Genomic DNA, 288,358 nt, shown 5'->3' on the forward strand with positions numbered 1-288,358 from the left:
TTAGTTTCTCCTGCGCTAGGCTCCTGCACGATGCAGCTTTCTTCAGTGCTGGGCTCCAACCGAGCAATTTCTCTAGCACCTGGCTCCTGCAGAGGATGTCTTCCCCAGCTCCCAGTTCCTACAGCATGTGGCAGTCAGCAGGGCCCAGTGGCCAGCACCTTCCATGGAGTGCCACAGGATTCCAGCCTGGGGGTGGTGGCCACTCCCTATACCTGCAATTTATGTATTCTTTAGAGTTTTTACTCACTAGTTAAACTCTCCTTACTCTTGTCAAGTTAAAAAGATAATTGGCCTGTTATCTTACCCTCAAAATGAGTTTACTCAGGAATAGCGAAAATTATTGCATTTTGGTTTGTGCATGCTATGGCATCCATAGGTGAATCCAGAAAACAAAGGAGGGGAGTTGCTTTTTACATGGGAAAAGGGACAGTAGGGAGGGGCTGTCCTAAAGGAAAGTCCATTGGGGGAAAGGAACAGTTCAGGGCGGCAACAGCTTCTCACTGGCTGAGCTGTGGCTTTTCTCATTGGCTGGGCTGTTGCTGAGTGAGGAGAGAAATCTTCCTTCGGTAATAAAATAGTGTTACTTCCCGTGGAAGCTGCAAGGTACCTCTCTTCCTGTTTGGGGTAATTGACCGTATATGATAAGGCATGCGAGCTCCCCCTACAGGCCATGCGGACTCCGATTTAGTTAAGGTCTCTTATTAACTGCCACGCACCAATCCCATTAATAGTTCTTCCTATTAATCTTTCAGTGTTCAGATGACTGTGTGGTTTCTGCCTCTTGATTGGACCCTGACTGATACAGTCTACTTGGTTCCATAATCACTTTTAATCATCTTTTCTTCAGGAAATGTTTGAGAGGGGGAAGTTGTGGTTTTTGTTGGTGCTTTGCAACAGAGACCAAGCATCTATTTCCAGAATGTCATACAAAACAAAAAGGATCTGAACAAAAGTGTAGAGCTGGGTGGGCGCCCATCTCCTGAACTAGAAAGTTCCGAAACTGATTACACCCCGTTATCAGGTGATTTATATCTCTGCCACACTTGATTGACTGAAAGTTGAATAATGGAACTCTGTTTATACAGTCTGTCTTTGTAATGGGCCAGTGTCCTGTGTCCTGCAACTGAGTTTGATCAGTTTAGAAAATTATTAGCACCATGAGGGAAAAAAAACCCCAGAGAATCTGTAGCTTTAATTTTAGCTTCTTTATATCCAATATCCAAAATTGTCTTAAAAAATTTTTGAGGCAACTTACAAAAATACAAACAAGATAAAAATAAACTAGTTAATCAAGGAAGCTGGGAAACAAAAGTAGGAACAATAAATGAAGTAATTGGATAGAATTCATGCTTCAGGGTCCACAAGTATGCCACATATTTGTCTCTGAAGTTTTTAGCAAGCACAGATGACATGATTGGTTTCCTAATTCACAGTGTCCCTAAGATAAAAATTAGATCTGTTGTTCAAAAAGGAACAACTATTTCTGGTACGGAAACCAGGGTGGCTTTCTCTCATTGTTCAGGGTCTTGTGAATCATGAGCCAAATCCACTGGATACCCTGACGTTCCATTTCTGTCCAGTTGAAAACAAACTATGTATGGTCACCAGGTGTAGTACAATATCTGGCACATGTTAAGCCTGCAATAATGTTTAACTGAATGAATGTGTACATTTCTACCTCTTTCTATTAAAAATAAAAATGCCACAGTGGTAAAGTTCTTGTAAAATAATACTACTATAGCAATGGCAAGAAATTCAAAGAGAGCTTGGAATTTGAATTTATTCTTTTCAGTCTTACTTCCAAGACCCATTCCAGCTGTAAAATCCAGTGTTCTCCCCACTACTACATTAATACGTGTCCGAGGTCGCTTCCTCAGAAGCAGAGACTAAGGCAGGCATGTGCGGGCATGTGACGTGCGCTGGAAGAGCTCTCAGGAGAAGGGAAGGAGGAAGCAGGAGAGAGGGAGGCAGGAGCTGACCAAGGATGTGGTGGCAGTGGGAGTCTAGTGGCAGTCTGATCCCAGGAGGAGCTCTGCAGTTAGAAATGCACCGCACAATTGTTTCATTTGGCGTCAAGGGGACAAGCTTTTGTTCTCCTGTGGCAGTCATGGGCTGCAAGCTGCCCCAGAGTAGGGAAGGGCGGGTGTGTGTAACCTGCTAGGAAAGGTGGCTCCCACAGCTGAGGGCAATCCTCCAGAGAACGGGGTGCCTGGAGCCCTTAGCAGCCAGCACGCCCCGCAGCTAGGGGGCGGGGGCAAAGCCGCCAAAGTGGATCCACGCAGAGGCCCAACGCTGTCCATGTCAACATTAAAACTGCTTCATCTTGGGGCTGGCCGGGTGGTGTAGTTGTTAAGTCTGCACGCTCTGCTTTGGTGGTCCGGGGTTCGTGGGTTCGGTTCCCAGGCGTGAACGTACACCCTGCTCATCAGCCATGCTGTAGTGGCATGCCATATACAAAATAGAGGAAGACTGGCACAGATGTTAGCTCAGCAACAATTTTCCTCAAGCAAAAGGGGGAAGATTGGCAACAGATGTTAGCTCAGGGCCAACCTTCCTTACCAGAAAAAAAAAGTCTTTAAAAAAACAAAACTACTTCATCTGTGCTGGCAAGTGAGAGACAAGTTTTTATAGTTGCATTAAATAATAATAGCTTATATTTGCATCATGCTTACAACACACCAGGCACTATTCTAAGTGCTTTACATAGATTAAAATTCATTTAGTTGCCACAACAAGGCTATGATCAGCGGTATTATCATTATTATTATCACCCCCTTTTGCAGAGGAGGAAACAGCACACAGAAGTCACTTGCCCAAAGTTACCAGGTGCTGGGTAGTGGAGCCAGTTTTGAACCAAACCATCGTAGCTGGGAGTCTGAGTTCCGGCGCACTATACTCTGCTGCCTCGCCACAGGACTCGGAATTCTGTCAAAGTAAAGCGTGTTAGAGTACCTTTCTCATCTCTAAATAAACATGTCTCCACTCTTCAGTGTTTACTGTCTATAAATTTCGGCCCCCAATTACATCAAGCCAATTATCCGTGCTATTTCAGAGTTAGGAAGAGAAATGGATAATCCCTATATATATCCGATATTTTAACTTCTATGCGAATATAGATATCTTTAGCATTCAAATAATTTGTAACACTGAAACCAGATTGTGAAAACCCTCCGGGGAAGGCCTTGCCCGCCGCCCCCTGCTCCCTGTCCGCCCGGGGGCTGAAAGCGTGGCTGCCTGCCTGCTGGCCCCTGGCTGCCATGGGTGGCAAAGAAATGCCATGCTTTTCTCCCCACTCGCCTGACCCCACGGGACAGTGTTCCGAATGAAAAGCCTCCCCTCACACTGCACAATGAACAGGCCAACGGGAGGCTTACACATTTTCCCTGGAAGCTGGAAGTGGATGCATAACGTCCTGACTGGGCACCCATATGCTACTCCCCTGGGGGAGAAAACTCCTGTGTGTTTTGGTTTTGGTTTTGATTTTTTTCATTGTTTTGGTCCAGGCAATTCAAGAGTCTGGGACTAAGTGGTTTGAATTCAGGATCGCCTTTTCGTCCCCTCCGTGAGAGATGGTTCATGACATGTGTCAACTTGACTGGGCCACAGGATGTCCAGATATCTGGCTAAATATTATTTCGGGGTGTGTCTGAGGGTGTTTCTAGAAGAGCAGTTGAATCGGGGGACTGAGGAAAGCAGATGGCCCTCCCGAGAGCGGGTGGGAGTCATGCACTCTATTGAGGGCCCGAGTAGAAGCAAACGGCAGCGGAAGGGGGACTTCTGCCTGACCCGGAGCTGGGACGTCAGCGTCGGGCCCTCAGTGCTCCTGGCTCTCAGGCCTGCACACCCCGACTGGGATCTACACCGTCGGCTCTGTGGCTCTCAGGCCTTGGAAATGCAGCACAGGCTTTGCTGCGTGCGTCCCCAGCTCGCAGATGGCAGATTGTGCGACTTCCCAGCCTCTGTGACGGCGTGAGCCAATTCCTCATAATAAATCTCATCATGCAGAGAGAGAGACAGAGAGAGAGGGAGACTGTTTCTCTGGAGAGCTCTGACTGATACACCCTTCCCGTCACTTCTTAACCCTCACCTCCAGCTCCAGTTGTCCTCTGAAAGGGTTCGCATTACAGTCCGCACCGCCTCCACATCGCTGGATCCAGGGACACTTCTCTGCTCCGTCTTACCGGGTGTCTCAGCACCACTTGACACTCTGGGTCATTCTTTCCTTCTTAAAAGTCTCCACCCTCTTGGTCCCCAGGACGCCTCTGCCCTGGCTCTGTTTCTCGTCTCTGGTGACCCCTCGGGTGCCCCCAGAGCTCCTCTTCTTTCACCCGCCCCTTAAATGCTGGGGTTCTAGCATCTCTCCTCAGCACGCTTCTCTTCTCTTCTCATTTCACAAGTTTCCCTAGGTAAACTCGTACATTCTCCTCAGGGCCGCCCCTCGGGGGGCACAACCTGTGCAGGCTTGTGAGGACCCGCACTTTCCATCTGGTCACCCAAGGCTGAAGATGACGTCCTCTCTTCCTTGGGCTTCCGGGACGATCTTGCCTCCCGGACCGCCCCCTATTCCCGACTTCTTGAATGTGGCTGCCTTAAGGGGCTTTACCCTGGGGGGATTTGTGGAAGTGTGCACCAAGTGAGGCGGAAAGCTTGTCTCTGAAGCCTGCCCTGCAGGTTGAGGCAAGCGGAGTCTCCGGAGCTTTGGGAGTGTGGGCTCTGTGGCCGGCGGTTGGTGTGGGAAGGAGAGCTGACCCCGCCTTTGTAGAGCGCCTGACATAAGACTGAGGACACGTTCAGGACAATCTCAAAGAACGATGGGTGGTGGAGATCAGGGTGCACAGGGGCAAAAGCCTCCCAGGCCACCCTTCAGCCCTGCCAATAATCGGACCTATGGCTGGGAACCTTCTGGATAAATCTGGAGGCAAAATGAAGTATCCTGTGGCATTTTCTAATGCAGCTGATGGAGGCACAGGTATTAATAATTTCACTCATTTAGTTGTATTTATTCGAAGTGTCATTGAGAATTTCAACCTCACAAAAGCACCTCTGGACACTGTGATGGTTAATTTTATGTGTCAACTTGGCTGGCCATGGTGTACAGACGCTTAGTGAAACACCAATCTAGATATTTCTATGATGGTCTTTTGTAGATGTGATTAACATTTAAATCAGTTGACTTTGAGGAAAGCAGATTGCCCTCCATAATGGGGGTGGGCCTCAACCAATCAGTTGAAAGCCTTAAGTGCAAAGACTGAGGTTCCCCAAAAAGGAAGGAATTCTGCTCCAGACTCTGACTTCAGACTCGAGACTGCAACATCAACTCTTGCTGGAATTCCCAGCCTGCTGGCCTGACCTACAGAGTTCAGATTTGCCGGCCCCCACAATTGTGTGAGCTAATTCCTTAAACTGAATCTCCTTCTGTCTTTTGCTCTTTGTACACACACACACACACAGACACACACACACACACACACATACACACACTCCTCTTATTGGCTCTGTTTCTCTCAAGAACTGTGACCCGGTATGTTTGGTAGGCATTCTGGTACCCCCCAGTCCAGCTATTCCTGAACCCCTGGAACCTGTGAATATGTTAGGTTACACGGCTCAGGTGGGCCCTATCTAATCACATGAGTCCCTTAAAGCTGAGAACCTTCTCTGACTAGAAGCAAAAGAGATGCTTCAGGAGGGGAAGTCAGAGAGATCAAAGAGTAAGAGGGGCTTGACCCGCCGTTGCTGGAGGGGGGCCACGTGGAAACACCAGAAAGAATGAAAGCAGCATCTGGGAGCTGAGAGCAGCCGGCTGGCTGACAGCCAGCAAGGAAATGGGGACTTCAGTCCTACAACCACATGCAACTGAATTTGGCCAGCAACCTGAATGAGCTGGATTCTTCCCCAGAGCCTCCAGAAAAGGGCCTAGCCCTGCCTGCTCTTTGATTTCTCCCTTATGAGACCCTAAGCACAGGACCCGATTAGCCCACGCAGACTGCTGACCTACAGAAACTGGAGAAAAGAGATGTGTGTGGTTTAAGCCACTAAGTTTGTGGTAATTTATGATGGCAGCAACAGAAAAGAAACCCCAGTGCCCAGTGCTGAGCAACATCAGGAAATAACCAATAATTGTGGTGAGAAAACTCTTGAAACGTTCATGCAGACAGCTCAACATTGTTAAACCTGGCTAGATGGTACTTCTGGAATGCGTGGGGTTAATGCTGGACTTGTCACAAACCTGGATCCAAGGTGGCAATGTTTTGCAAGGACACTTAGAACTTATGTCCATCTGTTGCCTCACTCACTAGGAACTGCTTTGGGTTAAACAGCACAATAATAGGCACAGAACTGAACACCACGAGCTGGACACACTCCCCCTGCTGGAACCACAGCTGGCACCACGCTTTGCTTGATGACGTGGATGCCCTCTACTGAGGCCTGCAAAGAGTGGATCCAAGGCCTGCTCCTGTGAGTCGACATTACAACCCCTGCAAACAGTGGCACAAGTTATCTCTGGGGGTACTCACGTGTAGTTCCATAGAAGATTAGATTCGCTCATTCCTAGCGAAATGATCTTATTGAGAAACTCATTTGACAAGCAATGGTCAGGTCCACCTTCATTTGCTTGATTCTTTTTCCAGAAACGAAACTGGTGGCCTCATCTATAGTTCCCAAATTGTGATTACATTTCAAAAAGAGTTTCTTTGTTTTCCAATTTTATGAACATGCACCAACTTTTTATTCGCTCTCTCTCCTGAGATCTAGACCCCTGTGACCGACAGTCTACTGGACATCTCCACTTGGGTAACCAACAGGTACCTCCCAAGGCTGCCATGCATTCTCGTGCAGGCTGTGCGGTGCACAAGGGGCTCACAGTTAAGGGGGACCATTCACAGTGAAGACCTCATAGATTTCTAGGTCTACTATGGCAGTTTCTTGGCATATGGCAGTCAAAGGTTGAGCTTGAACAAAATCAGGATATTATGACAATTTTTTGGCAAACAGAACTATAGTTGTTGTGAAGAAGGGGTCTCTTTTTCTTTTCTTTTCTTTTTTTTTTTTTTTTTGGTGAGGAAGATTGGCCCTGAGCTAACATCTGTGCCCATCTTCCTCTGTTTTTGATGTGGGACACTGCCACAGCATGCCTAGATGAATGGTGTGCAGGTCCATGCCCAGGATCCAAACCCGTGAACCCTGGGCTGCCAAAGAGGAGTGCATGAACCTCATCGCTACACCACCAGGCTGGCCCCTGGGGGGGTACCTTTTTCTAATGCATACTACAGCACCCTGTGGGCTGGGACTCAGGATGCGTCAAACTTAACACCTTCAGAATGAGCTCATCCTACTCACTCACCTCTGCCAACTGCTTGTCATCCTGCCTTCCTTATCTCAGTGACCCGTAGCACCATCTACCCAGTTATCCAAGTCTGAAACCTTGACCTCAACCCATCTCTTGGCCTCTCCCTCCCTCTTTTCTCCATGGCCAGTACCCCATCAGTCACTCCTGTCTGACGTCAGGCTGCATGCATCAGCTTTTACTTGGATTCTGGCAACAACCTCCTGACTGACCTTCCCACAGCCGCTCCTGCCCCTCCAACCCAGCCTCCCTCATGTGACCCCGGTTATGTTTCCAAACTGTAAGTACGGTCAGTTCTTGATGGGCTTTATAAGCTGCGGAGTCCCAGCACCCTCTCTCCCCACCGAGCAGCTAAATTCTCAGATGCTCGGCCCTGGGGCTCACGCCTCTGTTTATTGATGGATGTTCCAGGTCCTTTCTACGCACGTGACTTTGAACACTACTGCCTTATACAGTACACTGCATAAACGGTTCCTAGACATGCAGTGCACACACATAAAGACGCCCACTCCCCAGCTGGGACTGCAGAGTGCAGCTGGCGGGACAGAGGGGGTCTTGGCTGCACCCCGGTGAGCACTGGTGTGAGCCTGACAATTCACTCCTCATCTTGCCCCCCACCCCACAGGAAGGCAGGGTGGCCAGCCCCACAGCTCTGGGTAGGCCCTGATGTGGGCCTTTCAGGGCAGTGGGGCTTGGGGCACATGGGTGTTAGGGGACAATTCTCCACGACTGTCTCAGGTGTCCGCATGGTCCAGGTCCTCTGAGCGAATGAATTTCCAGCCCAGTAAAGGAAGCTGGTATAAGGAGACGTTCCAAGATAGGAGAGCTGAGCCAAGGCTCCTCGCTGGGCCAGTTCAGAAGAGCAGAGGCCACGGCCCCCCTTGCCCTCCCTGGGGGACACCGCCTGCATTCCGGGACGATGAGTGACTATGCTCTCTGGAAGGGAGAATGGGCGTGTCAGAGCAGCCCTAGAGAAGACCAGAGTTTCCCAACTTTGGGATTCCTCTCCTGTGATGCACCCCACTACCCGTGCAGATGCCATGTGGCCTGCTGTTGGTCACAAGAGGTCACAGGGTCAGGCCACATTCGAGAGGAGGGCAACAGACTCCACCTCTTGATGTGGGTGTGCAAGGCCACATTGCAAAAGAGCGTGTGGGCTGGGGAATATCATTGCAGCTGTCTCTGGAGGCGCAGGCGACCACAGAGGGAGTGCACAGCAGTATTTCTCCAAGCACACTGAGCCTCGCTGGCATCAGAATCCAGAACAAAAGCCACACTTCTAAGTCTCGCATTCCAGATGCTCCACGTGTTGGCCTGCTGGCCTCCAGCTGACCTCCTCACTTGTCTTGTCTGACTTTATGCTCCGGCAGCACTCAATTTCTTGGAGTTCCCTTGCACATAAGAAACTGTTTAACTGACTCCACACCTTTTTCTGTAACTGTTCCTTCTGCCTGGAACGACGTGACTTTTTCACCTGATCAAAGACTCACTCATCCTTGAGGATTCAGCTGTGTGTCACCTTGTCTAGGATATCTTCCTAACCCCTCTTCTCCCATGGATTGGGCGAGGGTTCCCACAGCCCTGTGTGCTCGCCCCCATCACAGCACTTACCAACCTGTAATGTCATTGCTGACTTGTCTGACGCCTTCCCTTGACTGTGAACTTCTTAGGCAGGGACATGTCAGATTCCATCTCTGTCCTGTAAGTCCTCAGTTTGCGTAACTGAACTGAAAGTCTAATAGTGTCACAGTGAATTCCTCTTTGGCCTATCCTCCTCGAAGAATATGGGACATAAAATATGTTTAAGATTTTACCGTTTTCTTTCTGACAAATCTCAGGACAGCTAGGATGCTGGCAGCTCCTTGGAACAAAGTACCTGACTAAAAGTGGCGTCTTAATCTGCTCAGGCCACCATAAAAAAATACTGCAGCCTGGGGGGCTTAAACAACAGACATTTATTTTCTTACAGTTCTGGGGGCTGGAAAGTCCCAGATCACGGTTCTGGCAGGGTTCCCTTCCTGATGAGGGCTCTCTTCCTGGCTTGCACACAGCTGCCTTCTTGCTGTGTGCTCACGTGGCCTTTGCTCCATGCCTGCTTGTGGAGAGAGTGAGACCAAGCTCTCTGGTGTTTCTTTTCATAAAGGCACTAATTCAACCGTACCAGGGCCCCATCCTTATGACCTAATCACCTCCTGAAGGCCAAATAACATCAGTTGGGGGTTAGGGCTTCAACGTATGAATTGTAGTGGGGGAACACAAACATTCAGTCTATTAAAGTGGGTTAAACATTTGATTTAATAATTTTGGAAAACCTGAAGCCTGCAGGAGGTGGTTCTCCAGTCTATATGGAGATCTTCCCTTCCTTCCTTCCAGCTCTCCTCATCCTGTTGTCCTTTCACGTCAGGATCGCCCCTTCTTGGGTGTACTATGACTGCTGGGGCTCCAGGCATCACATCCTCATCCTCAAGGTTCAGTTTGAAGTTATTAAGCTGGTAAGGTGGGATGGGTCTGGGATTGACCAGTACTCCCTCTCTACAAGTCTGCCTTTTATCAGGGTCATAGATTTGCTGTCTATACCCAGGGCAATCATAGGCAAAGGGGCGTAGTCATGATTCTCATCCCTATCCCCAGTAAAAATCACAGGTGTCTTAAGAGGGGATGAGCTGTTGGATATGCGAAGCCTAGCAAAATGAGCAGGGAAATGAGTCTAGTTCAGGAATCAAGTGTCCTAAATGCCTTTACCATCAGATATTGGCTTGATTTTCACAGCAGTGATTTAACCAACAGAAGTTAAATGTCTCTCTTAATATAAACCAAGTGCGGAAGTTCCGAGGGCGGCATCAGAACACCCGGTTGCCCCACAGATGGCGGGGAGGTGGGTTTGAGCGGGCGGGGGGCGGGGAGAATGGAGCGCGGAGGATTGCTAAAATGTGCGGAATTGATGCGCAACGTCCAGACCAGGGACGCCCAGAGGGGCTGGGCTGTCCTCACCTCAAGACTTTTCTGGGAAGGAAAATTGAGGGAAATCAAACCATTTTTAATCCCTGAATTTCCCCAAACGCTTTTTGTTTCCACCCCGTGTCTCCGAGCTGAGTCTGGTAGATTCACGAGCAAAGCGCGTTCGGCGGCATCGCTCGTACATTTCCCCCGAGCGGCCCCGGTCCCAGAGCGCTCCGGCCCCGCATCGCTCCGGCCCCGGGACCGCCGCGGGCGCCAGGTGGGGACCGGCCCGCGCCGCCCCGCCCCTCCCGGCCCCGCCCCCCGCCGCCCCCCGCGCGCGGCCTTGTGGGTAACGCGGGCCGCCAGGTGACAGCTAATGGCGGCGGCCGCCTGAGCCGGCGGGTGCAGCGCGCGGCGGCAGGAGGCGCGCGGCCGGCCTTCCCGGGCCGACCCGTCCCGACTCGGCTCCCCGCGGCGGCGGGCTCGGCGCGTCATGGACAGGCCGGCGGCGGCGGCGGCGGGCAGCGAGGGCGGCGGGGGCCCGGGCCCGGGGCCGGCGGGCGGCAGGAGGCCCCCTCGGGGGGCGGGGGGCCCCGCCGCCGGCGCCCGGCAGCCGAGCGTGGAGACCCTGGACAGGTAAGCGGGGCCGGGCCGCCGCCCCCCGCGCCCCGAACCCCGAGGGCCCCGCGCCAGACCAGCCGCGCCGCGCCCAGGCCGCGGGGGGGACCGCTTCCTCCGGCCCCTCCCTGGTCCCGCTGGAGACACCCGGCCCCCCGGCCCGGCCCCTCGCGGGCCCGCACCTGCCTCACTTCCGCCTGGCGTGCGGCGCTTTCCCGCCCCCACCCCCAGGGCCCCGCGGCTGTCTGGCCGCTCCCGGGCCTCGGAGCCGCCCGGCCCGGCGCCTGGGGAGGCAGTTTCTCCCGGCTCTCCTCGTTTAGCGTGCCCTTGCCTCCCGTGGCTGGAAGACCCAAATCCCGCCGCCGCGGCCTGGGGTCTGTGATGTCGCGCTTGGGAGTGGGCACTGGGGGACGGGACCCCGCGGGGGTCGGAGCGGGTGCGGATGGAGGCAGAGAGAGACCCTGATTTGGAAAAGTGCTCCTGAGGCAAGAGCACACAGTCGTGTACTTTCAGTTCTTCCCATTGAAGGAGCCAGTTCATTGTTTTCGCGAGCATGTAAGCCGACTGCTTCTTGGGCAGTTGCAGAACCAAGATAAATCAGAAGTCTAAAGCGACCGCGTCCGACAGGGAGGGCCACTCGAACGCTCCGAGGACAGGGCTGGGTTCTGCCACGGCCCGGAATATCCAGTCTTCCCACATTTTGGCCATTTCGCTGAGACTGGAGCGCAGTTAGGCAACCGATGCTGTTGTAAGGCGGCTCGGTCGGTTTCAGACGTTCATTCCTGCCGATCTTAGTCACACCAGTGAGCTGAACTTTTGGGGAGTTTCCAAAAACATAGGAACAACAAGAAACACTCCCTTTGTTTCCACCTTAGTGTAATTACAATGGACTTTAATAGGTGAATCGCCCAAGTGGTCAGCTTCACTGAAAACCAATCACAGCTAAGACGGTACTTGGAATGGTTAGGCTTTCACTCACCTGCAGATATTCTACGATGTCCGCGGGCTTGGAGAGTCAGCGAATAAGAGGAGCGGGCTTCTGGCTCACCATCTAGTGCAGAATGCAAACAGACCAGTGGTTTACATCAAATGTGATAAAGCTTGGGCAGAGGTAAACACAGAAGTGCTCTGGATGGGGCGTGCATGGCACTCATCTGAGAGGCTTTTAAGAACTCCAGGTGGCCAGGCCCCACTTCTGACGATTCTGATTCAGGAGATTTGGGGTGAGGCCCAGGAGTTAGTATTTTTTAAAAAGCCTCTGCAGCCTCGGCTGTGATCCACTGTACTGTGGGTCCACGGAGGTGGAGTACTTGATTTCTCTTCATTGAGGGTGGGGGGCAGGGAGTATGGGCATTAAGTAGGGCCTTCTGAAGAAGCTGACATTCGAGCTGAATGATGAAGAATGCAAAGTTAGCCGGGGAAGAGAGTGGGAGGGCTTTTTGGCTATGGGAGTGGACTGTGCAGTCATACAGGTGATGCTGGATGTGGGGAACTGGGAAAAGAGGCCCTGCGGGAAGGCAGGGGCCAGATCTTGGGGGGCTTGTGTGCCTTCCTAGCAAATTGTGCCTTTATTCTTGGGGCTGATGCTTCTCAGCAGGGTTCTGTACAGCCGGCATCAGAATCACCTCCAGTGCTTGATTCAAATGCAGATTTTTGGGTCCCACCCTAAATCTAGTCCATCCACCTCTGTCATAGAGCCTGGAATTCTGCACTTTAAACAAGCACCTTAGCTACAGGTAGGGTGGGCCATGCGATGTCTTTCGCCCAGGGTGGTACTGGTATACTGGTTGGGCCAGGGTAGTGATTAATAGCGTCCTCCTTCAACTCACAATAGTGTCTTGGTTTGGGTGGGAAATAATGTGGTCGCCCTAGCTATGGGGATCACAAAAGGATTTCCATCGCACGAGCTACAGGATAGGACTGACGTTGGAGAAGGGTTGGTGTGCAGTAGTGTGGTGAATGGACCTGAGGCGGCAGTCTTAGTAGCTTGTGGAGCTGCTAATCTCTCAGTCAGTTCTTCTGTGAACCTGAGTGCCGCCTCTGTGTCAGGCACTGTGTGGGGCCTGAGGACGCAGCAGGGAACAAACACACAGGACTCCCTGCCCTCATGGAGTGTATGATTGGTGGGAAAGAGAGACAAAAAATAAGTACAGTGTGTTCTCTGTTAGATGGCGCGAGGTGCTAGGGGAGACAGGAAGTTGGCACGGGATAGAAGTATTGGGGGTGTGCACTTTGGGGAGTGGTTGGAATTTTATGGAGGAGGGTCAGGGAGAGCCCAGCTGAGAAAGGCGACATGTGAATAGTGCCCCTGCAGAGGTGACGCACCCAGTTGTACAGGTATCTGGGGCGATGCATTCTAGGCAGAGGCCTGTGCACCCTGGGGTGGAAGTGTGAGCGGAGTGTTCAAGGATCAGCAAGGAGACCGGCGTCTCTAGCAGGGAGGGAGCTAGAGAGAGAGCAGTAGGAGGTGAGGTCAGAGAGGTCACGGGCAGGTGGTGGAGAGTCATGGGGAGCCATTGGGGGTTTTGGAGCAGACGAGTGACATAATCTGGTGTAGATTTCAGTAAGATCTCATGGCTGCTGTGTGGGCAACAGACCGAAAGGGGAAGGGGTTGAAGCAGAGAGTCGAGCAGGTAGGAGGCTATAGCACTCGTCTAAGTGGGAGAGGATGGTGGCTTCGCCCAGAGCAGTGGGCTGGAGGAAGGGAGAAGTGGTTAGATGCTGGATATAGTTTGAAGAAAACCTGCAGGGGAGAGCCAGTAGGGTTTGCTGAAGATTGGTGGTTGGGCGGGAGAGGAGAAGCAGCAAGGGCGATCCCAAGGTTTTTAGCTTGTGGGAAGATGGTGCTGCTGAGACTGAGAAGCCTCTAAGTGGAGCAGGGTTAGGAAATTACTTGTCAGCACATAACAATGATGGCAGCAGCTCCGCATGAATCAGTTATGAGATGCCAGCTCTATGTCCCAGAGCAGAAGGCAAGAGGCAGTTGGTGTACATGAGCCTGGAGTTCAGGGGTGCTGTCTGGGCTGGAGACCTAGTTGGGAGTCATCAGCACAGAGATGAGGCTTAAATTCACCAGGTGGGTGGAGAACACAGAAGGATGATGAGCATCTGGAAGAAGGAATTGGAACAGGAGTTGGGCAAGGTGTGTTCTCATGGTACTTAGCAGATAAGAGCGAGCCATGACTTGGTGAGATTCAGATGTGAGAGTGAAGTAGGGGGTGGGCTGTAAGGTAAACCCCAGCTTTGGGGCCTGGGGTGCCTGGGAAACTGGCTGTGCTTTTCCCTGACTTAGGAAACCTGGGTGGTGGGGGAGCAGCTTGTGGGCTGAGCTGCTGATGCTGTTTTAGGCAGGTTGAGTTGGCAGGGTCTCTGGGCCGACTGGTGGAGATGTCTGGTAGGATCATGGGCATCGAGATCAGGAGAGTCCAGGTTGGAGAAACGAAGCTGGGAGCCCCCAGCCTGCAAGTGGTTGTTGATGCCAGGAGTGTGAAAGGAGATTGAACAGACGAAAGAGAAGAGAGGGGAGAGGAAACTTGAGCTCCCTTCTCAGTTCTGTCATCATGGCAAGCTCTGATTCATACTCTTCTTTTAAGAGGGACCCCCGGAGTGGAACCTGGCTCTCTGGGCGTGGTTCAGCCATGCTCCATGAGCTATGGGGCCCTCCGTTCTCTTCTGAACACTGTACTTCTCTTAATGATGACAAAGCTGCGGTCCTGTGAGAGGATGTGGCTTGCTCAAGGTCATGAAGCTAGCTGGTGACAGAAACAGGACCCGGATCCAGGCCTCCTATCTACCAGCCCACTCTACCACGCTGTTTGTAACTGTGTTGGCCAGGACGCTTCTGGTTGCAGGTGACAGATCATTCTAGCTTAAGCCAAAAAGGAAATGTCTGGGCGCACATCACTGCTTCAGACAGGGGAAAGATGGCCACGGGCACATTTGGAGCCAGAGTTGCAAACGGTGTTGTCGGGGATCCCCACCTCTTGTTTTTTCTTGTCTCACGCAGTATCTCTGGGTTTCTCAAGGTGGTGGGGTGAGGAGTGGCCTCCAGCAGTGCTAGGGATCCAAGAGGAAAGCCTGGGATGGCCCGGCCTGGGTCACTCCCTTACAACTGGGGGCAGGAGGAGCAAGGGGCCAGCCTCCCTCTCTCCCCTCCCCCACAGAATCCTAGGAAGTGGACAGGGGCAGCTCCTCAAGTAGAGACAAGTGTCCTTGTCAGAAGAAGAGGGGAGGGATGCTGGGCAGATGCTGACAGAGGTCACCCACGGTGGGTGACCAGGTGGGTTCCTACTGTTAGGTTTGCAATCAGGGGTAGGTGCTGGCAGAGAAAAAGGCAACATGACAAGAAATGTATGATATAAGCAGGCAATACAGGTGACCTAACCTTTAGAAAGGAAACTAGACTCCCTCCCCTTTTCCTCCTCCTTCCTCTTAGTTAGAAACTGTGCTCAGTAGCTTTTTGACATATGGTGGGAATGTCTGCCTGTTCAATGATTGTTTTTACTTATATTTTCAGCCCCACAGATAACCACTGGGTGGTCTTGGTGAGAGACTGCAATATAGATCACTAGTAGAGATTAGAGAACATCAAATATCTTTATTTTACTGTTTAGGTTTTTTTTAACTTACTGCCTGGGGGTTCTAGGTTTTTCTGTCCTTCCAGTACATGAGTCTGGATTAAATTAGTGATGAGATTTTTAAAGGTCTGGAACATTCTTTACAGTGAAAGCTACCTGCGAGGTAAACTTTCATAAGCATCTTTTGCCCTTTTGCTTGATTTTTTCAGTGTTTCGACAAGTTGAGAGAGGAGCCCAGGCCCTGGTGGCAGTTTTTAATCCCCTCACTGCCTAGTTCACTTATTTGCTCCTTTGAGTCAGGTGAGCACAGCCTGACCACTTAGGAGTCATGTGAGCTTGGTCAAACACTGGAGCCTCGGTTTCTCATCTCTGAGATGGGACACTGTGAGGCTTGGGCAAGGCTGCATGTGGAAAAGTGTTGAAGGCTTTAGAGCACCATGCAAGTGGAAGATGTGCTTTCTTTGCATTGTTCTCCTATAAGGCAGTGGCTAGCCTCTGTGGCACTGGCCTCTGTTTTGCCCTCCAGCTCAGTGAGTTGGTCACTATTGGTTGTGCCATGTCCTGGAAGGACAGCCCCAGTGGATCTGGAGGCAGGCCCTCCACTTTCTGCCGGTTTTCTCATCTCAGAAACAAAGTCACTGGTCCCTGTTCTGCCCTCTCATCCCACTGTGATCATGAGGCTCTGATGTAGTAACAGACCAGAAGAGCCTTTTGTCAGTTGTCAAAGCACTTAGGGAATTGTAAGGTAGCATTATTACTACATGGAGGACATCATTTTTCTAGTCTGTTCTTTTTAAAATCACATAATCAGCTTTGCTCCATTAAGAGTCACTTTGATTCACTTGAAGTTATATTATTTTCTAGATTTAAAACTACCACCATGAAATTGATTGTTTGTAAAGCATCTGCTCTAAGATACATATTTCTCTCTAGAATTAATTTTCTATATACATTATGTTAAGAATATTCTCTCTATATAATTGTAATAGAGTAAAACTCCATTAAATGATAGAGAATACACGCTTAACTGTCTAATGTATAGAATCGTCAACTTAAAGAAAATTGGTTGATTCATTTGAAATCAACCAGGAACCTAATCTTACTTCCTAGTTGTCAGGCAGTACTTCAGTTCTTATATTAAATGTAAAGGTAACAAAATAGTCTAATAAAACTTCATTTTCTGAAAAAAGAAATGTACCTGGGGGCCGGCCCGATGGCCGGGTGGATAAGATTGCGCACTCTGCTTCGGTGGCCCAAGGTTTCACTGGTTCGAATCCTGGGTTTGGACCTAGCACTGCTCATCAAGCCATAATGAGGCGGCGTCCCACATAGCAGAGTCAGAAGGACCTACAGCTGGAATATACAACTATGTACTGGGGGGGCTTTGGGGAGAAGAAGAAAAAAAATTGGCAACAGATGTTAGCTCAGGGCCAATCTTTAAAAAGAAAAACAAGGTACATGTATCCCTAGTCAGTGCTCATTTTTCTCACCAGGAGCCTGTGTCTTAAAATATTTTAATCACACTATTTCTTTTAGTCCTACAGGATCACATGTTGAATGGTGTAAACAGCTTATAGCTGCTACAATTTCTAGTCAGATTTCAGGTTCAGTGACATCAGAAAATGTATCCAGAGATTACAAGGTAAGCAGCATGGAGTCCTGAATTCATTTTCAATCTACTGAGCAGCGAGGAAGCTTTGTAATGTCAATTTGAGGGAGACTTTGGCCCCTTGCTGCTCAGCGGTCATCTGCCTGGGAATCAGGGTGAAAGGTTCTCTGTTTTTAGATTAGAACTTAAGAAGAAGAGTCTTATCAGGATCTGGTATATGTGGCCATAGTTTTATAATTGAGAGAAAAAACTGTCTTTAGCATATGATCATTCTTTTAAACATCCAGTTCCATTGTATTATTTTATTATATTATATATTATGTTTTATTATAATAAATGCCTGTATTTTCTTTGTTAGTATTCTGAATTTCAGAAAACATCCGAGGTACAGTATTTCCCTAACTTCACAATTTGTTTCTGTATTTAGGTGCTAGCTGTAGGTTTTCAGCATTAACATGTGATACTAGCTAGAATGCAGAAAACTTTCAAAATCTCAAGAATATTATATGGGCAGCCCCATTTTTTAGTCCTATTGAATTGCAGAATCTCTTGTTTGCTTTAAAAGTTGGCTTCCTGCCTCTTCTCAAGTTAAGAGCAATAAGCTCCTTGTCAGCAGAGCCTGGGGCTCGTTTACCCGCCACTGCCCCCCAGCATGCTCCTGGGACACACAGTAGGTACTCAGTGAATGCTTGTTGAGTCAGTTAGCACAGACAAAACAGGCGTGCTCCGTCCTTGTTCAAGCTGAAGACTAACTTTGTTTTACTGTCAGTAAACTATTAACAGGTACACTGAATGAAGCCCTGTTTACCTTTCAGTAGAAGTGTTTGCTTGAACTAAGGTTGCAGTTTATTATGGTCATTTTTGCTTGCTAGTAAGAGGTAATTGGTTTTCACAAATATGTGTGAAGCACATTTAGTATCCCAGACTACCCTCGGTGAACAGTCTCTCCAAATCACGGTCCTTGCCAGGCCTCACATCTTACAAACACTTCAAGAACTGCCATAAAGATCCTAATTCCTTAATAGTGGCTCCTTGTGTAAGGGCTCTAGCCTCAGTTCCTCGACTCAAGAGGCCATGCGATTGAGATCTGCCTATCATACTGGACTGGCTTCATCCAAGCCACCTGATACCGCTGAGTACGCCTCCTACAGGGGAGCACGGCTGTGGTTAATAGAAACTGGATAATATGCCCGGACAGAAGAGTGACAGTAGAATCCTTAATAGGCTTCACTGCTACCTGATTTTCAAGTTTGCCCACGTAGGAGCAGCTGGGACTCCTGCTCGTCAAAATCCAGCTGGGCTAATATGCCATCTCCAGGTGGGAGAAGCATTTGCTGCATCACTGGTGCCTGAGAGGCTTGTCACTGAGCATACTGACCGCACCCGTCCAGCTGCCCTCTTGCCCCTACCTTAGTGGAGAAACTGCACTGCCGAGTGGAGAGGCTCAAGGACCCTCATGAGGAGAGAATAGCTCTCAGACCTTGGAGTGATTTTCTTTACAGACAATTCTGAGTTACCTGTAACATTTTCTTTATGGTTGAATAGTTGTGAGTGCTGTATGGCTTCTACGAAAGATTGAATGTTGACTGTGTGCATAGCTGTCTGACCTTTACATTAACAGATCAGACTGAATCTGTACTTTAACATGAAGTAACTAAAGGGTTTTGATTTTAGTCTATTTACAAATTTTGTGTAGCAGAATTAGCTATCGGAATGGTTTAACAAATGGTATTCAGAAAAAAATAAGGCTTTTCTATATTTTGTAAATTGCATTTTAAGTACCTGCATCAGATCAGAGCTGCAGCCTTTGGTGAGTTATTGTGAGAGTGTGTTTTCTAATCGGCTTTATTTTCTTTGCCCTACTGTAGCCAAGTCTGCAAAGTTGAGGTCAAATTTATAATTCAAGATTTGTTTTCTTCAAGGAGAGCTTTTTCAAATAAAAGAAGCATAAAATGTTCTTAAACAACAAGGATAATTTTACATGCTACTTATAAAGTAGTTCTCAAAATCAGGGTAACCAAGATGGGCCTTTGGGACACCACTGGTTTGGGAGCATTGCATGGGGTTGGCCCTGAAGGTCCAGATACAATTCCTGGAGGATTTAATTTGCAGTTATCAGTCAATAATATTTGAAATTATCTACTGTGCAAATGTCTTATTTGAAATACTCACTTTTGGGGGTTAGTTTATTCTAGGTTAAACTCAATGTCAGTAATTAAGTGGGAGCAGATTTTCCTGTGGAGCCCAGCACTTGCATCTTGATTTGAAATGCTGATTGTCTTCTCAGTTGTAGGCTGCTGTGGGTAGTTCTACATCCTCATCCACATCAACCCACTAGCACGTACAGCGCTCGATGGTTTTGAAATACTTTTTGACATATCATCCATTTAAGCCTTAAAACCACCCAGTGAGGCAGCTATTCTTATAATCATCATTTAACAGATGAGGAAACCAAGGCTCAGAGAGGTTAAATGACTTGCTTAGTTTCCGAAGTTAGACTTGAGGTTTGAACCCAAGTCATCTTATTGAAAAGCTAGAGTGATTTAAAGAATTTTGTCCCAGCTCCTTGTCCATCGTTTTTCCAAATGTGGTCTTTGGGTCTTCCTGCATCAGCACTCCCTGGGGTGCCTACAAAAATGCAGGTTCTGTGACCTCCATCCCACTCAGTGAATCAGAATCTCTGAGGGCAGGGAACCAAATGCCTCGTATATTTCTTATGTACAGTAAAATATGAAAGCTAGGCTTCTTAGGTTTATATCTGTTGAAATTGGTGATGGGACCACACATATCTGTTACATTCCCACAAATCTGAGTAATTAGTCACTTGTGTTAGCTTTTGGAGAACAATTGTTTTTTTATTTACTCATATCATAAATTGACAGCTCAGGGTCAGCTCGCCCAGAGAGTGTGGTAAGAATATCAGTGGTATCACATGAGATGAGTATGTGGTGGACGTGAGTAGATGGTATGTCCACGGACATGTTTTAACACTTATGTAATTATTTTAATGTGTATTAGAAACACTAGCACATCAAACTTGTGATATAATGGATGCTATTGCTTAGAGCCAGGCAAAGTGTGAAAAAGGAGTGGATTTAAAGTTAACATAGAGATAAATACTAATATTGGTATAGGTAATATGCAGGTACTGCAAACTTGTAAAGGTGGTATTTGAAATGATAGGAGTTTGGGAAACATTGTCCCAGCTGGAAGAGCAGATAGGTATTATGTTGAATTGTGGATCAACTAAATTAATAAATGTATTCTTTAATACCAAGTCATCCTGAAGATTTGCCTGATAATTAAGACTGCTAGAAGTGTAGTAAAATGTTTTGTTTGCCTGCCCCCCAACTCAATTGCTTTCATTTTTACTGTGCTAATAACAAAGAGTAAAAATCTCTCTCTTAAATTTGTCAAAAATTTTAAGAACAAGATCCATAGATTAGACAAAGTAATACAGTTACAAATTGTAATGAAACATTTGTAGGAACTGTTAGAAGTGACACAGTTGATCCGTCTGCGTTGTTTGGGAAGTAGATCTAGGCCAGGAAGGGGGAAGTGATAGTGCGCTACAACAGTACTGGGTAGCTTTGCAACCTTGTTTAACCTCTGAGTGTCACTTTCCTTATCTGTAAGGATAAGAGAGTTTGGATTAGATTGTAAGTCTCTGAGTTCCTTTCTTTCTAGAACATTCTTCAATTCTGTTTTGTCTAAAAGGATTTGATTCTAGCCAGCCTTCAGGAAATTAGGACGCTAGAATTTTAATGTGATCATCGTCCTTCCTCTGGCTCTATCGTCATCATCACCACCTCTCTGTGCCCCTCCCCCTCTCTCTCCTCCCCTCGTCCATGCATACACAGTAGCTAGATCTCTTCTTTAAACATTCTGAAGAAAAAGGAGAAAATGGAGAGGTTACCTATACTAAGTTTAATCATTTAATAGGTTAGTATAGTGATTAAATTTTGGATCTTCAACAAAAACTTCCCTAAGGGCTTTGGACGTAATTGGGATGCAGTATATAGAAAGGGCTTCATTATGTTTGAGCTAGGTCTTAGTTAATAGATCTTAAATTGGGTACCAATCTATGAAGAGGGCAACTTGAGCATGATCTTTCAGAATCCATGGCTGTAGTCCATTGTTGATAGCTTGGCCTCATGATCTATTGATTAAATCAGAGTGTGCAACCACAGATGTCTACAAGGGATAGTTAACAAGCCAGGCAGACATGGAGGGGGCTGTGGAGAGGACAGTATGTTCCCCTAAAAACAGTTAGATAAAACCCGCCTGCTACTGCCTGTGTGAGCCCTAGGCCTCCAGTTTGTAACCACTGTAATAGAAAAGTGCTATCCTATCTCCCAGCATTACTGGTGGGGAAGAAATGTTTCTTAAAAATATCAGGATTTGGGCCTCTGATTCTGGAAAGATGGAGCAGATATATTTTTTCTTATTCTTCACACTAAGTACAACTAAATACCCTGGACGTTATCTATAAAATAAGCATAAGAATTCCCTGAAAGGTAGAGAGAAGAAGGCAGACTGGTTAGGGGCTTCAGGACTCAAGGAACAACAGGGCAATGAAGTCCCTGGATTTCGTATTTACCACTTGTGTCCCAGACTTGTTGCTGAAGAAGCCAGCAACCCAGAAATGCCAACAGGCGCAGACACAAAATCCTACTCTCTCTAGCCAAAGGACCAGGAAGGGGCAGCGGAGCAAAAAGACAACTTTTAGACGCTCATCACTGTACTCCAGCCAAACACCACAGAACAAGTTGCAGCCCTACACTCACCCCACCAGCAAGGCCAAGAGGGGAGCCTAGATTGCACCTTTGCCAGGCTGTCATGAGGCACTCCAAACCCCTGCAGTCGGGGTATCGGAGGGGGCCTAGTGGGGAGTCAGGACTTTCCCCACTGCCCGTTGGTAAGGAGGCTGTGCCTCTACTGTGGTGTCATGCAGGCCATGTTGGGGGCAGTGACAAGGTACACTCGCCACTCCCCTGCCAGGGAGGTATGGGTGGAAGACTAGCTGGGAGTTGGAACTCTCGCCTCCCCACCTCAGCAGTAACTAGGAATCCCCTGTCCTTCTCCCGTGTCAATGGAGGCTGAGTGGGGAACCTGGACTTCTATGCCGACCTGGCTATAATGAGGCAGTACCCACCTCCTCCTCCTGCTGGAGCAGTGTCGGAGAAAACCAACTAAAACAGAAGGTTTAAATAAGATCCACACTCACAACAACATACTCACAGTGTCCAGATTTCCAATGAAAATCACTCGTCGTACTGAGAACCAGAAAGATCTGAAACTGAATGAAAAAAGAGAATCAATAGATGCCAAAACTGAGAAGACAGAGATGTTCGGATTATGTGAAAAATATTTTAAGGAAGCCATCATAAAATTGCTTCAATAGCAATTACAAATATCCTTGAAACAGTGAAAACTTAGAGACAAGAAATAGAAAAGTTTCAGTAAAGAAATATGAAATAAAGAAGAACCAAATGGAAATTTTAAAACTGAAAAATACAATAACCAAAATAATAAAACCTCAGTAGATGGGTTCAACTGCAGAATAGAGAGGACAGAGAAAAGAACTGGGTGAATCTTAAGGGAATTACACTGAATAAAAAAAAGCCACACCCAAAAGGTCACATACTGTATGATTCCATTTATGTAACAGTCTTCAAATGAGAAAATTATAGAAATGGAGAACAGATTAGTGTTTGCCAGGGGCTGAGAAGGGGAGGGGCGGGAGGGAAGTGGGTGTGGCTATAAAAGGGCTACAGTAGGGGTGCTCATGATGATGAAATTGGCCTGCAGCTGGACTGTATCAGTGTCTGTTCTGGTTCTGATATTGTGCTATAGTTGGGTAATATGCAGCCATCAGGGAAATTGGGTGACATGGTACATGGAGTCTCTCTGTATTATTTCTTACAACCTCGTGTGAATCTACAGTTATAATTAAAAATTTAATTTTAAAATCAAAATTTTTACAGACTGAATGATTGTATATTGCATGTAAAATAAATTTTGATTAACATTTATAACAATTCACGATACAGTAAAAGTATTGTTTAAATGAAACATATAGTTGTGCTAATAAAGATGTTAGAATCTAGTTAGTGAAGAGAGTATCGACAGTTATCCTTGTGCTAGCTCAGTTACAAGCCGCCTCCTCCCTTTTTCAAGGGGAAACTGGGGCCAGCATGCTTCATGGAGGATGGAATTGAAGGGCTCTGGAGGCCTTTCCAGAGCGGAGAGTGGGGCTTTCCAGTTAGGGTTTGACAAAGTGGGCCAGGCGAGGTTCAGGTGTGACTTGTTTCCTAAAGACCAGGGCTGTATTTTGATGACTAGTTGAGATTGTTATTGGCTGGTTCTGGCCTCTGACTCCAGCCAGCTGGTGAGCACTAAGCTGCATAGATTTCTGGTTATTGAGGCTCCTACAGCAAGAGGAAGGATTTCCTGACCCAACAGTTCAAACTTCCTAGCAAGGTGAAACCTCTTCTTTTAAATTCATTTTGTAGCGATCTCATTGTTAAAGCAAAATTAGTTTATTTATAGACTTTACACCTAAAACAGAAAACAGTGGTGTTTTTACTCCAATATCACAAGCTTTTCTTGAAAAGAAGTCTCTTAGAGGCATAAGTTTAAAGATAACTCATTTATAAAAGTAACCAGAAATTTATTTGACTTAGAATTGTCTCATATGGTTTATCAAAAAGATCATAAAAGTTGGAGTCGGAGCACTTTGCCTTGAGCCCCAGCCCTGGATCTGACCAGCTGCCCAACAAGTTACTTAACCTGTTGAGACTCAGTGTCCTTGTCTGCCTAATGGGTGTTACAGTGGGGGGATTGATGTAGTAAATAGGGCAGCAGATGTAGCAAATGTGTACAGTGCCCATTTACTGTACACTATTACTCTACAGGAATGTCTGTGACGTGTGAAAACGAACACCAGAGGAGGGTATTGTCATGGCTGAACACCGAGCCACTGCCGTAAAATGGCGTCTCGGCACCTGTTATGTGCAAGGGGCCAGGCTGGGCTGCACGGACTTCATAGTAGGGGAAAGAGACACCAGAAAATACAGTCCAAGTTGGGCTGTGGTGAGTGTTTAAATAGACAGTAAACAAGCTGCGTGGGAGGAGTGAGGAGGCAGAGCAGGGCGTTCTGGGCGTGAAGCTGTGAGAGCCTCTGGCAGAAGGGGAACAGGTTTAGGTGGGGCCTTCTCGAGGTTAAGAGCACGGGAGCTCGAACCAGCCGGCACATTGCTGCCTCTGTGACCTTGGTAAGGTACTTCACGCTCGCTGCCTCAGCTTCCTCCTTTGTCACATGGGGTAATAGAAGTCTCTCCTTCGCCCGTGGCTGGGAGGGTCGAGATAACACACGGAAAGCATTTAGCACAGTGCCTGACGTGGAGTGGATCTGCTCCAAGGGCTTGTTGGTATTTGTATTACTGGTACTGGCTGTGTTTGAAAACTTTCTGAAATGCTTTCATGCTGTTGGGGATTTAGGGGTGTCAACTGTTACCTTCCGAAGAATTAAGACAGGAGCCAAGTAGATTCGACCACAATACCAGCTTTATTAATTGATCAAAGCTGGCTTGGAGGGCCTCGCTTAGGTGTGAGGCCATAGTCGGCCCAGAATTGCACACACTCATCCAAAGGTGGAGCACTTCTGGTACCAGATGTGTGGGTTTTCCCCACACCGACTCATTCTCCAGCACCAGCTGTGTCCTGCAGTTCATTTCCCACACTGCCCAGAGTTAGCGCAGGCCCCACAGCTCAGGGGCTCAGTCCCAGAAGGCTGCCTCTCACTTCAGACACTAGTCGCAAGTAGTGGCTCCCCAGGTTACCCACAACTTCTGCCCGGCTTGGCTACAAATCGGGGGTTCCCACAGCCCCCTCCTCGAATTTGATCATTCGCTAGAACAACTCATAGAACTCAGGGAAACACATTTACCACTTTATTAAAGGGCGGGATGACGGACACAGATGAATAGCCAGGTGAAGAGATACGTAGGGCAAGGTCTATGAGGGTCCCAAGCATAAGAGCTTCTGTCCCCGTGGAGTTGGGCTACGCCACCCTCCTGGCACGTGGATGTGTTCAACCCAGAAGCCCTCCAAATCCCGTAGCTTAGAGATTTTTAAGGAGGCGTAAATACACAGGTGTGATTGATAACTCATTTTCCAGCTCCTCTCCCTTCCCTGGTGGATGAGGGAGGGGAGCTGAAAGTGCCAAGCTTCTGATCCTGGCTTGGTCTTTTCTGTGACCAGCCCCTATCCAGAAGCCCACTGAGAGTCGCCTCAGTAGAACAAAAGACGCTCCTGTCGTCCAGGAATTTCCAGGGGTTTTAGGAGGGCTGTGTCGGGAACTGGAGTCAAAGACCGAATATTAGAACAAAAGATGCTCCCAGCACCCCTGTTTACAAGGCTTTTAGGAGCTCTATGTCAGAAACCGGGGTCATTTCACAGTGCTTTTCTTGAGTTAGTGAAAGCCGTTTAGAGGCAGGTAAATTTTTAGTTAATGCTCAGGCAGTCTGCTTTGTTAGGTAGATTAAGATTCATTATTAACTTGTTTGCACCTTCTCATAGGTTCTCGTGTGTAGGAATTGAGAGAGGGGATGTGGGACAGATCAAGAGAGTTGCCGTGCAAGGTGGGGAGGCTGAGACCCATCAATGAAAAAGGTTACCTATCAGTGCTGAGTCTAGCAAGTCCCTCTTCGTGCGCACTTACCCCCCTGCCCGGTACAGTTCGCCTACCCGATTAACCCTCCTGACAGCCTGCCATGAAGGTGTGCTCAGCAGGACCGCTGGAGAGAGGAGGAGGCTAAGCTCCGCGGTGGGGCAGGGGGCCTGTGGGGCTCCTCGGAGGGCTCTTGGCCTGTAAGTGCTGCAGGAGCATTTAACTCTGGGGTGCCTTCTTTTAGCCACCCAGAGGCCCGTTTGCCTCCCCCAGCCTCGGTGGGGGAGATGTTTTCTGAAGTCTTCCAATGAGGCTTAGCAAAACGACTCCTGGGGTCTTAGAGCTGGTCAGGACCCTGCAGTCATTCCCCAGGCTCCTTTCCTTTCGTGAAACCAAGGCCCAGTGCAGCCATGAGGGGGCCCTAAATTGGCTGGTGAGAGCTGGCCCCAGGCCTCCAGACTTAAAACCGCTGTTCTCCTCTCTGGCTCTGATCAGAATCAGATTTAAGAATAGAATGACCCTCTCTCTGTGCCTGAAATGGCTTATTTCAGGAGAGATGTAAAGTAAACCAGAGAGAAATACATGGGTATCAACTTGGAGACTGTCAAGTGAGCCTCCTACTGACCTTCCTGGTCTCATACTAAGAATACTGAGGATTTGGGGGCTGGCCCATTGGCATAGTGGTTAAGTGCAGTGCGCTCCACTTCAGTGGCCTGGGTTCACAGGTTTGGATCCCAGATGTGGACCAACACGACTTGTCACCAGCCATTCTGTAGTGGCGACCCACAATACAAAATAGAGGAAGATTGGCACAGATGTTAGCTCACGGCCAGTCTTCCTCACCAAAAACAACAACAACAACAAGGATTTTATTACAACAGGTAAAGAGTTATGTGAGCTTCAAAGCAGATTATCATCCTAGCCCTTTCCAAACGTTGGAGTTAGTTTCTCCTTCCAGTTGCAAAGGCTTATTGACGGTGGTGCGTCTCCTCTGTATAAGGCCCAATTACACTACTTGTGAATGCTGATTTTTAGTTTACAATTTGTTACTATCACTTTCCAGACAAAGTGCCAAAAAATTAATTGTAGTGACAGAACAAATGTGAAAAAAAATAGCATGCTACAGCAGAGGTTTGGAAGTAGAGAGGGGAAGCGAGGGAAGAGGCAGTGGTGTTGATTTCTTCGTCAACCCAAAGGGAGCCAAGAGAAATGGGCTGTACATTTGAGGGCTGTGGTTTAAGTGTGTGAATTATAGCCACACAACGCTGAGGCAGTATAGCGGACTACCCGGGTTGAAATATTTGCCCTGCCATCTTGAACTGTGCCTTGGTTTTCTCATCAGAAAATGGGGCCAATAATAGTTTTTCTCTCGCAAGGTTGTTCTGAGAATAAAATGAGTTAATATATACAAAGTGCTTAGAAGAGCATGTGGCACCTAAAAATCATTTCATGAGTATTTTTCTTGTGATTAAGCAGCTGCTGAAGGAAGATAATAAAAACTAAAAACTAAAATTTCAGTCAGCAGAGATTGGGGAGAGGGAGGTAGTAGTTTGAGAAAGCTTATTTTCTCATCTTTTAGAGTTGGAGGTCACTAGCTACTGTTTAAGGTTGACAAGTCATGACGTAGAGGTGTAGCCATATTTCCTCTGGATTAGAAATAGGTCTGGTGAAACGTGTGTCACTGAGGAATGGAGCTCGTGGAGGGGGACTTCCTTTCTATTTTGAGCTTTTGTTGCCATATATGCCCCATTTTGAGTTTTTTATTAACAAAGTGTGTATTTTACTTATTTTGTACTAACTTTCTTGTGGTGTAATTAATGAATGATAAACTTCACATATTTAAAGTATACAATTTGATAAGTTTTGATAGGTACACACTTGTGAAATTATCTCCACAATTAAGATGATAAACCTATCTATCACCTCCCCACCAAAAAAAAAGCCAGGTTTAAGCTTCTTAGTCTAGATAGTCTATATTTAGGAACTCATGGGCTTTAAATCTCTTTGAGCTACAGATCACCTAATTCAGAACACCATTTTTACTTTAAGTAGTATTTTCTTTCAGTGCTGATACAGTGATACTTTTTGAAGTCTGTATCTTTGGACCTATAAAACTCTAAAACTACTAAGAGCCTCTGGTGATTTTTTTTGGTAGTGCTGTTTCTTATAGCACATCCAGTGGTTAGATGAGAGGATTTCAGACTGTGGAATGGAGAACAGGCAATTCAAGTCTTGCTCAGGCTGTTACCACTATTTGCTTTTCTGGGGCGTTTCCTCTGACCAGGGCTTCCCGAATGCATATGCTGCATGTTCTAGTAGGATTCACGGGCCAGGGGTGGAGGAATAATGTCGCTGAAATCAGTGGCCCAATTTAATAAAGCGTGGCTGCCCCTGGCACCAGGCAGCGCGGGCCTCCGCTCTCCTCCCCAGCCCTCCCAGCCCGGCCAGCTGCCCCTTCCCCATGCAGCGGGGGCTGGGGGCAGGACAGGCATCCTTCTCTTGGTGGGATGGCCGCGTCTACCGGGGAGTTTAATTCTTCCAGAGTCCCAAATGCAAGTTGGGAATATAATTTCTGTGGAAACCAGGTTAAGATTTGTGGTTAACTACGTTTTATGATACTGTTAAGGCTATAGCTGAGCTGTGCTCTGGGTCAAATGTGGGAGCTTTTGTGGTTTTTTGGTTCATTTTTGTTTTGTTTCTGTGGGCTGGTTTGGGAGCAGAACCGCCTTTTTATCTCATTGTTTCTATGGAGAATGCATTCAGTATTCCAAACAGACACACAAATGAACTTTTCAAACACAGCCTGTTCACAGTGGCTTGTAATAGCACTTGACAGAAGGGGTTTGTGTTTAAAATACTGTAGTTTGTCTTAGCCTAAGGGCAATAAAATTTTCTCAAATCATAGACTTGCCTAAAAATTTAGGACAAATGTGTTAGGATTGATTTGATATTGAATGAAACTTAGAGGGCAAATGTGTTACGATTGATCTGGTTGGTTTTATTTAGAGGAGGATGATGTTTCTTAGGGAGTGGGCTGATTGACTTAATGGCATCTTTCACAGGTCAATAGTAACGTGTCCATGATGATGATGTTCTGTGTTTTAACTAACAGGTTTTCAGGAGGCCTGATATAAGGGTAAGGATATTTGGCTGTCAGCAGATGGGCCTCCTCCTTGTGTGTCTCTGTGCTTATCGAACACTTAGTCTATTTAGTGTTCTTTGCCTTCTCACTGGTTTTTATGAGCCACTCAGATCAATTTGCTCTGCTGTGTCATAGCTGTAAGTGTTCACTAGAAACGCTTTATTTGTTACAATGTTTTTGTGTGCAATAAAAGCCACTGTCTGTGAGGGCAGGATGCTAAAATTGTTACCAGTGTGCAATACTGACTTTTGTTGTGTTCCGTGAATTCTGACCAAATGGATATTCGTGGCAGGGGCTTAGAGGGCTAGGCCCACAGAGTCCTCTTTTGACCTTGTTTATCATGTAATTCATGCTAAAGACCTTAGCAACAGCAACAAAGCAGTCAGTTGTTGTCCATCCGTCTCAGTAAGACTTGAAGTCACCTTTGTGTGTGCATGCTGAATCCCAAAAGCAGAAATGCAAATCTTGAAGATAAATTTAGCAAAGTCAGTCCCATTTAGTGTTTCTTAAAATACAGATGTAGCTGTTGCGAATGGGGTATAGCTTATATTTTCCTCACGACTTTCCTTCCCTTTATTTCAGAACATTCATAAATCAAGACAAAGATTGGTAATGTGCATGCATTTAAACCTGAGTGTCAGATGCTGAAAATTAACCTATTTCCATTAAATGAAAACAATGTGGATTTCGATAGAATAATTTAGTGACTTCAGTTTTAAAGTTTTAATGTTATTGAGCCAGTGAAGTAGTACAAAAATAAGCAGGTTAAGTCAAATTCTTGTTATTCTAGTTGGTTTATCTTTGTTTAATCTTGTTTTCACCATGTTTTCTTTTGCTCAGGGGAATCATTTTCATTCACTGATTCACATTGTTAAATATTAGTGTTTGGCCTTCTACTTGCATGGACTTTGAAATGCTGTGTGTTTTTGTTGTTTAGTCATTTTTCTGTTTTTAAAAATTTTATCAAAGAATGACTCCATTTTCTTTGTATTTAAAAAAGTGGAAATTTCAAAAAACTAGCTGCATTTAAAAAAACACCCTTCTTTGAAGGGTAACAGTACCAACTGTTTACTAAATTCAATCCGATGATAAAGTCTAAAAATACGTTAAGTAGCTCTTTTACTTTTGACAAAAATGAAGGGTCAGAAATAGTAAATTCTGGGGCTGGCCCCGTGGCCGAGTGGTTAAGTTTGTGCGCTCCGCTGCAGGCGGCCCAGTGTTTCGTTGGTTCGAATCCTGGCGCGGACATGGCACTGCTCATCAGACCACGCTGAGGCGGCATCCCACATGCCACAACTAGAAGGACCCACAACGAAGAATATACAACTGTGTACCGGGGGGCTTTGGGGAGAAAAAGGAAAAAATAAAATCTTTAAAAAAAAAATAGTAAATTCTTTTAAAGCTTTGCTACTTCTTCACTGACTGCCTTTTAAAGAAATCTAGTCATTGGAACCAAAGTTTCATAAAGGAAAAGTATATCTGTGGTAAATTTTAATGTTTTCAGGCTCAGAGACTTGATACAACTTTAAAAGGGGTTATAATCTTGTCATCTTCACTATTCATATTCTTTATACCACCTGTTGAACTAAAAGTCAAATTTTTAAAGTTTCAAAACCTAATTGAGTCTATGAAGAAATTAAGAACAGTATACTTTTAAAGGAATCGGAAAAAATTTGACTAATGATATGTGACCTTTTAGCTGTTTCTTTGAAGCATGTTGATACTGTAATTAGAAATATTTAATATGGTATTGATTCATAAATCACACTACTTAATTAGCAATAAGTAACAGATTATATGTACATGTAGGTCTATGCATATGTAGGTATATGTATATTTCCGGCATGTGCTATGTGCATGTGCATGTGGGTGGAAATTTTGTTAATAGCTGTAGAGTTGACCACTGGACAATATGATAGTTCTTTAGAGTACATGAATACTTACTGTGTTTAAAATACATGTCTATGAACTGCCGTTGAATTTTGGCTTGGTTTTGCCCTTTATCTGTTTTTTTTTTGTGGTATGCTTTATTTTCTGTGAGCATTTTATGCCTCTGTTATTTTATTTCTTTGCTATAAGCTATAGTATTGCTTGATTTTAAAAAGACAGTACATTCTTTGAAATCCATGATGTTTGCTTTTCATTTTTCTGCCCCACGACAAACACAGAATAGATAACTCCATTTTAGGCTGAGGATGCTATAGATGGCCTACACATTATTTCCTTAACTCCAAGGGGGAAAATACTGTGATTTGCAAAGCCATGAAAGGTGTGTCGACTTTTACATGCTTACTGTCTCTTTAAAAAAGAACTTCTGTCCTTTCACCTGTCTGTTTGCACGTGTTTCTCTCTCTCCTCTCTGCCTTTTCTTGTCCATGCCCCTGGTGCTGTGCAGGAGATTCAGGAAGAACACAATGGCTACCCTTCTGAAGCTGAAGCTGATCAGGTGGCAAGTTCTACGTGTTCATCTGTTTGTAGCTACAGATCGTGTATTTAGAAGCCATTTCATACTAGATTTCTAGATGATAAGCAAATGCTTTTACCACTACAGTAGTGCCTTCCTCTCCCACTTTGGTAGATTCCATTATGACATTATTTGCAAAAATTGGTTTATCCAACAGTTTGTCAACCAGAAATTGGTTCGTCTGTGCTCTCAGTTTTCCCAGATCGGGTTATTGATGAGGTAGTGAGCCTCAGTCACGACAGGCTTCTGAAATGCCTTTACAGAGACTTAGAGGGGACAGATGTATACGCTAAGGGAGCTCCTTGAGGGTGCAGACCTGGCTTTATTCCAATTTGCGTGGTCCATGCCCAGCACAGTACCTGGTACCTTGTGGGTATTTGTGGAATGAGTCCATACAGTTTGTATTTGTTAATCAGAAGCAAACAGTCCTTCGTTGATTATTCTTGAGTGCTTACTCTTTGCTCAGTACCCCTAGACTCTCTGGAGTCTTAAAGCAGCGGAACTTTCCCCAAAGCTTATGTAGAAACTCACTCTGTGAAACTGCTAGAAGAGCAGCTCCAGGGAAGCATGGCTGCCCCCTCACCCCCACCCCTGCCATGCTCAGCTGTGCCTTTGTCCAGCCCACCCTCCTTTGGTGACCCTGGAAGCACCTCGAAGAGCCCAGTTTGCAAATGACTGCTTTCGGCCTGCAGCCGTTACAGAAACTGTCCCCCTATCAGTTTGGATTCCGGATGAACAGTGAAGTACTGGAGAGGCCAGGCCGGCCGCTGCGCTGGAGCCCTCGGGGACAAGTGCAGGGAGCAGGTGGGCCTGCAGCTGGACCTTCAGGGTCACCGGACAGGCTTTGCACGAGATCATCCGAGGGAATTCCTCAACTGGGGAACACATGGAGCAAAGGCCCTAAGAGGAGTGGGCGTGTTCATGAGATCAAATTCCATTCACAAGAATATTCCGTTCTTTGATTATGCTGGACATGGGTTGGATAAATCAAGGGTCAAATCATGTCCTGTGCAACTTGGTAGTTGCAGTCAAAGCTTAATATAGCAGGAGTATAAGTCCCATCTCCTAACACCAGCTTTGTAAAGGGAATCTACTGTCCTCACAAGACAATGAGCCTTTAAGAACTCTTCTCCTCTTGAATTCCTATGCTAAACCGGGGTGGGGGGGGGGTTCCTGTACACAATCAATGTGTATCCTGTACAAAATAAACCTTTCATGGGGAAATCTGAAGCAGTGGGATCATTTATTTGTTTTGTTCTGATACTGCTTTTTCATCACTTAAAAAGCGTGTCCCAGATTTAATTATTATTAGTGAGAGGTTTGTCTCACCCCCACATTCATGTCCATTGTAAATGCGCAGGTGTTTCAAGCTAAATTTAATGGGACTCTCAGAAGAGACAAGATGTCTTCACCCTCCACCTTGAGAGCCTTGTGCCTTCTCAGAATGGTCCCGATCAGCGCTGTCTCCCGTCTGCAGCATTTTATCAGCTAGTCCTCAGTTGAGGACTTTAAAATGTTTGATGTGGCCTTGCTGTAAACCTTAAAGTCAATCGCCTTCCCCCCACACCTTCCAGAGTCAGATGAATAGAACAGCTTGCTTTAGTAAATATGTTTCAAAATAACCTGTCCCCATTTATTTTTAAATATAAGTTAATGAATTTGTCTATATAATATATGAGAATATTTAGCCATTAAAGTAAGCTTTAACAATGTAACATTTGAAGTAATTTGAAACTTGGATATTGATTAAAATAGCTTTCTCACTTTGTAACCACATTGTAAAATGTCACTAGTTCAGGCAATAAATTAAAGCATGGGGGCCTGGCCCCGTGGCATAGTGGTTAAGTTTACGTGCTCTGCTTCAGCGGCCTGGGTTCGCGGATTCAGATCCCAGGTGCAGACCTACATGCCACTCATCAAGCCATGCTGTGGCAGCGTCCCACATACAAAATAGAGAAAGATTGCCACAGATGTTAGCTCAGGGCCAATCTTTCTCACCAAAAAAAGCAGACTTTCAAATTAAGGCTTCTATTAGGATTGGTGATTTTGTTAGTGTTTCTAAAACTGGACATTTAAAAGTATAAATATTGGTTTATGCTTTATTACATAAAAGGTATATTTCCAAATCAGATGTGAGTATAAAAATGACTCTATTAACGGTTCTCCATGTCCCTAAAAATTCTGGCTGAAAAGTATCTTAAAAACCAATCTGGACTGAAAATTCAAACTGAATAAAATTGTTGGAGGTAACAGTAATCCCTAATCTGTATTATTTTAACCATGTATCGTCATAAGGAGGAGGATGGACCTCGTCATTTTGTGCTCTCCCCCTGGAACAGACATACCTAGACCAACATTTAGCATTGAATTTTCTCTTTATATTCTGACTTTTTTCCTCTATTTTATAAAATTTGATGAAACTATGTATAGTGTTTTTGAATTGACCTGTAAGTCCCTTTAATAAAACATATTGAAACATTCTTATAACTATGAAAAATGATTATTTTGAATTTGAGTAACTTATATTGGAATTATAAAAGATAGTCATTTTTAATATTTTGCTTCACAAAAAATTATGCTGAAAATTTAGTATTGTCCAACCTGTCTCCGGCTGAACGCTGCTGGCCTCCCAATGTTAACAGGTGTCTTTTGGAGAAAGCAGCCCCTGATCACCTAGGTACGGGATATGCAGCATCCTCTAGTGCCCTCTTGCAGATTCGGCGTACATTAACACGCTAAAGACTTGACACTAAAAAAAACCAGTTTAACTTGTTTTCTTTGACCCAGCATTTCCTAAACTTGAAAAAAAAAGACCTATTCACATCTCTTGGAAATTTGATGCTCTGTGAACCACAGCTTGGGAATTGCTGAGGTTTTGAATACCTTATTCTTATTTGCCACACATTATGTCAGAGATGCCAAGGAGAAAGTGACGTTTCCTTGGCAGCATCTCACAAGGTGTCAGTACCTTGGAATAGGCCCTGAGATCAGGCTCTGGTCCCCAACTTTGTAGTTCAAGAACACCATTTTCTCAACCCCCTTGAGTTATCTGGCGCTGTCCAACCAAGCTTACAAGGCTGCCTACTGGGCTGCAGGGCCAATGTGGACATTTACAACTGTGGGCATGTATCTTTCTAGTCATCCAAGACATCCTTTTCCTGGTACCACTGTAGCCAGGAAACCTGATACCTCATTAGCGGTTTACTTGGTGAGGGTAGAATCAGCCAAGGGTGAATTGGCTGGCTTGGGAGAAGCCTGGTGAACACAGTCTGCTCTACAGTGATTGAAATACTCTTGTCTGCCAGATGAGGGCGCACTCCTGTGGTCTGGATGGGATACACCCTGACAAGCCCACTCACCATGTCTCCCCTCCCCTGCTTTGTGCAAACACAGGGAGCTGGGCTGCTGCTCCCTAGGGCTTTCCTTCCACGTGTTACTGCCCTGAGACCCCTCCGAGGTTACTTTAATTAGATTTCGGGGTTTCCCCCGCTATCTCATAGGCTAGGCCATTTCTACGTACAGCTAGCTAAGCACCTACATGTAATGTTGATTTTGCTTGTATTAGTTTCATGCTCAGCAGGTAACCTTTTTCTTGACTTTATTTCCAAATTCTGGAGGCACCTTATAATAGCTGTCTGTGTAGTGATTACAGTATCTGTCATGTCAAGCCATTTCTGTATTAATGCTTTCTAACTGTGAATTTTAACTATGTGTAACAATTTGCTAGAATATGCAGCATGGTGTCCTGTGATGCTGAGCTTTGAAATTGTCTTGTAAGGGGAGGGGGTCGTACATTTTGCACGCTTCTGTAGCCTTGTGGCAAGAGCACAGAACACCACAATTCTTCCAAGGTATGCAGATGGAAAGTGAGATTTACTCCTGTTTGGTTTTTGCCAGGCTCTAAGGGATGGAAATAAGCTGGCACAGATGGAAGAAGCACCACTTTTTCCAGGAGAGTCGATCAAGGCCATTGGTAAGTTTAATGAGCACACTTTGCTTATAGAGATCCATGAAATGAAATGGCACTTTACTTGTGAACACAGGTGATGTATGTGCTGGGGATCAGCCAGACCAATTGAATTAGAGGACAATGGACTAGGCCTATTCATTCTCATTAATGTTATCAGGACCTTAAGAGAGAGGCGACTATAGAAGATCACTTCAAGCTCCGACTGAGTATTAGATGGTGTTACCTAGAGAAGAAGTGCTCGCCTTTCCTGACGAACTGAAGGCTGATTAGACACCGTAATGTCAGTTCACTGCTTTGTGGGAATCCTTCACTATAAGGAAAACGTATTGATAGAAGATCTAGATCATATTTTAATAACAAGTTTGAGAACTTGGCAAAGAAATTTTAGTGGCTTATAAGATTCCAGAAAGTACTATTTTAGTGTAAGAAAAGGGCATGTGTTGCCACCCTGGCTTCCATTGTGCCATGGGTGGACAGGAGGGCAGCTGGGTGCGAGCTTTTCACCTCACAATGGCCAAGGTCGGGTTGGACAGTCTGGTTTGCTAGGCTGAGTGTTGCCTTCTTCCCTCGGAGGTCCCTCCTGGAGATGTGTGCTCCGTTGTGGAGTACGGTCATCTTGTGTCAGGCACATTTGAGGAGCTGGGCTCTCCTACCAGGGCCTCCAAACAACTGCTCCTACTTAATATCCTGGTCCCTGGCTCTGGACCCCGCTCATCCTCACCTGGGCTTTGAGACTCTTTCTCTTTTTGGCTTCTGGAACTTCATTCACTCCTGGTGGTCCTCTGACCTCTCTGGCTGTCTTTTTCTGGGAGTTCTTCCAGCGCTCCTCCATGCTGCTTTGGGAATGATCTGATTAAAATTCAGAGCTAATTATGTCATGCCTCTGCTTCTTCTCCAGAAAACAAACTACACAGATTTAAAGTGAATGTGAAGAGTTTTGACACATTATACAGCTGGGAGACCATCATCAGAATCAAGATAATGAACATATCCATCAGCCCCCAGAAGTTTCCTTAGGCCTCTTTATATTCCCTTCTTCCTGTGCCTTCTCCCCCATCCCCGATCACTAAAGACTAGTTTGTATTTTCCAGAGTTCTGTGGAAGTGTAATCATCGAGTCTGTTCTTCTTTTGTCTAGCTTCTTCCACTCAGCGTAATTATTTTGATATTCATCCATATTGTGGCATGGGTCAACGGTCATTTCTTATTATTGCTGAACAGTGTTCCGTTCTCTGGATACACCACAGTTTGCTTAGCCATTCATCTATTAATGGATATTTGGGTTGTTTCTACTGTTTGGATTCTACATATAAAACTGCCATAAACGTTCTGAACAGATCTTCTCTGGCCTCATGCCCCATCATCCTTTGCAGCCTCCGATCCACCTACACTAACCTCCGGCAACTTGCTGACCTCTCCTTCCTCCCTCACTTCTCCCCCTCCCTCACTGCTTCCACGCTGAGTTAAGTCGATCCTTTTCTGAGCTCTTATCACAGCGTGTCCACAGGGTTATGATAGCATTTATCAGGCTATGGTGTAATGGTAAGTTTCTGTGTAGCGTCTCTCATAGGTCACGGGCTGCTTGTGGGCAGGAACTGTGTCCACTTATGCCTAGAACCCCAACGATAGAGGCCGCTTGGTACATTATAGAAATTTATAGATAGATAAATTTATATATAGTTATAGAAAAGTTTAACGGAAGTGTTTTGAGAATTTGGCTGAATGACATTTTTAGTACTTTCAATTATCCCACTCGAACTCATCTGTAGCTATGTATGTTCCTATCGTTTCAATAGAATGGCACTTGGGGAAGATTGTGAAGATGTGGTATCTTTGTGATAGGAGTGAGCTTCTTAACACTCGTAGGAATCAAATATGTTGTTGATATATATACTAAATATGTTGGTATTGATATTAATAATAAGAAAATAAAAATTGATATGGAAGCCGCAATGAAGCCTTTTTCCACTTCATTGGTAGGGTTCTAGTTTTTGTCATCTGTAAAACAGTTTCCTTTGGGCATGCATCGGGGACAGTGTTTTCATTAGCAGTAATTTATGAAATGGCAGCCCAGGGTCTTCAGAGTTTAAATGTGTTTTTGCACGTGATTAATTTATCACTCAAGGAAAATGTTAACCACCTGGAAAAAATAACAAACTAACTTATTATGAAGCTCTTTACTTAAAATCTCATTAAGTAGCAAATCAGAATCTTGTTTTAAAAGTAGAATTTTTTTAGAAGACTATCCATCTATGTCTTTATTTAAAGTAAAAAACAAAATTCCTAGAAAACTGGAATTACAGATATATATATTTGGAAATTCGTGTTAAGATGTATTAAAACACAAGTCAACGGCAGTCGCTGCTTTGGGTTTTTTCTTTCAGTGAAAGACGTCATGTATATCTGCCCATTTATGGGAGCAGTGAGTGGAACCCTGACAGTGACTGACTTCAAGATGTACTTCAAAAATGTAGAGAGGGTGAGTTTTTAAAAGGGTGTTTTATTTTTAAAAACACTTTAGCAGAAAGGAAACAATAAAGAAGAAAGTAAAAAGTACCACGAAATCCCATCACGCTGAGACAAGCCGAGGGTGAGTTTTAAGATGCACACATTTGCAAACAGATTTTGTATCTTGACAAAAAGGCCGTGAGAGTAGCGCTTAGCCCCGAGGGGAGTTGTGCTTTAGTCCCATGCCTCCTTCATAAAGCACGGTTAAACCAGACTGCAGTTTCTTAGCTGCGACAAAGAGGAAATGTGAAGTAAACAAACGTGTTTTAAGCCAGCAAAGACTTACCATATGAAAACTCTGTGGACTGACACTGATAGGCATTCATCTTAATTTGTAAAACCAGGACCCGCATTTCGTCCTTGATGTTCCCCTGGGAGTGATCAGCAGAGTTGAGAAGATTGGCGCGCAGAGCCACGGGGACAATTCTTGTGGTATAGAGATCGTGTGCAAGGTACAGTACAAACACAAGTGGGACTGAGGGGCAGGCAGCTGGGAACTCTTTCAGAAGGCGCGTTCTTCATGGTCCTTGGACGGTCAGGGTAATTCGGGCTCTTAGGAACTCAAATGTTTTCAGGACAGAGACCTCTTCGGATCTTACATCAACCAATTCCTACCACTATGTAAGCCACTGAAGTGAACCTCTTCTTTCCCATTGAAGCATTCTAATTAACATGGACCTCTATCCTAAGTGCTGACATTATTTGTTACGTTTCAGAGAAATCAAATGGAAAGCAGAGAGCAAGATTTTTTCTAGTTTGTAATTTTAAGACTACCTTCAGAACAGTGGATGGTCAAAGGCTTCCTAAAGGGACAACAATATTCATAAATTCTGTGATTAAAACACAATTAAGTTTCTTGGCTATGTTGGAATTTTCTCCTGAGCTGTGCTTATTTTTGGTTTTGTACCCTTCCTGCAGCGGGTTAAGGAGAGATGTGTGTGATAATTTTAGTGATGACCAGTCATTTAAGAAACACCTTAACTGATGTTTTCTTCCCCATGACTTTCCCTCATGGAATACAGTTTATTCACAACCCTAACCGGGGTACCAGGGAAGAGAGCCTGCTTGCAGGATTGTCAAGGTCCCTTCCTGGTTTGGGGTTTGGGTCCTGCCCTTCTGTTTGCTTTAATCAAGCCTCTGAGGACAACTTCCTCTGGTCAGCCCTACACTACAGCTGAATCCACTTTTTCAGAGAATGCTTTACTCTTCCAGATCATGAACCTGCTGGCTTGTGAGACTCGCTTTGGGTGCTCCATGGCAGTGCTCTCCTTTGGCAAATTGTAGTTGTCCTTCTCAGGCCAGGGTCCCACATGTGAAGCAGTGCTAAGCAGTTGCAGGACTTAAAGCAGAGAGCGATTTGACGGTACTGTCGTTTCCCTACTGAGAACTCTTCAGTGGCTTCCCATCATCCTTAGGCTGGAGGGAAACTCCTCACCCAGACCGCGCTGTGTGAGCCTGGCTTACTTTCCTCTGCAGCGTCATCTCCAGCCACCCTCCCCTCATTCTTGCTATTCCAGTTCCTTTAGTTGCTTGCGCTTGCCTGGTACCATGCCCCCTCACAGACACACACAGACACACACACACAGACACACTCTCCCTCTCTCTCTCTCTCTCTCTCTCTCTCTCGCGCGCGCGCTCTCTCGCTCTCTCGCTCTCTCGCTCTCTCTCTGTGGGACTTGACATGTGCTCTTTCCTTTGCTTGTGATGCTTTGCTCTCCAAGCGATCCTAAATAGCAAGCCAGATCAGTCAGCTCCTAAGGTGTACGTGTGTAGCCAGTGTAGCTTGGAGGGAGGGTGTACCAGGAAGTTATGTCACTTAGGCTGGTGTCCTGTGGCTCTTTTACTAAGATAATTTTATGGCTGGGGTGAACATTGGCTAATAGCTGCTTTAAAATGTTTTCCAGAATACTAGGGCTATGCTCCCAGCCCTCTCAGCTCGTGCCTGGGAGCCTTGCAAGGTATGGGGTTTGTTTTTTTAAATCAGATGATATACAATTCAAAAGGCACAAAAACTGTGTGGAGAAAAAAGTAAATCTCCCTCCATCCAACCCCAGCCACCCTGTCCCACCCCCTGCAGGCACCCACTGTCCCCAGTTTCCACACACACCCTGTGCATGTAAGCACGTGGGTACAGTCTTGGAAAATGTAAATGGTTGTGTATTTTAGAGACTGTTCTGCCCCTTTGTTTTCCCCTTAACAGTGTTTCTTGGAGCTCCTTGGCATCAGTGCAGAAAGAGCTGCTGCTTGTTTTAACAGCTCTTTAGTATTCCATTAGCTGTCCTGTAGTCGTTTAGCCAGCTCCTGTTGATGGACATTAAGGCTCTTTCCATTCTTTCGCTGTTACAGATAATATCACCACAGTAACTTCCTCACTTCCCAAATTGCTCTTGCTTTAATTTGTTTGTGGTCATATTTACTTTCAAGTTTCATGTAATGTTAAAGAAGAATGAGATTGTTGTGCTTAACTAACGGCAGAAGTTTAACCCGGTCGGGGGCACTGCTCCCACCAGTCCCGGGAAGAGGGCGCCCCGTCAGAGCCACCTCCCTGGGATCACTCCTGCCCACGTGCGCTGCGGCCGTGCTTGGGAACTGTGCTCCTGGGAAGCAGCATTCTAGTTTCTGTAAGGGGGTCACTGAGAGCCGTAGTCGCTGCGTGATACAGAGTCCTTGCTGTGAGGACAGGGGAGACACCTCTGTCACATTGCTATTTTATGGCTGGTGTGAAACCTGTACTGGACAAATCCGGCAGTCTAAAGTTCACAGTGGATTCTGTGGCACACCTTTAGCAAGTGAGTGCGCAGGACTTGATGGCACGTCTTTCATGGATTAACCTTACTCTTGGTTCCATCTGATGAGTTTTTTTCCCAGCACATCTCCTTTGTTCCAATTTCCTCACTTAATTTTTTTATCTTGTTGGAGGTGTTTTTGTTAGTTGGAGCAAGATAGTGTAGAACGTGAGAAATGAATAAAAATATTTTACTTATCTCCTTATAGCATAGTGTCTGCCTTGTAGGTACTCAATACACGTTGAACAAATGAGGTTTGCTAATTGTTTAACAGGATATGAGGAACTTGCGACTGGCTTATAAACAGGAAGAACAGAGTAAACTGGGGATATTTGAAAACCTCACCAAACATGCATTTCCTCTTTCCAACGGACAGGTAGGTACACCAAAATAAGCCTTTTTTGCATGCTTTTGTGGGGGTCCAAAAATTTCATGTTTAATAATTCTTTTTCCAGAGGTTTCCTTTATCTCTTTTCTCTCTGTTGGTAACTAATATTAGAATATTAAAAATTTGTCAGCGTGTAACGTTTAAGAAAACTGCCTGTTGCTTCAAAATTTACAGATTAAAATAGGAATCTTAATACATTCAGCTGATAATTGAATGAAAAGCTTTAATGTTGGGAATGTGACATAGTAAGGAAGTACTGACATATATTTTGTGGTTTTTTGTATGCAGGCACTCTTTGCATTCAACTATAAAGAGAAATTTCCAATTAATGGATGGAAAGTTTATGATCCAGTATCTGAATATAAGAGACAGGTAAAGTATGTTGCTTATCTAACTGAAAATGATAGATTGAGCATCTTTTTCTTTCTAAAAGGTTAGAAAATGTGGTGGAGAAGAAGCCTTTGGAAACAAGTTGTGCATAGGTGTGACTTACCTAGCTCGTGTGCTCCTCATCTCCGGGCCGCCCCGTTCTCCCTCTGCCAAACTTTTGACTGTGCCGCTGATCGGTCGCCCTTTTCCACGGGGCAAGTGGAGTACAAGACAGCTTTAAAAGGCAGATCGGCCAGATGGCTTTTATTAGATGTTCTGCTAATGAGTTGATGGGTAAGGAGCAAAACCAATGGCTTCAGTGAGATTTCAAGTCTAGTCGGCCCTCTGTACCCGCAGGCTCCACATCAGCGGATTCTACTACAGATCACAAGGCCTGTGAGGGTTGTGTCTGTACTGGGCATCTGCAGACTTTTCCTGTCATTATTCCCTAAACAATACAGTGTAACAACTATTTCTACAGCCTTTCCACCTTTCCATTGTATTAGGTATTGTAAGTAATCTAGAGATGATTTAAAGCATACGGGAGGATGTGCATAGGTTATATGCAAATACTACACCATTTTATCTAAGGGACTTGAGCATCCACGGATTTTGGCATCTGGGGGGCCTGGAACCATCCCCGCTGATACCAAGGGACGACTGTATATGCCATGACTCATCAGTCTGATGTGGTGTTCCTATACCGAGAAGCTCTTTAGTGTATTGTCAAATTCAAGACATTCCAATAAGATATTATTTTCATGACATTTCATCTTTGTCTCTACAAAGATATTTGGTATGGTGATTTATATTACTTATTTTAGACATTGTAAGAAGTTTCTTTGTCTCTAAAGGACTTTCATGGGTATTTTCAAAAACAACACTATGCTCATTCTTTATAGAAAACACAAGAAATGTGTAGGACTTGGATTCTAGTATATAATTTTCATTTTTTAGTATGTTTAGAAATTATTATGCTTCATTAGATTTTTTTAAATGGGCAGGATATAGATAAATATATACTTAAACTTTTAAGTAGCAATGAACAACAAATCATAAGTGGATGTTAGCAGAAAATAAGAAATGGATGTGGTTCATGCTTGGTCCTTTTTGAAAGTGTAAAAGTATGCTTTTCCCACTCTTCTTTCTTCTCTAACACCCTGCAGGGCTTGCCAAATGAGAGTTGGAAAATATCCAAAGTAAACAGTAATTATGAGCTCTGTGACACCTACCCTGCCATCATTGTTGTGCCAACTAGTGTGAAAGATGATGACCTTTCAAAAGTGGCAGCCTTTCGAGCAAAAGGCAGAGTCCCTGTAAGTAATAAGCATTGTCCTTTAGGTATAAACATATACTGTATTAGATCTAATATGGAAAGAAGCAAGGCAGAAAAAAAATCTAGTGAACAAAATGGAAAGTAGAAAAATAAAACCTGAAAACCTGAACGTATCTTTGCTTCTCAAGAATTACCTGATTATATCAACATTGTTTGCTGTGACTCCACCTTGTGTGACTTCATGTTACTAAGTACAAGGGTAACTTCAGTTATGCTCTCAAAATGTAGTAGAGAATAACAGAGGAGTAGCAAGAAAGAGTTAGCATGCTGTTGCATTAACAGTTCATGTCACTGGTTTCACCGAATCATCCTAGAGAAAATACACTCTTTCTTTCTTTCTTTTTTTTTGAGGAAGATTGGCCCTGAGCTAACTACTGCCAGTCCTCCTCTTTTTTGCTAAGGAAGCCTGGCCCTGAGCTAACATCCGTGCCCACCTTCCTCTACTTCATATGTGGGACGCCTACCACAGCATGGCATGCCAAGGGGTGCCATGTCCGCACCTGGGATTCAAACCAGTGAACCCCGGGCCGCCCAGAAGCGGAACGTGTGAACGTAACCACTCTGCCACCGGGCCGGCCCCTACACTCTTTCTTAGATGCTGAGTGGAATGCTACAGCTGCATGGCAGGGACACTATTACAAAAACAAACATAGCAACCGGCAGGGGGGATTTTTTCAACCAGCTTTAGTGAGGTGTAATTGAAATACCAAAAACTGCATGTGTTTAATGTATACAATTTGATGCGTTTGGACATATGTATACACCTGTGATAGTATCACTGCAGGCAAGCAGGGGGTGAACGTTTCTGAGCCTGCAGATTGCGGTCTGGTACAATCCTGAGGCTCCTGGCCACTGGAGGAAAATGGGAGGTTTGAGGGCATAGCTTTCGATTTTATAAGACACTCTATGTTCACCTTGGCCTTGCCCTGCCATATAGGTCACTGTTGAGATACAAAGATGTTTTTAAATTAGGAGACAAAATAAAACTAGTCAATCAAATAGGAATGGGCTCGATGTTAGTAATAGTTTGACTTAGTTTCTGTTTTTCTTAGAATCAAAGAATTTTAGAGGTGGAAGGGGTTTTTAGAGCTCAACTAGTCAGACTTCTTTCAATGGGACCCAAAGATTGAGTTTCATGGCCACCGTCCTCCTGTGATTGGGCTGACCCTCTGACCGTTGAGGAACAAGATGCAGAAGAAGCTGTGCTTGAGAAGAGGACTTGTTTCTCCTACCTGATAATTAAGGCACATACTGTTTTAGGAACTGTACTAACATTTGTTGCTTACAAACACTAGGTGTTGTCATGGATTCATCCAGAAAGTCAGGCAACGATTACCCGTTGCAGCCAGCCACTTGTGGGTCCCAATGATAAACGCTGCAAAGAAGATGAAAAATACTTGCAAACAATAATGGACGCTAATGCACAGTCTCACAAACTTATCATCTTTGATGCCCGACAAAACAGTGTTGCTGATACTAACAAGGTACACTCTTGATAACCTTACCGAAACAGTGGATCTTTTCTTATGTACTGTCTGTAAGTTGTTACACCGTTTGAATAGCCAGTTGAATTCCTCCCCACCTGAACATGGAATTGTTCGGAGTGCCCATAGCTATATCTCCCTGGTGTATAGCCCGTGGGTTGTGTGCAGTGTCTCGTGGGTTGAAATCTTGTCTCTCTCATTGCTTCTGCACAATCCTGTCTACTCAATCAATTTAGCAAAGAGCCAGAAAGAGAATTATCACCTAAAGAATCAAGTATTTTAATGAAATGATTGTGAGGCCCTTGGAAGTCCCTGTAACCTATGGAATATGGTGATTACTCGGTTAATTCGTATCTGGTCTGAAGCTCTGTTAGAATGGAGTCAACTACATGAAACTAGGCAAATGTACAAAGTTTCCATAAATTACATGGAGCAGCAGTATCTGCAGACAGCTCCCATTTGGTCCCCACTAGCTGAAGGGGATAGGGTCCTTCATACCTAGTGACGGCTATGAGGACAAGCCTCCAGTACCCGCTATCCAAATAGAAAGGGCTCTGAACTGAGTCATTTCTGTTTCTCATGAATGACTTTCCAACTGTGTGGACTGCAAGCGGGCATTTGGCAGACAGAAGACTTGGCCCTCCCTGCAAGTAATTTCAGGTATCAGAAAGGTGACAACCATTCCCATCTCATGCCTACTTGTAAAATGCCACTTGGGTAACAAACCTGTAATGAGCACCTGCTGGGGATATACTGCGACAGGCCCAGTGGGGTGCCCTGTATGGGGGTGTCAGCTCAGTGTGCTGGGGGAGCCGCGAGAGCTCTGCTCGTGCAGTTGGGCAAGCCTTCACGGAGGAGGTGGCCTTGGAGCTGGCTTTGCATGGTTAGCAGGAAGAGTCAGGCGGGGTCTCTGAGCCAGCTCGCTGAGTACCTATGCACCAGTGTGCCTGAGCACCTCACTCCCAGGGATGGCCAGAAGGAAGCCGTCTCGGGGCGTGGTCCCCAAGCCCCCCGCCCCGGGGCCTTCAGCAGTGCTTGGGAGGCTTTCTTTGTGCTGGCAGCTTGTACCTCTCCCCGGTGAGTAGTCCATCCACAGTCTCCAAAAAGCCAACCTGCTCCCTCCCCTGCCTCACTCTCAAGAGCAGCCACTACCTTATACTTCAGGCCCACCATCTTCCCGCAGTCCCGGAGTGCCTGCTCTGTGCCAGGCACTTGCTCGCCTCTGGGGAGAGATGCATATTGAACAAGCAGTTGCACAGCTGCCAAGTGGCTAGCCCTGTGGCGCGGAGAAACGAAGCATGCTCTGAGAGAGCGGAGAAGGACCCTGGTTGTCTGCTGCATGACCCTGGGCAGCTACCTCATCTCTCTAGACCACGATTGCCTCATCTCTAAAATGGGAATGACATCGGACTTACTTCCTGGAGTGGATGTGAAGGGTAAATGAGGAAACGCTGGAGGGCCTAGGGCAGCGCCTCTCTGAGGAAGCATCTGGTTCAGGTTAGCTGTCATTGGTTCTGACCTTGGAGTGGACCCTTCCATTCTCTTGACTTTCGTGACATCTCCCCGCCTGGATTTCTCTCTCTCTCTGGCCTGGCCAGCTTGGTCTCCTTCACTGGATCCTCTCCCTCTTGCCAACCTTCAAATGACAGTGCTCCTCCAACTCAGGCTGGGGTCCTCTTTTCTACTTTGCACAATCTTGCTGGGCCATCTCCCATGCTATGACTTTAGACACTATGTGTTGAGTTTGACACCCAAGTTTCTATCCCAACTTTATTCCTCCTGAGGACAAGATGGAGTTTCTATCCCATTGTCCGGTTGACATCTCTGGCTGTCTCCCAGGCAACAACCTCAGCGTATGCAAACTGGCCTGAGAGGCAGGGTAGTGAGAACCCTCGGCTTTTTACGCCTGGGCTTTCCTCCAGGTTCTGCCACTTGGTGCTGCGTAGAACCCTGAGCAAGTTACTTAACCTCTCCATAAGCCTCAGGTTCCTCTTCTGTAAAATGGGGGATAACAGCACTGTCCCATGTAGAGGGCTTAAAGATTAAAGGCTTAAGGAAGAATGCACATAAGGGACCTCACAGGGCTAGGTGCATCCTCAGCATTCAGTACTGGATGCTGATAAGCTCGCCCCCCGGGTGTCAGGCCTGGCAGGCGAAGGGTGGTGTCGGTTACTGAGACAGGGAGGATGGGAGAGGAACAGGGTGGGGAGGAAGATGGGCAGTGTATGAGTTTCCTGAGGCAGCTATACAAATTACCACAAACTGGTTGGCTTAAAACAACACAAATTCATTCTCTCACAGTTCTGGAGTCCAGAAGTCTGAAATCTTGCAGGGCTCTGCTCCCTCTAAGGACTCCCGTTCCTTGCCTCTTCCAGCTTCTGCTGGCTGTCCTGGGCATGTAGCCACAGGGCCCCAATTCTGCCTCGGTCTGCACATGGCCTTCTCCTCTATGTATCTCTGCGTTGACTCCTCCTCCTCTTTCATCTGAGGATACTTGTGATGGCATTGAGGGCCCACTCAAGATAATCCAGGATGCTCTCTTGCTCTCAGGATCCTTAACTTAATGACACCTGCAGAGACCCTTTTTCCAAAAAAAGGTCACCTTCACAGTTGCCAGGGATTTGATGTGGACATCTTTTGGGGGAGCATTTTCTGGCCTGCCACGAGGAGTCATCCTTCATTAGTCAGTTCCCCTCACTCCCCACATCAGTCTTTCTACACCTTTGCATACTTCCTGTCACCACTGTCTTACTATCCTGAGGAGATAGAAAACAGGAGAAAAGCTCTATTCACAGAGGCCGTCTTCTAAACATCAGCAGTGCAAGGGCAGTTCATTGTGTTTCATTCTGTGCGGAAGAGACAGAAGCAGGACGCCAGATTGCATGTCTAGAATGATTTGAACTATAGCAGTGGATGTGTCCAGGAAACAGACAAGGGTATTTACCTGTCCATGTCCCTATTAGCTCTTCTGTGTATAGTATCACATCATCCTCAAGTAGAGGCAGTTTTACTTCTTTTCCTATCTGGGGATGCCTTTTATTTCTTCTTCTTGCCTCATTCCCTGGCAAGAACCTCTAGTACAATGTTGAATGGAAGAGTGGTGAAAGTGGGCATCCTTGTCTTTTTCCTAATCTCAGGGGAAAGCTTTCAGTTTTCTCCATTTGGTATATTAGCTGCGGGTTTTTCATAGATACCCTTGTCAGGTTAAGGAAGGTCCCTTCTGTTCTTAGCTTGTTGAGTGTTTTTATCATGAAAGGGTATTTTCAAAGTCCTTTTCTGCATCAATTGAGATGATCATGTGGGTTTTTTCTCCTTCATCCCGTTCATGTGTATTACACTGATTTTTGTATGCTGACCACTATAGTGGGTTGAATAATGTCTCCCCAAAATTCATGTCCATCTGGAACTTCAGAATATGTCCTTATTGGGAAATAGGGTCTTTACAGATGTAATCAGTTAAGATGAGGTCATACTGGATTAGAGTAGGCTCTAAATCCAATGACTGGTGTCCTTGTAAGAAGGCCATGTAGAGACACAGACACGCACAGAGGGAAGGTGGCCATGTGACCATGAAGGCAGAGACTGGAGTGATGCAGCTACAAGCCAAGGAATGCCAAGGACTGCGGCCACCACCTGAGCCAGGAGAGAGGCCTGGGACAGCTGCTCCCTCAGAGCCTCCAGAAGGAGCCAACCCTGCCCACACCTTGATCTTGGACTTCTGGCCTCCAGCACTGGGAGGGAATGTATCTGTTTGGTTTAAGCCCCCTGGTTTGTGGCACTTTGTTACTGCAGCCGTGGAAAACCCATACACCCCCTTGCATTCTGGGATAAATGCCGCTTGGTCATGGGGTATAATCGTCACACTAGGCTGCTGGCTTCAGTTTGCTGGTACTCTGTAGAGGTTCTCTTCGGGCTCGTCTCGCCATGACGGCCAGAGCGGCCTTCTACAGGTACAGCTGTGCGTGCCCCAGTGCCTTGAGGCAGGGACATCCGACTCCACAGTAGGCCCCTACAGCCCTCCACCCACGGGCCCGGCCGTGCGAGGCTTCTTTCAGTTCCCTAAGCACATCCTAGTGTTGTCTCAGAGCCTTTGCCCACATGGCTAACCACTCCCCCATCCTTCAAAGGACACTTTAAAGATTTTATTTTCCCTTTTTCTCCCCAAAGCCCCCTGGTACATAGTTGTGTATTTTCGTTGTGGGTTCTTCTAGTTGTGGCATGTGGGACGCCGCCTCAGCATGGCCTGATGAGTGGTGCTATGTCTGTGCCCAGGATTCGAACCGGCGAAACCCTGGGCTGCCGATGCGGAGCGCGCAAACTTCACCACTCGGCCACGGGGCCGGCCCCCATGAGAGGACACTTTAAATGGGACTTCATCAGGGAGGTACTTCCAGATGCCTGGAGGTCTCCCCGTGCTGTGCGGCCCCGCACTTCCCTGTTTGTAACCCTCAGTGCACTTCAGAGTCCTTACTCAGTACGGTCTAGCCATCGGCTCCGTGATGGCAGGGACTGTGAAGGTCTTGAGTATCCCCAGAACTGGGCCATCACACAGTGGCTGCTCCATGCCTGGGGAGGGAACGGCTGGCTGGCTGGGGGGTCGGGTCCTCTCTCAAAGGACGGTGCCCATTCAGAGGACCAAATGGCAAGTAGCATTGTATGTGAATTCCCAAGCCCACACTCTATTATGGAGGCCGTGCAATAGTGCTAAAGGGTTTAAGGTCGGCTTTCTTCTTCAGAAAGTGAATGTGGACGGAAGGAATTTAGTTTTAACCTGCTGCATTTGAGGAGCCTATGTGGGGAAGGTCAAGCTCTGGAGCTCAGCAAAAGGTCAGGTTGGAGGTTGAGATTGGGGCCCAGCAGCATGCTGGGTGATGGTTGCAGCCCTGGGGGGGAGGGGATGAGATCCCCAAAGGAGTCTAGGTCTCATGAGCAGGGGCCCAGCACCACACATCACCTGTGGACGGCAAGCAAGGGACTGTCTGCGAAGGAAGGAGTGCTCCAAGTGGTAGGAGGAGACCCTGACGAGGGAGGGAGGAGTCCTAGATGCCAGGAGAGGAGGAGTGTCCAGAGGAGAAATGGGGACAGGGGCCGTCTTAGCTCAGGCTTGCTATAAGAAAATATCACAGATGAGGTGGCTTATCAACAACAGACATTTATTTCTCACAGTTCTGAAAGCTGGGAAGTCCAAGATCAAGGTGCCAGCAGATCCCATGTCTGGTGAAGGCCTGCTTCCTGCCTTGTAGACAGGCACCTTCTCCCTGTGTCCTCACGTGGTGAGAGCAGAAAGAGGCAAGCTCTCTGTGTGTCTTCTTAGAATGGCACTGATCCCATCGGGAGGCGGGAGGGCTCCCCGCTCATCACCTCCCAACCCCTGCTCCAGATACCACCACGTTCGACGTGAGGATTTCAACGTATGAATTAGGCGGGGACACACTCCTGCAGTCTGTTTTAGGGGAGGAGTGCGGACTCGGACTCTAAGGGCGTGGGAGTCCTGCCCCGTTGCTTTGTGGCTTTGGCCTCTTGGTGTCGCCCGCCTTCTCTGAGGCTTTGCTTTTCTCCGCTGGGAGCCCCTGCTGCTGCCGCCCCGCACAGACATCCTGATGAGCAGAGAGCATGGCGGGCCTTCAACAAGCTCCGAACAGCTGTTCTGAAATCCAGGAAGCCTGAGGCCATCCTTCGGATGGTTGCTTCCCAAGGGCTTTCAGGTTTATTTTTCCCAAGAGGGTTGGGGATGGCCGTGCTGCTGCTGCTCTCAGCTTATTCTTGGAGACCTGGGGGCTGGTGGGTAACAGTTCCCAACATCACTAGCTTCTCTCCGGAACTCTGCTTTGCCCCAGAGAGCGGTCTGGTTAGCAAGTTCTTGTCTTCCAGAACTCTCTGAACCTCATCCCGCTGCTCCTGCCGGGGTAGAGGTGGGGCCCCTGCTCACCTTCCTTCTCCTTCTGTCTCAAGACCTCCTGTTGTCTGCATCCTGGCACACGGTAGGCACTCACGCTCTCTTTCTCCCATAACCCAGTTGCTGATTGCCATTTGTCTTATTTGATCTTTGGTAATCACTTTCCGGGCAACAGATTGCCTTGAAATATGTTCTCCTGGTTAATACCTACTCCTCCGTGCTGAAGTGCTTGATGAGCCTGAGGCCCAGCGCACCGCCTCGCGGAGCCCCTTCCCCAGTGCCTGAGCTCCCTGGGGGGGTGGCCACGGCTGAGCCCTCTGCCTAGCTCAGGCCTTCCTCCCTGGGGCTGCTCGGTGAGGTAATGATAGGACAGTGCCGGAGTAGCTTGGGCAGGGGGGAGGCACCAAGCTTTGTGTGGATTAGCTTTAATTAAGGGAATTTAGTTTATTTAATTAGCATGTAATCCCCACAGTGACCCTTTGACGTTTTTATGGGTGAGAAAGCTGAGGTGCAGAGAGAAGGTGAGGGTGCCGTAGTCACTTGGGTGGCAGAGTTGAGCTTATAGACCCACTTCCCCTGCCACCAAGGCCTGTGTCTTTAATCACAACGCTGTACTGTTACTGCCTCAGTCAGCAGTGTCTTCAGGGGGCCTTTGGTTATTTTTTCGTGAAAAACTCATTATGCCATAGAGGCAGGCCTGCATGCAAGACTGCTTTGCCTATAGTTGGTGTTCAAAAAGTGTTTTATTGAAGTTAAAGTCTCTCAATTCTGGGGAATAACTTGAATTATAAGCTGGCGTTCAAATATTCGCAGTTCTCTTGGTTTGCTGTTAGTCACGTTCACCGCTGCAGACTTTATCATGCTCAGCCGCCGCTCCTTCTCGGCCCCGCCTGTATTCACGGCTCCTGCCCAGCCCGGCCTCCTTGGGTCGTCCTGTCTCATGTCCTCTGGCCAGCCCCTTGGCTCCTTAGCCCTTCGGACACCCCTGCCCGGCCCAGTTCACTTCTCCTGCCTGCGTCTCTCATGCCCACACCCTGGGCTGCCGAACACAGTTCCAGGAGAGTAAAAGGCTCACAGTGTGCAGGCTGGAGCCGCTCCAGATTCATGCTCTCCAGCCTCGACTGGGTCCTCAGTGCTTGCGGGCAAGTCCACACCCTCTACCCCCAGTCTCCCAGGGGCCATTTCGGCCCCCTTCTGACCATTCTAATGGATGACCCTGCCCCAGCCCCTTCATCCTCAACAGCTGACCTTGCTTCCTTCTGCACCTAGCACAAACCAGCCCTTAAAAGGAAGTCCCTCCCCTCCTGCCACCAGACCTGGATACTAACTCCTGCATCCTGTTACAGTGGGAGGGTGGCCTCCTCCCCGTGCCCTGTATTCTACTGCCAGCCGCCCCTTTTCCCTCTCTGGGATCTTTGTCCTTTCCCCTCTCGGGAAGCACTCCTGCCCACGAAGTCTTTCCCGTCCATGCAAATAAGGCCTCCCTCAGCTCACCGGCACTGTCCCCTCCTGCCAGCACCGTCGTCTGCTGCCCTTTGCAGACAGACGACTTGGAGGAGGTGTCTCCGTGATACCCCTAGGTGCTCGCCGCCGCTCACGCAGCCCCTGAGCTGCGCAAAACCAGCTCCCATGCCATCTCGGCCCAGATCCTTCTTGATAAGGTCTCCAAGTACTTTCTTGTCACGAAATCCAGTGTGTATTTTTCAGCTATTTTCCTTGATCTTGTGAGCTTTTGACATAGTCAAGTAACTTCTCCTTTTCAAAATACTCTTCTCCCTTTTTTCTTTATCTGGCTGCTCTTCTTCTCTTTTGCTTTGTGTTCCTTGAATGTTGGCCTTCTTCAGGCTGCCGGCCTTCTCTTCTCTCCTCTCCTTACCCACTGACCTGGAGCACCCTACCTCTGGCCTCCAATAATCAGCCAGGTGCCAGACCTCTCGTCTGAGCCCCAGACCTGCGTATCCCGCTGCCTGTAGTCATCTCCACTTAAATTTCTCACACACATTTTCTGCTCACTATACTCAAAGCCGGACGCTCTTGTTTCTTCTCCAATAGTCTATATCTCACTAACTGATACCATCTTTTGGTTTGCCCAGCCCAGAATCATGGGTGTCACTGTCACCTCCTGTGCTACCCACCTCCGTTGCCCCGATCAGCCTCTTAAATATCTCACAGCAGATGCATCTCGCTGCTCTGCCGCCTCCACCGTGATTGCTTCAGCCACATGACTGCCCACCTCCGAGCTGGTCTCCCTGTGGAAGGCCCTGCCCTCCCCCAGTTCCCACTGCCCGGTGCGGCCAGTGATGATTCTACACTGCAAGTCTGATCGAGCCCTCCCCGCGCTCCTTCCCCCTTCCCTGCGCCATCCAGCCCCTGGCTGCTCTCTGGCCTCATCTCTCGCTGCTCTCACCACTGCCCTAGTGTTCTCTCTGCTGAACTTCTTGCCTGCCTCTTAGGAAGCCACGTCCTCGCCCATCTCTGGGCATCCAGACACGATGGCCTCTCTGCCTTCTGTGTTCTTGACCTTCCTCCCCACAGCAGAGCTTTCCTAACTTGTGTTCTCTTCTCAGTGTAGATGTCTCTGCTGTCCCCCCGCAGCCTCACCAGTCTGGCCGTGTAGTCCCAGCACACCCCTTGCTCTCCTGGAGCAAAGGATTGCCCCCCATGCTGCACTCACCCCTCTCCTCACCTGCCTACCTCACCAGATTTTGAGTGCCTAGAGGACCAGGGTCTCTACTTGTTCACAACCGTTGCCCCAGTGTTTAGGTCAGAGCCAACCATTAATATCCACTCTGTAAATGGTTGGAGACTAAAGGAAGGGTGTGGTCTTTGCGTTCACAGATGCATTTATTATTTTTTTTTATTGAGATAAAATTCACACAATATAAAACTCACCATTTGAACCATTCCAGAGTTTACAATTGAGCGACTTCTGGTGTATTCGCAATGTCGTGGAGCAGTCACCACTGTCTAATTCCAGAATACTTTCATAGCCCCACATGGAAACCCTATGTCATTGGCAGTCACTGCCCATTCTCCCCTCCCCCAGCCCCTGTCAACCTCTGATTTACTTTGTGTCTATATAGATTTCCTTGTTCTGGACATTTCATATAGATGAAATCATACACTAGGTGGTCTTTTGTGCTTGGCTTCTTTCACTTAGCATAATGTTTTTAAGGTTCATCCATGTTGTAGCCTGTATTATGGCTGAATAACATTCCGTTGTATGCAGAGACCACATTTTGTCTGTCTGTTTGTCCACTGATGGACACTGGGGTTGCTCCCACCTTTTGGCTGATGTGAACCGTGCTGCTGTGCTCAGTCGTGTACAAGGTGTTGTTTGAATACTTGTATTCTGTGGGAGTGGGAGTTCTGTGGGAGTAGAATTGCTGGGTCATATGGTAATTTTGTGTTTAACTTTTTGAGGAACCGTCAAACATTTTTCTGCAGAGACTGCACAATTTTAATTCCTACCAGCAGTGCATTAGGGTTTCAGTTTCTGTATATTCTCATCACAGATGTGTTTTGAATGTTGACTTCTACAAAATAAAAGCTAATTACAGACCAGATTTTGTTATGAGGTTACCAAGGGGTGAGCCACATCTCCCTTCTTTGTTACATTTGCATTTTATTTTACTTAAATTGCTTAAATGAATCTCATTGTTTGGGATTTACAAGTTGCTTTATTATACAGAAATTTTGTGGTAGTACAACTTTTTCTATTCAGATAGATGGCACTAACAGAACCTTTTTAAACCTAATTTGCCTTGAGTAAGATCCAATTGTTAATGGTTTAAAAATTGACGACGGGTGATGGAGGATTGTTATGGGTTGGATTGTGTCTCCATGAAAAATATGTTGAAGTCCTAACTCCTGGTCCCTGTGAACGTGGTCTTATTTTGAAATGGGGTCTTTGCAAATGTAATCAAGTTAAGATGAGGTCATCTTGAATTAGGGTGGGCCCTGATCCACTCTGACTGTTGTCCTTATAAGGAGAGAAGAGACAGAGACACAAAGACAAGGCCATGTGATGCTGAGGCAGAAATCAGAGTAATGTGTCTGTGAACCAGGAACACCTGGGCCACCAGAAGCAAGAGGGTTCTGAGGGAGCACAGCCCTGCCAATCCCTTGGCTTCGGCCTTCCAGCCTCCAGAATTGTGAGAGAAGAAATGTCTGTTGTCTTAGGCCACTCAGTTTGTGGTACTTTGTTCCAGTGGCCCCAGGAAACTCATAACTTGTACAAGGATGTAGGAGGTTTGTTGTAAACAGATGAGTTTGTTGCTTCTTTAGTGGTCTCTATCTGGTAACACTGACAAGAATTGAAGTGATGTATAGCTTTTGTTTTTCACAGGCAAAGGGTGGAGGATATGAAAGTGAAAGTGCTTACCCCAACGCAGAACTCGTGTTCTTGGAGATCCACAACATTCACGTGATGAGAGAGTCACTACGTAAATTGAAAGAGATCGTGTACCCTTCCATCGATGAGGCACGGTGGCTGTCCAACGTGGATGGGACGCATTGGCTAGAGTATATAAGGGTAAAGAGGGCCAGTCCTTTCCAGGCTTTCTGGTTAAGGTTTCTCTGTGTCTGTGCCATAAACCTGTCTGTCCGTCCAAGTGGTTTCTCAACATTGCGAAGAAGTGCACCTTTGCTGTGTACTCGGGCTTTCATAGTTCCCTAGGCACTATCCAGTCTGGTCTTTGTTGGGGGCTTTTGTGACAATACAAGCGATAGTGCTTGCTTCGGATCAGTTTTTTAAAGCACTTTGTGGCCCTTTAATAAAGGCCCCTATTTACTGCTGTAGTTTTTCTCAGTGTAAATTTTTCTTCCCCACGGTGCTAATGTTTCCTAGTGATTCTGAATTGATTGCATTCTTGTTTGGTTTATTCACCGGACCTTCCAGTGTTCTCCCCAGAATTATTTTTGCTGCAGTAGAAATTAAATGTCACTTGGTCTAATGTGCCTTCTTTTCTGAAGATGCTTCTTGCTGGGGCAGTAAGAATTGCTGATAAAATAGAATCTGGGAAAACTTCGGTGGTGGTGCATTGCAGCGATGGTTGGGACCGAACAGCCCAGCTGACGTCTCTGGCCATGCTGATGTTGGACAGTTATTATCGTACCATTAAAGGGTTCGAGGCTCTCATAGAAAAGGAGTGGATCAGCTTTGGACATAAGTTTGCACTGGTAAGTTGAGGCTGTGAGGCTCATGCTTACTGTTTTGCCCTGTCATCCGTAGTACGTATCACGCATGCATGCATGCGCAGGCTTTCTGCTCCGTATCGGATCTGAATTGCCATAATAGAATACCATGGACCTCAGCATTGTATGTTCCTGGTAGGGAATTCTGTTTATTTTTTTAGTATAGGTATGCCTTTTGTTTTACTTGAGGTAAAATTCATATAACATAGTATTAAGCATTTTAAAGTACACAGTTCAGTGGCATTTAATACGTTTACAGTGTTGTGCAACCACTACCTCTATCTAGTTCCAAAACATTTGCGTCACCCGGAAAGGAAACCCCATACCTATTGCGGTCACTCCTGTTCCCGCCTCCCCTGGGCCCTGACAACCACTAATCTGCTTTCTGTCTCTATGGATTTGCCTGTCCTGGGTACCTGACATAAGTGGAATCATACGATATTTGCCTTTCTGTGACTGGCTTATTTCACTAAGAATAATGTTTTCAAGCTTCATCCATGTTGTAGCATATATCAATATTTAATTCCGTTTCATGGCTGAATAATATTCCATTGTATGTATATACCACATTTTGTTTATCCATTCATCTGTCGATGGGCTCTTGGGTTGTTTCTACCTGTTGCCTATTGTGAATAGTGCTGCTGGGAACGTTGGTGTATAAGCTTTTGCCACACAAAGTACCACACATTGGGTGGCTTCAACAGCAGAAATTTGCCTCACAGTTTTGGAGGCTGGAAGTCCAAGATCAAGATGTGGCAAGGTTGGTTTCTTCTGAGGCCTCTCTCTTTGACTTGCAGACGGCTGTCTTCTCTCTCTCGTCACGTGGTCTTCCTTCTGTGCAAGTCTGTGCCCACATTTCTTCTTCTTATAAGGACACTAATCAGACTGGATTAGGGCCCACCCTAATGGCCTCATTTGAACTTAATCACCTCATTAAAGGCCCTGTCTCCAAGCACAGTCACATTCTGAGATACTGAGGGTTAGGGCTCCAACGTATGAATGGGGGGGGGGGGGGCGCCCATTCAGACCATAACAGCCTGCTTTCATATTTGTGTATATACCTAGGAGTGGGATTGCTAGGTCATCTGGTAGGGCATTCTTGGGCTGCCATTTGTGCTTTAGTCCAAATGGCAGCAAATTCCTGGTCTATCTGGGCCATTGAACCATTGGGGATTTGTCTGAACGGTGCATTGGAGTGCAGTTGGAATGCAACTTCAGGAGGCGGAATGCTCCTGAAACCCCATTCACACTCACTAGTGGAAAGCAGGAGGATGGGCAGTGGGAGACCTTCAGCGGCTCCCACCGTCGGGCGCCAAGTGCATGTGGTGTGCCTGCACTCTTGGGGAGGAGAGGGAAGGGCAGGTCCATAGCCTCTGAGCTGCATGCCCTTTGGGAGCTGTTGTCACATCCTTGGACACATCCCTTCACTCTCTGTGCCTTGGTGTCCCTTCTGAAATGGAGTATTGTGCAGGGCTGGAGTAGGGGGCTGGGGAAAGAATGAGTTTATATGTGTCAGGTGCTTAGGACTGTGCCTGGCCCATGCTGTGTGGGTAAGTTTTAGCTCTTCTTATTATGTTAAACATTATCATGACCTCCTTTGTTGCTAACCCTCTCAGCACAGGCTGGGCTCAGTGGGGAGGAGAGAGAGTGTGGAGTCTTGCCTAGTATTTGCACGTGGCCCTCTCTGAAGACTCAGAGGCCATTCTCTTCCACCTTTCCCTCCCAAACTGTGTGTCCTGGGTGAAAAAAAACTAGCAGGGGCCCCTTACTAAAAGGGCAGTGGTAAAGGCCATCTCTTGAGAGGCCAGCAATGGCGGCACACGCCATGCCTCAGGGCATGCCCACAGCACTCTGCTGCTCCAGACCCTATTTACTAACACTGGGGCTCACCAAGGCAGTAAGATCATAAGATTCAAAATCTCCTCAACTTACTGAGTACGACTGTGTGTCTAGCACTGTTACGTGTATCATCTGGTTTAATCCTATAATGATCCTGTGAGGCAGGTACTGTCATTGACAGATGGGGAAACTGATGTTTCAAGAGTGAGGTATCTGCCCAAAGTTACCCAGCTAGTCAGGGTGGAGCCAGCCTTTTAACAGTGGTTTCAAGCCTGCAGCCATCCGCCTGATGGGTCTCTGTACTCTACCTTCCCCGAGTTTCTGTGGATGAGCTGAGTTCCTACCTGAGGCCAATTCCTGTTCTTGCCCACCTGTTCCATCATCTGCCTCTTGGACCTTATCATGGACCACTTTTTAACTGTTTCTGCCTTTGTCCACCTCCATTTTCCCCTCTCTCCTAGATCATTCCTTTTGGTATAGAAACATGCCATTATGCCACCCTAGAAAACCAATCTTCTTGACCCCACTTCCCCCTCCAGCTGTCCCTTCAATTTTCTGCTCCCGTTTACAACAAAGCTCCTCAAAACTGCTGCCTGTACTCACTATCACTTTCTCTCCTTCCGGTCTGTCTTGAACCCGCTGCAGCCAGACTTCCTCCTCACAAGACCCCCTCGAAACTGCTCTTGTCACACTTTGCCAAGTCCTTCTCTTACTTGTCCTGAGTATTTGACACTGTTGATTTTTCCCTTCTTCTGGAAACACCTTCTTCACTTGGCTTCTAGGTCTCTACAACCTTTTGAATTTCCTCCTGCCTTCTGCTCCTTGCTCCCTCCGCAACCTCTTAATGTTTTGGTGCCCCAGGGCTCAGTTCTTGGATCGGTTCTCATCTGTGTGCTTGATCCCTGAGTGATCTCAGCCAGTCCCAAGACTTTAAATACACGGATTTCAAATCTGTTGTCTCCTCGCCATTGCCACTGATGCCCCCTTAATTCAGGCCTGGCCATCTCCTGAGGGTCTATCATGGCAGTCTCCTAACTAGCCTCTCTGTCGCCTACACCCTTCCAATCTGTTGTTCCTCACTGCAGCTAGACAGGGTGTTCCAAGAAGCAGATGTGATGCTGCTGCGCCCCAGCGTGAATCCCTCAGAGCCTGCCCATGGCCTAGTGGATTGTGGGCAAACTCCCCAGCATGGCATTCAAGGCCCTTGCTGATCTGGCCCTAGTCCACCTTTCCAGCCTCATCTCACCTCCCTCCTCTTGCATCATCCCCTGAGGCTCAACCGTTTCCAACTACTTCTGGTGTCCCTTGTGCCCCCACCACGTTCCCACTGCTTCAAATATAATATAACCCTGGCTAACCAGGAATCAGGCACTTTCCTGTCCTTCAAGGTTTATCTCAAATGAGACTTCTGCCGTGACTGTGACTTTCCCTCCTCTATCCCATTCTAGGATGGCCATTTGCTCTCTTGTGGCCCCACCATACACCTCTCACACTCAGAAGCCCTTGGAACACTTTAGCGCCCTCATTACTTACACGTCTTTCTCCCACAACTAGACCACAGATGAATTATTCATCGAGCACGGATACTGTGTCTCATTTGTCTTGGTACCCCAGGTGTCTAGCCAGGGCCTGGCCTCTGCTAGACACCATGAAAATGCTGGAAAGCCCAAAGGCCTTGCAAGCGCCATAGGAGTCCAGTGAATATATGCTAAAAGAAAGAATGAATCCCAAATTGTCAGCTGTCAGTATCAAACTGTTCCCTAGTGCCTTGAGGGCCGAGGAGCAGGCTCTGCACATCCCTTATGAGGGAAGTACAGTCTGTGCCATGTGCCGACGTTTCGGTCGATGACGGGCCACATATATGACGGTGGCACCGTAAGAGTAGTACCATGTAGCCTAGGTGTGCAGCAGGCCATACCATCTAGGTTTGCGTAAGTACACTCTATGACATTTGCACAACGATGAAATCCCCTAACGATGCATTTCTTAGAACATGTCCCCATCGATGCATGACTGTGCAGAAATAAGGCAATGCATGCAGCTGCTATGGAAAACAGGGTGGCGGTTCCTCAAGAAATTACAAGTGGAATTATCATATATTCCAGCAATTCTGCTTCTGGGTATATACTCAAATAGATATTTGCGCACCCATGTTCATGGTGGCATGCTTCACAGTAGCCCAAACGTGGAAGCGACCTGTGTCCATCAACAGATGAATGGATAAACAAATTGTGGTACATACATACAATGGAATTATTCAGCCTTAAAAAGGAAGGAAATTCTGACCTGTGCTACCACATGGATGAACCTTGAGGACGTTATGCTAAGTGAAATAAGCCAGTCACAAAAGGGCAAGTATTGTATGATTCCACTTACGTGAGGTCCTGGAGCAGTCCAGCTCATGGAGACAGACCCCAGAATGGTGGGTGCCAGGGGCTGGGGGAGCGGATGTGGACTTAGTATTTAATGTGGACACTTTTCAGTTTTGCAAGGTGAAAAAGTTCTGGAGGTGGATGGTGGTGATGGTTGTACAACAGTGTGAGTGTACTTAATGCTGCTGAACTCTATACTTAAAAATGCTTAAAATGGTAAATTTGATGTTATGTATATTTCACCACAATGAAAAATTTTTTTAAAAAGGCAATACAGTGTTACCCTGAGGTTTGATGTTGACCTGGTTATTTCCTTGTTTTTATGTCTTTCCTGGTGGAAATTTCATAGGCCCAGTATTTCTTGCTCTTTCTACATGGTCATCGCGTTGTATCTTCAAAATGTTTTTTTCTCATCCTTTTGCCTAGTCTCAGATTATTTGAAGCATTCTTTTAGAATGCTTACTCTTGAGCTAATTTTTAACTTGACATTTTCAGTGTTTTTGTCAGTCCTGTTTGTGTTTGAAATTATCTTTTACCTTTTATATGAATCTATTAACATCTTCTAAAATATCAAAAGGTATGAAATATCATACTGGGTGTCACTTATCTCAAAACTGGAAAAAAAAGAAATGCAGTACTTGACTGGACTGCCTCGAGCAAGGACTCACCCATTCTCATTTCAAGAGTGAGATTTTGGGGTTCTCCGAGTCACGCAGAATTGGCTAAAACTTGTAGATTGTTAATCATTATTTTGATTCTCAGACTTCTTGACATCTCTGAAAAACGGAAAATCTGTTTGACACTTATGGAGGAAATGGCAGTCACAACATGCCCTGTGAGCTGCTAATTGGCAGTCCCAGTTGCCACTGTGCCCTTGGTATGGTGGCTGGAGTTGACCCCTTCATTTGGACTAAAAAGTTTGCTGGCTGTTTGCTTGTAACTTCTTGAGTCCAGCTATATGAAAGAAAAATTATAAAAATAATCAACAGGTAAATATATAGTACACTGAAGTTTTGTTTCCTGAGAGTGATGGAAGTCAATTCAATTGATGAACATTTTTGAGTGGCACATTATGTGCCAGGAATTCTTTCCAGGCCTTGGGACATACAAAAGAGACATGATTCTTGTTACTAGGCAATTTAAAGTGACTTTTGAGAGGACCATAGCATACATTAAAATGTTTAACCTCTTGTTTCCTTTCAGCGTGTGGGCCATGGCAATGACAACCACGCGGATGCTGACCGATCCCCAATATTTCTTCAGTTTATTGATTGTGTTTGGCAAATGACAAGACAGGTGAGAGATTTCAAGTATATTTCTGACTCACATAGTCTGATTCAAACATATCTTAAAGTTGAAGGTTAGATAAACTTTCATTTCACGTTCATTCAAAATGAACACGTGTGTACGTGTGTAAAATATGACTCTTCTATTATTTCAGTTTGATTCTAATTCACTTAGAATATGAGCAGAAAGTTAGAAACAACCGACTTCACACTAAAAGTTACTTTTCCCGTGCACATTGTTTTGGTCCGTCATCCTGTCCAGCAAGTGTGTAGAACAGGGCCCTGTTCCTTCGTCACTCTGCTTCTCTTACTCCCTTCTGTCAGCAGAAGGAAACCCAGTCGCCTGCTGGGCAGGAAATGGAAGATCCTGCCAGGTGTTAGAAATGGGGATGGGACTGAAGCCCTAGGCCAGCACAGGGCATTAGACCAGGGAATCCAGGAATCTGCACACCCTGCCCCAGGCCACAGCCCCTCCAATCCCAGGGTCTCTGGGAGAAATGAGAGTCCAAGAAGCAACGGCAGACAGGAAGCTGTCAAGTATCCCGTCATGACCTGGTGCTTAGCTTCCAAACCCCAGTGCACAGGGCCCTGGTAAGCCGGGGGCTGTGCAGGAATCTCCTTGCCCAGGCTAGCTGGGCCCAGATGGCTTCAGGTCACAGCAGGCCATGAGGCATGTGCTGTTTTTTCCCCTCATCTCCACCATCCAAACCTGAGTTTGGGGTCTTATCCTCATGGTAGGAGATAGTGCCAGAGAAATGGACCTGGAACCAGAGAGATCCAGAGATAGAGAGAGGGTAAATACAGGGGGGGAGGTGGTGCACAGACGGAGAGAGAGCACAAAAGACAGAGCAGCTTGCCAAGGGCCTGCTGCCCAGCCTGGCTGAGGTCAGGGTTGTGGGGAAGAGAGAGGAGACCGACCCGTGGTCTGGGCTCTCTCCCTCCCGTTGGCCCTGAGCTGTGGCCTTGGCTGATTCAGGCACGTGAAGGGAACCTGATTGATCCTCCTGGCCGCCTTACACCGTCGCTCTGGGGCCTTTGCAAAGGACCTCTGCCTCCCCCACGCTGTAGTCTGTGAAACAGCAGCAGCCCAGTCCCCCACCAGGAGCCTCTGTTGCCCATGGGAGTAATGGGTTGGCACATGGAAATGCTTGAGTGACTTCTGATGCTTCTGAAAAGCACCACTTTTGTGGATATGAAGTAGCTCATTCCTCCCAAATGCCTAGATAAATGTGTGTGTGTGTTTAACATCTTCAAACTGACTTCCATTTTTCATTTTGCTTAGTGCCTATTTTCATGTCGTCTATATCGTTTTTATATTGTTTATTGGATTTTAAGAATGAAAAGAAGAGGTTTGATTGGAAGATTTCAGATGCCTCTCACAGCTCTAAGACTCTGAAATGTGTATAATTAATTTCTTTTAAAATACCATTGTTAATGTGTTAGAAGCAGAAACATGAATGATTAGTCTTTAACTATCAATTAAGTCTAAGTGAATGAAATGTAGCTTGTTAGAAAAGATGCATTCATGTAACAAGATTAACTTATTTTTAGGTTGCCTACTGCTAAATCAAGTAAGCTACATCAGTGTAAAGTTGTCAGAAATCTCAGAATAAAATGAACTGTCTGTGTGTACAATTGACGTAAAAAGAGCTAAGGGAAAAAGTAATGGAGGGACTCTTTCTGGAAGGCATTGTACAAACCTGCGGTGTAGCAGGCTACCCTTTGGGATGGCTTTAATCGGCGTCGGTATGTCTGGTCCTCAAGAGGTGCAGAATTTCATTATGGGCTTCTATGGAGTTTTTGAGACCATGCTTTTTAGGTAGATGGTATAGTTTCCAGGAGAAGCAGCCAAAAATGTGAGTCAGAGACTTACTCTTTTGTTTGTATTACTCTAGCTGTTGCCGCTTCCCCTAATGAAATGTTTTCTGAGTTGAACTTAATGGCCCAATGTCCTTTGAATGTGAATAGCAGTCCTGACCCAGTTGGAGTAGATGGAGCCCCCCGTGTCATGGGCCCCGCCCACCTGGACCTCCCATGCCTGGTGCCCACTTGGCCAGGTCCAGAATGCAGGCTTGGGGTTAGGAATGAAGACTCATACGACTTCACAAATATGTCAGTAAAAGCCTTGCTGTCCTGTTAGTAAACATATACTTTTAAATGTTGGAAAATAAAGTGTAGATCTTCCGTTCCTATCCTTGATTTAATAAAGCTTCAATATACATAAATGTTATATATTTGCTTAAATTAGTAAATTTCGTGGTGCCAGTAATTTATGAAATAGGATATAACTAAGCTGCATAGAAAATACTGGGAAAGTGGACATAATGGTCTTGGCCTTTTAAAAGATAGCCATTTGGAATGTGAGATCATTGTTAGAGTCACAAGGGGCAATCTTAAAGGCTTTGAAAGAGGATTCCCCAGTAGCTGTCTTTAGCATTTCAGCCGGATTTCATTGATTTAGTTCATCATTGATTTAGTCCATCTAAGAAGAAGAATACTAATAAGAACCACCACAGCTAGTTTCTAGAGGTTTCTGACGAAGTGGTATTGTGCTGGGGCTCTTTAGGAGAGCATTGTGTCTCTGAAAGCAATCCTTAAGGTGGAGATAGAGGCAGACTAAGGTAGCTGAGCAGCATTCTTTAAACTGGATAATTAAAAAGGTAAATTCAGGTGGAGTTTGAACATTCCTGGATTTGGCTTGTTTCTAATTGAGAAGCTTGTCCTTGGTCCAGTAAAATAATAAAGCTAAGCTAAAAAATAAATTTGTCTGTCAGTGATCCTGGTTGTCACTCTAGAGATGACAGGATTAGTCATGATAGTGTGCCAGCATCACTCTGATTGGGGAATAGGTCTTTAAAGTAAACTGACAAAAATACCCTGGGTAGTTTGCTTCATTCAGTAGGTGATGAATATTTTACTATGTTTTTAAGTTAGAATGCTGGCACATGGTAGGCCTCCAGTACATGCTTGCTGCCAGGATCATTACTGTTATTTCCAGGTCATCTCCTCATAGCTACTAAATGCCAGCTACTGGCTAGAACCTCCTGGCAATGGTAAAGTCTTCATTGGAATTCTCCAAAACCCCATTAAGAATGACCTAAAACGACAGTTGGATGATCATGTGATTTTCTTCCTTATTCTGTTAATTGATTTCTGACAGTAATTAATCTTTTTTTATAACATTGATTTTCAAATGTTAAACCAGCCTTGCATTCCTGAGATAAACACCACTTGGTCATGTTGTGTTACCCTTCTTATATATTGTCAAATTCAACTTGCGTATATATTGGTAAGGATTTGGGAATGTATGTTCATGGAGTTGTCTCTGTGGGAAGGTTTTTTATTATGAGTTCTTTCTTTAATAGATAGACTTTCTATTTCTTCTTGAGGCAGCTTTGGTATATGCTGTGCCTGAGAATGCCCCCGCCTTCTCCGTGGCTCAGAAATGTGCCCCCAGGTGGAAAGCTGAGACAATAGTAGGACTTGCCTGATTTGTTTCCCTTCTCTCAGGGGGTCACAGTCCTGGGCTGCCTCTTGCCAATGTCTGAAAACAGTTGTTTCGCATGTTTTGTTCAGCTTTCTAATTGTTTCTGGCAGAAGGGTGAATGTAGGCTCTGCTCTACCATCATGGTGAGAAGTGGGAACTACATAAGTTTTTTAGGCATTGAAGGGTACAACAATTTTTGTTGCTTCCAGTTGTCTCTCAACCAGATCTATATGCTTGAACTTGAAACTAGAGATAGTTAAGTTCTAGATGAGCTCAGTTTTCCTTTTGATCTTTGACTATATTCCAAGTTGCAGTTTAGCTGTCTTTCACAAAAAATTAGTACCACTTTGTTTTAGAAATTGAACTTTAAAACTAAACCTTATTTCTCTCTCCATTTAAGTTTCCTTCAGCATTCGAGTTTAATGAACTATTCTTGATTACAATTTTGGATCACCTTTATAGCTGTCTCTTTGGGACTTTCTTGTGCAACTGTGAAGAGCAGCGAGTCAAAGAGGTAAGTGTCGTGTAGCCTGTCTGTTGCTTCCCAATTGCTCGGACGCCTTTCCCGTTAAGTGCCACTGTAGAAGGGGGACAGAATGGAGAAGGGACTTGGGTCCAGCCTGCTGCCATCTGTAAATGGAGGGGTGGCGCTAGACGCCCTCCCAGGGTTCCCCAGCCCCAGAGCATGTGTCTAATCTGCCAGGTTGTCTGATACAAGCCCCTTACTTTATGGACATTGGGGGCTGGGACCCAGCGAGCCCACAGCTCTCTGGGGTCTCTAAGGTCTCTAGGGTCAGTACTAGACTCTGGACCCCCTAAACTCCAAGCTCACATACTTTCCACTGCACTGATTCCGAAATGATACGGTTCTGCTTGGCATTCTCTGCAGTTGGACTGAAGGGTACTTGGAGACCTTAGATAATGAAGTCTATAGAGGAGCCCAAAACATCCATGTAGGTAGCAAGCTAAACTTTCCTTTCCGTCAACCCAGTAAAGCAGCAGCTACCAAGCTTTTCAGAGTTACATTTCACCTTTTTGTTTTTCTCCTCATTTTGGGATAAAAGAATGAAGAAAAGTGAGGAAGCACTGGGAAAAGGCAGCTTAAAGAGGATCCTCTGGTTAACAGAAAAGGACTACCGCCTGTGGGCTAAGTGTATGAGAACATCAGAGAATTGAGGGGAAAACAGGAGGCCCCGAGCGCCCACCTCCCTCTCTCTGAGCAGCCTCCAGAGCTGACCACCCCCTCACTCCGTGCCCGCCTCCCTTCTGGCGCCCCCGCGCCCCTGGCCCCGCCCACTCAGTCTCCTCCTTCGAAGCCATTCATCTCTAACCCAGGCCTGGGTTCTTTTCCCACCCCAAACTCTGTTCTTTTTCTAGGTGACTTCCTCATTCTCAGGGACCTAAGTTCCCCTGCCCCTCCCCTGCTCTCTCTCACCTCAATAATGGCACCTCTGCCCATCGAGATTGTGAGGCCAAATACATAGGGGCCGTCTTCAGTTCTTCCCTCGCCCTCACGTCCAGTCCATCAGCGAGAACTGCTGGCCCCGTCCCCCAGATAGACTTAATCTGGCCACTTCTCACTGCTTTACAGCTACAAGGCCAAGTCAGGCCCCCACCATCTCGCCTCTGGACTAAGGCAGCTGCCCGGGAACGGGCTTCCCTGCCTCCATTTCTGACCTCCAGAACACTCTAAACCAGCAATCAGGGCAGCGTTCCCGAGCTTCAGTCCCGTCATGTGCCTGTCCCCTGCTTGAAACCTCCCTGTGGCTTCCCATTGTGATCAGGAGAAAATCCACTTTCTTCAGGCCCCGCGTGATGGGCTTCTGTGAACCTCATAATAAAAAGAAAAAAACATTTTAAAGAGTGAATCTTCTGATGTGACTTATATCTCAATAAAGCCGTTTAAAAAACACTCGGCAACAGAAGAATGAACTTCATATGTAGAATTTAAACAGTTATAGTTTTTATCTTTTTTTTCCAAAATGTACTTTTTAAAAAAAAATCAGCTCTCTCCAGATATAATTTATATACCATACAATTCGCCCTTTTAAAGTGTATAGTTCAATGGTTTTTAGTATATTCAGAGTGTACAACCATCACCACTATTTAATTTAATATAATTTTCATCACCTCAAAAAGAAACCCCATACCCATTAGCAGTCACTCCCCGTTCTCCCCTCCCCCCAGCCCTGGCATGTAATTTACTTTGCGTCTCTATGGATTTGCCTATTCTGAACATTTCTTATAAATGGAATTATACATATTTGTCCTCTTGCAATTGGCTTATTTCGCTAAGTATGTTGTTTTCAGGGTTCCTCCATGTTGCAGCCGGTACCAGTTCTTCATGCCTTTTCCTGGCTGAGTGCTATTCCAGCGTGTGGCTAGACCGCATTTTGTTTATATAGTCATTAGCAGACGGACATTTGGGTTGTTCCCACTTGGGCTGTTACACATAAAGCTGCTATGAACATTCGCATACAAGTTTTCTGTGGGCATATGCATTCATGTTTGGGGGGCAGATACCTGGGAGTGGACTTGCTGGGTCCTATGGCGACTCTGGGTTTAACCTTTTGAGGACCAGCCAGACTGTCTTCCAAAGCGGCTGCACCATTTTACCTTCCCACCAGCATCGTCCGAGGGCCCGTTTTCTCCACATCCTTGCAGGCGCTTGTTACTGAGCGTCTTGATTCTAGCCATCCCGGTGGGTGTGACGTGGGAGCTCGTTGTGGTTTTGATGTGCATTTCCCTGATGACTAATGATGCTGAGCATCTTCTCATGTGCTTATTAGCCATCTGTGTATTTTCTGTGGACAAATGTTTATTGAGATCCTTTGCTCATTTTTAATTGGATTGTCTTTTTATTATTGAATTATAAGAGTTCCTTATGTATTCTTTATAGATACAAGTCCCTTATCAGATATGATTTGCAAACATTTTCTCTCATTCTGTGGGTTGTCTTTTCACTTTTTTGATGGTGTCATTTGAAGCACATAAGTTTTTAATTTTGATGAAGTCCAATTTATCCGTTTTTTCTTTTGTTGTTATGCTTTTGGTGTCATATCTAAGAAACCACTGCCGGGGCCGGCCCAGTGGCACAGCGGTTAAGTTCGCACATTCCACTTCGGTAGCCCGGGGTTCACCGGCTCAGATCCTGGGTGCAGACATGGCACCACTTGGCACGCCATGCTGTGGTAGGCGTCCCACATATAAAGTAGAGGAAGATGGGCACGGATCTTAGCTCAGGGCCAGACTTCCTCAGCACAAAGAGGAGGATTGGCAGCAGATGTTAGCTCAGGGCTAATCTTCCTCAAAAAAAAAAAAAGAAGAAGAAAAAAAACATTGCCTAACCCAGGATCATGAGGATTTGAACCTGTGTTTTCTTCTAAGTGTTTTATAGTTTTAGCTAATTTTTTTTAAGTATACTTTTTGGTGGGGAAGATTGGCCCTGAGCATTAACATCTGTTGCCAATCTTCCTCTTTTTTCCTTTCTCCCCAAAGCGCCAGTACATAGCTGTATATCCTAGTTGTGGGTCATTCTAGCTCTTCTATGTGGGATGCTGCCACAGCATGGCTTGATGAGTGGTGCGTAGGTCCACCCCCAGGATCTGAACTGGTGAACCCCAGGTCGCCGAAGAGAAGCGCATGATCTTAACCACTCGGCCATGGGACCAGCCCCTAGTTTTAGCTCTTACGTTTAGAACTATGATCCATTTTGAGTTATTTTTTGTATGTGGTGTGAGGTAAGGGTCCAACTTTATTCTTTTGCTTGTAGCTATGCAGTTGTCCCAGCACCATTTGTTGAAAAGACTGTCTTTCCCCCTTGAATTTTCTTGTCACCCATGTTGAAAGTCGGTTGACTGTAAATGTGGGGGTTTGTTTCTGTATGCTGTGTACTGTTGCACTGATCTACATGTCTCTCCACCCTATGCCAGTAGCACCTGTATTGATTACTGTAGTAAGTTTTGAAATTGGGAAGTATGAGAACTCCACATTTGTTCTCCTTTTCAAGATTGTTTTGGCTATTCAGGGTCCCTTGAATTATTGCTGGTGTTTCTCTTATAAGTACAAAATATGAAATATGAAAAGGTCCTAGTGGAAGTTTCCGTGTCTAGATAGCTTGTGAGGAGGTCAGCTGGCTTGGGAGCAGCAGAATGGTAGAAAACACTCCTGGCCTCTCCATTGTCTCATTTTGACTTTGTCACTGTACTTGCTGCATGTTTACTGTTTATCTGCCCCACCATGCCTGTGGATTTGGGTGTTTTCATTCAGCTGAGTAAACCGATTAGTTACAGCATTTCTAAATGGTGTACTGTAAAATTGGGAGGTGGGGAGATATAATTTAATGGTATATTTACTTCTCTCTATAAGGCTTCTCCAGTCTGCCACCCTGGCATGTTTTTCTCCAGGGAGCCGTGATTTCCAGTGAAAGGAATCTTATCTGTAAATTCTACCCACAGTGCCCAGTATTGAGTCACAAAAACAAACTGCAAACCAGAATAAAAAATGTATTTGTTATTGACGGGCCCCATCATCCTGTGGTTGTTAGAAAGTTCTCGTTCTGCCTCACACAGACATAGTCACCAAATGTTACCTAACTCAGCAATATGTTTTTCCAGGACAGCAACCGGTGTGCGTGCTCACTGCATGCTCATGCCATCCCCAGCATGAGGCGCTGCATGGGGAGGGGGGTCGGGCTTAGTAAATGCCCCTGAATTTTTCAGGGTTGGAACTCACTTCATCATGCAAGTCCTTTTCTCTATGTAATACAAATTCTTAAGGATATGAAGAAAAGTTGAATTTATTTCAATGTGTTCTTTTTTTGTTTTTCAGGATGTATATACAAAGACTATATCTTTATGGTCTTATATCAATAGCCAGCTCGATGAATTTTCTAATCCCTTCTTTGTGAATTATGAAAACCACGTCTTATATCCTGTTGCTAGTCTGAGTCATTTGGAATTGTGGGTAAACTATTATGTGCGATGGAATCCACGAATGAGGCCTCAGGTATCTTTTTGTTTTTCTTCTTTTCACAAGAGCATGTCTTTCTGTCCGGGTAAAGATGATACTGTAGAAATGTGCGTATGCTAGGTATTGATGTCTCCTGAAGGTCCTGCGCCCTCGCCTTGCAGGGGTCCATCCTTTTCGTCCCTGTCCAGCAGGGCTCTTCCACACACCAGCCCAGATGCTGTTTGCTGGGTTAGAGTTAAAACTCTTAGCACCTCCCTCTTATACTGCTTGAGAGAACATCGATGCAGTAATACTGGTTACCACATCTGACTCTCAGTCTTTCCGGTGACTTGACTCAGAGGTGCGCGGTGGGCAGTACTGATTCTGCAGGGCACTGCACTCGGGGGCAGGGAAGGGCGTTTGGGAAATGCCTCGCGGTTACAGCTTGTAGACTGGTAGCACAGCAGAAAGAAGGTACGTCCTAAGTCACAGAGCAGACCGATGGAGGCAGCCCTCCCCTCTGTGGACAGATAGCTTCTGCTGAGGGTTTTTAAGTTTCATATTCTTAGTTCATGGCAGTCCACCAAGGAGCACGTTTGCACGGCCCAGTTTCACATCACTGCTTCTGTTGACCACGGGTGCACACGTCTCCCTGTCCCCAGCCCTCCTCCTTCTCAGTCCTTCCCTCTCGCCCAGCATCGTACAGTCTCTCCAGGCATTTTCAGCTCAGTCTTAGTTTGCTATGCTCCCAAACAGAGTACCACAGACTGGGAGACTTAGACACAGACATTTGTTGTCCCCCAGCTCGAGGCGGGGAGTCTGAGATCAAGGTGTGGGCAGGGTTGCTTCCTTCTGAGGGCTGTGAGGGAAGGGTCTGCGCCAGGCCTCTCCTCGGCTTGTCGGTGGCCTTCTCCCTACGTCTCTTCATATCATCTTCCCTTTATGCGTGTCTCTGTGTCCAAATTTTCCTTTTTTTATAGGGATACCATTTGTACTGGATTAGGGCACACCCTATGATCTCATTTTAGCTTGATCACCTCTGTACAGATCCTGTCTCCAAATACAGTCACATTCTGAGGTCCTGGGGGGTAGGACTCCAACATATGAATTTTGGGGAGACAAAATTCAGCCCCTAACACTCCCCAAGCCCCACTAACCACGGGGAAGACTGAACTGTTCATTTCCCTTTTCAGTTCCCTGGCTCTTGAACTTCAGAGGTGCAGTCACGTCACTAACCTTCTCTCCCCGCTGGAAAAGTCCCTCGTAGTAGACGGAGCTCCAGGCTCCGCCTGACAGGTGCAGGCTGCTGCCCAAGGCCCCGCTTATCATCTCCTGCCCAGCTCCTTTGCTCTCCCACACCAGAGCCCCAGCTGCTCATCACTTGCCTCCTCTTTCCCTGACTCTGTTTCCTGATTCATTCCATTTGTTTCACACAGCTTCAGCTACAAAAGCTCTTTCCTCTTCTAGACCCTCTGAGTTGGCCATGCCACCCCCAGGGCTGTTTTCCAGAACGCCATGATCAGGGCCTGCTCAGCCCAGTACTTGGCCTTCTCTCCAAGCAGGCCGCAGAACCAGGCCTCACGGTCCCCTGCGCCTGCGTCTCTGCCTTCCTCTCTCCTTCTCCCGGGCTGATGGATTCCATGTCCCACAGTTGGCTCCTCAAACCACTGACTCCGGAAACACTTGCCCTGTGCTCTGCCTCTCACCGGGCCAATAGCTGGTGCTCTGAGAACTTTCTTTAGGAAACCTTCCCTGACCGGAAACCCCTCCATTTAGTCTCTGAGGGCCCAGCTTCTGTTATCATGTACCATGCAAATTTCTAATGTGTTGCCAAGGGGCTGCTAGCTGGCTCCTCTGTTACGACAGCATGGGGCAGCAAGGGTGGTGAGCACTTCCACACTGGGCCAAGTGCACTGACATGAGGGCCTATAGTGCTGAGACGGCCAGAGTGCATTTCCAGTACCAAATGGGTTCTGGGTTTAGCGTGGGTTCTGAGGAGCGGAAATGCTAACTTCTCAGAGTCGTAAAACGTTTCTTTACTGAAGAGCATCTAAAGCTGGAGAGGCGCAGTCTCGGCTCTTTTCCCCATGAAAACAAACAGTATACAGTCAGTCCCATGTTGTGGTCAGTCGTCAGTGTTTTAAATACAGGGGTCCAGTTTGGTTTGTGGCCGGTGAGCCCTTGGTAACTAGGATCAGCTGTTCTGTGCTGGTGCCCATATTGAAGAGCCTCCAGCGTTAGCTCTGTGGCACCTGCAGAGCGCCGTGGAGTCAGCTGTCAAGCGGCCATGGCCTCCAGGAAGCCTCCTCACAAGCGTGGCCCCCAAACCCTCTCCCTTCCCTCTTCCGAGTGAGCCACGCCTCGTGCGCCGCCTCCTCTGCAGGGGAAAGCGGGGAGCCTGCTGGCTCTCCAGGGCTCCCGCAGCCTCCTCGGGGCCTGAGCCCCACTGCAGGGAGGCAGCGGAGGCCCAGCAGATCTAGAAATGTCCATTCCCGAGTCATGTGGCCCAACTTGGTCACACAACAGCCTGAGGGGCACAGGGCTGGCCTGCACGTCCCTCTTGCCCCCACTAAAAGTGGCTGTCCTTGTGCTGAGAAGCTTCCAGGTGAAGGGAGTTGACAGCAAAGGGAGTGTGGTCAGTTCCTGTCCCCTCCACAGACAAGGCAGGGAAGAGGACAGCAGTCCCTGTGCTCGGGCGCCCTGCGCCATGCCCGCCCCTTCCTGAAGAGCCTGTCCTGCACTCCCGGCTCCTAGGTCCCCTAGTCTGAACTAACCTGCCTTTTGGGTCTTCAATTAGTATTTGTCTGATCGCCTCCTCCAGCCCTTGCCAGAGTCTGCCTGGGACCAGAGACTCGCGTTTGTGGCCCCTCCCCACTAGGGGGCTCTGATCGGCAGGAACTGGATCCTCTCTCCTTCCAGTGCCCGCTGCCCCTCCTCCCCTCGTGCTTTCCTTCCTCCCTTGCGCGTGCGCTTCCCTGCTCACCCAGTGTTGGGGGGACCATAGGTTACCACCCAGACCAGCACACTTTGGGAAGGAGGGGTCTCCCCCAGGCACGATACCACCTCATGTTTCCCTGCCCGCCGCCCTATAGACCATGAGCCCGAAACTGCACGGGCCACACCTGGCCTAGTCGTGTGTCCTCTGCACCGAGTGTGGTGTTTGGTGCTTAATGGGCAACTCCAGAAATGTGGCCAGTGAATGACTCAGTGAATGAGGGAAGCGGCGCCCTCCTGGTCCAGGCTGACTCCTCTTACACATCTGCTCTCTCCAGGCCCTCAAGCCTTCCCTGATGCCCTCTGCCTCCTGCAGTTCTTGCCACTCAGCCTGCAACAACTCAAGTGTGCCCTTGCTAATCCTTTCTTGTCTCCCCCTGCCTCCCCTTCAAGCCTCCCGTCCACACCCCTGACCTCCGGGCTCTTGGACCAGCCTGTCTAGTCTCCCTGCCTCGGTCTCTCTCCGGTCTGTGCTCCAGCCTGCTGCCAGAGAGGCCTGGCTCTCCCCACCGAAGTCACAGCTCAGGCATCACTGCCCGTGGCCACCTGATGGCTCCAGCTCCCCACGCCCTCCACGCCCCTGGCCCCCACTGTGCCCTCAGCTGAGCTCCCAGATTACGTTCCCCAGGCTGCAGGGACAATTTATTTATTTGCCTCTCTCTCACCTTAGACCTTGCACTCTGCAAAAGCAGGCCCCTGACACAGCAAGTGCTCGTTACTAGATTGAACTGTCCCCATAATGAGAGTTGTGTTTGAGGGAGCACTGTCTCTGAAATGGCCCGTGTGCCCAGAAACATCAGCGAGCCAAAGAGGTCGCCAGCCCTGTCAGCAGCCTCTGTCGTGGCTTTCGGCCAAGGGAGTCTGAGTGCGGCGCAGACCGCTCCCATTTCACAGGAGCCCCCATTCCAGGGCCACGCTCCTTTCCCACCTCCCTGCTTTGTTTTCGAATGTGAAGCCCGGGGGCCTCTTGAGCATTTCTTTCCAGTCACTAGAGACAACTGTACTCAGGAACCAAAGCCAGCACGCGCCTTCCAGCAGCTTCCTCCTAACTGCTGTGTATTTCTGTCCTCCTCGGGCACTGCGCTGAATTCTTCTTTCCTGGGCGGTTCCGATTCGTCTGTTATAGCAACAAGGAAGATGGGCTGGAAATTCTCTCCTTTATTTAAATCAGTGCGGAGAGTTTCCACACAGTACTCTGGGTGACTCAAGGGACAGGCGGTCAGTGGGATTTCTTGAACGGTAGCGGGAAGCCCCGCAGAACTACTGCTTGAACTGAAGTGCCTTTGGCTGCCCTGGGCTTCTGGGTTACTGCAGGAGAGGCCTGATGGGAAGCAGCGCTGCTGGGCAGGGGCGTGTCCTCTGCGGCTGAGCTCTGCCTAGCGCCGCGCTAGCTCCCTCTGCCGGCGCTAGAGGCCTGGCCCTGTGCTTGACTGTCAATCTGGCGAGGGCAGGGCCCAGATCTTTCTTAAAACCTGCAAACCACAGGATGCGTCTCTCCTCGAATGCGCTCAGATTCTTACACGTGTAAGCAGAGTCAGCTTCTTTGTGATGGCCATGCCGATAAGGGTAACTGTGACCATGGCCGCTGCAAGTTGAGGGCCTCTGGGTGCTGTGCATGTGGGACTGCGTTTAGCACTCACGCCGATCCTGTGATGCAGAGGGAAGGGCCAGAGGAGCTGTCCTCGCCAAGCTCTTGCTACTGGCACGTGTGGTCACCAAAGGAAAGGCTGTCCCCAGGCTAGGGCCAAGCCCTGTCTCTGGCAGTGACACCTGTCTCTGGTGGTGACTTGACGCCTGATGAGAGGCAAGGTCCCGGGCCTCACTGAGACTTCGCAGGGGCACAAGTGTGAAATGAGTCCCTACAAAGCGCTGGCACGGTGCTCGGAGGGGGTTAGGTGGGTGGCCCAGTGTTCTGCATTCTCCCTGCCCTGTGCTGCACAGAAGGGAGAACTAGAGGCGGTCCTTGGGTCACAGCTCTTTATTCCAAACGCCACAAGCACGTGTTGGCCACGCCCTAGGGGCCGGGCACACAGAGACTGTAGGGGAGCAGGTTGGGTCTTGGTGATGTCAGAGGCCAGAGAAGTAGGTGGGCCCAGGCCGCAGAGGGCCTTGGGAAGCATCTCTGGGAGTTTGGACTTTATTCTAGGGGCTGTGGGAGCCACCACAGGGTTTGCAGGGCAAGGCCTGGTATATGTTCTGGAAAGCTCACTCCAGCAGCACTAGGGGTACAGGAATGTGGAAGGGGCAGTGAAGACTGCGGCAGAGGGATCAGCAAGAAGTCTGCGGTGGGTGTCCAGCGCCAGGGGACAGGAAGCCAGGCCAGGCAGAGAGAAGGGGGGAAAGGGGAGGAAAGGCAGAGGGCACAAGCCTGTTGGGCCTCTATTCTCAGAGAAGGGAGGGGGCTGGGCTAGCTGCCTGGAGGGGGGCTCCTGGGCATCCATCAAAGGATGGCTAGGTGGAGGGCCTGGCAGCCATCTTGTTTCCTTTGAGACCCTGTGGGCTTGTGTCTCACACGCTAACACCCACTGGGTGCCTGGCCCTTAGAGGAGCATTTTCTTGAAGCAGCATGCCTTTGACTTATTGTAAATGAAGATGACACATGAGAAAAAACACGATAGGCCACATGGAGATGTAAGAAGAGAGCCTCGGGCCCTGGGTGTGTGTGGCTGTGCTTTTCTGCCGCGGGTGTGGGGCTTCCTAACAGCAGCTTGACTGCAAAGCATTCTGTTGTCTGACCGGAATCAAATGGTCGTGCAAACCAGAAAACACCAAATAGGTCCTGAGGCCAAGACGGGAGCTGTCGCCCACCTCACAGTGCCCTCTAGGCTCAGCAGCAGATAAGGGTAACTCCTTGTTTTGGGGGGCCTTTGCCATCAGTCTCCCATGTTGCTGTCCCCTCCCTTCTTCCTGTGGCCTGCCCAAATCAGGAGTGTGTTCTTCGCTTCTCCAGTGCTAGTTCCTGAGCCCCCTGCCATGCTGGAGGCCCCTGGCTGCCCTCTGTTTCTCTGTCACCCTCCCCACTCTCCTCTCCTCTCTCGCCAGGGCCATCGCTCTCATCTCTGTCTCTCTCTCATCTCTGTCTTCCCCTCCTTCCCTCCAGTTGGGCTGATTCCCATTGGCACCCCCGATGGAACAGCTTAGTCTTTGGGGAGGTGGATGACAAAACAAATGGAGTCCAGAAGGCCCCCCACCCAGAGCAAGGGCTCTTTGTGCTGGTCGCGGTGGGATGAAGCGAGTGTGTGGGTGAAAAGGGTGGGGGGAGAGTACCCCAGGCAGAAGGGACAGCACAGGTGTGGCATCTTCCAAAACCTGGAAGATTCTGCACTGCAGGAAGGTAGCAGAGGCAGGACCTGGTGAGACGTGAGCAGGAGAGGCAGGCTGGGGTCAGACCTCACCAGGCCTCGAGGCGAAGATCAGACCGTTACCCTCAGGGCAGCAGGAAGCAGCCACAGGACGGTGGGGAGTGAGCATCACATGGCCTGGCTGCGGCTTTGGACCCAGGCCTGTGGCTGTGTCCTGATGTCCTCACTGCATGGGGGACAAGGAGTGGCAGGGGGAGCTCCCCAGACCCCACCCTGTGCCTCCTTTGCTCACCAGCTGGTCACCCCTTCCCTTGCCTGCCTCCCCCCAGCCCGAGCAAGTACGCTATGAGGGGAAAGGAAAGCCAGGTCTCGGGTCTCTGGGCCCCAGCAGGTGCTGTGGGGGTGGGTGCTGTGACCCAGGTAGTCAGACTGGGTACCACGTGCCCCAGCAAAGTCCTGCTCATTTCTTCCTGGCCCACCCCCCAGCAACGGGCTTGAGAGAGAGAGGTCAGTGGGCTGAGGCCTTGCTGTGGCCCTGGTGCTGCTGAGTGGAAGCTTCGAGAGGAAGGCCCACCTTCTTCCCTGGGTGGGGGGTAAGGCACCGGGCCCCCAGGGGCTCCCCCTCCTGGGGCACTGCCCTCTCCAGGGGCTTCTGCTGGCTCCTGTTCTGACTGATGAAAACAACTTCAAGTTGCAGAAAGTGCTGATTTCACAGAATTAGTCAGCAGAGCTATTTATAAAACTGCAAGAGTGCTGCGGTAAGGGGGAGGCGTGGGGGCGACACGTAGACACTTGTGTGGGGGGCGGTTTCACCTGAACCTGCTTGTCTCCTCTGGGACCTTGGCCAAGCCCGGAAGGAGAGCAGTGACGAAGCCCTTCCCACCGTGTCAGCTGGAGCCCGCAGCTTGTGGGGAGGGCACCCGTGCACACTTGGGGACAGATTGGGCCATGACCGGGGAGCCTCTGGACGCCCGCGGCATACTGGTTGGGCCCTAATGGGGAGGCGAGCAGCATCGGGCTGTCGGCGCGGGGGGCTTGGTGGCCGCTGACGGCTGTGTGTACCCACAGATGCCCATCCACCAGACCCTCAAGGAGCTGCTGGCCGTCCGCGCGGAGCTGCAGAAGAGGGTGGAGGACCTGCAGCGGGAGGTGGCCACGCGTGCCTCGTCCTCGTCCGAGCGGGGCTCCTCGCCGTCCCACTCGGTCACCCCCGTCCACACCTCGGTCTGACGGGCCGGAGGCGGCCGTTCCGGCAAGTCCAGCGTCCAGGACAGCCTGCTGCTCCGCTGCCCTCACCAGTGGCTCAGCAAGGGACCTGCCACCCCTCCTGGCTGTAGCTTGTGTCTTGTCTTTTAGGATTACGCCCTGTGCCCTCTGTGTCTGGATGGTACTTCCAACCAGTGCCCATTTGTGTGGCTTGGTGACAGCTCCTACTGTCGTCAAGTGCTTTTTGTGAGCCCCCATTTCCCTCCTGTTGGGGGTTTCTCAGGGTGGCCATCTGTCACATGGACCCTGAGAGCTGACTTCCTATCGTCCGGGCAGCTCGGGAGAAACTAGAGGGCCCGGGTGCGGTGCTTGGGTTGAGGAGGTCCCCGACCACTTCCCCAGGGCAGCCCTCCTGACCACGCCATTCACTAGAGCCCACGCTGCCAGACACGTGGTTCCGCCAGCGCTTTGCTACAACTTAAGCTCACAATTCGCCATCTGCGGGGAGAAGACAGCACAGCGCCCTCGAGCCTACAGTTCTCCTCACGCAGGGGCGCCCCGTTCCATTACTGTCGTGTACATACAGGTATTTTTACAGAGAGAAACAGGCCTTTATTTTCCTACGTCCTTCCGTGCGTCTAGACTCGTCACCCGAGGAGGGATCTGCCTGACGGGACGGCATGAGAACGGCCTGGCGAACCAGGTCCATGCTCACTGTTCCGTGCACGCGTGAACCACGTTTGATGTGGGCATTGAGATGGCAGTGTGTTCTGTCCTCGCCCGACTCTGGGACTTGCCTCCTGAGGGCACCCGGGCCACAGATGGCAATAGCACGGTTCCCTCCAGATGCCATGGCCGAGGCACACTCCTCCTCCCCCCGCCCTGCTGAGGGGAAACTGAGGACTCAGGCAGCTCTGTGCCGGCACGGGCCGACCTCACGGCCCCTTCTCTCCTGCGGCCGGCGTCTGCATCAGGGCGAGTCTGCCCCCACCTGCTCTCTGCCGGTCGGAAATACTGTTTCCCGTTTGATCGAGATCCCTCAGCCCGGTTTATTCCTGCGACTGCATGTCCATATTTTCAAGCACCCACAGTGCCGTGGCTTCCGTTGCCAAAAGCCCAGCCCGCACGTCCCTCGGTCTCCTGTCTCAGGGCCGACCTCAAGCCAGTCGGGCCTCTCCTCTGGGTTTTGCCTCCCTCACTCATGGACCCCCAGCCTCCAGCAGCCCGGGCAGGAATTAAGGGGCGATCCCCGGGTCCGTCCACCAGTGCTGTAGCTCTGAGCTCCTCTGTGTGGCCTGTGACAGGTCGACTGGGGGCACGTTTGCGCCCCCACCGCCAGCAGGCCACACCCTCCCCCTCCACCTGTCATGCGTGCCAGGCAGTCACTGGGACCGTGGCTGCAGGAGTGCAGCCCGCCTTCAGCATCAGGGGCCTCAGGAGCTCCCGGGTCAGACCCGACAACAGCCGCACCTCGACACTGGGGGCGTCGAATCACGGGATGCCCGCAAAGTCCTACATCCTGACATTATTTTTGAAAATGTATTCTTAAAGGTTTTATACAGTCAAACACTTAGAGAATAGATGATTTTTCAACTTGGAACCTTCTGATTCTTACAGAAAACCTGATATCCATAAGGTATCAGAAATGTTTATTCAAGGTAATTTGATAACCTAAAATCAATTCTCCATGTTTATCGTTTAGGGGATGTTTCTAAATCGCAGTTTAATTGATGTTAGCTTTTGATTTATGCTCCCAACATATCTGACACCTTATTTATGAATGGATAAACTGGATTATTGATATACTAACTTTTTAAAATGGGGACATTTCTTCCAGAAATATCATTTAATCCCCCAGCTACACTAGGCTGATTAAACTTGGTGTGGCCTGAATGATGCTTCTAACAAAACCAGAGAAGCAAAGTGGCTTGTTCTTGCTGGGGGCAACTAGCCTGGCGCTGGGGGCGGCGAGCTGGCGCCCGGCCTGGCCCTGCCCCGCGCTGGGCCCCAGGAGGACCCCTAGGGACACCCATTCAATTTGAAAGCAGCACAACGGATCATTTTCCTTTGTGTGTTCCTAGCACAAAACTCTTTCTAAAACAACTTGAAGTATAGTTTTGTTACCTAAGCAATTCTTTTTTTCGGTTTTATTTAAGTATAGTATGTAAAATGTTTATGGTTCCGATTTTTAAACCTGGCACAGTATTGTATTTGCCTCATCTGATGCACTGTATTCCATCTGTAATTAAAATGATAATATGTTTGCTCTGTGGTCTCATTTTTTGTTGCCTTTTTTTAAAAGTATTTCAGTAGAATTTTCCCTTGGGAAAGTTAGTAACAGTGAACATTCTGTACCTTCTGTGCCAAGTCCAGTTAATATATATAAAGTGCCTTTATGTGACTTCATTTGTTTACTAAATCATAAGTGCAAATGGTCAAGTCTTGAGTGGCTGAAATGGGTAAGTACTCTGATTTTAAAATCTAAAATGCCCCTTGACCTTAACCTTGAGTAAATGATGAGGACGCACTGGGGACACTTGAGAGTGAGAGTCGGGTGCAATGTCACCTGGGGTGGACTTCTGAGAGGCCCCCCCCCCCGCCCCAAGTCTGAGGAGGAGCACTGGCCTTGCTGGGGCTGTAGAGGCCACAGGGACCCACATGCCCCCATGAGCCACTCTTCTAAGGACCTGGGGTCCCTTCCCTCTCCATGCAGCAGTCACTGTCACTGTAGTCCCCAGCAGTGACACCACCCAGCAAGGCTGACAGGGCCACTGCGCCAGACCCGAGCTGACCGTGCAGCATGTCTGCACAGAGAGTCCCGTGGTGGGTTGGGGTTTGAGGACTTGCTATTTTGCTAGAAGGCTCGTACGGCACCAAAATGTACCCACGTCAATGTAAAAACTCACCCAGGGGCCACGGCATCTTGCTCATGCTGAAACGTCCAGCTGCCTTTTCAGTTTGCAAGCCAAACCATGAGGTGATGGCAAGGGCACGTTTTACCCCAAACAGCCCCCGTGTACACGGCCGCAGTGAGTGCCGGGGGCAGAGGCCCCCATCCCTGCTCGGCTGTCTCTGGCTGAAACACCCGCACATAATGAGTCTCTCCCAGGCACCGGCTTTCTCGGAAGAAGGGAGAACAGCGGCGGGGGGGGGGGGGGGGGGCGGGGGAGTTGGTCACGAGTTTGGAGACCACCTCTGCCCCTCCCTGGTCCTGTCACTGCATCTCCAGGCCTTAGCTCCTTGTACCCGGATAAGAGCCATGCCCTGGAAGCCCCGACTCTAAGCCCTTCATCAAGAGGGTAAGTGCAAGAACTCTAACCTTGTGAGAAGGACCTTTGGCAGGGGGAGGGGAGTGAGGTCGGCTCCACATCGTAAGTTACTTTAAGAAAAAACCATTACTTGACAAAGGAAGTGCCTTCACACCGCAGAATGCAATGACCAGTCAGGTTCCATTTTGTTTAATACACACACGACAGTTCACAATTCACACTTACACAGAAGCGCGTCAAAAGTCCAGGGACTCTGAGGTGGGTCTCCATTTCTCCTTCCTCAGAGGGCTGGCACTGACCCCCAACTGAAGTGGCCAAGGCAGCGGGCTTGGCACTGCTCTGTGGGTCCCACACCAGGAGGGTGCCCTGCCCCACGCCTCCTCCCTGCCTCTGCTGAGTGGATCTTGTAGACACCCGCCCCCCTGCCCCCCAGTGAAGCTGATAGACACAGGAGAGTGTCAATGGGCCCTTCTAGGTCACTGGCATCACACCCCGTGGGACAGGCCCAGCTGGCCAAACACAACGCTCAGAGAGACCCACAGTTACCAGAGCCCCCAGGCTTCTGCAGGTGTCAGTCCCCTCCCCCCCCCCCCCAGCCTCCTCCAAGAACTCCCCCGGGGGCTGAGTGCCCCACCTGGGGTGGCCAGTCCCTGGGAGCAGGCCTGGCTGCCAGGCTGGCCAAGGACCAGCAAACCAGGCCCCTCCGACCACAGGCAGGAGGACACGCAAACCAGGTCCCCCCAGACCCACAGGCAGGGCGCCAGGCAGCCGACTTGCCTGCACGGCGGCAGGGTCCTTGGGCTCCACCACCACACGGGCCTCACTGCAGAGCTGAGGGGCAGGGGCCCAGCCTCCCGGGGCAGAAGCCCGACAGCTCTAGGGCCCGCACCACACCTGGCCATGCCAAGGGACACATGGGCCACATCACTCTGCATCCTAGTCACCACCATGACTCTGATTTCTCTGTAAATGGCCAACCTTCCCAGTGGCAGGGAGAGAAGTATTTTAGCACACACAAGTGCTGCCTCCTGTTTCTTCCTTTAAAATGCCTTGGGCACCTTGGCGAGCCACCCCCCTAACACGACGAGCTGCTGAGCACTGCCCTGGTCCCTGCCCAACTCTCCATACTTAGGACACTGGCCCTCCCTGAACCCTGAGGTCACGAGACCTAGGTGGCAACAGGCCATGGGTGCAAAAAGTTTCCCCAGCTGCCTCCAGCCCAGCACCGGCCAGGGGGTGCAGCTCTCAGCCCTTGCCATCCTCTGGAGGGACAAGCCTGGCAAAGCTGACAACCACCTGGCCCACAACGAGGGTGGGGCAGCGCTGGGAGCAGCGAACCTTGCATGCGGCGCCTCTCCTGCTCATTCATTCCCTTCCCCAGTGCTCCGCTGCCCCGGCAGGCGCACAGTCCTGTCCTGGACGAACCACTGAGCGGGAGAAGGGGCACTTCAGGGCCCACGGGCACGCAGTGCGGATGGATCTCGAGGGCAGCCTTGAGAGAGGCTCTACGATGGATCACCGGCCCACAACGAGCATTTGAAAACGAACACGAGGCATGCATTACACGACCTGTGGGGTCTGTTCAGATTTCACTCATTTCCTTAAGAAGTCAGGGTTGCCTCATCCCAGCTCTGCGGACGTGAAGGAGCTAACGCACAGCTGGAACGTGGTGCCATCCATGCAGCGCAGAGGCACGTGAAGTTCTGTAAATGGGAACCTACGTCCCTGCTGACTTACATGATCCTTCCAGAAGTGCGTTTCTATGCTGGAAACTGATTACCCGTTGACGGTGGCTCTAGGCTCTAGCTCAGCCTCTGACAGCGGAGCTCCTAGGGGCAGGACCACGTGTGGGCCAAAGGGAACATTCCAGGAAGCCAGCTCTGCTCCAGCCCAAACCAGACAGTGTCAGGCCAGGCGACGGCCAGTCCCTGGGCTCTGGCCTTCACCCGAGTGAGCACGGCCCCCAAGTGCCCTTCATCAGGACAGGACAGGACAGGATAGGCAGGATCAGTGCAGACTGACCGAGTCAGTTGTATTTCATGAAACCAAGCAAACGTCCCTCCCCCTCCCCTGAAATACATTTTTAAGCAAACAAGCAGCATGCTTCAGGCTTCGATGCTCATTCTTGACGTCTGTAGCTTTTGCTACCAAAATAAGAACCGAAAACGGGGAGGGTGAGCACCTCCCTGCCCAGGATACAATCCCTTTGCAATGTGTAAGTGATTCCTAAAAGGCAACCCCGTCGTCAGCCCGGAGAAGGCGCCTGGTCCCCTGTGCCATCAGGTAGCAACGAGGCCCGCCAGCCCCGCTCCCTGCTAGTCCAGCAGCAGGCTAACCTCTCAGGCACGTGCGCCTGCACTTACATAATGACAAGCCTCACTCCCCGCAGCGCAAAAGCTGGGACTGCAAAGAAGGACAGAAACAACCCCCCCCACCCGGGTGGTGTGTGTGTGTGTGGTTACCTGGCGCTCACTGGTTTGCTCCTTGCAGGGGCTCCAGGAGAACTGGGTGCTAGCTGGGCCCCCACTGACAGTCCTTTGAGGTCACAGCCAGGGGCTGCCTATTAGCAAGAACCCGCCACAGCGTGTCAGTGCCATGTGCAGCGGATCCCACAGCCCCGAGTCCAAGCTCTTGCCCCCTGAGCACAACTGTCCTCTTGGCCTCCCTCAGCTCGGTCCCCCTCCCCAGTTCACTAAGGCCTGGGGGCAGGCTGGCTTTGGGGAGTCGGTGACCCAGCGGCTGTGTCTTCAGAGCGCCTGCGGGGGGCGGGCACAGGAACCAGACTCACACACGCCCCGAGCTCATCCGGAAGACAGAACGAGAAGCCAGCGAGGTGGAAGCGGCAGCGCAGCAGCTGTGGGTCCAAATGAAGGCAGGAGCTGGGTCACGAGCGGGGCGGGGCCTCAGAGCCGGGGCGGCTGCGGCGGTGGCTCTGCGGACTGCGTTTGCAGCGCGGAGTACTTCACTAGGGAGAGAAGCGGCCGTGAGAAAGCTGCCGTTCCAGCCGCACGCAAGGTGCGGAGCCCAAGCGCCTCGGGGCCCGCCTGTCCTGTCCAGGGGCTGGGGCAGCTCAGCCCCTCCCGGACAACCTCCACTCTGGCACCCACTGTCCCCACTCAGGGCAGGCCTGGGCCCTGGAGAGGCGGTGGAAGCGGACAGATCCTGGAAGCAGCTGGGCCTCCATTTCCTCCTCTGCAACAGGGGGATGCTCCTGGCGGGGTTGCTGGGGGATTGTTTTAAACAAAGCGCTCACCACACTCCCTGGCCCGTAGCAGACCTCACACAGTGGCAGCTAAGAGGCTTAACCATTACTGCAGTGAATGCCACCACAGGGTCGCTTTCCCATGCTGTAATGCGGGGTTCTCTAACTCACTCGGGGCAGCACTGCCAGATACTTGGCCTAAGCAACGGCCTGGAGCACCTTGTCCCCATCACACACCCACGGGCGGCCCCACTGCCAAGGCCTTCAGCTCCAGGCACAGCCCAGGGACCGTCTGCCTGTCTGCCCCACCCCGGCCGGGCCCGCCCCCTCCAGTGTTCTGGGGCCACAGGCTCTGTCTGCCTTGGGAGGGTGGCCCCTCCAGGCCAGCAGCCTGACCTGCCAATGAGTCGTGTACCCAGAAAGTGCTTGATGACCATGGAGGGCAGAGGCAGGGAGGGGCATGGACCCCAACACTGGAGGCTGTGTTTTAACCAAATTCCCTCTTGCCTTTGGCAATTTTCAAAATCCAAAGGTCACGGGTGGAGGTTCAGAGATTCCCCGCGGCCCTGTCAGCGTTCCGCCGATCCGGTCCAGTGTCCCTGACAGGGAGCAGCAGGGCCGGGGGCTGGGCCCAGGTGGGGCAAGAACAGAGGCTGAGCCACGGCCGTGCACAGAAGGCTCGACACGGCCCCAGACAGCCCCTGGGGCCCCGGTGTCATGAAGCTGGCGTCTGGCTGGTCGAGGCCAAGTGCAGGGACCCCTGGGCCCCTGCAGCTCCCCGCTCCAGCTGGAAACTAGAAACACACACCTCTGCGCTCCTCTGCTTCCCCAGCACCGCTCTGCGCAGGGCGGGGCCCAGTCCCAGGGGACCTTCAGCAAGGGACAGTGACCAAGAAGTCCTTACCTTGGGGCTCCTCACACACAACTGCTTCCAGGTTCTCCCCCTTCACATAGTCTGCATTGAGACCCTCTGCAAAGGGCAAAGGGCAGAGTTAGGGACTGACACAGAACCCAGGGGTCCCCAGTCATGATGAAGAACTCCTGACCGAGTCCTCCGTCACAGCGAAAAGGCACAGCTCCTGGGACGAGCTCCAGCCCTGCCCTCGGGGCCGCCTCAATGTCCTTATTTGGGTGAAGACTGGCTGGCTGGGCATGTGCTGCCCTGCCCAGGAGTTCTCATCATTGTCCTCAGAAATGAGGACGTGTGGCAAAGGCACCTGACACCCCATCCCCATAGGGCACGTGCCACCATGTGTGAGACTGTGGGCCAGACAGCAGCTCTGCCCAGCAGAGGGGATGCCTGATGGCAAGGCTCAGCACCACCCACGGGCCAGCCCAGGGGCCAGGGAGGCAGAGGCGGAGCCAAGCACCATGTGGGTGACAGATGGATGTGGGGTAGGGAGGGACAGATGGCAGGATGGGGCTCATGGCGGAGATGCCAGCACAGCCTCCTGCCAGTGTGCGGCCTTCCCAGCAACACCCGCGTGGAAAGGCCAACGGGCTCCTCCAGGCAGCGGGACCAAGTGCTGTCCCCGCCCAAGTGTGGAGGGCTCAGGACCCAGCGACAGCTGCTCTGGTCTAGTTAGTTATTTGGGCTTTCTCACCACCTATTTCCAGGAGGGACCTGGGGACTCTACAAACCATCCTCCGCATGCCAGCACTCAGGCCACGGACTGGCACCAGGCTCAACGCAAGGGCTGTCACTCAAGACCTGGAGTGACCCCACCCCTTAGCAACCCCACTCTATCCCTGGATAAGACGGGGACTGCAAAGCTTATCAGAGCCCAGAGCCCAGGACCTGTGGGAAAATTGGGCCACGGTTCTGACCGACCGAGCAGGCACCAGTGTAAGTCACTCCGCCACCCCAGGCTGCACTGCGGCTCCTCGCCTGGAGAAGCACACTGCGGGCCCTGGTGCTCACCGGGCTCAAGGTGGACACCAGATGGGCCCAGGAGAAATGCGGGTGTTGCTCACTGGCGGGTGTAGCCAGCCCCCATGTGGGGCAGGGCAGGTGGTGGAGTCGGTGGAAGCTGTTCCCAGCTGACAGGCAGGGGCCGGGAGAGGCACCCTGAGCCTGCCGGCCACCACCCAGCTGCCAACCTGGCATGTGTTGGACTGTCTCCTGCCCGTGGGCAGCCCTCTGGTTGCTCCTTGGGGATGACCGCCAGTAGGCATCTGAGTCCCAGACAGGGCCCCACCCCTACCGCACACAGCCTGGGGACAGAGGGTCTTGCAGGTGGCATCCTCGCACACGTATCAGAAAAAGCTGAAGATGGTTGTGGTTGCAGCCAAGTGGGTGAGGGTTGGGGAAGGGGCGGGGCGGGGAGGGGCGGAGAGTGGCACGACGGATGGAGCAGCAGGTGGGGAGGGAGGGGCGGGCAATGAAGGGTTGAGGCCAAAGCAGAGGAGGAAAACCAGTGAAGTCAAAGCCGGTAGTTACCTTGACCTTCTGCTGCATCTGAAGGCAAGACACAAAGCTTAGGAGCCTGGAGCAAGAACTCAGCCCCTTGCAACGACCCCCCGGGGCACTCCACGAGCCACACTGGCCTTGGCACAAAGGGCGGACACAGGGGAAGCAGAGGGTCCTCAAAGCCTGGGCCCCTATGGTGGCAGCAGAGGCCAGAAACCCCTGAGGACCACGGTGGAGACTGGAGAGCGGTTTCTGCTCTGCCTCACCTGCCCTCCACACAGCGGTGGCCGAGGCCACTCTGGGCGGAAGGCGCAGGGATAGGAGGCCCCCACAGACATCCACGGGGCTCCTCCTGATTCCGGTCCGGCCGAGGTGCCAGGGACACAGCAGCGGATGAAGCAAACACAGTGCCCCTCGGAACTGCAGTCTGGAAGGTGCTGGGGGGCCACATCGCAGACACGAAACCAAGAAGCCCAATCCCACCCCATGGCTCCACGCCAGGTCTGGGCGGGGGTGGGGGCTCTGCGGCAGCCGGACAGGCATCCAGTCCCCCCACAGGCTGGCGGGGCGCCGTGGCCCGAAGGATGAGAGCAGCTAGGTGAGAGGACGCTAGAGAGAACAGGGCACACTCAGGGAAGTGAGTATGGCTGCGGACAAAGGCTTCTGGGGACCCGGGCGGGACTGGGCTGCAGGTGGGGAGGGGAAGGGATGTGGCTGAAGCCAAACCATGAAGGGCTTGGAACCCCAAGCTCAGGGGCTGGGCTGGGACCCGGAGAGAAGGGGCAGCATGGGAGGTGCAGGCTGAGCTGCCCCTGTGTATTTTATTTTGTTTTATTTTATTTTTTTGAGGAAGATTAGCCCTGAGCTAACATCTGCTGCCAATCCTCCTCTTTTTGCTGAGGAACACTGGCCCTGAGCTAATATCCATGCCCATCTTCCTCTGCTTTATGTGTGGGACGCCCACCGCAGCATGGTGTGCCAAGCGGTGCCACGTCCGCACCCGGGATCCGAACCGACGAGCCCCAGGCTGCCGAAGCGGAACATGTGCACTTACCCGCTGTGCCACCAGGCCAGCCCCCACCCCTGTGCATTTTAAATATGTCCCTCTAGCTGCTCAGAGCAGGGAGAAGTACGGGGGAGACTGGGTGGGCAGGAGGTTGATGGAATCATCCAGATGGAGGACATGGCGACCTGGCCCTGGACAGGCAGAGGCCTCGGCGGCGGTTGGGGAGATGTGTGGCCCCAAGATCAGGGAGCCCACTGGTGTGAGGTGGGGGATGGGAGGCTCCTGGAGCACTGGTGGAATTTGTGACGGGAGGCCACCGGGACAGGAGTGGAGACAGCTTACAAATTCCAGAGAGAAGGTTGGTAGCACAGGGGCTGGGTACAGAAGCAACCGAGGCCTTTTTCAAATTCGGGGGACTCTCCACACTCGGTTCCTTCTGCGTCAACGTGGGGTGACAACAGTGCTTATACGAGTGTGTCCAGGTAAAGGACTCAGGACAGTGTGGCTTTAAAAATGACAATGACATCCTTGACAGACTGAGGGGAAAGAATGAGGCGGGGGGGCAGGGAGGGTGACGGTCACAGGAGAGAGAGGGATTGAGGGACAGAGGAAGATTCCCCAGTCTGAGGGGGCCCTGGGGCCAAGGCCCCGGGTGGAGGGGCCCTGTACCCAGGGCCGGCGGGGGTGGTGTGAAATCTGTAGGTGTAGGGAGGGGAGCCCGCCCTCAGACTGAGCTGGGCATGGGGGGAGCCCGGGAACTTTCTGGGAGCCACCATCAGCCCCACAAGCACACTCGCCGCCCTGGCTGGGACCTCCCCCGCCAGCAGGCCCACTCCCCGCTGCCCGGCCGAGCCAGGCCCTCACCTCGAAGCTGCCCCGCAGAAAGAGAGAGATCCCGTGCATGTCCTCCAGCCCTGTTGCCAGAGCACTGTTGGCTGTCATCGACAGCCCTCTTTTTGGTTTCTTCTCTCCCAAATATCCTATAAATTGTTCATCTCCATCTACCTCGGCCTTCATGTCCTCACACTCTATTTGGCTTTGCCTGCTAATCCAATTTGCAAAACCTCACACCTGTTTGTTTTAGGAAACAAGTGTGAAAATATCGTATTCTCATTTCGCCTCAGCAGCCCCAGGGAGGCACAGATACAACCTGATGGCTACCTCGGGGTCTGGAAATCCCCCCCTATGGACCAGCACCCCTTCTGGGCCACGGCTCCCCGCCTGGAGTCAGTGCCCCAGCAACGCTCCGAGCCTCGGCTTCCTCGTCTACACACTGAGCGGCCTGGCGCGCCTGCCCCGTGGGGCTATGGCAGCTCTCGGGCGGCGACCCCAAGGCACAGGCGGTGTCAGGTGGGCGTTCTTGCTGTAACTAGGGGCCCGGCTTTGATAGTTTCTCTTTCAAAGCTGCCCCTTGGCACAGGGGCCATCTCGGCCAGCTGTGCAGCAGCCACAGATCTGACAGCATCTCACTGTTAGGGTAATGAGCTGTACAGGTGTAAATGGTGGCCCCTAAAAGATGTGTCCATGTCCTCATCCCTGGAACCTGTGGATGTGACCTTATTTGGGAAAAAGGTCTTTGCAGATGTGATCGAATTAAGGCTCTCAAGATGAGATCATCCTGGATTTAGGGTGGGTCCCAAATCCAACGACAAGGGTCCTTATAAGAAACAGAAGAGGAGAGACACAGACACAGAGTGAGGACACAGGCAGAGACTGGAGTGATGTAGCCACAAGCCAAGGGACACCTGGGGTCATTGGAAGCTGGAGGAGGCAAGGAAAGACCCTCAACCCTGCGGACCTCCTGATCTTAGACTGCGGGCCCCAGAACTGGGAGAGGATCAATTTCTGTTGTTTTAAGCCACTCAGTTTCTTTGCTTTTGAGCCGACACAAGGAAATGCTCTAAGGACAGTCCAGCCTCCATTCTGTATTCCTTCTGACTCTTCCCTCTTCATACCACTCTAGAGCCAAGCTTCTGGATCCATGGTAGGACGATACGATCTCAAGCTGGGCGACCACATACAGTTGTGCAGGTTACACACCGAGATGTGAACAGTGCCCCTGGAGTACTGCTGGATCCAAGGGCAGCAGGCTCCAAGGATCTCAAAGACCCGGCAGGCAGCACTGTTGGGCAAGCCAGCGCTCTTATCATCTGGCAACGCCCCCGTCAGATCCCAAGAGGTCACTGCCTGGGTGCCTCTGCTCTAACCCCCATGAGCCAGAAAAGTATACAAGAGATGGAATCATGAACTGCTTTAAAGGAGTAGGAACGTCGAGGAAGAATCCAGTGTGGTTTGTGCCTTCCCCCTTACACGCTGGATTTGTAAAGATAGGTTGCTTTCGTTTTAGGCTATAGCTGGGAGTCTGTAAGTTGTGGGTAAATTGAATACAAATGGCATCCTGGCTCAGGGCACCCCCCCCCCCGCCCCGTGTCAGGGATCCCTGTGGGGCGCTGCTGAGAGAGAACAAGACGACCACACTTGTTGGTTTTATAGGCACAGTCCCCCTCGCCCCGGGAAGTGGGCACGCATTTCTGCCCCTTGCCCATTTGTCCTGTGCAGGAGTGGGGGGACGAAACCGCTCCGGACACAGCCACAGCCACAGCCACAGCGGCTGAGTGCGCATGCACTTACGCTGGATGCTGAAGCAGAACTTCTTCTGCTGGTAGGAGATGTAGCTGGAGACGGCGCCGATCAGGGCCATGGCCAGCGCGCTGGCCACTCCGGCGATGGTGCCTGTTTCTGCTGACATTCCTGAGCAAAAGAGAGGGTGCGAGAGATGAGGAGAGGGGGAGGCAGACCAGCAGCACCATGAGGACCGGTTCGGGCACCCAGCTTCGTCAAATGCCCCCAACCCCCCAGTGCGTGCGAGAGGGCTGTGCTACTTGGATCTAAGGTGTTCAAATGACACGGTGCCCTCTCAGATGAGCCAAGTGCTTCTCCTTTTCCATAAGGATTTCACTTTGAGAAGCTTGAAGGGAGGATATGGAAATGGTGCAGTCCCTCTTTAACTGAGGGTCTCAGGCCAGCGAGCTTCACATGGGGCCACCTCGCTGGGGATCCAGGTTTTCACGTTTAATTCCTGTAAATGACTGCAGCCCTCCGCTGTCGGCCTCGTGGTTCTCTACTGCCAACACTCGGGAAGGTTGGGGAGGCCAGCACTATGTCTCCTCGTGGTTTCCAACAGAAACCTTGGGACTCAAACCCACCAGATGCAGGGTCGTCGTTGCTGCCATAGGGGTCATCACCTGGAAAAAGCACAAAAGCACTTAGTGTCCGTTGTGACCCCATGACCACCCAGCTCGGGGGCAGGAGGGATAGCCCCTTCCTGATTCACTGACCCTTTGGATCCCACCTCTGCCACAGGCCCTAGCCTGGAAATACCCTGGGGGCTTTGAGCGGACTGTAGCAAGCCCTGCTTCCCTATGCCTGTCACCTGCAAAGCCCAGGCTGCCAGGTGGAACTTTCTATTTTCAAAGTGATAGCAACTGTGCACTGGTCGTTTGTCTTATCCCGGCTCTTCACGCCCAGCACTCCACAGACGTGCCCGCAGTCCCGGGCCGGTGGGAGCGGCTCGCCAAGAAGGACTTGCCGCCAGGGGGTGGAGCTGGGCCCCTGCCAGGTGAGCCTGACTCCGAATGACAGCGCTACGTGTCCCACGTATCTACCGTCTCCCGTATGAAGTATTTATCCTTTATCTGCTTATGCAAACACGCTTCCATAAAACTGTTGAAAAAAGGATGAAAGACCAGCATAAAAACAATTCCCAATCCCACCACCCAGAGAGGTTTACAGTTAATATTTCCGTTCACTTTCCTCCTGTGTCTAGTGCTTTACATGCTCTTCTTCTAATCCAGATGTTTCTGTTCATGTAACTTAGGTACACATACATGCTACAGGATTAAGAGACAACGAAGAGTCTTAAGGACTTCTGGATCTAGCCTGGCACACAATTTGAGTGGTTCTGGGAACATAAACAAATGCAGGCTGACAAGGCCTTATCCAGTCTTTTGAAATTCAAAAGGCTCTGAAATGTCACAGAGATGGAGAGCAGAGGAGCGGCTGACAGGGGTAAGGAGGGTGGAGAGGGAGGGGCCGGCTGTGATGAGACAAGGAACACAGGTGGGGTCCTCGTGGGGATGGAACTGCTCTTCACCTCGACTGTGGCGGGGGTCGGACAATCTATCCCTGCGGGGGCAGTTCACAGCAGACACACGTACACACATGCGCACGCACACACACATGCACACATGCATGCAACACTTCCCCAGACTGCAGCTCCCTGACAAGCAACTGGTGCCATTTCAGGACAGTACTCAGCCTTGAGCGCTCCCTCCGTGTGGCCCTCTCCTCAGGGCACAATGCCCGTTGCTGAGGAGAGACGGTGTTCCCAGAGCGCAGAGTTCTTAGGAGAAAGCGTCTGGGGACGCTGAGGGCAATGAACTCTGGCAGCTCCTTCACAGTCAAAGAGGCTGTGGGAGCGCGGGTTCAGATGGATACAAATGTGCCCTTCTGCTGGGGGGTTTGTAAGGGGGGAGGTTGTGGGTGTGGGGGCCAGGCGGCAAATGGGACTCTGTACATCCTGCTCAATCTTGCTGTGAAGCTAAAACTGCTTTAAAACATAGTCTATTTTAAGAAAAGAGTCGTGGGGGAGGGGGATGAGTTAGTTATGCTCCCACCTGGGGCTGAATCCCTGCAATAAACGCATTTCATAAAAATCCCTGAGTGGACATGAACGGTTACTACAGAACAGGGAGCACCGACATTTAAAAACCCAACCAGTGCTGCTGGAGAAAGGAGGCCAGGTGGCGCCCTGGGCGCCACCACATCAGCAGCGGGGTCCCTGGGAGCACTTGGAGTCCGACTGTGTTGGAGGCGGCCACTGTCAAGGCTAGGGGCAAGTCCCCTCACAGGCGCCCTCTGCTGGCGTGTTCATGTCACTAGAGTTCTAGTTAAACTGGAACTGAATCAACTAGATCCGTGAGCAGCCTCACCGACTCTTTCTCATTCGAGGTGGAACGAAGCTCGTTCCCGTCTCTTTCCTCATCAATACTTGGTCACAAGGATTCCCAGCAACCTCAGCCCCACATTCTGTATGACCTGGAGCTGCAAGGGTGTTCTGTGAAGTGTAAACAGGATGGCCCCCTGCCTACTGTCCTCTCAGGCCCGCAGAGAGAAAGTCTTGCCCTCCCCCAGGCCGTCAAAAAGATGCAGAAGCTCAATACTCCAGGAATTCCTCGCTATTTGACCATCGGTGACGCATGGGAGCATCATCCTAAGAAGAGGACAAAAAATTGTTCATCCTCAAAAAAAAGTGCTCCCATTCTGTGGGCAACTCATGGCTCAGATGGGCACGTGAGCTGAAAATATCGTGAGGCTAAAGAATAATTGGAAGATAAAACTGAAAAGCCAGTCATTCTAGATCCTTCTGTCCCTTCTGGTTGCATAAACCTGGACTGAAGTCAGCCACACAGGTCTGCCGGTGGAAGCAGCCAAGCCAGTGTAACAGCTTTCTTCCCCCTTTGGCTACCGAGCTCTGGTCACTTCCTGTGAGCACAGGCTCAACCCGGTTCCTTTACAAAACACATGCCATGCAAAAGACAGCACTGGGGCAGCCAATGAGCCACTGGGCACAAAATCAACCTATGCAATCCAATACTGTCCACGGAAGGAAGTTCACAATAACAGAAAACGGAGCAAGTCATAAAAGCATTAGAAGAGAACAACATTTATATCGTCTTGGGGTGAGGCATGACTTTCCAAGCATGACCCTAAGGCCAGAAACCCCGAATGGAAAAGACCCCATCAAAATAAAAACTTCAGTCTGAACAGCACAGCAACAAAAGAAAAAAAATGGATAAAGTGGACTTCATCAAAATTAAAACCTTTTGTTCTTCAAAGGACATCATTAAAAAAGTAAAAAGACAACCCACAGAATGGGAGGAAACATTTGCAAATTGTGTATCTGACAAGGGACTAGTATTGAGAAAATATAAAGAACTTCTGCCACTCAATAAGAAAAAGGCAAATAATTCAATTTTTAAATGGACATAGGACATGAATAGACACTTCTCTAAAGAGATATACCAATGGCCAACAAGCACATGAAAAGACGCTCAACATCATTAGTCACTAGGCAAATGCGAACCAAACCCACAATGAGATCCCACTCCACGCGCATTAGGATGGCTAGAATCCAAAAAAAGGTAAACAAGCGTTGGTGAGGATGTGAAGAAATTGGGCTTAATAATCCCTAATATGAAAGGAGCTCTTACAAGTCAACAGGAAAGATGCAGACTAGAAAAGTGGCCCATGGGCGCGAAGAGGCAATTCATGCAGCACATTAAGAGTGTCAAGTAAGACAGAGCTGAAAAGTGTTTCACCCCTCTTAGATCCAAAGAAACGTAAATTTAAACAGGGTAGGTATTGCACTGATCCAATCTGCCAAGATCACAAAACTATACAAGGCAGCTGCAGCGAGGGTCCGTGTACACGGCCCGTGTGCTTCCGGGTGTGGGCATGGAAGCTGGCGCTACGACCTTCATGCAGCGCCATTTGGCAGGACACTTGAAGAGTTACCTCTTTAAAACTTTACACCGCCTGTGACCCAGCAATTCAGGTTCTAGGAATTTATCTGACAAACCATTAAGGTTTTGTATACTTGGCTATGACGACGTTCACCACAGCACTGCGTCTAGCAGTAAAAACTGGAAGAGAAAAACCTCTCGGTACAAAAATAGGTACTGGCTAAATAAATCACGGAGTAGAATGTTATGTGGTCATTGACGTGATATTTGAGAGTACTCTTTAATGAGAGAGAAACACATTCAGGGTATAATTGAATAAAAAGGTAGCATGATCCCATTTTCATAAAAATCAACACACAGATTTCCAAATGTGCACTCCTGCACTGAAAGCGTATTGCAAGCACAGACTCCGAAGCCTTCCTGATGAGCCTCCCTAGATGGGGAAACAAGTATTTTTTCATATCATTTCTAAAAAATACTGAAAATATGCAAGCCCCATGCAAATCTACCCACCCCTATTTTCCACCAGTGGAGAGCCAGCTCGAAGAGGCTATTTCACAGGTCACTGGCAGGATCTTCGTTCCCGAGGACACCATGTTTCATATCCCCACCTGCCTTCTAAGGTCACAATTATGTCATATAGCACTGAGACTGGAGGAGGCACTACTGCACTAGAAATTCCCCCATACGGCTATCTCCTACTGCAATTTGCTCTGAGTGTACAAACCTATACACGCAGCCAGCTATTCGGAATGCCCAGCTCGAGGGACCGCTGTCGTGGCAATCGCAACTGCCATAGCTATAGGGCTGGGCACTGGAGCTATGGGGGCCCCTGAAACCATATGGCCTGCCATAGCTATAGTAACTGCTGTAGCAATAGCAAGCCCCATAGCTATGGGACCCCCAGAGCTGTAGCGCCCACCACAGCTGTGAGGACTCCTATAGCTATAGCAACCACTGAAGAACAGGAGGCTTTACCTCAGTGAGGAAGTCATAAACAAGCCCCGTTGTCAAGAGAAGTGTTATATCCTCAACATCGTCAAGTACAAACGACAACAATGCACACACACATGTCCACGCCCAGCAGGCTCGAGTCCCACACAGCCACAAACCTGGAAGGAGGGATGCAACGCACGTATTTGCCCTTCTCTGGCAATAGCGCAACCCTGGGCTCGCAGCGAGTGCCTGACACATGACTTGCCACGGGCATGGAGAGTCACGTAACACTGGGAAGATTCTATCTAGAACTGCTAGGGGGATGTTCAAGTATTTAAGGACTTTTGTAAGTATTCTAGACTTCCAACAGCCACAACTAGGACTTCTGGATTTTTAAAAATCTTTCATTATAAAAAAAAGTGGCAGCATAAATGCAAAAGAAAAAATTTTAAAGATGAATAAACAAAGAGGGGAAAAGGCTTTCTTTAAATGACACATGGTAACGAAGTCAAATGGAACTGAAACAATTGGCCAGAATATGGCTGCCTAGGCTAACCAATGGGGATGCCATTCCTCACCATTCCAGAAAGTCTCTATGTCCTGGGGCCCCTCCACATCCACCTCAGGGATGAGACGCTCACCCTCTAGATAACATGACAGGACACAGAGCCCTGAACCCTGTCTGCCTTTGCCATGCTCCCAAGAGACCAGAGGTTATCTCAGAGAAAATCCCTGTGTTCACGCTGCACTCCTGAGTGGGGGGGAGGGAAGGGGGGTGCGCACATGCACATGTGTGTGTCGGGAGCAGGGGCTCTGAGGGAGCAAGTGGGTCTCTTCACATCCTAGAACACTAGAACCAGAGAGCAGTTCCTTACATCTGAAACATCCTATTTCTTCACACTGTGAAAGCTGAAAAAATATGGAAATAGGTCCAAAGAAGTAGTTAGAGAGCCATATAGATGAAACATCTAGAAAAGGCTGTTCAGAGGGAATCAGGGCTGTCTTGGGGCAAATCCCTAACTTTTCAGCTCCTGATGGAAGGCCACCAGTTGGCCCACTGTGCCCACAACTGGGCAGACCACCTGTGGCACTCGGTGGTCACCAAGCAGCCAGTGGATGTCTGGTGGGTCTTAGCCAACATTTCTAGGGTAAGCCCTTCCACTTAAGCACCTTTGCCATAATTATGTTCTCATTGAGACCCAATTCCCTGTTACATGAGATTAACTTATGGCTTATAAGGGATCATGAGAGGGTCCAGACACTTTGAGACAGTGATTGTAAATGCAGTAAAAATGCAAGAGAAATGTTTTCTTCAAGGACCCAGTAGGGAGAATGGATGAACAAAATGTGGTCCATCCATACAACAGAATGTTCTTCAGCCTGAGAAAGGAAGGAAATTCTGACACAGGTGATAACATGGACGGACCTCGAAGACATTGTGCTAAGTGAAAAAAGCCAGACACAAAAGGACAAATCCTGCATGGTTCCACTTATATGAAGTACTTGAAGTAGTCAAATTCAGAGAGACAGAGTAGAACAGTGGCCATTAGGGACTGCAGGGAGGGGAGAATGGGGTGAAATTGCTTAACGGGGACAGAGTTTCAGTTTGGAAAAGTTCTAGAGATGGAAGACAGTGATGATCGCACAATATAGTGAATGTATTTTAATGCCACTGAATTGCACACTTAAAAATGGTTAAAATGGGAGTGACATCAGCAACATGGCAGAGTGAGCAGTTTTCTTTGTTTCTCCCCCTTCGAATCTACAACTAATTGGGCATTCATCGGTCAACAAAGGCTATCCACACAGCATCTCAGGACGCCTGAGAGACCCATGCTGCTATACATTGGAAGGTGGATGGACTTCCCCCCAGGAGAAGGTGGAAATAGGTGAAAACTCTCTGACCCCCGACCCCTGGACAGCCTAGTACCTGCAAGCGACTTTCTTCCAGCAGACACGCTCACAGCATCGCCACGCACCAAGGGCAGGTGTGTGCATGTGCTGATGGAATGACAGTGGAAACAGGTGATTACAGCCCTACCTAAGCCCCCCGCGATTGCCTCTAAGCCCAGTGGGAAAATCCATGGTCCCACACCAGTGGCAGGGAAAGCCTCTACTTGGCATTAGCAGAGAGGCCCTGCCCAGCATTCAGAACGCTGGGAGGCCCCAGGGCAGGAGGATCCCGGGAAGTGCAGCAGCCCACCAGCTGCCTCTGACTCACGGTATCCTGCTGTGGCCCAGAGGGGGCAAGGGACACCCAGTGAGCCTGTGTGAGTGGGTGGTGGCAGCCTGGAGTCCCAGCAAGCCTGCTCCATGATCCAGGGGGAAAATCCACAGTCCCACAACAGCCACAGGGAAAGGCTCTGCACAGCATTAGTGGAGAGGCCCCGCCCAGCAATCACAAGGCTGGAAGGCCCTGGGGCAGAAGTAGCACAGCTGGGTGAGCTAACCACAGCCTGCAGTAGATACTCATAGCTCTGCTGTGGCCCATAGTGGACAAGTGAGATCTTGCGGGTCCTGACAGTGACAGAGCTGTGAGTCTAGGTGAACCTACTCCTGGCTGCTGTGAAAGCCCATAACACTGCTGCAGATCCTAAGGAGGGAGCGTGTCTAGGTGGTCTGTGACAGTAGGCACGAGCAACCTGAGGCCCCCTTGTGATTGTCCCCACAGCTGAAAAGAGACACCACAGGACCACTGTGACCATGAGGAGGGGCCCAGGTCCAGTCAGCATCACTGAGAGTGATCCTGGTCAGTGCAGATTAAACAGCTGCTCCCCCCCCCCCAACTCCAGTAGAAGCAAGTGAAAGCAGTAACTAAACTCTATTCCTATGCGGAGGCACAAATTCACGCCATCAAGCAGTATGAAAAAATATATTAAATCTCCAGAACAGAAGGAAAATGACAAGTACCCAGAAAACAATCCCAAAGACAATGAAATCTATAACCTAAATGACAATGAATTCAAAATGGCCATCAGTAAAAAACTCAATGAGTTTAAAGAGAATACAGATAGACAACTCAACGAATTCAGGAGCTATGTCACAAAAGAGCATGATACTATAAAGAAGACCCAATCAGAAATATTGGAGATGAAGAACACAATGGAGGAGATTAAGAAAAATCTGGACTTTCTGAACAGTAGGGTCGATAATATGAAGTACAGAATTAGCAATTTGGAGGATAGGAATATAGAAATGCTGCAGGCAGAGGAGGAGAGAGAATTAAGACTAAAAAGAAATGAAGCAACTCTCTGAGAAATATCTGACTCAATTAGGAGATGCAACATAAGGATTATAGGTATCCAAGAGGGGGAAGAGAAGGAGAAGGGGGCAGAAAGCCTGTTCAAAGAAATAATGGCTGAGAACTTTCCAAACCTGGGGAGAGAGATGGAACTCCATGTGACAGAAGCCAATAGATCTCCAAACATTATCAATATAAAAAGACCAACCCCAAGGCATATAGTAGTGAAGCCTGCAAAAGTCAATGACAAAGAGAAAATACTAAGGGCAGCAAGGCAGAAGAAAATAGCCTACAAAGGAACTCCTATAAGGCTGTCAGCAGATACCTTACAGACTAGAAGAGAGTGGAATGATATATTCAAAACTCTGAAGGACAAAAACTTGCAGCCAAGAATACTCTATGCAGCGAAAATATCCTTCAAATATGATGGAGAAATAAAAACTTTCCCAGATGATAAAAAGTTAAGGGAATTCATTGCCACAAGACCTCCCCTACAAGAAAGGCTCAGGCAGACCCTCATACCTGAAAAAACAAAAAAAGGAAAGGGATTACAAAACCCAGAGCAAAGGAGATAATTAGAAAGACAAAATCAGATAGTTACAGCTCTCCATCAGAACAGGTTAGCAAAAGTTAAGTATAACATTAAAGATAAAAGGAAGGGAAACACCAAGAATAAATATAATATTGTCATTTTAACCACAAAGTCACAACACAAGAAGGAAGGAAAAAAAAATCTGACAATAACAATCTAGAAGGGGAAGAGGAAAAGTATGGAACGTCTTAATCTAAGGAAATAAGAGGCTATCAGAAAATGGACTATCTCATCTATGAGATGTTTTATACAAACCACTTGGTAACCAGTAAACAAATAACAAGAATAAAGACACAAATTACGAATAAGAATAAAGCCAATATAGAAATCTACCTACCTGAATTAGTAGTCCAAAATCATGGGACGAGAAACAAAGGAAATGCAAGAGAACCGGAAAACAAGTGATAAAATGGCAGCATTAGGCCCCCACATTTCAATAATCACTCTAAATGTAAATGGGTTGAACTCTCCAATCAAAAGACACAGAGTGGCAGGATGGATCAAAGAACAAGACCCAACAATATGCTGCCTCCAGCAAACACACCTCAGCCCCAAAGACAAACACAGACTCAGAGTGAAAGGATAGAAGATGATACTCCAAGCTAATAATGAATATAAGAAAGCGGGTGTCGCCATACTTATATCAGACAAAGTAGACTTCAAAACAAAACAGACAAAGAAAAAGAGAGGCAGTTTATAATGATAAAAGGGACACTCCACCAAGATAACATAACACTTATAAATATATACGTACCCAACACAGGAGCACCAGAATTTGTAAAGCAACTCTTAACCAAACTAAAAGAAGACATCAATAACAATACAATAATAGTAGGGGACCTCAACTCCCCATTAACACCGATGGATAGATCATCCAGACAGAAAGTCAACAAGGAAATTATAGAATTAAATGAAAAATTAGACCAGATGGACTTAATAGATATATATAGAACACTCCACCCAACAACAGCAGGTTATACATTCTTCTCAAGTGCTCATGGAACATTCTCAAGGATAGACCATATCTTGGAAAACAAAGCAAGCCTCAACAAATTCAAGAGGGTTGAAATGATATCAAGCATCTTTTCTGACCACAATGCTATGAAACTAGAAATCAACCACAAGAATAAAGCTGGGAAAGGAGCCAAAATGTGGAGACTAAACAACATGCTACTCAACAAACAATGGATTATTGAAGAAATTAAAGAAGAAATCAAATATTATCTGGAGACAAATGAAAATGAAAATACACCATACCAACTCATTTGGAACGCAGCAAAAGAGGTCCTAAGATGGAAATTCATTGCAATACAGGCTCACCTCAATAAGCAAGAAAATCTCAGATAAGCAATCTCAAATGACACCTAACAGAATTAGAAAAAGAAGAAAACACAAAGCCCAAAGTCTGTAGAAGGAGGGAAATACTAAAAATAGAGCAGATATACGATATTGAAACAAAAAAGACACTAGAAAGGATCAATGAAACAAAGAGTTATTTCTTCGAAAAAATAAAATTGACAAACCCTTAGCCAGACTCACTAAAAAAAAAGAGAGACGTCTCAAATAAATAAAATTAGAAACGAGAGAGGAGAAATCACAATGGATACCACAGAAATACAGAGAATCCTAACAGAATACTATGAAAAATTATATGCCAACAAATTGGACAACCTAGAAGAAATGGATAAATTCTTAGACTCTTACAACCTCCCAAAACTGAATCAGGAAGAAATAGAGAATCTGAATAGACCAATCACAAGTAAAGAAATCAAAACAATAATCAAAAACCTCCCCAAAAATAAAAGTCCAGGGCCAGACAGCTTCTCTGGAGAATTCTACCAAACATTCAAAGAAGATTTAATACCTATCTTTCTCAAACTATTCCAGAAAATTGAGGAAGATGGAGCTCTCCCTAATACATTCTATGAAGCCAACATCACCCTGATCCCCAAACCTGACAAAGACAACAAAAAGAAGGAAAACTACAGGCCAATATCACTGATGAACATAGATGCAAAAATCCTCAACAAAATTCTGGCAAACCGAATACAGCAATATATCAAAAAGATTATACACCACGATCAAGTGGGATTTATACCAGGGACACAAGGATGGTTCAACATCCACAAGTCAGTCAATGTGGTACACTACATTAACAAAATAAGAAACAAAAACCACACGATCATCTCAATAGATGCAGAGAAAGCATTCAACAAGATCCAACATCCATTTATGATAAAAACCCTCAATGAAATGGGTATAGAAGGAAAGTACCTCAACATAATAAAGGCCATATATGACAAACCCACAGCCAACATCATACTCAACAGACAAAAACTGAAAGCCATCCCTCTGAGAACAGGAACAAGACAAGGGTGCCCACTTTCACCACTCCTATTCAACATAGTACTGGAGGTTTTGGCCAGAGCAATTCGACAGAAAAAATAAATAAAAGGAATCCAAATAGGTAATGAAGTAGTGAAACTCTCACTGTTTGCAGATGACATGATCTTATATATAGAAGACCCCAAAGAATCCATCAGAAAATATTAGAAATAATCAACAGCTATAGCAAAGTTGCAGGGTAAAAAATCAACATACATAAATCAGTAGCATTTCTATACTCTAACAACGAACTAACAGAAAAAGAACTCAAGAACTCAATCCCATTCACAATCGCAACAAAAAGAATAAAATACCTTGGGGTAAATTTAACCAGGGAAGTGAGAGACCTATACAATGAAAACTACAAGACTTTCCTGAAAGAAACTGATGACGACATAAAGAGATGGAAAGACGTTCCATGCACATGGATTGGAATAAATATAGTTAAAATGTCCACACTACCCAAAGCAATCTACAGATTCAATACAATCTCAATCAGAATCCCAATGACATTCCTTACAGAAATTGAACAAAGACTCCTAAAATTCATATGGGGCAACAAAATACCCCAAATTGCTAAAGCAATTCTGAGAAAAAAGAACAAAGCTGCAGGCATCACAATCCCTGACTTCAAAGCATACTACAAAGCTACAGTAATCAAAACAGCATGGTACTGGTACAAAAACAGGTGTACAGATCAATGGAACAGAATTGAAAGCCCAGAAATAAAACCACACATCTATGGACAGCTAATCTTCGACAAAGGAGCTGAGGGCATACAAGGAAGAAAAGAAAGTCTCTTCAACAAATGGTGCTGGGAAAACTGGAAAGCCACATGTAAAAGAATGAAAATTGACCATTCTTTTCCACCATTCACAAAAACAAACTCAAAATGGATCAAAGACCTAATGATTAGACCTGAAACAATAAGTCTTCTACAAAAGAATATAGGCAGTACACTCCTTGACATCAGTATCAAAAGGATCTATTCGGACACCATAACTTCTCAGATGAGGGAAACAATAGAAAGAATAAACAAATGGTACTTCATCAGACTAAAGAGCTTCTTCAAGGTAAGGGAAAACAGGATTGAAACAAAACAACAACCCACTAGTTGGGAAAAAATATTTACAAGTTATTTATCTGACAAAGGGTTAATCTCCATAATATATAAAGAACTCATACAGCTCAACAACAAAAAAATCAAACAACCTGATCGAAAAATGGGCAGGAGACATGAACAGACATTTCTCCAAAGAAGATATATGGATGGCCAACAGGCACATGAAAAGATGTTCATCATCGCTCTGCATCAGGGAAATGCAAATCAAAACTACACTAAGATATCACCTTACACCTGTTAGAATGCCAAAAATAACCAAAGTTGGAGAGGTTGTGGAGAAAAAGGAACCCTCATACACTGTTGGTGGGAATGCAAACTGGTGCAGCCAGTATGGAAAACAGTATGGAGATTTCTCAAAAAATTAAAAATAGAAATACCTTATGACCCAGCCATCCCACTACTGGGTATCTATCCAAAGAACTTGAAATCAGCAGTTTCAAAAGTCCCATGCACCCCTATGTTCACTGCAGCGTTCTTCACAATAGCCAAGATGTGCAAGCAACCTAAGTGCCCAGCAACTGATGATTGGATAAAGAAGATATGGTATATATATATATATATATATATATATATATATATATACAATGGAATACTACTCAGCCATAAAAAAGGATAAAATCGTCCCATTCACAACAACATGGATGGACCTTGAGGGTATTATGTTAAGTGAAATAAGCCAGATAGAGAAAGACGAGCTCTGTATGACTCCACTCATAGGTGGAAGTTAAACATGTAGACAAAGAGAACTGATTGGTGGTTACCAGGAGAAAGGGGGGGTGGAGGGAGGGCACAAAGGGTGAAGTGGTGCACCTACAACATGACTAACAATAATGTACAACTGAAATTTCACAAGATTGTAAACTCTCATAATCATAATAAAAAGTTAAAAGAAATGGTTAAAATGATAAACTTTGTTACGTTTATCTTACCACAATAAAAAAATTTAAAAAACAGGAAACCTGAGGACCTGGAAGACTCCAGAATCTTGGAGGTTCCAGAGGAGGAGCAAGCCCAGAGGCCTAAGTAAGGCTTCCCATGTGTGGTATCATGAGAGAAACCAACATCATGATAATTCGGAGGAGCAGTAGCTGAGTGCAGGCCCGGGCAAGGTCAGTGGGAGAGCGGAGGAGGCTGTCTGGGAAAAGCCCCGGGTGGCAATCAACGACCGTGGCTCCCGCAGGTCCCTCCTGGGGACCACAGGGTTGCATCTGGAGGGAAATAGCACTTAAAGTTAGAGTCAACTGACCACAGCCCATAACACCTTCTCAGTTAACCCTGGGAGCCAAAGGCGATGGTGCTCATGCTTCACATTTGGGGACGTTGTCACACAGCCGACACAGACGTGTGGGACCCAGACAGGCGTAGACGAGAATGTTTCTATCTATTTAGAAGTATGGCTTTTGGTTCTTGCCTCAGTTTTTAAGAACTATGTGCTTTTGGCCTTAAAAATTGCCATCTGGGGGCCGACCCCGTGGCCGAGTGGTTAAGTTCGCACGCTCTGCTTTGGCGGCCCAGGGTTTCGCCAGTTTGGATCCTGGGTGTGGACATGGCACCGCTCATCAGGCCATGCTGAGGTGGCGTCCCACATGCCACAACTAGAAGGACCCACAACTGAAAATACACAACTGTGTACCAGGGGGCTTTGGGAAGAAAAGGGAAAAATAAAATCTTAAAAAAATTGCCATCTGGGAGTAAGAAGGTGCTCAATTTGATTCCAACATTAAATTTCCTTTTCTAAGAAAACAATGTGGTATGTTCTGCCCCGTGAGCCCACAGTTGTTACAGACCAGCAGCAGATAGCACAAGGATGCAGCGTGGAGGCCGCAGACGTGGTGGCAGGTGGCGGCGCCGGCAGAAAGGCAGCGGCACAGTGAGGTGCTGGCGCTGCAAAGTGGTCTCACCTGCAGAGCTCCGCGGAGAAGGGCCAGGTGGGCTCCTCTGCTCACGAGCTTCTTTGCCATGCAGGGAGGGTTTGCACTTGAAGGAGACGGCAGGCCCTCCCTGGCGACACCCATCCCCTACCATCCAAGACTCCAAGGACTGCCACTTGAACAAGCCGGTCATCAAAATGCTCGCTTTGAGCAGACCCAGAAGTTCGGGAAAGGTCCAGCAAGAACAAGCAGGGGTAAAACATCCAGCCAGAGCGATGACCAGCTACTGTCCCTAAACATCTTTAAGGGGGGCAGGAGGCAGGCTCTCCCTGAGGATGGAAAGGCTGCCGCCTTGGGGACGGGAAAGCATCAGCAAATGGCCTGTCCCTTGATGCCCCCTCCCTGAGCCACTCTTTCCCTCCAGCCCAGCCCCTCCTCTGTCCCTATGGGATCCCCTGGGTCAACTTATCAAGAGTTTTCTGAGCAACACACCAGTGGGAGTGATCCGGGGGTGCTAATGACACCCTCCTCCTCTCCAGACCCTTTCCCAACAGAGAAGAGTTGCGAGGGGCCAGAGGAAGCTCAGGAAAGGCACCCACTTTATGAAGGGCTGGACAAGTCCCTCAGCACCCTCGAGGTCCGGCCTTCTGTGTTGGTGTCAGAGGACATGGCTTGAGGCCAGATGGAAGCTTCCTGTTATTTCTCCTCTCTCCTCTCTCCAAATCACCTTGGAGCTGACCCAGGGGAAGCTTGGTTTACAGACAAGATCACAGAGTTCAGAAACTTTAAGATTGCACGCTTACCCAGCCAGCTTCATGGAGGGCCCTGGGCTCCCTCACCCCCTTCAGGGTCCAGGAGAAAATATTTCATGCCATGACCCCATCACTAATGTGGCCCAGAGGATCATCAGCCTAGCCAATCAAATGTGTCACTCTTTCCTTCATGGGGAGGCGTGCACCAGAGGGCAGTAGTTAGCTCAGGACTAATCTTCCTCGGAAAAAATTAAAAAAAAAAAATGAGAGAGAGAGAAAAGAAACTTTACATTCCCACCAACGATGCATGAGAGTTTCAGTTGCTCCACGTCCACACCAACATTTGGTATCATCAGTCTTTCTAATTTTAGCCATTCTGGTGGGTGTGTTGTATCTCATTGTGGTTTTAAGTTTCATTTCCCCAATGAATAATGATTTTGAGCATCTTCATATAACTTCCTTTGTGAAGTGTCTGTTCAAACCTTAGGTTCGTTTTTAAATTGGGCTGTTTTTTCATTATTGCACAATAGTTTTAAACAGAAGACAGACAAGATCAGTTTCATGTTCCTGATGGTTCCCTCTGGCAGCTGCATGGAAGACAAACTGGAGCCAGGAGACCAGTTAAGAGGTTAAGGTAATGAACCAAGGGGAAGTGACATGGGCCTAAGCTTGAGGGGAGGCAAAGAGAAAGAATTTTCCAGATTCAAAAGATAGTAGGGGAGAGGACTTCTTGCAGGAGGGAGGGAGGAGGTCAACAAATCCTCTCCTCAGAGAGCAACTATAACCCTGGCCAATCAAAGACAGCCATTTCAGGAAACAGATTTAGTTCCGGGGGAACAGCTTGAGTCTATGGCCTTGTTGCCCAGGGTGGCTCTCATTTTTCAGCAGGGGTGCACAGGCCATGAAAATCAGCGACTGCAGTGCAGCTGCCAAAGTGGACCCACGGGACTCGGAGCACTGTCAGTTCATGTGGCAATCTCGGTGGCATGTGAACAGGGCCAGCCAGGAGCTCCTGTAGCCTGAGCAAGCCACCGACCAGTCAACTAGCCAGGGACTTAACTGAGAGGTGGGGAGCTGAGACACCCAGAAGGGGCTTGATAAACTCTCCACACAGGATTGGTCGCCCTCAAGTTGAACAGACGCCCAGCAGAGACAATCTGGTATTGGCTGAAGTTCAGCCACAGAGATCAATGGAGCAGAGTCCAGAAACAAACCCTTACACTTATGGTCAATTTTCACCAAAGGAGCCAAGACAATTCAATGGAAAAAGGATAGTCTTGTCACCAAACTGTGCCAGGACAACTGGATATCACATGCAAAAGAATAAAGTTGGACCCCTATCTCACACCATATCAAGATTAATTCAAAATGGAGTGAAGGCCTAAATGTAAAAGCTAAAACTATGAAACTCTCAGAAGAAGATAAAAGAAAACCATCTTCACGACCTTGGTTGTTCTTAAACACTGAAGCATGATCCATAAAAGGAAAAAATTGATAATTGAACTTTATAAAAATAAATAGATTTATTTGACAGTACTATTAAGAAAAGGAAAAGACAAGCCACAGACTGGAAGAAAATATTTGCGAAATCATATACCTGATAAAGGGCTTGTATCCAGATTATATAAAGAACTCATAAAATCAAACAACTGAATTTTTTATATGGGCAAAACATCTGGAAAGACTTCACCAAAGAAGAATACAAATGAGAATATAAAAACATGCTCAACATCATTTCTCATTAGGGAAATACAAATAAAGGAACAATTAGATATTACTACATACTTTTAGAAAGTCTGAAATCCAAAAGAGCTGACAATACTAACTGCTGCTGATGATGTGAGGCAGCAGGAACTCTCATTCATTGCTTGTGGGAAAGCAAAATGGTCCAGCCGCTTGAGAAGACAGCTGGACTGTTCATTGTAAAGTTAAACGTAGACTTACCACATGATTCAGCAACCATACACGTAGGTATTTACCCAACTGAACTAAAAACTTAAGTCCGCACAAAAACGTGTACGTAAATGTTTATGAATGGTTATAGCAGCTTTATTCATAATCACCAAAAACTGGACACAACCAAGATGCCCTTCAGTCGTTGAATAGGTAAATAATCTGTGGTACATCCAGAGAATGGAATACGATTCAGTGCAAAAAAGAAATGAGCTATCAATCCATGAAAAGACATAGGAGAACCTTAAGGGCATAGCACCAAGCGGACAAAGCCAATCTGAAAAGGCTGCCTACCGTACGAGTTCAACTATGTGAACATTCTGCAAAGGGCAAATGATGGAGACGGTCAAAAGAGCAGCAGTCGCACTAAGAGAAAATAGGTTTGGGGTGAGGAATGGGAGAGTGGCTGAGTACTGAGGAGTACTTTGATGGTGACAGAACTGTTCTGTATGGTACCTGGGTGGGGGACACATGACTAGATGCATTTAAAAAACCCATACAGCTGTATATCACAAAGAATGAACTTTAATGTATGCAAGCAAAAGAACGAAACAAAACGAAACGCGAACTAGGTGGGTGAGGGATCCCAGGACGGACTGTGACAAACGAATCTAACTGCATTAGAAATGTATGACAGAACTGCACTGAATGGACACGGAGGGATAAAGGAGCTGACCCAAGGAACTTCGAAAACCTTTGACAACTGTAAGGTAAAGACGAAAGAAGCTAAACATAAACACTGCACTCTAGTTGGTGAGGCTGTTCCTCGTAGGGGTATGGGCTAACAATTCTGACAGTGTTATGCATGTATACCAGAATTGAGCGAGCAAGCAAATGGCTGACGGATGCGAGGTTTCTCACTGTCCAGGAGGGAAGTTACATATGAGAAAGGAAGACTAAAATAAGCCTTTTGGCAATGGATTAGTTAGAGACATAAGTATGAACTCATGTTTAGGTTAATATAGATGCTGATGGATACAGAAATAACTATAGATATATGTGTATGCATGGTTTAGTATACACAGCCATATACTTCCTGTTTCCTACTTCTGCTCACTTAAAGGGTATAAAAGTAGTGACATCCCACTAAGAAATGAACACACGCAACACCCTGATCTTGGTTTCTAATACTGTTCTCTTCCATGGGCAAGACAATGACATACTGAATTGGACACCCAAGGAAACAGCCCGCAGGCAACACTGTTTAGGAAGATGACATGAATGAGACTCCGAAAGTGGGAGAGTGCCAGGAAGAGCTCAGGAGGAAAGAACGTGGAGAAGCAGGTGGTCATCAAGGTCAAACGTTGAAGAGGTCACGTGGGACAGAAGGCTGTGACCATCAAGAAGTCACTGGGGACCAAAGAGTAACTGGGGGAATGGGAGTAGAGGCTTGCATACACTAGGGTGTAGACCACAGAGGGGATGAAGAGTTGAAAGTTATTGGCCTCAAGTTTCTCAGTCAGTGAAAGTGCAAGGGAACGGAGGTGGCTGACAGGACTGTGGCAGATGGGACTGTCAACTACAGACAAAACACAGGGTTTCTACAGGGCCGGTAGAAGTGTTTTATTGAGGAAAAAAATATATATAACCGATAACATTATTTCAGAAATGCACTCCAAAACTATAGTTGAGTCTATGTGCCTAACACCCAAAGTTGGAAAGTAAATTAATTAGGATTGTGTTTATGCTGAAGACCATCATTTATTTAAATGTGATGTTTTATCTTCACTCCTGGCATTAGCATGTGTGCACAGAGGACAGTGTCTGAGAATTTCATTGTGTGCTTATCATAACCATGTTTCAGCTTCACACTTGTATTTTTTGCCGGAACTCCTTTATCTTCTTTTACTGACACCTATAACGACAGAGGGTATAACTTAAGCTAACAATTGATTATTCTTTACAAGAGAAGTTCAAATATGAACCTAATTAAAGAATTTCCTAACACTTCTTCCTTGCTCAAACACGTCCTTTTAATAAGGAACCTCCCCAACATGTCACTCAGACTTTCATTCGTGCGTGTGCTCACACACGCTCCTACTGCCCTCCTCTCACCATTCAGAAATACCATTTGTCACCCAGGAGTAATTGGCTAATTTCCTGGGTTTGCCCTTTAAATGTTCCATGTTCTCCTGACACTGTGAGTTTCATTTAGAGGCTTTTAGAGCTTTTTACTCAAGATGACACTGTCTGGAAAGGTGTTCTGAAGGACAGATTTGACTACAGTATCCTTTAATCAGATAGAACACTGCTCCCATGTGAAAGGCACACAGTTCCTGCAAGAAAGGAGCAAACGCTAGTACCACAGCCAGGATCGTAGTGAGTGTAGCAGGGTTACAACCACATACACTCATAACTTGTCACTCTCATAACCACAATAAGTCAAAACCCCAACTTACCATCACAACAGGTTATTACCACAAAATGCTACAACCACAACTTACAATCATAACAGGTTACCATCACCATAGTTACAATCATAACTTACCATCATAATCACAAGTGACAACCACAAGAACATACAATCATAATAGGTTACAACCATATGTAACAACCACAAATTACAGCCAGAACTTACTTTGCCACATCAAGTCTGGCTAACATTCTCTCCATACTAGGATCACATCTTGACATATACAGTATTAAGATAATAGGTTGAAATCTTTGGTGGTTTTGGGAGAACTAAAAATATCTGGCCTTGGGAGAGGGCATGACTGTGGAGGGTTAGCATGATGGAGTTTCCCTGTGGTGATGGGGTAGTTCTGCATTCTGCATCCAGATTGTGGTCATGGTTACTCAAATCCATACATGTAATGAAATTTCATAGACCCACACATGCACGCGTCCACACACACACACGAGTGCATGCAAAATCTGATGAAATCTGAATAAGGTCTGTGTGTGACCTAATAACAGTACTGTGCCAGTGTCGGCCCCCTGGTTTTGACAATGTGCTATGCTTATGTAAGGTAGTTATCATCAGGGGAAGCTGGGTGAAAGGTACACAGGAATTCTCCTGAACAATTGTTACAACCTCTTGTGAGTTTTAAACTATTTCAAAATATATTTTAAAAGATGTCTGACTTGCTATGGGTCTCTTAAAAAAATGCTTGTCACAATGAGTTTTGCTCCTGCCATCCCCAGGGTGACAGGATCCCCAGATTAAGGGGGCTGTTCCCAATGAGTCCCCTGACCCTCAACTGCTGCAACTGATACTGCCTCAACGAACGCGTCTGCTAGCGTGGAGACGTCAGCCTAGGCAGCAGCTCGGCTTAAGGACTATCAGAGGCAATGTGTGCCTTTTCCAAACTGCCTATAAACCCTCCCGCCTTGAGCTGCACAGCCCACACCATTCCAAGGGAACCCCAATTTGCAAGCAGGATGTCTGGGAACTCGCTCTGATTTCCCAGAGGCTGAGTAAGAATGGTTTAATTAACCTGGTTGCTGTGTGTTCACATTTTTGACGAGAATAAGGTGTTTAGACAAATCAACTCTCCTACCTTTGCCCTTATCCGGTTTGTATCCACCACCCCAAGCAATGTCTTCAAGATCCTTGTCTGAAAAACCTGCAGAAAACAAAATATGTATTTCAATGCCAAAAAAGCTTTTAGCGACAAGAAACTTGTGTTAGTTAATGTCCAATATCCCCAGAAAATGATTGCCACTTAAGAATGTCCTTGGTGAAGGCGGCAGGCAAAATTCTAAAAGGGCCCCCAGGATTCTCTCATCACTCTGAGTGTGAGTGGGACCACGAAAAGGACGGCTAGCACGCTTGTGATTAGGTTATATTACATGCCAAAGGTGAAGGGATTTTGCAGATGTAATTAAGGTACCAAATCAGTTGGACTTTGCATTAATCAAAAAGGAAATCATCCTGGGTGAGCCTGACTTAATCAGGTGAGCCCTTTAAAGCAGGGGTGAAGCCTTCCTGAGCTCAGACACTAGAAGCAACAGAGTTAGTCTTCCTCTGCCCTGTCCCCCTGCTCAGCCTCTCTCCCCCTGGCGCTCTCCTGCTGCTCTTGAAGAAGCCAGCGGCCCTTAGTCCTACAACTGCAAGGAGCTGTCCTCTGCCGACAAGCACCTGAGCTCGGCAGACAGCCCAAGCTCGGACGAGACCGTGGAGCTGGTGGGCACCGTGACCGCAGCTGTAGAGGCCTGAACAGAAACGCAGATTAGCTGGTCCTGAACCCTCATCAAAGGAACCTGGGAGACCGGAAATGGGTATTGTCTCCACTCACTAGGTTTGTGCTAATCAGTTACGCAGCAAGAGAAAACTAATAAAAGGAAACAGAAACGTTAATTACAGCTCAACCATCGAGTACACATCTTTCAATATTCTGTGTGGTGGAATGAGAAGTATGCTTACAGAACTTCTGTTGCACTCCAAAGCGCTATAGTTGACTCAGAAAAGCGCCTGTGTGACTGCTTCAGTCCTGAGTGGTATTAGCTGCTTTGTGTCATGGAAGACCACTTTTACTAGCAAGATGAATGATGGTCAAACTATGACTATGGTGGCTTGAACATTTGGCTGATGTTTTCTTGAAAATGAATGAGACGAGGCTTTCACTTCAAGGAAAACTATTGGCAGTATTTGTTGCCGATGATAAGATTTCAAACAAAAATTAGAATTCTGAAAAATCTATATCCACCACTATCTATGAGCTTAACAGCTTGCCAATACTTAAAGACTTTTTCTAATGAGATGGGTGGTGATATTAACAAATGTGAATTTGGGGCATTGCATAATGATACGTGGCATTATCTGGAAGTTCAGAAGACCTCAGGACATCAATATTTTCCAAATGACCAATGCACAATGTGTAAAACCACAAATAGGTAAATGTTCATTAAAAGTACAAGAGAGTCCCGGGGGATTTAATGGAATCAAGTATAAAAAGTGCGTTGATAAGGTTTCACATTTCACATTGAACTTAACCTGTAAGAAACAACCCCTGGTCAAGTTTGGGTATCTTATAAAAGAAGAATGTCTACAATGATGTGAAGACTACATTAAAATTTTCCTCCCTTTTTCAACCACATATTTATGAGGCTCGATTTCCTTCACAAACTTCACCCATAACAACATGCCACAACAAGTGAATCCAGAAGCAGATGTGAGTCTAGCTATTCTGCTAAGACAGACATTATAGGAATTTGAAAAAATGTAGAATGATGTCACTTTTCTCACTAAATTTTGTCTTGCCGAACATGGTTATTTCTCATAAAAATATGCTATTTGTGTTAATGTGAATGGGTTGTTGTTCATTTTAAATGTTAAAACTTTTCCAGTTGTAAGTTCAAAGATGATAAATATTGGTAGATATGACCCACATAAACTAAAGCCCTTGAGATCCTCAATAATTTGGGGAGTCCTGAGACCAAAAAGTTTGAGAACCACTGTCTTAGGGTTCACCTATGCCTTGAAGCACCCCCAGCTCTGCCAGGACAGGAGTGGCCCTGTGGGCTGTTGTAGTTAACGAGCTACAATCTAACCAGGAAGCTACAGGACTCGCCAGTGCTTTCAAACAGCTATGACTTACCTCCTCCTCCCGCACTTGGTTTCCTGCGGCCATCATTGGGATCATTTCGATCATCCAAAGCATCAGCCAAGTCAAGATCAGCTCCTTCAGGGGGCCCAAAACATAAAACAGAAAATCACTTGGTTAAACTAGGTAGTTGGCTTGGACCCTACCCCAAAGGGAGCTCCACTGGGTCCTTCCTTACTGCCCTCCTCAGAGCGGCCATGTTACCTGCAGGCTTTGCCGGAGCTTTGGTTGTTGCTGGCCTCTTGGTTGTGGTAGTGACACGGTCCCATCTCTCTAAAACGGGAAGGGGGGACGGCAAGAGCAGCACGTTTAGTAACAAACTACAGCAGCCACTTCATGGCTCAGGCAAGTCACATCACAAGCAGAGGACCCTTGTCTTGGTCCTTCAGGCCCCTCTAAGGCCTCTGAGAATCACTTAGAGAAGGATGACAAAGAGATGTAGCAGGTTTTAAAAATGAGATGCATTCTGCTCACTTTTCTTCAGAGGATGAGTGGTGAGGTGGATGTGGGCCCCCATGTGACCCAGTGACTAATGGAGCTGGGGCTTGAGCCCAGATCTGCTAGAGATGACATGGTCCAGGGAGTTTTGGAGCTTGAACACGACCCTTGAGAGCTCCAAGCCTTGGTTTCCACTATAAACCTGGCACCATAACTATAAGTAATATTGCTCAGGGATGGACCTAGCTTATGTTCCCAGTCGAGTATGGGAGTGTCTTATAAACTGAAAACAGTTAGAACACCAAGAAATATTTAAATGTAGTTACTCCTGTAAATATTAAGTCTATGGGCTCAACCATATTCCTTTAAAATTATGGACTTTTTTCACATTATTTACATGGCATGCCATGCGTGAGTTTTCCAATAGTTTCTTTTCTTAAACATCAAGACTATGCTGTAAATTTTCCTACTGTTGGAAGTAGCACAGGGAAAGGAAATTTAAATAATTGGAAAGGCAGAGATTAAACCGGTTTAGCTTTATATACAGCAATCACTCAATAATTACTGGCTACTCAGAAAAAGAGACAGGAAAAATAAACATTGGTTGAAAGTCAAAGGATGGATAAAGGTATACTATGAAAAGTGCAACCATAAGAAAGTTGGAGTAGTGATACCACTATCAGATAAAACAGACTTGAAGACAAAAATTGTTAGAAGAGTCAAACAGTGACCTTTTATAAAGGTGAAAGGATAAACCCAGCAGGAAGATATAAAAGTTTGAACATATATGCACCTAACAACGGAGTCTCAAAATACATGAAGCAAAAAAATGGGAAAACTGAAGGAAAGAATAGACCAATTTGATGATAACAGTTAGTGATTTCAATACCATCTTTTAAATCATAGAACAGTTAGAAAATCAAAAAGAAAATATAAGACTTGAGCTACACTACAAACCACCTAGACCCACCAGACACCTATAGAACACACCACTCCATAACAGAAAACACATTCTACTGAAGTGCACATGGAACATTCTCTAGGATAGACCATATGCTAGGCTACAACACAAATCTCAATATATTTAGAAAGATTGAAATCATACAAATTGTGTACTCCAACCAGAATGGAATAGAAAGAGAAATCATTAACAGAAGGGCCTTTGGAAAACTCACAATTATACGGAAATTAAACAACACACTCCTAATAACCAATGAGTCAATGAGGAAATCACAAGGGAAATTATAAAATATTTTGAGATGAATGAAAATGAAAACACAACATACAAAAACTTATGTGTTGCTGTGAAGCAGTGCCCAGGGACAAATTTCTAGCTGTAAACATCTACATTAAAAAAAAATCAAAGAAGAAGAGAGCATCATGGCAGAGTGAGCTCTCGCCTTGAACTCTCCCCTCTAAGATACAACCAAAAGGACATTCATACACCAACAGAGGACACTCACACAACACAAAAGACGTCTTAGAGACCCATGCAGCCATATATCTGAAAGTGGTGATGCCAGATCCCGTGGAGGAAGCAGAAGGTGGTTAGGGGGACTGTTCTCTTCCGAACGGCAGCAACCCCGAGACTATGAGCATCTCTGAGAGGAAAGGGGGGAGGGGTGGCCCTCCATGGGAACACCGTCGCTCCCTGAGTTCCCTCACAGGCTGTGGGAAAGCCCCATACATAGAGGAGACTGAACTACTTCGGGGGTGTGTTCTTCAAGTTAGCACCCCAGGAGAGCAGTTAGTAAGGGTCCAGGGACAATGCCCTGGGATTAAAGAGAGAAAAAAAGAGCCCCTCCCCTTGCCTGGCACTCTAGCTCTGCAATCAGCCAGAGTGCTGTACAGAGAGAAAAGGAGTCAGTGGCTGAGGGAGGGATGCAGGTGAAAGAAAGTGCCCCTCCCCTCGCCTGGCACTCCAGCTCTGCAATTGGCCAGAATGCTGCACAGAAAGAAAAGGAGTCAGCAGCTGGAGCTGGGGAGCTGCACATCATGGTGGGCTCAGAATACACAGCCCCTGACCCATGACCAGTGCTGGCAGGTAGAAGCTGCGACCAAATACTATCTCTATGTGGAAGCACAAATCCACACCATAAAGCAGTATGAAAAAATACATTAAAACTCCAGATGAGAAGGAAAATGACAAGTACTCAGAAATCAACCCTGAAGGCACAGAAATTGATAAACTAAATGAGAGAGAATTGAAAATAACTACCACAAAAAAACGAGTTACAGGAAAATACAGATAGTTCAATGAAATCAGGAACTTCTACATAAAAGAGATTGAAATTATAGCGAAAAACCAATCAGAAATGTCTGATGTGAAAAACACAATGGATGAGATAAAGAAAAATATGGGTTTTTCTTTATCTAAACAATAGAGCTGATATTATGAAGGACCAAATTACCAATTTAGAGAACAGAAATATAGAAATGCTTCAGATGGAGGAGGAGAGAGAACTGAGACTAAAAAAAATGAAGAAATTCTCCAAGAAATATCTGACTCAATTAGGAAATGCAACATAAGGATTATAGGTATTCCAGAGGGAGAAAAGAAGGAGAATGGAGCAGAAAGCTTGTTCAAAGAAATAATAATGAAGAACTTCCCAAACCTGGGGAAGGAGCTGGAAATACAAGTGAAAGAAGCCAAGAGATCTCCTAACCATATCAATGTAAAAAGATCTCCCCAAGGCATACAGTAGTAAAGCTGGCAAAACTCAATGACAAAGAAAAAATACTAAATGCAGCAATGCAGAAGAAAATATCTTACAACGGAACCGCTATCAGGCTTTCAGTGGTTTTCTCCACAGAAACCTTGCAGGCCAAGACAGAGTAGAATGATACATTCTAAATTCTGAAAGACAAAAATTTTAAGCCAAGAATACTCTATCCAATGAAAATATCCTCCAGATATTACAGAGAAATAAAAACTTCTCCAGTTAGCAAAACTTAAGGGAGTCCATTGCCACAAGACACCCCCCCCCCCCCCCCCGCCGAAGAAATCCTCAAGAAGGTCCTCATATCTGAAAAGAAAAATAGGAAAGGGGCCACAAAGCCCTAAGCAAGGAGATGAATACGTAGGCAATAATCAGAAAACTGCAGCCCTCTATCAGAACAGGTTAGTAAACACTTAACTATAACATTAAAGATAAAGGGAAGGAAAACAACAAATATAATCTCATCATTTTAACCACAAACTCACAGGTCAAGATGGAATAAGATAAGACAATAACAACTTAGAAGGCGAAGAGCAGAGGGATGGAATCAGCTTAGTCTAAGGAAATAAGAGGCTATCATGAAAAGGACTATCACATTTATGAGATTCTTTATACAAACCTAATGGTAATCACTAAACAAATAAGTAGAACAGAGACATTAATGATAAACAAGGAGAAAACTAAGAAAACTATCAGGGAAAACTACCTATCTGAACTGGTAGTGTGAAATACACGGGACGAGAAACAAAGGAAATGCAGAAGAACTGGAAAATATGGATAAAATGGCAGCATTAAGCCCTCATTTATCAATCACTCTAAATGTAAATGGATTGAATTATCCAATAAAAAGACACAGAGTGGTGGGATGGATTAAAAAACAAGAGCCAACCATATGCTGCTTCCAGGAAACACATCCCAGCTCCAAAGACACAAACAGGCTGAGTTAAGGGATGGAAGACGATATTCCAAGATAATGGCAAACAAAAGAAAGTAGGTGCTGCCATACTTATATTAGACAAAGTAGACTTCAAGATAAAATAGGTAAAGAGAAAGAAAGAGGGCCAGTACATAATGATAAAAGGGACACTTCACCAAGAAGACATAACACTTATCAACATATATGCACCCAACACAGGAGCACCAAAGTACATAAAGCAACTATTAACTGACCTAAAAGGAGATACTAACAACAACATGATAATAGTAGGGGACCTCAACACCTCACTTACACCGATGGATAGATCATCCAGACAAGTCAACAAAGAAATCGTGGAGTTAAACGAAAAACTAGACCAGAAGGACTTTATAGATATATATTTAGTACACTCCATACAAAAAGAGCAGAACATGCACTCTTCTCAAGTGTGCATGGAACATTCTCAAGGATAGACCAAACATTGGGAAAGACAAAAAGCCTCAATAAATTTAAGAAGATTGAAATCATACCTAGTATTCTTTCCCAAACATAATGCTATGAAACTAGAAATCAACTACAAGAAAAAAGCTAGGAAAGCGACAAAGACGTGGAGACCAAACAACATGCTACTGAACAACCAATGGATCACTCAAGAAATTAAAGAAGAAATAAAAAAATATCTGGAGGCAAACAAAAATAAAAACACACCATACCAACTCATATGGGATGAAGCAAAAGGGGTCTTAAGATGGAAATTTATAGAAATACAGGCCCACATTAACAAACAGGGAAAATCTTAAAGAAGCAATCTTAAACTACACCCAGCAGAATGAGACAAAGAATAACAAAGCCCAAACTCAGAAGGAGGGAAATAATAAAAATTAGTGCAAAAATGAATGAAACAAGGTTAGCAACATGGCAGAGTGAGCTGTTCCCTTTGTCTCTCCCCCTTCTGAACCACAACTAAATGGACATTCACTGACCAATGGAGGAAGCCCACACAGCACAACAGGATACCTGAGAGACACACACAACTATACACCTGAGGGTGGATGGACTGGTTCCCTGGGAAGAGGCAGAGATAGAGGTAACAGGTGGAATCCGCGTCCAAAGACTACCACAAATGCCCTGACAAAACGTTAGCTTGTCAAGCACCATGAGAAACAGAAGCAACAATTCAGATCAGAAGGAAAATGACAATTCTCCAGAAACCAACCCTGAGGACACAGAAATTTACAACCTAAATGATAGAGAATTCAAAATAGCCATCATAAGGAAACTCAATGACTTACAAGAAAACACAGACAGACAATTCAAGGAGCTCAGCAATAAAATGATTCTCTTTACCAAAGAGATTGAAAATATAAAAAAAAAATCAAGCAGAAGTTCTGGATATGACAAACACAATTAATGAAATAAAAAATAATCTAGGATCATTAAGAAATAGAAATGATCTTATGGAGGGAAGAATTATTCTTCTTGAGAATAAAGATGTAGAAATTCTACACGTGGAAGAGAAGACAGAACTAAGATTTTTTTTAAAAAATGAAGGAATTATTCAAGAAATATCAGACTCAATTAGGAAAAGCAACATGAGGATTATCGGTATTCAAGAGGGAGAAGACTGGGAGAAAGGAGCAGAGAGCTTATTCAAAGAAATAATTGCTGAGAACTTCCCAAACCTGGGGATGGTTTCAGATTTACGGATAAATGGAACTAATCAAACGCCCAACTTCATCAATGCTAGAAGACCTTCTCCAAGGCATGTAATAGTAAAAATGGCAAAAGTTTGTGATAAAAAAAAATATTAGCAGCAGCAAGGTAGAAGAAATAATCTACAAAGGAAATCCTATCAGGCTTTCAGCATATTTCTCAGCAGAAACCCTACAGGCTAGGAGAGAATGGAATGATATATTGAAAATACTGCAAGACAAAAACTTTCAGCAAGAATAATCTATCCAGTGGAGCTTTCCTTCAGATACAATGGAGAAATAAAAGCTTTCCCAGATAAACAAAAGCTGAGGGAGTTCATCGCCACTAGACCTCCACTATAAGAAATAATTAAACATGCCCTCATAGCAGAAACAAAAAGGCAAAGGTCTACAAAGCTGTGAGCAAGGAGACAGACAGACAGACATGATCAGAAACCTGCAGCTCTCTACCAGAAGAGAAAGGCAAAGACTCAGTCACAACTTAAAAGAGGAGGGGAAAGAAAGCATCAAAAGTAATGGTAAACACTTCAACTTAGCCACAAAGTCACAAAGTTAAAAACAGAACAATTTGTAATAGCGATTACTCAGAAGGTGAAAGGAAAGGGAAGTAGTCTGCTTAGGTTAATGGAGATAAGAGACTATGACGAAATGGACTATCTCATCTCCAATATCTTTCATACCACCCTCATGGTAACCACTAAACAAAAAGTCAGAGCAAAGCCACAAATCACAAAAAGAGAGAAAACTGAGAAATCCCCCTCAGAAAACCAGCAAAATGAAATGGCAGTCAGAAATACAAGGTAAGAGAAACAATGGAAACATACAACAACCAGAAAACAAGAGAGAAAATGGCAGCATTAAGCCCTCATCTATCAATAATCACTCTAAATGTAAATGGCCTGAATTCTCCAATCAAAAGGCAAAGAGTAGCTGGATGTATTAAAAAAATAAGACCCAACAACATGCTGCCTACAGGAAGTGCATCTCAGCTCCAAAGACAAACATAGATTTAGAATGAAGGGATGGAAGACAATACTCCAAGCTAATTAATGGCCAACAAAAGAAAGCAGGTGTTGCCATACTTTTATCAGAAAAAGCAGACTTCAAGTTAAAAAAGACAATGAGAGACAAAGAGGGGCAGTGTTTAATGATAAAAGGGACATTCCACCAAGAGGACATAACACTTAATATATATGCACCTAACACAGGGGCACAAAAGTACATAAAGCAAATATTAACAGACCTAAAGGGAGAAATTAACAGCCACACAATAATAGTAGGGGACCTCAACACCCCACTCACATCAATGGACAGATCATCCAGACAAAAAACAAGGAAATAGTAGATTTAAATGAAACATTTGATCAGATGGACTTAGACATATATAGACAACATTCCATCCAAAAACAGCAGAATATACATTCTTCTCAAGTGCACATGGATCATTCTCAAAGATAGACATTATGGTGGGAAACAAGGCAAGCCTGAATAAATTTAAGACGATTGAAATCACATCAAGCATCTTTTCTGATCACAATGCTATGAAGCTAGAAATCAATCAAGGAAAAAAACTTGGAAAGTCAGAAATATGTGGAGACTGAGCAACATGCTATTGAACAACCATTGGATCATTGAAGAAATAAAAGGGGAAATTAAAAAATAACTGGAGACCAACAAAAATGAAAATACAACATACCAACTCTTATGGGATACAGCAAAAATGGTCATAAGAGGGCAATTCATAGCAATACAGGCCCACCACAACCAAGAAAAATCTAAAAACAAGTAATCTTAAAGTGCACCTAACAGAGCTGGAAAAAGAAGAACAAAGCTCAAAGTCAGCAGAAGGAGGGAAATAATAAAAATCAGAGCAGAAATAAATGAAATAGAGACTAAAAAACAGGAAAAAGAATTAATGAAACTAAGAGCTGCTTCTTTGAGAAGATAAACAAAATTGACAAGCCCTCGGTCAGACTCAAGGAAAAAAAAAAAGAGAGATGGCTCAAATAAATTAGAAATGAAAGAGGAGAAATTACAACAGATTCTGCAGAGATACAAAGGATTATAAGAGAATACTATGAAAAACTATATGCCTACAAATTCGATAACAGAGAAGAAATGGACGAATTCCTAGACTAATACAACCTCCCAAAACTGAATCAAGAAGAAACAGAGAATCTGAACAGATCAATCACAAGTACTGAGATTAAAACAGTAATCAAAAACCTCCCAAAAAAACAAAAGTCCAGGACCAGATGGATTCTCTGGAGAATTCTACCAACATTCAATACCTATCCTTCTCAAACTATTCCGAAAAATTGAAGAAGGTGGAACACTTCCTATCACATTCTATGAGGCCAACATCACCCTGATACCAAAACCAGACAAGGACAACACAAAGAAGGAAAACTATAGACAAACATCACTAGTGAACTTACATGCAAAAATCCTCAACAAAATATCGGCAAAATGAATACAGCAGTACATTAATAGGATCGTACATCATGATCAAGTGGGATTTATTCCAGGGATGCAGGAATGTTTCAACATCCACAAATCAATCAATGTGATACACCACATTAACAAACTGAGGAATAAGAATCACATGATTATCTCAATAGATGCAGAGAAAGTATTTGACAAGCTCCAAAATCCATTTATGATAAAAACTCTTAATAAAATAGGTATAGAAGGAAAGTACCTCAACATAATAAAGGCCATATATGACAAACCCTCAGCCAACATCATACTTAATGGCAAAAAATTCAAAGCCATCCCCCTGAGAACAGCAACAAGACAAGGGCACCCACTCTCACCACTCCTATTCAACATAGTGCTGGAGGTATTGGCCAGAGCAATTAGACAAGAAAAAGAGATAAAAGGAATCCAAATAGGCAATGAAGAAGTAAAACTTTCTCTATTTGCAGATGACATGATTCTATATATAGAAAACCCTAAAGAATCCATCAGAAAACTATTAGAAATAATCAACAACTACAGCAAAGTTTCGGGGTACAAAATCAATTAAAAAAAATCAGTTACACTCCTAGACACTAACAATGAACTAGCAGAAAGAGAAATAAAGAATACAATTCCACTTATAATCACAAAAAAAGAATAAAATACCTAGGAATAAACTTAACCAAAGAGGTGAAAGACCTGTACACTGAAAACTATAAGCCATTATTTAAAGAAACTGAAGACATAAAGAAATGGAAAGATATTCCATGTTCATGGGTCAGAAGAATAAACATAGTTAAAATGTCCATACTACCAAAAGCAATCTACAGATTCAATGCAATCATAATCAGAATCCCAATGACATCCTTCAAGGAAAGAGAACAAAGAATCTTAAAATTCATATGGGGCAACAAAAGACCCTGAATAGCCAAAGCAGTCCTGAGGAAAAAGAACAAAGCTGGAGGCATCACAATCCCTGAACGCAAAATATACTACAAAGCTACAGTAATCAAAACAGCATGGTACTAGTACAAAAACAGGCACAGAGATCAATGGAACAGAACTGAAAGCCCACAAATAAAACCACACATCTACGGACAGCTAATATTCAACAAAGGAGCCAAGAACATAGAATGGAGAAAGCAAGTCTCTTCAATAAATGGTGTTGGGAAAACTGGACAGCCACATGCAAAAGAATGAAAGTAGACCATTATATCTCTCCATACACAAAAACAGACTCAAAATGGATCAAAGACTTGAAGGTAAGACCTGAAAACATAAAACTCCTAGAAGAAAATATAGGCAGTACACCCTTTGATATTGGTCTTAAAAGGATCTTTGTGAATACCATGTCTACTCAGACAAGGGAAACAAAAGAAAAAATAAACAATTGAGACTTCAGCAGACTAAAGAGCTTCTGGAAGGCACAGGAAACCAGAATCAAAATGAAAAGAGAACCCACCAACTGGAAGAAAATATTTGCAAATCATATATTCAACAAGGGGTTAATCTCCATAATATATAAAGAGCTCACATAACTGAACTACAAAAAAACAAACAACCCAACCAAAAAGCGGGAAGAGGATTTGAACAGACATTTCTCCAAAGAAGATATACAGATGTCCAATAGGCACATGAAAAGATGTTCAACAACACTAATCATCAGGAAAATGCAAATCAAAACTATAATGAGATAGCACCTTACATCCATTAGCAAGGCTTTAAGCACAAAGACTAAAAATAACAAACGTTGGAGAGGTTGTGGAGAGAAGGGAACCCACATTGACTGCTGGTGGGAATACAAACTAGTGCAGCCGCTATGGACAACAGTATGGAGATTTATCAAAAAATTAAAAATAGAAATACCATATGACCCAGCTATACCACTACTGGATATTTACCCAAAGAACTTGAACTCAACAATACAAAGAGGCTTATGTACCCATATGTTCATTGCAGCATTATTCACAATAGCCAAGACATGGAAACAACCCAAGTGCCTATTGACTGATAATTGGATAAAGAAGATGTGGTATATATACACAATGGAATACTACTCAGCTATAAAAAAGACAAAGTCATCCCATTCACAACAACATGGATGTACCTTGAGGGTATTATGTTAAGTGAAATAAGCCAGACAGAGAAAGACAAACACTGTATGATTTCACTCATATGTGGAAGACAAACAAACATACAGAGAAAGAGAACAGTTTAGCGGTTACCATGGAGAACGGGTTGAGGGAGGGCACGAGGGGTTAAGGGGCAGATTTATATGGTGACTGACACATAATAATATACAACTGAAATTTCACAATGTTATAAACTATTATGACCTCAATTTAAAAAAAAAGAAAGATCTCAAATCAATCGCCTAACCTTTCTAGTTAAGAAACCAGAAATGAAAAAAGGAAAAAAGGAAACCAAACCTAAATTAAGCAAAAGGAAGAAAAGATTATAGGAGAAATAAATGAAATAAAGAATATAAAAATAACAGAGAAAACTTTTTAAAGCCAAAAATTTGATTCTTTCAATAAAATTACACTGATAGCAGACCAAGACAAAAAGAAAGAAGACTCAAATTACTAAATTCAGGAATGAAAGAGAAGACATTACTACCAACCTTACAGAAATAAAAAGGATCATTAAGGAATACTATAAACAATTATATTACAATATATTAGGTAAGCTAGATGAAATGGACAAAGTCTTATTAACAAACTACCAAAACTGACTCGAGAAGAAACAGAAAATCTGACTTGATCTATAACAGGAGATGGAGTTCGTAATTTAAAAATGTTCCATTAAAAAAAAACTCCCAGAATCAGAAGGCTTCACTGGTGATTTCCACCAAATGTGTAAAGAAAAATCAACAGCAATTCTTTTCAAACTCTTCCAAAAATAGAAGAGGAAGCATCGCTAATCATCAGGGAAATGCAAATCAAAACTACACTAAGATATCACCTTACACCCGTTAGATTGGCAAAAACATCCAAAACCAAGAGCGACAAATGTTGGAGAGGTTGTGGAGAAAAAGGAACCCTCATACACTGTTGGTGGGAATGCAAACTGGTACAGCCACTATGGAAAACAGTATGGAGATTTCTCAAAAAGTTAAAAATAGAAATACCCTATGACCCAGCCATCCCATTACTGGGTATCTATCCTAAGAACCTGAAATCAGAAATCCCAAGAGTCCCTTGCACCCCGATGTTCATCGCAGCATTATTTACAATAGCCAAGACGTGGAACCAACCTACATGCCCAGAAACCGATGATTGGATAAAGAAGATGTGGTATATATACACAATGGAATACTACTCAGCCATAAAAAAAGACAAAATTGGCCCATTCACAGCAAAGTGGATGGACCTCGAGAGTATTATGTTAAGCGAAATAAGCCAGTCAGAGAAAGATGAACTCTATATGACTCCACTCATAGGTGGAAGTTAGTATATTGACAAGGAGATCTGATTGGTGGTTACCAGGGAAAAGGGGGGGTGGGGGGAGGGCACAAAGGGGGAAGTGGTGTACCCACAACATGACTAACAAAAATGTACAATTGAAATCTCACAAGGTTGTAATCTACCATAACATTAATAAAAAAAAAAAATAGAAGAGGAAGGAACCCTTCCTAAGTCATTCTATGAAGCTAGTAGTACCCTAATCCAAAGCCAGACAAATCCACTACAAGGTAAAGATGTATAACCCTTCTGACTACAGATGCAAAATACGCAACAAAGTACTAGCAAACCAAATCCAGCAGCACATGAGGATTATACACCATGACTAAGTGGGATTTATTCCAGGAATGCAAGGGTAGTTCAACATAAAAGTCAATCACTGTATATCCAAGATCAATAGAATAAAGGGATATAAAACACATATTCATATGAATAGATGCAGAAAAAGTATTTGAGAAAAGCCAACCCCATTTCATGATAAAAACACTCAATTTTTTTTAACCTAGGAATAGAAGGGAATTCCCTTAACCTGTTAAAGGGTATCCACGAAAAGCCCACAGTAAACACCTTACTTAAAGATGAAAGACAAAGCTTTTCTCCTAAGGTCAGCAATAAGACAAGGACGTCTGCTCTCAGCACTTCTATCTAATATTGTAGTGGAAGTCCTAGCCAGGGCAATTAGCTATGAAAAAGGAAAAAAAATTATTTAGATTGGGAAGAAAAAAGTAAAACTATCTCTAGTCAAAGATGACATGATGTGATGTGGCCTGGCCCCGGGGCTGAGTGGTTAAAGATCTGCACACTACAATTCGGCAGCCCAGACTTGCAGGTTCAGATCTCAGGCATGGACCTACTCCCTTCACCAGCCATGCTGTGGGGGTGTCCCACATCCAAAAAAACAAAAGAGGAGGAGTGGCACAGATGTTAACTCAGGGCTAATCTTCCTTAAGCACAAAAAGAGGAGAATTGGCAGCTGATGTTAGTTCAGGGTGAATCTTCCTCAGCAAAAAAAAAAGAAAAGAAAAGAAAAGACATGATCTTATTTATAGAGAACCCCAAAGAATCTAGACCTACTCCCCCAAAAAACTATTAGAGACAATAAATAAATTCAGCAAAGTTGCAGGATATGAGATCAACATACAAAAATCAGTTCTACTTCTATATATTAAACAATCAATCTGAAAAGGAAAACAAGAAAATAATTCCATTACAATAGCGTCAAAAAAAAAATTCTTAGGAATAAATTTAACCAAGGATGTGTAAAACTAAAAGCCACCAAATACTGTTGAAAGGAATTAAAGGAGACCTAAATAAATGGAACATCCCATGTTTATAGACTAGAAGACTCAATATTGTTAAGATGGCAACATTCCCCAAGTTAATCTACAGATTCTATGCAATCCCTGCCAAAATTCCAATTTTTTTTCAGAAATGGACAAAATGATCCTAAACTTCCTATGGAATTACATGGGACCCTAAACAGCCAAAATAATCTTGAAGAAGAACAAAATTAGGAGTCACACTTCCCAATTTCAACAATTAGAACAAACCTACAGTAATCAAAACAGTGTGATACTGGCATAAGGACACACATATAGATCAACGTGTCAGAATTCAGAGTCCGGAAAAACTCTCATTTATGTCAACTGATTTTCAACAAGGTGCTGAGACCATTCAATAGGGAAAAGGATTGTCTTTTTAACAAATGGTGCTGCGACAACTGGATATCCACATGCGAAAAAATGAAGGTGGACCCTTACTTCACAGCATATACAAAAATTACCTCAAAATGGATCCAAGACCTAAATCAAAGAACTAAAATCATAAAACTCTTAGAAGAAAACATAGGGGGAAATATTCATGATGTTTGATTTGGCAATAGATTCTTAGAGTTGACACCAAAAGCATGAGCAACAGAAGGAGAAAGATACATTAGACTTCATCGAAAACAAAACCTCCACGCATCTAAGTATATTTTCAAGAAATTGAAAACAGTATCTACAAAATGGGAGAAAATATCTGTAAATCATCTATCTGATAAAGATCTAGCATCCAGAATGTATAAAGACATCATTAGTCATAAGGAAAATACAAATGAAAACCACAATGAGGTCCCACTTCACCCCTACTAGCATGGCTATAACAATAATAAAAGAAAGGAAAATAGATTAAACACATAAAAACATAAAACTGGAACCATAAAACTCACAGAAGAAAACACAGGAATAGAAATTTGACATTAGACTTGGCAATGATTTCTTGGATATGATACCACAAGCACAGGGAACAAAAGCAAAAATAGACAAGTGGGACTACATCAAACTAAAAAGCTTCTACACAGCAAAGAAACATCAACAAAATAAAAAGGCAAGCTACAAAATGGGAGAATGTATTTGCAAATCACATATCTGACAAGGGGTTAATATCCAAAATATGTAAGGAAATCCTACAACTCAACAGCAAAACAACAAATAATCTGATTAAAAAATGGACAAAGGACTTAGACATTTCTCCAAAGGAGATACACAAATGGCAAGCAGATACACGAAAAGATGCTCAACATCACTAATCATCGGGGAAATGCAAATCAAAACCACAATGAGATATCACTTCACACCTGTTAGGATGGCTATTATCAAAAAACACAAAAGACAACATGGCGAGGATGTGGAGAAAAGGGAACCCTTGTACACTGCTGGTGGGGATGCAAAATGGTGCAGCCACTATGGAAAACAGTTTGAAGTTTCCTCAAAAAATTAAAAGTAGAACTACCATAGGATCCAGCTATCCCACTTCTGGGTATATATCCAAAAGAAATGAAATCAGGATTTAAAAGAAGTATTGTCACTCCCATGTTCATTGCAGCATTATTCTCAACAGCCACAATATGAAAACAACCCAAGCATCCACTAATGAATGAATGGATAATGAAAATGAAATACATCCATAAAATGGACTTATTATTCAGCCTTAAAAAAGAAGGAAATCCTCTTATTCATGACAACATGGTTGGACCTGAAGGACATTATGCTAAATGAAATAAGCCCGACACAGAAGGACAAATACCACATGATCCTTTTATGAGAAATCTAAAATAGTCAAATTATAGAATCAAAGAATAGACCAGTGGATACCAGGGACTGGGCAGAGAGGGAAATGGAGGAGACAGCAGTCAAAGGTACAAAGCTTCAGGGCAACAAAGAGAAAATAAGTTGGCTAGGACATGGAGAAATTGGAATCCTCAGACGTTGCTGGTGGGAATGCAAAATGGTTCTGCCACTGTCAAAAACAGTTTGGTGGTTCCTCAAACAGTTATACATGGAATGAACCATATAACCCTGTGATTCTACTCCCGGGTATATACTCAAAAGAATTAAAAACAGGTATTCAAACAAGAACACATACAGGAATGTTCACAGCAGCACTATTCACAATAACCAAAAGGTGGAGATAGTCAAAAGTCCATCAACTGACAAGTAGATAAACAAATTGTAGTCTATCTATACAGTGGAATACTATTCAGGCATAAAAAAGAATGATGCACTGATGCATGCTACAATGTGGATGTGCCTCCAACAAAACATTAGGCTATGTGGGGGAAAAAAGAGAGACAAAAGGTCACATATTATAGAACACTATTTGTTTATTTTTAAAGATTTTATTTTTCATGTTTCTCCCCAAAGCTCCCTGATACATAGTTGTGTGTTTTTAGTTGTGGGTCCTTCTAGTTGTGGCATGTGGGACACCGCCTCAGTGTGGCCTAACAAGCAGTGCCGTGTCCGCACCCAGGTTCCGAACCGGCAAAACCCCAGGCTGCCAAAGTGGAGCACGTGAACTTAACCACTCGGCCACGGGGCTGGCCCCTAGAACACTATTTATATGAAATATCCATAATAGATAAATCAATTCATATAGAGAGTAGACTGGCGATTGTCTGGGGCTAGGGAAGGGGAAGTGAGGAGAAACTGCTTAATGGGTCGTGACGGAAATGTTTTAGGAATGAACAGAGGCAGTGGCTGCACAACATAAGGTGAACGTCTTAAAATGCTACTGAATTGTTCACTTTAAAATGGCTAATTTTATAATTTGGGGTTATGTGAATTTTACTTCAATAAATTATTATTTTTTTTTACAAAGAGGGAAGCGTGGGAAAAGAGACCGTCGCCACAACTGCATGTGCATTCTACCACAATTCAGTTTAGCAAAGAGCATCTCGTAAGGTGAGAACATGCAAAGCCTTTCCCTTAACACCATCATGTTTACTGACCCTGTGGGACGGCTCTGGATACACGAACTCATATCTCAATGTGAAGAGCACCCCAGTGCATGGGTTTTTGTGGTGAGTGAACCGCATGTGACAGCCCACTGGCATAATATATCTTTTCCAATCTAGTTCATCATCAGTTTGGAGATGACTCTATGTCTGACTGTGCGCCTGTAAAATGAAGAAGGTACAGCTAACTTGCGTAAACGAGGCTTTGTGTATGTCTATATCACGGTGATACGTATAAGCAGGAAAGAGAAATTAGATTACTGAAGCGGCCATTGTTTGAGAAACTTTCAGAAAAGCAATTACCACTTATGTAATATTAGCTTAAAATCTGCATGATTCAAACAGCTCATGTAAAAATACTTGTTTTTCCAGTTGAAAAAAAAATCAACTGACCATAGATGTAAAGGCTTATTTTCAGACTCTCAATTCTGTTCAACTGATCTACACGTCTATCCTTATGCCAACACGACACAGTCTTGATCACTACAGCTTTGTGGAGTTCTGCTCCATCATGAACAGTTTCCAGAGGTCTGGTTTCTCTGAAGATCAAGAGAGGGCGTTCCTCGCAGGCCTATGGAAGCAGCTGCTCTGTGGGAGCCTGAGCCTGCAGTCATGCACAACATCAGCTTGGATCTGTGCACTTTTAAAGATACCAACTGCAGATTTTCTTGTCGTGAGCCTTTAAACGGGATTTATTACCAGCCATAACTGAGATGAGGAAAGTAGCTACTTATCAAGGAATTAGAATAGTAGGTCAACTTCATCAAAGCAGTGAGCTCCTAACATAAAGAGAGCCATTTTGTGAAGGCTTTCTCAAATGACAAACTTAGAAAGGATTCTTTGCTGCTCAGCAACTGCTGCCAGCAATATGGCACTCCTAACAGGACTCATTCTTGATGATACATGCTACAATAAAACAGCAAGCAAAACTGGTCAGGTTCCCCCAGACGTGGCTTAATGATGGTGCCCATGGCATTCCGAGGAAATGGGGACACTCGTGAGAAGCTTTATTCAGCAAAAGCAGAAGTGTGTTCCCCTGTGAGATGATTATTACACACACACAGAGAAAGAGAGCGGTGGGGGGCGGGGGGGAGAGTGGGACGGAGGGAGGAGGAAGGGGAGGGAAAAAGGCATGGGGAGAGGGGAGTCTGAGGAAAGGAGAGAATGAGGAAAGGGGAGAGGAACGGAGAGGGGGAGGAGCAAAGTTGTGAAAGCAACATGGATGAACCTGGAAAATATTATGCGACATCAAAGAAGCCAAAGTCCACATATTATATGACTCCGTTTATATGAAATGTCCCGAGTAGGGAAATCCAGAGAGACGGAAAGGAGACCAGTGGTTGCCAGGCGCTGGTGGGAGGGCAAGAATCAGGGGATGAGGGAGTGATAACGGCCACAGCATTTCTTTCTGAGGCGATAGAAATGTTCTAAAATTGACTCTAGTGATGGCTGCACAACCTTGTGAATATGCTAAAAACCACTGAATGGTACACTTTAAATGGTGCTCGGTTTAGTATGTGAATTATATCTCAATAAAGCGGTTTTTTCAATAAATACTCCAGGAGCTTCCCCTTGCACATAGAATAAATTGGCCACTGTGCCCTGTAAGACCCTATATGATCCAGCCCCTGCCAACTTGTCTTTTCTCCAACATTCTCCACTCTCTAGCCATACAGGCCACCGTCCAGGCCACAGAGGCAGCTCAGTTTTTGTCTGCCTCAGGGCTCTTACATCTGACCCCTTGGCCCTGAAGGCCCTTTCACTGTTCCCTGCGTGCCACCTTTCCTCAGAGAGGCCTTTACCACTTTATCTCAAGTAGCCAGCCCTTTCCACCTCCTTGGGCCCACCCAGTCCCATCACCCTGTGATATTCGCTCCAGAGTACTCGGTAATATGTGAAATTATTGTACATACTATCTGTGTCCTTCCAGAGAAAATAACTGCATGAGGGCACTGACCTCATCCACATGGTATGCCCGGCACCTGGAATAGCGCCTGGTAGCAAGCAGCACTCAAACACTGCTGAACGGATGAATGGAGGTCATTTACAATCCCCTGACCCAGACGGTTCCGGGACTCTTTAAACAAGAAACGCACAATGTACACAGGAAAACACTCTCCACCAGAAAAATAACTGAGCCAAGGAGAGATGGACAGGCCTCTCTCTTTGAAACCTCAGATGCATGAAAACACAAGTTAAGACAGAAAAAGAGAATGGCAGAGTGATATGGTCTTGAAGGATGTCATTCAACCAAAGACATCACATGCTGATGGTCCTAAAGGTCCCATATACACTGGCTGATGGTGTGGGCGGGCAGGTGCACGACTGAGAAAGGAATATAAATACTAAGATGTCTCCCATGAGGAAGTCAACAAATTTACTAATCTGGGGTCTGTTTATACTTATGTTTGTTTTGGTTTTGGTCATGTTTGTTTTTGGAGATGTTAAATGATTTCATTAAAACCATCATGGCTAATAAATTAAGTGTATTTACTCTCCTGGGAGTCTAAAAGGCCTCCTGCATGTGTAGGACTGCGAGCAGACTCAGGAAAGGCTTGAGAATACCCTAAGCTCTCACCTCACACCATACACAACAACGATCTTCTAAGAGATTTATAGTCTTAGGAATATGATTCATTTTGAGTTAATTTTTGTATAAGGTGTGAGGCAGGGGTCCAACTTCATTCTTTTGCATGTGGATATCCAGTTGTCCCAGCACCACTTACTGAAGAGACTACTATTTCTCCATTGAATGGTCTTGGTACCTCTGACAATGGTCAACTGGCCATAGACGTAAGGGTTTATTTCTAAACTCAATTCTATTCCATCGAGCTCTATGTCTATTTTTATGCTAGTACCATGCTATCTTGCTTATTGCAGGTTTATAGCAAGTTCTGAAATTAACAAGTGTGAATCCTCTAACTTTTCTTCTTTTCCAAGATTGTTTTGGCTATTCTAGGTTCCTTGAATTTCCATACGAATTTGAGGATCAGCTAGTCCATTTCTGCAAAAATTCTAGCTAGGATTTTGACAGAAATTGAGTTGAGTCTGTTGAACAATTTAAGTAGGTCTGAATTCCTTATGTATGCTCGACTCTTACACCAGAGGCCCAGCCACAGTCAGTCCTTCCAGTCAAAGAACAATGATGACGTGTACCAAGTGCCGTGCTAAGTGCTTCACATGGGCCATCTCATCTTATCCTTACAGTACTCCTGGGGGTAGGGCTTATTAGTAACCTCATGTAACAGATGAAGAAACTGAGGCAGAGAGAAGCCAGGCGACTCACCCAAGGTGACAGTAAGTGGCAGAGGCAGGTTTCAGATGCAGGGACTCTGGTTCCAGAGCCTCTGCCTCTCTCAATCCAGAATATACAGAGATCCCAAGAAGCCATTCAAAAAGAAAAAAAAAGACAAGCAACCCAGCAGAAAAACGGGGAAAGGATATGGACAATTCACCAAAGAGAAAAATGCAAATTGCCAATAAATATACGAAATGATACTCCATATTACTATAATCAGGGAGTAATAAGATATTTTGTCCACCATATTGGTAAAAGGTTTTTGATTGGTAAAATCTGCTGATGGCATGAGTCTGGCAAAAAGGGTATTCTCATTACAGTATCAGTGAAAGTATATGATGGCACATTCATTATGGAAACAATTTGGCAGAATCTATTAAAATATCAAATACATATACCCTTTGGCCTGGTAGTTCCATTGTACTTGGGCACAAAGGATACAGACAAGAAGGTTCACCGAAGCCCTATTTGTAGTTGTACAAAATGCAAACAAACCACATGTCTGCCCAGTAAGGAAACAGCATCATCAGCCGTGACCAAAGCCCCACCACTGGAATGCCAGCTCCACGAAGCACAGGTTTGTGTCTCAGATATAAAGACACAGACAGATAATATAGTAGACTGAATGGTGGCCCCCAAAATATATAGCCAAGTCCTAATCCCCAGAACCCATGGATGTGGCCTTATTTGGACAACTAAGGACAGGATCTTGACATGAGAGCATGTGACATTATCCAAGTGGGTTCTAAATCCAACAAAGGGTCCTTAGAGGAGTTAGAAGAGGAGAAGACACCACACACAGAAGAGAGGCCACGTGAAGATGGAGGCAGAGATTGGAGAGATGCAGCTGCAAGCCCGGGAACAGCTGGAGCCGCCAAAGCAAAGCCAGGCACGCCAGCACTCTCCCCTGGAGCCCTCAGAGGGAGTGTGGGCCTGCCGACACCTGGACTGTGGACTTGCGGGCTCTGGAAGTGTGAGAGAAGAAATGTCTGTGGTTTGAAGCCCCCCAGTTTGTGGCACTTTGTTACAGCTGCCTCAGGAAACTCATACAGATAGAGATATTCACTCAGGTCTTCAATATATATTAAGTAAAAAAAACAAACAAGTTGTGAAATAATACATATATAACTAAATGAAGAAGCCCCATACATGTTATATAAAACAAAAAAACACCAAACAGTCTGTGTGTACAGATGTACATAACAGCATAAAAAACTAATTGGGGCCAGCCCAGTGGCACAGCAATTAAGTTTGCGCTCCACTTCAGCAGCCTAGGCTTTGCCAGTTCAGATCCTGGGCACGGACCTACACACCACTTATCAGGCCATGCTGTGGCAGGCGTCCCCCATATAAAATAGAGGAAGATGGGCAGGATGTTAGCTCAGGGCCAGTCTTCCTCAGCAAAATGGGGGGGATTGGTGGCAGATGTTAGCTCAGGGTTAATCTTCCTCAAAAAAAAAAAAAAAAACTAATTGGACCAGAATATCCCAAAGTGACTTCAGCAGTCCCTCTTGGGATGAGAGCGGGTGTCAATAGAAGGGGGAGGGGTCAAGGGAGATCTCAGCTTTACTTTTTAAGCATTTGTGCATTTTTTAAAAGAATAGTTTAAATTCTTTTCAAAAACAACTACAGAGAAACCAATGAGAAAGCTTAGCATTTGAGAGATTACATGTAGATACCATTTTAAGAAAAGCCATTATAAAAAATCTAAAAAGAGAAACAAACTCCTTATTCACTTCACAGCACCTTTGTCTGAGCTAGGGAAAGACAGTCCTCAAGTGCCACTGCTGGCATGTCACATCAGTAGGGGCTATGACTTGAGCTGAAGAAAATACTGTATCGGTTATTACACATTGTTTGATGTTCTTCATACAGGAAACAAAGGATTTTAAATATTCAGATTATCTTTTAAAGATTTTATTTTTTTCCTTTTTCTCCCCAAAACCCCCTGGTACACAGTTGTATATTCTTTGTTGTGGGTCCTTCTAGTTGTGGCATGTGGGACGCTGCCTCAGCGTGGTTTGATGAGCAGTGCCATGTCCACGCCCAGGATTTGAACCAACGAAACACTAGGCCGCCCGCAGCGGAGTGCGCAAACTTAACCACTCGGCCATGGGGCCAGCCCCAGATTATCTTTTAAATAACGCAATTTATGATAACTTGATTTTATCAGATCAAGTAAAATACAGGCCACCTACTGTTTTCCTTGAGTGTGTATTCTGGGTAGGTGGTACATATTAATCACTACTGTTTGCTTTTAATAGTTTATTTGATTTACTACTCACGCTTTACTGAGGAAGTTTCTTTCAGGGCATCCTCCACACTGAAATCATTGCCAAAGTCCCCGGATCCTAAAATCAAAAACATGATTTTTAAATTTAACTGTCTTTGCATGAAACAAAATAATATCGAAATACTCACTTGTAATGGTCATTCCCCTTTTGACAGAGTCATGAAGGTAATGCCACCAAAGGAAATCAGTTGAAGCTACCCAAAGATAGCTGATATCCTTCTACAAATAACTTATCCCCACGAAAAACAAAAAAAAACCAACTGTCATCCACTAGAAGGCTGAAGGTCCAATTGTATGGAACATGAAATACAATCTTACAAAAAACCTTCTCCATAGTATGACTTGCAACTGCAATGGGAAATACTGGAGCCCAAAACTCCACTGATAATGGGCCAAGTTCTTTCACCCCACCCTAGGTCTCGCAAAAGCTGTTCTGCATTTTGTCAATCCAGGGTGCCTTCCCTCCTGACCCCAGCACCCACACCTAGATCAAGTAGCTCTGACTGATTACACATACCTGAAAAGGCTCTGGGGAAAAGCTTTTCAGAAGAGGATCTGTCCTCAGAAGTGGATCCACCTGCCCAACCCTGCTTGCTATCAAACTTGACAGCTATCATTCCTTCTAGATGGGCATGTAGTTATCCAGAGGGGTATTATACATGATCAAGTCTCAAGCAAACCACTATACATGTATACTGGAATTGAACAAGTAAGTAACTAAACAGTGAATTGTAGAAGCCAGGTTTCTCACTATTGGAGAGGGAGGTTACAGATAGAGAAGAAGGCTAGAATGATCCACGTGATAATAGCTTATAGTTGGAGACCTCAGTATGAATCACATTCAGCTTAATATATATATACAGATGGTTACATATAGAAATATTTATAGACATGTGTATATACTAGTAAGCAGACATATATTCCCTTGCCCTGTCAGCTGAAAGGGCCTAGCAGCAACAACACCCCAGTAGCAATGAGCACACCTAGCACCCAGATCTTGGTTTCTAAATACCATTCTCCAATAAAAGGAACCAGAGCTTCTTGGAGAACTGGCTGATTCCAGGACTGGGGCAGGAAATATATAAGATGAGCTTGGAGCATCTCATAGTGCCAGGAAGTACTTTAAAAAATATTGATATTGATGAGCATACATCAAAGGGGCATAGGACCAACTGAAAGAGTTCCCAATGGCTAAAGCTGGAACAATTTAAGCAAAATAAAGTGGTATTGGGTTATAACCCCAAGAATAAAATAAATATCCATGAGTCCATGCTGATATAAATAAATAATTGAAAAAATACATAACAGTGAGAGAATAGAAGAATTCAAATTAATTTATGAAGATATTTCTCCCTCAAGGAGGTGAGGGATAACTTCCCACTGTATATAAGTGTTGACTTCATTCCAAAGATTACAGCATGAGAAGGCAGAGGAGAAAGAGTGTAACTGTACAGTAGAGAAACCTGACAAACACTACATCAGCCAGGCCATCAAGATTAACATCAACAGTGATGAGTTGTGTTGATAGTATATACCTTTGATATGATGTGGTGAGAAGGGCACTATACCTGTGTGGTCTTCCCCTCAAAAACCCCAGTATAATCACGAAAAAAACATCAGACAAATTCATATCGAGCTGCGTCCTATAAAACACCTGACAAGTACCCCTCAAAACTGTCAAGGTCATCAAAAACAAAGTCTGAGAAACTGGCACATCCTGAAGAGCCTAAGGAGATATAATGATGTGAAGTCATGGTACCTTGGATTGGAACCTGGAACAGAAAAAAGGACTTTATATAAAAACTAAGGAAATCTGAATAGACTATGGACTTCAGTTAATAATAGTCTATCAATACTGGTTCATTAATTGTGACAATGGACCATGCTAATGTAAAAGGTTAATAACAGGGGAAACTGGGTGTTGAGCATATGGAAACTCTCTGTACTAGCTTTGCATCGTAAATCTAAAAATGTTCTAAAAATAAATTATTTTTAAAAATCCATTTCCTATAGCAAAAAAATTAAGTGTATCCACTACAAGAGGACATGTAGGATATATAACCTATAACTCAGTCAAGAAAAAAAAGTGAAAGGTCAACACCAAGAGATAAAAATCAAACCAATAGGGGCCAGCCTGGTGGTGCAGTGGTTAAGTGCACAAGTTTTGCTTCAGCGTCCTGGTGTTTGCTGGCTCGGATCCCAGGTGCGGACATGGCACCACTTGGCAAGCCAGGCTGTGGTAGGCATCCCACATGTAAAGTAGAAGAAGATGGGCATGGATGTTAGCTCAGGGCCAATCTTCCTCAGCAAAAAGAAGAGGATTGGCAGCAGTTAGCTCAGGGCTAATCTTTCTTAGGGGAAAAAAAAAAATCAATCCAACAAAAGTCGCCAGACAGAAAAAAGAAACAAGAAACGTGTTAAATAGAAAATATGAACTTTCACATAAGAATATGTACAATCATATATGTAAAAATGAGTATAGAGTAAATCTATCAAAAGATAAATGGGATAAAAAGATAACTCTATACTGCTGACAAAATATACTGTGCATCTAAAATAAAATGGCAAAAAAAAGAAAAAAGGTAGAATATAAGAGAATAAAGATACATATACCAGGTAAATGCAAACAAGAAGGAAACAGATGTGGCAATATTAATATAAGACAAGATAAAATTCAAGATTCGAACCTCTAAATAGGAAAAGAGCAATATTATATGGGAATAAAGCATATAATCCACCAAGAAAATGAAAGTTACAGCACTTAATAACCAAGCTTCTAAAATTCTAGACTTTTGCTCCTTGCTATGATGGAGTAACTGCTATCAGATTAGCCCTTCCATTGTAAACCACCATAAAATGGACAAAACATGAGGCAACAGTTTTCAGCAGTGAACAAGTACTGATGAGAGACTGCAGTCTTTGAGATCAGGGAAATAGTGACAGCTAAATCCAACAGGTAATCCTGGATTGGATCCTTAACCTATAAAGGCCGTTACCGGTACAATCAGTGAAATTTGAATGAGGTCTGTGGATCAGATGGTAATACTGGATCACTGTCAATTTCCTGATCTTGATGGATGTACTGTGGTCATAGAGGAGATGTCCTTGTTTTTAGGAAATGCACACTGAAGTATCAAGAGGTAATGGGCATCATGTTTGCAACTGCTTCTGAAATCATGCAGAAAAAAATATCTGGAGATATATACACACACCAGAGCAAATGTGGTAAAACTGGGAAAACTAGGTGAATAGTAAATGGGAATTCCTTGTATTAGATGTTATTGGGACAAGTGGTGAAACTTGAATGGGGTCTGAGGATTAGGTGGTAGTAATGCATCAGTGTTAATTTCCTGAGTCGGATGGTTACACTGAGAATATATAAAAGGATGCCTGTGTTTGTAGGAAATACACAGTAAAGTATATTGGGGTGGGGGTGATGGGACATCAGGTAAGCAACTTACTCTCAAGTGGTTTAGGGGGAAAAAAAGTTCCTTATATTGTACTTGCAAGTTTCCTGTAGGTTTATAATTGTTTCAACACTTAAAAAATTAAAACGTATATTTCTCAACCCAGAAGTTGCACTTCTAGGTATCTGTTACAGAAAATACTTGTATATGTGCCCCGAGAGGTATGTACAAGGATGTTCGTGGCAGTACTGCTTACAATAGCAAAAAGAATGGGAAACAGACCAAGTGTTCATCAAAGAAGAATGGTTAAATGATACATGGTTCTCCAATACAATGAAATGTTCTGTAGCTGTTTAAAAGAATGAGATACTTTCAGTAAACTAGGAATAGATGAGAACTTCCTCATCTTCATAAAGAATATCTATAAAAAACCTACAGCTAACATCATACTCAATGGTGAGAAACTAAAGCTTTCTTTCTAACATCAGGAACAAGGCAATGATTTTCCTTCTCATCACTGCTTTTCAACATCATCCTGTAAGTCCTAGCTAATGCACCAAGACAAGAAAAGGAAAAAAAGGTAGACTGAAAGGGAAGGAAGAAATAACTGTCTTTCTTCACGGAGGACATGATCATCTACGAAGCTATTTCAAAGAACCCACAAATAACACCCGGAACTAATAGGTCACTACAGCAAGGCTGCAGGATACAAAGTTAATATACAAAAGTCAGTTGCTTTCCCATATACCAGCAATGATGAAGTGGAATTTGACATCAAAAACACAACACCATTTACATTAGCACCACCAAAAAAGAAATACCTGGTATGAATCTAACAAAATATACACAAGGTCTGTATGAAGAAAACTACAAAACTCTGTTGAAAGAATCAAAGGAGAAGTAAATAAATGGAGAGATAGTCCATGTTCATGAATAGAAAGTCTCAATATTGTCAAGATGTCAGTCCTTCCCAACTTGATTTATGGATTAAATGAATCAAAATCAAAATGTCAGCAAGTTATTCTGTGGATACTGACAAACTGATTCTAAAGTATTTATGGAGAGGAAAATGACCCAGAATAACCAACTCAATACTGAAGAAGAAAAAAGTGAGAGGACTGATACTACCCAACTTCAAGACTTACTATAAAGTTACAGTCATCAAGAGAGTGTGGTATTAGCAAAAGAAGAGAAACAGATCAATGGAACATAATAGAGAGCCCAGAAATAAACCCACACAAATACAGTCAACTCATCTTTGACAAAGGAGCAAAGGCAATACAATGGAGAAAAGATAGTCTTTTCAACTAATGGTGTTGGTACTGGAAATCCACATGAAAAAAAATTAATCTAGACACAGACTTTATATCCTTCACAAAGATTAACTCAAAATGAATCACAGACCTAAATATAAAACACAAAATGATAAAACTCCTAGAATATAACATGAGAGAAAATCTAGATGACTTGGGTTTGGAGACGGCTGGTTAGATAAAACACCAAAGGTACAATCCATGATAGAAAAAACTGATAAGCAATACTTCACTAAAATTAAAAAACTTCTGGTCTGTAAGACACTGTCAAAAGAATGAAAAGACAGGAGGATCCAAGATGGCGGCATGAGTAGTCTTCTTTGTCTCTCCCCCTTTGAATCTACAACTAATTGGACATTCATCGCTTAACAAAGGATATCCATATAGCATCTCAGGACACCTGAGAGACCCGCACTGCTATACATTGGAAGGCGGACGGACTTCCCTCCGGGAGGAGGTGGAGACAGGTGAAAACTCTCCAACCCAACCCCCGAACAGCCTAGTACCTGCAAGCGGCTTTCTTCCAGCGGACACCCCCAGAACATTGCCACACACCAAGGGCAGGAGGGAGCGCACACCAGAGGAGCAATGGTGGAAACAGGTGACCAGAGCCCTACCTAAGCCCCCCGCAATTACACCTAAGCCCAGAGGGAAGCTCCAGAGTTACACACTGGAGGCGGTGGGGAAAACCTCTACCCGCCATTAGCGGAGAGGCCCCGACCAGCATCCACAACGCCGGGAGGCTCCCAGAGAGAATCCCCAACGGGGCAGCAGCCCGCCAGCTGCCGCTGCAGGTCTCACGGACTGCGGCTGTCGCCTGGTCGGCTCACGGGGCTACCAGAGATCTCCTGGGAGAGGACTGGGGCTGGGTGGAGTTCCAGCAGCTGGCTCTGCGGCCCACGGGGAAACTCCAGAGTTCCGTCTGGGCAGCAGACATAGCCTCTACCTGCCATTAGTGGAGAGGCTCCGCCCAGCATCCACAACACCGGGAGGCTCCCGAAGAGAATCCCAAAGAGGGCAGCAGCCCGCCAGCTGCTGCCGCCGATCTCACAGACTGCGGCTGTCACCTGGTCAGGGCACAGGGCTACCGGAGATCTCCTGGGAGAGGACTGGGGCTGGGTGGAGTTCCAGCAGCCGGCTCCACGGCCCAGGGGGAAACTCTAGAGTTCTGTCCGGGCAGCAGGCAAAGTCTCTACCCGCCATTAGCAGAGAGGCCCCGCCCAGCATCCACAAGGCCGGGAGGCTCCTGGAGAGAATCCCAAACAGGGCAGCAGCCCGCCAGCTGCTGCCGCAGGTCCCACAGACTGCAGCTGTCACCCGATCAGGGCACATGGCTACTGGAGATCTCCTGGGAGAGGTCTGGGGCTGGGTGGAGTTCCGGAGGGCAGCGCCGCGGCCCAGCAGGAAACTCTGGGCTTCCACCCTGGCAGCAGGCATAGCCTCTACCCACAAATAGCGGAGAGGCCCCGCCCAGCAACCACAACGCCGGGAGGGTCCTGAAGAGGAGAATCCCAGGCAGGGCAGCAGCCGGCCAGCTGTCACTGAACTCAAGGTCTCCAGCTATCCCCCAGACAGGGCAAGGGGCTCCTGGAGATCCTGGGGGAGAGGACTGGGGCTGGGTGGAGTTACAGCAATCCGGCTCCATGGCCCAGGGGGAAACTCTACAGTCTCACAGCAGCCTCAGCGAAAGCGTCTGCACAGTACTAGTAGAGAGCACCCGCCTGGCAACCACAAGGCTGGAAGAACCTGGGACAAAAGTAGCATAGCTAGGTGAGCTAACCACAGACTGCAGAAGATGCCCATAGCTCTGCTGTGACCCATAGTGAACAAGTGAGATTTTGTGGGCACCGACAGTGACAGAGCTGGAAATATAAGTGATCCTGCCCCTGGCCACTGGGAAAGCCCATAACACCACTGCAGACCCCAAGGAGGGAGCACGTCTAGGTGGTCTGCAACAGTAGGCACCAGCAGTATGAAGCCCCCTTGTGACGGCCCCCACAGCTAAAGAGGGAACCCACGGGACCACTGTGACTACGAGGAGGGGCCCAGGCCCAGTTAGCAACAGCTGATAGGGTTCCTGGCTGGTGCAGTATAAACAGCTGTTCCTCCACCACACCAGTAGAAACAAGTGGAAGCAGTAACTAAACTCTGTCTGTCTGTGGAGGCACAAATCTACACCATCAAGCAATATGAAAAAATATATTAAATCTCCAGTACAGAAGGAAAATGACAAATACACAGAAAACAATCCCAAAGACAATGAAATATATAACCTAAATGACGATGACTCCAAAACAGCCATCATTAAAAAACTCAATGAGTTAAAAGAGAATTCAGATAGACAACTCAACGAGTTCAGGAGCTCTGTCACAAAAGAGTTTGATACGATCAATAAGAACCAAACAGAAATACTGGAAATGAAGAACACAACTGAGGAGATTAAGAAAAATCTAGATGCACTGAACAGTAGGGCCGATACTATGGAGGAAAGAATTAGCAATTTGGAAGATAGGAATATAGAAATGCAGGCAGAGGAGGAGAGAGAACTAAGACTAAAAAGAAATGAAGAAACTCTCCGAGAATTACCTGACTCAATTAGGAAATGCAACATAAGGATTATAGGTATACCAGAGGGAGAAGCGAGGGAGAAGAGGGCAGAAAGCCTATTAAAAGAAATAATGGCTGAGAACTTCCCAAACCTGGGGAGAGAGATGGAACTTCATGTGACAGAAGCCAATAGATCTCCAAACTTTATCAATGCAAGAAAACCAACCCCAAGGCATATAGCAGTGAAGCTAGCAAAAGTCAGTGACAAGGAGAGAATACTAAGGGCAGCCAGGCAGAAGAAATTAACCGACAAAGGAACCCCCATCAGGCTATCAGATTTCTCAGCAGAAACTTTACAGGCTAGAAGAGAGTGGAATCATATATTAAAAAATCTGAAGGACAAAAACCTGCAGCCAAGAATTCTCTACGCAGCGAAAATATCCTTCAAATACGATGGAGAAATAAAACCTTTCCCAGATAAACAAAAATTAAGGGAGTTCATTGCCACAAAACCTCCTCTTCAAGAAATGCTCAGGAAAACTGTCATTCCTGAAAAATCAAAAAAAGGAAAGGGGCTACAAAACCAAGAGAAAAGGAGATAAGTAGAAGGACAACAACAGAGAGTAGCAGCTCTACATCAGAACATGTTAAACCATGGGACGAGAAACAGAGGAAATGCAAGAGAACCGGAAAACAAGACATAGAATGGCAGCGGTAGGCCCCCACATTTCAATAATCACTCTAAATGTAAATGGATTGAACTCCCCAATCAAAAGACACAGAGTGGCAGGATGGATCAAAGAACAAGACCCAACAATACGCTGCCTCCAGGAAACACACCTCAGCCCCAAAGACAAACACAGACTCAGAGTGAAGGGATGGAGAACAATACTCCAAGCTAATAATGAACAAAAGAAAGCAGGTGTCGCTATACTAATATCAGACAAGGTAGACTTCAAAGCAAAACAGATAAAGAAAGACAAAGAGGGACAGTATATAATGATAAAAGGGACTCTCCACCAAGAAGACATAACACTTATAAATATATACACACCCAACACAGGAGCACCAAAATTTGTAAAGCAACTCTTAACAGAACTAAAAGAAGACATCAACAACAATACAATAATAGTAGGGGACCTCAAAACACCATTAACACCAATGGATACATCATCCAGACAGAAAATCAACAAGGAAATTATAATATTAAATGAAAAATTAGACCAAATGGACTTAATAGATATATATAGAACACTTCATCCAAAAACAGCAGGTTACACATTCTTCTCAAGTGCGCATGGAACATTCTCAAGGATAGACCATATTTTGGGAAACAAAGCAAGCATCAATAAATACAAGAGAGTTGAAATAATATCAAGCATATTTTCTGATCATAATGCTATGAAACTAGAAATCAACTACAAGAATAAAGCTGGGAAAGGGCCAAAAATGTAGACACTAAACAACACACTTGTGAACAAACAATGGACTATTGAAGAAATTAAAGAAGAAATCAAATATTATCTGGAGACAAATGAAAGTGAGAACAGGACATACCAAATCATTTGGGATGCAGCAAAAGCAGTCCTAAGAGGGAAATTCATCGCAATACAGGCTCACCTCACTAACCAAGAAAAAGCTCACATAAGCAACCTCAAACGACACCTAACAGAATTAGAAAAAGAAGAACAAACAAAGCCCAGAGTCAGTAGAAGGAGGGAAATAATAAAAATAGAGCAGATATACGATACTGAAACAAAAAAGAGACTAGAAAGGATCAATGAAACAAAGAGTTGGTTCTTCGAAAAATTAACAAAATTGACAAACCCTTAGCCAGACTCACCAAGAAAAGAAGAGAGAAATCTCAAATAAATAAAATTAGGAATGAGAGAGGAGAAATCACAACAGATACCAAAGAAATACAAGGGACCAAAAGAGAATACTATGAAAAACTATATGCCAACAAATTGAACAACCTAGAAGAAATGGACAAATTCCTAGACTCTTACAACCTCCCCAAACTGAATCAGGAAGAAATGGAGACTCTGAATAGGCCAATCACAAGTAAAGAAATAGAAACAGTAATCAAAAACCTCCCCAAAAATAAGAGTCCAGGACCAGATGGCTTCTCTGGAGAATTCTACCAAACATTCAAAGAAGATTTAATACCTATCCTTCTCAAACTATTCCAGAAAATTGAGGAAGACAGAGTATTCCCTAACACATTCTATGAAGCCAACATCTCTCTGATCCCCAAACCTGACAAGGACAACACAAAGAAGGAGAACTACAGGCCAATATCACTGATGAACATAGATGCAAAAATCCTCAACAAAATTCTGGCAAACCGAATACAGCAATATATCAAAAAGATTATACACCATGATCAAGTGGGATTTATACCAGGGACACAGGGATGGTTCAACATCCGCAAGTCAATCAACGTGATACACTATATTAACAAAATGAGAAACAAAAACCACATGATCATCTCAATAGATGCAGACAAAGCATTCGACAAGATCCAACATCCATTTATGATAAAAACCCTCAATGAAATGGGTATAGAAGGAAAGTACCTCAACATAATAAAGGCCATATATGACAGACCCACAGCCAACATCATACTCAACGGACAAAAACTGAAAGCCATCCCTCTGAGAACAGGAACAAGACAAGGGTGCCCACTTTCACCACTCCTATTCAACATAGTACTGGAGGTGTTGGCCAGAGCAATTCGGCAGGAAAAAGAAATAAAAGGAATCCAAATAGGCAATGAAGAAGCAAAACTCTCGCTGTTTGCAGATGACAAGATCTTATATATAGAAAACCCCAAAGAATCCATAGGAAAACTATTAGAAACAATCAACAACTACAGCAAAGTTGCAGGGTATAAAATCAACATACATAAATCAGTAGCATTTCTATACACTAACAATGAACTAACAGAAAAAGAACTCAAGAACTCAATCCCATTCACAATCGCAACGAAAAGAATAAAATACCTTGGGATAAATTTAACCAAGGAAGTGAGAGACCTATACAATGAAAACTACAAGACTTTCTTGAAAGAAATTGACGACGACATAAAGAGATGGAAAGACATTCCATGCACATGGATTGGAAGAATAAACATAGTTAAAATGTCCATACTACCTAAAGCAATCTACAGATTCAACGCTATCCCAATCAGAATCCCAATGACATTCTTTACAGAAATTGAACAAAGAACCCTAAAACTCACATGGGGCAAACAAAAGACCGCAAATTCCTAAAGAAATCCTGAGTAAGAAAAACAAAGCTGGAGGCATCACAATCCCTGACTTCAAAACATACTACAAAGCTACAGTGATCAAAACAGCATGGTACTGGTACAAAAACAGGTGCACAGATCAACGGAACAAAATTGAAAGCCCAGAAATAAAACCACACATCTATGGACAGCTAATCTTTGACAAAGGAGTGGAGGGCCTACAATGGAGAAAAGAAAGTCTCTTTAACAAATGGTGCTGGGAAGACTGGACAGTCACATGCAAAAGATTGAAAATTGACCATTCTTTTTCACCTCTCACCAAAATAAACTCAAAATGGATTAAAGACCTAAAGATTAGGCCTGAAACAATAAGTCTTCTAGAAGAGAATATAGGCAGTACACTCTTTGACATCAGTTTCAAAAGAATCTTTTCAGACACTATAACTCCTCAGATGAGGGAAACAATAGAAAGAATAAACAAATGGGACTTCATCAGACTAAAGAGCTTCTTCAAGGCAAGGGAAAACAGGATTGAAACAAAAAAACAGCCCACGAATTGGGAAAAAATATTTACAAGCTACTTATCCAACAAAGGGTTAATCTCCATAATATACAAAGAACTCACACAGCTTAACAACAAAAAAAACAAACAACCTGATCAAAAAATGGGCAGAGGACATGAACAGACATTTCTCCAAAGAAGATATAAGGATGGCCAATAGACACATGAAAAGATGCTCATCATCACTAATCATCAGGGAAATGCAAATCAAAACTAAGATATCACCTTACACCCGTTAGATTGGCAAAAATATCCCAAACAAAAAGTGACAAATGTTGGAGAGGCTGTGGAGAAAAAGGAACCCTCGTACACTGTTGGTGGGAATGCAAACTGGTGCAGCCACTATGGAAAACAGTATGGAGATTTCTCAAAAAGTTAAAAATAGAAATACCTTATGACCCAGCCATCCCACTACTGGGTATTTATCCTAAGAACCTGATATCAGCAATCCCAAGAGTCCCATGCACCTCTATGTTCATCGCAGCATTATTCACAATAGCCAAGTCATGGAACCAACCTAAGCGCCCAGCCACTGATGACTGGTAAAGAAGATGTGGTATATATATACAATGGAATACTACTCAGCCATAAAAAAGGACAAAATTGTTCCATTGGCATCAACATGGATGGACCTTGAGGGTATTACGTTAAGCGAAATAAGCCAGACAGAGAAAGACGAACTCTATATGACTCCACTCATAGGTGGAAGTTAACATATAGACAAGGAGAACTGATCGGTGGTTACCAGGGAAAAGGAGGGCTGGAGGGAGGGCACAAAGGGTGAAGTGGTGTACCCACAACTTGACGAACAACAATGTACAACTGAAATCTCACAAGGTTGTAATCTTTCATAATCTTAATAAAAAAATTTAAAAAAAAAAGAATGAAAAGACAAGCCAAAGACTGGGAGACAATATTTACAAAAGATACTTCTGATAGAGGACCAAACTATATCCAAACTATAAAAAAGAACACATAACTTTATAAGAAAACAACCTGATTATGTGGCCCTGAATAGATATTTTTCCAGAGAAGATAGACGAATGGCCAACAGGTACATGAAAAGATGCTCAACATCATTGATCACCAGCGAAATGTAAATCAAATAATATCACCTCACACCTGTTAGAATGGCTATTATGAAAAAGATGAGAGATAAGTGTTGGAGAGAATGTGGAGAAAAGGGAAGCCTGGTGCACTGTCCATGGAAATATAAATTGGTACAGCCACTATGGAAAACAGTATGGAGGGTCCTCAAAAAATTAAAATACAACTACCATATGATCCAGCAATCTCACTTCTGGGTATATATCTGAAGGAAATGAAATCACTATCTAAAGAGATAACTGTACCCCCATGTTCACTGCAGCAATATTCACAATGGTCAAGACATGGAAACTGCCTAAGTGTACACTGATGGATGAATGAATAAGAAAATGTAGCAAGTATATATATAAATGGAATATTATTCAGCCATAAAAAAGAAGGAAATTCTGCCTTTTCAATAACCTGGAGGGCATTACGCTAAGTTAAGTCAGAGAAAGACAAATACTCTATGAACTCACATATATGTAGAATCCAAAAATGCCAACCTCATAGAAAGAGAGAGTAGAATGGTGGTTTCCAGGGGCTGGGGGGTGGGGGAAATGGGGAGATGTTGGTCAAGGGTACAAACTTCCAGTTATAAGATGAATAAATTCTGAGGATCTAATGTATAGCATGGTGACTATAGTTAACAATACTGTATTATATACTTGAAAATTGCTAAGAGGGTAGATCTTAAATATTCTCACCACAGACACAAAAAATGGTAATTATGTAAGGTGATGGAGGTGTTAACTAATGTTATTGTGGTAATCATTTTGCAATATATACATGTATCAAATCATCACATTTGAAATTAACACTTAAGTTTATATAATGTTATATGTCAATTATATATCAATAATGCTGGGGAAAAAAGATAAAAATAAAGATGAACCATGTGAGTCAGGGTGGGTCTATGTCTTATCAGATTGTTTCCAGCTAAATATATAAACAATAGCTGACCAAGGAGAGAAAAATGGGCCAAAGACCCTAACAGACACCTCACCAAAGATGATATACAGCTGACAAACATGAAAACATACTCCACATCATATGTCATTAGGGAAATTTAAAATTAAGATACCACCACACACCTATGAGAATTGCCAAAATCCAGCATGTGGACAATACCAAGTGCTGACAAGGATGTGGAACAAAAGGAAATCTCATTCATTATTGGTGGGAATACAAAACAACACAGCCACTTTGGAAGACAGTTTGGCGGTTTCTAACAAAACTAAACATACATACCACACAATCCAGCAATTGCACTCCTTAGTAGTTACCCAAAGGAGTTAAAAACTTATGTCTACGCAAAAACCTGTACACAGATGTCTGTAAGTTTTTTATTCGTAATTGCCAAAACTTGGAAGCAACCAAGATGTCCTTCAATAGGTGAATGGATAAATAAATTGTGGTACATTCAGACAGTGGAATATTCTTCAGTGCTAAAAAGAAATGAGCCATCACACCATGAGAGGACACAGAGGAACCTTCAATGCATATTACTAAGCGAACAAAGCCAATTGTGAAAGTGACATATTGTATGATTCCAACTGTATGACGTTCTGGAAAAATGAAACTATGGAGAGAGTAAAAGGATCAGTGGTTGCCAGGGGTTGTGAGGGGAGGGTGCAACAGGCAGAGCACAGGGAATTCTTCAGGGCAATGAAACTCCTCTGGATGATACTTTGATGGTGGATACATGTCCTCACAAGTTTGTCCAAACCCACAGAATGTACAACACCAAGAGTGAACTCTAACATAAGCTATGGACTTTGGATGATGATGTGTTAATATAGGCGAACCAACTGTAACTAATATACCACTCTAGTGGGGGCTATTGATAATAGGGGAGGCTGTGCGTGGCGGGGGGGGGGGGGTCAGGAGGTATATGAGAAAACTCTGTACCTTCTGCTTAATATTGCTGTGAACCTAAAACTGCTACAAAAAAATAAAATCTATTAGAAAAAAAGAATGGCATAAGCCTATATACTGACACGAGAGAGATCTCCAAGATACAGTAATAAATAAAGCAAGGTATGGAGAAGTACTTTTCCATTTGTGTACCTACATCTATATCCATAAAAATTTTCTGGAAGCTTACACATGGCAACTGGTAACAGTGGTTATGTTTAGGAAATGAGAATAGGGGTCAGGGAGAAGGAGCATTTTACCATTAATTTAAACATTTCTCTGTCTTTTTTGTTTTTAATAATGTACATGTATTTTTCTTATGATGATGGTGGTGATAATTATTATTATTATTTAAAAATTCTGTATCAACCCCTCCAAAATCATAAGCCAATCATCCTGCTAGGTCTTCCTTCAAAACTGTATCCCTACCTTCTCACCCAAGAATTGCAAGAGTAGGTTTTTCCAAATAACATCTTACACAAGTAATGTTTTTAGCTCAGCCATTCCTGTACTGTTAATGACATATAGCAGGATATATCACAAAGAGTTAAGAGTAATACAACACAATTTTGCAGTATTTATTAATCCCTCGTTGACCTTGGATTCAATAGACCCAAACCATGTGTGGATGAAGCCATTCAGTTCCAATCTACAGCCTGAGCTATTAAGACTTCAGAGCCCACAACCAAGCACAGCTGTGAAAATCAAGATGGGAATAAATATTCTCATGAGAGACACCAAACCTCAAATTGTCTAAAATAGGGTGGTACTCTGTACCTCTTCTATGCAATCTATAAACAACTCAGTTTGGGTGTAGGCAGACAGGAATCCTCTGCATCAACGACACTGACTCACCCTCTGGCACAAGGCACACATTAGAAAGCAGCTGATTCATCGTAGGCTCAACTTGAAAGCCCCAAATCACTGTATCTGGGGCACCAGTGTTCAAGGATTTGGCAGAAAAGTCACTTCAATTCCACTGCAGAGGGCAAGGAAGTTCTTTTAATAGAAAAAGCATGAAGTGAGGTGGTAACACCTGTCTGAAAACATTCTTTCACATTGAGCAGAACTTTGGAAATGTTGCCCAAGGACTTGCATGTGTCCTTGAAAAGGTCCATTTATTTATTTATTTTAAAGATTGGCACCTGGGTTAACAACTGTTGCCAATCTTCCTTTTTTTCCTCCAAAGATTGGCACCTGGGCTAACAACTGTTGCCAATCTTTTTTTTTTTTCCTGCTTTTATCTCCCCAAACCCCCCCTGTACACAGTTGTATATCTTAGTTGCATGTCCTTCTAGTTGTGGGATGTGGGACGCCGCCTCAACGTGGCCTGACGAGCAGTACCATGTCCGCGCCCAGGATCTGAACCCTGGGCCGCCGCAGCGGAGTGTGCGAACTTAACCACTAGGCCACAGAGCCGGCCCCTGAAAAGATCCATTTAATAAGGAAAGCGCTGGTCCCACCCACAGACACCCAGCAGCCTGTCTTTGTCCTGAAGTGGCTTTTGTCCCTTTGGGAAGGAACACAAACTTGACTTCATATTGCAACCTGACCCACACTGAATGGCGTCTAAAGCTAAGGGCACATTTTAATCAGGGCTGTAAAACAAGGCACAGCAGGCCCTTGTTAGTTCATGGTGGAACTCTCTGGCTGGGATTCAGTATGTGCTAAAGCCTTGATTGAAATGTCTGACCCACGAGAGCGCCCATCTAATGTGCCCCTTAAGTAGCCTTTCATTTGGATTCGATTAATTACTCCCTCCCTCTTCTGTTGGCCTTCTGCCCATTCCACTTAGTTCATCCTGAAAGCACGCCCATTCCAGTCAGGTGTTGACCTTTGTCCTCTCTCTAGACCTGCCCTGTCCAACATGGTAGCCACTGGCCACATGTGACTGTTGAAAGTAAAATTAATTTGAAAATTCAGTTCCTTAGCGACACTAGCCAAATTCCAAGTGCTCAACAGCCACTTGTAGCTGGTGGCTACCGTGTGGACAGCGCCAACAGAGAACATTTGCATCACTGCGGAAAGTTCCACGGGACAGTACTGCTCTAGAGAGTCGTCTCCATGCCAATGCTGGACACCGCCCTGGCAGCAAGTAGGCACTCCCTAAAGGTGTGTTCATTGTGATTATCCAAACTCTGTCTCTATGCTGTGAGAGGACATCCAATCTGTTCCCACAGAATCACCAGCAGAGACTACCTGGTATGACTTGGTGAGAAATCCATTTGGGTTTCATGCCAAGAGCAAACTCATCTCTGCAGAGGAACGTGTCTACCCCATGCTGCTGGATAATAAGAACTGCAGAGGCAGCCTGGACCTCTGGCTGCTGAAGATTGAGGCAAAGTCACAGTTCGGCCAGGGAGAGAGTACCCAGTCACATCTATCCCCCTGTCCTTTAAGGATGGATTCTCTTCTCCCTTTCTCCTTTGTACATGTAAGCAGCTTTCCATTTTATTGAAAGGGTCTAGTACAAATCCTAAATTAATAAATACTCACCTAAACTGCTTTGGTTTTCAAATTTTAAAATCCTGACCCTTTCTGTGGATAAGAACAGAAGGGGCACCTGAGACGGGTAAATCGTAAATGCGTCATCTCAGGACTTTCCATTTGTCTGTGTGAATGGAGCTTCCATAAATACCTGCGCTTTCCTTAGGTTTGTCCAAGAAAGCCAGGACAACACCCACCTGCCTGGTGTCAGGGCTAGTGTCTGCATCTACACCACAACTCCAAAGGAATGGAGCTATTTATCAAAGAGGAAACCCACTCGGTCAACAGTGAGGCCATTAACAAATGCAGGGAAGACCCACAAGAAGATGGGCCAGAGGGGCTGGCCCCGTGGCCGAGTGGTTAAGTTTGTGCGCTCCACTGTAGGCGGCCCAGTGTTTCGTTGGTTCGAATCCTGGGCGTGGACATGGCACTGCTCATCTAAACCATGCTGAGGCAGCGTCCCACATGCCACAACTAGAAGGACCCACAACAAAGAATATACCACTATGTACTGGGGGGCTTTGGGGAGAAAAAGGAAAAAAAATAAAATCTTTAAAAAAAAAAAAAAAGAAGATGGGCCAGAATCAGATTCAGACCTGAGGGGTCAAATCATGACCCAGTAAATATGACTGTGGCATGGGGCCCTTGATCACCTGGGTTCAGGGAGTAAGACTAAAATCAGGCCCCATGGACTGGGCCTACTGATGGGGGAGGCACAGCTTGACTGAACCTGGAATGGGCCATGGAATAAGGACACTCCACCTTAATACAATGAAGAGCTCACCTGATGAGGCTGCTTGTAAAGCCATGCGTTTCCGCTGCCCTCTGCCAGGGGGCCACTGTGGCCTGAGTAATTCAAAAGAAAACCCGCAGGTAGGAAAAACACCTTCATAGCTCCGTGCTGCACGAAGCTCCCTGCCTACCAGAAGAAACAGTCCCAAAAACTGCTTGTGGGAAATCTAAGCGACAACCTCACTGGCACGCACGGCCAATTTTACAAATGTCTCCGGTGAAAACCCTTTCTCTCCCCTAAGACAAACAAGTAGGCAGCCCTCTTCCACCTTGTGCTAGAGACGGCGGGAGCAAGCCAAAAACGCGAAGTCATGTGAGCCCCCAGTTTCCCCCAAAGTTTGCACTGTTTTAACTCTTGTTGCCTCAATCTAGATTCAAACAAATCCGTCTTGATAAATCTATACCTTTACACCTCAAAGCATGCTGAGTAATTAATATCCTCTGGGTTACCTAAGTGCTGCAGCATCGCAAGGGAACATGAGCTCGCGTGACGCGTTTCCCATATGTAAAATGAAGGCTTTCCTCTTATTCTGATTACTAAATGGATTTAGCTATTGCCACCTGAGCTCCCACGAGTTTCATGAATAAATTTAAAGCACTCCCAGAGACAACAATGCTTCAAGGCAGTAGTTCACCAGGAGGCTTGGGTCAGCATGTCAGTGCAAAACAGCCAGCGCCATCAGCACACCTGCAGTGTCCAGCCCAGGCAGTCACAGGGCATGCCTCACTCCAGTTACCTGCTATGTAAGGGGAACTGGGTAAACAAGGGAAAGACTGAGATGAAGGTACATGTCGAAAAGTCTGTTTTTTACGTGGCAAATAGTCTGATTACATAGGTGGGGAATTTTTTTTTTTTCTTACAAATTGCTTAAGTCACTTAGCTGATTGAAAAAGGACTGTGTCATTCTTCCTTTCCATACAGAAAGGTAGATGTCTGCAATGGCTATTGAGAGGAAATCCCAAAGGTGCTTGGAATGCCCGCAAGCAAGGATCACCTTTTCCACAGAAATCAGAATTGAGAGCGAGAGGACTCCTCAGCCAAAGAAAAATGGAGTGGGTGCCAGGAACTTGGGGTGAGAGGAATGGGGACAGACTGCTAATAAGTATAGGGTTTCTTTTGGGGTAATGGAAATATTCTAGGGTTAGACAGTAGTGATGGTTGCACAACCTAGTGAGTATACTAAGAACCACTGAATTGTAGGCTTCAAAATGGTGACGTTTATGCTATGTGAATTCTCTCTCAATTAAAAAAACGCAGTAGCTGTTTCCAGGTACTGTCCCCAGCACTCAGCTCTGTGAGGGGGTACCCCGGGACCTCAGAGATCAGATGTCTAATCAGGCAGAAACATGAGGGCCCCAGCAGTTAATCATTTCGTAGCAAAAACAGAAATGCCGGTGAGCTAGAATGTACAATGTCTCGTCACAGTTCTGCCACTCACTAATGGGGGTCCCAGAGCATCCACTTGACCTCGTAGGAGTGACGCGTTTCCCATATGTAAAATGAAGGTATCATACCTGATTGCTCAACAGCCCTCCCCCAATGGAATAAGGTCGTTGACATGACGGAAACAAAGCCATCATGGACAAATAAAGTGCCCCAGGAGGCTTGGGGTCTCATGATAGCCCCATGACAAGGGGCACACTGTTCTTGGGGACACAGTTTCTAAGAAGCAGTGCAAGATAGTAGGTGCCTCACCAAAAGTGACACTGCTAGCATCACATCAAAAACTGGAGCCCAAGGCTTCTCAACTCTGGTCCAAGACTGTTCCAAGACAACACATGAGGACTTCAGTTCTGGTGACCAGCTTTGGAGCCAAAAGGCCTGAGTTTGGGTCCCAGCTCTTCCACTCAACAGCAGAGACATCAGAATCATAAGCAAGAGCTTTGACAGCTCTGTGCCTCAGTTTCCTCATCTGCAAAATGGAGATAACAACAGACTCTACTGCATATGGTTGATGTGAGGATTAAATGGGTCATTACATATAAAGTGATTAGCACAGTATCTGAGACATAGGAATCTTTCAAATATTAGCTATTGTTATTATCACATTTGGTATTAAGTAGAATCTACTAGATCTACTGGTAAGTAGAAGGCCCTCAATAAAGATGAGTAAAGAGCTTATAGAAGAGTCTTATTAAAATGTTCAAAAGCTTAACAGATGCCGAGAGAACAAAGTCAGATTCCGATCTGAAGTCACCCAGCGACTGATGAACCTTTAGAGTCTACTGATGTGACATGACTGGGAAATCAAGGCATACGAATGTCACAAGACCAATCCCAAACACTTCTAAGCCACAGGCTCTTGACTAATGTCACCGCACATGGCATTTCCCTCTCCTGTAGCCAACATAAACATAAACACAAGTGGATATCTGTGTAATTTAAGTGAAGAGGGAAGCTGTCTCTGGTTGAGGTTGCATAGATGGAAATTTCCAAATCAGAGCCAGGCAGAGCTGAACAGGACCTCAGAGATCATCTAGTCCAACCCACTCATTTTAGAGATAAAGAGAATCCATTAAAATGTTGACTTTTTGGAGGGTTTTGTTTCAAGTTGATTAAGCAAAAACAGGAGAATCTCCTAAAACAGCTCATTATGCAGCACCGATGTGTTTGGATGAAGCCTGGGTTGCATCGCGGGCTCTCAAAGGGCCAGCCTGGAGAGAGGGCCTGACCTACCCAGTCAACTTCAAAGGCAAAGCAAAGCAATCATGTCACAAGGTCCAGCATTAGCCAGGGGCTTCCCAGTCCCTGTTCATGAGCAGGCGCGGGGGCAGAATCTGCACCCACACTTAACAGGCCCATCAAGATTTCAGCCTTGCCACCTGGTAAGGCCAATGCAAAGGGAGAAAGGCTCCGCCAGCCCAAGGCAGCTCCTGTATCCCCAACCCAGACCTTTCTCCCCATATCTAATCCTGCAGGTTGTGCTACCCAGGGGAGATTTCCACAACGCCTCCAATGAAATGTGCCCAAGCTGACCTCACCTTCCCAGTCTGGCTTCCTCCTTTTACAAAGCAGATCAAGTGAGTGCATCACCACCAACTTAGGCACCTGAGTCAGAAGCATGGTCATTATTCTTGACTCCTCCCTCATTTGTGATCCATCCATGACCAAGTTTTATCTATTTTACCACCCAAATATTTCTCATATCCGTCCCATCACCTACACTTCTTGGTCACTCTCTTAACTTCTCATCTCAATGATCACAACGGCCCTCTATCTGCCCTCCTTAGCTTGAGTCCTTTATCCTGCTGCCAGAAAAATACGACACATCAAAGATCTGATTGGGTCATTCCTGTCACTCAAACATTACCAACTTCTCCCCATTACCTAAAGAATCAAGTCCAAACTCCTTGCATATCATTCAAAACTCACCCATTCTCTGTACTTTTCTACCTCCCACGCCCACTGCTCTCTTTACCCAAACCCCCTCCTCTTCCTACAGAGGTCATCAGCATCCTCAGAGGCACTTCCTCCATGAAGTCCTTCTGATGTCCACCTCCTTGGCCAAGCAGAACTCATCACAATGGTCATCCTTCATCTTTCACTCTAACTGTATCAGACATAACTAGATCTGCCACCCTCACAGCTGACTGTAAACTCTAAAAACAGGAACTGAACCTTGATTCTTTCTGCATGCGCCCACATACCACAAGACCCTGTCCGTGATCAGTTCACTGCCTCCAATTAACTACTGTTCTAGCAGATGTTTAGGCTGGAAACCCAAGACTATCTAAGTCCAGGGAATCAGCACTTACGACTTATTCTTTAAACTAATAGACAGATCTTCTGCCAAGGAAAACCCACACATTTTCTCCTCTAAGCACTGAAATTTTGAGAAATAATTTTATAACGAGTGCCTGCAACTTAGGAAGACAATGAACCTAGAGGCCTCAAACCTCAATTCTGAAGTGCTTCCTAGTAACCCACCTGTTTCTGGTGATAAGTCTTTGGATTAAACTGCAACATTTTGGATCAGTCAGAAAGCAGAAGCCACTTTCAGGAAAGATTCTCCCTACCCCCGCTCCCCAATTAGTGGCCTAGAAGATGTGAAAAGTCCTCTCGCCACAAGGCAAGTGAGAAGAAAAGAGAAAAAGCCCCTGAAGAGAAATGTCTATTCAGTCTTTGCCCATTTTTAAATTTGGTTGTCTCTATTGTTGGGTTGTAAGGGTTCTTTATGTAATGTGGATATAACCTGATCAGACACACGGTTTGCAGGTTTTCTCCAGTTGCGTGGTTTGCCTTTTCACTTTCTGGATGGTTTCTGTTGAAACACAAAAGCTTGCATCCAATTTACCTGCTTTCCTCACTTGTGCTTTTGGTGCCATAAAGACTTTGCCTAAGCAAAGTCATGAAGATTTACTCCTATGTTTTCATCTAAGACTTTTACAGTTTTAGTTCTTACATTTGGATCTATGATACATTTTGAGTTAACTTGTGTACGGTGTGAGGTTAGGGGTCCAACTTTTTTTTTGACATGGAAATCCAGTTGTCCCTGAACCATTTGTTAAAAAGACTGTATTTTCCCCCATTGAATTGTCTTGATACCTTTGTCAAAATTCGACTGGCCATAGATGTGAGGGTTTATTTCCCAGCTCTCAATTCTACTCCTTTGATCTATATGATTACCCTTGTGCCAATACTACTCAGTCTTGAATTTTGTGTGTTGTAATAAGTTTTGAAATCGAGAAGTGTGAGTCCACCAACTTAATTCTTGTTTTACAAGACTGCTTGGCTATTCTGGGTGCTTTGAATTTTCACACAAATTTTAGGATCAGCTTGTCAAGTTGACTGGGATTGCTTTGAATCTCGAGATCAATTTGGGAAGTATTATCTCATCTATTTTTAAACATGCCCAAATCTCTCTCATTTTAAACTAAAAAATCCTCTTTTGACTGTACATCCCTGTCCTGATACTGCCTTCTCTCTCCTCTTCATAACTAAACTTACAAAATGGCTGTCTATACTCGATGCCTCCACTCCCTCCCCTTCCAATCAATCCTCAGTGTCTCACAGCCACCTCACAGTCAGCATATCCAAAACCATATGCTTGCACTTGCCCCACCAACCTAAACCCCTTCCTCGGTTCCTCATCTGTTTCACTGAATGACACAGCCACCTATTCTGTTGTCCAAGCCAGAAACCTGCACATCATCCTGCACATCTTCTCTCCCGTGTTCCACAGCCACATCATCAAGAACTGTCAATTCTACCTCCACAACATGCCCTCAGTCCACTCTCTTCTCCACATCTCCACTGCAGCCATCGTCTCTTACCTAGAGAATGACAAGATCCATCCATCTGGTCCTTCCAGGTCTACTCTCCACCCCAACCCATTCTCCACACAGCAGGCAGGGAGACACTCTTTTTTAAACAAACATCATGGCACATCATTTCCTTGCCCAAAATTCTCTGAGACCTTCTCACTACACTGAATATAAACTCCACATGCCTAACTATGGCAAGGCCCAGCCTGATCTGCCCCCTGCTTATCTTTCTGTAGACCCCTCTTGTACTATACCTTTGTTTTATGTAATTTTTGTTATTTGTTTTCAAGTAATGTATGTCCACTCTGGAAATCTTTAAAGAATGTGGAAAAGAAAATATCAGCAAGTGATTGTGACATAGATGAATCTTGAGGACATTATGCTAAGTAAAATAAACCAGTCGCAAAAGGACAAATACCATATGATTCCACTTATATGAGGTCTGGAAAGTTATCAAATTCAGAGAGACAGAAAGTAAACCTGTGGTTGCCAGGGGCTGGGGGCAGGGGGAATGGGGAGTTGTTGTTTAATGAGTATGGAGTTTCAGTTTTGCAAGATGAAGTTCTGGAGGTTGGTTGCACAACAATGTGAATATGCTTAATACTACTGAACTGTACATTCAGAAATGGTTAAGATGGTAAACTTTAAGTCATATATATATTTTTACCACAATTAAAAGTGATAAAAAGGATAACAGCAAGTGATGGTTTCTTAAAAACAAGCTTCCCCCAAAGAAAGTCAACCATCTCAGAGCATACCAACTTTGGGCAGAACCTGAAATGTCATCTAATCAACCATCCCTCAGATCGCAGCAAACTCATCTCCAATGTATAATTCAGAGCTTCTCAGCCAGGAGAGAACCACTAACTAGGCTTAGGAATCTCTTCCCACTCAGAATCATGTGGGCTCGGGGAGCAGGCAAGTGCTTTTGAAGGTCATCCATTGGAAGAGTCCGGTTGTTGGAAACTCTTTGTTAACCCAAAAACTTGCCCTGATCCTCCGGCACTACAAAGAATAAGTCTATCCCTGTTGCCCACGACAGTCCTTCAGACATCTGAATCCTGTGGTGAGGGCCACAGCACCAGGAGAGCTCATCTCCTCACATTCCACACTTCCTTAACCCCCTCCTCCCTTTGACTTACATGACTTTTCTCCATGAACCTGTCCATATGTGTCATATTTGCAAGAAACAGCTTGCTTTAATTCCCTTCCTTGATAAACACAATGGCAGATTGTTGCTTCTATCAATAACCACACTCAAATTCAACGCCTGTGTTCACAATTAGGGGTGCAGCCCTGACAGCCTTTGGCAATTGTGGAGTGCTCTGTAAACACTGACAAAGCAATCTGGGGAGCAGTGTCAAAAATAGAGTCAGTCTGGGGTGGGGGGCAGGACCAAGATGGTGGAGTGAGAGGTCTTCTTTGTCTCTCCCCCGTCGAATCTACAACTAATTGGACATTCACTGATTAACAAAGGATATCCAGATAGCATCTCAAGATGCCTAAAAGTCTCGTGCTACTACACATCGGAACGCAGACAGACTTCCCCCCAGGAGGAGGTGGAAATAGGTGAAAACTCTCCAACCCCCGACCCCCGGACAGCCTAGTTCCTGCAGGAGGCTCTCTTCCAGCGGACTCCACCATAGCATCGCCAAGCACCAAGGGCAGGAGTGTGCACTCACCAGCAGAGCGACGGTGGAAACAGGTGACAACACTGCTACCCAAGCCCCCCGCGATCACACCTAAGCCCAGGGGGAAATCCCCAGGGTCCCGCACCCACCGGCAGGGAAGGCCTCCACTCGCCATCAGCAGGGAGGCCCCGCCCAGAAGCCAGAACAAAGAGAAGCTCCTGGCGGGCCCGGCACGGCACCAGACTGCAAGCTGCCACTGAGCTCACGGTCTCCGGGGCACGGCTCGGTGCAAGGGGTGCTCGGACTTCCCGTAGACGTGCTTGGGGACACGTTTGGAGCTCCAGTGCCTGGCTCTGCGATGTGGGGCAAGGCTTCAGGGTCCCACACCTCCCCGGGAGGGAAAGCCTCTGGTCGCCATTAGCAGGGAGGCCATGCCCAGAAGCCAGGAAAAAGGGAGGCTCCTGGTGGGCAGATCCCCTGGGGCAGCTCCAGACTGCAAGCTGCCACTGGGCTCACGGTCCCCGGCACAGGGCTCGGTGCAGGGGTTGCCCAGACTTCCCGTAGATGTGCTTGGGGACACGGTTGGAGCTCCAGCGCCTGGCTCTGCAGCGTGGGGGAAGGCTCCGGGGTCCCGCATCTCCCCAGCAGGGAAAGCCTCTGCTCGCCATTAGCAGGGAGGCGCTGCCCAGAAGCCAGAACAAAGAGAAGCTCCTGGTGGGCCCGGCACGGCACCAGACCGCAAGCTGCCACCGAGCTCACAGTCTCTGGCACACGGCTCGGTACAGGGGGCACCCTGACTTCCCGTAGACGTGCTTGGGGACACGTTTGGAGCTCCAGCGCCTGGCTCTGTGACACGGGGGAAGGCTTCAGGGTCCCGCACTTCTCCAGCAGGGAAAGCCTCTGGTCGCCATTAGCAGGGAGGCCACGCCCAGAAGCCAGGAAAAAGGGAGGCTCCTGGTGGGCAGATCCCCTGGGGCAGCTCCAGACTGCAAGCTGCCGCAGGGTTTATGGTCTCCGGCGCTTGGCTTGGTGCAAGGGACACCCAGTCTTCCCATAGACGTGCTTGGGGACACGGTTGGAGCTCCAGCGCCTGGCTCTGCGGCCTGGGGGGTTGCTCCCGGGTCCCACAACCCCCCAGCAGGGAGGGCCTCTGCTTGCCATTGGCAGGGAGGCCCCGCCCAGCATTTGGAACACCAGGAAGCTCCCTAGAGCAGAATTCCCCACAAGGCAGCAGCTTACAAGCCACCGCCAGGCCTACGGGCTCTGGCTGTGTCCCAGATGAGGCAAGGGGCTCCCAGAGATCCTGTGAGAGTAAAGTGGGGCAGAGTAGAGCTCTGGTGAAACGACTACGTAGCCCAGGGGGGAACTCCAGGTTCTTACAGCAGCCTCAGTGGAAGCCTCTGCACAGCACTAGCGGAGAGGTCCCAACTGGCAATCGCAAGGCGGGAAGGCCCTGCGGCAAAAGCAGCACAGCTAAGCAAGCTAATGACAGACTGCAGAAGATACCCATAGCTCTGCTTGGACCTATAGTGGACAAGTGTGATCTGGTGGGCTCTGTTAGGAACAAATCGGAGATTATAGGTGATCCTGCTCCTGGCTGATGGGAAAGCCCACAACACCACTGCAGACCACAAGGAGGGAGTGCATCTAGGTGGGCTGCAGCAGTAGGCACCAGCAGCCTGAGGCCCCTTGCGATTGCCCCCACAACCAACGAGGGACCCCACAGGACCACTGTGACCACGAGGAGGGGCCCAGGTCCAGTCAGTAACAGCTGACAGGGTTCCTGGTTGGTGCAGTCTAAACAGCTGCCCCCCTACACACACCAGTCACAACAAGTGGAAGCAGCGACTAAACTCTATCTCTATGCGGAGGCACAGACCCACGCCATCAAGCAGTATGAAAAAATATATTAAATCTCCAGAACAGAAGGAAAATGATCCAGAAAAAAATCCCAAAGACAATGAAATCTACAACCTAAATGACGATGATTTCAAAACTGCCATTATGAAAAAACTCAACGACCTAAAAGAGAATTCAGATAGACAACTCAATGAGTTCAGGAGCTATGTCACAAAAGAGTTTGACACCATAAAGAAGAACCAATTAGAAATACTGGAGATGAAGAACACAATGGAGGAGATTAAGAAAAATCTGGACTCTCTGAACAGTAGGGTCAATAATATGGAGGACAGAATTAGCAATTTGGAGGATAGGAATATACAAATGCTGCAGATAGAGGAGGACAGAGAATTAAGACTAAAAAGAAATGAAGAAACTCTCCGAGAATTATCCGACTCAATTAGGAGATGCAACATCAGGATTATAGGTATACCAGAGGGAGAAGAGAAGGAGAAGGGGGCAGAAGGCCTGTTCAAAGAAATAATAGCTGAGAACTTTCCAAACTTGGGAAGAGAGATGGAACTTCATGTCACAGAAGCCAACAGACCTCCAAACTTTATTACCGCAAGAAGACCAACCCCAAGACATATAGTAGTGAAACTGGCACAAGTCAACGACAAAGAGAAAATACTAAGGGCAGCGAGGCAGAAGAAAATAACTTACAAAGGAAACCCCATTAGGCTATCAGCAGATTTCTCAGGAGAGACCTTACAGGCTAGAAGAGATTGGAATGAAATATTCAAAACTCTGAAGGATAAAAACTTGCAGCCAAGAATACTCTACCCAGCAAAAATATCCTTCAAATATGATGGAGAAATAAAAACTTTCCCAGATAAACAAAAGTTAAGGGAGTTCATCATCACAAAACCTCCTCTTCAAGAATTGCTCAGGAAGAAACTCATTCCTGAAAAATCAAAAAAAGGAAAGGGGTTACAAAATCCAGAACAAAGGAGATAAGCAGAAGGACAATAACACAAAGTAACAGCTCTCCATCAGGACAAAATGCAAAAGAACCAGAAAGCAAGTGATAAAATTGCAACAGTAGGCCCCCACGTTTCAATAATCACACTAAACATGAATGGATTGAACTCTCCAATCAAAAGGCACAGAGTGGCAGGATGGATCAAACAACAAGATCCAACAATATGCTGCCTCCAGGAAACACAGCTCAGCCCCAAAGACAAACGCAGACTCAGAGTGAAGGGGTGGAAGACAATACTCCAAGCCAATAATGAACAAAAGAAAGCAGGTGTTGCCATACTTATATCAGACAAAGTAGACTTCAAAGCAAAACAGGTAACGAAAGACAAAGAGGGGCAGTATATAACGATAAAAGGGATGCTCCACCAAGATGACATAACAGTCATAAATATATACGCACCTAACACAGGAGCACCAAAATTCGTAAAGAAACTATTAACAAAACTAAAAGGAGACATCAACAGTAAGACAATAATAGGAGGGGACCTCAACACCCCATTAACACCAATGGACAGATCATCCAGACAGAAAATCAACAAGGAAATTATAGAATTAAATGAAAAATTAGATCAGATGGACCTAATAGATATATAAAGGACACTTCATCCAAAAACAGCAGGTTACACAGTCTTCTCAAGCGCGCATGGAACATTCTCAAGGATAGACCATATCTTGGGAAACAAAGCAAGCATCAGTAAGTTCAAGAGGGTTGAAATAATATCAAGCATCTTTTCTGATCATAATGAGATGAAACTAGAAATCAACTACAAGAATAAAGCTGGGAAAGGGCCAAAAATGTGGAGACTAAACAACATGCTACTGAACAAACAATGGATTATTGAAGAAATTAAAGAAGAAATCAAATATTATCGGGAGACAAATGAAAATGAAAACATACCATACCAAATTATTTGGGACGCAGCAAAGGCAGTCCTAAGAGGAAAATTCATTACAATACAGGCTCACCTCAATAAGCAAGAAAAATCTTACATAAACAACCTCAAACGACACCTAACGGAATTAGAAAGAGAAGAACAAACAAAGCCCAAAGTCAGTAGAAGGAGGGAAATAATAAGAATTATAGCAGAAATAAATGATATTGAAACAAAAAAGACACTAGAAAGGATCAATGAAACAAAGAGTTGATTCTTCAAAAAAATTAACAAAATCGACAAACCCTTAGCCAGACTCACTAACAAAAAAAGAGAGAAGTCTCAAATAAATAAAATTAGAAACGAGAGAGGAGAAATCACAACAGATACCAAAGAAATACAAAGGATCATAAGAGAATACTATGAAAAACTATATGCCTACAAATTGAACAACCTAGAAGAAATGGATAAATTCCTAGACTCATACAACCTACCCAAACTGAATCAGGAAGAAATAGAGAATCTGAATAGACCAATCACAAGTAAAGAAATAGAAACAGTAAGCAAAAACCTCCCCAAAAATAGGAGTCCAGGACCAGATGGCTTCTCTGGAGAATTCTACCAAACATTCAAAGAAGATTTAATACCTATCCTTCTCAAACTGTTCCAGAAAATAGTGGAAGATGGAGCACTCCCTAATACATTCTATGAAGCCAACATCACCCTGATCCCCAAACCTGACAAGGACAACACAAAGAAGGAAAACTACAGGCCAATATCACTGATGAACATAGAGGCAAAAATCCTCAACAAAATTTTGGCAAACCGAATACAGCAATATATCAAAAAGATTATACACCATGATCAAGTGGGATTTACACCAGGGACACAGGGATGGTTCAACATCCACAAGTCAATCAACGTGATTCACTACATTAACAAAATGAGGAAAAAAAACCACATGATCATCTCAATAGATGCAGAGAAAGCATTTGACAAGATCCATCATCCATTTATGATAAAAACCCTCAATAAAATAGGTATAGAAGGAAAGTACCTCAACATAATAAAGGCCATATATGACAAACCCACAGGCAACATCATACTCAACGGACAAAAACTGAAAGCCATCCCTCTGAGAACAGGAACAAGACAAGGGTGCCCACTTTCACCACTCCTATTCAACATAGTACTGGAGGTGTTGGCCAGAGCTATTCGGCAGGAAAAAGAAATAAAAGGAATCCAAATAGGCAACGAAGAAGAAAAACAGAGTCAGTCTGTGGGTATAAATACACCCTGCTCCATAACCTGGTCTGGGGCCAGCTTCTCATTGAAGCAGGCAATCAATCTGGCTCATCCTTCAACACAAATCCTCAAAAAGGAGTGAGCCCTCCTTGGTTTTCACATCTGTGGAAAAGGGGAGATTGGCGTCTTGGGTGGCTACAGCAAGGTCAAGGAACATATCCAGGCTCGTGTCTGCTTGATTTGACCAACTCAATCCCTATACCAGCCAGTTCTATGGGGGAATATAAGTCAAATAAGCTATTTAACACTATGCAAAATAAAATCACAGCTGTTCAGCTGACCTTTCCCCTTTTTATCACTCTGTACTTGTGTCTCTGTACACAAGTTGGTGGGGGGGTGGTAAGAATACAGATGTTCTGAGGATACAAGACAATTTTTAAAAATCCACTAGGAATCACAAGTATCCTGCAAGTCTACATCGCTGAACATTCCTTCTCAGTTTGGAGAGGAGAACAGAGGGAAGAGGGAGGGGCCCAAAGAAAGCTTCCCAGGTATCAAAGAACAGAATCCAACTTGCCTATTTTCTAAGCTTCCTTCCAGCCCAAATGTCTCTTAAAACATAAACCAAGCCAGGCTCACTAGTGGGCACATTCGCCGTTAAGAACCTCAGCAACTTAGCAGATCACGTTGATCGCCCAACTGCATCTGACAGGATCCCACTCGTTTGAAACATTCTGCATACCCATCTAGTACAAGGCAGGTAGGCAGCAGACATGCACACAGCAACCAGTGTTGCAAAAAAAGGTGTTACTCATTGAATTGTCTTGGTGCCTTTGTCAAAGAAAGAAACATTTAGTAAGCTGAATTTTAACTGTCATTCATGGCTATCTTCACAGAAAGGGGGTCTCGGAGATCTGAAGCCAGGTCTTGCGCCTCTACTCCTTCACAGCACCTGAAGCAAGGCCGGGCGTGGCACCGATCCACTGGGGGCAGTCAGCACGTTTGTCAAATGAAGTCACCTAGCCCAGTATTTTTTAGTAACACCAAAACCTTCAAAAAGGAGGCATGAATGACTAATACACACAACAATATGGATAAACCTCAGGATAATTATGCTGAGAGAAGCCAGACCTAAAAGAAAGGACACATGCTGTATGATCCCATTTCCATAAAATGCTAGAAGGTGTAAACTAATCTATAGTGACAGGAAGCAGACCAGTGGCTGCCTGAGGACGGGGATAATGGTGGAGAGGGATCAGTAGGGGCACAAGGAAACTTCTGGGGCTGATGGAAACAGTACTGATCCTGACTGTGGTGATGGTTTCACAGGTAGATACATATGCCACAACTCATCAAACTGCACACTTTAAATGTGTGCAGTTTATTCTATGTCCATTATACCTCAATAAAGCTGTTCAAAACAAAAATAAAACATACACCCCTCGGGGGAAAAAGCAAACGCCTAAATCTTCACAATAGAGTCTGAGGGCCTACTGGATCTATCCCCTACCTCACCAACCTCCTCTAGGCTTTCTCATTTCTTGTTTTCATAAAATCTGGAATAATATATACGAACATGTTTATGGTAGTCACCCACAGGTGATGCCTATTTTCTTATTTTCTGAGAATCTATTAATTTTACCTTCAAAAACAAAACTTTTTAAAAACAACAACATAATGTAATGCAAAGGTAACGTTGTAACAACTGATACCCCCTGTGGTAGGCAGGATCCCTCAAGGAAGTCCAGATCCTAACCCCTGGAACCTGTGAATATGTCACCTTATGTGGCAAAAGAGCCTTGGCAGATGGGATTAAGTTAAGGATATTGAGATAGAAACATTATCCTAGATTATCTGGGTGGGCCCAAGGTAATCCCAAGGGTCTCTATAAGTAAAAGACGGATGAGGGAGGGTCAGAGTCAGTGTGATGGGAGGAGAGAGGCCATGAGCCAAGGAACGCAGGTGACCTTCAGACGCTGGAAGGGGCAAGGCAACAGATCCTCCCCTATAGCCTCCAGAAGGAACAGAGCCCCGCTGACACGTGGACTTCAGCCCAGCGAGACCGTGTCAGCCTTCCAAGCTCCAGAACGGAAGAGAATCTATTTCTGTTGCTTTAAGCCTCTGAGGTTGTGGTAGTTTGTTACAGCAGCAATAGGAGCCTGATACCCCCTTTCTTTATTCTATGTACATGTTCACTGTCCTGTCAATAAAACTCTGCTGAACATCGACTCTGTGCCAGACATCATCTAGGCCTGGGGAATAGCAAAAACAGTACAGGCCCGGCCCCAGAAGTTGCCAGAGCAGCTGGCAACTGTTTGAAAGAGGCCAAGTGCCCACCCTTGTTCTTAACAGGTTTGCAGTATTCATCTGGAAATCTTTCCAGATCCTATTCTGCTAATCCTGTAACGTCATGCTTTCAACAAGCAATTATTCTTTTAAAAACGAGTCCTACTTACAATTATGTATATTCTAATTGGGTAATATGACTGACAAAGGCCTTAATTATGGCCCATAATTCACACCTAGTGTATTATTAGACCTTTGTTACAAGTTGGCATTTGCGAACATTACACCACTGTTCTGTCATTCGTGCAGCTTTCTCCAATTATTGTACTTGCAGGGCATTAGTGCAAGGTAAGGTGACGAACAATGGTGGTCCAACTACCAGAGCCTTTTATTTACGTGAGAAAAACATCTTTTGGTCACTCTAACCAAAAACATAGAGAGGGCTTCCAGCAGAGATCACCTCTATCCACAACAAACTTGATTTGCTGAGTCTTGTGAATTACCACAACACTCATGTAAAAGCAGGCTGATAACACTCCTATTTTCAGGGGAGAAGACCAAACACAAATCAGTCAAAGGCAGCAAGTCAAGAAGTGAGAATTCAGTGGGTACCTGTCTCACTCTTCCATGTGGATCTTGCAGCACTGGCTCAAGAAAAGCAGCCACAGGGACTTCCAGACTGCCTTATCATCGGGACATGAACACTCTTCTTTTGGTGGTTTTTTGTGTACTTCTATTTGCTTTAGTGAAATCTGCCTATAGCACTGTACTGGGTTGAATAGTGTCCCTCCAAAATTCATGCCCACCTAGAACCTGTGAATGTGACCTTGTTTGGAAACAGGGTCTTTGCAGATGTAATCAAATAAAAATGACGTCATACTGGATTAGAGAGGCCCCTAATCCAATGGATGGTGTTCTTATAAGAGAGAAATTTGGACACAGACACAGGGAAGGAGTCCACATGAAGATGGAGGCAGAGAGTGGAGAGCTGCAGCTGCAAGTCAAGGGACGTCAAGGATTAAGAGTCACCACCAGAAGCTAGGGAAGACAAGGGTTCTACCCAGAGTCTAAGAGGGAGCAAGGGAGCAGGGCCCTACCAACACCTTGATTTTGGACCTCCAAAACTGTAAGAAAATAAATTTATTGTTTTAAGTCATCTGTCTGTGGTACTTTGTTACAGCAGCCCTAGAAAAGCAATACAAGCACACGTTACACCCAAGCATTCTGGAATAATCAAGAGTCAGGAGTACAGTAGGTAGGGTTAATCTGGTAGGACTTCTTGGAAGCTGTGAACTTGAGGAGGTCCTTAAAGTAGGAAGAATACAGCTTGGGAAGGAGAAGGACGGGGGCAAGGGACACTCAACCAGAGTACGGAATCCCTCCCTGGCGGGAGATAACAAGGCATCTGTGCGTGCATGCATGCAACACTGTGTGTGGCAGCACGGAGGTGAGACCTTTATCAGAGCTGCTCAGCACAATGAGATACCGCTTTACACCTATGGTGAAGGCAAACAGTCGAAAGACAGATAAAGCCAAGATTTGGAAAGGATGTGGGAACATGGAAACCCCTGGGCCCTGCTGGTGGGAGAATGAACTGGCACAGCCATTGTAGAAACAACCTGGCACACTTGGGTGAATTTGCATGTGTGTGTCCCATGACCTACAGCCCCACAGCCCTACTCCTGGGCACAAAAGCCCAGAGAGGGTCTCGCACAGGGCCTGCAGGCACACAGAAGAGGATGCTCGCTGCAGTGCCGACTGCGGGGTGGGGAACTGGAGACAACTTGGGTGGGTGTCCATGACTGGCAGGGCATCAAGGTACAACATGGTAGACGCTTAAAAAGAAATATTCATACCCTAGGGCAGCTGAAGTAAGAAACCCAGTGTAGCAACATGAAGAGATCTTGAAAACACAGCACTGAATGCAAACAATAAGAAACAGAAGGGCACAGTACAATTTATGCAAGTCACACGCACACTCTCTGTATTTCACAGGGACATGTGCATATTTAATGACATGTATCAAGAACAAGTGCTTAATGAGGGGAGGGGAAAGAAAGTGGGGATGGAGGATGAAGGAGAATAGAAGCTAACAGAAAACAAAATGAAAGACGGGCCTTGCAAGGCCCCCATGGTGAAGGTGGGCCCGGACTCAGGAGTGAGATGAACTCTACTCTCCACACTAAAGAGCTGAGAGAGAAAGACTAACAAGGCAAAGAAGACCTCAGCCCATCCTGGTGGCTGGTGCACAGCAGGTCTTTGGGAAATGGCAGCTCTGCCCCTTCCCAGCAGGAACAGTTTTCCACAGGCATACTTGGAAACACAATCACTGAGTAAACATGAACTCCATCAGATGTAATAGCAACAAGAAAAAGAAGATGAAACCTATATTGGAGTTTGGGTAGTAGTGTTTGGGTTTTTTTTTTTTTATGAGGAAGATTGTCACTGAGCTAACATCTGTGCCAATCTTCGTCTATTTTGTATGTGGGACACTGCCACAGCATGGCCTGATGAGCAGCGTGCAGGTCTGCACCTGGAATTTGAACTCATGAATCCTGGGCAGCCAAAGTGGAGGGCGTAAACTTCACCACTACACCACCAGGCTGGCCCCTGAGTACTAGTGTTTTCAAAAACCCATTTTAGGAAACCTTCAACAATTCAGGCTATGGATAACCCAAAGACACTGAGGACTCCAGTCTTGGAATTCTTGATCATTCAGCCCAGTAATTCTCAGATGCAAAATGCCAGGTCGGGAACAGGGTTATAGTCTATACATAGAGCAGTGCTGCACAGGGAGACCTAGAGAAGGATGGCCGCCACAGCACTGCTACACGGAAGAGCTGGAAACAGCCCAGATGACTGCAATGGAGAAACAGCTCCACCCAATTGGGTACAGTGACAGTGTGGATATGAGCCAGCAGTTTATATGAATGACAGAGACCTACATGGAAAAATCCTAAGACATGCGACTCAGTGGAACAGTGATGCATAGAGTATAAAGGCATTTACATAAATATTTTTGAAAACCCAGCCATCAACAGAAGACTGGATAAAATGTGGTGTATCCATACAATGGAACATAATTCAGGCATAAAAAAGAACGAAGTGCTGATCCATGCTACAACGTGGATGGACCTTGAAAACACCATGCTAAATCAAAGAAGCCAAACCCCAAAGTCCACATATTATATGATTCCATTGATCATATTCCGTATTCCATCCAGAAACGTCCAGAACAGGCAAGTCCATAGAAAAAGAAAGCAGATTAGTTGTTGCCAGGGTCTGGGGGGAGGGGAGAAAGGGGAATGACTGCTTACTGGGTACAGGTTTCTGTTTGGGGTGATGAAAATAATCTGGACTTACACAGTGGTGATGGTTACATAACACTGTGAATGTACTAAAAAAATGATTTGTACACTTTAAAGGGTCAATTGTATGGTATGTGAATTATATCTCAAAAAAATATGATGGCATGGATGAACTTGGCAATGAAACCGGGAATGCAGAGGCGGCGGCAGATTTCTGAGGTACAATCAGCAGGATGCAGTGACAATTGTGATCTGGGGACAGGGAAGAGAGAGTGAAGGGGCAAAGTGATATGAGAGGATTTGGAACTTTCCGGCTCACTTACAGAGCTCCCCTGTAATGCATTTCGCCAGATCCCTGGGGCTCTCAGTAGCACCAGGGAAGGGTTTCCCTGCATACATCAGGTCATTACCAGTAAACCTGACCCAGACCTAGTGGCTTTAGGGGCTCTGGTTGGGGTGGTCAGCAGAAGAGGCACAGGGACCTGCTAGTCTAGGGACCCATCCTTGGAGCTGAACTATCTTTGACACAGAGGTCCTCAGAAGTAGCCAAGGAGTCACCAGCCCCCCTCTCAACTGTGATGACCCAGTCCCAGAGTCCAGCCCTGAGGTTCCCTCATCTTTGTAAATAACACGGACCACAGAGGGACAGCTCATCTCACAGCTGCCACACTCACTAGATCAGAAGGGGAAGAGAGCCTAACCAAGGGGATGGGGAGCTGGTCTGAAAATCACACTCCCCCGTTATGGGAAAGTAAGGCTGGGGGCCACAGTCAAGGGCCTGCGGGCAACCTGGTCAAAGATGAAACTGCTGGGCCAAGGGCATCCACACCCCAGCCCTCTGCCATTCACTAGCTCCGTGTCCATGGACAGGCTTCATAGCTCTCCCAGAACCTCTGTTTCCTCCTCTAGGAGGCTAGTTACTATACTTCCTGAGGCTATCGGGAAGACAAACGAGATCCTGGATGTAGATGTGATTGTGCCCGGTGTGCAGGGGCACCCGATCCAGTAATGTGATCCTCCCCTCGACCCTCCACTTCCACTGGCTCATTTTCTGCAGCCTGTGAAATGCTCGGGTCTCCCCAGCCCCTGCTGCCCCCCAGCTCCTGCCCTCTCTACCCTTCCCCTCACAGGCAAAGTAGGGCAGTAGGGGCTCCAGACCCATTTCCTTAGGCTGGTCTCACTCCACCACCCACCACAGGCCTGCTTCGCCCGTTCTCAGGAACATGAGCTGGAACACAAGACAGGGTTCCCTGCTCTTTGACTCGGTCCCCATTAGCTCCTCTTTCTTCTGATTTTCCTTCTACCTCTCCGGCCATGCCTTCCCTGGCTCCCGACTCGCATCTCCTCCTCGGCCTTAAACTATGCCCTTAAACTATGCCGTTGCATCTTCCTGCCCGCCTTCCTTTCTCCCTCCCTTCCCTCCCTCCTTCCTCTTTCTTCCTGCCCCTCCTCCCTCCCTTCCCCTTCCCTCCCTTGCTGACCCACTCCCTGGGGGGATGTGGTCCAGGCCCATGACTTGGTTTTCATCTCATGTCGAGACCTCCCAACCCATGTCTCGAGCCCTAGCCGAGGCCGCCACTGTCTCTCATGTGAACATAGCCACTCCTGAGACTCCGCCTCCTCGTTCATAACGAGGCTGACAATCCCTACACATCCCGGAGATGCTGCAGTGGCCCAGGACCTGGCACGCAGTAGGTGCTTAGTATTGGTCAGTCTCTGACTCCAAGGCTCATACATAATGTGCTATGTGACCCTCTGGAGTCCCTTAACCTCTCTATCCCTCTATTTCTCCATCTCTTAAGTCAGACAGGAGCCCTGCTCTGCCGTCCTCGTAGAGTACCCATCTGGGCATAAAAACCAGACAGTGTATGCAGAAGTACTTAAAAAACAAAAGGGCTCTGAAACACAAAGTATTCTCAAATGTTATCATTCCATCAGTATTGGCAGGTCGTTCCACTGGCCTAAGGCCGTTTCTGTGCGTCTTTGCCAAGTCTAACTTCCAACCTCTGTGCTGATGGAGAAGACAGGTAGCCATCCCTTTGGGGTTTGCCACTACAGCAGGAAGGCTCTGGAAGCAGCTGGCTTCTAGCCTGTGTTGAGGGCCTCCTCGGTACCAGGCACTGTGCTAGGTGGTCCACATTACCCATCACGCCCCAGGATGCTCTCATGACTATCTCTGCCAAGTGGGTCTTATAGCAATCCTTACTGGGGAGTGACCAGGCTAAGAGAGGCACAGTTCCAGCCCTGAGGTGAAAGGACACACCCTGGAATGACTTCAAGAGTCCCTCGCTGGCTCGTGGAGCTGCCTCTTGTGTGGGGCTAAAAGCAAATATTCACCTTTCCTTCCCCACACCAGGTGCCCCGAAATCATCACTGAGTAAGTGGAACCACCAGTTACTGCTGCTCAAGCCGGAAATTTGGGTGTTCGTGACTCCTGACAACTCCTTCTCCTCACCATCCACATCCAACCCGTCAATGAGGCCAGTGAATTCAACTGAAAAAAATCTCAAGTCCACCTATTTCTTTCATGCTCGCTGCTACCACTCTGGGTCCTTTAACTAAGCACTTTGTACATATCTTGCTCTATAGTTAATTTCCACGTTGCTTTTATCCCATGTCTGTATGTAATTCTAATGTCTTCTTCACGTCTGTTGTCATGTCTTCCCCAGCAGGTTTCCTCTGAATCATCCTAAGGTGCTCTACCCATCCAAAGGAAGACGCTCTTTGGGAGTGCTCTGCATATCTGCCAGTACACAGCCAACCAGGAGATGGCATGTGCTCTTGTCACTGTCGCCAGCAGAGATCTCCGCTTGGGCCCTCTCTCTGCCTTCGTTAATCAAGAGCTGTTTTATAACCTTTGCACTACACACGGAGGAAAATGATCAGACTCCCTCTTTGGGAAATGTTCCTTAGAAATGACTATCCATAAAAGCAAGTAGATTTAAAAAAGAAAAACCTTTCAAACAGGTTTGTATCGTTGGCCTTTGGCAAAAGGGGCGGGAAGGACGAGAAGGGATGGCTTACTGAGAAGGTTGTTCTTGTCCCATCGCTGGTGAGGCATTTGATTTCCTAAGTATTAATCAAAATCACTCTTGATTATAGCAAAAACAACTTTTGCTATAATTTTAATGCAATTAACTGAAATATATGGTAATTCTGAGCAATCTTGCTCTTGAGATTAAAGAACAGCCTGCCAGGAAACATACGAATAAAGCTTTAAGATCAAAATTTGCATAATTAGGCTTCTTCCCCACTCTACCCACCCCCACCCTCAGCTTCTCAGGCTATGAGAAGTTCTGTTGAAAGGAGATGTTTAAAGTCCACAGGCCAGGGCTGCCCCGGTGGTGCAGTGGCTAAGTTCGCACGTTCTGCTCCTCGGTGGCCTGGGGTTTGCCGGTTTGGACCCCAGGTGCGGACATGGCACCACTTGGCAAAAAGCCATGCTGTGGTAGGCGTCCCACGTATAGGGTGGAGAAGGATGGGCATGGATGTTAGCTCAGGGCCAGTCCTCCTCAGCAGAAAAGAGGATTGGCAGTAATTAGCTCAGGGCTAATCTTCCTCAAAAAAAATAAAAATAAAAAAATTAAGTCCACAGGCCTACAACCTGAGCTGGCACCCTTCCAGGCTGGAATATTCCTTTCTGAAAGTGTGTTCATGTTTCTACAACACATCTCTGATAGACTAACAGATAGCCAAAGACAGGTGGATAAATTACAGAATACAGAGGTTTTGAACCATACTTTCGGAGGCGAGAACACAAAAGTAGCAATACCTTCTGGCTTATGAAATTGCTTCCTAGCAGTTTAGTATCATGCAACTTTGTCCATCCTGCTCTGTAGAAGTATCATACTCTACTCTTGAAGAGATAACCCAAGCAATACACCAAACCTCAAAACTACAGGTTTTGTTTATAAAAGATATTTTAATGCCTGGTCACAATGGATGTCCTTATCACATACTCCCCCAGCCCAGGTACTGCTCTCACCAAAAAGGCCCCACCTCCTATGCTACTCTAACAGGGGCTGTGGCAGCCAGAGCCACTGCCTCACCCTCTTCACCTCCTTCCTACCAGTCCTAGAGTCCCTAACTCTCTGGGCAGAGCCTGCGTTGCTCCAGGAGAGGAGAAAAAGCATCAAGCAGTTATTTTCCGGAGGATATGACAAGCAAGACCATGCGCACCTACTCCTGAGAAGAGGGAGAAACAGAAGGAGTGACGATGCCAGTTACACATCTGACACGCGGGCTGGGGGCTGAGTATTCCTGGGACCTAATGAAGCAATCCCTCCATCTCCATTCAGTGCCACCATAAAACGATCTTTAACATTTAAAATCATGGAAAATGTCAACAGACCCATTTCCTCTTAAGTTATTCTTGGACATGCAGTAAAGTTTAGGCTTAAAGGTTAATATTCCTTTATCGGAAGGCTTGAGGGAAACAGAAATCATTTTTGTTCTTTGCTGCTTTGAAAACGAATGCGGAAAAGAAGACGACAGTAGAACAATTGGTCTTTTTTTTTTTTTTTAATACAGGGATCTTCAAGATATGATGCCACGCTAGAGACCACTCAGTTAACTAAAACTCTGCCTTGACTTCCTGTTCCAGATGGCGGACCAAGCATGTTCACATCCCCTGTCTTTCAAACCCGCTGGGAAATGTCAGAGAAGGAGCACACAGTGAATACATTCTGAAAAGCACTGGGAGCAGGAGGCCTGAGGAGGAGACAGGCAATCTAAAGATTAAGATGAATTTCTAGAAGAACAAAGGTAGGGGAGATCAGAACAGTGGATAAACCAAAGTCAGAGGAGCTGAACGCCACCAAGCATTAGAGAAGATGTGGGGGAAGTGGAGCTCTCAGACTGTTGGTAGGAGTGGAAAATGGTACCACCACTTTGGAAAACTCCAGCAGTTTCTTAAAAAGTTAAACATATTCATAGCGTATGAGTCAGCAATTCCACTCTTCAGTCTTCATCCTACAGAAATGAAAACGTGTCCACAGGAAGCCGTACATAAATGTTCACAGCAGCTTGATTTATAATAGCACAAAACTGGAAGCGACCCAAATGTCCATGGACAGGAGAACTGATAAACAAACTGTGATATATAATGGCAACTACTCAGCAATAAAAAGGAACTGCTGACACGTGCTATAACGTGGATGAGCCTTGAAAACATTATGCTGCATGAAAAAAGCCAGACACAAATGAGTAAATATGGTATGGTTTCATTTCTATGAAATTCTAGAAGAGGCAAAACTAGCCTGTGGTGTAAAAATCAAATCAGCGGTTGCTTGGGGTTGGTGGGGGGAGGCCGGAAGTGATGTAAGAGAACTTTCTGGGGTGATAAAAATGTTCTGTCTTGATATGCATTCATCAAAACTGACTGAACTTAAGGATCTTAATACCTTAGCCTTCAACTGTACCTAAATTATACCTCAGTGAAAACGATACTTAAGAACTATACCAGAATTAAGTGAAGAAAAAATTTAAAACAATACTGAAGAACATAAAACAAGACTTGAACAAATGAAAAGACATACTAGATTGTGGATAGGAAGATGCAATATCATAAAGATGTCAATCCTCCCTAATTTCTAAATACGACATATTTCCAATAAAAACAGTAACAAGAAAAAATGTGGGAAGAAGCCAAGCTCAGGAGCACATCCCCTGCCCAGAATGGGGTATAGAGGCTGGGTTGAAGACCCCCTACTGCCCTCAAGTCAGTGTGCTGGGGGTACAGGGACAGGACAGTGGGAGAGGGAAGGGGGAGGAGCCTAGAAAAGTGACTGAGGAACTGCTGCTCCCCTCGGCCTGCCACACAGCCCTGTCACCGCAGAGAAGCTGGACATCTCCCCCTTAAAGAAACTGAGCAAGATGGCGAGGAGGAGCTGGCAGCCTGAGCAGGCCTGGGACCTAGAAGAGGATTTCATTCAGGCCAGCCCCAACCTGGCGCTGGTTCACTCAACCCCAACATGCAGCCTTCACCCCTACACTGTGAGCTCTCATTGTCCCAGACCGCAGCCCACCTCCCAGCCAGGGAGGAGACATTCCGGCTGGATCTCCACTGAGAAATATGAGCAGACACCAAGATTTACCGGACACTGGAGGAAACCAGCAAGCTCCATTCATTCATCCAACAAATAGTCACTGATGAGCACGATGAGGTGCCCAGCTCTGATCTCAGCCTTGGGAAGCATCTGAGAGCAAGGCAGCTACAAGTGGTGCCCTGACAGAGCAGAATTCTAGTGGAAGTGGTCTATCCACGCAATGGAATATTATTCAGTCATAAAAAGGAATGAAGGACTGAGCCACACTGCAACCTGGATGAGCCTTGAAAACTTTATGCTAAATGAAAGAAGCCAGACACAAAAGTCTACCTACTACCTGATTGCATTTATCTGAAATATCCAGACTAGGTACGTGCACAGAGACAGAAAGCTGATTAGTGGTTGCCAGGGCTGGAGGGAGGGAGAAGGTGGAGTGACTGCCAGTGGGTACGAGGTTTCCTTTTGGGGTGATGCAACTGTCTTGGATCTAGACAGAGTTGATGGTCACTCAACTTTGCGTATGTCCTACACACCATTGAATTCTACACTTTAAAGGGGTGAATTTCACAGAATGTGAATTACAGCTTGATTTTTTGTTTAAGGCCATAAAAAAACCTGCTTTTAAAGATATGTTCACAGGGAAACCAGTGTAAGGGGATTCTAGTCAGAGACTGCGGGGAACTGAACTGGAGCCCAGCTGGCCCTGCTCCCATCTAAAACCATGCTGGCCCGCATGATGAGCAGTGGAGGAGGGGCGGGCAGTAAGCAAGCGCCCAGGGCAGGAGGAGGGGAGAGGCAGGGCAGTTGTCTGGTTCCCTATAAATACATCTGGCCTCTAACCAGGGTCTGAGCCTGACTGCCCAAACATGAAACAGGGCGTACTTCCAGGGGCCACTGTGTCTCACTTGAACACAACAGAAGTGTTCTGATCCTGCTGCTAGTGATTCAAATTTCTGCAAATCCAATCCTATTGTCAATGACCTAATGAGCTTTCACCTAAAAGAATTCCTTTAGTGAATGCTTATCATAGGATCAGAGAACCAGAAAGTTAGCACAGGACTATTTAGTTACCAAACACTGAAGACCTACCAGGTACCAGGGACTGCGGGAGCGAGAAAGATGATAAAAACAGTGTTCTTGATCTCGGTGCAGTAGCAGAGGCACTTAAATGAGGTTATGACAGCTTGGTGTGTCAGGTGCTACGCAGTCACAGCAGCAGTCACGAGCTCTGCCTGGCGGGCTTTAGGGAGTGGGTGGCAGCTAAGCTAGGTAGGGGAAGGTCAGCAGACATTCTCTGGGAGCAGAGGAAAGCTGGGTCAAGCCCTGGAGGAGCAGGAGCCCGCCATTCTCCAAGGGCAGGGAAACACCAGTGAGGAGGGAGAAACTGGGAGGGCTGGCTCAGAACGTGCAACAGGGAATGGCCAGAGAAGAAAAGGCAGGCAGGTGACGGAGGCCAGACTGAGAGGGGCAGCAGGGATAGTTAAGAGGGGCTGCAGGGGTGAGAGGAGTGTGACGATGACCTACATGTGTCCCTTGGCATATAGGCTAGAATGGTGACACCATCCACCAAGTTGGAGAGCAGAGGAGGAGAGGCCAGCTTGGGGAGAAATGCCATGTCAAGGTTTGCTCATAGCGGAGTTGAGGACTCATTCTTCTGACCCCTCCACTGGATTTGACACCACTAAGCAATCTTCCTTGAAACACTTTATCCTGAACCTCCATGACAGCTTCCTCCTTGGGCTCTAATCCTCTCTCATTTCTCATTCTCCTTTGCTGATTTATTCTGTCTGCCCCTTCAATTTTGATGTTCCCCAGATTGCTAGCTATCTTCCACGTTCCCCCACTCTCTGGGAGTGATCCACTTGTTCCTATGATTCCAGGTCTTACTGCCCCACCCCACCCCCCACACTCAAAGTGGCTCTGAGCTCCAGCCCCAGGGCTTCCTGCCAGACCTCTCTCTCTGATCCCATCAGCCTGAGATCTGCTGAAATGCCTCACTGTTCACTGACAACTCTTCCCTCCCTTGGCCTCCACTCTCTGAATCATTCTTTTCAATCACCTCTTGTTTGACTGTTTTATGTTATTAAGTAGATGTCCCTAGGAGGGTTCCTGAGTGATATGTGTTCCAAAAGCATTACATTTTTTAATTGAAATTTTTATTGAAATAATTATAGATTCACATACACTTCTAAGAAATAATACAGAGATCCCTTGAACACTTTTGCCAAGTTTCTCCCAAAGGTCACATTACACAAAATTAGAGTATACTATCACCATCAGGATATCGATGCTGACACAACCCACCCACCTTACTCAGGTTTACCTAGTTTTGCTTGTACTCATCCGTGTGGTTTTATGAAGTTCTACACAATGTTATCACATGTGTAGATTTGTGTGACCACCACCACAGTCAAGATAAAGAACAGTTCCATGGCCACAAAGATCCCTCATGCTGCCCTTTTCCACCTCTCACTCACCTTCCCACTTTCCTCTCACCTGCCCCTAACCCTTGACAATCACCAATCTGTTCGCCATCTCTATAATGAGGTTATTTCAAGAATGTCATAGAGATGGAATAACCCAGTACGTGTTCTGTTGAGACTGGCTCCTTTCACACAGTATTATGCATCTGAGATTCATCCAGGTTGTTGTGTGCATCCATCGTTTGTTCCTTTTAATTGCTGAGTAGCATTACACGGGGTGAATGTACCACAGTTTACACAGTCACTCATTGAAGAACACATGGGCTGATTCCAGTGTTTGGCGATTACAAATGAAGCTGCTGTCAACATTCACGTACAGGAAGCCTTACATTTTTCCGAATGTCTGTGTTGCCTCTCCGTGAGGATGACAACTTGGACCACACACTTTTCCCCTCAAAGCTATGTCGAGGTACTGCTCTGGTGTCTTCTGGCATCAAATCCTGTCATGAAGAATGGTGAACCTGACTTCTTGTCCCCTAATAGGTGACTTGTTCCTTCCGCCTAGGTTTCTTTTAAAAAAGATCATCAACAGAGATAAATCACTCACTAACCTAATCAAGAAAGGAAAATGAGAAAAGAACTGATATACAAATTAGGAGTGAGAAAGAAGTAACTAGTAATATAGTAAGACAAAGCTTTTACAAGTCTTGCTCATGAATGCGAAAATCTGGCTTTATTCATTGATTCCCTCCTTCATTCACTTGACAAATAGTTATAAGTGTCTACTATGTGCCCTGCCCTGCCCTGTTCTAGGTTCTGTGGATACCGCAGTGAACAAGACAGACCAAAAATCCTGCCTTTACGGAGCTTACAGTGGGCTGGATTAAATAGATATTATTCTAGAGCTATATAAATTTTCAAGAATTTGTCTATAAGAGAAAACCTAAATAGAGCAAACTCCATGAGGAAAACTGGGAAAGCTGTCTATGAACACCCCTCCAAGAGCATCAGCCAGGCTCCGTGTCCACAGTAGAAGGCCTGCAACCCTCAACAATTCTAATTCTAATTTTTTTTAATCCAAATCCTTAGTAAAATAGGAGTGAGAATTTGTCCTTAACATTATAAAACTCTTTATCACAAACCAAAGTCGCAAACATGTGAGGAGGCCCCTTCGCACCACTATTATTTAACAAAGCCCTGGGTGGCAAGCCAGGAGAATCAGATAAAAGATAACTAGGGAAAAAAAATTTAAGAAAAAGAAGAGGCAAAGCCAGCAATATTTGCAGGTGACATGACCATATGCCTGGAAATGCCAAGAGAATCAAGTGAATAGCTAGGAGAAAGAAAAGAATTGTTTAGTAAGGTGGGTGGTAATAAACATATAAACACACACACACACACAAATCAGTAGCTTTCTTAGACACCAACAATCATCACTTGTAAAACTTAATGGGAAAAAAAGATCTCAATTATAACAGGAATGTATACTATCAAGTACTTGGAAATAAGTCTAGCAAGAAATGTGAAGTATGAACATGAAGAAAGTTATAAAATGCAAAGAAATACAGAACTAAATAGAGAAACCATGTGTATCATTCGGAAAATTTAATACTGGAAAAATAACCCGCTCTCTTAAAAATCAACCTACCACTCAATTAAAATTAAAAAAATAAAAAATAAGTCAACTCACCTGGTCAATTCAATTGCCATCGAAATCCCAACAGACTTTTTTTTAACTTGAAAATTTGACCCTAAAGTACACATGGATGAAATGTATGGGGAAACAGGAAATTTCAGAAAAAGAAGAGTAATTTAAGAAATGCCTGCCCTATCAGATATTAAATCTTCTGCAATTTTTTTTATCAGAGCAGTATCTAAATACATCTTTTAATTACAGTACATGAATGACCAAGCTGCATCATTGATTGTATTTACAGACAAGACTTGACTTAACGTCAATTCAAAGGCCTCTGGGGCCCACTATTTAAGTGTCACTAGTCTAGACATTTCCCGCCACCAATTCTAAGTTATCAGTTCTATGCCTCGCTATTTCCATTGCCTACTCTCCACTAAACTAATTCAAGAGGCTCCCTGTATGCATCCTCCCAAATAACTACAGTAAGCAGGGAGAGTCACCCCCTTCCTTCCAATTCCACACCCTAGAGAGATCACCAGTGTCAATGATTTGAGACCTGCTACTTCAATAATCAACTTAAAAAATGCAATAACCCTGGTGGCCTTAGTGAAACCTTTCAGTAGACAGTGAGGCAAATGACAGAAGCCACACTCCAGTGTGATTGAGAAAATAAAAGGAGATGAAGAGGGGCAGGGAGTGGAGATTTAAAGAAGGCGGGAGATGGGGTATTAGCTTAAAAGGGACGCAGAGGAAGGAGGATGTCGCAGGATGAAGGAACACTGGAACATGTTTTTAGGTGAGGGAAAAGAATCAAGGAAAGGGAGAAGGTGATGAATGAAGACACAGGCGATAAGTGATGGATTTGATCAGTAAGGTCCCTCCTCTCAATAGGAGGATGGGGATGGGAAGACACATTTACAACAGGACACTAGACCATAAAGCAGCTGGGAATAAGTAAATCTAACAGGAAACATGAAGCGCCCACTGCGAGGCAGGGCTGGGCCAGGGTTGGCTCCAGGCCTCCTGGTTCCCAGTTTAGCGCCCTTCGCATTGGACAGACTTTCTCTCAAGAACATAATCCAATAAGCATGTGAAAGGATGCTCCACTTCATTAAAAAGTAAATGAAGACACCATGAGATACTGTTTCACACTCATTAGGATGTTTTTTCTCAAAACAACAACAAAAAGAAAACACGCCCAAAACCAGAAAATAAGTATTGGTGAGAATGTGGAGAAACTGGAACCCTCATACACTGCTGGCAGGATTGTAAAATGATGCAGCAGCTTAGTAAAACAGCCTGACAGTCCCTTAAAAAGTTAAACACAGCACTACCATGTGACCTAGCAATTCCACCCAAGGGAACTGGAAACTTAAGTGCACATAAAAACCTGTACACGAACGCTCACAGCAGCATCACTGATAGCAGCCAAAAAGTGGAAACAACCCAAATGTCCACCACCTGATGAATGGATAAATAAAATGTGATATACCCATATAATGGAATACTATTTGGCCATAAAAAGGCATGAAGTACTGATATACGCTACAACATGGATAAACCTTAAAAACATTACATTAAGTGAAAGAAGCCAGACACAAAAGGCCACCTATTGTATGATTCCATTTATGTGGAATGTCTAGAATGGGCAAATCCAGAGAGACAGAAAGCAGATTGGTGGTAGCCAGGCTGGCTTTGGCGGTGGCAGGGACAAAGAGGGACTGCTAAAGGTTATGGGGCTTCTTTTGGGGTTGATAAAAATGTTCCAAAATTTAATAGTGGAAATAGTTGCTCAACTCCATGAATATACTAAAAACCCCTGAACTGTACACTTTAAGTGGGTAAATTGTATAGTACGTGAAAATGGAACTGTTTTAACACGTGGGAGGTAAAGGGAGATCAACCTGCTACAGAAAAGCTTCTGCAGTTCAGAGGCATTGGATATAAAGGTTCCATCTGTGACCAGGGACAAGTCCCTTTATGACTTTCTGCCTCTGCTTCCTCCTCTAGAGGGAAGATCAGGGCCCTCCAAGAAACCCACCCTCACTCTCAGACAGCCCTTTTTCCTCTTCTGAGGCTGCAGACATCTGGCTGCTGCCCATTTCCTTGAGGCTGTCTTCTCCTGACTTCCAGCATATTCCCTCCTAGTCATGGAGCAAGGTGGAACTGCCTGGCAGTGGCTGAGTTCTCTCTCTACCCCAAGTCAACCTGGCCTGTGCTAACATCAGTGGCCTGGGTATCCTTCGGATCCTGCCTTTGACCCCTTCACCTCCTTCCTCATCTCCAATATCCTTCACTCACCTCATTTTGCTAAGGGTAATCCATCCCCACTCTGGACAAGTAACTACACCGCCGTGGAAATCTCACTTTCTGGTCTCGGCCCTATCTTCCCAATCCTTGCTAGACCTCCTGCCCCAGCAGACCTGCAGAGCCTGCCAAGCAGCCCTTTGCCATCTCTTCCTCTTTCCCTTGGGGCCATCAACTAACTCCTCCTCCTTTCCCACCTGGCACAGTCCCAGCTAGGGCATGGCAGAGACTCCAGCCAGCATCAGCAATCCTTGTCACAATGTTCTGCCCTCTCCGCCTACTAATCCCCAACATTAAGAAGAGAACCCACTCTCCAGCCCCACTAGACTGGGAGCTCCTTGAAACAAGGCTACTGCCTGAGTCATCTCTGCTGGCCCAGCACCAAGCAGGGCGCTTGGCACACAAGCAGCACTTAAGGCTTCCTGGAGGGAGCTGACAGCACGAGCAACACCGCCACCAGCCTTGCTGCACTCGGGGATGTGCCACGTTGCAGTAGCAGGTCTCACATCCCTGTGCCGATTGGCATTGGAACAGCTGCCAGCTCAGGGTGTGTGACTGATGCCAGGCCCTCAGGCCGCCTTGGCAATCCACGTTTCCTTAATCGGCTTCCTTTGTCCTTTGATGTTACTCCTTCCAACCTTAACTCTCCAGCTGGCTCCCTGAACTCTCAACACAAGACCCTGTCTCCCTCTCCGCAGAACACGGAGGCCATCAGGTAGGACCACTCCACATGCCCCCCTGGCCCCTGTGCTCGTAGGTGATAACAGTAACAACACTTGACGTGAATAGAGTATTGCTAAGCTTCAGACCTTCTCTCTCCCACCTCTTCCAGCCACCCTGTAATCACATACCATTATCCTCAGCCAAATATTACGTACAAAGATACTTGCTGAAATGTAATTTATAACAGCAAAGACCTAGAGTCCACCTCAATATCTACCAAAAATCATATATTCAAAACTATTTTACTTAAAAACATACTCACAAGAAAAGGTTACACAGATAAACAGGATAAACACATCTATCTATCTATCTATCTATCTATATATATCAACTTGTTTCTAGTAATGGCAGGATAGATTATGTGGACTAACCTTCCAATTAAAACCAACTAAAACGGTTGATTTTAAAACCATCACCTTAAAAGCAGTGAAGAACTGAACTGACAAGATGGTGAAAACAACCATGACAAAACCTAAGAGCCGGCAGGAAGTCCAGAGAGGTAGGAGGCCATGCACACCCAGGTGTCTGCCCTGAGGCCTTTGCCAATCCGGACAAACTTGACTGTGGTTTCAGCAACCTTCAAAGGCAAGCAAAAGAGACGGAAGGCTGGGCCCATGGCCACCTAAATTAAGGACTCGAACAGAACATTCTTCCAGCATTAAACTGGGACCCCAAAGGGCTACACTCTTGGGGTAAGGGTGACTCAGAAACAAACTTGCCCCTCCCCAATTCGGCCTCCAGCGACTGCAAGGAAGGCTGCTTCGGTACTGGGGAAACAAGGGGAAAGGCCAGGAAGTTGTTTTAGGTGGTCCCAGGTTAATAATGTCCCAAGGCACCTGACAAAATCAAAGACAAATCACTGGAAGAAGGCACATTTATCCTAGACGTCAAAGAATCCCCACATGTATATTTCAAGGACAATGATCAGTACACAGCTCCAAATAACCAAGCACATGAGGACACAAAGCACTGTGAGCGAGAACCATAGAAAAAGAATAAATAGAAAAACGAGCCAAGACTTCACCAGGCAATTCATAAAAGAAGAAATCAAATGGGCAATAAACACATGGAAAGATGCTTAACCTCCTAAGTAAGCAGAGAGATGCAAATCAAACCATAATAATATAAAACTATAAGCCCACCAGCAGCTAAAAAATACTGAAGTCTTATAATACCAAGTGTTGGTAAGGCCAAGGCACAACAGAAACTTTTACAGAATGCTGGTAGGAAGATAAACTGGTACATCCACTTGGGAAGACAGTGTGGCATCACCTGCAAGATTGAAGTTACAAATACTCTATAATCCAGAACTTCACTCCTAGGTATGACCCCAGAACATCAATTTTCAAACTTTTTGGCCTTCAGACTTGATATACTCAAGAATGGCTGAGAATCTTAAAGAGCTTGTGCTTACGTGGGTTATATCCATTGATGTTGTCATATTACAAATTAAGTCTGAGAAATTTTTAAAACACAAGAAGATACACGCACACATTCCATCAGCTATCAGAGCAATGACTGCACATGTCACATCAACTCTGGAAAACTCCACCATACACTCGAGAGAAAAGGAGAGTGCAAAAGGCAATTAACATCATAGTGTTATCATGAAAACTGCTGGACCTCGTGGACCCTCTGACAAGGTCTCAAGGGCCATTCAAGGGTCCCCAGACAGCAGTTTAAGGACCACTGCCCCAGAGAAACTTGTGCACATCTACATAAGAATGCTCATGGCAGCACTGCTTGAAATGGTCAAACTAGAAACTACCCAAATGTCCATGAATAAAAGAATGGATAAAAAAAGAGGGGGCTGGCCCCATGGCCGAGTGGTTAAGTTCGCACGCTCCACCTTCAGCAGCCCAGGGTTTCACCAGTTTGGATCCCGGGCGTGGACATGGCACCGCTCGTCAGGCCACATTGAGGCGGCATCCCACATGCCACAACTAGAAGGACCCACAACTAAAAATATACAACTAAAAAGAAAAAGAAAAAGAAAAAAAAACTTGTGGTATATTCAAATACTGGAATAATACATAGCAATGAAAATGAATGAACTACCAATACACACAACAAATGATTAGCAATGTTGAAGGAAAGAGGTAAAACACAAAAGCCTACATACAGTGTGATTCCAATTCTACAAGGTTAAAAGAAAGGCCAAATGAAACTATATTATTTAGGGCCATAGACAGATAGGTGGTAGAAGTAAAAAATAAAGCAAGAAAATGACTACACAAAAATCAGGCTAGTGGTCCCATCAACTGATGATTGGATAAAGAAGATAAGACACACACACACACACACACACACACAAACACTCACTCTGGAATACTACTCAGCCATGAAAAAGGATAAAATCGTCCCATTCACAACAACATGGATGGACCTTGAGGGTATTCTGTTACGTGGAATAAGCCAGATAGAGAAAGACGAACTCTGTATGACTCCACTCATAGGTGGAAGTTAAACATATAGACAAAGAGAACTGATTGGTGGTTACCAGGGGAAAGCGGGGGTGGGGGGAGGGCACAAAGGGTGAAGTGGTGCACCTACAACATGACTAACAATAATGTACAACTGAAATTTCACAAGGTTGTAAACTATGATAATCTTAATAAAAAGTTAAAAAAAAATCAGGCTAGTGGTCCCCTCGGGGGGAGGGAGGGGCTGTGGTCAGGGGCGTCGTCAACACTCTATTTCTCAACCTGATTAGTGATGACACAGATTTTCACTTTATACTTATTCATTAAAGCCTTTGCACACTTTTCTGTATCTATGTTATATTTCACAATAAAGGGAAAAAGCTATATACATAGTGCAATACCAATAATGTGAGATACGTATTTCTGCAGAGAAGAAATTATTGAGATATGGTATATCAAAATGTTAACAGTGGTTAATCCTGGGTGACGGGGTTTGCATTTCCTCTACACTTTTATACATTTTCCAAGTTTACTACAAAAAACACATCTTACTCTTGTATCCATGTAAACACCCGGTATTGTCAGAATTTATTATAATTTTTAGCCTACTGGACGGTATGTAATTTCATCTTATTATAGTTTAAGTTGCATCTCTCCAATTACTAATGAGATTGAACATTTTTTCATATGTTTGTTGTCCAATTTGATTTCTTCTTTTATGAACTGCCAGTCAAGTCTTTGGCTCATTTTTCTATTTACTCTTTTTCACCGGCTCTCAGAAAACCATAAAATGTATCAAAAAAGACAAGGTCACCATCTAAAAGTGAAATAAGGGTCAGCACAAAATAGATGGGGCAAGCCACCTGTGGAAATTCATGCAGAAGACACCTACCTAGAGATTACTGATGTGCCTGATCTAACTAGGATGAGCTCAAAGCTCACCAAGGAGCCTAGAGTCAGCTCGAACTGATACGGATCCACAGAGATGGGCTGTGATCTGATTTTCTCTAACATATCTATCCTGAGGCAATGTGATAGTGACAGAAAACTTTAGTGACTCATGAGGAATGCTGAAAATGGAGAGTGGAATTATAAAGAATATGTCTGTCTCTACAGCAGTGGGTCTCAACCTGGAGAGGTTCTGCAACCAGGGGACATTGGGCAATGTCTAGAGTCATTTTTGGGTTGGCAAGACTTGGGGAGGGGTGCTACTGGCGCCTAGTGGGTGGAAGCCAGGGATGCTGCTAAATATCCCACAATGCATAGGACAGCCCTCTCCCAATGAATTCTCCCATGTCAACAGTGCCATGGTTTAGAAACTGCTCAACAGCCTCTACCTGGGACAGAAAGTGCTCAACTCTCCGTGACTCTTCTCCGGGTACAAACAGTCGGAGGTAGAGAAAGGCAAATCCCCAGGCTGCCCTACCTTGACGGGGTAATCCAAAGCCCTTGAGACCCACACTCTGGAAGTGCCTCCAAGAGCGCTGCGTGCTGGGCACTGTGTTCTCCAGAGGAGGCCACCCTCCATGGGGAAAGCCTGTGCAAATAAGGCCAGGTCAAGCTCATAGAACACCAATGCTGGAAGGACCCTCAGAACCAGCCAGTCGTCTGTCTCATTGGAGAGACAACCCGACAGCTGATGACTGCAGTGTGGCATCAAGGGAAGAGGCAGACACAGAGCTAAGCTATCAACCAGAACAATAACCAACAAGCATAAGGACAATTATTTCATATCGCCAGAGAGCTACAGGCAGTTAACACCTCCAAGAGGATGCAACATTTCATCAGAAGCTTGAAATCTCAGTGGATTTGTGTGGCAGCTTTAAATTCTGGCTAAAAATTCTTTGACACTCTCCCAATGAGAAGTGGGATATCTGTTCTCACCTTGAATCTGGACTATCCTTCAGTGACTCATAGCCTATAGAATGCAGTGAAAGTGACACCACACAGCATGAGACGCTAGGTCATAAAAGGCCGTGTGCTAGGTACAGACCCCACAGAACTGAAAACAAGGGCTCAAACAAAGACTTGTGCACACATGTTCATAGCAGCACTCTGCTCAATGGCCAAAGGGCTGGACCACCCAAATGTCCATCAGCTGATGGACAGACAGGCAAAGGATGATATACCCTACCTCTCAATGTGAAAAACACACTGAGACACTAAGGGAACCTATGGGCTGAACCCAACCACAAGTCAGAGAGCAAGGGAGGCCACTGATTCAGCCCATACTAGTAGATCTGAGGAGACGGCAGGTCCAGTGCTCAGTATGTATCTGCTGGTGCATAAATGAGCCAGGATCCGTGTGAGGCACCATGGGCAAAACAGAGGAGAAGCAAGCATGCACTTGCCCTCAAGGAACTTACAGCTTTCAATAGGGGGCAAAAGTGGGTGAGGGTCTTCAAAGCAGACAGCACTGCAGCAACACTGCTTTTATTACACGTGACAGTTACTACATCTAGTGGCCTCCAGGCCTGTCCTGCCTGCCATCTGTGGTTTTTTCACAGCACCCCAGACCAAAAGAAATACCTAGCAGTTCTGTTTATTAAGTAGTTAGTTTCAACCAATTTAAACAGTGGTGGTTTGCATGGTATCTGACAGGCATTATCGCATTTTCCTCGAAAATTAAAAATATCCACGGCACCAGCATGAGTTCAACGCCACTGTAGTTCAACCGGTCCAGTGCCCCAGGGCACCTGGGTCCACAGGATGGGACCCAGAGGTGTAGCCACGAGAGGCAGAAGCAGAAGACTGGAAGGTGGGAATACTCCCAGCATTTATTCTCCTGGTTCCCGCCCTCGGGGCTGCCACAGCTCCCTCTACAGAAGCCCGGACCTCTTCTACAACCTTAGCCCCTCTGGATTCCAGAACCCCTCCTCCCCTTGAAGCCCGGGGGCGGGGGGCTAAAAACCCATCTTGCTTCATCGCCCAAGGAGCTTCACCAACCCCTGGTCGGTCTCCCTTAACCCTGCCCATACCTTGTAAATAACCCTTTAATTAGATGTTCAATTACTGCATCCCAGTGTGCCATCCATTTTCTGCCGAGTGCCTGTGCCAGATATTCTTCTAGATACTGGTGACAATGCAGACAAAAATAAGGTCCCTGCCCTCATGAAGCCCAAAGTCTAGTGGTGGAGACAGACAGTAAGCAAGGAAGCAGGTGGACGGATAACCCCTGGGGATGAGGGCTTCAAAGACAACTCAGGCAGGCTGGAGGTGGCAGGGTATTTGGGGTGCTATTTCAGGTAGGGTGGTCAGGGATGGCCTTAGGTGGGGCACCTGAAAAGAAGTGAGGGCGAGGACATGCACCTATCTGGGGGAGGAACACCGAGCCAGAGGAGAGGGCACATGCTAAGGTCCCCAAGGCAGGAGAGTGATGAGCATACTGGAGGCCAGCCCTGGGCAGGGGCAGGAGCTGAGATGAGAGGATGAGCAGGCCACAGGTAAGGGTTTGGATTTTATTCTCTCTACAACTGGAAGCCACTGGAGGGTTCTGAGCAGAGGGACACGATGACTTGGGTTTCTAAGATTGTCTGACTGCTATGTGGAGATTGGACTGTAGGGGGCAGGAGTGGACTCTGGGACACCAGTAGGAAGGTCACTGTGCGGGCTCCAATGAGAGCGGATGGTGGCCAAGCCAAGGGAGGAAGTGAGAAGAGGTCGGAGTCTGAATGAACCTGAGGGTGGTCACAGCATGGTTAGCTGACAGATCAGATGTGGGGCACGAGGGAAAGAGAGCCCTGGAGGAGCGGCCAGAGCTGCCAGCAGGACGGGATTGACAGTTACTCAGGTGGGAGGAACAGGTTCGGAGGAAATGAGCAGCAGCTCAGGTTTGTACAGGGTCCTTTTGAGATGCCTGTTAGCAGGGGTAACAGTCAAAATAATCTAACACAGTTGCACAGGGCATGAACTCTGGTTGCTGGATTATGGGGAGGTCCGGGGATCCTGAGGGAAGGGCTGGGATTCAGTTGGTGCGTGGGGAGAACAAGTGAACTAGAAGGATTTGAATACCCTAAGCACCAGCAGGGCCTCAGACGCCCATGTGGACATACTGAATGTAGGAGCCTGAAGGTCAAGCGAGATCAGGGCTGGGGATGTAACTGAAGAGTCACAAGCATGCAGACGGAATTTCAGGTAAAGCCATGAGGCTGGTGGAGGCATCTGGAAAGCAAGTGCAGCTGAAGAAGTTGACCAAGGACTAAGCCGAGGCACTGCCACAAGCCCCAAGGTCAGGGAGGTAAGGGGCCTGGCAAGGATGAGTAGAGCGTGGCTTCCCAGGAGTCAAGGGGAGAAAGTGCTTCCAGGGAGAGGGTGTGATGGGGTGTCAGGTCACCCTCGGGTTTAGCAACACGGAAGGCATCGCTGACCCTGGCCATTTCAGGGGGAGAGGTGGGAAGCAAAGTGTTGGGAGGAAACGAACAGGAGATCCAAACTTCAAGTGCATGTGCTGTATCGCCTGTGACGAATAAAAGATTAGAACATGCTTTTTGTTTGTTCCCTTTTAGGCACTACTTTGGATTCTTGCATGTTTTTGAGCCAGAATGAGAGCCAAATGAATGGAAAAAAAGAGGACTGTCCTACAAGAGAGCCCAGAACTCTGCAGGAAGCCAAAGGGATATGAAGAGCAACTCAATCAGAGCTGCCCCTAGGGCAGTTCGTGGTCAGGAGCTCATTCGGACTCCGTGCAGTTCACTAATTTGTGGGCACAGCCAAGCAAAGGCTTTTGCAGTGAAGGCTTTCCTCAGCCCCTGAATTCTCTATGGCTGGCAGCTCCTTAAGCAAGTGGGCTCTTTTGCATTCTCATCCCCTCTAGGGGGCCTAACTTTACTAATACCTGGACAACACACCGCCTGTTTGTATTAGCAATTAATTGGCTGCTCCAACAGTTCTGTGAGGCCAACAAAGCAGAGATCAGAAGCCTCTTGGTGCAGATAAGGCAACTGTTGCCAGCGAATGGTGGGGCCACAATGAAATGCAGGGCCTGGGTTAATTCCATCATTCCAGGCTAGCTGAACCAGCAATAAAGATAAGAGATTGTTAAAATGAACCCAGTCCGCGCCTTGGCACTATTTTGGTGGTAATGAATTCTACACTTCAACAATATTTCCTGCCAAAGGTACCACCTCTAATTTGGAAAATAATCCCAAAAAGAAGCACCTCGCAAAGCCACCGCTGTTGTCCAGCCTCTCCTTTAAACAGACGTTCACGGAGCAGGGGCCCTCCTTTCTGCGGGAGTAAGCTACAGCCCTCTTCAACGACAGTTTTCCAAGTGTTTTTGTTTGTTTTAAAGCTGCAGCACACTCTGATATCTTATGAGCAGCCCTAGGTAGAAAACTAATAAAAATAGCTCACAACTGGTTGAAGCTGGGGTGGAGGTCCAGGCCTGCCCATTCCTGCTCTGGTCCTCTTCCCCCACCTGCCTCGGGAGAGACGGCCTCAACACAATTAGCTGAAGCCAGGGCACTGGTGAGGGCAGTGAGGAAGGCGAGCTGACAGCACACTCTTCCTCCTCAGCGAAGGGGCAGGCAGCCTGGACAAAGAGAAACCCTCTGTCCCCTGCTTCAAGCAGCCATCAGGGCTGGGGAGGGGGGGAAGGGGATGGAAAAGGCCTCTTGGGAGACAGCCGGTGGTCCCCACAGCGGCCACAGGCTCTGATCTCCTTGTGAAGTAGTTTAAAATCAAACCCAAGCAAAAGAAATCCAGCTGCCTTCCAGGGCCCTTGAAGGTGCTTCTAAAGGTTCATTGCCGCACCAAGAACATCACTGCAATCCAATTTCCTGCAGATTTATTTTAAAATCCTGAATTCAGAGCATATTGAGAATTTAAGACAGCAAAATTGAAACAATGTAAGGAAACATCACAACATCAAAGAATGAAGAGGACCCTAGTATCTACCCCTTAGCTTCTCCATCAGTTTCCTCTTGCTGCTGAGACAAATTATGACAAATTTAATGGCTTACAACAACACACATTTTTTATCTTACAGTTTTGGAGGTCAGAAGTCCAACATGGGTCTCACTGGGCTAAAATTAAGGTCTCAGCAGGGCTACATTCATTCTTGACTTCTGGAAGCTCAAGGGGAGTCTGTTCCCTTACCTTTCCAGCTTCTAGAGACCGTGTGTGCATTCCCCAGCTCATAGCTTTTCCATCTTCAGAGCCAGCAACAGCCACTTGAATCTTTCTCACCTGGGACTGCTCTGATCCTGACTCCTCTACCTGCTTCTTCCATGTTTAAAGGACCCCTGACCTTTAATTGGCCAGGATAACCCAGGAGAATCTTGTTTTAGGGTCAGCTGATTAGCAATCTTAATTCCATCTGTTGGCTTCCCACCCGCCTCCATTTGGAATACCTACCTGCATGAAAGATTTGCCTGCCTGTTTCTCTTACACATTTAGGATGACTTTAAGCTTTCACATGAAAACCAAGCTTGGCCAGTCAGTGGACCTGTGGGTAAGCCTCAGGGAGAGCCGAGGCCAGGTCGGGGTACAGGACCCTGGAACCAGGCCTCCCTAAGCACACCGAGAGCAGCAGAGGAATACGTGCTAAGTGCAAAGAGTAAGAGTGGACCCGCAGCAGGAAAGGCACCAACACCAGGTGGGGGAAGAACCTCAAACAGGAAGGTCAGCACACCTGGAAAGTATCTGAAACTCACCGGAACCAAAACCAGCTCCTCCCACACTCCCCTCTGAGCAGCCACCAGCCTCAACATCCTCAGCATGGTCATCTCTACTGGAGGCAGCTTCAGGCCTTTCTTCAGTGCCGGCTGCGGCCAACTCTTGGGTGATTTCTGTGCGTGTGTGTGTGTCTTAACAAAAACGTTTCAGTTACCTGGTGTCCAAAATGATGGAGGGGATGGCGATGTGACCTGTGACAGCAAGGAAGGGGCCGAAAACCAATCAAAACAAATGACACTAAAAGGCAAACAGTCCCCAGACTCTGTGAGTGCAGTGCAATAACTGGGGGGCATACTGGCGAGGTTAACTAGCTCTGGGCTAACCCTGCAGGCACCCCTGCAGCCTATCTGGCTCATACCCAATAGTCCAAGTCAGCCCACAGGGCTTCTGCCTGGATCCCAGCCTGGCATCTCAGCACCGCCAGCACTTGGGGCCCACTCTGCTCTCCTCTTCCAGTGCCCAATCAAGGCCCAGGGCCATGAAGACCAACCCCAACCCAGGGGTCACATGCTGCCACTTCCCTCATTTGTTCTGCTTCGACTATAGTATATTTTTAAATGGAGATACAATTCACACACCACTCTTTTAAAGTGCACAATTCAGTGGTTCCTAGTACATTCACAAGGTTGGACAACCATCACTTCTATTTAGTTCCAGAACATTTTCATCATTGCAAAAGGAAACCCCATACCTATTAAGTAGTCACTCCCCATTCCCCCCTCCCCCAGCCCTCGGCACCCACTAATCTGCTTTCTGCCTCTATGGATTTGGCAACTCTGGACATTTCACATAAACAGGATCATACACTATATGGTCTTTTGTGTCCGTCTTCTTTCACTTAGCATGTTTTCAAGGTTTGCACGGTGTGTGTTTTGAAAATGTGGCTTGGAATGTCTTAGGTAATGTGACTAATAATTAACACTGAGCTCACTCAGAGCCCAGCACCACGCTAAGTGCTTTACCTATTTGTATTCATTTAATAGTAATTCACAACCCCATAAGGTGGATAGTGTTGTGTTCCCATTTTACAGATGAGGAAACTGAGGCACCAAGCAGTTAAGTGACTCGTCCCAGGTCATGGTAGCGCTGGCCAGGCTTGCCCCAAAGCCCACACTCTCCCCCTGTCAGCTGGGGAACAGGCGCTCGGTCCCTTATAGGGACCAACACACTCATCACACTTATTCTCGGCCACTTCTTACATTTCTATGACCTGCCCCATCCCTGGAGGTATCTGTGTCCACTACTCCTGCTTTGGTTATTCAGATAAACCTGAGTTCAAGTCCTAAACCTCGCTGGCCCGCACATTTTTCATCTGAGAAATGGGTTACCACCCAGTTACTTTTCCAGGCTATAGGCAAACAGCCATTATGGACATCACGAGACAAGATGGGTCACACTGCCAACCTTTCAGGGTAGCTATGAGGGGTAAATGTGTGTGAAGCACTGAGGGCCTGGCGCGGGGAAGGCATTCGGGAAATGGAGGCCTCGTTATCATTACTACCCACCCACGCCACTGAGATTCTGCTCGAAAGCCCAGCTTCTCATTCCTGTAGGTGCATACAGGCGTCAGGCCTGTCCTCAGAGGATTTTCCAGAACTAGTAAAATACACAGCAGACTAAAAACCCACCTGTAATTAGAACAGGGATGACTTGTTAACCACCCTTTTAAACTCCCAGGAGCCTAAAGCCTGTCTCAACCTGTCAGCGTCTGGAGGGATTATCACAAATCATGCTTCGAGGTTGCGTGTGCTTTCTGAGGCGTGCTGGGCTTTCTCGGTCACACCTCACTACTGACGAGCAGGACCAAGAATAAAGTGGCTCCCGGGCAGCGCCCCCATCCACCACTCCAGGGCTCCCTCCAGGAGAGCCAGCAGGGCCCGAGCGCCTGCTTTGTGTGCTCATTTGGACACGGCAGCTCTAAAGCTCTGACTGCCCAGAAGCCCAGGGGAGACCACCAATGCAAAACCCATATCTTTCATCTTATTTTGCACAAAATATCCACAAAACTGGGTCCCCACCTTGAAGCAAAAGCTGCTTCTTTAGTTTTCTTAATTAAAATAAAAAAGATCACTGAGGTAGCAGTCTTATCTGGGTGGGTCCTGGCTCAACCTCTTCTGAGCTATGTGACCAGGAGCTCCTCATCTGCAAGGTGGGGATGCTGCCTAACCAGCAAACTCGTTGGCGCAATTAAAAACGATATATGTTAAGTGACTGGCACACAGCAAGCACTGAGGAGATGATAGCTGATGGCAGGGCTGAAGATCTCAAAGTGACACATGCCTGGTCCCCTCAAGACACCTTTGTGAGTTATTAGGAGTTATACACGGATGAGCAAACCAAGCGAGGTTCAGAGAAGTTTCCCAAGGCCAGCTGGCCAGTAAGCGGTAGGAGGAGGGCAGCCTCTGGGTGTAAAGGCATTCTACCTAGTGCTTAAAAGCAAGGACTGTGGAATCAGACAAGCCCGGGATCAAATCCTAGCTCTGGCACCTCAGGCAAGTTACTTCACCTCTCTGTGCCTCTGTTTCCCCATCTGTAAAATGTGTGCACGGGCTCGAGTTTCCTCCACCACCTCCTAAGTCACCTAGCGTAACACGTGATGGTGGAAATCTGAGACATAATCATTTATATTCCCCACCTTCTCAATGTGCATACCATGTTGAAGACTTTCAGAAGACAGCATTTTTCTAACTTTCCCATACTTCCACTTGCAAGTTTCTCATATCATTAGATGCAAGTCAATCAAATGATCATACGTTTTCCCACAAATGCATCATAAACAAAATACAAACTTAACCCCAAAGGGAAAAATAAGACAAAAATTCAGCAACCCTGTAACTTGCTTTATTTTTCTTCATAGCACTAACGATACATCATACCGATTGCGGTGTTCGTGCTTGCTTTCTCCCCCACCAGGATGTCCGCTCCATGAGGGCAGAGTCTAAGTTTTGTTCACTGCTGCATAATCATGTCTAGAACAGAGCCTGGCACTTTTGTAGAATGCTGAATGGCTCCTGCATCAACTCCAGGAGGGCTGCCCACAGGACAACACTCTCTGCATCTTTGGCAAACTGCCTTGGACTGGCTACTGTTTTCCAGTGTTCCTCATACGTAACCTAAATCTCACCAGAATTCAGTACTGGGACAAGGTTTTGTTTTTGCTGAGCTCATGTTTTTCACTACCTGAATTTGCCCTCTTTGTCAGGAAGCTCAGAGCACAATTCCGTGCTCAATTCCAGTGTTTTCTTCAAACCCTTTCTCTGATGTGGAGATGGGTTATAAATAAGTGTAAGAAGATTCTGTCGGTACATGTTGGAGACCCTATTTTTAGCCATGGACTGCATTTATTCTAAGAAGATTCTTCTGAAACTTGAATGTGCCTGCAAAGTACCCGGAGATCTAATTAAAATGCAGAATCTGACTCAGCAAGTCAGGGCGGGGCCTGAGATGCTGCATTCCTACCAAGTCCCAGGTGATGCGATGCGGTCCCTGGACCACACTTTGAATAGCGGGAGTCTAAGAAACTTGCTCCCTTGATTCGACAGAATTTCTCTCTCCTCCTGCTTGGCAAAATATCACCAATGGCTCGAAAACTGGTGCGGGCACCAGAAGCGCCTGATCAGCTGGTTAGACGTACACATCGCCGTCCCCCATCCACCTCCCCACCCCTGTCCCTGCTGAGATCCTGAAAAGGGGGATAGGAACGAGCCCAGGAAGCTCCCCAGGTGCTTCTGCTGCAGGAGGACTCGAAACACGTTTTGAGAAGGCCCGCTCGAGGGAATAAGTGCTCTCTTCAAGGTTTTCCCAAAGGCAATCTGCTGGGGAGAGCTGTTGTCACCGGTGGTGACACCTTGTTCAGGACTTTAAGGGGGGACTGTCCCGCTGTTTCTAGCTCAGCACTAGGACGGATCCCGGTTCCTCCTACCCGGCCACATGGACCGCGGCTGGGCCAGCCCTGGCGGACTCCGGGCTCGCCCGCTCGCCCCACCGCCCCACCGCCCCACCGCCCCACCGCCCCACCGCCCTACCGCCCTCTGCCTCAGCCGCAGGCCCGCGGGGCGGGGGCCGGGCCGCTCATGCGCACCGCGGGGCCGCCGGGGTGCCGAGCCCCCGCCCCGCGCGCCCACAGGGCGGGGTCCCCGCGCGCCCCCTGCCCGCCTTACCTCTCTGGACCAGAGTGGCCGAGGAGAAAGCGAGGCAGATGACGAACGCCGACCGCCAGGCCACCATGGCTGGGAGCGGGCGGAGGGGGCCCGAGGCGTACAGTTAGCGCGAGAACGCCCGGAGCGGAGTTTGGGGAGGAGCCGCAGGAGGAGCCGGGCCGCCACTGCAGGGCCCCGCCCAGACCGGCGCGGGCGCGACGCGACGCGGCTCCGGGAGGGCGGAGGAGGGGCGCGCCCGGCCGGGCCAAGGTGAGGTGGGGCGGGGCTGAGACTGCGGCGCGAGGGGCGGGGCGAGACTGCAGTCTCGGGGGCGGGGCCACGGCGCGAGGGGCGGGGCCTGAGGGCCCGGGTGTCGGCTGGGTCCAGCTCCAGAGCGCTGCCTGCGGGCCGCTTCCCTCCTCCGACCTAGAGCAGGAAGCCGGCAGCGGGGTCCTGCGGCCCAGAGCAGAGAGTCCACGGTAGCCGGGGAGCCAGCGGCGCCGGCGGCGTGGGTGTGCGGTGCTTTCCGCCTGGCGCGGAGACTCCTCCCGGCCTGGGGCAGGACTTGAAGCGGCGCACGCTCCAGGTGCGCTCTGCCAGCCAGGTGACCTTGGACGGGGTTCTTCCCTTTCTGCACTTGGTCTCCTCCTGGTAAAAGGCAGTTCCCTAGGGGCCCCTCCAGCTGCGGCTGCAGAACGGAGCACTCGCACTCTTGCCCCGGTCGCGTGGCTGAGCTTGTGTTTCACAACAACTGGCTGCCCGCCCACTCGCCGATCCCTGCAGGAAGTTCTAGGGGAACCCCCGCCAGACATTAAAGAAAAGGCTAGTTGCCAACTGGCCGCGGTCGGCAAACAGCGGCACGTCTCGGGGAAACGAGCCCGAGGCCGGGGTCGCCGGGGCAGCGAGAGGGGGGGTGGCAGCCTGGAGCCGGAGCTCCGCGGGCCGGGGGAGGAGGCGGGAGGGACAGGGTCAGCTCTCCTGAGGCTTTGCTGAATGCGCTGAAAGCGCGAGTTCACTTCTGCAGGGTCCATCTGTAAACGTGCTCAGTGATTGGCAAACGCGCTGCAGTCCTTTCCCATGAACCCCGGCAAACGGAGTCCCGCGCCCGGACCCGGCAAATCTGATTCCGACGCTGCCCTGAACAGCAAAATGCCGGCTACAGCCTTTGACATGAACGGCTCAAGAAGGGCTCCAGCTGCAGCCAGCTTTCGAGGACAAAGAGAAAGCGCAGCTGCTCTGCGGAGTGGCGGAGCGACGTGGCCGCGCCTGTCCCTGCCATTATGCGGCACGGGCTGCTCTGGGCCACATCCTCCCTAGAGGGCGGCTACTACCACCTTCCCCTAGTGTCCCTTCGTCAGGCTTCCTGGGACCCCCACCAGGCCCGCACTTCCAAGAGACCTCCCCTCCGGTGGCTCCTGCCACCCCCTGAGCGTTGTGGCGGGGGGGGGGGGGGGGGGGGGGGGGGGGAGCGGAGCCGAGGGTCTCCTTGAGATAGAGCTAAGTCTTTCCCCATGTGACTTCCCTCTATTGCTCTAAATCCTGAGGCTGGAAAAACGAAGCCTATAAAGAGTGAGTCAATGGCCGATTTCCAGGGTGGTGCTTATTCTGTGACACTAACTAGCTGAAGAATTAACTGAAACAACTAGTAGTTATTGCACACACACCATCTACATGGCATAATACTGACATTTTTATCTGTATCTTTTATTCCTCACAACTTCATGTATCACTTCAATAATTAATGAGAAAAAAGGAGCAAAATGGCCGTTCCTTGAGGTTGGGGAGTTGGCCTGTAGTGTCAGAGGGGCCAGGGGCATCACTAGGAACCCCGGTGGGTGAAGGGCTAAGAACATGCGCTTTAGAGTCAGCCAGACAGGGCTGAAATCCTGGCCGCAGCCATAATGTTGTGCTAAGAGTTAAATATTTGAGATGGTGGAAAGTGGGCAGCGTGGGACACGGAGCAGAGAGGCATTGTTAGTCCTATAAGAGCTACAGAAATACACCATGAAGTTGAGCAGTTTTGTGTATTTCAGGCTGCAGATGTGCCCCCAGCTTTCCCAGTAACTCTAAGTGCCCTCCGCCATTCCCTTATCTCCTGGCCTCAGTGGTCCCATCTGGAGCGGGAGGGCACTAGCCATCATGGCCTTTAGGAGCCCTTCAGGCTCTGCTGAATGAATCCCAGGACCTATACACTCATCTACACTGAGGAGGCGTGAGGAGGGGAGAAAAATGCAGCCTCAAAGTTGAAGCCATCTCAGTCAACACGCAGTGGACAGTCACACCCATCTGGAGCTCTAACTGGTGAATGGGCAGTGGAGACACCTAAATCCCACCAGCGAGACACTGGCCACAGTGCAATGTTGCAGTAATATGATCTTCTAGCTCAGCAGTAGTTGGCACACTGCAGCCTGTGGTCCAAATCCAGTCTGCCTGCCTGTTTCTGTGGCCTGCAAGCTAAGAGTCATTTTTGCATCTTTAAACAGTTGAAAAACAAAGATTATTTTGTGACATGGGAAAGTTATACGGAGTTCAAATGTCAGGGTCCATTAAGTTTGTGGGCGCATAGCCATGCCCATTTGTGTCTGTATCATCTGTGGCTGTTTTTCTGCTGCCACAGTGGAATTGCCTAGTTGCCACGGAGCATGGAGCCCACAAAGCCCTTTACAGCAAATGTTTGGTGGCCTGCATTCCAGCAGATTGAACCGGGGCAAGGATGAATACAAGCGGGGTGGTGTGGGTTGTAAAGAGCATGCTCTTCCAGAACAGGGAAGGACACAGGAATAAGAACCCACAGAAAAGGATAATGTTTACTATGGGCCAAAAGACACTCACTCATGAAAAAAAAAGCCACTAGTCAAAATATTGCAAATGTCTAAGGTCAGTTATCCTACCACATAACTCTCCCTGTGTAAAATGACTTATCTGGGGCCTGGCTTGTCTCTCAGTCTCTCTTTTTTTTTTTAAAGATTGGCACCTGAGCTAACAACTCTGTCAATCTTCTTTTTTTTTTTCTTTCTGCTTTTTCTCCCCAAATCCCCCCAGTATATAGTTGTATATTTTAGTTGTGGGTCCTTCTAGTTGTAGTACGTCGGATACCGCCTCAACGTGGCCTGATGAGTGGTGCCATGTCCACACCCAGAGAAACCCTATCCACATCCGAACCAGAGAAACCCTGGGCTGCTGTAGCGGAGCGCGTGAACTTAACCACTCGGCCACGGGGCTGGCCCCTCTCAGTCTCTTATAAGTTAGGTCAATATGAGTTTGAGAGGACTGATCACATCAAGGCCCTGAGCCGCCAGGCTGAGGACCAGCCTGGAACTTGGTGAGTCCCTTGGTCAGGTAGCTGCTACCCTACTGAATTGCAATTGAACGTGGAGTTGATTTACATACAGGATATTCCACACTTAGAAACCATAATTCTGTGCCTCCCCCGTCCACACACACACACACACACACTCTCCCCAGTGCCACTGTACAAAGATACTGGGACTGACTCCTGGCCAAGCCTGCCTTGTCGCCACATCCCCCTCTTGTCCCAATTCTCTTGCCACTCCTCACCCCTTCATGAGCTTCTCATATCCTGAAAATTGTCACCAACTCAAAACCCATTTGGCCTGACAAGGTCCTCTCCTAAAACACGCACGTTTCATCAGCTCTGACCTGAGCGGAAAAGTGTGGCATGGACAAATGGCCACAGGCTAGTCTGGGAATACAGGAGAAGAACAGATGGAGCTGGGAGGACTTAAGCTAATCTGAGTTAAGTAGACTTCTGAGGGCTAGCCTGGTATTCCACCACTCCCCAACCTTCTGACCCCCCACCCTCGTTACGTACCATTTTCCCGCTCTCCCTCCCAAGTGATACGAACCCCTCCTTGCAAAGTACCCCCAAGGGGGCCTCCCTCACCTGTGGCCAAAATCAGCCCGCATCTGGTGGCATCTTCCCACCAGGGCCCTGGAATGGCCCTGCCACCACCCCCACCACTGTTGAAGGTGCTCACCTCGGGAGTACCACTGTCCATGTCAGGTGTGCCATTTCCTGGTCACCCAACCCCCAACCACCCCTCCCCCGGCACTGATGCTTGGGGTGCTAGAGTGGAAAAGGGAGTCCATGTGAGGGCAGGGGCAAGGACAAAGGCCTTGCCCCAACTCAGGGTCACCCTTTGGCCCCAGGGCCCAAGGTTGCTCAGCTTGTGCTCCTGGCTTCAGCAGCTCTTCCATCTGCTTCCTCTCTCCTCCCACAGCCTTGGGCCCTAATCCCTCGAACCAAACTAGTTAGAGGGCCCCAGCTTGGCAGCGGCAAGAAACCCTCTCCCTCCCACCACCCTCCCCACTGTGCGGGCCAATTAGGAGACAAAGACGCCCTGTGTATCAGTGGGAATGCAAACAGCTCACTTCGGGGAGGGGGAGCCCCAGGGGCTACAGCAGTTCCCCAAGTGCCTGACAGACACAAGTCTTTACCAGTCCCAGGCGAAATAAAAATGAGGTTGTTGTGGCAACTTTTCCCCCATAAAGCTTGAGTACTGACCTTTAATCTGAAATCATGGATTTTTTTTGGTATACAAAAGTCCTTTATTTCATGAAAAGATGGTAGTGTTTTGTTTAATGTGCTTACTTTGCAAAATAAAAAGTTGGCAACCCTACCGTCCCCAAATTAAAAAAAAAAAAAAAAGAAATCTACTTCCCATGAAATTCACAAGTCTGGGAACCATTGGCTATACCAGCCATATTCAGACCACCCAGGGCCCCGATACATAGGAATTTATTGGAACACACCCCATATGTAAACAGAAGTCCTGAAAATGGATTCTGAAACAATGTTCTCTTTCATATTTTTAAAGTTGTAAGCAAATTATCCCTCAGCCTCCTCCGCCTCTCCTTCGGGTTCTTACTCTCTCCTCTTGAGGATGTTATAGTAAGGCAAGGTCAGGCAGAGCCTTGAATGCCACACTAATGAGCAAAGATTTGATGCTGAGAACAGAGGGGAGCCATGGAAGGGTTTTCAGCATTAAGCGGCAGAGTGACAGGGAAAGTGAGAGACAGGGAAAGTGACCCACAGGAGGGCCTACTGGCCTTGTCTAGAGGGAGAGGCTGGGAGCTGTGGGGCTGGAGAGAAGGGTTTGGATTCAGGGTATGTACGAGGTGGAGGTAGCAGTGGCCACAGAAAGGAGGGGGTGGGTGTGTAGGACTGGCCCTGTTCTCAGGACAGGGGAGAAAAAAAGTCCAAGGTGCCCTGGGGAAGGAGACAGATGACAAGCAGTTATAACTCCATGTGATACAGGAAGTTAGAGAGGGGAGCACAGGACGCTGTGAGAGCACCAAAGAAAGAGGCCCCTCCCAGTTGGATAGTCAGGGAAAGTAATAGTTCACCTTGCGGCTGGGGGGCTGTTCCTAGAGAACACTGAGCAAAGGCTCAGAAATGAGACAGTATGCAACATGTGGGATTTGAGCTGACTGGAACCAGGTCAGTGGGGCTCCTAGAGCAGGCGAAGTTTGGGCTTGATTCAAGCACAACTGAAAACCCTGGAGAGTTTTAAGGGGCTGGGGCAAGGCTGCAAGGTGCCAAGATCAGATTGGCATTTGATGGATCCATTCCTTCAAGGAGACTCAGGACTCCTGTACAGAACTCAGCATCTGCTTTAGAAAATGCTGCTCTGGGTGACAGAGGCATTGAAGAGTGGAAAGCTGGGGAAAGCGGAGAAGAGATTGGGATGGGGCGTGGAGGTAGGAAGAAGAGTGAGGAGGCTGGTGCAGCAGTCCTGGGAGTGCTTAAGCTGGGCCCAGAAGGAGGGGCGAGCTGGGATGGGCGGCTCTTCACCTCTGCCTGGTGGCCTGGAGACAACCCAGTGTGGCCTGTCCGGAGCTGCAGCTTCACAAACAGCAGGGCCCACTTCCATCCCTGTGTTTCTGCAGAACCCCACCCCCACAATCACTCTTGTCCCAAATGCATACGACAGAGTTGCTCACCCCGAACGGGACCCTTTGACCAGAGCATTTTGTAATCTAATGCAACAAGTGCCCATGAGATAGGAATCGTCTCATCCTTTTTGATTCCTGTTGGAATTCCCATTTGGGGTTTGGGGCATTTTCTTAACCCACCAAGGACCATACAATGGTGATAATAATGGCAATGATGGCCACGGTGACAACCATACAGAAGGAAAAGAAGATGGGTGCCAAATGCCGCTGGGTCGCGACTTAGTTTCAAGGCTCATTATCATGAGAGGGAGTCCTCTTCTCTGGAAATCTAAATGTAGAACATCCACTCGTCTTCTGGAAGCCTGCGTGCCAAGTCAAGCAGGGCAAAACCTTAGACCTGCATGTTTTCCTAATACGAGAGACTGTTCTGTACATTTCTTTCTAGTGCTCAGTCGAGTTAACATGGAATTTTCATAAGCACTTGGCAAGGAATAACTTATGTCTCTGTAATATTTCCGAGGCAGCATTTTCCACTCTGAATCCTGACCTCTGCGGGAATAGGACTTCACCTGTGCCTCCCAAATGCGGAGGAGTAGGACCCTATTTAACTTCCTCAGTGAAGCCTCCGAAGTGCTTCGGAGACACACCACAGAAACCAACATTTGGCCTCCTTACGTCTTTTCATGTAATTGAAGCAGTCCAAGAAACCTCCTAGAAAAAGTTACAGAACACAAATGTGGAAAACAGCATCCAATGAACAGTCATAACATTGTCTTCCAAAACATGTCTTATTGGTTTTCAACAAGCATTGTCAACCCTTTGGGACGCCAATACATCAAACACCCCGCTACATCCACACACACACAGACACACACATGCACACCAACATACGTATGTAGGGCGCTGGTGTCTGTGAATTTGGATATTACAGGAGCCCAGTCCCAGCCCGTCCAACAAGACCATTCAATTCTATTACCTCCTATGTGAACATCAAACCTCTGTTTGACTGCAGGCTTTGATCACCTGGCCTGGGTAAACTGAGGCAGAGAAAAATTGGAGCAGCATGGATCTACCTCTAACTGGTTATGTGAATGTGAACAAAAATTGAGTAACATGCGTTGACTGAGTACCTGGCTATTCTACGTCTTCAAGACTTCTCAAAGGACCCCCTTATCTCCATTCCCACTAAGGACACCCCAACACAAGTGCCCACCTGCGGACTACCGAGAGAAAAACGAGCATCTTAACTGGCCCTTGCTTCTCCTTTCCCTGCTCTCCTGTCCACTCGTCACACTACTGGAGGAGGGAAAAGCGTTCCAAAAGTGTTAAGTCAGATCACAGCTCTCCCCTACTCAAGCCCTCCAGTGGCTTCTTCCCATTGTTCTTGGCATGAGTCTCAGCTCCTGAGCTCTGCACTTAAGACCTTGCAGGACTTGGCCCCAGATAACCTCTCTAGCCCATCTTCTTCCCACCGCTCCTGGCCCCCAGGTTCCAGCCTCACCAGGCAGGAGCACTTGCTGCTTCCCACACCTTGGTGCTCCTTCCTGCCTCTGCTTTTGCTCATGCTGTGCCTTCTGCCAGTCTCTTCTCCCAGGACCTCTTCTCTTCTCAGTCTATCCTCTCTCCCCGAGCCATCTTATCCTTACCCCCCTTTACCTCTCCAGACCTGCTTCTCCTCTGAACCCAGATACATACATTCAAATGCCTGTTCTGCATCATCTAATGGCTTTTTCAGAGGCATTTCAATGTCCAAAAGAGAACTGTCCATCCTTGTCCCCTAAATCAACCTGCCACCCCTCTGCGTGGTCCCCCTCTCAGTAAGTGGCATCACCCATCTCCCAGTTCTAGGGCCCCAAACCCAGGAGGCAGCCTTGACCTCTCTCCTAGTCTCACCCACTCCATTACCAAGTCCTGCAAACTCAGCCTTCCCAACAGTCTGCCCTGAGTAACTGCACGGCTGCCTCCAGCCCATTCTCCACCCAGCAGCCAGAGGGCGCCTCTTCAAAAGCAAATCAGATCATGTTGCTCCCTTGCTGAAAATCCATCAACCTCATGTTAAAGGCCCTCCATCTCCCTCAGAGCAAATCCAAATTCCTGTCTGGGGCCTACAAAGCCCTGCGTGCTCTGGCCTGAGCCCACCATCCTGCTTCGTACCTCCAGGTTTTCCTGCATATGTCCATCCTTCCCTTCTCCACCGGGCTGGTTCCGCTTTATCTCTCAGGCCTTCCTAGACCACACGGCCCCCTCCCAGTCCGGAAGGTTAGGAGCCCATCCTTTCTGCTCCCACGGCCTCTGTGCTGGACTCGACCACAGCCCCAGGCCTGCAGCTGTGAAACTGCTGTCTCCTCCTACTGGGCCCCTGGTTCTCAACCCTGGTGACACGATAGAATCATCGAGGAAGGTTGTTTTTCTTTCTAAATTCAGGTAACATTCACATAACATAAAACTTACTCTTTTAAAGTGTACAATTTAATACATTCACAGTGTTACATAACCATCACCTCTATCTACTTCCAGAATGTTTCTGTCATCCCCAAAGGAAACCCTGTCCCCATGAGCAGCCACACCCTATTTCCCCTCCCTAAGCTCCTGGCAACCATTCATCTCCTTTCTTTCTCTATGGATTTGCCTATTTTGGACATTTCAGACAAATAAAATCATACAATATGTGGTCTCTGTGTCTGGTTCCTTTCACTTAGCATATTTTCAAGGCTCATCCACATTGTAGCATGTATTAGAACCCCATTCCTTTTTAAGGCTGAGTAATATTTGATTGTGTGGGTAGACCCCATTGTGTGTAACGGGTCTTCAATAGATGGACATTTGCGTTGTTTTCAGTTTGGGGCTATTGTGACTAATGCTGCTACGAACAAGCATGTGAAAGTTTTTATGGGGACATATGTTTTCATTTCTCTTGGGTCTATACCTGGATTGCTGGGTATTGGGAAACTTTTAAAATTCCCCCCGCCGGGCCTCCCTCCCCAAGATTTTGATGTCTTTGGTCTGGGGTGGGGTAAGACACTAGCCTTTTTCTAAAGGCTCCCCTGGTGACTCTAATGCACAGCTGAGGCTGAGAAGCACTGTTTGAGACCGTGGCTGGGCAAACTACAGCCAGTGGCCAAGTGCCACCGCTCGCCTGTTTTCATATGGCCTGCCAGGTAAGAATGGTTGAGAAAAATGAAAAAGAATAATATTTTGTGACACGTGAAATGATGTGGCATTCAAATTTCAATGTCCATAAATAAAGTCTTGTTGGCACACAGCCACGCTCATTCATTTTCCTGTTGTCTATAACTGCTTTTGTGCTACCAGGGCAGAGCTGAGTATTTGCAACAGAGACGGTATGACCCATAAAGCTGAAAATATTTCCTATCTGGTCCTTATAGGCAAAGTTGGCCGGCCTTATCTTCATCTGTTGTCTGTCCTCTCTTTTTTTTGTTTTTGAGGAAGATTAGCCCTGAACTAACTACTGCCAATCCTCCTCTTTTTGCTGAGGAGGACTGGCCCTGAGCTAACATCCATGCCTATCTTCCTCTACTTTATACGTGGGATGCCTACCACAGCATGGCGTGCCAAGTGGTACCATGTCCACACCCGGGATCCGAAGCAGCGAACCCTGGGCCGCTGAGAAGCAGAACGTGCGAACTTAACCTCTGCACCACCAGGCTGGCCCCTCTCAGTCCTCTCTTTACTCGATCTTTCAGCAGTGGTCAGCACAGATGATCACTCTCCACTGCCTGAAATACTTTCTTCACTTGCCTGCTGGAAATGCACTCTCTCTTGGAGCTGCCTCTCTGGAGCTCGGAGAAGCCCTATTGGGGTGGATCTGTGGTGCCCAGTGTTCAGAAGTGGGGCACTGCCATCCCCTCACGTGGATGTCCGTGTGGTAGGGGGAAGGTGTGAGGACATCATCTTGAAGCTTTGGGGACGTCACTCTCCTTCTTCAGGCCTTGTCTTTCTCATCTGCAAAATGAGTGGGTTGGATAAGACTGTCTCTGAGCAGTTCTGAGCTCTCTGAGGATCCTAGTGCCAAGCCCTGTCACCTACATCACCTTGTCAAGTCCTCCCAGCAACCTTCCGAGGAGGGTGCCATTTCTATCATTAACACAATTTTACAGATGACACAAAAAGTCTTCAGAGAGGAAAAATGACATTAGCAGGTTGCCCAGCAAGTCATTGGCCCACCTAGGGCTCAGACTCACATCCAGCCAACCTCACTCCCTCTGGTGAGACAGATGTGCCAAGTGCCTGCTGCTTAAGCTGATGAGACCTTAGAGAACTGGCAGGGCTGAGGAGGGCACACTGGTGGTGGCGCTTTATGTTGTGAATGTGGGCAGCTGTGAGTGGCACCCGAGATGAAAGGATAATTTCTTGAGAGGCCTTGGGCAGTGTGCCCATCACTGTGATATGCACTTGACTAGGATCATATTTAATAATTTCAATCCTTCCTGAGGGGAGATATTAGTTTCCTGTGGCTGCCGTAACAAATGGCCACAAACTTTGGTGGCTTAACACAAATATTCCTTCACAGTGCTAGAGGCAAGAAGTTCACAATCCAGGTGTCGGCAGCACTGCGTGCCCTCCGCAGGCTCTGGGGGAGAATCCTTCTTGCCTCTTCCAGCTTCCGGTTGTGGCCAGGCAGTCCTTGGTGTTCCTTCACTCCAACTCTGCCTCTGTTTCCTCATGGCCTTTTTATAAGGACATCAGTTATTGGATTTAGGGCCCACACGAAATCCAGTATGATCTCATCTTGAGATCCTTAACATTATATTTGCAAAGACCGTATTTCCAAATAAGGGGCAATGTTATTCTCAGTCTACAGATAAGAAAGCTAAGACCCATTCTCATGAAACGAGACAAGTTACCCCTTTTGCTAATTCCTTAGTGACTTTGGAACTAATACCTAAGTACTGGATCATTTCAGCTGGGTACTTCTTATAAAAGAGGTGGAAAAAAGACCAAAAACTCACATGACACTTACCTTATACCTTATACAAACATTACCTCAAAACGGATCAAAGACCTCAACTTAAGAGCTAAAACTACAAAACTCATAGAAGAAAACACTGGGGAAGATCTTCATGATGTTGGATTCAGCAATGACTTCATGGATATGACACCAAAAGCACAAGCAATAAAAGAAAAACAGGTAATTTGAATTCCATCAAAATTTAAAACTTTTGTGCATCAAAGGACACTATCAACAGAGTATAAAGGCAACGATATGGAAAGAGAGAGAATATTTGCAAATCATATATCTGACAAGAGATTAATATAAAGAACTCCTACAACTCAACAACTAAAAAACAGACAGCCCAATTTAAAAATGCTCAAAAGGCTTGAAAAGACATTTTTCCAAAGAAGATAACCAAAGCCGATAAGCACATGTAAAGATGCCTGACACCACTAGTCATTAGGGAAATGTAAATGCAAGCCACGGTGGTATACTACTTAACACGCACTGGGATGCCTATAATAAAAAAATAAAGTGGAAATTGCAAGGGTTGGCAAGGATATGAAGAAATGGGAACTCTTGAGCATTGCTGCTGGGAATTTAAAATGGTTGCAGCCACTATAGAAAACAGTATGGCAGTTCCTCAAAAAATTAAACATAGAATTACCGTATGATCCAGCAACTCCACTTCTGCGATTGTACCTTAAAGAACTGAAAGCAGGAACTTGAACTGATGTTTGTACACCCATGCTCACAGCAACATTACTCACAATAGCAAAAGGTGGAAACAACCCAAGTGTCCATCGATGGATGAATGGCTAAACAAAATGTGGTATATACACACAATGGAATACTATTCACCTATAAAAAGGAACGAAATTTTGATGTATGCTATAACCTGGATGAACCTGGGAAATATTACGCTTAGTGAATTAAACCAGACACAGAAGGATAAATATTGTGTGATTCCACTTATAGGAAGTACCTAGCTAGAATAGGCAAATTCATGGGAACAGAAAGAAGAATAAAGGTTACCATGAGTTGGGGGCAAGGGGAAGAGGAAGTTATTATTTAATGGGTAGAGTTTATGTTGGGGATGATAAAAAGTCAGGAGTATAGATAGTGGCGATGGTTATACAACATTGTGAATGTAATTAATGCCACTGAATTGTGCACTTACAGATGGTTAAAATGATAAATATTATGTATACTTTACCACAGTTAAAAAAAAAAACAAACCATGTGAGCTTCAAGGAAAGCGTTTTAGAAGAGAAAATGAAAGTCTCCTGGAATGCATGAGAGCCAGCTGGGCAGACCTCCTGCCACCTCGTCCCGCCTCCTGTGAGTGCTCCCTGAATCTGCCTCTCTCCCCAGGGTTTCGCCCTTTCTTTTCTGCTTAGGCAGAGTCCTAAAGATGTTTTCACCTACCTGCATCTCCTTTTCTTATTCTTGTCACTCTTTATCATCCTCTACCTGTGGCCCATTTGTAATCACAGGTCCCTGCTTCCTGTCACGTTGTTTTGGCCCCTGGCCCGTCTAACAGAGCCCTGGGAGTTACCTTAGCCATCCTGCTCTTCCGTGCACCCTGGTGTGCTCTGACAGAGCCCTGGGATCACTCATACCCCTGTTTGTCCTCAGAAGGCAGGTTGATTTCCTCTGCTGACTGAGTGGTAGCTCATCTTTGAGAGCATCCACCATCCCAGTCATCTCCTCCTTTTGACATAATATTCCCCTGGCTCCCCATTTCCTACATGATCAGGCCACATGCCTTGGCCTGGCATTCAACACCCAGCCTGCCCTCCCTTAGTACATCTGGCCCAATAGGTGACCTCACTGTCCCCTGAAGGGGCTTCTTGCCTCCCTGCCTCCTTGCCTTTTCTTATGAGGTTTCTGGTGCCCATCGTGCCTTCCTTTAGCCTCCGATCCTGGTATCCAAATACTAGTGTCCCCTAAGCCCAAGGTCAACATGCATCTCTTTCTCTAAGCTTTTGGAGGTCAAATATCGTCTGTCTATTTAGCAAGGAATCACCTGATACCACCTTGGGTGGGCATTTCCATCTTTTGTTATTCTTCAAATATACCCTGATGTTGATTTTATCTAGAGGAGAGGATTCTGGGAATGAGGGACACATCTTTGCATCTCTCTCCAGGAGCCATGCGTGTGATCCGTATGAAATGAACACTGGCCAAGTTGGCTTGGTGACTAGGAGGGGCACATCTAATTATTTGGTGCTCTTGGCACTAGGGTCCCTCCTTCCTCTGTACCTTCACTCTTTCCATCAGACTCTTGCAGGGGCGGTGGCCCTAGGCGCAGAGCATGGCGAGGTCAGTAACTTTCCCTCTATCATCTGTGGGAATTTCACTTTGGAAATTCTGACCTTTGAGTTTTTCCAAGACTAGCTTTCTATGGTGAAAAATTGTGAAAGAACTGAGTAAAAGTACCCCACTCAGAGGTCTGCTTACTGTGTCTTCTGGGACTGCTTCCTCCTCACTACCACCACTGTCTCTGCCCTGGTTCCAGCTGTCACCATCTTGCATCAGAATTATTGGACCAGCTGTTTCCTGGTCCCTCTGCCTCCAGTGCTGTCCCCACGAGCCCATGCTCCACAGGGCAGTCAGGGTGGCTGTCCTAAAACAGATTCTTCCTTTTATTCCCCAGCTCACAAATGGCATCTTGTCTCCCGGATAAAACCAAGCTCCTGAGACTGGGGTTCCAGGCACCCTGACCCTCTGACCCCAAGTCGCAGCCCCTGCCATAATTCCTATGACTCTGATACTGCACTTACGGCACAATTTGTCTATTTCCAAAATGAAATGGGCACACTGATGCCTCTGGGGCTTAGTCCAGGCAAGTCTCCCCTCCTGGAACGTCTGATCACCCAGGAAAAATCCTGAAAGATTCACCTCCTCTCCAAGCCCTGTTTCCTCAGCTCTCCTCCCACTTTCGGGCTTTGCCCCAGTGTGAAGCCAATAAATACTCTCTAAAGTAGCACTTAGGCCACAATGAGATTCTACTTCACACCCACTAGGGAGGCTATAATCAAAAAGGCAGATAATGACAAGTGTTGGTGAGGATATGGAGATACTGGAAGCATCACATGTTGCAGCTGGAAATGCTGTCTTAGTTCAGGCTGCTGTAACAGAATATGATAGACGGGGTGGCTTATAAAAACAGAAATTTATTTCTCACAGTTCTAGAGGCTGGAAGGCCAAGATTAAGACACCAGCAGATTTGGTGTCTGGTGAGAGACCTCTTCCTGGTTCATAAAAGGCGATCTTCTCATTGTGTCTTCACATGGCAGAAGGGACAAGGGAAGGCTGGCCCGGTGGCGCAGTGGTTAAGTGCGCACGTTCCACTTCAGCAGCCCGGGGTTCACTGGTTCAGATCCCAGGTGTGGACATGGCACCGCTTGGTGAGCCAGGCTGTGGTGGGCATCCCACATATAAAGTGGAGGAAGATGGCCACAGATGTTAGCTCAGGGCCAGTCTTCCTCAGCAAAAAGAGGAGGATGGGCAGTGGATGTTAGCTCAGGTCTAATCTTCCTCAAAAAAAAAGAAGGGACAAGGGTGCTCTCCGAGGCCTCTTTTATAAGGGCACTAATCTCATTCATGAGGGTTCTGCCCTCAGGACTTAATCACCTCTCAAAGGCTGCCCTACCTCCAAATACCATCACATTGGGGATTAAGATTTCAACATGTGAATTTTGGGGGGACAAAAACATTCAGCCTATAGCAAATGTAAAATGTTGCTGCCACTATGGAAAGCTGTCTAGAAGTTCCTCATCAAGTTAAACATAGAGTTACCATATGACCCAGCAATTCCACTCCTAGGTATATAGCCAAGAGAAATGGAAACATACGTCAATGCAAAACTTGTACATGAGTGTTCATCACAGCATTATTCATAGTAGCCAAAGTGGAAACAGCTCAAATGTCCATCAGCTGAAGAATGGATAAACAAAATGCAATATATCCATACAATGAAATACCATTAGTCAATAAAAAGGAATGAAGTGTGGATACATGCTATAACGTGGATGAGCCTTGAAAATGTTGTGCTAAGGAAAGGAGCCAGTCACAAAAGAGCACATATTGTATGATTCCATATATATGAAATGTCCAGAACAGGCAAATGGATAGAGACAGGAAGTAGATTAGTGGTTGCCTGGGGCTGGAAGAGGGAGGGTTGGGAGGTGACGGCGAAGAGCGGCAGGTTTCTCTTCGGGGTGATGAAAACGTTGTGGAATTAGATAGTGGTGATGGTTGCACAACCTTGTGCATATACTGAAAACCACTGAATTGTACACTTTGAAAGAATGAGTTATATGGCATGTGAATTATATCTCAATAAAGCTGTTAAAAGAGAAAGGAACCAATTGACAAGTGTGTTTCGAGCAGTTACTCCATATCCGACACTGAGCAAGTATTTTACATGCATTGACCCCCTAATTCTCATCAAGATCCTATGAGATGAACTGAATGTTTGTGTCCCCGAGAAATTCAAATATTGAAGCCCTAATGCCCAATGTGATGGTATTAGGAGGTGGGGTCTTTTTGAGGTAATTAGGTTTAGATGAGGTTACGAGGGTGGAGCCGCTACGACGGGATTAGTGCCTTTATGAGAAGAGACACCACAGGTCTCTCTCTCCTCCACGTGAGGACACGGCAATAAGCTGGCCACCTGCAAGCCAGAAAGAGAGCTCTCACTGGAAACTGAACCCTGCCAGAACCTTGATCTCAGACTCCCAGTATCCAGAAATGTGAGAAATAAATGTCTGTTGTGTAAGCCACTCAGTCTGTGGTATTTTGTTAGAGCAGCCTGAGCTAAGACAGACAGGTACTGTGTTTATATCCATTTTACAGCTGAAGAAACCGAGGCACGGTAAAGTAGCTTGACCAATATCCCTCAGCCTGTAAGTGGCAGCACCAAGGCATGAACCCAGACAGCCTGGCTTTCAAGCCCCTGCACTTGACTGCCTCTAGAGTAGACAAATATGTGCTACAGGGTCCAGGGTCAGAAAAGGGAGAATTCGTTTTTCATTTGCACTCCAGAAGAGAGGTTCAAGGGTCCCCAACCACTAACAGCTTCTTGTCCTGGGGAGTCCTGGCAGAATAAGCCCCCTGATCCTGTTTACAAAGGCCAGGTCAGTGGCAAGGGGGTCTTCTGCCTTCATCCAGAGGAGCTTTACAGGACGTGCTTCTGCTCCCTCCATCCAGCCTCAGCCTGGAAATTTGGGCCAGCAGACCAAGCCAAGCCAGCAGGGGTGCCTGTTGTCCCAGGGGATCCATTCTGGAAGGCCAGGAGAGAACCAGGATGAGCATCCCTGGCCTTCGGCTTTCCTGATGCCTGGGCCGGGCCTCTGCCTCTGTACATGCTAGATCTTGCATCATGGACCAGAGGCATAGGGAAGGGGGCTCCCAAAGCCAGTACTGGGGCCTGGCATTGCTTATTGCTAGTGGGATACTAAAGGCATGGGGTCATTCAGTGTGTAGAGGATGGCATTCGACTTTAGAGGTAAAGGTAGAGAGCATGGACTCTGGAGCCAGCCAGCTCTGGCCTCCAGCTGTGACTCTGCCACTTACTAGCACTTACTGTGTGACCTTGGGCAAGTCACCTTGCCTCTCTGGACTTCGGTGTCAGGATATATAAAATAGAGAGGAAACACATTAATACACATGGGAAGTGTATGGAACAGTGCCTGGCACACAGTAAGCTCTCAACAGTGGTAGTAGCTTTTTGTTCTAACTATTATTATTTTGGCTAAGCAGGTGGGAAGGGAAGGAGGCATGATACAAGAAACATCTGGGTTGTAGATGCTTCCTGAATCACAACAGAAATATTGACATCTTTTTTCCCTATACCCTCCCGAGGGGTCTTGTTCTGATCTAGAAGGAGGGAGGTGACAATCCTACTGTCTCCTGATCAGCCCATGGTGCCTGGATGCATGCCCTGTTCTGGCTACCAGGAACCTCTCCAAAAGACTGTAACAAGCTGGACTTGCTCCAGGAACCGGTGATCAGGATGTCAAAGGGAACTCAGAATTCTCATACAGGGAATAATCTTGGGGAGTGTTTAGGCAAGAGAAAAGGATGACTTTAAGAGGTTAAAGAGAGAAGGGTGGTAAGGGAGAATCCTGGAGGGAGCTCATGGGGGATTTGATCTGTTCTGTGTGTCTTCAGTTTGTGGAAACAAGGATAAAGGGGGCAAGCTTTGGGGTGATGGATTGTGGAACTTTCTAAGAGGCAGAACAACCTCAAGATGAAAGAGCTAGCTGGCCTCTTGGAGTTGCTTAGGCCTGGTTCTCCAGTCCCCCTTTGATGTCCCTTCTTAGCTGGAGACCCTATGACTCATTCACTTCTCCCACCAGGTTTGGGCCAGGACAATAGTGAAAAGCTGGTTTCCAGAACTGCTAGAGAAAAGCAAAGGCCTCTTTTTGGCAGGTCCTTTGTTTAGCCTAAGTCCAAATTTGAGACACACCTTCGAGTCTCTGCCACCTCCTGCCAGTGGCCAAGCTGAACATGCGGATATTTTTCTGCCCACCTTTCCACTCTTGCCCTGTGATCCGGAGCTGACAGAGTGCGGCTGTGAGAGAGCTTCTGCCAGGAGCTTTTAGTTGTCATCCTGTCTTTAGAATCAGGATGAATGGGTGAGTGAGGAAAGCATACATACTGAAATAATCCCTAGGATTCTATCTAGATCAAGGCCAAGGTCTAGCTCCTGAATTGAGGCCCAGCCCATCCTTTCCAGAGAATACAATTCTAAAGTGCATTTTTCAATGTGCCCCTTCATCTCTTGAAAACGAAAGCCTGGCCTTTAAATATGATCTATGCCCTTACAGAGTTCTTCATTCAGAAGGGCACTGAAAAGCATGGGAGGCTTTCCAAGCACAGCCTGATAGTGCAAAAGCTCCTTCCTTCAGTGTTATCTGGTTCAGCAGCCCCTTGTTTACAGATGAAGAGATTGAGGCCCAGAGAAGAGAAGCGACCTGTCCAAGGTCACACAGTGAGGCATCAGCAATGTAAACCAGGCTTCCTGCCTGCAGGTGGAGTCACGAGTGGTGTGCCTTCCTAGGCTGTGGCTGCTCAGTGGCCCCCTGGGGGCCACTCCTACTGCCCTGTTCTCTCAGCTCTAAGGAGGCCTCTCCTTTGTACCCGTTACTTTTGCCAAGTTCAAATCAAGAAGAATGGTTTCTAGCCAGAAGCAGGGTTTTCACTAGTAAATAAAACACAGGAGGGACCAGCTACTGACACAACAGAGGGACAACTTGACTCTCTGCAATGGAGCCCAGCATTTGAAGGGGTGATAATCATTCATTTCAATGTTAGCTAATGCTTGTAATTTACAAGTGATGCTTCTTCTCTTAGTGTCATTTCTTGTGGGCTGTTTGGAAGCGCAAACGATACTACCCTCTATCAGATGATTTGTGCTTACTTTGGGTTTGGCTTGTCTATCTGGTAGAAAAGAGAGAAGTTTGGAGTGTGCCCCGAGTCTGATTCTGCTGTGCCCCACGACAAGCCCATCCAGTGCAACGTTCCACATGCGGTCCACGAATCAGGTGCTGTGCATGGGCACAGAACAGAACGAACAAACCCAAACCATTTAGCTTGCTTGACATTCTTTAAAGCCCACTCCCCCCTTTAAACGCACCAGTTCAAGGCCTGTTTCAAAGGGCAAATATTGTAAAAATGAGGAAATCGTCACAGGTTGTTCTTGGAAAGAGTTCAACTGATGTTGAACTACCCTGACCTGTACATGATATGTCTTCAAAGAGATTCACTTGAATGGATTTAGGCTGAGGAGTAGTCAATAGCACAATAGTTATTTGTGCATTTTAAATGTGGACCCATTCTCACCATATAGAGAGTCTGTGAGGCAGCGCTTTCACAGGTTGATTTTAGATTTTGGCCTAAGAGTTCTGAAAGCAAGGGTTTTCTAGTCTAAAGTGATGATTAGAAAGATAATAGCCAAAGTTAACTCCAGATCAACCAGTTGACCACCCCCAACACACACCTGATAATTGCTTTTGGGGTCCCTTCATGGCTCAGGAGGGTAGCTGAAACTCAAACTAGACAATTTTGTGACATAATAACAGCTCCAGTAGCAGTTTTGTGAAGGGACAGAAAGGGAAATGAGCTAAAAAGGAGATTCTTTCAATTGCCTTTGGTTTTCCGTTTTCTAGGCTGTCTATATTCTCCATCATCACAGAGATCCAGAGCTGATGCACTGGATTCTACTCAAGTTGCATCTTGATAAACCTAGAGTCACCATAGGACCCAGCAATTCCACTCCTAGGTATCTACCCAAGAGAAATGAAAGCATGTGTCCACACAAACACTCGTTCATGAATGTTCCTAGCAGCATTATTCATAATAGCCAAAGTGGCAACCACCCAAATGTCCATCAGTTGAAGAGCAGATAAACAAAATGTGGTCTAGCCATACAAGGGAATAGCATTCAGACATAGAAAGTAATGAAGTGCTGGTACAGGCTGCAACGTGGATGAACCTTGAAAACATGATTCCAAGTGAAAGGAGCCATTATACTAAGACGCGAAAGGTTATTATATGATCTGTTTATTTGAAAGGTCCAAAATGGACAAACCTAGAGAGACAGAAAGCAGATTCATGGTTGCCAGGGGCTAGGGGGAGTGAGGGGAATGAATATGGGGTTTCTTCTTGGAGTGACGAAAATGTTCTCAAATTGCTTATGATGGTGATTTCACAAATCTGTAAATGTACTGAAAACCATTGATAGTACACTCTAAAATGGTAAAAGTGGTAAATTTTGTCTTTTCTTTTCTTTGAGGAAGATTAGCCCTGAGCTAACATCTGCTGCCAATCCTCCTCTTTTTGCTGAGGAAGACTGGCCCTGAGCTTACATCCGTGCCCATCTTCCTCTCCTTTACACATGGGACGCCTACCACAGCATGGCCTGCCAAGCAGTGACATGTCCGCACCCGGGATCCGAACCGGCAAACCCTGGGCCACCGAAGCTGAATGTGCGAACTTAACCGCTGTGCCACCTGGCCGACCCCTAAATTTTGTCTTTTTAAAAAAATTTTATTGTGGCAAAATATACATAACATAAAATTTACCTTTTAGCCATTTTAAATGTACAATTCAGTGGCATTAAGTGCATTCACATTGCTGTGCACCCATCCCCACTGTCCATCTCCAGGACTTTTGCGTCATCCCACGCTGAGACTCCATACCCTGTAAACGCTAGTTCCTTATGACCGCCCCACCCTGCCCCCAGCCACTGGTGATCTCTAGTCTACTTCCTGTCTCCATGGATTTCACTATTTTAGTTTCCCCATGTAATGGATTCATACAATATTTGTCCTTTTGTGTCTGGCTTCTTTCACTGAGCATAATGTTTTCAAGGTCCATCCATGTTGTAGCTTGTATCAGAATTTCTAAAATGGTAAATTTTAACTTATATGAATTTTATCTCAATAAAAAGCATTGCATCCTAATGGAAGATGAAAATAGTTCAGGGAGGCAGGGGTAACGGCTGTAGGTAGTAAAGGAAAGTGTTGGTGGATATGGGGCTGACCCATCTACATGGCTTGATCATGGAATGACTTGAAGCCAAGTGGGGACCATTGAACTTGATCTTGCCGTCAGCAATGGGGAGCCACTGAAGGACTTATCAGGTGTGATGTGAGGAAGCATGGACATTAGGAAGTTTCCTCTGGGGCAGCGAGGGGGCAGGATGTTCATCAGGGAGACTAGTTGGCAGGCTGGCATGCCATTATGCCCTGGGAAGAAGTTTAAGTGTTGAGAGCAGGACGTTCGTTGGGGGAAGGGATGTGCTCTGCTCTGCTGTGTCTGTAACAGACTCAATTGCACATAGGAAGTCTGGAAAGTGCCATGATACATCAGCAAAGAAAAGCAGGTGGCCTACTGACAAGAAGCAGTGGCCTACACACAGGAGGAAGAACCAGGGAATGTGGGGCTGACTACTGTTCAGGGATGCACAAGGCCTGAGACTGGCAGCTGCCGTTGACCCCGGAAATAGAGAGGATCTATAGTTAACTCTAGATGCACCAGGTGGCTGATCCCCCTCTACCCTGGAGCATGAGAATTGGTGTCATTGTAACTCAGACCAGCAGAAAGAGAACCTCTTGAGGGATCCTGGAGTCTCTCGTTTGCCATTTAGGGAAGAAGGTTTGGGTTGGTTAATGTAGATTGCAAACCCACAGGCAGACATTTCCACCTCCATTCCTGTTGGGAGGCTGAATAATGACCCACAAAGATACCTGAATCCTAACTGAGAACCCGTGAATGTTACTTTATATGGCAAAAGAGACTTTGCAGATGCGATTTAGTTAGGGATCCTGAGATGGGGAGATTATCCTGGATTATCGAGCTGGGCTCGAAATATAATCATTTAAGTGTCCTCATAAGAGAGAGGCAGAGGGACATTGCCCACAGAGGCAATGTAACCACTGAAGCAAGATGTTCTGCTGCTGGCTTTGAAGATGGAAGCAGGGCTCATGAGCCAAAGAACACAAGACATGCATCTCTAGATGCTGGAAAAGGCACGTGAACAGATTCGTCCCAAAGCCTCCTGAGAGACAGTGGCCCAGATGACATGTTGGTTTTGGCCCAGTGAAACTGATTTTGGACTTCTGACTTACAGAAACGTAAGAGAATGAATGTGTGTTGTTTGAAGTCACCAAGGCGGTGGGAATTTGTTACAGCAGCCAAAGGAGATGAATACAACTTGCCTGATGTGATTTGCTTCGAGAAGCTACTGTAGTCACAGACGTTTGGACTCAGGAGCAGGACCTTCAGTGTCCCTTTACTCCTTGCCAACAACAGTCTACACTGGCCTGAGTTCCTTTATGTGCAATGCCCTGGCTGCTCTGGAACTTGCTGGAATATTCCATGGAGTAATGGGAGGCATGGTGGAGGGCCACACCCTTCAGTCCTAGCAGACCACTTCCCCATGTATAGGATCCTGCTCCCTTAGCCTGGGCTTGCAGTTAGAGCCCATCCTACCCAACTCTGCCCAGGCATCTGACAGTGCCGTCTGCCTTAGCTGTGAGGGCAGAATGTAGTCAAAAGAGTATTATTCTTTCATTGTCTTAACAAACTTACTTTGCGGCATCTACTCCATATAATAAGTCCCGATCCAGTGCCTTTTTTCCCCCTGTATCTCTTGGTTTGTCTAGGAACCATCAGGCTTTTATGAGTTTCTACTCTGTGCACTCAATTATACTTGGCTTAAGGCCTGAGCTATATTTGCTTATTCATTCACCAAACATTCATCAAGGGCTATGCTTCCTGTGAAAGCTCTAGGGAGTGATCTGTCGCAGCATTCTCTTCTAGTTTCTCGTGGCTGCCATCAATCCTTGGCATTCTTTGGCTTGTGGCTGCACCACTCCAATCTCTGCCTCTGTCTTCATATGGGCTTCTTACATATGAAGGACACCAGTCATTGGATTCAGGGCCCACTCTCATCCAGTGTGACCTCATCTTAACTTGATTACATTGCAAAGACCCAATTTCCAAATAAGGTCACATTCACAGGGACCAGGGATTAGGACTCCAACGTATCTTTTTGGGGGACATGATTCAACCCATAATATCTTCCAAAAAATCTTGGCAATAACTTGCTGCTTTGAGGCAAAGCTGACTGTTCCTCCCATTCAGTGTCCACTGTGTTTCTCTTCCTTCTGCTAACTAGAACACTGGGAAAAGAAGCAGTCACTTTGAGGGCCTGGATATTCAAAACTGACCAATGGGCTCAATGGACCTTCTACCCTGGCTGACAATAGATGAAGAAATGTGTACAATTCCACACACCATGGAATAATCAATTTCCTGACTGGCATCAGTCAAGCAGGCCTAGCTGGCAGGGGCTGTCAGCAATGATGGGTATTCCTCTGCCCTAAACTTGGATCAACTGAAACTTGTATCAACTGAAACTTGTATACTAATGTTATAGCAGTATTATTCATAACAGCCAAAAGGGAGAGACAACCCAAATGCCCACCAACAGACGAATGGATAAGCAAACTGTTGTCTATCTATACAGTGGAATATTATTCAGCCATAAAAAGAAGTGAAGTACTGATACATGCTTATATGAATGAACCTTAAAAACTTTGTGCTAAGTGAAAGAAGCCAGACACAACAGACTACATACATATTGTATGATTCCATTCATATGAAAGTCCAGAACCAGAAATCTGTAGATATAGAAAGTAGAGGGGCTGGCCCCATGGCCAAGTGATTAAGTTCACACTCTCCACTTCGGTGGCCCAGGATTTCACCGGTTCGGATCCTGGGCGTGGACATGGCACAGCTCATCAAGCCATGCTGAGGTGGCGTCCCACATAGCACAACCAGAGACACTCACAACCAGAATATACAACTGTGTACTAGGGGGCTTTGGGGAGAAGAAGGAGAAGAAAAAAAAAGAATATTGGCAACAGATGTTAGCTTAGGGCCAATCTTTAAAAAAAAAGAAAGTAGATTAGTGGTTGCTCAGGGCTGAATAGGGGAATGGGCTGAAAGTAAAGGACACTGACGCCTAAAGGATGCAGGGTTTCCTTTTGAGGTGATGAAAATGCTCTAAAATTGACTGTGGTGGTGGTTGCACATATCTAAAATCATTGAATTGTACACTTTAAATGGGTGAACTGTATGGTATGTGAATTACATCTCAATAAAGCTGTTTAAAAACATATGTTACAAATTCTTGCTTTCTGTACATAGTATATGTATACAGTATATAGTTCCCGTTCAGCTATGTTTATACGAAGGTCTCACACTCAACTATTTTGTCATTACACGATTGTTTTGTTGAATTAATTTGGGTTTATCCCACCCATATTATAAAATTATCCCTTGGATTCAGCTGACATGCAACAAGGGAATCTAAATTTACTAAGTAACTTGCACTTCGTTCTTTGCGATAACTGCTATTTACCCTCACTCTGTTCTGTACTTTGTATTAATGCTGGCCTTTAGCTTAGTGAATGGCTTAGTTTCCTATTGCTGCTGTAGCAAACTACCACACTTGGTGACTTCGAATGACATAAATTTATTATCTTATAGTTCTGGATATCACAAGTCTTTTTTTTTTCCAGAAGATTAGCCCTGAGCTAACTGCTGCCAATCCTCCTCTTTTTGCTGAGGAAGACTGGCCCTGAGCTAACATCCATGCCCATCTTCTTCTACTTTATACGTGGGACGCCTACCACAGCATGGCTTGCCAAGAGGTGCCACGTCAGCACCCGGGATCCGAACCAGCGAACCCCAGGCTGCTGAAGCGGAACGTGTGCACTTAACCACTGTGCCACTGGGCCGGCCCTGGATGTCGGAAGTCTTAAAATCAAGGTGTGGGCAAGGCTGCATTCCTTTGAAGGCTCTAGGGGAGAGTCGGCTTCCCTACCTTTTCTAGCTTTTAGAGGCCACCTGCATTCCTTGGCTCATGGCCCCTTCCTCCATCTTCAAGGCCAGAAACATAGCATCTTTCCAATCTTTCTCTCTCTCTGACTCTGACCCTCCCGTCTACCTCTTATGAGAACCCTTGTGACTACATTGGGCCCACCTGGATCATCCAAAATAATCTCCGCATTCCAAAATCCTTGACTTAATCGCATCGGCCAAGTCTCTTTTGCCACATAAGGTAAGATAGTCTCAGGTTCTGGGGCTTGGGGGCCATTATTCAGCCGAGCACAGTGCAGTTCCTTTGTGGGTGGAGCATGCGACGCAGTGTCGCAGAGGACTCCCGCAAGACACTGAAGGAGGCTTGGCGGCCTGTTTGTTCTGTGGCTTCTATAGGTGATTTACCGTTCGGAAACGCCGTGAGGTGAAATCTCCTACTTCCCTGTGTCCCGGGCACACAGACGCGCATGTGCTAGATGCTCAGTACCCACCGGCTCAAGACTGACTGGGTCCTTGCCTCAGGATAGGGTGAAGATCAGTCTAAACGGGTCCCAGTTGATGGGCTGTTTCAAGGTCACCACTAAGGAATTTTCTCAATTAACAACTCCACTAGTAGAAGCTTTTCATTCAAGCTATTTTAAATCTCTAGTACCATGATGGAAGCCCATTTCATTTGCTGTTGTTTGGTTCTCAGGGCAAGTGTACAATAGCTTCTGAACAGAACAACCATTGACTGGAAAAGCACCATTAATTTACTTAAACCTTTTGAGCAGGTGAAATCATTTCAACTCCTTTATGCTTTCTCTGTAGGGCCGTCTTTCTTAGGAATTACCCACACTGCAACAACCTTTACTCCAGTTTTCCTAAAAGACCAGAAATTCTCCTAAGTCCAGTCTGTCGCTGCTAACGGATACCTGCTGAGTGATCTGCTGTGAACTCACCTTCTTTCCATTTCTCCCTGCTGGCCTTCTGTCCCTGCTGATTCGATTCGTTTCATTGAAGGCAGGCATCATGGAAGAATAGAAAGAGCATGGGATTTGGAGTCCGAAAACATGAACTGGAGTTCAGCTGTGAACCTGTTGGCTGTGTGACCTTCAGCCAGCCACCCGCCCCCCAGAGCCTAAGTCTCTTCATTGGAAAGGGGCTGGCGGTGGGGTGGGAGGTGGTTTAAAATCCCTGTGCTCGGCCCCTCCCTCCAAGGGGGTGAGAGGAGGGTGAAAGGTTCCTCAGGCCCCGCCGATGGAGTCTTGCTTTTTTTCCCAAGCCTCTTGATCAAGTTGTAGCAGAATGAGCACTGACTGAACTTCACCTTCAGAAACGCAAAATGAAACAACAGCCTTAGCAAATGAGACTTTGAGCCAGACAGAATGTAAATCAAACCAGTCATCCTTGCCATTAACTCAAAATGGATCAAAGGCTTAAATATGAGAGCTACAACTACGAAAGTTCAAAATTCTTAGAAGAAAACGTAGAGGTAAATTGTCATGACCTTGGCAATGGTTTCCTAGATATGATACCGAAAGCACAAGTTACCAAAGAAAAAATAGATAAATTGGACTTGATCAAAATTAAAAGCATTTCTGTTTCAAAGGATACATCCTGGCAAGGATACATCCTAGTGAAGATACTTCCTTGCCATTATATTGTTTTGATAGCCCTGAATAAAAAATTGCATGGGCATGGTACTCGCATAAGAATGGACATATAGATCAATGGAATAGAATTGAGAGTCTAGAAATAAACTCTCACATTTATGGCCAATTGATTTTCTACAATTGTGCCACAACAATTCAATGGGGGAAGGAATAGTCTTTTCAACAAATGGTATTGGGAAAACTGGATATTGACAACCTTAGAAATAAAACAGCCAGTTATTTTACCAGCAAAAAGAATAGCCAAACAATTGCAATTTGGGAGGTGCATGCTCAGGTGGCCCAAAGGCAAATCCAACAAACAAAGGAGAGGAACGTTATTTTATAGAGAAAAAGGAGGAAATTGGGAGGAGTTGTTTTGAAGTCCATTAGAGAAAAGCCAGAGTTCAGGGTGGTGATGGTTTCTCGTGGGCTGAGTAGCTGGAGTAGCCAAGTTCTGTTTGGGATGCAATGTACATCTCTTCCTGTAATTACTGATTCTTTCCTGTTGACAGCTGCTGTTCGGGTCTCTAACTGATGATTCTTTCTGTTAATGACTTCTTTCTTTTGGGGTCTGTAACTGACTATCTTTCCTGTAATTGACCTCCAGTGGTACTGCGCGCGAGCTCCCCCTTCTGGCCTCCTGACTCCACTTTAAATGAGGTTTCCCTGTATTAATTTTCACAATATTCACATGCAAAAGAGTAAATTTTGACCCCCCACTTCTCACCATATATGAAAATCAACTCACAATGGATCAGAGACCTAAGTATAACAGCTAAAACTACAAAACTCTTAGAAGAAATCATAGGTGTCAATCTATATGACCTTGGATTAGGCAATGGTTTCTTACATATTACACCCAAAGCACAAATGACCAAGAAAAAGTAGATAAATTGGACTTCATAAAAATTTAAAACTTTTGGGCTTGGCCCTGTTGCCGAGTGGTTAAAGTTCTGTGCACTCCACTTCACTGGCCCAGGTTCGCAGGTTCGGATCTCGGGCGTGGACCTACCCCACTCACCAGCCATGCTCTGGTGGTGGCCCACATACAAAACAGAGGAAGATAGGCACGGTTGTTAGCTCAGGGCTAATCTGCCTCAAGCAGAAAAAAAAGGAGATTGGCAACAGATGTTAGCTCAGGGCGAGTCTTCCTCACAAAAAGAAAAAAAATTTAAACTTTTGTGCTTCCAAGGACTATCAAGAAAGTGAAAGATTGGAACCCTCCTATATTGCTGGTGGGAATATAAAACGGTGCAGCTGTGGTGGATAACAGTTGGCACTTCCTCAAAAAATTAAATATAGAGCTAATATACGACCCAACAATTGTTCTTCTGGGTATATATCCAAGAGAATTGAAAACAGGTGTTCAAACAAATACTTTGTACTCAAATGTTCATTGCAGCACTATTCACAATTGCAAAAAGGTGGAAACAACCTAAATATCCATCAACAGATGCATGGATAAACAAATTGTGGTGTATCCACTCAGTGGAATATTATTCAACCATCAAAAAGAATGAAGTACTGATTCATATGACAACATGGATGAACTGTGAAAACATCATACTAAATGAAAGTCACCAGTCACAAAAGGCCACATATTGTGTGATTCCATTTAAATGCGATGTCCAGGATAGGCAAATCCACGAGACAGAAATTAGATTGGTGGTTGCCAGCACCTGGGGGCGGAGGAAATGGGGAATGACTGCTTAATGGGAACGCGAGTTCATTTGGGTGTAATGCAAATGCTCTGGAATTACATAATGGTGATGGTTGCACAACCCTGTGAATACACTGAAAACCACGGAATTGTGCACTTTAAAAGGCTGAATGTCATGGTATATGGATTCTAGCTCAATAAAAATAAATTGTAGTGTCAGTACTGAGGGTGTGTAGTGGGTGCAGAGGTCAAGAGCATGGGCTTCAGAGTCAGAGGGACCTGGATTCCAGTCTCCAATGTCTCCCTTCCTAGCCGAGCATCCTTGGGCAGGTTGCTGAAGCGCTCCATGCCTCAGTTTCCTTATGGGCAAAATGTGTCCGATAATGCCCACCTCACATTTCAGGGGGTAACAATAAATGGGGCGGTGTGGTTATAATCACAGTTGTGGTGCTGGTTGTTTTTCTCGTACTGGACAAGAGAAGACTCAAGGGGGATGACGTGTGTCTTCAAATCTCTTCAGGGCCACCAAGGCGAGAAGGAGTTCGACTTTCTCCCTGAGGCCTGAGTAGTAAAAATAGGAGCCGTAGAAAGACATTGGAGAGAATTTTCTACAGGGCTTTACCAAGAGGCAATGGGCTGCCTTGGGAGGTGGTGAGGGGGAGGTCACTGGAGGTGTGCAAGCAGAGCCTGGATAAGTCCTCGGCAGGGTCCATGCCACACACAGAGGTCCGGGCCAGACAGCCTCTAAGCCTTCAACCTTGAGGAGCTCGGGTTTTAATGGATTACACAGTGAGTCAGGCTGCCAACGTCCTCCACTGTGCTCTCGTGAACTGGAGAAAGGCCAATTCGCTCCCACAAGAAGGAGAAGGGAGGAGGCCGGCAGTAAATTAACGTGGTGGCAGCCCCTCTTCAGGGATTGGACTCTGTAAGTAGGTGGAGGAGCTGTTCTTTGGCAGGCTGGCTGAGAATTAAACAGACAGCACTCCTCCTCCTCTCCTTTTGGGACGGCAGTCCCAAGAAGGGCCAGCCCGGGGGAGGGGGTGGTGAACACACAAGGAAGGGTAGGTCTCTGTGGGGACAGGGCCCTCCACTGGGGGAGAGGCTGGGGTTGGTCCACACCCAGTGAAGTGGGGACATCACTTTCACACCCCACCTTTGAATTCTCCTCCAACGATAGAGATATGGTCTCTGCCTTTTCTGGCCACCCTCCTCTCAATACTGACGAACCCACCCCCAACCCGCAAAATTCTCTTCTTCTGTCCTTGGACAGCTTTCCTTTTGAAAAACTGACCATTAAAATCCACATATTCCATTCATATGAAAGTCTAGACTAGGGAAATCTACAGAGCAGGAAAGTAGATTAGTGGTTGCCAGGGCTGCAGGCTGGAGAGGCAGAGGAAGCGTAGCTAAAGGGCACGAGGTTTTTTGAGGAGTGACAGAAATCTTCTAAAATTGACTGTGGTGATGGTTGTACATATCCGTGACTATACTAAAAATCATTGAATTGCACACTTTAAATGGGTGAATTTTATGGTATGTGACTTATATGTCAATAAAGCTGCTTTTTGTTTTTTTAAAGAAAGCCAGTTGTTGGGCAGTCTTTCGTTACCTGACCTCTCTCTAAATTTCCAAGAAACTCCAGAAGAACGCGCATGCAGGTCTGTCTGCACCTGGCCTGCATCAGCATCATTCTTGGGCCTGTTGTTGCTGGCGCTGGGTGCTGCGCCATTGGGCTGGGCTCCTCGTTGTGATTGCAGATGGCTGGCCAAATGCACTGTGTGTATGCAGCAATGAGAACTATCTGGAAAGCATTTAATATAGTGACTCACAGGGTCATGCTTGGAAAATTAATTCAAATTGGCTTGGCGTCAAGCCAAGGAAAACTGTCTGAAGAGGCTGTAAACAGAAGGTAATGGATTGAGTTGAAGGAGGGATGGATGGAAGGCAGCAGGGGGAGGCCCAGCCGCACAGCCCCCAGAGCGGCTAGCTGGAGGGGCTAACGTGGTGACTGGCACTCTTCGTGCTTGGCTGGGGGCTCAGGCCTGGGACCCAAGTGCTGGACCTGTGTCTCATGCTGGTTCCTCTCCCCACTCGGGAGTCCCTAGGACCTGGGCCACCTCCCCAGCACCACTGATCCCCATCGCTCCCAGATATCCCTGGCATTCCTGATGCTTTTGTTTGCACCTTATCTCCCTCCCTACTGTGAGTTCCTTGAGAGCAGAGAGGGACGGTTGTAGAGAAAGCAGAGCTTGTGCTGCCCCACCATAGTGTCTGCCCCGGAGAGGCCTGCATTTTAAACCCACGCCTCACTGTCCAAAAATACGAATGCAAGCTTCTGCTTCCAGTAGTTCGTGCTGGGAAATTATATACATTTCTTTATGAGTTTTCCAAAGAGATGTTATAATGCCTTTGGGTTTTTTACAGATTTGTTGAGGTTTAATATAGATACCATAAATTGTAGGTGTACAAGTCAATGATCTTTAGGAAGTTTATCGAGTTGTGCCACCATCACCACAATCACTTTTTAGATCATGTCCATCACTAAATATGCCTTTTAAACTCTGCATTGCCCCCATATTCGGATACACCCAGAGGTGCAAAATGTCTCCTTTCTTCCCCTTCCCGGCTCTGGGGAGTGAAAGCTCAATGATCTGGGGGCCAGCCCCCTGGGTTCCCAGCCCAGCTCTGCCGCTGAGTGGTTGGAAGACCTTGAGCAAGCCTTTCCCCGCCCTCCGCCTAATTTTCCTTCCTGGAAAGTGATGGAGTTGGGACTGAGGAGGGGATTTGGCTGTTCCTGGGAGGGCCTTCCGGTTCTGGTGCTGCCCTGGCAGGAGGGCGTGTGAAGGCCCACAGGTGAGGAGCTCTGGGGCCCTCCAGGTCTAGAGCCTATCACCTGGGCCCAGCTGGCACCTGCACAGGTGGGAGCAGGTTTATGGAAGGCTCCAGATGCTTCCTGAGCAGAGTGCTTGGGTCTGGGACTTCTTTCCCAGGCATTAAAATGACCTCAGCCCCTCCCATGCAGGCACGCTTACCATCTCTGCAGCTGGAGGTGTGACCAGTCTTGGGCAGACAGAGCAGAATGTAAGCATCCATGGGAACCCTGATTCCTTTAGAGGGGCCCCCAGGAGGCCTCACGCATTTGCAATGCCCCTCAGGCCCTCACTGCCTCACCTGCTGAGTGAATTTTAACAAACATCTCCGGAGTGCCTCCTAGGAGTCAGGGTCAGGTGAGGAGGCCCCGCAAGGGATGTTGACGTGAGCAAGACAGTTTAGCCCTTGGAGAGGCCCACATTTCTATTGCTGCTGTAACCAGTTGTTGAGATTTAGTGGCTTAAGACAACACATATTTATTATTTTATGCTTCTGGAGGTCAGAAACCTGAAATGGGCTTCGCAGGACTAAAGTCAAGGTGTGAGCAGTGCTGGCTCCTTCTCGAGGCTCTTGGGGAGAATCCATTTCCTTGCCTTTTCCAGCTTCTAGAGACTGTCTGCATTGTCTTGTGGTCGCATCACTCCGATCTCTGCTTCCATTGTCACATCTCCTTCTCTGACTCTGACTCTCCTGCCTCCCTCTTATAAGGACCCTTGTGATGACATTGGGTCCACCCAAATAATCCAGGATAATTTTCCCATCTCGAGATCCTTAACTTCATCACATCTGCTAGGTTTCTTTTGCCATGTAAGGTAAGGCAGCCGAAGGTTCCCACAAGCAGGGCGTGGACATCTTTGGGAGCCACTTTTCTGCCCACCCCGCAAAGCCTCAGTGGACAGCCCGTCTGGGTGCCACTCAAGTAGGCCAGGTGAGAACACTCCAGGCAGGGGGACCAGGCTTTGTGACAGCCTCCACGACGGCAGAGCTTTGGCAGTGAGCATGGATTTCACTTCTAGAAAGTCAAATTTGGGGAATAAGGTGAATGATCAAAGATAGTATGGCAGTTACAAGGAAAACCAAGGCATGGCTGTAGATCAGGGCAGCGGGGCCTCATTCGTCTGGGGCCCAGTGCGGCTCTGGAGCTGTTGCCTTAACAGGAGGGCAGAGCTATTTGGACTGTTGCAGGCATTGCTGGAATAAACATGTGTTTGTTTCTGTGGAGGTGGAGGCAGGAGACCGGAGTTCATTCATTTTTTTTAAATAAAAGTTTTAATTTTGAAATGATTTCAAATTTGCATAAAAGTTGCAAGAATAGTACAAAGAGCTCTCATGTGCTCTTCACCAGGTTCCCCAATTGTTAACATTTTACCACATTTGCCTTAAGGTTCTCTCTCTCCCTTCTCTCTCTCTGTTTTCCTCTGTGTGCGTGCGCAAGCACACACACTTGTTATTTTTCCAAACCATTTGAAAGTAAGTTGCTGATGCAATGCTTCATTACCCCTGAACGCTCCAGTGTGTATTTTCTAAGATCCAGGACATTCTCCCACGTAACCACGCTACACACATCAGAATCAGGAAATTAACTTTTAATACTACTACCTAATTCATAGAGACCCCATTCAAATTTCTCTGATTATCCAAATAATTAATGCCCTTTGTAGCAAAACCCACAAACAAGACAAATAAAAACTACTTTTGCCACCGACAATAAAACACCACCAACCAAAAACCTTTCATTTTCCCAGTTTCTTTTCTGGCCCAAGATCCAATCCTAAACCATATGTTGCGTTCAGGCGTCATGCCTCTTTAGTCTCCTTCAGTCTGGAATAGTTTCTCAGTCTCTGCCTGTTTTTTATGACCTCGACACTTCTGAAGGACACAGGCCGGGTGTTTAGTAGATTGCCCCTACCTTTGGGTTTGCCTGATGTCTCCTCAGGAACGCCTGAGGAGTGAGGCGTTCTCCGTACACGATAGCAGGATGTATGTGATATTGATTTGTCCCATTACTAGTCACATTAACTTTGATCACTTGGTTAAAATGTTTTCCAGGCTTTCCCACTGGAAGGTGAATCAGTAAGGATTTTGTATTTATCAATTTATCAGTAATTAATAAGTATTTGGGGGGAGATACTTTGAGATTATATAAATATCTGTTCCTCATCAAACTTTCACTGACTAGTTTTAGCATCCATTCATAATTCTTGCCTGAATCAACTCTTATTATGATGGTTGCCAAATGATGATGTTCTAATTCCATCATTCCTTCTACATTTATTTTTTGGCATTCTACTATAGCAAGAACTCTCCCTCCTCTCCCACTTATTTGTTTGTTTGTTTGTTTATATCAATATGGGCTCATGGATTCCTATTTCATTCAACGGATTGTGTATCATTCCTTACTATCATCTTTTATTTTGATATTCATATTGTCCCAGACTTGGTCGGTGGGAGCTCCTTCAAAGTGGCTTCTGGGTCCTTTTAACATGTCCCCATCATTCTTTGAGCCTATCCTCACCCTCTTGGCAGTACAAGGTGTTCCAGGCTCATCTGGCAACTTCACTGCCCAGGGAATGCACCATCTCTTCAAGGAACTGGGGTTCATTTAGCAGAAAAAGTTATTTAGAAACCAAGATCTGGCAGATACATGTGCTCATTGTTACTGGGATGTCGTTGCTTCTAGGCCCTCTCAGTGGACAGAACTAGAAAATATATGTGTGTATAATCACATGTACATATGCACACACATCTACACTTATATATCTAAAACCAGGATTTCATACCAATTCCTGCCATTCGAGTCCAACAACCCCGAGTTTATTCTTGCGCTCCAGTTTTCCATATTTGCATTTCCCTTTTCCAATAACGAGAAACTGGGTCCTTATTAGCCTCAACATATTTCCTTATTTGCTCAATTTCCCCCTATGGTACTAATCTCCTGGTCACAAAGGCCGTCTCAGCTGTGGCTCCCCTGGGCCTGTCTGCTGCACCTGCTGAGGCACCTGGCCTAGCACTGGCCAGTGCAGTGAACCTGACACCAACCTGCTGTGTGACCTTGGCCTGCCCCCTTCCCTTCCTTCTCTCACTCGGGCAACGGGCAATGGGCAATGAGAGCTGCAGGTAGCAGTCTGCGCCTCTTCTGAGCAATGTGCAGAGTGCTGCATGGGCTAGAGCTTAGGGAAAGGCTGGGGGCATGAGAGACTAGGTCTGTGCTTCTGAGACTGGGGCTCACGGAGCCCCGGGGGCCGTGGCTGGCTGTGGGGGAGGGGTGGGCAGCTCCGGAGCAGTAAGGAGTTTGGATTGGGGCTGGGTCCTGTGGCCTGTGGGGAGCATTGGGAAGTGTGAGCTGGAATGAGCAGATGAAATCTGCATTTTCTCTCGAGGCTCCAGCGGTCCTCTGAGTATGTGAGGGGAAGGGGTGAGCGATGGGGGCGGATAAGACTGGAGGCAGAGGCCAGTTGGGAGGCTGTTGCAGGAGGCCAGGGAGGGGGGTGGAAGTCAGCACTAAGGCAGTGGCAGTGGCAGAAGAGGAGACAAACAAGAGAGATGGCTAAGTTGAGGGAAACCCTCTCCTTTCTGAGGAATTTAGAGACTGATCTGAATGGAGAGGCCTCACACAGAGACTGGGAGATTGGGAGGGAGAGCTGTGGGGAGGGAGGGGAGAGGGAAGTGAAGGGAGGGGTTCTTTTGATTCAGAGGTGAGAGTGGGACCTCAAAGTGAAGCCTCTGCACCAGGCAGATGAAGGTACAGAATGCAGAAGAGGCGCTCTGCAGGGATAACTCCTCAAGGCCACAGACGGGATGAGCTCTTGGAGGGGCAGGAAGTGTGGGGCCCAAGACGGAGGCCTGAGGATTGGGGCAGACAGGGAGGTGGGAGCAGTGTGGCAGACAGAGAAGAGCCAGGGTGGGGAAGGAGGGGAGACAGGAGGGAGTGCCGCACTCCCTGAACAGTGGCCTGCCCTGGCTGAGGCAGAGCCCCTGAGGAGCCCAGACCCAGGAGCCCCTCTGGAGCGGCCCTTGTCCTTAAACTTCAGCGAACAATTCAATACCTGTGAAATCATCCAGCACAAAGATCCCTACCCTACCCCACCGAAAGGAAGGCTCATCCATTTAGGCACCGTTCAACCCTGTGGATTCTGCAGACAGTCTTTAAGCACCCTCTCCTCCAGGCAGGCGACCACGACTTGCAGGAGGATCTGAGGATTCAGGTGCTCCTAAAGAGCCCGTGTAAACCCAGTCTCAAAGCCTATTTTTCCCCACTGACAGTTTCACTCGGCCCCAGTGGTGCTCACTACCTTAGCTTTGAGCCTCTCTGATCTCTTGCCTCTTTATTGTGGAGAAAATGATCTCTTTACATACACCCTGGAACTGCCCCAGAAAAGCTGCTGGCCAGAGCCAGATGGGCTGACGTCCTTCTGTTGGGTGGAGAATCTCAGTGGTGACTGTTTGCATGTCCCAGTTTTCCTATAGGAGGCGCCCTAAAATGGCCTGGAATCCATTACTGATGACACTGCTCTGGCCTAACTCTTGCTGAGGCAGTGACCAGAAGATGAGGCCAAGCCCAGAAGTGGTATAATAGTGTAGATGGACAACAACGAGGGTGGTTATGTCACCCGGTAGCCCAGGTGACACCTGTGACAGGCCCTGACCCAGCCTGGCACCCCTTGGAGGCTTGGACTACTCTTCCTGCCAATTCCTTGCCCTTGTAAAGCTGGGGGCCCACCCCTAACTCCTCCTCCATCTCCACCCTCCTCGGAAGGTCCAACACTCTCTTCAAGGTCACCTTCCCTGGGGTGCTTATGACAGCAGGGGCTGGAGCATGGATGGAGGGTGCGGCCCCCAGAGCCAGGTTCTGTCGCTGCCGCCTGCGCAGAACTGTTTGCTGCTTGCTCCTCTGAAGCCCCCGAGCACGTCCTGCAGCAAGCAGCTGATAGGCCTTCCCTGTCCAGCCAGGGGCCCGCCAAAACGTCACCCACAGGCCAGCCTTGCAGTGCGGCTTCCTGTGAGCCAGGAGCCGCTTAGGTCCCGTTGGATGAATCTGGCTTCTACATGAGCGTGTGCTTTTAGACTGTCAGCAGTCAGTGATTATTTGTTGCTGACTTTGGAAGCCATATCGTATCCCACTTAGCCGACTCGGGCCGGTCGATTCATCGATCCGCAGGCGCAGAGCTCAGGGTGATCCCGGGCCTTAGGAGACAAGCAAGGAAGGGGCCTGGCAGACAGGGCCCACTCTCAGTGTGCTTGTCCTGAAGCCTGTCCAGACGTGATTGTCGTCAATTCAATTTAAGCCGCATTTCCTGGCTGGCCCCTTGGGAGAGGCCCCGGGTGAGTGCTGCCGGAAGCCAGGGTGAAGCAGCAGCTCCGGCTGCTGACCTCAGTGCGCCTGGGTCCATGAGGCGCCAGGTGGGGCGCACAGCCCACGGGCCCGCTGCGCTGTGCAGGCACACTTGGTGGGCCTCCTGTGCAGCAGAGGCCACCCGCCTGCTCTCACTGCGCATCCTTCTACCCCAGCACGCGCCCACCTCACTCACACCCAATCTCACACTCACACACACGCCCTCACATGTACCCCTCACTCACATACACACTCCCACACTCAGACACACTCTCACATGCTCACACACGTGTGCCCTCACATACCCACTCTCACACACTCACACCTATGTCTTCATATACACACGCCCACACAGACTCCTGCACAAACCCTCACTCACACATGTGCACACATACTCCCTCATGCACACATGCCCCCCTATACTCACATGCATATTCCCTCACATACATGCATGTCCACACACCCACACTCACATACATATGCCCTCTCACCCCCCCACTCACACTCATACAGGTTCACAGTCACACACTCTCACACAAGCCCTCACTCACACACTCACACATGCTCACACATACTCCCACTCATACACATGTCTGCACATACACACAAACCCACACACATTACTCTCACACACATACATCCTCACATACACACACTCACACACCCACATCCCCTCACATGGCCACACTCTCATACTCACATACTCTCACACAACCACACACACTCATACATACTCCCTCATTCCCAAACATATGCCCTCACATACACACAGGCTCACACCCACACACACTCACTCCCATGTAAGCCCTCACACGCACACCCTCTCACAGGGCACACTCCCATGCACCCCCTGCACACTTATTCCAGTTATCCTTCACTCCACAGTCGCCTGTGGCAGTCCTTGCCAGGTCCCCTGGGTGTCCTCGTGAGCTGAGGAGGCCAGGGCTCCGGAGGTCTGGGTGAAGAATGCGGTTCTCACACAGGCGTGAGAAGGGATGGTTGGTCCCTAGGTTGAAAGGGGAACAGGAGGGGGCTCTTTTTAAACACCTGGAGACCTTTTCAAAACTACGCAGTCCTTTGACCAAGTATCTAGTCCTCACCACCAGGTGACAGGAAATACAGGGGCTAGGTACGTGTATCTGTCAAGCAGCAGAGGAGCACTTTCATTCATTCATTCATTCATTCATTCATTCGGTCAGTCAGTCCATCAGATACTCTGAAACATTGATTGATCGCCTACTAAGAACCCAGATATCAAGGATATATACAACCTTAAAAATATCAAATCACTAGGTTGTACACCTGAAACTAATATAATATTGTGTATGCATTATAGCTGAGCAAAAGAAAGAAGAGCACAGAAAACCTTGACCAAGAAGACCCAGCCCCCGCCCTGGCGGAACTCACAGTCTAGCGGAAAGACATACAAGCAGAGGATGGCAGTGTGGCCCAAAGGCTGCAGGGACAGAGGAGCTCTGTGTGCACATTGAGGAGAGGTCCCTCTCCTGACCAGGCGACCAGGTAGCAGTAGTCCCCGCCTGCCCTATGGAGGGGGAGGCCAACACTCAAATGTGCTGCATGGTTGACAAACTTGAGGGTGCCTCAGCATCCCCTGGAGGGCTTGTGTGACGCAGATTCCTGGGCCCCAGCATAGAGGTTCCGGGTCAGCAGGTTTGGGGTGGGGCCTGAGCATTTGCATTTCTTACACGCTCCCAGGTGATGCTGCTGCTGCTGGTCCAGGGATCACACTGGAGAACCACTACACCAGCAGGCCAACGGTCAGGCCCTGGTATGGAAGCCTGCATGGGAAAGGGAAGGGGCACATCTGGCTTGGAGGAGCAGTGGGCTCTGCCAGGAAAGGCTCACACTCATAGGAAGACAGCTGTATTCGTTTCCTATAGCTGCTGGAACACATCACCACAAACCTCGTGGCTTTAACGACACAGACAGATTACCTTATAATTCTGGAGGCTGAAAAGCTGACATGGTCTCACTGGGCTAAGGCCAAGGTGTCAGCAGGGCTGCGTTCCTCTGGAGGCTCTAGGGGAGAATCCAATCCTTGCCGTGTCCAGTTTCTAGAGGCCACCACATTCCTTGGCTCATGTCTTCATCACTCCAATCGCTGCTTGCGTCCTTGCGTCTCCTTCTCTCTGACCCTCTTGCCTACCTCTTCCCTATTTAAGGTACTTGTCATTAGATTAGACCCACCTGGATTATCCAAGACATTCTCCCCATCTCAAGCTCCTTATTTTAATCACATCTGCAAAGTTCCTTTTGCCTTATAAGGTAACATATTCATGGATTCTGGGCGTTAAGACATGGATATCTTTGGGGGGCCATTATTCAGCTGACCACGGAAATGGACCAAAGACTAACAACGGCTGATCTGAACAGAGTGCCTACTACAGGACAAGCGTTGCCCTAGGGGTCGCACACGCACCATCTTGAATTTCCACTGCAGCTCCATGTAGTAGATCCCAGCGGGACTCCAGTTTTATGGCTGAGGAGCCAAACTTAGAGACATGAAGCACCTTGTGACCTCGGGTCACACTGCTAGGAAGCAATGGAGCTGGGATTTGAACCCAAGTCTCTCTGGGCCCAGAGCCCATGTTCTTGACCCCTAGGCTGTACTCTATTGCCTAGGTAGTGCCATCCAGGTTGGTGAGAAACCCAAATCTCCAGAACAGAAGAAATCCCTCTGCTCCTCTCTTCTCCCTGCTTCTTCACGTCACCTTCATCCAGGCCCCACTCCCCTCAGTCGACGCTGGCTCCATGCTCCTCTCTGCCAGGTGGTCAGCTACTGGCCTTTCTACTCTCCTCAGCCATTGTGGCCTAGAGCCTTTCCCATCTGCCCAGCTTCCAGGGGTCCCTCAGCAGGAAGGATAAAAAGGCATTCCAAGACAAGTGAGGGCTCTTGGGGGACTGGCCCCTGTCCTTTGACCTCAGAGAAAGGGACAGAGAGAGCCTAGAGGGCTGGGACCTCTTGGGGACCCCTGTGCAGGTGGCCTCAGGTGACTGGTGATGCTTCACTCCCACCTCCCCAGTCATCCCTGGCTGGTGATGACTTGGTGGGGGAAGGACAGTTAGTCAGCCCACCTGTCTGTTGATTTTTTGGCTGGTGCTTTCAGAGGGGACCAGGCAGCCTCCTATCCCTGCCTAGTTGTGTGACCTTGGAGAAGTTATCTAACTTTGTGCCTCTGGGTCCTTATCTGTAAAAGGGGGATAATAATAGAAACCACCAGGGGGCCAGCCCTGTGGCCTAGTGGTTCAGTTCAGCATACTCCACTTCAGTGGCCCAGGTTTGGTTCCCAGGCGCAGATCTATACCACTCATTGGCAGCCACGCTGTGGTGGTGACCCACATGCAAAATAGAGGAAGATTGGTACAGATGTTAGCTCAGGGCAAATCTTCCTCAGCAAAAAAAAAAAAAAAAAAAAGAGAGAGAGAGAGAGAGAAAGAAACCACCAAAGAGACAATACCTGCAAACTGCTTTGTACATTACCAAGTACATAGTAAGAAATAGGAAACTGTGAACCATTATTTTGATTACTCTTCTGCCAGCAGCCTCTCACATGGCTGCTGGGCTCCACGGGGGGCTCTGAGACTGTTCACAGAAGCTCCTGGCCATGGGAGCTTTGAGCTCTGCCTCAGTGTGCTCTTTTTCCCAGGCAGGGAACTGAGCAAAGAGGCCAAGGCCCAACTTCTTCCAGCATCACCTACAAGCTGCCTGGCCTGTCGTCTAGATTCCCCTCCTCCCCTTGCCCCAGCTTGAAACTGACAGGCAGAAGTGGACCTAAAGGGAAGGGCCCCTAGGGCACACAAGCCAGAGTGTGTGTGTGTGTTGTGGGGGGGGCGGTCAGGGATGCCTACGTTCCAGCCAATGGGAGGTGCTGGCCCAGCTAGAGCCCAGACCTGGCCCCTGGACCCCAGGGGGGGAATCCTCTGGGCTCAAATCCATGAAGGGGCTCTGGACCTAGGAAGCAGAAACCCTGAGTTCCAATCTCTGTGTAGCCAACCAGTCTCTGATTACTATATCTGATTTATATCCCACTACTTCCCAAAAGCTGCTAATAAAGATACATGCACGTCAAAACCACTGATGGTGGAGAAAGAAAAACTCAAAATGTAAATGATAGCAGGACAGTTAGTCTCATCGAACATCAAGTTCAGCTCTGAGCTTCCTGTAGGCAATGCCCAAGAGGGAAGAATGATGGAGTATATGTATCTCATTGTCTCATGTCTCAGTGTCACTTTCACAGGGCAGCTAGCCTTTCCTTGGGATGACATAATAGAGAGTTTGAGCACCCCATGGGCGCTATCTCCATGGGAGACTTATGCAGAAACGTGCGGAATGAACTTCAGGGAGGAAAGAGGTGTCTGCCTGGTGGAGTGGAGGGAACACCAAGCTAATTCAGTTCAGACCCAGGCTTTCTGTCTCTCCATCTAGAACAAGCCTGGACGACCGAGAGAGGAGTGGAGAGGGAAGGTGAGTTCCTTACCTCATTGCCCTTGACTACCACCCGCCTCAGCTGGGATGATGATAACAAATGATTTCAGAGACCTGGAATCCCACCATTAGGTTCAATTCTTGGACCTGAGAATTAGCAGTTGTTAACAGGGACGTGTCCCTGGGAAAGGTGATGAATCCACGAAACCTCTGCATCCTTTATACTTCATTGCCATCTTGAAACCTGAGTGGGAGGCATGGGGGGAGGGCCAGGAAGCTGTTACAGGAAATCCAGATCTCAACCTGAGACACAGCAAGGGGCAAAGGTCAGCTTCGGGTTGATTATATGTTAATGGTTCCCTCCCAGAATGCCTCTGGTCCCAGGACAGCATTCTAGGATTGTGCGATTGTGGGAGAGGTGACTGCATTCAGGCAGTTATCTCCCCATTGCAGGATTTATCAGCTTAACCCATCAGGTGCACCGCCAGGGCAGAGCCTGGGCCTTGTTTTTGTAGCTGCTGTAACAAATTACCACAAACTTAGTGACTTAAAATGATAGAAATGTATTTTCTTACAGTTCTGGAGGCTAAAAGTCCAAAATGAGTCTCACTGAGCAGAGATCAGGGTGTTGCAGAGTCACGCTCCCTTGGGAGGTTTGATGGGAGAATCCTTTCCTTGCTGCATCCAGCTTCTGGTGGCTGTCAGCATTTCTTGGCTTGTGGCCACATTGCTCCCATATCTGCCTCTGTCTTTATATGGCCTCCTCATCCTCTGCAGGTGTGTCATAAATCTCCCTCTTATAAGGCTACACGTGACTGCCTTTGGAGCCTACCTGGATCGTCAAGGACAACCTCCCTTTTTCAATATTCTTAACCTAATCACATCTGCAAAATCCCATTTGCTATATAAAACAGCATTTATGGGTTCCAGGGACTAGGATCTGGATATCTTTGGGAGGGCATTATTTAGCTTCCCTACCCCTCAATTAGCTAGTCTGGGGCCTGGCTCACAGGAGGTTTTCAATAAGATGTTTGTGGGCTGGCTGAATAAATTGCAGTTTGAACTCTAAACTCTAAACCCAGTGGCTTCCATGTGGATTCTGGGTTCCCAAGCAAAGGTTCATTTTGGAGTTAATTGTTTACTTTTCCCTATATTGGGGGGAAAATGTGTTACAGTGAGTCATGGACTGTGTGGAGTAGAGACAGATGAATCCCAGGTCAAGAGCACTAGGCTAGCTGGCCTCCTGAGAGTAAGTAGATCGCCCTGTCTGGACCTTGTTTCTTCAGTGATAAGATCAGATTTGTAATCCTGCCTCCGGACATTAGTGCACTGACTCCATGAAGTAGGAATATCTAATGCCATACACATGCCAAGCATTGTTAGAAATATTGTTACAGAGTTTAAAAGGAGGGAGAGCGAAGAGGGCAATGTTCAACTCAAAGGATTACATCTCTAATGGTGGAGTTTAGGTCTGTGGGAGGCATGTAGGAGCCTTTGAAACCCTGTGGCCTCCTCTAGCTGCCACTAAAGTGGCCCCAGTGCTTCATCCATGGCCCCTTGACACTCTTCTCTACCCTGGGTATAAGGGCCAGAGTGGAAGGTTGCCCTGAGTTCTGGTCTGTTGCTGGCCTTCCCTCTGCTTCCCCTTAATGTGTGAGCTGAAGTCCAGAAAGCCATGCCACTCCCTTGTGGCACAGAGATGGGGAGGGGCTGGCCAAGGATCCCAGGCACCCAGCTCCTGGGCCAGGGCACCTTCCCCCAGGGCTGAGCATGGGACGGTGGTGTGGGCCCTGGAGAGGAAGAAATGCAGCAGGGAAGTTAAATCAAAGTTTTGCTTCTGGAGCCTTCCCGTGAGCCCCAATATTCAGGCCCTTTCTGCAAACCGGGGTGGAAGCGTACAGTTGTGCTGCACGAACTTCACAGAGACCCAGCAGGGTTTCCCTTCCATTGGGGACAGAAAGGAGCACTCCTGCGGCAGCACATGCTGTGCTCAAAGCATTGGGCAGAGAGAGCGGACTGCGTCCTCCAGAGCTGGGGTGGTAGCAGATACCCTCAGGCTTCCTGTTCCACCTCTTCACAGCGGTTTCCCATCGAGGAAGCGTTGACTCAAGCATGGCTTGGCTCTCTTGGTGCCAGGGGCCATTTGTCAGTTGCCTTTGGATCCTGCAGGTTTCCTTGAGGTGCAATCACTAGTAGCAGGTGGGGTGAATGTGACAGAGGAAGCACCAATTCCAGAGTTTCAGGGCTTCCAAAGACCCCAGAGGCCATCTGGTTCAAGGCCCCAGGAACAGCCAGGGATGAGAAATAGGAATGAATGAGGGCAGGCAGGCTGGAAAAGATGCTGAGAAGTGGGAAGGAAGTGGCATGCTAGGATAGAAAAGGCTCCCACCTGAGGGGCTGGAGTCAAGGTTTCTAGTCTCCACTCTGCCACTGACCAGCCCTGGGAGCTTGGGCAAATCAGCGAGGGCGCTCACTTTCCCCATCTGAACCAGAGGGAGTGGGACTAGATTCATTGGTTCGTTCACTGGTTGGCCGAATATGCACAGAGAACCTGCTGTATTCCGGGCTTATTCCAGGCACTGGCAGCAGAGGATGCTGGGGGAGCAGAGAGGAAAGAGAGCATTAGTGTGGTGGAGGTGGGAGGCATGGTTGCAGAGCGTCACAACGATCCAAAACCTGAGCTGAATTTTGAAGGCAAAGTAAGAATGTGGAGTGAGAAAAGGGCCAAGGACAAAAGGGGGTGGATGTGACATTTTATTTTAGTGGCAAAATACACAAAACATAAAATTAACCATTTTAAAGTGTGCAATTCAGGGACATTTAATACATTCATGATGTCCTGCAACCACCACATCTATCAAATTCCAGAACTTTTTCATTATGCCAAAAGGAAACCCCACATCCATTGAGCAGTCCCTCCCATTCGCCCTACCCCCAGGCCTGGCAAACACAAATCTCCTTTCTGTCTCTGTGGATTTGGCTGCTCTGGACATTTCCTATAAATGGGATTGTACAATATATGGGCTTTTGTGTCTGACTTTTTGGCTTAGTGTAATGTTTTCAAGGTTCATCCATGTTGTAACACGCACCAGTACTTCAATCCTTTCTATGGCTGAAAAAAATAGCCATCGAATGGATAGACTACATTTTGTTTATCATTCATTGGTCGATGGACATTTGGGTTGTGTCCACTTTTTGGCCATGATGAGTAGTGCTGCAATGAACATTTGTGTACAATCCCTGTTTTGGTGGACAATCCTAGAGTCCCTGTTTTCAGTCCTTTTGGGTCTATACCTAGGCATACGAACGAACACCTAGGAGGTGGTATACCTAGGAGTGGAATTGCTGGCTCGTATGGGAACTCCATGTTTAACTTGTGGAGGAATTGCCACTGTTCTCCACAGCGACAGCACCATTTTCCATTCCCCTCAGCCATGAATGAGGGGTCCGATTTCTCTGCATCCTCTCCAACACTTGCTGTTTGGAAGCTGACTTATAAGGGACAGGTTAAGGAGGAGGAATCTGACTGAAACCAGGAGGAGAGGCTAGGAAGGGAGGAGGGAAACCAGGAGGAGAGGAGTGTCCCGGGAGCTTGGAGACAGCGAGGGGCCATGTGAGCAGGGTGATGACAGTGCCCGCCTGCCTGCGCGGGAGGGCTGCTTAGACGGCTATTTCAGGGCCAGGGCAGGGGCTTGGGATATGGTTGGTAGGAGATGCTGAGATGGGGAGAGCTTGTGTAGACATAGATGGCCGGGCTGGGAGGGGGTGGCGGGGTTGGAGTGGGGTGGGATGGGGTTCAAGAGAGGGCTTCCGTCAGGGCTGTGGGACTTGCCTGATGTCATCTGAGCAGTGCCCTTCATGCGTGCTGGGAGGTTGGAGCGTTGCCGCAGGCCCAGAGGCCTAACAGTTGGAAGAGAGACTGTTGGGAGCCAATGCTGGGAAATCTGGCCAGAGCAGCACTCGGGGAGCCTGGGAAGCCAGGATGTGGGAAAACTCCGGAACGCTCGGGCAGTGCCGGAACCATCCCCCCCCCCCCCCATGGAAATAACAGGTCCCTGTCTTCACGGGGAGGAAGCCCCAGTGCCCAGCTCCGTGCCTGACAAATGGTGGAGACTCAATCAATGTGTTTGGGTGAATGAAAAGAAAGAGAAAGAGAGAGAGAGAAAGTTCCTCCTAGGTTCCCAGGAGTCCATTTGCAGGAGATCCTGTGGGGTTTCTGGGGTGGCCAGCAGGGCTCAGGGGCACGTGGTGGTGGCAGCTGCTGGGGCTGTGGGCAGCCAGGGAGCTCAGGAGACAAGGGGCTGGCAGGCCAGGCGGTTTCCAGGGTCACTCCGGGCCACGTCCTCCTGCCCCCTTTCCCTGGCCTGCTCCACCTGGTGGACGGGCCGTGGTGAGCCTAAGGTCTTGCAGCAGCCCTTTGTCTGTTGCCAGGCACCGAGTCCCGAGCCCAGCTGGCAGGGCTCACACCTGACCTCACTCAGTGGGGCCTGGGGCAGGCGGGCGCCCAGGGCGCCCAGTGAGTGGTGGAAGATTGGATTGGCACTGGGGTCTCTGAATGCCCTGCCAACCTCCCCAGCCTGACTGACTTTTTGCTGGGACCTGGGAAGGCTGGACTTCCAGAACTGAAAGTAAGAGGAGAATGCAAATTGGGGTGGGGAGCAAGGGTGGGGAGGTAGAGGTGGAGAAGGGGGCGGCAAGGGTGTCAGGACCCTCCTGGTGTGCTGCTTCTTTTCCAGAAAGCTGTCCCTTCTCCTCCTGATGTTGAGCTAGCCTCCTAGTGCCTGTTGCGGCTGGGAGCCCAGGGGTCCTGGCCCTCATTCACTGCCTCCTTGCAGGCATCCTGGGGGAGTCCCCTCTGGCCGCTGCCTCTCCAAGGCTGGGCCCTCTCCGGCCCTCCGTCAGTCCTCCTCCCCTCCTCCTCCGTGTGTCCTGCCCTCTCCACTCCCTTCTCGGTCCTCTCCCAGCTGTTCCCCTCCCTCCTCCTCTATTTCCTTCCTCTCCCTCCCTCGCTTTCCATCCCTCCCTCGCTTTCCATCCCTCCCTCTCCTTCTCTTTTATTCTCCTCCCCAACCCCTCTCCCCTCCTCCCTCTATTTCTCTTTCCCTTCCTCCCCCTCCTCTCTCTACTTCCCTCCCTCCCCAGGCATCCCTCTCTTTCGCCCTCCCCACCGTCTCTCCTAGCTGAGGTGGGCAGAGAACCAGGGTTGCTTCACCTGCCTTCAGCCTTTCCTGCTCTCCTTCCATTCTTTGCCGCCAGCCCAGGGAATAGGCCATCTCCCTCCCTTGCCAGGTGGAGGAGGACACTGAGCCTGAGTCTCCATGCCTTCCTTCTGGGGAAGGGGGGAGGGAGGAAAGAGAGTGGCGTGGCGGGAGGGAGAAGCAGGGAGGAGCTGCCTGCCTACCTGGGCCTCAGGAAGCCTGCTGTCAGCTGTGAGTGGGAGAGGTGAGCAATGACACAGCCTCCCGCGGGGGCCCTGTCTACACCTCCCTGTCCACCCCCTCCACCCTCCCCTCCTACACACACCCCGTGGCCCCATTGCTGCCCAAGAAAGGAAGAAGCTGGGGACAGCAGGACTGCTGCATCATGTGGATGCTTTCTAGGTACTTCTTGGCTTCTTTCTGCTGGACCAGCTGTGATGACAGTGGTGTTTGTGGGAAACACTACAGGGTGGCTGCCAGAAGTCCCCTCGGCCATTCACAAGCAAGTCCCCATGCTATGGAAGGGCGTGTGTGTCCTAAGAGAGTCCTTATAGGATGAGAGTGTGAAGAAATGTAAAGAGCACTGAGCGGGTAGTCTGGACTTGGCCACCATTGTGACCATGGTCAAGTCACTGAGCCCCTTCGGTTCTCATTTTCCTCCTCTGTGAACTTTTTTGGGGGTGGCCCCTGGGGTTCCTTTGAGCACTGGCACTCAGCCGATTATCGGCCACTGTCCCATCCTCTCCAGACTTCCTATTGTTGATTGGTCAGCTGCAAGGTGGGTGGCCGCTGACGCATACGCTGCCCTTCCTTGTATACTCTTGAGCGGCTCTCCAAGTGATGTCCCTGGGCCAGCAGCAGCAGCCTCACTTAGGAGCTGATCTGAAATCCAGATTCTGGGGACCCACCCCAGACTCACTGACTCAGGAGCTCCGGGGGTGGGTTCAGGGAGCTGGGATTGAACAAGACCTCTTGGTGATTCTAGTGTGCACCGGGGTCTGAGAACCACCGTGCCAGACCGTTTGTGTTAGCGGAGGGGGCAGGGGAGCAGTTCACCCCAAATGGTGGGCAATGCACTGATCCCTGGGGAATGACGCTCAGTCAGAGATGCATGCTCATGTGTGGCCGGGTTGCATGCATATATGCACACACACACAGAGACACACACAAGCACTTACTCTGTTTGCACAACAGTCCCTGACCTGTCTACCTCTCTGTTGGCAGCCTTGCTTTAGATAGATCTGATTACAGCAGAATTAAATATTTCTTTCCATGAAGGACATCCCTGATTGTTAACAGACAGAAGACAGATGGGGAAAAGATATTTGCTGTTTAAAGCCAACAAGGGATTAATGGATAAAATATACAAGAAAATTCTGCAAACCAACAAGAAAAAGACCTAACAGGAAAATGAGCAAAGCATATGAATAGGCAATCCCCAGAAGGAGAAACCCAAAAGGCTAGCAAGTAAGGATGTGAAGAGATGCTTGGCTTTGCTAGTAATCAGAGAAATGCAAATTAAAACAATGAGATAGGATACACACACGTCAGATTGGCAAAAAGCAGCTAGATGATGCCAAGTGTTGGCTAGGATAAGGAGAAAGGGGAGCCATTGTGTGCGACTGGTGGAAGTCCAGATAGATTGACGCAGCTGCTTTGGAAGGCCACCTGGCAGCATCTAGCCAGATCAAGTGTCCATGTCCGCGCTGACCCCGCAACCCCTCTTCTGGGTATACCTCCTAGAAATCTTCTGCAGGCCCACCAAGGGGCTATTAGTTTCCTGTGGCTGCTGTAACAAATTATCATAAACTTGGTGGCCTAAAACATATTCTCTCATAGTTTTGGAGGCCAGAAGTCCAAAATCAGTATTGCTGGGCTGAAATCAAGCTGTCAGAAGGGCGCACTCCCTCCAAAGCTCTGGGAGAGGATGCTTCCTTGCCGCTTCCAGCTTCTGGTGGCCCCAGGCTTCCTTGGCTTGTGACCGCATCGCTCCAGTCTTCAAGGCCAGCACCTTCACATGTCTCTCTGTTCAGTCTTCACACTGCCTTCTCCTACATACGTGTGTGAAATCTCCCTTGCTTCCCTTTTATAGGAATACGTGTATACTGGTTGAATAGTGTCTTCCCCAAACTGTGTTCCCCCAGAACATCAGAAAGAGACCTTATTAGGAAATAGGGTCTTTGCAGACGTAATTAGTTAAGATGAGGTCATACTGGATTGGAGGGAGCTTTAATCCAATGACTGGTGTCCTTGGAAAAGGAAAAAAGGATACATGGAGACAAAGGAAAAGCCATGTGAAGATGGAGACAGAGACTGGAGTGAGGCTGCCACAAGCCAAGGGGTGTCTGGGCCACCAGAAGCTGGGAGAGGCGGGGAAGGATTCTCTCCTAGAGTCTTCGGAGGGAGTGTGCCCTGCTGGCAGTTTGATTTCAGACTTTTGGCCTCCAGAAACATGAAAGGGTAAATTTTTGTTGTTTTAACCCATCCTGATTAGGGTACTTTGTTAGGGCAGCCGCAGGAAACTAATACAGTATATGTTTGCACTCCAGGCCCACCCTGACAATCCCGGATAATCTTCCCATCTTGAGATCCTTAACTTAATCACATCTGCAAAGTCTTTTTTTTCCGTATAAGGTAACATGCGCAGGTTCCAGGGCTTGGGTCTCCATATCTTTGGCGGCCATGGTTCACCCTGCTCCAGGGACCCACAAAAGGAGTTCAATGTGCATCGCTTGCGCTAACGGAGGATTGCAGGCAACCCGAGTGTCCACCATTAGGGAAAAGGAGAAGCAACCTAGTGGTTACAAGCAACGACTCAGGAACACACAGCGGCATGGAAAGCTAATACACATAGGGCTGAGTGGAAAAGCACCCGGAGAGGAACTGAACAAGTTCTGTAGGACCATACACATACACACACACACACACACACACTCCTACACATTTGCCAGAGTATACTCAAGTGTTTGCTGCTGAGGGGAGGGGAATTGGGGTGGAAAACAGGGGTTACAAGGACTGGATGCTTGGATGGATGGGTGGATAGATCCAGACATAGGGGGACCTCACACACCAACGATGGTGAGGCCATGAATTGAAGAGTGTCATTACTTGAAGGCCAAAATAAACAAAGGAAAAGAAAAAGTCCCGGATGGGTCATTTCCAGTGAAGGGTGCCTCACTCTGGAAGGGCCTTGGAGTATTTTGTATAAAGATACCTTGTCCTATGAACTGCGCTGGTAGCGGGTGGCAGCCAGTGAGCTTCATCCTTCTCTTCCATTTGGGAAGGGAGGAACCATGTGGCCTCCAGAATGGAGGGAGGACGCCCTCCTTAGCAACACCAAGGAACAAAGAAAGCCATACGAATGCCATTTACTGTTGCCCGACAGTTGTTTTCCATCTGCTGTGCTGCGTGCTCCCTCCCAGAAGCCTTGAGTGGGCAGCTGATGTTGTTGGCTCACCCATTGGTCTTGGTTCAGAACTCCCATGGTTTTCTTCATTCTCAGAACACACCCTGCTTCCCTTTCTCCAGATACAATACTTCTCGCAAACCACTTGATCAGGTAGCAGGAGTGCAAAATAGAATGAGGCCAGTGGCCCTGGAAACAGTCATATAAATCATCGCAGATTCTGAATCAGTTTGGTAAGCGGTCAGCCATTTTAACCCCTGGGGAGGGGGGTGGATCTTGTTTGCTTCCTTCCCACTGGGTTCCTCTTAGTTCCCTGTAAAGTTCCCTTTGAAAATGCCATCCTTCTTGGCTATGCTTGGGGAGGAAAGAGAATCCAACTTTTAATGTTTAGTCTGTTAGCACCAAGGCCAGAGGGAAAAGGGGGAGTAATATTTTATTATAACCTTTTCTTTATCCCCAACAAAGGCCTTTTAGCAGAACTGACCTTCAATATTTTTGAATCTAACAACAATAAGAAAAATCTGATTGTGGCGTTCAGCTGTGTTCTTGTCTTGGCTCTCTTTGGTCCGCGTAGGGATGCGTATTTTGGGTACGCCGACAGCGGCTTGATTTTGCTCTTCATTCCTGCCCACCTTGTCACTCCTACTGTTACAGGCAGTCCCGGGAGACTACATTTCCCAACACAGGTGAGGACTCAAGCAGGGGTTTTTCATCTCTGAAGATGCTTTAACACCCTGCTCAAGGTCTGTGCTCTTCGTGAACAAATGTTTCATTTGAGCCTTGCCTCATCTGACACAGCTGGCAGTCCTGGTTCCAGACAGAAACTGGTGCTGAACACAAAACGCATCTAGACTCCGACGCGGTCTTTGTTGTTTGCCCGGGAGACAGGGACTCAGCCCAACCAGGAAAGGGAAGAAGAAAGAACAGGTGGAGGGAGCTTGCCTTCATTCCTCCTCACAAATATTCTTTGCCTGCCCACCAGGAGGGGGCTTCAGCCAATCGCTCAGCCCCCCAGAGCCTCAACTTACCCATCTGTACAATGAAGCAACCGGAAGTGGATATGGGTTTTCACACTCTGTTCGTGGAATGTTCTGGGAGCTGCTTCAGGAGCCACTGTAGAGATAGGAAGAAACCTACCAGGTGGGGATCCTGCCCCCAACCCCTGCAACCATTGCCCCTCAACTTTCATCTGTTGTCCAGATAGACTGTGGCATATGATTTCATTAGAAAAGTCATTGATTTTGCTGCTAAAAACTGTGTGGAAACCATTGGACTAGACGGACTCTAAGGGGCCTGTGCTGGTGTTCTGTGGCTCCCATGACAAATCACCATAAACTGGGTGGTTTAAAACAACAGAAATGTATTCTGTTCTGGTTCTGAAGGCCAGGAGTCCAGAATCAGTATCACTGGGCTGAAGTCGAGGTGCTGTAGGGAAGAAGCCATTGCTTGTCTCTTCCAGCCTCTGGGGGCTCGTGACATTCCTTGGCTTGTGGCCAAATTACTCCAATTTTTCACACCTGCATCTTCAAATCTCTCTCTGCTCTGTCTTCATATGGTCTTCTCCTCCATGTGTCTAATCTCCCTCTGCCTCTCTCCTGTAAGGATACATGCGCTTGCATTAGGGGGCGCATCCAGATAATCTCCCCACCTCGGTATCCTAAACATTTCACATCTGCATCTGCGTAGACCTTGATTTTGCAATATAAGTTAAGATTCAGAGGTTCTGATAATGACAATGTGGCTGTCTATTGGGGGACCATTTTACAGCTCACCAGAGGCTTTTTCCACAATAAGATGCTAGAATTCACTGCCCCCACCCCGAAATTCCCATCTTAGTAGCTTTCTCTACATTCCCATGCCTTACAGAACCTAAAAATACAGCAGCGTTTTTTCATTCAGCTCGGGAGTAGAGAACCCAAACTTTACTTCTTCATCATGGAAGAGTGTCGATTGGAGAGCCCCACCTGACCTATTATGGTTTTTATTTCTATAAAAGACTAATGGGAATGATGAGTTGGTTTAGCTTCGGTTGGCCTTGCTGCCAGAAGATAACATGTGCCCTGCACAGCCACTGGGCAATGTGAACAGAAGCCCTGGTGCTGGCCCCAGGGCACAAGGCAGGCCCACAGTCCTGGAACCTGTCTCCCAGCTTGGGCTCTCTCCTCTGCCCTCTGACAAGTGGAGAACACCTGCAAGGCCTCACAGCAGTACCTTCCAAAATTTGTTTGAAAAATATTTTGTTGCAACAATAGTTTCTTGACCTTATATTCTATTTTTTTCTGGTCATAAAAATAATTCCTGCTTAGTGTCAAAAAATATAACGAAATAGAATAAAAAATCACCCATAATTCCGCCTTTCTGGGCAATCTCATGTACTGATTGCTCTCTATGTGCCTGGCCCTGGGCTAAGCGTGCTCTGTATGTTATCCCCTGCAATCCTCATGACTGCCCTCTGAGGAGGGTGTTATCAGATCCACTTTACCTATGAGGAAACTGAGGCACAGAGAGGTTCAGCAACCAGCCCAAGGGGACTCAGCTAGGAAGGGATGGAGTTGAAACTTGAACCCAGGTACTCCTGACTCAGGGCAATGAGGCAGGGGCCCTCCGTTCCAAGCCCTGCTCTGCCACTAACACTCATGTGACCTTGAGCCAGCTCCTGGCCGTCTCTGGGACTCAGTTCCCCATCTGGAAAAGGAAAAGTTCACATTAGAGGCTAATGGCCCTTTTACCTGTAAAGTTGTATGATTTATCGGGTGTCAACACTCTGGCATGCTAAGAGGTAATTTGAAACCCATCATAAATATTTAAATTAGTTAGCAACATATGCTGTGCTCATCACAAATCATGCATGGAGCAAGCTCTAGAAGAGAGAGGGTGGTACATAATTTGACACTCTCTTCTCTCTAGATCCCCCAGTCAAGTGTTCCACAAGCTGGATTTCTACGTGATCCGTGGCTCATCATCATCATTGTCATCACCCGGCTCTTAAGATTAAAGGCAGGAAGCTAGCAGGAAGCATTTCCCAGAGGCCACCGCAACAGCAGCAGCAGCAGCAGCAAGGCCGCTGCGGATCGGATCGTTCTTTCTCCTCGCCCTCGTTTTTTTCTCACAGCTTTTAGGTTCCTGCATTTATTACCAAATGATGCTGGCCCTCGTCTCTCAACACTGTTAAGCCAATTTGATTCCATTCAAATTTTACTCCGAGATCCTAGTAAGGACCAAACCCTTTGCAGGGCAGTGGACCGTCTAGAGCGCCATGGGAGGCGGTTCTGACCCTGGGCTGTTCCAGGTCTGGTGGAGGAGCCAGGCAGGTACAGAACCAACTGGATCATCCAGGGCATTCTGGCTCTTAGGAATAGTATGAGCATTGCCGAGGTGGATCACAGGATCTCCATGTGTGAGATGGGGGGGGGGGGAGGTTGGTGGCAGGAACCCGGCTAGAACTGGATCTTGAAAGGTCTTTCTGTAGCTTTATCTCAAGGTTATGCAAAGTCATGAAAAGATTTTAAACTGAGTGGTGACAAGACAGAGATGTACATTTATAAAAGATCCCTTCGGTTGCTGGTGTGGAGAGCAGATGATATGAGAGGGCTGAGCAGAGAGACCAGTTAGGGACGTGTCATGGCCACCCAGGGCAGAGAGGATCAGAGCTCAGTAGTGGGAGGTGGGAGGAAGCAGCTGGATTTGGGAGATATTTCAGAGATGGAATCGACAGGATTTGGGAACAGCATGGATGGGAGATGAGAGAGGGGAGCCAGGCAGGATGCTGAGGGGATGGTGGTGCCACCCTCTGGGGATGCATATGGGGGAGGGGCCGAGGTTAGGGAGCATGGTTTGGGATACCCAGAATGAGGTCCTGGAAGGTCACTATTCTGATGACTTCAGCAATTGCCCTCAGGCCCTTTGACCTTTGCCGCTCTTCTCTCTGTGACTGTCAGCAGGTGGAACAGTCCTGGATGGTCACTGACACAGGAAATGCCCTCCGTGGATCCACCCTCTGCTTGTTTATCCACTGAAAACACGCTGGTAGTGAAGCCTGTTAAAACGACTGGGAGGCAGGAGTATCTAGTCCCAATTCTACCTGCGATGACCTGGTGTCCTTGGGCAAAGCACTTACTTTCTCTGGGCTTCAGTTTTTCCAAAATATGCTCAAATATCTCACAGGATCTTTGTGGGGCACGGGTTAGATAGCAGATATGCAAGCACCTTGCAAACCGTTAAGGAACAAAATGCAAAGTCGATCATTATCATCATCATCAGCGTTATCATCCTGTTCTCTGACTTGGCCATTTGTAGTTCATGTCTACAGTTCCTTACTTTATCATTTTACCTAGTTGTCCTTTTCTCTGATAACCAGTGAATCGTGCAGGCCAAGTACAAACATATCCAAAAGTAAATGGAAAGTTGAGATGATAGTCTGGATAAACTATGCCAAAAAAAAGGCTTTTTCCTGAATCTCACGGCAGGCTGGTCTGAGAGTCACATCATATTTAAAAAGCTGTCCAGAATCATTTGAAAAGATTACCAAACAAAGGAGATCTGTTTACGAATACATACATTTTCCACTTCCCTGTAAGACCATAGAATCAGAGCATGGTCGTCCATTCATTCATTCAGCAAATATTCACTGGGCATATACAGTGTGTTCTCTTGCAGGCATCTGGGGAACCTGGCGGGTGGGGGAATGCTGCCCTCCAGGGGGTCCAGTGGATGTTAGCGTGAGAAAGGGCCCTGGAGATCATCTAGTGTCTACCGCAACTCTGACTGCGCAGAAGGGGAAACTGAGGACAAGTGAGGCTCAGGGATTTGTCTGGGGTTTTCCAAGGCCCCTGAAGCTGTGGAAGAGCAGAGAGCGGAGCCCCACCTGCGCTCTTAGGCTGCCAGTCTTTCCCCCGTTTGGATCTGGACACGCAGAGCTATTAGCCTAATACTGCATGAAGCGATATCAGCATTCGTTCGACCGTGGGCAAAAGCGTCCCTCACAGCAAGCACTCTGTGTTGGGCCTTGGCCTGGGCCCCGTGGAGACGGAGCTATTGCATGATAAATGGGGCTCAGTCCTTGCTCCGGAGGAGCTGCCCATTGACCCTGCAATTACAGTTCCTTGGCCTAAGTGCAGCCCTCTCCCCTCCCCACCCAGGGTTCTGATCCGGTAGCCCCCCGCCCATACAGGACAAGGTACACAAGACTAGGACCCCAACAGGTGTTTACAGAATCAATGTTTGTTGAGGTAGGGCTGGGTGGGGGGGGGGGGTGGGTGGCATGTGTGTTCAGGTGCACTGGTCCAGCTTGTCTTAATCCCGTAGTCCAGCTCACAGACAGCCCAGAGAGAGCTGATTCACGAGGGGAGGTACAGTTCCCAGCAGGGGCAACTGTTTCTCGGTTGTGGACAAATACAGCTCAGGCTTGTGCCACTGATGTTGAGATTGTCTTCCAACTGCTGCCCTTCTGCACTGTCTGAAGAATTAAGAGGGAAATCAAAGGTGCCCATTAGAATGGTGGAGCCCTCGCATGCTTATTTCATGGTAGGCGTTGCTCTAAGTACTTCCTGTGATCCCCGAAACAACTTATGACGTGGGGACTATGACTCGTCTCATTTTGCGAATGGAGAAACCAAGGTACGGAGAGATGAGACTGAGTGGAGGAGCACAGATTCCAACCCTGGCAGAGTGGCTCCGCTCTTCCCCGCCCGCCCGCCCTAAGTGCTCTGCGGCACTGTTTGGACTTTGGAGCTCCATTTGCAAGCCAAGGCCCTGAAAATCCCCTGCAGGACTCTAGAGCTCAGAACCAAGAGCGAAAGTATGCACCCTCCTGGCCTGTGGCCCCAGGCAGCCAAACGGGAGGGAAGTAGACACAGAGCGGCTCCAGCTTGGCTGAATTCTGTCCTTTGTGGAGTTAGCATTTGTCCTCTAGTTTTCTCATCATCCCTACCCCCTCCCCCTTCTGAGAGGGCCGCCCTCCACACCTAGCACCCAATAACGCAGGCTGCCTCTACTTCCTAGGACCTTCGTTCATTCATCTAGTATTTCTGAGTGTCTCCTGGGTCCCAAGCCCTGTGCTAGTTGGGCAGGAGCCCAGGCGAGACAGACATTCAAAAAGCAATCGCCTAAACAGTGGCCAAGTGACAGCTGTGAGAAGTGCCACAGGGGAGACCAGAGGGAGAAAGGAAAGTGTGGGCAGGTGACCTCAGGGAGCCTCCCCGGAGGCAGATTGGGCTGAGGTCTCCAGGTGGGTAGGACTTACCTAGGCACCAGATGGGGGAGAGGGGCCGAGGCAGCCAGAATGGCAGGTATGCAGACAGTCTCGTAGGGGGAGGGGGATGGCCCAGGGACCCCTGCCAGTTCAGGGAGGGAATTGGCATTAAGAGTGAAGGGGACGTGGGGGGAAGAAGGGGCTTCAGAAGCAGGCAGGACAAGTCCTGGGTCTGGAGAAGTGGGGAAGGGGTACCCGTCCTCACTGCAATGGGAGGAGAGGACACTGGAGGGCTGACGTGACAATTTGAAAAGAGATCACACTTGCTTTTGGCTGGGAGGTGGGCAGGGCACAAGTCTAGTTACTTTTCCCCACCCCTTACTGCCGGGATCCCAAACCCGGGCCAACACCAGCTCTCTGTCTGCCCCGCTCTGGCCCATCCCCCACAGCGCGAGAGAGCTTTCCCAGAGAGATCTTTGACTGGGTCACTACCTGCTCAAAATCCTACAATGGTTCCCTGTTGCCTAGGGCCTGAGACCCTGTGGACGACAACGTCTGCCAAGACAACCTCTGTGTCCCCAGAGCAGCTCTTACTGCACCCTGCCCTGACCACTCCAGCCTTCGAGTCCTCCTGCCAGTTCACCACGCGCCTTCACACCTCTGTCACGGGTTCTGCTTTCCCCAGAGCCTGGGGGAATTTGCTTCTTCTCCGCCCGTGCCAACCTCGCTAACCCTTGGTGCCCAACTCAAAGTGACCTCCTTTACTCAGAAAGCCTTCTGAAACCCTGCTCCAGCCCCCAGCTCTGCTTGCTTGTCCCTCTGTTTGGCATTTATTTCATCCCAGACCCCGTTTACAGCTGTTGGTGTCTCTGCTCTCCCTGGATTGCAAGTTTCTTGAGGGCGGGGACTCTGCGCGGGGCTTACCTAAAGCTTGCTAGGGGAGCAGTCAAGCTCAGTGGAAAACTCATTCGTTTGTTAACAAATTTGAATGGAGCGCCCACTCTGTGCCACACACTGGGAGACAGCAGAGAACAGAACAGACAGAGGTCCCAGGTCTCACAGCAATCAATCAGCAAGATAAATCTTGTAAAGGTATGATACAGTATGGTAGCTCATCAGCTCACGTCTACACTATGTGTGTAGAATAATAAAGCCGGGCGAGGAGGGGAGGCAATGCTGGGTGGTGGTTTCAATTTTCAGTAGGGTAGTCCAGCAAGGTGACATTAGAGCAAAGACATAAAGGAGGTGAGGGCGAGAGTCTGGCAGATTTATGGAGGGAAGAACAAGTGCCAAGGGCCCGGGGTGGCTATTCCTGAGTGAGGTGGGGGCAGGGTGAGGAGAACTGGGAGATGGAATCAGAGGTGAGTGTGGTGGGGGTGGCCTGTGTGAGCTCCTGAGGGCCCTTGGAAAGACGCGGGTTTTCCCTTTAGGAGACAGGGTAAAGGGCCCAGGATCCTGAGCAGAGGAGGGACAGGGTCTGACTTCGCAAGAGCCCTTTGGCTGCTGTGCTGAGACTGAAGTCGGGGAGGGGATGACAAGTGCAGTCAGTAAGTGGCATCCTTGTCAGAGTCTTTCATCATCCACTGGGCTGTTCATTTCTAAAGTCCTCTTCCCAGAGCACCGGTGCGCGCGGAGGGCCTTTGCAAGGCCACCTTTCAGGTTTGATTTGGTTTTTTGGGACAGAAGAGTGGGTGAAGATAGGAGAATCATTCCCTCTGTGAAGCCCTCCGGCAATCCTAAGAACTTTGATGCCTTAAGGGACCCCAGGGAGCAGTTCCTGCTTCTCCTTTTCATGATGGCAAACTGAGGCCCAAAAAGAGGGAGTGAGGAGAATTTTTAAAATTGCAACTCCAGTCCCATTTTAGAGCAGCAGTCTTCAGCTCCCCTTCTCCCCACCGCAGGAATTTCTTTCGTTCAGGTGAAGAGAAACAGCTTGGACCTTTTCCCCAAGAGGGGGATACTGGCCCATTAGCTGCTCAGTGAGTCAGAGCGGGGGCCTTTGAATTACACGGGGCAGCACTGAAGGGCGTTATTAGCCAGTCAGAAACTCTGGGGCGGTGTGGCGGGGCTGGGGTGGGGGGTGATGAGAACCTGTTGCTGCTTTCTAGGTGGGAGGGGGTTGGGGGTGAGGTGGTCTAGACCTCGTAACTCAGCAGCGGGGTGAAGTCTTCAAGGCCTCACAAGGTAGGGCTGTTCCGGGAAAGGGGTGGGGACCAGTGGAGACGCCCCCACTGGAGTGTCCCCTCCTCTCCGTTCCCTTCTCCCCTGAGCTCTCTCCCAGGGCCGGGTGCCCGTGGGGGCGGGGGCAGGGACCCTTCATTTCATCTCCCTCTCCCCCACAGGCCCTGGCCTGCCTGACACTTCGCTGGCCCTCGATAAGCTTGTGGTGATTAGTATCGTGTTGCCACAGGGCAGCGATGTGGACAGGGAGCTGCAAGAAAGCCTTTGGTGGCTGCCCGGCTCCCTGCTGTCAGTCGCTGCGGAAGGAGCGGCGAGCGGGAGGAAGCTGGTGCCGCCCGACGGCGCGCCCTGTGCTGAGCGGCCTCGCTCCAGCGGCCCTTCTCAGGCCACCTCAGGGGAGGCCGCGGCGGCCACCGCAGGCCAGGGCCGCGGGGAGGCGGGGCGACGCCGGGCTCCGCGGCGCCAGGGTGGAGGAAAGGCCCGGCCTCGACGCTCGGTGGGGCAGTGACAAGCACGGGCCGCGCGGGGCCGTCGGGGTCGGGGTGCCGCGTGCCAGGAGGCCCCGCGGCCCGCCCTGTGGCCACGCGGCGGCAGAGTCCGCCTGTTCCCCGTGGGCTCTCTCGAGGGGCAGCTCCGAACCTGGAACCCCTTCTTCTCCAGGGCGCTGGCTGCTCCTGCTATTTCGCCAATGGCCATTGCACCCACAGTGGAGCTGAGCTATTAACAGTAGGACCATGGGGCCGGCCCGTGGCTGAGTGGTTAAGTTCTCACGCTCCGCTTCGGTGGCCCAGGGTTTCGCTGGTTCGGATCTTGGGTGCGGACATGGCACCACTCGTCAGGCCATGCTGAGGCAGCATCCCACATGCCACAGCTAGAAGGACCCACAACTAAAACATACAACTATGTACTGGGGGGATTTGGGGAGAAAAAGCAATTAAAAAAAGAAGAAGATTGGCAACAGTTGTTAGCTCAGGTGCCAATCTTTATTAAAAAAAAAAAAAAAGAGTAGGACCAGCCTGACACTAAGGGTCGAGAGACCAGGCTTCCAGCCCTGGCTCTGCCGTTGACTCCGGTAGGGCCCTCTGTGTCAGGAGGAGGCTGGCCTAGAAGGCCTGGACGGTTCTTCCTAGCCGTGCTGCTCGACAAACCTTTTGTAACAGCCCTGGAGACCCTACCTACCTCTGAAAAGGCTTTCCTCCCTGTGGGAAAAAAGTGGAGTTGGAATGTAATTCCCAAAGACCGGCAGAGGGGGAGGGGAGAGAGGAGGGAGAAGGCTCGGAGCCTCGCACCAGGTCAGGCGGGGGTGAGCAGGGCGGGGCAAGGGCCCTAGCAAGCCCAGAAGGCCCCAGTTAAAGACTCCCTGCCTGTGAAGATCTGAACTGACAAAGGCTCCTAGATCCCTATGGAAAGGTAGGCTTCACTGGAGGATCTTCACAGCAAGTACCCTTCACATATTTAAAATGATTCAGCAATCCGTCTGCCCCTGCCCTGTATCCGCCCTGGCTGCATTTCCATGATACTTAAAAGGAGGCTGGGGGCCTGCCCCTGGCTGAGTGGTTAACTTCCAGCGCTTTGGCGGCCCAGGGTTTTGGGGCTGGGATCCAGGGCGTGGAGTTAGCACCGCTCATCAAGCCATGCTGAGGCGGCGTCCCACATGGTGCAACCAGAGGGAGCTACAACTAGAATATACAACTATGTACTGGGGGACTTGGGGGAGAAGAAGAAGGAAAAAAAGATTGGCAACAGATGTTAGCTCAGGTGCCAATCTTTTAAAGAAAACAAAAAGGAGGCTGGCCTGGTTGGGGCTCAGGGATGTTGCTGTGAAGGCCTGGGGCAGACAGGGGCCGTGTAGGGGACCAGAGTTTCCTTTTTGTTGAATGATGAGGATTCCCCTTAATCTTTTTGGGGTCTTGAACTGACAGGAACTGAAAACCTCACTTTGTCCTGTTTCCTATTTCCTTTCGATGTTTTCCTAACCTCTCCAGGCAGCCAAGTGGCTTATGAGATTCTAGATTGAGGTTCCCCTGTGTGGATGGGCTTGGCGTGGTACTGGGCCTCACAGGTGAACCATGTGGTCAAGGTAATTTCCAGGGAGGGCCAGGGTACCCTCCAGCACCTTGAGCAGTTGGAGCTACTTCCAAGCCACCAGGAATGGAGATTCACAGAGGAGGCAGCCTGCCTTGGGGCCCCTGAGTCCAGGCTACACCTGGGCACCCCTGACTTTCTGTCACTTTTTTTCACCTTCCAGATTGGTCTTTAGCTGGGGGGCCTTTTACTAGTGACAACCAGACCACCTTCACAAAACCCCTCCCTCACAAGTAGACTGGACAGTGGCTGGGGTGGATAAGATGGGTGAAATCACCTTTGACAGATGACACTGAGGCTGGAGAGGTGAGGTGACATGGCGGAAGGCACACTGGGAAGTCAGTGACAAAGCCCAAAGCCAAGGCCTTGCCCCTGCCTTCCAGCCCCACCCTCTCTTCACCTCATCTCCCTTCTGTTATTTATTAGTAGGCATTCAATACGTGCACAAGGAATTGAATTATGAGAGAGTTTCTGCTGAGGTAGGAACCCGCTAGGCTGAAGCCTGTGCTCAGGCACGCTGCCACAAAGAGGGGGTGCCGAGGAGAAAACCAAGCTGTGCGGAGCCTCCTAACCGAGACTCGTGGGGAAGGGATGGAGGAATCGGGGAGATTGGGCCTGAAGAAGACACGGACACTCAGGGTGATATGTGTCCTTGTCGGGGGCAGGGGCAGGGAACCATAGCAACCATCTTTGGATCTCTGACCCACTGGGCAATGTCATAGTCGTGTTCTGTGAAGTTCCGACCACATCAACCATAGGTTTAAGCTTCAGGCCAAGTGCTTCGGCTTGACAGAAGGAGGAGCTTTCTCAGGAGCAGAGATGGAAAGGCTCCCTTGGAAGAAGGGGAGCAAACCTTTCATCATCCGAAGTATGTACACAGAAGTAGGAGACCAAGGGGCAGGGCTGTGGCAGCAGATGGGGAGGAATGGGTCTTGAGGGTGATGTCTCGACACCACTTATTGTAAGGTCTCTTCTGGCTGGGAGACACTCTTGTTTCTCTGGTTTGGCTGTCAAGCTGCTGCCTCTGGGAACGCCCTGGCTGTGCCCGGGGTGAGTGTGTACACGTGTGCTGCTCGTGAGTTGCCTGTGCTTATAAGTTGTGACCCTCACCATCCACTCAGGGGCCCGCCGAGTAGTTCCTGGTGGGCTCTGAGGCTGACCACTCTGGTTCCCCTGCCTTGGTGCCTGCCAACTGCCAAGTGCAGCTTCCCAGTGTGGGCAGTGGCTGGACCAGAAAGAGACCCCTGTCCTGCCTGAGACCCCAACTTGCGCCTCTGGCCTAGAAAGGCCTGACAACATTGAGAGACTGGAGTACTCTGGCACAGGGGATGTACTGGTCAGATCATGTGTGGAGGCCCTGCTCCCCTCTGGGAAGGGCAGAGACAGGGAGGAGGGAGTGGCCTGGGAAGGTTGGACCCTGAGGACCTGATTGTAGAAGAAGCTGGAACTATCTGCCTAGAGAAGAGACTTGGCCTGCCATGAAATCTCTGAAGGGTGAGGGATTGGACTGTGGGTAGGATGGTGATCCCAAGGTTCAGAGATTGCCTGAGATGGAAAAGACAACCCAGAAGGGAGGTGGTAAGCTTCCTATGAGTGGAGGTATGCAAGCAGAAGGTAGGCAGCCACTCAGCTAGCTCTAACAGGGCAGAGGATTAGACAGGTGGCTTTCAGATATCCGCATTCCTGAGAGTCTGTAAATTGGGGACCTAGGAAAGTGACTTGATACCTGTTGGTTCTTGTCAAAAGCAGCACAATCTTTGCGTTTCAATTTCAGTTGGATCCCTAATGGTGGGGGCCTAGCAGCGCTACCTGCAGGGACACAGGCTTGCCCAGGAGGTTCAGAGGAGTTGGCAAGAGCTGGGTGGGGGTGGGGAGGCAGATGCCTTGTGAGGTCGGCTCCCTTGCACACCTGAAACTCAGCCACAGTTTCTGGAAACAGCATTTGGAAAACTCATCTTCTGGTGGGTTTCATTTCTAAATATGGAAATTATAAATAGCTAGCTATATTGGCCTTTCAAAGTACTTTGGATAGGGAACTTCCTATAGAAAAACTCATGATGCCTCTTCCATTATTTTCTTCAAATTTCAACCCTTAAAATGTGCTCCTTTTTTCTCACTCTTTTTCTTCCATTCTTTCCAGGAAACGCATGGTACCTCAAAGAGGGAAGGGCCCTCAGATATTTTTCAACAGGGCTGAATATAGCATTTGGAGTGGGACATTTCTTCCTCTTGTGCGCCTGCCCTGTGCAATGCAGGACCTTTAGCATCCCTGGCCATCCCCTCCTCTCATTAAATTCCCTCAACGACTCCCAGTCATGGGGCATTTCCAAATACCTCTTAGAGGTGACACTGCCTCATCCTGCACACACTTTGAAAACCATTGCTTGAATCCCCCAAAAGTAGTGACTTGCTCAAGGCCATAACACCAGCCAGTGGCAAAGCTGAGGCCAAGTCAAATCCCATTTATTTATTCCAAGAACTTTTATTCTTCACTAGGGTGTGTGCCAGGAGAGCAGAGGGAACGCGGGCCTGAACTGAGGCAATGAAAAGGGGACTCCCTGACTACAAAACAATTTCTCTCTTGGCTTTTGCCAAACTCCGTTTTCCTCCGCTAGCCCACCTAGCTCGCCGTTTTCGCAAGCGCAGGCACAAATAGACTTTCTGGCAATTAGTGGGAAGAGCCTAGTTGAGCCCGATCTGCAGGAGCAGAGTCAGGTCCCTTTCGAGCGGGGCAGCGGCGTCCGAGTGCCGAAACCCCAAGGTCTCGGCGAGCGAGCAGTTGCCTTCCACCGGCACCGAGGAGCGAGCTGTGGCCAGGCCCCTGCCGCGGAGGCGCGGCAGGACTGGGTAGAGGTAGAGTACCGTCGACCCTCGCTTATCGGCCCGCGGAGGTTTCCCGCGGCTGTGTGGGGTGCCTGGGGGCCAGGAGGGCCCAGGCCAGGGTGCGGCGGGAGCAGTGGGCTGCGCGGCCAGGCTCGACCTCTTCCTGCCATGCCAGACCCGAGGCCGCCGGGACTGGCGGAGCCATCTCTCCGAAGTCCTTTGAGATCCCAGCTTGGTTCGAACACGGGGGCACGGGGGTTGGGAAGGCGAGAATATTATTATTCCTCTGTTTTGCCTCCGCAGCCAGCGCCGGCGGGTTGTTCTGTTTGAATGAATGATCCCAGTGGCCGCGCCCAATAGGCGCCCGAGCCTGTTTAATATGCATGAGGCCCGCGGCCAATGGCCGGGCGAGGAGGCTGTTTTAAACGGCGGAGCCCGCTGGCCAATCAGGCGGCTCTCGTGGAGGCAGCTAGCGCGAGGCTGGGGAGCGCTGAGCCGCGCGTCGTGCCCTGCGCTGCCCAGACTAGCGAACAATACAGGTACGTTTCGCACCGCCCGCGCCCGCTGCCGCCGCTGCCGCCGCAGCGCCCGCACAACTTTCCGGCCCGCGCCGCCGCGAGCGCGCCCCGCCGCCGCCTCCCCCTGCCTCTCCTCCCCGCGCCCTTCCCGCCCCCTTCGCCTTCCCTCTTGCTAGGTGGCCGGGAAGGAAGAAGCAATTCAGGTGTTTCAACTTTTCACTGCTTCAGCCCGAGCTCCCCGCTGTCGGGGCTGGGCTCCCTCCGCCGAGCGGCCCTCGGCCGCCGCCCCCGGCGCAGCGGCCGAGGGGCCAAGGACCCCCGAGGCCAGATGTTCCGGCAGCTGCGGCGGCGGCGCGAGCCGAGGGACGGCTGCGGGCTCGGGCGGCGCGCGTCCGGGCGCCGGGCGGCGGCGTTGGGAAGGGGGCCAGGTGCTGGCCGGCCCGGGACACACTCCGCGGGGGGCGGGCGGCCGGTGCCCTCCGGGGGCTGCGGCGCGGGCAAACTTCGCTCCCCGGCTCGGCCGGGCGCCGCGCGAGCCCGCGGGCTGCACTGCTGCTTCTGCATTAACATGGCCGTCGCGGGAGCGCCCGGCGGCCCCGCAGGGGGGGCGCAGGCCGGCCGTCCCCCGCTCGCCGCCTGCCCGCTGGGCACCGCCGCCGCCGCTGCCGCCGCTGCTAACATGGCTGGCGCGGTGCTGGCTCCGGCCAGGGAGGACAGGCGGGCGGGGCGGGCGGCGGGGGCTCCCGGGCCGGCTCTGGCCTCGGCCCCGGCGCCCGCGGCCCGGGGCTGGCGGCGTGGAGGGCCGGGGGCGCCGCCGCGGGCTCCGGCGCGGCCGAGCGTCATGGCTGCACGGGCGCCTTTGTTATCCCGAGGAGTGCGCCCCGCGCCGGCAGGGGTTCCGGCCGCGGCCCCCGCAGCCCCGCGCCCCCAGGCGGCCCGGGCGGGGCGGGGCGGGGCGGGGGCCGGCGAGCGGGCGGCGGCGGTGGCGGCGGGGCCCGGACCGCTTTGTTCGCCGCCGCCGCCGCCGCCTGCGCCGGCCGCGCGCGGATCAGCCATTTTAGCGAGCGGGACTCGGAGGCACGGCGGGCGCCACCATCGCCGCCGCTGCTGCCGGCCGGCTCCGCGCCCCCAGCGCGCTGCTGCCACCCCCGCCCCCGGCCCCGCGCGCCCCCCGGGGGTGGCAGCGGCAGATTTCAGGGGCACTTTCTTTCATCAGGAAGCTTTTGACAAAATGGAAGGTGAATTATGGGTGTCCGGGTGACCGAGCGCGGGGCCGAGCCCGGCTGCCCGCTGCTGGCCCGGGGCTGCCTGGCGCCCCGTCCCGCCCCACCCGCGCAGCCACTGCGGAGCCCTGATGCAGCCCCTAGGTCAGGCCCCGCAAAGGGGAGCGCTTTAGTTTTACATGGTGACCTTGGGTGTGGGAAAAGGAAAAGATGGCGGGAAGCTGGGGGGTGGGACAGGGACGATGACACGCCACAGCTGCATTTTTATTTGGAAACTTTGGAGAAAGTATTTGTGGCTGGACACGCGTTCCGCTTTACACATGAGCAAGGCTAGCCCTTTTGGTATCCCCTCCCCCTTTAGATAATGACAAAGTGACACATTTGAACTAATACTACAAGGGATATCGGCTCACTTGCCAGATCAGCCTTGTAAAAGCCATTTTTATAAGCCAAAACGCATAAACAATGGTGACATTTCAGATGTTCCCTGTTTCCCGTTCTGCTTTGATCCTGTGTTTAGCAGCGGTGACAATATTTTTGTCTCTAACACAGGAGTTAAACAGATGACCAGCTAGCCTTAAGTCGTTGGTTTCAAGCTTCTGTCATCCGCCTGCGCCCTTCCCACTTTGTGGTTGTAGTTTCCAAAACGTAGTAGTTCAGAATTGGAATGTAGCGCCGAGCCACCCCGCTTGGGTCGGTTCCATTTGGAGAACTTGATCGCTCTCGGAGAAGTAACTCGCAAACCAGCGCGCTTCATGCTGGTCAAAAGTTAAATGACAAGCGACAGTGAGGCTGATTTCCTCCCCACTCTGCCTTCAGCTGCCAGTGGCCTCAGGCATGGGGGATGCTTCCTAGGAACACCTTGATTTGAAGTTTGCTCTGCCTTCCGTATATCTTGTAGGTCTGTTCTATTCATTGTATTTGTTTTTCTTTGTCTCTCTTCCTTCCATCCATCACAGTCAGGATGGCTAAAGGTGATCCCAAGAAACCAAAGGGCAAGATGTCTGCTTATGCCTTCTTTGTGCAGACGTGCAGAGAGGAACATAAGAAGAAAAACCCAGAGGTCCCTGTCAATTTTGCAGAATTTTCCAAGAAGTGCTCTGAGAGGTGGAAGGTATTTTTCTTTTGCGTCCTTCAAGCTCATCTTAGCTGGATTACACACCTCGGGGTTACTTACCTTCAGAGCAGCCCCAGGTGGCTGCTTTCTTCCTCTTTCCTTTGCTTTATCTCGCCTGTCTTTAGAATTGTGTTGCGCGTGCTTTTATTTTTTAAGACTCTTACAAGGGTTTAAGGCCTTCATCCCCTTTTGCAGGCGGTTATAGCAGCTGCCACTTTAATTACAGGACAGCTGAACAGGTATGTGCTGCCCTGCGTTGAGGAATTTAACAGGTCCTGTTCTTTGCAGACTATGTCTGGGAAAGAGAAGTCTAAATTTGATGAGATGGCAAAGGCAGATAAAGTACGCTATGATCGGGAAATGAAGGATTATGGACCAGCTAAGGGAGGCAAGAAGAAGAAGGACCCTAATGCCCCCAAAAGGCCACCGTAAGTGACTGTAGGATTCAGGATAACCGTTAAGAGCTTTCCTTCTGCTTGATAGATATTCCAGAGAGCACTTTACCCAAAAAATGTCGAGATAACCACTGCAAGACATTCTGTTCTTTGAGCTTTAAAATGCGCTGCAAGGGAAGTCCGCAGTTAAGGCTGAGGGGTTTGTGAGCTGTGTGCATGTGGCGGTTGCCTGTTGGCCTTTCCGCCGGGAAGAAGGCAGCCGAGTTCTGGGTGTCAGGGTCCTACCCCTTTCCCAGTAGCTGAGAGATTGAGGAAGCACCGTATGTTTCTGAAGCATCTTAAACATTCTGGAGCCTGTAACTTTGTATCATTGGATATGGTATCGCACGTTTCTTTCCTTTAGTGGGGGAGCCAGCGGGGGGGAACTATGTGGGGTCAGGAACGTGGGATTTCAAGTTAAGCTCATGTTTTTCTGAGTTCTCATCTCATTTATACAATTCTTTCCCACAAGGTCTGGATTCTTCCTGTTCTGTTCAGAATTCCGCCCCAAGATCAAATCGACAAACCCTGGCATCTCTATTGGAGACGTGGCAAAGAAGCTGGGTGAGATGTGGAATAACTTAAGTGACAGTGAAAAGCAGCCTTACAACAATAAGGCGGCGAAGCTGAAGGAGAAGTACGAGAAGGTGAGGTGGCCCGGAGTGTTCCCAGCTCAGTCAGGGGCCAGCCTGGCAGCATGGCCGGCCGAGCAGTCAGCTGCCCAGGGTCTGGGTGGGTTGTGGGGCGTAAGGCTGCTTTGCTGGGCTGAGTCATTAGGATAGCGTGCAAGGGCCCGTCTCTGTGCAAGATCAGCCGTGTGTGCTGGTGTTCAGGCCTCTGACAGCTTAAAAAATTTGATAACATATGGGATGCCGTGGGCACAGGACTTGGTAGTGCTATTAACATGAATTAAAGGACCCTTGAAAACCCGTTAACTTTTACATTTGAATGGCTGAGACCCAAATTTGTATCTGGAAACAAATACTTCGAAGAGCAGCCCCATCTCGGTTGTTTCCAATTCCTGCTTGCTTGTTCTGAGGTGGGGCCTGCAGGTTTGTATCCTTTGCTGAAACGGCTGCAGGAGAGCTCGTCTACTCATTTGGAATGTGTCCCTGTTCCTTCTAGGATGTGGCCGACTATAAGTCTAAAGGAAAATTTGATGGTGCAAAGGGTCCTGCTAAAGTTGCCCGGAAAAAGGTGGAAGAGGAAGATGAAGAAGACGAGGAGGAAGAGGAGGAGGAGGAGGAGGAGGAAGAGGATGAATAAAAAAAACTGTTTATCTGTCTCCTTGTGAATACCTTAGAGTAGGGGAGCACCGTAATTGACACATCTCTTATTGGAGAGGTGTCTGTTGCCCTCATTAGGTTTAATTACACAATTGGATCATGATCATATCGTAGTCTCTCAAAGTGCTCTAGAAATTGTCAGTGGTTTACATGAAGTGGCCATGGGTGTCCGGAGCACCCTGAAACTGTATCAAAGTTGTACATATTTCCAAACATTTTTAAACTGAAAAGGCTCTCGTGTTCTCCTCACTCTGTGCACTTTGCTGTTGGTGTGACAAGGCATTTAAAGATGTTTCTGGCATTTTCTTTTTTTAATTTGTAAGGTGGTGTTAACTATGGTTATTGGCTAGAAATCCTGAGTTATCGACTGTACATATCTATAGTGTGTAAAAAGAACAAAACAACCGAGACAAACTCTTGATGCTCCTTGCTTGGCGTTGAGGCTGTGGGGAAGATGCCTTTTGGAGGGGCCGTAGCTCAGGGCGTGCACTGTGAGGCTGGACCTGTGGACACTGCAGTGGGCATCCATTTAGCTTCAGGTTGTCTTGTTTTTGTATATAGTGACATAGCATTCTGCTGCCATTCTTAGCTGTGGAGAAGGGGGGTCAGCTGGCATGAGAAGTGTTTGGATCTTTTTTAGTTAAGTGCGGTAGTTTTAAACTGTTTGTTTTTAAACAAACCGTAGAACTCTTCATTGTCAGCAAAGCAAAGAGCCACTGCATCAATGAAAGTTCAAGAACCTTCTGTACTAAATACAATTTGCAACGTTCTGTTATTTTTTTGTATGTTTAGAATGCTGAAATGTTTTTGAAGTTAAATAAACAGTATTACATTTTTAAAACTGTTCTCTATTATAACAGTCTAAATTTCTGACTCACAGCAGTCTTAGCAGTGAAACAACCCACTCCATTGTATTTGGCGACTAACTTCCCTGTAAATCTGGTGACGTCTCTTGTTCTTGGTGTGGCCCGCTTCCTTAGGTCGGAGGTGAAGTGGGCTCCTTGAAGCTGCTGCGTGATTCTGTTTGTCCGAGCGGCATCAAGATGAAGTCTGGACTGTTGAATGTAGGAGCTAAGGTAACTCGACACAGGCAAGGGTTAGCAGCCTTCAGAGATACAGGTCGGTGGTGGTTACAATTGAGGCTGATGACTACGTAGGTTTAATTGGTTTTTTTTTTTTTGCCTCACCCCACCCCCCACACTGTGGGGCCAAATTTGTCACTAAACAGCCAAAATGTCCTCCGAGGGTATGGTTTGTCAAATATTCAGGCTTTATTTTTCCTCTTACACCTCCCCCCCCCACCCCCGTCAGTACATGGAACAGAACATTATTTTTTCTGCTCAACAATTGATGTCTTGAGTTGCTGCTTCTGTCTCCTGGACCCCAGTGAAGGGGGGTGGGGTAGGAAGCGGTATCTGTTTTTTTCTCTACTTCAAGAAACCGAGCACCCCGAGGAAGATTGCTGGGGCTCCTATCATAGGCTCCATCTTGGGGCCCCCAGCTGCAGGCTAGGCTGATGGAATCAATTTGTTCCTAAGTGGTAAATGCATCATATGAAAAGTAGAATGGCCTACCCACAATTTGAGTTCATTCATTGGAAACATAGATTGTTGTTAAATGTTCTTAAACTGGAAGAAGCTTGGTTTGTGTTTCAGTGGTTTTTTTTCCATGTTGGTAGATAGTGTTAAATTTTGTCCAAGTTGGGGTGAGGGGTGGTGGCCGCAGTGGCAAATGGGGATATTAAATATCATTTCGAGGGCTGGTGTGAACATACATCTTAACTGTTGGCAGTTATGAAGGGGACTTTGTTGGGGGTGAGTGTTGGTCTTGCCTAGCATTAATACTCAAATATCTGTGTTTGAGGCCGTGAAGCACTCGGGAGTGTTTTAATGACGTTACTCAGGAGAAAGCAGCTTTTTCTTAAAATTCCCTACTTGGAACCTTGCATGTCTGCAGGTGGTGTCCTCCCCACCCTGTCAGGTCTTGGATAAGTATTGGTCATGGTCGTTGGCCTGATCTCTAATCTGTATTCATAGCCATTTCTTCTTATAGTAGCACTGTTTGTCCTAAATGTGTTTTTCTAGAAAATGACCACTAGTTTAAAAACCCTCGATTCTGAGGTTTGCCCAGAGGCACTTGTTCTGGGATTGCCCCTCCCGCTTCAGCCGTGCCCTCATCACTTTCCTGCAGCGATTGTTTGGAATGGTAGGCTAAACCTGCTGCTGCCCCCCACACAGTGTCCCAGGCTAAGATTTGGGAGCTGTGGCCAACCTCGTCAAATAGGGAAGAGAAGCTCAACTTGTAAGCACAAAGGAGAGACTTCTTACTAAGCGGTGCCCCTCTAGCTGGTTGTAACTGACATGCCAACTATGGAAGGGTGCAGACTGGAAGAGGGTGCCTTTCTTTTGTGCTCACGCTCTGGTTAAACAAAAGTGGTCTTTGCTGAAGCAGGCATTTCGTTCTGAAGAGACTCAAGGCCACTTGGCCCATTAGCTGCTTGCGGAAAGACTACTACTTTACGGTTTTCACCCCATCACAAGATTGCTCCTTAAAGGAATGATGTTCTGTAGCTTCTCTGAGATGCTACAAGCGGTGTGGTGTCACCACCGAAGACTTTGGCTTAGCTTGATTTCTGGACCCACAGTATGTGTTCTTGCAATGCCAACCTGTGAACTTTTTTTTTTAATCAAAAAGAGCACTGCTTTCTCTAACCGCTTCTCTCTCTACCAAGCCCTTAACCCCATTCTTGAATGATGTTTTATCCTTTGGAAAGAACAAGGCTGTGATGTAGGAACTATTGTCTGTGTCTCCTGTATGTCTGTTCTTGTCACAAATGTATTTGGGGACGTTGGATGCATTCATTTTCTGTAATAAAGTTTCTTAATCAGTCTTCCCAAGAAGTAATCAGTGGGCTGTCTGCAATCTTTTTGAGATACTGAGCCTCTGTATTTTGGGTTGATTATAATCAAGGTTTTAGAAGTTCAGCCTTCGCTGTAACCATAGACCCATCGTCTAATGGAAAGATACCATCAAAAAGGGCAAGTGTTAAGGACTGCAAAGCCCCTAGATCAACCCTTCAGCCAGAGGAGTAGGGGGAAGTTGGCTCTGGAGCTGTATGCCAGGATAAATATGCAATTTGCAGAATGCTAATGAACTGCTCTTGATACAGTGGCTGGGTCCTTGTAATCAGCCAGCCCTGCCAACCAGGGCTCCCTGAGGCTGAGGGTCGGGGCTTAGTTGGCTGACAGAGCCAGGCCCAACAAGGAGTTCTGGATGAGAGCCATGGGGTCCACTTGCTCTTGGCTTCTGGTTTTCTGTGGAGTCCAGGACTACTTGGGAGGGAATGGCTGGCAGGCTGGCTTAGTAGCCCCAGGCTTCCTTTCCTGCTTCAACCAGAGCAACACCCCCCCCCCCCAACCCGGCCCTGTTTTGTATCTTGAGCATCCTCCTAAGATTTCAGCTTAAAAAAGAAACTGAGACACCCTGTCGATAATAGAAAAGAATAGAAGTCCACATCATCTCAATAGATTCATAAAAAATATTCGATAAAATCCAACACCCTTTCACAATTAAAAAAACACTCAGAAAACTGGGAATAGAAGCTACCTTCCTTAACCTGATACAGAGCACTTAGGAAAACCCACAGCTAATATACTCAATGAAAGACTGAAAGCTTTCCCCCTGAGTTCAGGAACAAGACAAGGATGCCCACTTATGCCGCTTCTATTCATCACTGTACTAGAAGTTGTGGCCAGGTCAATTAGGGAAAAAAATCCAGACTGGCAATGAAGGAGTAAAGCTATGTCTATTTGTAGTTGACCTAATCTTGTATATGGACAATCCTAAGGAATTTCCAAACAAAACTGTCAGAACGAATAAATGAGTTCAGTGAAGTTGCAGGATACAAGATCAATATGTAACAATTTCTTGTATTTCTATACATTAGCAATGAACGATTTGAAAATGAAACTAAGTAAACAATTCCATTTACCATAGTACCAAAAAGAATAAAATACTTAGTAATAGATTTAAAGGAAGTGCAAAACCATGTACAGGGAAAACTAAAAACTTTAAAAACTTGAAAGACATAAAGAAATGGAAAGACATCACATGTTAATGGGTTGAAACACAATATCGTTAAGGTGGCAGTACTCCCCAAACTGATCTATAGATTAAACATGATCCCTATCAGAATCCTAGCTGGCTTCTTTGTAGAAATTGACAAGGTGATCCTGAATTTTGTATGGAAATTTAAGGGACCCAAGATAGAACAATCTTGAAAAAGAACAAAGTTGGAGGACTCAGACTTCAAGATTTCAAAACTTACCACAAAGCTACAGTAATCAAGACTGTAAAGACAGACATATAGACCGATGGAATAAAACTGAGAGTCCAGAATTATACCCATGAACTATTGGTCAACTGATTTCCAACAAGGGTACCAATACCATCCTATGGGGGAAAGAAGAGTCTTTCAAACAAACGGTGTTGGGACAATGGGGTATTCATATGCAAAGGAATGAATTTTGATCCCTACCTGGCACCGCATACAAAAAATTAATTTAAAATGGATCAAAGACCTAAATGTAAGAGCTAAAACTATAAAACTCTTAGGAAGAGACGTAGGTGTACATCTTTGTGATCTTGGATCTGGCAATAGTTTCTTAGGACACCCAAAGCACAAAGCAACTGAAAAAAAAACAGAAGATAAACTCAACTTCATCAAAATTAAGAAAACTTTGATGCTTCAAAAAATACCATTGGGAAAGTGAAAAGGCAACCTGCAGAATGCGAGAAAATATTTGCAAATCACGAATCTGATAAGAATATAGTTCCCAAAATATTTAAAGAACTATTACAACTCAATAATAAAAAGACAACACAATTAAAAAATGGGCAAAAGATCTGAATAGACATTTCTACAAATAAGATGTACAAATGACCAAAAGCACATGAAAAGATGCTCAGCATCATTAGCCATCAGGAAAATGCAAATCAAAACCATAATGAGATACCACTTCATTCCCACTAGCACGGCTATAATACTAATATAGAAAGGAAAATAACTAGTGTTGACGAGGTTGTGGAGAAATTGGAACCCTTGTACATTGCCGGTGGGAACATGAAATGGTGCAGTCACTGTGGAAAACAGTTTGGTCCCTCAATAAATTAAGCATGGAATATGAACATAGACTATGGCCCAGCAATTGCACTCCTAGACATACAGCCAAAGAACTGAAATCAAGTATTCAAATAAAAACTCATACATGAATGTTCATAGCACTATTCATAATAGTTAAAAGGTGGAAACAATCCAAATGTCCATCAAGTGATGAATGGATAAACAAAATGTGGTCTATCCTACAATCAAATATTATTGAGCCATAAAAAGTAATGAAGAACTGACACATGCTACCACACAGATGAACCTTGAAAACATTATGTGAATGGAAAGAAATCAGTCACAAAAGGCATATGATCCCATTTATATGAAATGCCCAGAGTAGGCAAATCTATAGAGACAGAAAGTAGATTAGGGTTGCCAGGGCTGGGGATCGTTGGGGGGAAATGGGGAGTGACTGCTAATGGCATGGTATGGGGTTTCTTTTGGGGAAAGTGAAAATGTTCTAAAATTGGATAGTGGTGATGATTGTACAACTCTGTAAATATAGTAAAAATTGTGTACTTTAAATGGGTGAGTTTTATGGAATGTAAATTATATCTTAGTAACACTGTTGAAACTAAATAGTTGGAAAATTCCAGTATAAAGGAAAATGTTAAAGGACAGAGGGAGAATGTTCAATTGATGCACCAAGGTCCCCTGGGCAGAGAGAAGGAATGGATCCAGAGTAAACTTCAAGGAATTGGACTTTTTAAAAACTTTTTATTGAGATTATGATAGTTTACAACCTTGTGAAATTTCAGTTGTACATTATTGTTTGTCAGTCATGTTGTAGGTGCACCACTTCACCCTTTGTGCCCACCCCCCACACTCCCCTTTCCCCTGGTAACCACTAATCTCTTCTGTCTACGTGTTTAATTTCCACCTATGAGTGGAGTCATACAGAGACTGTCTCTATCTGGCTTATTTCACTAAACATAATACCCTCCAGGTCCATCCATGTTGTTGTGAATGGGACGATTTTATCCTTTTTTATGGCCGAGTAGTATTCCATTGTATATATATACCATATCTTCTTGAAGGGAATTGGACTTTTACAGAAGGGAGGTCACTAGAGTTGTTGGTAGGAAGTGATGGAGTACCCATCTGGCAATTTTATTTCCTTGTGAAGTTTATGGTGAGGGGAGCAGAGAGGAAGGGTGAAGTTTGAAGCAGGCTTGGCTGGCACAGTGCAATGAAGACAGGAGAAGTGGGTTCTGAGATGGGAGTACTCAGTACAGTTACATGCTGCTGAGAGGTCAAGCGATGCAGTGACGGAAAGGTATTTATTATTATTATTATTATTATTATTATTATTATTTTTGAGGAAGATCGACCCTGAGCATGCCTTGATAAGTGGTGCATAGGTCCATGCCCAGGATCCAAACCGGTGAACCCCAGGCTGCCGAAGTGGAGCACGTGAACTTAGCCACTGTGCCACTGGGCTGCCCCGACAGAAAGGTGTTTTTGCACTTTATAGCATGGGGAGCCTGGTTGGCCTTCTGACAGCTGGCTCAGGGGAGTGATGGAGATGGGGACCTGACCCTAGTGTGAGGGGGTTGAGAGAGTAGACCTAGAATGAAGACAACTCTTTTGGGAAGTATGGTTGTGTGGAGGTGGGCCTGGGATGAGGAGCAGAATCAGAGTGAGTTTTTTTGTTTGTTTGTTGTTGCTCTTGTTTTCAAGACAAGTGAGTCATGAGAGGTTGTGATCGATGATGACACTACCTGTACATTGCCCCTGAGCTCCAGACCCGTAGATCCGATTGTATCTTTGACAAGCCACTTGGATGACCCACAGGCACCTTCAATTCCACATTTTCAAAACTAAGCTCATCATCTCCCCTCAAATCTATTCTTCACCGCAGCCTGCAATCTGGAACTCCACCCAGGCTCCTTCTCTCACCCTTGACAGTCAATCCTTCCCAAATCCTGTCCATTGTATTTCCTAAAATATCTTGGATCCACCCCTCCTCTCAATTATGCTGTCAGTGTAGGTAAATCTCTTGTCTTCAAATTCTCCCATTCTCTCTTGGGGCTAGACTAGAACTTACATTTTCAGGCTTTTGTTTATCACTTTCCCCGCAGGGAAATCGCCAAGTCTGATGCCCTGGTTGGATCTGTGTGTTATAGTACCATCAGAGCTGGAGTGTTAGAGCTGGAGACACGTGGTAGCTCAGGTCCTCACTATCTTTTGTCTGGATGGATGAGTGTAACAGCTGCCCAAGTGCTTCTCTGCTTTCCCTCTTACCTTACTCCATCCCAGACCTTGTATGACTACTGACACATAGTTGGTGCACAATACATATTCATTGAATAAATAAATGGATAAATGAATGAATGGATAGGGACAGATCAGGGGAAATGTCAGCAGGGGTAGACTTATAGGCCTTCTTAAGAATTTTGAACTGTCCTGGGTCAATGGTGAGCATTTAAGAATTTTCATATGTTGGTGTTTGGGGGGCAGTGGATGGTGATATGATCAGATGTGTATTGAAGTTAAATTATACTGGCATCTGTCAGGAGAATAGAAGACACGGGGAGGGGCAAGATGGAAGCAGGGTGTTAGTATAAGCCCTCTGCTACAAAGAGTAACCCTCAATTCTTAGTGACTTAACATAATAAAATGTTTACATCTCACTGACATTACAGTCCAATCAGATATTTGGCAGGCAGCCTTCCATATTGTGACTCAGGGATCCTGGCTACTTCCATTTGTGGTGCCACCATCTTCAGTCCATGACCTCCATGTCACTGCAGAATAAAAAGGCTTTAGGATGAGGCCTGAAAGTGGCATTACATCACTCTTGCCCACATTCCATGGTTCCTAACTGAACTGCAAGGGCAGTTGGGAGATGTGGTCGTTCTGTGTGCCCAGAGAGAAAATGAAATGAGTTTGTGAACCCATAGCATTTTCTTTGCCGTGCAGGGAGATGGCATAGAGGGTGGTTGTAGGAGTCTATCTAGAGATGCTGGGGGCTTATACAAGAGTGCTGGTGATAAGGGCAGAAAAGTGTATAGTTGGACTCAAGAGATATTTGGAATAACTGGGATTTGGTGGGGGACTGGACACAGGGGATAAGGAAGAAGGAGGAATTTGGAATGAGTCTATTTTTCTCACTTGGGACACTGGAGGGATGGTGGAGTCTTTCAAAAAGATAGAGCCCTGAGGAGAAGCAGGTTTGAGAGGGAATCATCTCAAAGCTTAGCAGTGTTCAAAAAGGGTAACAGGTCCAAGCTCACGTTTCCCCACAAGGGGAAGTTTGTAACTTGGAATCACAGACCATTCATGCTGTCATCTAAGATTTTCCCTCTTAGGACTAGTCTGGAATTTGTATTTTTCAGGCTTTTTCCATCAGTTTCCCTCCAGGGAAATCTCCAGCTCTGACACCCGGATCTGTCTGCTATGGTATGATCTTACCACAGCGTCAGAGCCAGAAATTTCCCTGGAGGGAAACTAAATCTCTTGGGCTAGAAGGGGACTTCCCCTTTTCCACACTCATACTACTAAGTCTGTTTCTAAGCTGGGAGGATTTGAGGAAAAGCTCAAAGGACCTTCCTGTTTGTGGCCGCAGGCCACAGTTGGTTTTTTCAGTCCACACAGGAAATATGGGATGCACATTTTCCTAGGCTGTTTATTTTGTTCCAGGCCTGTGGTGGGTTTTTGTTTTAAAAGTCTTTTGGAAGAATGTCAGCGGTGATACCGTGGCAATGTTGACTGCAACATTTGACAGTTCCCATTGCAAGATGTGTAGAACATATGATGCTTTTGTCCTCCTTCCAAACCCTCAGTCGTTTACATGGAAAAGGGCTCATATTTCAGTGATGAAACATTAGCAGAAGGCTGAAATATGTCACTTAAAAATATTGGGCTAACTATGATTTTTTTAATCCTCTTTTGCTGGAGCTGCTTTTAACTTCTATATCAAGAAACTCTCTTCTGCATATATTTAATTTATCAAATAAAAGCAGCTGATTGAGGAGCATAATCCCCAAAGTTTCTACGTTGATTTAGATATTGAAGATCATCCTAAGACTAAAAGGCCACCCGGGATTGTAAAGGGAACATCAAATACCTTGCTCAGTGCCTGGAACGCAGGAAGAGTGCAAATGTGGATTCCCCTTCCTGGTGCTGCTCACTCCCCTCCCCACTCCAGGAATGAGAAGGTCTGGTTTCTAGAAAGGCTAAGTGACTTGTCTTAGGTTACACAGGTAGTCGTTGGTGGAGCTAGGATTCAAACTCATGGCCACTGACTCCAAAGTCTGTGCTATTACCCACCCTGCCTGTAGGGAACACATACTATGTCCCAAGCATCTCACTAGAAGCTGAGAATATGGAAATCATGGCGCTATAGCATGATCCTGGCTCTTGCGTTGTTCATAGACTTCTTTGGAGTTAAGTGAACAGGCAATTAAAATACAGTAACTATGCTAATAGAAGTCAGCAAGGGGCTCCTAGGAGTAAGGAGGAGGAGCAATTTATGCAGTGCACAGTTAGGGACATCTTCCTGGAGGAGGGGAAGCTTGAGCTATTTGTTAAAGGCAGGGGAGTTAGCTAAATGAAGAGGGATGGGAAGGGGGGCAGCACACACAGGAGCACAGGAGAAGCAGCACAGTGTTTACTGGGAAATTGCAAGCAGTTTCCTTTAGTAGGAGGTGTATTAGTTATTTATTGCTGCATAATAAATTACTCCAAACTCTAGTGGCTTAAAATATAACGTGTATTAACTCACAACTCTTTGCGTCAGGAATCCAGACCATTTAGCTGGATTCTCCGGTTGAAGGTCTTGGCCAGGGTTGCAGTCACCTCAAGTCTTGTCTAGAGGAGTATGGTATCCAAGCTCACCCACGTGGTTCTAGGTAGTTTTTAGTTTCTCGCTGTTTGTTGGTTGGAAGTTGCCTTCAGATCCTTGTCCATTGGGCCTCTCCATAGAGCAGCTCGCACCGTGACAACTCGATCCATCCAGGGAGGGGGTGTGAGAAGAGCCAGAGAGAGTGTGTGTGAGCAAGATGGAAGTCGCAGTTTCTGTGGAGCCCAATCTCAGAAGTAAAATCCCATCACTTTTGCCATATTCTGTTCACTTTTGCCATATTCTGTTCATTAGAAACAAGTTACTAGGCCCAGCTCCCACTCCAGGGAGGGGAGTACACAAGGGCATGAATACCAGGAGGTGGGGAGTAGTGGAAGCCATGTCACAAAATTTTAGTTTTATTTAACTTTATGAAAAGCTACCGTGCTATATGCAATCTTTTAAGGTTTATTTTTTTCCACATAAAAATTACATTGCAAAGATTTGTGCATATTGTTTGTGTTGCTTTAGTCCATTCATTTTCAATGTTGTATTACATTATGTAGATTATACCTTAGATTATTTGTTTTCTCCCATGGATGGGCATTTGAGTTGCCTGGGGCTGAGGGAGGGGAGTTGAGGAAAAATGGGGAGTGACTGCTAACGGGTTTTTGGGGGAGAGGGATAATTAAAATATTCTAAAATTAGATAGTGGTGATGATTGCACAGCTTTGTATACTAAAACCCATCAAACTTATGCACTTTTGGTGAATTGTACGGCATGTGTGTTATAGCTCAATAAAGCTGTTATAAAAGCTTGATGGAGGGCCAGCTCCGGTGGCTTAGTGGTTAAGTTTGGCACACTCCACTTCGGTGGCCCAGGTTGGATTCCCGGGCATGGACCTCCACTGCTTGTCTGTCAGTGGCCATGCTGTGGCAGGGGCTCACATACAAAAAGAGGAAGATTGACAGTGGTTGTTAGCTCAGAGTGACTCTTCCTCAGCAAAACAAACAAATAAACAAAACCTCCATGGCAATGAATTTAAAACTGTAGAGAAACAAAGAAGGTTTCCTAGCAGAATATAAAATACCAATATTGACCCAAGAAAAATTAGAAAACTTAAAGATGGCAATAATCATGAACAGATTAGAAAGGAAATTAAAGGTCTACTATAAAAATGAAGAATCAGGATGGCCAATAAGTACATGAAAAGTTCCTCATTAACCAATGGGGAAATGCGAGTTACGACTATAATGAGATACTACTGCACACCCACTAGAATGGCTAAAACGAAAAAGGACAGACAGCACCACATGTTGGTGAGGAGGTAGAGCAAGCGACACTCCCGAACCTGGCTGCTAAGTATATCAATAGGCAAACATAGTTTGCAAAACCAATTGGTAGTATTTATTAAAACTAAACATTTGTTATATTTGAAAGTTATTAAGAGAGTAGATCCTGAGTTCTCATCACAAGGGAAGAAAACATTTTTTTTCTTTTTTTGTATCTATATGAGATAATGTCTGTCAATTAATTGCGGTAATCATTTCACAATATGTGTAAGTCAAGTCATTGTGCTGTACAGTACACTTTAAACTTATACAGTGCTGTATGTCAAATATATCTCAATAAAACTGGAAATAAATAAATATTAATTGCAAAAAGAAAAACCTAAGCATTTGCATACTGTACGATGCAGTAATTCCACTCCTAAGTGTGTATACCGACAGAAAGGGCTCCACACCCACGAGCCACGAGGAAGATGTTGATAATGGCACTACTTGTAATAGCCAAAAACTAGAAACAACACGAATGCTCACCAACAGTAGGAAGGGAAAATCAATTGTGGTGTGTTCATACGGTAAAACACTGTGCAGTAATGAAAGATAATGAAATATAGGTCTATGCAACAACATGGTTAAATCTTGCAGATGTAATGTTGAATGAAAAAAGCCAAACACAAAAATAATACATATTAAATGATTCCGTTTATATGAAGTTCAAAAGAGGCAAAAATATGGATAGTAATAGTGGATATTTCTGGGAGTAGCATGCTGACTGGGAAGGGGAATGACGAAATCTTTTGGGGTGCTAAAAACATTCTGTGTCTTGAGCTGAATGGTAGATATGTGGGTACATACATATATAAAAATGCATCTAGGTGTACAGCTAAGATTAGTAGATTTTATACTTTACCATACGTTCATTATCCCTTAATAAATAAGTTAGTTCTTTTTTTTTGTTTGAAGAAGATTAGCCCTGGGCTAACATCTGTCGTGAATCCTCCTCTTTTTGCTGAGGAAGACTGGCCCTGAACTAACATCTGTGCGCATCTTCCTCCACTTTATGTGCGGGATGCCCGCCACAGCATGGCTTGATAAGCAGTGTGTAGGTCCACACCCGATATCTGAACTGGCGAACCCCAGGCCGCCAAAGCCGAATGTGCGAACTTAACCACTGCGCCGTTGGGCCGGCCCCGCTAGTTTTTTTTTTTTTTTTTTAAGGAAAAGCATGTGCATGTCCTGGGCTTTTATTATTGATAAAGGAAGGCTGGGTAATTTGAACCAACCCTCCTGCTGAAAAAACTGGACAAAATATTTTTAAAAAATCACTTTAAAACACCAATGAGCTAACTAGGTAGTAAAAAACAAAAAAACAAAAAACCCCCACAAGATCCAGGGGACAAGAGGATCGATAGAGGTGAGCCTGGCACTTGGAACTGTGTCTGCCCTGGGATATTTGGAGTTTGCCGACCTAGAAGAAGCATCCAAGGGCTTAGGACAAAGAGTCACAGTTCACACTCCACCAAGGGCATATATGGACACTTGATCTGTGACAAATATGTCACTGTGCCAGGACAAATGTTTAACAGTGCTAAGAAAATGAAAGATCCATATGAAAAGATGGAATTAAAGCCCTGCCTGGCACCACACACAAAAACAAATTCTGGGTGGATCATAGACCTAAGGCTAAAAGGTAAAACAACACTTTTAGAAGGTAGCATTGGAGAATGTCTTCATAAAATGGGGTAGGGAAAGACTTTGTAATCAAGACACTCAAAACAAGCGCTGACCATAGACGACTGATAAATTGCACTACAACAAAATCAAGAGCTTCTGTTCATCAAAAGACATGAACAGGCAAGCCACAGAGTGGAGGAAGACATTTGCAACACATACAACTGCAAAGGGCTTGCCTCCAGAATACATAAAGAGTGCCTACAAATTAATAAGAAAACGTCAGATAACCCTGTAGAAAAATGGGCAAAAGATTTGAATACTTCACAAAAGAGGATATCTCATAGCCCATAAGCACATGAAAAGGTGCTCAATCTTGTTAGTAATAATGAAAATGAAACTTAATACAGTGAGATACCATCAGATAGGCTAAAATGAACAAGTCTGACAATTCTGAGCATTGAGGGGGCCATGGGAGTTTATGTTGGTGTGACAACTTTGAAAGATGGTTTAGCATCATTTAGCACGTTCGGTGTGCACTCTACAGAAGCGGAGGCACACGGGGGCCAGGAGACATATTCATGGCAGCACTGTTTGTAATGGGCACAAAGTGGAAACAACCCAAATGCCCATCTACAGCAGAACGGATCAATAATTTGCGGTATAGTCATACAATGGAAACGAATGAGCTTCAGATGTCCACAGCAACATGGATGACTCTCCCAGGCGTTGCGCTGAGTGAAAGAAGCTAGACAAAATTCACAAACAGGCAAAACTGAACTCTGTTGTTTAGAGATGCACACAGAGATGGTTCAAGTGTAAAGAAAAGCAAGTAGTGGATACTCTAAGAGTCAAAATACTGTTTACCCCTGGTGGGGGATGAAGAAGGTTGTTACCATGAAGGGTGTTACGTTGAAGTCCTACTCCCCAGTACTTCAGAATGAGACCGTATTTGGAGCTAGGCTCTTTAGGAGGTGATTAAGTTAAAATGAGGTCATTAGGGTGGCCCTAATCCAATTTGACTGGTGTCCTTATGAGAAGAGGAGATCAGGACACAGACACACACAGAGGGAAGACCATGTGAAGACACGGGGAGAAGCCAGCTATCTACAAACCAAGGAGAGAGGCCTCAGAAGAAACTGAACCTGCCAACACCTTAATCTCGGACTTCTGGCCTCCAGAACTGTGAGGAAATAAATTTCTGTTGTTTAAGAGACCTAATCCGTGGTACTTTGTTATGGGGGCCCGAGCAAACTCGTGCAAGGGGGCATTTGGGAGGACTTCTGGGTGCTTCCAATTTCCTATTTCTTGACTAGGATGACAATTGCACAGGCATTTGCTTTACAATAAATTGTTAGGTTGTATATTTAAGCTTTTTTTTTTTTTACTTTTCTGTGCATGTAATATATTTCACAGTGAAGCAGCGAGCCAAAAAAGAATGGCCTGGCCTGGGCAGGGAAAAACGATCTTGCTCTCCTTAGATCCTCACACCAATCCTGTGAGAAAGTCTTGCAAAGGACTCTTTCCTTTTTATAAACAGCATTATTAAGATATAATTCACATACCATACAATTCACCCATTCAAGTTGTACAATTTGCTGGTTTTTAGTATATGTACAGTTGTGCAGCCATTACCACAGTCAATTTTAGAATATTTTTATCACCTCAAAAAGAAATCCTGTTCCCTTTAGCTGTCATCCCCCATCCACACCAACCCTGGCAACCACTATCGACTTTCTGTCTCTATAGGCCTATTCTGGACGTTTCATATAAGTTGAGTCATAGAATGTGTGGTCTTTTCTGCCTGGTTTCTTTCACTTAGCGTGTTTTCAGGGTTCACCCGTGTTATAGCGTATACCAGTACTTCATTCCTTTTCAGGACTACATAGATAGACCACATCATGTTTATCCACTCATAAGTTGATGGACATTTGGGCTGTTTCCACTTTTTTGGCTATTATCAACAATGCTACTATGAATATTCGTGTACAAGTTTTTGTGCAGATACATGTTTTCAATTGTCTTTGGGTATACACTTAGGAATAGGATTGCTGGGTCATATAGTAACTCTATGTTTAACTTAGTGAGGAACCGCCAAGCTGTTTCCCACAGAGGCTGAATCATTTTACATTCCCATCAGCAAGGTATGAGGTTTCCAATTTCTCCATATCTTTGTCAACACTTGTTATTCTCTGCCTTTTTGATTATGGCCATCCTAACGGGTGTGACGTATTATCTCTTCGTGGGTTTGACTTGCGTTTCTCTAATGATTAATGATGTTGAACATTTTTTTCATGTGCTTATTGGAAAGGATTGTTAACTCCATTTTCCAGATGAGGAAATTGAGGCTCAGAGAGGTTAAATGACTCGTCCCACGTCATGCAATCCAAGGCTCCTTTTTCCTTCCAATACATTCCTGCCATCTCCATGGAAGGCAGGATTCTCCTAGCAGGGAATCATGAAGGTCAACCCTAGTTGTTCTTAGGGGGCTGCCTTGGCCCTATCCTGGGGCTTTTGGTTTGTCTGGGTCAGTTTCTGTTGCTGCCACCAAACCCCTGAAATCTTACTGGGTCCTCTGGCATCACCTTACAGCACCTGCCCTCCGTCTGTTCCATCTGAAGCCTTCTTGATGCCAAGGACTTGCCTACAGAGGGGATCCTGGCTTTACCCAAGCCAGATACTCAAACATCCCAGCTTAGCAAACAGATGGAGAATCCCAGAATGTCAGGCTGGCAGGGCGCTCTAAGAGCATCAAGTCCAAACTCTTATCATTCAGAGGGGGAAATAGGAGTTCCAAGAAGGCGGAGAGCTGTCTGAAGTCTCACAGAATGTTAGCGGTGGGGCTGTGGAAAGAGTAGAACTCTTCCTGCTGTGTGTGTGATGGAAAAAATAGGAGAACATTCTTCCCTTTACACTCTTAAGCAAGGGAGCATGCAGCAAGCGCTGTCTTAAGGGGAAAGGGCAAGTGCCCTCCAGCTGCTGCTTAGCATAGAAGGAAGCCAGGGCTTCGTGTGGATGGGCAAACAGAGTGTGGCCGCCGAAAGCTGGCTTAGACCTGCGCCAGCGAGCGTGCTGATCTGGCAGAGCAAGGTCTTCTGCCCTGGTGACAGGTTAACCCAGTCACTTGAGAAAGGGAAAGATAAATGGATTTCTCCTCAAAACCCTTTGACCTCTGCAAACCAGGTGCAAAGTATGTTTAGCCCTGGTGGAGTCGTCAGGGGGAGGAAGGGAATAATAGGTTTTTCCTTTTGCAATTTTACAAGCTTTGACTTTGGCCAGTCCACTTGTTCCCTCAAATCCACAGTTTCACTGGCCAGTTGGAGTGGAAAACCCGGTGTCTGCTGGGACCCACCCCCCAGTGATGTTGTTCATGTTATCCTTAGAGGATTGGGCTGTTGGAGCTAAGCTCCAAGCTTCAGGTCATAGTCCTGGGAAGGTCATCTCTCCTTCTAGAATGTCAGTGCTGCAAGAAGGCCTGTGGTGCTGAGGAAGTGCCCTGGGCTGGGAGACACAAGCCTGGATTCCACACTCAGCTTCTGCACTAACTCACTGTGTCACTATGGGCACACACTTTTCTGAGCCTCAGTTTCGTCGTCTAAAAAATGAAGTTCAGAATAATCCTATCACACTCTCCTTACTGGAGCCCTATGAAGATAGAATTAGATCATGCATCTTGACTGACTTTTTAAGTCTTGAATGAACAGATAACCAGTTAATATCCTTAATATAAAAAGAGCTACTAATAGCGATAGGCAAAAGAAAAACCTCACAACTAAAATTGGGAAGAAGTTATTAAAAGAAAGTCCACAAAAATAAGCAATACAGATGAGGAGACTGAAATATATACCATTAAATATATGAAAAACTTCAAATTAATAAAAAATACAAATTAAAACAAAAAGATCTTTCTGCTTATTGGAGTGGCAAAAGTCAAGAAGAATGATAGTACTTGGTGTTGGCAAAGATGTGGGAAAGTGAATTAGCATAACACGTCCGCAGGGCAATTTAACAACATCTACAAAATTTTGAAAAGTGTATACGATACTCTTGGGATATACCCCAAGAGAGCAAAATATGTGCAAAAATATAAGTGCATGCCATCAGATTATTCTTTAAACATTTTAGAATAGTTCACATTGAGATTTTTATTAAAAGCAAACTTCCATCGTGCTTTTAAAAATATAGTCAATTCAAAAACATGTTTGTATTAAGGTAAAAAACATTTTCTTTCTAATTTCTCTTCTGACTACTTATCCAAGTCAAAGTTTCAGAAATTTGACAGATTTTCCATCTGTATTCCTTGGTCGTAGAATCCAGAAATACCCGAATTACATGTTAAATATATTTAAGTGCCAGAAGCTGACACCTTGTTAGGAAGTGGATGCATTTGCACTATGGCCTGTAGATGCTAAACCTACAGTTGCAAAGGAAAAGGCTACGCAGGTTTAAGACTATACGTCTTTAAATCTAATGTACCTACCTGCTTTTTATATTATTTTTGTATTTTTTGTATGTATGGAATATAAATGGATTTTCCCACCTCTTTGACTCTGGGCTAAACTTGTGACTTGCTTTGGCCACTGCAATGCATTGGAAGTGATAACTGTGTGACTTCCAAGGCCAGGCCGTAAGAAGCCTGGCAGTTTCCATTTTCACCTTCTTGGAATCCTCAGACCACCATGCTGTCCTCCAGTCCTGGAAGATGAGAGGTGTGCAGTAAAGGGTTAAGGCAGCAGGCTCAGGGTGCTCAAAAGTTGCATACTCCAAGGACAGGGCTAGCCCTCACTGGCTGGCTCCTGGGAGACAACCTCTGAGCCCTTGGAATTTCCTGCCTAAGAGTGTTTGTGTATGCCTGAGGCTTTGGGCCATGCTGTATCAGTTTGACCTCTGGGGAGCTAGGGTCTGAGTAGCCAAGGTCAGTCACGTGGGTGTTGCATGTCTCCATGCCTGACCCCAAATAAAGACACTGGCTGCTAAGGCTTCGTGCGCTTCCCTGGATGGCAATATTTTGCATGTGTTGTTACACATCATTGCTGGCAGAATTAAATGTGTCCCCATGAGATTCCACTGGGTGGAAATACCTGGAAGCTTGTGACTGGTTCCTGTTGGACTTCGTCCCATGTGCCTTTTCCTTTGCTGATTTTGATCAGCATCCTTTCACCGTAATTAACCATAACTGTGAATATAACAGCTTTTCTGAGTCCTGTGAATTTTTCTAGCAAATCATCAAGCCCGAGGGTGGTCTTGGGGACCCCTGACACAACGGCTGCATGGAGAAGAAGTGAGGCACCTCCTCCAACAGCCTGCACTAATTGGCAGACACCTGAAAGAGAATATCTGGGGCCTTGGAGCCTCAGTCAAGCTGTTGTATGTCTGCAGCTGCATGAGTTAGCCCAGGAGAGCCCACCGGAAGGACCACTAGCCTACCTGCCAAATCATGAGACATAACAGATTATTGTTATTTCAAGGCGCTAAGGTTTGGAGCAATTCATTAGTACCCATAGGCATCTGAAATAGCAAATGATCAAAAACAGGCAAACGGTTAAAGAAATTATCTTATATCTATGCACTGAAATACCAAGATGTCCTTAAAAATGCTGCTATAGGTTCTATACATGTTAACATGGAACTGTGCTCACTATATATTTCAAGTAACAAAATGTTATAAATAAATATGTATAATATAATCCCATTTTGAAAAAATGAATAATCTAAATGTATAATTAGGATGAGCCATATGCAATTGCTGATATTCGACCATTTTGATCTACCAAAACAGCAATTTCCTATGATTCAACTAATGCACATTGCTGGAATTAAGCCTGGGAGGCCCCCCAGCAAAATGTTCACTGCGGTTCTGTTTGGGTGGTGAGTAACGGGCACTGTTTCCTTTTGTTTATCTGTATTTTCTAAATGTTGTACATTGAACATGTATTTCTTATTGTACTATTAGGGAAAAAACAAAACTCTTCTCTTTTGTTATTTTATTTAGGTCATAACGGTTTATAACTGTGAAATTTCAGGTGTACATTATTGTTTAGCAGTATTCCGTATAGACTGCATCGTGCTCACCACCGATAGTCTAATTTTTATCTATCACCATATATATGTGCCCCTTTACTCCTTCTGCCCACCCCCAAGCCCCTTTCCCTCAGATTAGTGGTAACCACTAGTCTGTTCTCTTTGTCCATGTGTTTGTTTGTCTTCCACATATGAGTAAAATAGCGTGGTCTTTGTCTTTCTCTGTCTGACTTATTTTGCTTGACGTAATACCCTCAAAGTCCATCCATGTTGTTGCAAATGGGACGATTTCGTCTTTTCTTTGGCTGAGTAGTATTCCATTGTATATATATACCACATCTTCTTTATCCAATCATCAGTCGATGGGCACTTGGGTTGCTTCCATGTCTTGGCTATAGTGAATAGTGCTGCAATGGACATAGGGGTGCATTGGTCTCTTTGAATTGTTGATTTCAAGCTCTTTGGATAGATACCCAGTAGTGGGATAGCTGGATCATATGGTATTTCTATTTTTAATTTTTTGAGGAATCTCCATACTGTTTCCCATAGTGGCTGCTCTAGTTTGCATTCCCACCAGCAATGTATGAGGGTTCCCTTCTCTCCACATCCTCTCCAACATCTGCTATTTTTTGTCTTGTTAATTCTAGCCATTCTGACAGGTGTGAGGTAGTTTTGATTCGTTTTGGTTTTGGTTTGCATTTCCCTAATAATTAGTGATGTTGAACATCTTTTTATGTGCCTGTTGGCCATATGTCTCTCTTTTCTGGAGAAATGTCTGTTCACATCCACTGCCCGTATTTTGATCAGGTCATTTGTTTTTTTGTTATTGAGTTGTGTGTGTTCTGTATATGTTCTAGAGATTAACCCCTTGCCAGATATATGGTTTGCAAGTATTTCCTCCAAGTTGGTGGGTTATCTTTTCATTTTGTTCATGGTTTCCCTTGCCTTGCAGAATCTCTTTAGTCTAATATAGTCCCATTTGTTTATTTTTTCTTTTATTTCCCTTGCTTGAGTAGATATGGTATTCTAAAAGATGCTGCTAAGACTGATGTCAAAGAATCTACTGCCTATATTTTCTTATAGGAGTTTTATGGTTTCAGGTCTTACCTTCAAGTATTTAATCCACTTTTAGTTAATTTTTGTGTATGGTGTAAGATAATGGTCTTCTTTCATTATTTTCCATGTGGCAGTCCAGTTTTACCAACACCATTTATTGAAGAGTCTTTCCTTTATCCATTGCACATTCTTGGCTCCTTTGTCGAAGATTAGCTGTCCATAGATGTCTGGGTTTATTTCTGGGCTTTCAATTCTGTTCCATTGATCTGTGTGTCTGTTTTTGTGCCAGTACCATGATGCTTTGATTACGATAGCTTTGTAGTATATTTTGTTTTTTTTTTTTTTGAGGAAGATTAGCCCTGAGCTAACATCTGCTGCCAATACTCCTCTTTTTGCTGAGGAAGACTGGCCCTGAGCCAACATCCGTGCCCATCTTCCTCCACTTTATATGTTGGACGCCCTCCACAGCATGGCTTGCCAAGTGGTGCCGTGTCCACACCCGGGATCCAAACTGGCAAACCCTGGGTGGCCAAAGTGGAACGTGCGAACTTAACCACTGCACCACCAGGCCGGCCCCTGTGGTATATTTTGAAGTCAAGGATTAGTGATGCCTCCAGCTTTGTTCTTTTATCTCAAGATTGCCTTCACTATTTGGGATCTTGCATTGTTCCATATAAATTTTAGGATTCCTTGTTCTATTTCCGTGAAGAATGTCATTAGGATTCTGATTGGGATTACATTCAAATCTGTAGATTGCTTTAGGTAATATGGACATTTTAGCTATGTTTATTCTTATAATCCATGTGCATGGAATATCTTTTCATTTCTTTATGTCCTCATCGGTTTCTTTCAGTAATGTCTTATCGTTTTCAGTGTATAGGTCTTTCACCTCCTTGGTTAAATTTATTCCTAGACATTTTACTCTTTTTGTTGTGAGTGTAAGTGGGATTGTGTTCTTGAGTTCTCTTCCTGCTAGTACCTTATTAGAGTATAGAAATGCAACTGATTTTTGTAAGTTGACTTTGTACCCTGCAACTTTGCTGTAGTTGTTCATTATTTCTGATGGATTCTTTAGAGTTTTCTATGTATAGAATCAAGTCATCTCCAAGTAGCGAGAGCTTCATTTCTTCCTTTCCAATTTGGATACCTTTTATTTCTTTTTCTTGCCTAATTGCTCTGGCCAAAACTTCCAGAACTATGCTGAATAAGAGACGTGATAGTGGTTACCCTCTTCTTTTTCTTGTTCTCAGAGGGATGGCTTCCAGTTTTTTACCATTGAATATGATGTTGCCTGCGGGTTTGTCATATATGGCCTTTATTATGTTGCAGTACTTTCCTTCTATATCCATTTTATTGAGAGGTATTTTTAAAGATTTTTTTTTATTTTGTTCCTTTTTCTCCCCAAAGTCCCCTGGTACATAGTTGTATATTCTTTGTTGTGGGTCCTTCTAGTTGTGTCTTGTGGGACGCTGCCTCAGCGTGGTTTGATGAGCAGTGCCATGTCTGCACCTAGGATTCGAACCAACGAAACACTCGGCCGCCTGCAGCAGAGCACGCGAACTTAACCGCTCGGCCACAGGGCCAGCCCCATAAGAGAGGTTTTTTTTAAAAATTTCATAAATGGATGTTGGATCTTGTCAAATGTTTTCTCTGCGTTTATTGAGATGATCATGTGATTTTTATTCCTCATTTTGTTAATGTGGTGTATCACATTGATTTGCATAAGTTAAACCACCCCTGTGTTTCTGTTATGAATCTCACTTGATCATGGTGTATGATCCTTTTAATGTATTGCTATATTCATTTTGCCAATATTTTGTTGAGGATTTTTGCATCTATGTTCATCAGTGATATTGGCCTGTAGTTTTCCTCCTTTGTGTTGTCCTTGTCTGGTTTTGGGGTCAGGGTGATGTTGGCCTCATAGAATGAGTTAGGAGGCATCCCGTCTTCTTCAATTTTTTGGAATAGCTTGACAAGGGTAGGTATTAAATCTTCTTTGAATGTTTGGTAGAATTCTCCAGAGAAGCAATCTGGTCCTGGACTTTTGTTTTTTGGGAGGTTTTTGATTACTGTTTCAACATCTTTACTTGCAATTTGTCTATTCAGATTCTCTATTTCTTTTTGATTCAGTTTTGGGGGGTTGTATGTGTCTAAGAATTTATCCGTTTCTTCTAGGTTATTCAATTTGTTGGCATATAGTTTTTCATAATATTCTCTTATAATCTTTTGTATTTTGTGGTATACATTGTAGCTTTTCCTCTTTCATTTCTAATTTTATTTATTTGAGCCTTCTCTCTTTTTTTCTTAGTGAATCTAAGGGTTTGTCGATTTTGTTTATCTTCTCTAAGAACCATTTCTTAGTTTCATTGATCCTTTCTACTGTTTTTCTGGTTTCTATTTCATTTATTTCCGCTCTAATTTTTATTATTTCCCTCCTTCTGCTGAGTTTGGGCTTTGTTTGTTCTTTTTCTAGTTCTATTAGGTGTAGTTTAAGATTGCTTATTTGAAATTTTTCTTGTTTGTTATGGTGGGCCTATAACGCTATGAATTTCCCTCTTAGAAACTCTTTTGCTGCATCCCATAAGAGTTGGTATGATGTATTTTCATTTTCATTTGTCTCCAGATATATTTTGATTTCTCCTTTGATTTCTTCATTGATACTATGGTTGTTCAGTAACATGTTGTTTGCTCTCCACACATTTGTGATTTTCCCAGCTTTTTTCCTTCAGTTTATTTCTAGTATCATAGCATTTTGGTCAGAAAAGATGGTTGAGATTATGTCAATCTTCTTAAATTTATTGAGGGTTGCCTTGTTTCCCAACATATGGTCTATCTTTGAGAATGATGCATGTGCACTTGAGAAGAATGTGTATTTTGCTGTTTTTAGATGGAATGTTCTATATATATCTATTATGACCATCTGGTCTAGTTTTTCATTTAATTCCATTATTTCCTTGTTGACTTTCTGTCTGGATGATCTACCCATTGATGTAAGTGGGGTGTTGAGTTCCCCTACTATTATTGTGTTGCTGTTAATTTCTCCCTTTAGGTCTGTTAGTAGTTTCTTTATGTACTTTGGTGCTCCTGTGTTAGGTGCATATAAATTCATAAGTGTTATGTCCTCTTGGTGGAATGTCCCTTTTATCATTATATACTGCCTGTCTTTGTCTCTCATTGTCTTTTTTATCTTGAAGTCTGCTTTGTCTGAGATAAGTGTGGCAACACCTGCTTTCTTTTGTTTGCCATTAGCTTGGGATATCATCTTCCACCCCTTCACTCTGAGTCTGAATTTGTCTTTAGAGCTGAGATGGGTTTCCTGGAGGCAGCATATTGTTGGGTCTTGTTTTTTAATCCATCCAGCCCCTCTGTGTCTTTTGATTGGAGAATTCGATCCATTTACATTTAGAGTGATTATTGACATATGAGGGCTTAATACTGCCATTTTACCTCTTGTTTTCCGCTTGTTCTATATTTCCCTTTTTTCTCTTCCTGTGTATTTCTGACTGCCATTCCAGTGTGGTGGTTTTCTATGACAGTTTTCTCAGTTTTCTCTTTATTTATAATTTATGTCTCTGTCTGATTTTTTTGTTTAGTGGTTACCATGAGGTTTGTGTAAAAGATCTCATAGATGAGATAGTCTATTTTCTGATAGCCTCTTATCAACATTAGGTTCCATCTCTTTCCTCTTCCCTGTCTAAGTTTTTGTTGTCACAAATTATTCTGTTTTGTCTTGTGAATTTGTGATTAAAATGTAGTGTTTATAGTTATTTTTGATGCTTTCCTTCCCTTTATCTTTACTGTTATAATTATTTGCTAACGTGTTCTGATAGAGAGCTGCAATTTTCTGATTTTGTCTGTCAATGTATCTCCTTGCTCAAGGCTTTGTAAACCTTTTCCTTTTTGTTTCAGGTATTAGGGCATTCTTGATCATCTCTTGTAGGGGGAGTCTTGTGTTGATAAACTCCTTCAGCTTTTGTTTATCTGGGAAATTTTTTATTTCTCCATTGTATCTGAAGGATAGTTTCACTGGATAGATATTCTTGGCTGAAAGTTTTGTCTTTCAGTTGTTTTAATATATCATTCTACTCTCTCCTGGCCTGTAAGGTTTCTGCTGAGTAGTTTGCTGAAAGCCTGATAGAGGTTCCTTTGTAGATTATTCTCTTCTGCCTTGGTGCCCTTAATATTTTTTCTTTGTTGTTGACTTTTGCCAGTTTTACTAATATATGCCTTGGAGAAGGTCTCTTTGCATTGATGTAATTAGAAGTTCTATTGTCTTTACTTACGTGTAATTTCAGTTTTTCCACAGGTTTAGGAAGTTCTCAGCTATTATTTCTTTGAACAAGCTCTCTGCTCCTCTCTCCCTCTCTTCTTGCTCTGAAATACCTATAGTCCTTATGTTGCATTTCCTAATTCAGATATTCCTCAGAGAATTCCTTCATTTTGTTTTAAAGATTTTATTTTTCCTTTTTCCCTCAAAGCCCCCCAGTACATAGTTGTGTATTTTCAGTCATGGATCCTTCTAGTTGTGGTATGCGGGACACTGCCTCAGCATGGCTTGATGAGCGGTGCCATGTCTACGTCCAGGATTCAAACTAGTGAAACCCTGGACTGCCAAAGCAGAGCATGCGAACTTAACCACTCAGCCATGGGGCCGGCCCCTCCTTCATTTTTTTTAGTCTTAGTTCTCTCTCTTCCTCCACCTGAAGCATCTCTCTATTTCTGTCTGCTAAATTGCTAATTCTGTCCTCCATGATGTCAGCTCTGATTTTTAATGATTCTAGATTGCTTTTTGTCTCATTCACTGTGTTCTTCATCTCCAGCATTTCTGGTTTTTTTTTTTTTTTTCTTCAGAGTTTCAATCTTTTTTGTGAAGAACTCCTTAGGCTCATTAATTTTATTCCTGAGTTCATTGAACTATCTTTCTGAGTTTTCTTGTAACTGGTTGAGTTTCTTTATGATAACTAACTCGAATTCTCTATCATTTAGATTGTGAATTTCTGTGTCTTCAGGATTGATTTCTATCTTGTCATTTTCCTTCTGATGTGGGCTGTTAATGTATTTCTTCATGATGTTTGATGAAGTGGACTTTTGCTGGCACATAGTGCTAGTGCCTGGTCACAGATTCTACCTGCCACCACAGGAGGCAGGGCAGGAGCTGTGTTTTCTGAACCCGCCATATCCACTGGAAGTTGTGCCCATAAGGCTTGTATATGTTTGCTGGCCACTGCTGCTTGGCAGGTCCCACACACATGTGCAGCCACTCTAGTGCGGGTCCACTGCCCTGACCAACCAACCAGGTGGGAAGGGAGGGTAGGGGTGTTTTCTTTTGTGTGTGTGCACACCCACGCTGTACTCACAGATGGCCCACCTTGGCCATTGTCTTGGTGGGTGGCCCACATGGTGGCCTATCTGCCTCAGTGTGGAGTGTTCCTGTGCGCTGGATGCAACTCTGAAAGCAAAAGCATTCCCATGGAGGCCTGCTTGCTCCCCTGTCTCCTCCCAGAGTCATGCACTGGCCACCCTGCGAGGTCACTGATGCTGGGGAGAGGAAAGAGATCCCCTTACCTCCTTCCACTGCTTCCTGAGGATCCAGCACCCCCACCTTCAGATGTATGGCTATGTGGGTCTCTCAGATGTCCTAGGGTGCTGTGTGGGTGTCCTCTGTTGGCTGATGAATGTGCTTTTGGTTGTATCTTAGGGAGAAGAGGCTACAGGAACAGCTCACTCCACCATGATGCTGATGTCACTCCTGAGATTGCTGTCTTAATAATTCTTTTCATAATTCACATGATTTCTTGGTTACGGGGGTGCTCTAGTATTTGTTGGGGCTCTGGGCCCTGACTGCTTGTGAGGGGCTTGGGGCTCAGCTGCCTCTTTAAATCCCCTCCCCTCTGGTGGTTGGTTGTCCTCAGGGTCTCTTCTTCTTCTTTTTATAAAGTGCTAAATAAATGTGTGAGCAATGATGACTGGATGAGGAAACCGCTCGAGCTGGGAAGGGAGAAGGGCTGAGTTGAGGCCTGGTGTCAGGTCCCCCATTAGCCTGGGATTCAGGCTTGTGCCCTGTGGCTCAGGTCAAGTTCACACAAGCTCTGGGCAAGGCAAAAGGAGGCTGAGGCCAAGCCTGAAGTCTTTTATGTTGGCTGACTGGCTGAAGAGCTTGGATCACGCTTTGGGTTGGCTTGCCCAGAGCCTTGTTAATCATTGCCTTTTGTTCCCCATGGGCACCGTCAGCTTCAGTCCTCCTCAGGCAAAGGATCAAGGTGCGAGGGCCAGTCTGCCCCTTGGGTGGCTTAGGCAAGTGTGGGAAGCGCAGCCCAGGCCTGCAGCCTCATATACAAGATGGAGCCCACTACCCAGATGGCTGCCTCTCCCTTCTATCTGGAGCATCTCTGGGGACAGGGAAGGGGGAGTCTCAGCTCTGGAGGGAGCCTTGGAGGTCATCTGATTCCATCCCTGCAGGATGCAGGAAGCAAGAGCTCCCCCCACAAAAAGGTCACCATCCTCTGCCTTTCTGACCACAGCCCTATGATGATTGTGGGCTCACTACTCTAGAGGTACCCACTCCATGTGGCAGTGACTAGTAGAAAGTCCATCCTTACTGGGAATCCCAAATTGGCTCAACCTTCTTCTGTGAGAGTCTTCTTTTTTCACTTTGCTTGGCAGCAGTTGTTTTCTCTGAATGAGACACCCTCCTCTAAAAACATACAAGTCATTATTGAGCACCTGGCATAGTCCAGGCATGGGGCTCAGCACTGGGATGTGTATATGCTATTTCATTTAATTATCCAAACAACCCTGTGAATGTGGTAGTAATATCTACATTTTACAGATGGAGAAACTGAAGCCTAGCAAGGGAACATGAATGCCCAAAGTAACATACTAGGAAGTAGCAGAGCTGGGGTTTGACCCTCTGTCTGTTCAAACCACTATGTTATACAGCTGCCTCCATTTCATTGACTGTCATTTGGCTTCATTTGACAAGGAATTTGAGACAGCTTAGAATATCCACAATTTAATGAAATAGAAATAGAGAAGCAGGCCTAGAGAACACAAAACAAACAGCAGTATAAAATCAAAACAAGGTACAGAAATGTATGAATATTCAGAACATCAGGGCTACAGTTGACAGTAAGGGTTTATCATAAGCTCTGAATTACCAGGCTGCCAAAGTGAAAAGGGAAAGCCAATTATCCCTATCATTCTCATTACCAGTGAGTTGTTTAGAGGAAACATAGCTGATAAAGAATTCTAAAAGGCATTTATGAATACCCTTGATATTGTCAACTGTTAGCATTTGACACCTCCTAGGTGCCATAAATCTACCTTTGGGTTCTGATGTCAATGATGGG

The 288,358-nt window shown here is 46.7% G+C and overlaps 3 protein-coding genes and 1 long non-coding RNA gene across 21 annotated transcripts; 3 read left to right on the forward strand and 1 right to left on the reverse strand.

Annotated features, from left to right (window-relative positions):
* The first annotated feature begins 10,641 nt into the window (after positions 1–10,641).
* On the forward strand, positions 10,642–79,003 carry MTMR1 (myotubularin related protein 1). 12 transcript variants are annotated; one of them, XM_070604857.1, is made up of 18 exons: positions 10,643–10,921; positions 17,017–17,122; positions 28,876–28,899; positions 29,488–29,514; positions 31,301–31,354; positions 35,267–35,342; positions 37,723–37,817; positions 38,191–38,298; positions 40,907–41,008; positions 41,309–41,392; positions 42,556–42,705; positions 44,021–44,209; positions 54,454–54,639; positions 55,080–55,286; positions 60,716–60,808; positions 64,686–64,799; positions 69,116–69,292; positions 76,600–79,003. In XM_070604857.1, exons 1-18 carry the CDS (start codon positions 10,779–10,781, stop codon positions 76,759–76,761), a joined length of 2,097 nt encoding a protein of 698 aa, XP_070460958.1. In that variant the 5' UTR covers positions 10,643–10,778; the 3' UTR covers positions 76,762–79,003. The 12 variants fall into 12 exon arrangements, with proteins under 12 accessions (XP_070460970.1, XP_070460958.1, XP_070460959.1 ...); XM_070604858.1 differs by having other exon boundaries at positions 31,301–31,351; XM_070604859.1 differs by lacking the exon at positions 29,488–29,514.
* Positions 79,004–80,167: 1,164 nt separating this feature from the next.
* CD99L2 (CD99 molecule like 2) lies at positions 80,168–194,664 on the reverse strand. 3 transcript variants are annotated; one of them, XM_070604877.1, is made up of 10 exons: positions 194,367–194,664; positions 133,114–133,179; positions 111,752–111,820; positions 111,542–111,625; positions 109,502–109,567; positions 89,831–89,869; positions 89,256–89,375; positions 85,649–85,666; positions 84,113–84,178; positions 80,168–82,971 (listed from the first exon to the last, which is right to left on the reverse strand). In XM_070604877.1, the coding sequence occupies exons 1-10, from the start codon at positions 194,431–194,433 to the stop codon at positions 82,910–82,912; spliced, it is 657 nt and encodes a 218-aa protein (XP_070460978.1). In that variant the 5' UTR covers positions 194,434–194,664; the 3' UTR covers positions 80,168–82,909. The 3 variants fall into 3 exon arrangements, with proteins under 3 accessions (XP_070460978.1, XP_070460977.1, XP_070460979.1); XM_070604876.1 differs by having other exon boundaries at positions 85,649–85,809; positions 194,367–194,612; XM_070604878.1 differs by lacking the exon at positions 85,649–85,666 and having other exon boundaries at positions 194,367–194,653.
* A 29-nt stretch (positions 194,665–194,693) lies between these two features.
* LOC139081049 (uncharacterized) lies at positions 194,694–195,930 on the forward strand. Its single transcript, XR_011536000.1, has 2 exons — positions 194,694–194,949; positions 195,370–195,930. It is a non-coding gene; the product is annotated as an uncharacterized lncRNA (long non-coding RNA).
* A 58,432-nt stretch (positions 195,931–254,362) lies between these two features.
* HMGB3 (high mobility group box 3) lies at positions 254,363–263,928 on the forward strand. Of its 5 annotated transcripts, none has more exons than XM_070604871.1 (5): positions 254,363–254,491; positions 259,147–259,301; positions 259,593–259,732; positions 260,211–260,385; positions 260,864–263,928. In XM_070604871.1, exons 1-5 carry the CDS (start codon positions 254,443–254,445, stop codon positions 261,002–261,004), a joined length of 660 nt encoding a protein of 219 aa, XP_070460972.1. In that variant the 5' UTR covers positions 254,363–254,442; the 3' UTR covers positions 261,005–263,928. The 5 variants fall into 5 exon arrangements, with proteins under 5 accessions (XP_070460972.1, XP_070460971.1, XP_070460974.1 ...); XM_070604870.1 differs by lacking the exon at positions 254,363–254,491 and adding an exon at positions 256,750–256,985; XM_070604873.1 differs by lacking the exon at positions 254,363–254,491 and adding an exon at positions 256,985–257,167.
* Positions 263,929–288,358: the final 24,430 nt, after the last annotated feature.

The sequence above is a fragment of the Equus przewalskii genome, chromosome X (genome assembly GCF_037783145.1).
Source record: "Equus przewalskii isolate Varuska chromosome X, EquPr2, whole genome shotgun sequence".
NCBI lineage: Eukaryota > Metazoa > Chordata > Mammalia > Perissodactyla > Equidae > Equus > Equus przewalskii.

Excerpts from the sequence above, each read along its gene's own strand:
- MTMR1 (XM_070604857.1), top strand. The coding sequence starts at position 10,779 with ATGGACAGGCCGGCGGCGGCGGCGGCGGGCAGCGAGGGCGGCGGGGGC. Across the intron at positions 41,393-42,555 it reads TATCTGAATATAAGAGACAG|GGCTTGCCAAATGAGAGTTG; the intron begins GTAAAGTATGTT and ends AACACCCTGCAG. Across the intron at positions 60,809-64,685 it reads TTTGGCAAATGACAAGACAG|TTTCCTTCAGCATTCGAGTT; the intron begins GTGAGAGATTTC and ends TCTCCATTTAAG.
- CD99L2 (XM_070604876.1), bottom strand. The coding sequence starts at position 194,433 with ATGGTGGCCTGGCGGTCGGCGTTCGTCATCTGCCTCGCTTTCTCCTCG. Across the intron at positions 111,821-133,113 it reads AGAAACTTCCTCAGTAAAGC|AGAGATGGGACCGTGTCACT; the intron begins GTGAGTAGTAAA and ends TTCCCGTTTTAG. Across the intron at positions 89,870-109,501 it reads CAAACCGGATAAGGGCAAAG|GTGATGACCCCTATGGCAGC; the intron begins GTAGGAGAGTTG and ends TGCTTTTTCCAG.
- HMGB3 (XM_070604870.1), top strand. The coding sequence starts at position 256,781 with ATGATCCCAGTGGCCGCGCCCAATAGGCGCCCGAGCCTGTTTAATATG. Across the intron at positions 259,302-259,592 it reads AGTGCTCTGAGAGGTGGAAG|ACTATGTCTGGGAAAGAGAA; the intron begins GTATTTTTCTTT and ends TGTTCTTTGCAG. Across the intron at positions 259,733-260,210 it reads AATGCCCCCAAAAGGCCACC|GTCTGGATTCTTCCTGTTCT; the intron begins GTAAGTGACTGT and ends CTTTCCCACAAG.